Genomic DNA, 240,219 nt, shown 5'->3' with positions numbered 1-240,219 from the left:
AAAGCTGATGGTTTAGTTGCAGTCTGAGTCCAAAGGTCTGAGAACCAGGAGAGCCAATGTTGCTGTTCCAGTTCAAAGGCCAGTAGGCTCAAGACCCAGGAAGAGCCAAAGTTACAGTTCAAGTCTGAAGGCAAGAAAAAAGCAATGTCTCAGTTTGAAGGCTGTCAGGCAAAAAGAATTTTCTCTTGGTCAAGTGAAGGTCAGCCCTTTTGTTGTAAGCAAGCCTTGAACTGACTGAATGAGGCCCACCGACATGATGGAAGCAATCCCGTCTATCTGTGCCACTGATTTAAGTGTTAATCTCATCTTAAAACACTTTCACAGAAACACCCAGAATAATGTTTGACTAAGTATCTTGGCACTCTGTGGCCTAATCAAATTGACATGTAAAATTAATCATCATAGTTGACAAGGGAGTCTCATCCTGTTGGCAAGACTTGCCGTAGAGGGAAAGGGAACAGCAAAACAATCTAGAACTGGCCTACAAATAATTTTGATTTAGAATTTAAATCACAGGAAATACTCTATTGTTTTTGAAATGTGATTGTGACATCACCAGTGAGGTCAGTCTTTACAGTAATTTTGATTCTGAATATGAAAACCCTTAATTTTTAAATTTGGCAAATCAGTGGTCTATTTTGGGACCACCTCCCCCACTACCTCCATGAAAGCCAAACTTTATAGCAGGGGAGTCCAATCTTTTGGCTTTCCTGGTCCTCATTGGAAGAAGAATTTTCTTGGGCCATAACAGTAACTGAGGAGCTTTAAAATGTGTATATATATATCGCAAAAAAAAACCATGATATTTTAAGAAAGTTTACAAATTTGTGTTGGGTCCCATTCAAAGCCATCTTGGGCTACATGTGGTCCATGGGCCACAAGTTGGACAAGCTTGTTCTATAGCTTACCAACAAGTAGGCCTAAAGAGGGAAGATGAAATATAGTTCATTTTAAGGGGAAAATAGCCTACAAAAGTTTAACCTTCTGAAGAGTCAATTGAGGCTTTTGAAATAAACTGATAATGAACAGATTAATTGGAGAAAAGACATACAGATTTATTAATATGCACAGGAGCCAAATAAAATGTGAGACTCTGAGAAGGGCCAGATAGCTGAAACGTAAATAGCATAAAGGAATGGGAACCTGAAGCATTGGGGGGAAGTAGCAACAAGTTAGGGGAGGGAAAGGGGAGGAACCAAATGATGAGCAAAGGCTGTCTTACTATTCAGATAAAAGTTGTTTTAGAGCTGCATCCAAAAGAATGGGTGATAGCCCGTCTGCCTGCAGTGATGAATTAATCTCCTCTGTGGTGATTAATCTTTCCTGGTTGCTTAATGAGTTTCCTAGGGAAAGGATTCGAGACCATTGTGTTCCTTTTGGAAGAACTTCCTTCCCTCAGTCAGATAAGGGAACTTCAGAGAAAGGCCCTCCCTGCACTTCAGAAGAGAAGTTGTGGAAGGAGCAGAAGGTCAGAGAGAAACATTGGTTCTGAGGCTTCGTTCTGGAGCATTTTAATCTCCTTTGTTCAAAGCACTCAGCATGTTTTGGGGTGTCATTTTCCGAGCCCCAATACTACTAAATTACATTTGTCAGATTACTGACCTTACAATGTTGAAGAATGTCATCTTCCTAAAACATACACACACAAAAATACAGAGACCAGAAGAAGGACAGCATATTATCTAGCCAAGCATCCAGCACAGTGCGTTAACACTTAGTAGGTACTTTATAAATATTGAAAGAATGACCCTTTAGACTTCTTTTGCTTCAGTAATATCAAATATGTATTATTTATAGAAAATCTGTAGGAAAGATAAAGAGGAGATTAAAAGTGTTAAAAAAAATTTTTTTTCTTGCAGAGAAACAAAATAATAATCAGGGAAGAGAATGCCAAAAAAATCTAATGAACCTTCAGACATCTTAAGGGAAACCTAAGATAGATGGCCTCTCTTGCTAAAATTAATACTAAAGAAAGGAGAGGAAGCCCATGGCGGGGCATGGGGTGGGGGGTGGGGCCCAGAAGCCGCACAATAATGCAAAAATGAATTTGTATACCATACCTTTCAACTATAAGACTTACAAAAGAAGTTAGGAGAAGGAAAATGTCCTGAACAACTACTCTAAATTTACATTACCTTATAAATGTACTGAAATGTTAACTCAGCATGAAATAATTGAGATTTGTTATTGTTTTGTAAAGATGCTAAATAAGAGGGCAAACAGTACTTCAGAGAAGATGTCTCTTCATCTGGGCACATTGCCTAAAAAGCTGAAAATTATCATCAACAGATATTATTCTAAATGGGATTTGGAAAAGAAGAAATTTTGTGGATTAAATTCCAAATGAAATTAAGATTACTGTGGGAGAGAAATTGCTGAATACTGGTCTATTTCACCTACTTTCTTGATTAGCATTTGTGTTTGACCTCTTTATCATATTTATACATTTCTATTTTCTATTAGGTTTTTCCAAAAAATTGTTTTATAGAGTTTTTATGATTTTGACAGTTCAACATTTATATTCCAAGCAAAAGTGATAATCTTTTTCAAGCGTTCGTTACTAAGGTCTTAGAGAAAATAAACCCAGTCACTTGATACAACAGCAGGGAAATAGGAGTCATCTTTCTAAATCAAACCAGCTATTCATAAACCTATTTATTATCTAATCTTATTTTACAATTATCCTACATATCTGGTTTTTCAAGTGTGGATAGGAAGTTATTCTGTGCATGCCAGTATACTCACTCTTTCTTAGCTCTTTCTTTTTTTTTGAGACGGAGTCTCACTGTGTCGCCCAGGCTGCATTGAAGTGCAGTGGCAGAATCTCAGCTCACTACAACCTCCACCTCCCGGGTTCAAGTGACTCTCCTGCCTCAGCCTCCTGAGTAGCTGGGATTACAGGCCCTGGCCACCACACCTGGCTAAGTTTTTTTTTATTTTTAGTAGAGATGGGGTTTCACTATGTTGGTCAGGCTGGTCTTGAACTCCTGAACTCAAGCAATCCACCCACCTCAGGCTCCCAAAGTGCTGGGATTACAAGCATGAGCCATTGCGCCCGGGCAGCTTTTTCTTTTTTTGATGATACAAGTGCTAAATGAGTTAGTTACCTTAGTTTTCTCTAAAGTCCCCTTCTGAAGGAAGCCGCCTCACCTATGGTCATTGCAGAAAGAAAGAGATCTGGCCTATTCCTATGTGACCCTTCCCAGCTACAATGATTAACTGGACCAGCAGCAGAATCTTTATCCAAATGAAAAAATAATGCTGACTTCTGGCCTTGGAGATAGCTTTTCTCAACCATGATGAGCTGGGTCACTTCACATCCTTGCTCCAGATTCTAAACCAGGTAATTCTAAGTACTGGCTGGCAGTGAGAGAGGAAGCTGAAAGGATACAAAGAGGCTTAAAGCAGAAGGAGGCACACAAGAGCCAACATTCAGAAAAGCAGAAAACATGAGTAAGAATGAGGTGGAGAGAACTGATCAAATGGTAAGTTGTCCGTTGATAGAGAAAAAGCAGAGTATAGAAACACAGAGAGAAACAGCTGGAGAGTTGCTTAAGTTACATTGAGATGAAAGTTCACTTGGCTGCTGTTGAGATAAAATAATACAATCCCCAGTTCTGGTTTGTTCCCAGAACGGCCTTCCAGTTCCAAACAGAATCAAACTTGGCTGTGCCATAATGCCTTACTTACCTGTTCCTTTGCCTCCTTGTGTGTTCAAAATACAAACAAACAACAACAACAACAAAACAGAAATATAGGCAAATAATTTCAGGTATAGCTGCAGTGAATAGTGAACAAAATGCTGATCTGCACTTTATAAAAAGAAGAAATTGGGAGAAGGAAAATGTCCTGGATGACAATTCTAAAAAACATTACTTATTAAATGTACCAAAATGTTTAAACTGCAATGTTTAAGACGGATCTTCTGATCTTATATTGTCCTCCGTTCTACTCCCTCCTCCCTCCATCCTCCCAAAATACAAAACACCTAAGAAAACACTCTTTGACACGCATAGCCAATTTTTGATTGAACATCCCATTGAGCTGGTTCTCAGAAGCCTAATATTACTATCATGTTCCTAACTGCTGTATTTGTTAAGAATGTATTAGGTTGTGTGCAACAAAACTAAGTAATGTTTAAATAAATAATTTTTTTAACAAAGCAAGAAATTTAGGATAATGCAGTTGCAGATATTGATAATGTCTTAAATATAGCCTTTGGGAGACTTTCATAGGCTTTTCCTCAGTTACTCATTCATGTCCACATTTGAGGCAGGATAAAGGGAAGAGGGATCCTCTTGTCTTACCAGATAAAGTGAAAGTCTTTCCAGGGTCCCCAACAGTCTTCCATGTATGCTTTCATTGGCAAGAATTGTGTCACATGGTCATTTCTGCTTATTAGGGAATCTCAGGAATTACTTGCTAATGACTGGTGCTGGGCACCACGTTCTTCTGCAGGAAAAGGAGTTTCTATTAGCAAGTAATAGATGTTATAATAGAGATGATAATACTGATGGAATGGACTCTGTGACAATATGGCACCAAATTATAAACAAGCCCTCTAAGGCCATACCTTGAGATAAGCAATATTAAAACATTTGCAGCTCACTGACTGCCAGATGTTGACTGATAACTCTCCCACCCCTATTCCACAAGCCAGAAGTACAGCTTTGATTTGACAAGAGACTGATTTCAGTAACTTTCTGCTGAGAGACTACTGATCATGGACTTGTTCTGGCCAGTTTACAGAGGCTGCACACTGAGTGTCTTAGCCTCCGCTGCTTCACCTTTTGACATATTGAGCTTCACCTTTTGACATATTGGGCCTAAATACGTTTAAATGTTAAGTCTCTATGCCAAAGATGCATGCATGCATGCTTGCTTAATACACATGCAGGTGTCCCCCTTTGTCAATATTCATATCTCCTCTTATAACCTGTTGAATATATATACCTAGCTAACCTGCGTAGCATAAATTCCTGTCTTACCTTTCCTCCAAAGTGACTGTTTTTCGCCTCTGCTGGAGGGTATCTATACTTCCCTGCAAGCTGAAACACTTTATAAGAAATAAAGTTCTCTCGAAATTTATGAACCTTGAGACGAATGAGATGCAGACAGGCAGCATTGGAGAATGCACACTAGTCATGGACACCTGGGCATAGCCCAGAGCCAGGGACTTCCCTGGGTGAGGTTGTCCTCATACTCAACTAGCCATCTATTGGTGCTACAACAGCTCAAGCCTAAATCCTGAAATTTGCACTTTTCTTTTAGCTTGAAAAAAATTTAAAGCTACAGAAGAATTGCAAGAATTGTACAATAATATGTCTATATGTATGTATGTATCATTGTTATATAATATATATTATCATCATTGTTGAACTAATTTTAAATATTGCAGACATCATGACCTTATCCTAAATACTTCACCATATATCTCTTAAGAACAAGTATATATTTTTTACATAACTTAGGGCAATAATCAAATTCAGAAAATTTAATTGATTTAATACTGTTATCTAATATACAGTCATATTTCAATTTTGTTTATCCTTCCAATACTGTTCCCTCTCCACCCTCCCACCCCAATTCAGGAGCCAATCTAGGATTATGACATGGATTTAGTTGCCATGTATCTTCAGTTTCAATTTTTCTTTGTCTTTTCATAACATTGACTTTTTTTAAGAGAACAGCTGGTGGTTTTATAGAATTCCATCAATTTGGGTTTGTCAGATTATTGGCTTATGATTAGATTCAGTTATGAATTTTGGCAAGGATATTGCAGAAGTTATCATAGGTTCTTCTTAGTGCAACTTATCACGATACACATGATGTCTGTTTGTCCCATTATTGGTGATGTTAACTTCCGTAACTTGCTCCATTGAAAAGTACCCCCTTCCTTTCTGTAATTGTAAGTAATCTGTGGAGAAGATGCTTTGAAATTGTATACATATTTTATTTCCTAAGAAACTTTCATCTATTGATAATTATTTCCTGAATCAATTATTATTAAAGTTTGTTGTAAAATAATGAATTTCTAACTCTATCAAAATTTCTTTACTCCCTTCCTTCTTCCCCTCCTTCTTCGCTTGCTTCCCTCCCTTCCTCCCTGTCCCCTCTCCCTCCCTCCCTTCTTTCCTTCCTTCCTTCCTTCCCTCCTTCTTTCCTTCCTTCCTTCCCTCCTTCCTTCCTTCCTTCCTTCCTTCCTTCCTTCCTTCCTTCCTTCCCTCCCTCCTTCTCTACCTCCTTCCCTCCCTCCCTCCCTACAAAACTGCTACAAGGAAACATTGGAGAAAATCTCCAGGACATTGGTCTGGGCAAAGACTTCTTGAGCAATACCCCATAAGCACAGGCAACCAAAGCAAAAATGGACTAATGGGACTACATCAAGTTAAAATGATTCTGCAAAGCAAAATATGCAATAAACTAAGTGAAGAGACAACCCACATAATGGGAGAAAATATTTCCAAGCTACCCCTCTGACAACGGAATAATCACTAGAATATATAAGGAGCTTAAACAACTCTATAGGAAAAAATTCTAGTAATCTGATCAAAACATGGGCAAGAGATTTGAATAGACATTTCTCAAAAGAAGGCATACAAATGGTGAACAGCCATATGAAAAAGTGCTCAACATCACTGATTGTCAGAGAAATGCAAATCAAGACTATAATGAGATGATCATCTCACTCCAATTCAAATGGCTTTTACCCTAACAACAGGAAATAACAAAGACTGGCAAGAATGTGGAGAAAAAGGAACTCTTGTACACTGTTTGTGGGAATGTAAATTGACACAACCACTATGGAGAACAGTTTGGACGTTCCTCAAAAAACTAAAATTGAGCTTCCATATGATCCAGTAATCCCAGTGCTGGATAGATATCCCCATCCCCCACCAGAAAAAAAAGAAATTAGTATATTGAAGAGATATCTGCACTCCTATGTTTGTTGTAGCACTGTTTACTAAGCTAAGATTTTGTTACAGCACAGTTTACTAAGCTATGGAAACAACCTTAGTGTCCATCAACAGACGAATGCATAAACAAAATGTGGTATTTATACACAATGGAGTACTATTCAGCTAGCCATAAAAAGAATGAGATCCAGTCATTTGCAACAACATGAGTGGAACTGGAGATTATTATGTTAAGTGAAATAAGCCAGGCACAAAAAGACAAACATTGCATGTTTTCACTTATTTGTGGGATCTGAAAATCAAATCGATTGAACTAGTGAACATAGAGAGTAGAAGGATGGTTACCAGAGGCTGGGTAGTGTAGAGGGGGGTTAGAAGGAGGTAGGGATGGTTAGTGGGTAAAAGCAAACAAACAAAAATAGAATTAATAAGATCTACTTTTTGATGTCATAATAGGGTGACTATAGTCAATGATAATGTATATTTTAAAATAACTTAAAGTGTAATTGGGTTGTTTGTAACTCAAAGGATAAATGCTTTTGTGGGGATGGATACCCCATTCTCCATGATGTGCTTATTTCACATTGCATGCCTGTATCAAAACATCTCATGTACCCCATAAATATATGCACCTACTATGTACCCATAAAAATTTTTTTAAAAAGTTGAAAAATATATTTTTTAATGATCCTGATTTGGTCAGTGGGAGCACTTTTTTGGTTTCTCTAATTTTCTTATCATTTTAAAAGCATTTTATTATTTTCTAGGCAAGAAAACATTCCAGATTTCTTATATTAACCCAAGAATCATTCATTTCTACAAGTAGAATGGTATTTAGAAATGAAGACTTGGGCTGTAGTGTCACTTTGTGACTGAGATGTCTCAACAGTCAGTGCTAGGAAATAAATGTGTGTGTGTGTGTAAATTTATACTGATACTTCTCATTCCCATCCAATAGCACAGAGTTCTTCCTTGCCTTTCTCCGTTCCATATTTGTATCTCTCTTCTGCTATAATGGAAACCCTGATTCCTAAAATAAAACAATGTTTATTTATTGGTACAATTCAATAATAGGCACAAAATTTCTACTCCCATGCCACCACAATCTAGAAATCTATTAGAGGTCAAAATTTCTTTGCACACACTCTGAAGTTCCTTTGGATTTTCCCCTCCTTGTGGTTATGTCATGAACTTGGTTAGGTTCACTTGTTTCTATTTGTATTCAATTTTAGTTTGTTCCCCACTTTTGTTGACTTATTTTTATTTTTTAATGTTTAAAATATTTACATGTTTTCTGAGTTCAAAACTTTGCAAAAAGATATTTCAGAATTGTGCTTATCCATTCTTGATTCTTCTCTATACTCATTGGATACTCTTTCTTGTATTTCTGATATTTTTCTAGGCTGTAAATAAGCCATCATCACCTGTCAACTTGATTACGTGTATTGCCTCCTAGCTGGTTTTGCCTCCCTTTCAATCCAGTAATTCGAACCTGGGCTGCACAATAAAATCTTTTAAGGAACTTTAAAATATATTGGTGCCTAGATTCCACCTCCAGGGATTTCAAATAATTCTTCTGGAGGGGGCTGTTATTGGATTTAAAAAAAAAAAACTGCCTAGATCATTTATGAAACTACCTAGATGAAAACCACTGGGCAATTCAATGATTTTTTGTCAGTGAGCATCTCATTATGTTACATTCCCAGCTTAAAATTTCGATAGCTTCCCGGTGTCCTGAGCATGAACACCTAGCTCCTTCCTATGGCTCCATGATCTAGGCTTACTTCTCCAGTCAGACTTGTGCCCCTTCTCCCTATGCTGTAAGAGCCACCCAGACTAAACTACTTTTATCCCCAGGAATCCACCAAGGGCTTGGCCACCTCCAGGCCTTAGCACACACTGTATCTTCTGCTTACACCCTCTTTTTCCTATTCTTTATCTGGCCAATATCTAATCATTTGGGTGCCATCATAGATATGACAGAATTTAATCACATCTTTCTTACCTGATCTTCCACGTCTGGTTTAGGAGCCTGTGCGTGTTCTTCTTTGGACCCCCTTATCACTGTTTTAAGAAAAATGTGTAGTAACCTTCTGCTTTTTGCTTATCTCACCCTACTAGATTACACACTTTGTGGGAGAAAGCCAGCTTGTCTCTGTCATCATCAGTGCCTATCACCATGCTTGGCCATTGTGGCTGCTCAATGAACGAATGGGGAAATAAATAACTGAGTGAATAAACAAATAAATGTAAATTGCATTCTTTTGATAGAATCCATTTGCCATAACCAAGTTCCAAAATCCTCACTGGTAATCCAATAAGAGAAGCAGGTAGTGCAGGACTAAGTGTGTGGCAGGTTGCACAGATGCTTGACTTATTTATCCATATGACGATTTCATTTATAATTATCAAAAAAGTATTTAAAATGTCCACAGTCATGTTCTGAGTACTTCCAGTATAAATGCAATAATATTACCTGGGACATAGCATCTTTTATTTTTCTGTAGAGCTCTTAGGATTCTTATATTTTCCTTCCCTGTCCTTCTTAAATTAAGTACTAGAAGAGACTTTAAAGACCATGTTATTTATTCTTACAATTTTACAGGTGAAGATTCTGAAACCAGAGAAGTTAAGTAACTTACCCAAGGTCATGAAGCTGTTTATTGTCGTATATCTGTATCATTTTCCTCCTAATTGAAAACTTGACTCACTTCCCTAAACTAATGCCCCCCTTGGTAAAGTTGTAAGCCCCATGATTTCCTCCACTGTATTTTCCCAATAGGTACATGAGCTCTTTTTCCTGAGCTAATCACCACCCCACCCCTGTGTAGTGGACATGAACACAACAATTATCACTTGTACCATTTGCTCTGAACATACAAGAATGCATTTTTAAAGCTCTCCTAAGAACCTCATATTGTTTCAGACAATGGGAAGAGTTAATCTTGAAAATTACAAAACCAAAATGTGTTGAGTAAATTGAGATCCATTTTCTCTGACAGCATTTGGCCTAGGCAATGATTGCAACAGCTCCATCTGCATTTTGTAAGATGTCTTCTTTATGAGTACACTTGCAACAACTTGATGTAGGAGTGCACTTCCGATATTAATTTGATGACTGCTGCTCCTGCTGTAGACAAATAGAGGCCCTTGGTCTTCACGGCTTTCAATCAGAGGCACCATGCTCAGGAGGCACACTATGTTCTGTGAGAAATATTTATTGTGCCAGTATTCTTTCTTGGGACTATAGCTTTCAATCTTTCAAAGTGCGTTTTGTTTCAGAACTTTGATTTTTACAAGTGTAAAATTCCTTTCTATTGCCCTTTTTCCCTTTTATTTCTTTGTTTTCCTAGACAGAATTTCCTAAAGTAAACAAAGGTGAAGTGGTAGCATTTTTCATAGAAATGTGGATGTTTCTGATTTTTTTGTGGTTAAGTAGAGGGTTTGCCCAGAAAAAAAAGAGTATGAAACAGATTAAAACATATATATTCGATGCCAATCCATTCCCCTTTCTGTGATCTCCTTTTTGTTGGTTAAAACACTCATTCAATATTTATTTGGTGCCTACTATGTGTCAAGCACTGTGCTAGGTGTTCAGTATTGTAGGTATATTATTACAATATAATGATTGTATTTATTTCTATCTTATATTAGTTTAATAATAATAAACTTCAACAACATAGATTTCTATCCATAAACTTTCTTTCCTGTCTTCCCATATAAAAAAATGTATTAGTTTCCATGGGCTGCCATAACAAAATACCACTAACTCAGTGGCTTAAATAACAGAAATTTATTGTCTTGTTTCTAGAGACAAGAAGTTGACATAAAGGCATTGGCAGGGCCATATTCCCTATGAAGGCACTAGGAAAGGACCTATTCCAGGCTTCACTTACAGCTTCTGATAGTTCCTTGTCTTGTGACAGCAAACCCCAGTCTTTACATGGCTTTCCCTATGTGTTTGTGTATGTGTGTGTGTTTATAGACAATTTCCTATTTTTATAAGGACACCAGTCATATTGGATTAGAGCCCACACTACTCTAGTATAACCTAATCTTAACTAATTACATCTCCAATGACCCTATTCCAAATAAGGTCACATTCTGTGGTACTCGGGTAGCCCCAGTTGGGACTTCAACATATTAATTCTGGGGGCACACAGTTCAAGCCATAACACCCATTCAGATGTCACCAATTCCAAAGCTATTTTTACTCCATCTACCATGCCTCCTCAACCGTGTATAATTAAGCAGTCTTTTCCTTAACATGCATACCATTTCATCTACACCCTTTTTTACCTATCTGATTCATATGGATGGCTTATGTCATTTTCTAGACTTTATGCTCCTTAATATTAAGACCCATAACTGATAGCTATTGGGTATCACCAGGGTAGTGCCCTACACATATTAAGTCACATAAACATATAAAACGAATGAATGATCTAACCAAAAAATAAATATTTACGTAGCCATTTCTGGCTAGAAAATGTCTCTCTATACATGATTTCATTTGAGCCTCAAAGTAATTATTTGCACTGTACATGTAGGAATCATTATCTTCACTTAGGACTGTGGAAACTGATGCCCAATGAGGGTAAATTTTAGAGTCCCATGGACATGGTGGAGGCTGCACCAAAATTCAGGTCTCCTGACTCTAAATTTAGAATTACTGTTTCATTGTATTTTATTCCCTTCAGAGATACTCTTATCGCTACCTTATACGTCTGCCACCCCACTTAGTGGTCAGTGCTTACCCAAAGTACTGTAACTGCCCACAGTTTCCCCATATGAGGCAACTTATCTGAGAAACTTCTAGTCTTATGCCCTGACATGTCTCCCCTTCTCTCTCTTTATCTCTCTCCTTCTCTCCGTCTCTCTCTGTGTCTCTGTCTCCGTGTGTGCACGTGTGTTTATATGTATATATATCTCTTCGTTTGGGGTTAAGCCATTCAGTGAGACCAAATTAAATTAAAATCCACTTTCCTTCTAGAATAGAGTGTTTAATGTTTTAGGAACAAAACGTCTGATTCTGGGGATTCAGGCACTCAGACAGTCTAAGAGGGTCACATTATGATAGACAGTAGTTACACTGCTTTGAATATCATTTCTGTTGTTATTAAAAAAAACAGATTCAGACAGTGCCAAACAGACCAGGCCCTCTTAGGGAAGATGTCTATAGTTGACATTAACTCTGACTAATCATAAGGAAGAAAGCATTTTTTCAAAATGATAAAACCACACATCTACTAACTCATACAAATGTGTGCGCGCACACAATCATTGCATTTAATAACTAACATTGAAGTATTGATATAGCGTTGCTCTCTGGAATAGATTTAGACATAAGACCTTCCTAAACACAATGAAAATGATTACAGAATCTCAGCTTTAATGTGAAACATCATGATATAGATAATTTTGCTTCATTCTGTTTTACAATTCTAATATTCCAATCTCTCTGTGAACTTATTTTCCCAAGGTTGCAGGAAATTTACCTTCTTCCAACTGTGTAATAATATTAATGTTAATTCATGTGCATAATGTTTTAAAATTTACATAGAGTTTTCACTGTATTTTATCTTTTTAACCTTAAAATGATTCTGTGAGATAAACCATTCTGCTATCTTCATTTTGAGAAATGACTCAACCTGCCCAAGATGATAGGGCTGAAAATGAGAGAAACAAGACTTGAACCTGGTATTCTGACTCCAAATTTTAAGCCCATTTGACTTTATTTCCTAGTATGGGCTTTCTTATTTCTTTACTTTTTGCACGTGTTAGCTCCTGAACTGGGTTAGAATTTATTGTGGTGTTTAGCAGTCTACCCTGCACAGGGCTTTATACTATGGAGAAACTTGGGATTTGAACTCCAGCTTTTCTACTTCTTGCTGGATGATCCTAACACATCATTTGCCCTGCCTAAGCCTCAGTTTCTTCAGCTAAAAATGGTGACAATAATAGTGCCCATATCATAGGATTTCCAGGAAAATTAAAGGAACTAATCTATGTAATGTTCTTAAAGTGCATAGCGTCATTCTATTGGCATTGCTACATTATAGAATTTGCAAGTTGTATGAAGTTGGATGAGATATTTTTTGTTTTAGTTTCCTCATCTGTCAAAAAAAGAGAGAAAACATTAGGTATCTTGCAGAGACATTACAAGAATTAAATAAAATAACATTTGTGAAAGTGCTTAACACAATGTTTGGCATATACTAGGAGCTCAATAATTGTTCATTTCCCACCTAACTGCTTTCTGTCTTTCTTCAAGGAGACAATCAGTAAATGCTTACTGGATTATCAGTGACTCCTTTCATGCAATGATTTTTTGACTGTTTTCTAGTGGCTCTAAACATGAGTGCGAGTGTTCGATATCTAGGTGGCTTTGACAAACTGTTCTAAAGCCCCAGGTAGAATAGCAGGCAGTTTTCTCAGAGAGGCAATAGAAAGGAATTTAGTAAGCTAGTTCAGAGCAATTGCCGAGTAAGTGGCTCCCTTATGAAGGCCCCACTGATGACTGAGAGACCCACGTGTGACTGAAAACAAGGATGCTGGATTTCAAAGAGAAGATATGCTAAAGCAAAGAGGGACAAATGTGATTCGTTGTTGGAAATACTCATCAGAATTTGCATAAATAGATTGACCTTTTGAATACTTTTTTTTTTTTTTTTTGAGACAGCCTCACTCTGTTGCCAGGCTGGAGTGCAATGACGCGATCTTGGCTCACTGCAACTTCAGCCTCCCGGGTTCAAGCAATTCTCCTGCCTCAGCCTCCTGAGTAGCTGGGATTACAGGTGTGTGCTACAATGCCCGGCTATTTTTTGTATTTTTGTAGAGACAGGGTTTCACCATGTTGGCCAGGCTGGTCTTGAACTCCTGACCTCAAGTGATCCACCTGCCTTGCCCTCCCAAAGTGCTGGGATTACAGGCGTGAGTCACTGTGCCCAGCCATGAATACTTTTAAGTACTGATCTCAATATTAAATTCAGCAGATCCTAAGTGTCTACTGATAAAGTCTTAGTGGGCTTTTTTCAAGTAAGTTAGAACATTTAAGTCAATAATTTTCTCAGTTTTACAATCTATTTCCGCATCTATTTTTAAATTTGGCTACCGCTGCTTGCTTCTTTATGATATGTAATTTACTGCAAAATTATATATTTAGTTGTTTTAGGATATCATTATTTCAATAATTCTGTGTTCAAATACTTGAAAAGTTTGAGAAATGCTGTTATGAAAATACAGTTTTGTCTGAGTATGGTGACTCATGCCTATAATCCCAGCACTTTGGGAGGCTGAGGCAGCGGGATGGCTTAAGCTCAGTAATTTGAGATTAGCCTGGGCAACATAGGAAGACCCCGTTTCTACACAAAAGTTTTAAAATTAGCCAGGCATTGTGACACATTCCTGTAGTCCCAGCTACTTGGGAGGCTGAGGTGGAAGGGCCTGTGAAGTTGACGCTGAAGTGAGCTGTGATCGGAGCACTGCATGCCAGCCTGGGTGACAAGGCGAAACTCTGTCTCAAAAAAAAAAAAAAAAAAGGAAAGAAAGAAAATAATTTAAAAATTACAGTGTTGTTAATTTAACAATGGAAACTACTTTCTCAAAAGATAGGATTAATTGAAAGCCAACATTTACTGTGACATGTGTCTCTGAGCAATAGTGGGCATAGAGATGTATCTCATTTATCTTTGCTTTTCCAGTGTTTAGAAGCAGCACCTGGGACAGAGTAAAGCCTCAACACATATTTGCACATTACACAGAAATTGTATGAAAAAAATGCATTTTTTCAAAAAGCACTTGATAATTTCAAGTGGCTTGAAAATACTGTCTCAAATTTTATTTCTGTCACTAATTTTCTTTCTCTCTTTTTCTTAATGACCTTTGAGTCATATGATTTTCTTTTTTTCACAGAATTCCGCTTCTCTTTCTGATTCAATGCCGCCTATTCCCAGGACCCTTGCTTGATAACTCAAGGTTATAGGTGAATGTCTCCTTTACCCACCTTGTTTACAAATGAGCATACATTGCTGTAGTGTCGAGAAGTTTATGCAACACGCCGTGTTGGGCAATGTAAGGCTGCAGCATTAGTGAGGTATCATCCCTGTTCTTAGGAGTTAATCTAATGGGAGAGAGAGATACACAGACAACTAATTACATTACAAAGCAGGAAGAAACAGTGCTGTGGTTAAAGTCTGAAAAAAATGCTGTGGTTGCAGAGTGAAAGGAGTAATTAATTCTAACTGGGAGGATAAGGAACAAAGAAGGAAAGAAACTAATATCTGTTGAGGGCTTAAAAGGTGCCAAGGGCAGGGCCAGAGCTTTCCCCAGGCTTTGAGAGGAAGTTCCTTTATACAGAGCCAGCGGGTGTCTGGGGCTTTGCTGGAAGGCATGAGGTCAAGAGGCAAGAAGATGATGGGAAAAACATCCTTTCTTTCTCTTCCTGTAGCAGTGAGGACTTGAGAAGGAGCAGTGAGGACGTGAGAAGAACAAGGAGCAGTGAGGACTTGAGAAGGCTGGGCCGGAAATGAGGTTCCTAAGGTAAAACTGATTTCAATTGAAGTGAGGAGGTGGAGGGAGAATTTAGGCAAAGATTAACGAGTAAGAACAGGCTTCAGCGTGAATGGTGGGCAAAGAAAGAAAGAGGAGTTAGAAGAAAAGGAAAAGGGAGATCTATATGTTGGTGGGGATAAATTGTGGGGGGGGAAGGAGAATGGGGCTAACGATCATAACTGCCTTGTGGGGTTGTTTTGAAGCTTAAACAAGACAATGAATGTAAAGTTTTAGTGCCTAGCACATGGCGACTACTCAAAAAAAGTTAATTTTTCTTCTTTTTCTTGTCCTTTTTATTATTAGCTGAACCAGTTTTATCATTAGATTTATTATATTATGGTATACTGTGTTTTTCTCACATTTCCAATAAGTTGGAAGCTTTTTTGGATCATTTCTATTTTATATACATAGAAACTAAGACAAAAAGAATATAAGGAATGGATTCCTATCCTATAAGAATAAAACATTTTCTCTGTGTAAAACATACAATTCCAGAATTTAATGCTTTTTTCTTTGGCTAATCATATTGTCTCATAATATGTATCCTACTTTGTAGAAAATATAATGGTAAAAAGTAGTCGTTAAATAATGTAAAAGGAAGGTCTATATTTATGTCAGTGGCAATAAATTGTGGGGGAAGGAGAGAGCAGGGATTTGGGTGTGGACTGTGAATTGTGATAAAGACACAGATGGGTGTGTCTATTCGGTGAGGAGAATTATTCAGTCCCAAAGTGTCAAAGGCCAATGGATGTATCAGCTTACTCTGCCCTCTTGGTGCGTAGGGCTCCACTATGCTGGCAGGTGTTGTCTGATCCCTACAGGAGAAGGGAGCAAGTGTCAATCTGCTTTTTGGCCTTCTAAAGGTGATTAAACTGTCACCATCTTGATTTTCACAATATCATAATTGATTCATGGCAAGCAAGAGGGAAAATTTCACCAGTCAAGAGACTAGTTATGGATTTTACAGTGCCGCAGGAATTTAACCTGAAAATTAACCACACAGTTACAGAGAAGGTTAGAGCCATTTAAGCCTTTATGATCAACAATTATTTCTAATGTCATAATTTTATAGCAAGAAAACTGTGTCAATTGATTAACTTCTACTGTAATTTGTTAGCTGCTCATTATACTTTCCTGTTTTGACTAATGAAAACATTTAGGGCTGCAACTTTATGGAAGCTAAGTAGGCCAGGCAGCTTGTCTGTCTTAGAATAATTAAAGAATTTTGCATTGTCAGCCAGTGGGATACCTACCTCTCGTGGTTCATCTTTACAGAATGTTTTTCCTATTTCCTCTCCCTTCCCTCATTAGTGTCTGTTACTGAACTAAGCCCAACTCTCTAGAATATCACTATAAAACATTTTACAAACATTTATGGGGCTGATCCAGCTGATTTAAAGTATTATTAACTTACTAACTAGGGTGGTAAGAAGACAAATCGTGTTCCCATGTAAGATAACTTAGGGGAACTTGTAATATTAGGGCTTAAAAATGTTTTTCTAACTTACAAGAAGGGCTTATCTAAGAAAAGCAAATCTGGTAAATACACCCCCGTTCTGTGTGTGTGATACATATCAATACATATATACACATCTATAATGCCACTCTTTCCCTTTGAGCCTAGCTATGGCTTCAGAATGCTCTGAACACAGCACTGTGTTGGAACACTGAACACAAGAGGTTGGAATTGGCATTAAAGATGAGCTAGACGGATAATTGCCCTGACTAGACTGTAAAGCCCTTATGGCAGGCACCAGGTCACAATTCAGGACTTGACATATATTAGGCATATATATATATATATATATATATATATATAGAGAGAGAGAGAGAGAGAGAGAGAGAGAGAGAGAGAGAGAGACAGTGTCTATCTCTGTCACTCAGGCTGGAGGGCAGTGGTGCGATCTTGGCTCTCTGCAACCTCCGCCTCCCAGGTTCAAGCGATTCTCCTGCCTCAGCCTCCCAAGTAGCTGGGATTACAGGCGCCTGCCACCATGCCTAGCTAATTTTTATATTTTTAGTAGAGACGGGGTTCCTCCATGTTGGCCAGGCTGGTCTTGAACTCCTGACCTCAAGTGATCTGCCCGTCTCGGCCTCCCAAAATGTGGGATTACAGGCATGAGCCACCATGCCCTGCCTATTAGGCTCTTAATAAATGTTTTTTTGAAAGAATAATGAGAGATGGATGAAAAAATGAAAGCATGAATGAAACTTCATTTTTTTCTATAATGGGTACAGGAACTCCTACAGGATGCTCTTCTCTCTGTTCTGTACCATGCCTCTAGTGAACACCAGCTCAGAGAATCTTAGAGCTGGAAGAGACCCTAGAGAAGATGTAATGCCAACTTTTTAGTTTACGGAAGTAAAAATAAAGTGCAACGGGCACATCCATCTAAAGTGCAGTGATACAGTTTGGCAGTGTCCCCACCCAAATCTCACCTTGAATTGTAATAATCCTCACATGTCAAGGGGGTGGCCAGGTGGAGATAATTGACTCAAGGGGGCGGTTTCCCCATACCGTTCTCCTGGTAGTGAATAATTCTCATGAGATCTGATGGTTTTATAAATGGGAGTTACCCTGCACATGCTGTCTTGCCTACTGCCATGTAAGACATGACTTTGCCCTCATTAGCTTTCTGTCATGATTTTGAGGCCTCCCCAGCCATGTGAAATTATGAGTCAATTAAACCTCTTTCCTTTATAAATTACCCAGTCTCAGGTATGTCTTCATTAGCAGTGTGAAAACAGATTAATACATGCAGTATCTGAAGTTTGGGAGCCATTCTGTTCTCTTCCGTATGTTACTATTTGTGTAAACTTTGGCATTTTCTTTGCTTTTTTTTTTTTTTTCTTTTTTGAGACAGGGTCTCATTCTGTTGCCCAGGCTGGAGTGCAGTGGCACAATCTTGGCTCACTGCAACCTCTGCCCCCCAGGCTCAAGGGATCCTTCTAACTCAGCCTCCCGAGTAGCTGGGATCACAGGTGTGCGCCACCATGCTCGGCTGATTATTTTTGTATTTTTACTAGATACAATGTCTCGTCATGTTGCCCAGGCTGCTCTCGAACTCCTGAGCTGAAGCCATCCACCTGCCTCAGCCTCCCAAAGTGCAGGGATTACAGGCGTGAGCCACCTTGCCCGGCTTTTTGCTTCTTTATCAGTAAAATGGGGATAATGATCACATCTGCCTTGTAGGATTGTTATGAAGCTTAAACAAGACAATGAACATAAAGTTTTAGTGCCTGGCACATGGTTAATACTCAAAAAATGTTAATTTTTCTTCTTTTTCTCCTCCTTTTCATTATTATTAGCTGAACCAGTAATGACACTGCAAGCAATTTTATCATTAGATTTATCATATTATGTTATGCTGTTTTTTTATCACATTTTCAACAAGTTGGAAGCTTTTTTGAACCATCTCTATTTTATATACATAGAAACTAAGACAAAAAGAATATAAGAAACAGATTCCTTTTATATAAGAATAAAACATTTTCTGTGTATAGAACATAAAATTCCAGAATTTCATGCTTTTCTCTTTGACTAATCATATTGTTTCATAATATATATCCTATATAATGGTAAAAGTTGTCTTTAAATAATACAAGATGTCGTTTAATAAAAAATGAGTGGAATGAACTGTCCTTTTATTTCAAAAAAAAACCATTTCAACATTTACATTATATATTTAAACTTTCAGTTGGAGAGGGGGAAGTGAAAGGGAAAGTTTTAGTTGGCTTTGTGTTGGTTGCCAGGAAACATACAAAAGGATCAGAACAGATGAAACAAACAACTCCACATTGCTGGGAAGGTGGCATTCAAGAGTCAAGTACTTCATTGGTAGGGAAACTCTGCAGCTTTGTCATCTAACTCTTCCAGACAAGAAAGTGGAGTTGAAAACTACAACATGTTAATGGAAGCAAGGTTAGTCAAAGAGATTTTTGGGAAGGTGCTTTTCTAATGCATTTAAAATGAGGATTGGAAGTTGTTTTCTGTGTCAGTTACTATAAATGTGGGGAAAGCTTTACACATTTTTAATCAAGCCAGGTTAAACAGAGTATAAGGAAGGGGTAAAAATACCATTTTAAAACCATTCAACTGTAAATTTTGAAAATAAACTCTATAATCAAATAAGTGAGAGGGTTGAGGGCTTTCATTTCCTACCTCAGCTTGAACATTTTGCCTCCTGATCGTATGCCTTGAAAGGTTTGTACTTTCATTTTGGAATTCTATTGCTAAGTTGAGTTTCTTTTCAAAGGCACCTGTTGAAGGAAAAAGAAGATCCATCCTTATAGAAATAGTTGAAGGCAACTGAGAAAAGGTGAAGCCATTATGAGTTGCCAGAAAGCTGCACTTGAGTTAAACATAGGGTCACAGCTTGGGCCAAAGAGTCCTGAGAGAACAGAAGGTGTAACTGCATTTGAAGACTATGGCACAGGCCTGCTTGAAAACCAACTCAGCGTGGGTGACTTTGTAAAAATACAGAAGGCCTTTGAGGTAAGTGTGAAGCTTATTGACCAGATAGTTTGAGTTGTTCATGAAGGCGCCTAGAATGAAACACAGAGATATTTTTCTTTAAGCATTAAAAAAATACACTTAATGGTTATAGCAGAGAATTAAAAATAATTGGTTAGGCCTGGATTTAACACAATGTGCTTGGTAGCTTTGCCCCTCAGTTCTTTGGGCCAAATAATATTCTTTAGTTTGAAATTGCTTCACTGAATTTCATTACTATCAAGAAAGAACTATTTATTGTTGGAAAAAATTTTTTTCTTAGAGATCAACATATTTTGGGGAAACAAAAAATTATGGCTGTGAGTGAAGAAAGCCAGATCTCTAAGGTGACCTCCAGGAATAATTGTTCTTGCATTTAATACGGACATAGAACTCAGCAAATGCAAATATGCATACCCAGTTTGCAAAAATTTTCCTCCTGTCTCACTCACCCTAAGTGGCACAGCTCCTTTTCTAAGCTGATTCTGGCACTTTGTTGTCCCAAGATCCCTTATGAGGGACGAGTCTCCCACTAATTTTGTAAATCCTGGAACAATGCCAATCAAAACAAAATTAGAATTTTTCATTTTAACTCTGCATAAAAAATAAACCATAGCAATTTAACTGTAAATGAATAATTTTCTTCTCTCTTAGTCAATGAATTTTGAATTCTGCAGCTATGCATAATGAACAGCATACATCAAAGTGGTTTTTAGTTTCAAATATGGGTAGAAAGAAGTGCTCTTCCATGACGTAGAATTTAGGTAGTCATGAGCCTCCAACATTTCTACTATATTATGTTTACTAAAGTATGATCTAGGGCCTCCTTAAGATTGTCCGTGGGTGCTTGGAGTATCCATACTAATTTGAAATAGAAAATATTTTGGAATACCACCTGGAAATTAATAAAATATAATAAAAGCTCACAATATATTAGCCTGTAATAGGCACACATTTTTATCTTTGGATATCCACAAAAGAATATAACAAGTTGAGTTCCACCTGTATTGATAAATTAATGTCCCAATAGTATCAATCATTTCTTTATAATAGAACTTATCATATTTAGTAGCAAGACATGCTCTGTCCTACACTTTTCTCATTTCAACCTTCATATGTTTGCTATTCACCCAACCTCATTTGTCTGAAAGATTTCACTGCTGCTGCTCATGCCCAGTGCCCCAAGTAAATTTGGCATATTTTGATAGACATAGCAAACATTTTGACAGCTTGAGGACATTCAGTAAAACATAACAGCAGATTATGACAGCTTTGACTCTATAGTGAACAGAAATGTGGCAGTTTTGTTCCGGTGCTAAGAACACAAAGAATTTGAATGCTAGAGCCTATTAGGAGAGTCTACATTATAAAGTTGATGTGTTGGTGAAACTGCTTCAGAAGGTTAGAGGTGGGTGTTCTTTCCAAACTGCAGATTAGTCTTGAATGAACCTAAGTGAAACTAGAAAATTCAACCTCAAGTTTTAATTTAATTTAATTTTATGTTAAACATTTCAAAGGCCAGACCACTTATTTTGACATTACCGGTTGGAAAAGCAGGAACTAATGGACCAAAGAGGAGAAGAGAAGGTAATTCGGAGCTTGTATGAACATAGACAGTTTTTCTAAAAAAGAAATTGAGCTTTGCAGGTGTACCTTCAAAAAAAAAAAAAAAAATGAAGTTCATCCATTTTAGCAGACTCAACAGCCAGAGAATGGAATAATCCCATGGCACATGTGCAGCCAGTACTAAAAGTTACACCTTTGAGCCAACATGATTTCCAAACACAGCACGGACACCTAAAGAAGAATGATGCACTAGATGACTTTAATGGTATCCAGTCCATCTGTCATGAGTTTTAGGCCCAGAGGCCACAGGTATAGATTGCTGTAAAAGGATAAAATGCCCTCAATAGCATTCCTGCAACTTCAAACTCTAAAGGCAGTGATTTGTGGTCCAGTTACTAAGGACATGCTCTTAGAAATGTCAAGATTCTGGCACCAGATTCCTTTATATCTTCATTTTTTTTTTTCTTACACAGATTGCTTGTTTGGGGCTGAAGAGTTGTCAGATATTAGGTGAAGTCCATCTCCTTAAATAGCAGTGGCAATTCTTAAGTGAAAAAACAGGAAGTTGGGTCTTTGAATTATGCAGTAAATGTTTTACGTGTATTTCCGAATAAAATATCACATACCATACTAATCATAGTAGTAACATTTAGGAATAAAGCAATTAGTGCTAATGTTCATTGTGCAGTGGTATAAATGGATCAGAATCATGCAGTGTTTCAGATCTAGGAGTCAGATTTCCCGAGCTTAAATCCCAGCTTTGACACTTACAATGTGACTCTGTGCAAATACTTAATCTCTCTGGGCCTCAGTTTCCTTTATTTCTAACATGAGGATAACAGAGCTTTCATGAAGATTAAAGGAGGTACTATCTGGAAAGCACTTTAAAAAGTGCATGCCACAGAGAGTAAGTGCTCAATTAACATTAGATAATTGAGCTAATTATCTCATTTAGTAAGTAGAAGTTAAACCATGTGACCTCTGACAGTGCCTTGATTCTAATTCATATTTTTCTTAAAGGAAATTAAACTTCAAGTGACACTTGCTGCTATGCGTCTTCATTCCTATTAGTTGTGGAAGGAAGTGGTAAGAGCTGCAAAGACATAAATTCACATAGAAGAGTCAAAAGCATAATTGTTCTATCTCTCATTTCATATTTTCTTAGCAGGCAAAAATTCTAATTGATGTCTTGATTCTTTTCTTTGGAACAAATAAGTTACCTGGGTAGAAGCACAGAAAAGTAACTTGTGGATTTCATTTTCCTTTAAGTGATGGTGTCAAAAGAGCCATATATCAGCCTGAAGGGAGAGAAACTTGCATTATTCATAGAATCGTAAAATGGTTGTTACTCAAACTTCCCTGTAGCACTTACAATACTTAGAGAAATGACATGGTCTCTGGATGCTCATATTATTTTGATGTCAACCATATTTTACATTTTCTTTGAAACTCCAAAAGCCAACTATTGTTTGAGGAAGAGTAGCTGTGGTTTGCTGATTTTATAGGAGTGGTGAGAAGTAAAAATTTTGGTCTAAGGAAAATGGAATTTTGGGAAAGCCATGGAGCTTGATATTTATTGAGCTTCTCCTGAGAGTCTGGCTATGTAGGTGTCTGAGTGTTTCTTTTTTTACATTCTCCATTGTTGATCTCTGTATGTCAATGATGGTTTAACATTAGACCTTGATCCTAGATTAATTGCTGCCTGTTTGGTCTGAGACCATAGTTTGCCCTGTGCTCCTGGGCTCTCCAGGTTAGGTCCTGAACTGTCTTTATCAGCAACTGTGTCTATATCTTCTCCTGGCACACCTGTTCTGGCCTGATTGTAAGCTGAGAGCTGGGGGCTGGCCTTACCCTGTCAGCTCCATGCTATCATTTGCCCAAGCCCTACTAAATCTTTAGCTTTAACTATACCTAGAAGTGAAACCTCCTAAGCCACATGTAAAATGTGAGGTATTTATCCTTAAAGTAGGAAGGGCCAAATAGTTTTAGTGTAAGAAAGGCATAGTAAAAATCCTAGCAAGACTGCCCCAGAGACTGTGTGGTGAGAATTCTTAAAACAAATCTGTCTTGGAGGTGAATGAGATCTAAACACAATGCACTTATTCAAACTGAATCTCAAAAGACCGGAGAAGTTCAGTAGTCAATTCTGCAAGTTCTAGAATTGTGCCTAATGGGTAATACAATTACATTTAAAGAATTTTGATATTCTCATCCTTGATTATCTTTATAAAATTCCCGAAACACCTCAACAGTATCTTGGGGATTTTAGAAAGCATTCTACAGCAGGGTCTATGAACTGTGCTTGTTTGCTTCAAGACAAAGCTGAGGATGTTGATGTCCTGCCAGGCAAGCTAGGCTCTACAGGAATATAGAAAGTCAGATTGGGCCTTTTCTTACCTTTTTTTAACTTGTCCTTCTTTCTAAACTGTCAAGCTTCCTCCAAATTTATGGAGGACCCATCCTTCTCTAGGCCTTCTCATTGCCCATTGTACCTTCACTACTAAGGTACCCAAATGAACAGGTCTTCCTAGATGTGTCTCATACTCCAAAACTATTCTTATATCTTCCTTCTTGCCTTTCTACCCAGGCATCACCATCCCAAACACATAAATAAAATTACTCATTTTTGTTTCACTCCCTTTCCCCAGAAGCTTTAGATGTTCTTATCTCTGATAAAATGAGATGGTCCATAAAGTTCATTTAAAATTTTTTCTTAGATAAAACTGTTAAGGTATAAAGTTGGATATTATGCTATCCAACAATGCTGAGAATTAGAAAATATTTTTATAGTGTATGCAAACTGTGTAAAATATATAATATATGCAACATGACAGAGGTATTATTTCCTGTTCACATAAAGTAAAAAGCAGGTATTTCTAATGGGCAAGCAGTTGCAAGCAGGGATTCAGGTCTCAGGCTGTCCCCACCTTCCGCCTTCTACACAAGCCATACATCAGCTGGTAGCAGTGGAGAGCACTGGGGAATGTTTTTTGTGGTCCAGCTCACATCCCATTGGCCAGCACTCAGTCATATGGCTACAGGTAACTTCAAGTTACTTCAAGTCGTATGGCAAGTAGGGACAGCTGTGTGCCCAGATAATGATCTCACCGATGGTCCTCTTAGAATTTTGTGGGAGGAAAATTTCCTTCTCTCCTAATGAACCAGCATGCTTCAATTTGTAAATTATGGAGACCTTTGTGTCTAATTGTATTTTGTGTTCTGTCTTAGCTGCCAGGAAGTTCAAAGCTAAATTTAGTGTTCAACTCTTACAACTATGCTTAACTTAGGTTTTCTGGGACAATTGTCTGCTATTTTTATTATATAATTCTTGTTCTTTTATCTTTGTTTTAATAGTCGGTCCTATTGCCTATGTATCTTCTGTTGTAACTGAACTAAAATTCTTTCTGGAAATCAGTGTAGGTAAAAATGATGAATAAAAATTTAATACCTTTCAAGTATAGTAAGATTTTATAAAGCATTTATGTTGGCATCATGTTATTTGATCCTTTACCAGCCCGAAACATAGGCACGGCATAAATTTTTACTTCCCATTTACAAATAAGGAGATGAAGGACTAAAAATATTCAATTGAATTCTCCCATGGGCAGAGCCAGAACTCAGAGGCAGATTGTCAACTTTGGAGTCCATATATGGCATGATTTCCACTGGCCACAAGATAACCTTCCTTTGGCATGTTGCTCTAAGGAACATGAATCCAACAGGATAAAGATTTCCTAAACAAAATGCATGTTAAGTTAATAGTGCACAGGCCCTGTGCTCTGCTAACTTGGAACTAATGCATAATCAGCAAATAATCAACAACTGCTACAATGAAATCAATGTAGAGAAAGGGTGGAAGAATGAAAAGAAGATAATAACCAATTGCTTTTTTAAAAAATATTTTTTTTCTTTCTAAAGGCATCTCAGTGGAGACTTGTGAGAAGGTAAACAGGTGAAGCTTAGTCTCACCTGTATATAGTAAAAAGTGCATTCTGCAGCCTCAGTCAATTCATCATCTGCTGAAAAAAGACAGCAGGTCATACCATTTCTCACGCATTGCTCTTAGTGCAATCAAAATACCTATTTTTAATGGCAGCAGAAAACATTCAGGTGACAGCATGAAGACAAATCCAATACTACTGCAGTTGGCACAATTAGAAATGGCAGAGGAATTCTGTGGTGGTTTTATCTGATTTGTTAAAATTCATGAATAATGCTAGCAAATGACGTCATCACCAAAACTCAAGGAAGCGAAGTTGTATCTCACTACAAATGAAAAATTTGCCTTCCAAATCCTGCTGCCTTTGTGCTGATTTTTGTGACAAGTTCTAACAGCTTCCTGCCTTTTCAAACTCTCTGTGTGCTTTTACAACAGGCACTTACAAAAATTAATCTGGATCAGTGTATGATGAAGAGTGCTTTTAGTAAACAAGTGGTTTAACCTTGAGCATTGGCCAAAACTGGAGAAGTGAAGACAACCAAGAAAAGCTTGTTACAGAGGAGGGAGGGAGAAAGAAAGCAAAGATGTCTACTGCTGTTCATGTGTAGTGCATCAGCTTAGCCAGACTTGTGAACTAAGGGCACTGCTACTTTTGAAATTTTCCTGAGAGTTAAACAAGAAAAATGAATAAAAGAATGAAAGAACCATTATTTGTGGCATTTTGGTTTCAATTTGTCACATTTTGCCAAGTATAACATATTAATGATGACACAAGACACCCTCACTCTATTGCTAGAAATAGGAATCCTCTAAACTGTCCCTTAGTGATTTCTGACCGTTTCCCAAGGCTCTGCCTCATACTTGTGCAAGAAAAAGCCCCTTGGGGTCTTTTCTCCCTTCATCATGTCTCACCAACATTCTATGGATGTGACTATTATGAAATCCTGATTCTCTAGGCACCGACATCTCTGTGGAGGCATTACCAGAGACATTATGTTCCTCTACTGCTTCACTTCCCATGTGTGCATGCATACACCTTTCTCTAATCTGCTCAATAGACCCAAGACCAAATTATCACACTAGTTTTGCTACAGACGTGTACTCTTCAATATGTGCTACATTTGGTTATTTAAATAAAGTAAGAATTTCATAAAATAAAGTTCAGTTCCTCACAAGCACCAGCCATTTCAAGTACGCAGTAGCTACTATACTGGACTGCAAAGAATATAGAACATTTTCATCATTGCAGAAAGTTCCATTGGACAATGCTGCTTCGAACCCTTTCTCATGACTTCATACTAACTTGTTCTGCTTCCTCACTTCTGGACATATATTTGTGGCAAGGAGCTGCTCTCAGCTCCTCAATCCCACTATAAACACATCAGACTGCCCATGTCTTAGAACCCAGAGGCCAAACTGATCCTTGGCCCCAGAGATAGCAGAAAATATTTCTCTTCACTCTAGTCTAAGACCTATTTTTCCATGTTCCCTTCCTAGGACTGTAAAGAATGGGAAGATCTATTCCTTTCAGGGGACTCCTTCCTTCTTCCTTCTGGTGCAACTCCCCTCCTCTCAACTCCCAACACACACACAGGTGTTTAGTCTGGATTTATGGTTCCAACGAGTCCATCACAAAATTATCTGACCTGGGCCGTTACCCAAAGAGTTTCAGTCATGCTGATCATATTTTACTTACTCCTGTTTTAGGGCCTACCAGATGCTGGTGCCTCAGTTTGGAATATTTCTCTCCCATCCCCAGCAATTTCCTGGCTAACTCCTACTCACATGTGTGTAAATACCACTGCCTTAGGAAAGCCTTTTCTTACCATGCAGGCGGGATTAGCGCCCTACAATGACCCTGTTTTCTCTTCTCATAGCTTCCTATATGTTCCTTTGGTTGCTTTCATCATAGATGTTCTGATTAACGCAATGCCATTATTTGTTTAAAGTCAAATAGAAGTCCCAGGCAGGCTATGAGAGACAAAATTGAGTGTGAGAGAATCGCAACATAGATTCTGGAGGAGAGAGGCCATGAGATGAGATATCTGTAGGAGAGAACAGACTGTTTAAGACTGGACCTTACAAAATTCTTCAAGGCGGTGGAGAAACAACTGGAGTTGGTACAAGAAATAAAGCAGCTGAGTTATTTTCTAGAAGTAGAAGGAGAAGAAGCAAACAAACAAAAAAGGAGGGTATAGCCAGCCATATAAAATTTCATTTATTTTTATGATTCCTATTTAGCAATCCTTGTATTATTAAAATAAATAAGACTGGGCATGGTGACTCATGCCTGTAATCCCAGAACTTTGGGAGGCCAAGGCGGGCACAACTACTTGAGGTCAGGAGTTCAAGACCAGCTTGGCCAACATGGTAAAATCCCATTTCTACAAAAATACGAAAACTAGCCAGGCATTATGGCAGGTGTCTGTAATCCCAGCTACTCAGGAGGCTGAGCAGGGAGAATTGCTTGAACCCGGGAGGCAAATGTTGCAGTGAGCCGAGATTGCACCACTGCACTCCAGCCTGGGTGACTGAACGAAACTCAATCTCAAAACTAAAACTAAAAAATAAATAAATAAAATTAAATAAATAAAAGTAACACATTATTCTCATGGTAAAAAATCCAAGCTAAACATGAAATTTCCCCCTTAGCATGGTCCATTCTCAGTCATTATACTCCCCTGGGTAACTACTCTTAATATTTTCTGGTGTATTTTAAATGCATTTTTATCCATATATACACATATACATATCTCATGTAGCTTTTTTTATGTAGAATATATTTACATATATTATCATATTTTATGTATTCAAGAAAGAATGCTACATAAATAGCTGCTAATCATGTGAAAAGGCACCCAAACTTGTTAAGAATTTGATTTGATACTCTAATCAGAAAGAAGACGTTCTTTTTACAATCATCAGATTGGCAAATATTAAAAAGATCAATAACATTCACTGATGGTGAAGAACCAAGGGAATAGGCACTCTTACTAAGATTGTAAATTGACAAAGCTTTTCTGGAAGGCAATTTGCCTTTATATATCAAATGTAAAATGTACCACATGTATACTTTTTAATCAGCAATTCTAATCCTCCAAGCTACCCTAAATACATTCTGAAGTACAGAAAAAAATACATGCAAAAATATGATTGTAATATCACTTACAAACTGGAGTATTTATAACCCAAATATTCATCAATTGGATGAATGGATAAGTAAATTATGGTATACCCCTATTACTCAGTTATTAAGAAGAATAAGGAAGACTTATGTAAGATTGCCCAAGATTTAATGTTCAGTGAAAACAAGAAAGTCACAGAATAGTGCATAATCATATTCTAAAATAAAAAATGTACATATTTATGTGGTGTAGAGGTTATAGAAAAAGAGAACTGTGATTGTAGTGGGGCAAGTTATAGCAAATGGGTTTGTGGGCACCTTATCTATACCATAATTCAATGCAAACATAAATGTTCTTAAAATGCTGGCATGTCTTCATAACCTAAAGACTCTCTGGTGCTATTTCTAAATGTATGTCTAGTAATGCTGAAATTAAGAGTGCTGAATTTAAAAGCAGTGCCTTTTATAGATACTATGTCCTTATACTCAGAGCATTAACTTCCTTCCATTGAATTTTAGCATTAAGAGAGAGAACATAGAGAACCACTCTACTGTCTTTATTTTACAGGTGATGAACAGAAATCCAAAAAAAAAAAAAGGTGGGGATTGGGGGGAATTTTGTCATTTTCTTTGAGTGATTTGCAGAGCCAGAACATTCTCCAACATGATCTGGTAGCCAGTTTTTGTTTCTTTTCTCTAGTGAACAATTTAACTCTATTTTAACTTATTTATAATTTCCCAAAGTTATTTTATACATTATTATTCTATAATCTTGGCCATCATTCACTATTATGATCCCCTCCCCAAACTTGCTATTATCAGTAAAATAGATGAATATCTCTTCCTTAATATAGAAGAGAATATTTACAATATATTTATCATTTACTCATTCTTACAACAGGTATTTATTGAATGTCTACCCTGTGGCAGTTAAAAGCTGCTTAGACATAGGCCTTCCTTTATGGAGGGCTATATTTTAAGTAAACTTCCCTAGGAACAAAGGCATTCTTCTAGATCACCATAATGCCATTTTTGTACACAGGAAATTCAACTTTATACATTACCTAATGAAAAGGTTGATATTAAAATGTCCCCTTTTGTCCCAGTAATGTCTTTTATATAAAATCACAGATCCAATACAGAATTATACATTTGCTTTGACACATCTCTTTCATCTGTTTAGTTTCCTTTAATCTTGAGGAGTCCCCCACTTTTTCTTGTCTTTCATGACATAAACATTTTTGAAGAATTCATGCCAGTTACTTAGAACATCCCATTATCTGGATTTTCTGATTGATTCTCTACTGTTAGATTCATCTTCACCATTTTTGGAAAGAATACTGCATAGTTATCTCCACCTCTTGTATGGCATCGAGAGTCCCATTATGTCAATTTGTCCCATTACTGGTGATGCTATACGTTGGATCCCTTGATTGAAGTGGATCCACCAGAGTTACCCATTGTAAAGGAACTTGTGGGCTGATAATTTTATACTATATTGTGAGTATTCTTCAACAAGATTTCATCCATTGGTTTGACTATTGATTGATTATCTTTGCTGGAAACAATGACTCTACTGATGGTTGAAAAATGGTGATTTTTAAATGCTATTGATTCTTACTCATTTTCAGTATGGCATTTTTCTTTCTGTAAGAGAGAGTCTTCGGCCCCTCTTCTCATTCACCCTCTCATTCTCTGTCTCTGCCTTGAGTCTGACCACAGATTTATGGCTTCGTTTATTCTATTCAATGTGCTGTTTTCTATTATGGTCATTATTTTATGATACTCAAAATGCCCCAAATTTGTCTAGTGTGAGACCCCTTCAAGCCAGCCCTTGTATCCTTTTAACATATTTTCATCAATCTGTTATTACTGCTTTGCTTTCTGGCACAAGATGATGTGCCCAAGACCTGGAACCAGCCATTTCTCCAGGGATCCCCAGTTCCATTTATTGGAGAATGGTATTGAGAATAACAGGATCTGGGTAGTAGTGTGTTCATTGCTATTAGGGGTGTCATTGCTTCCAGGTCCTTTCAGTTGACATAGCTAGGATATATCTATACCTATCTAAATCAATATTTATATTTATTGATCTATACATATTTTTAAAACTAATGAACTTATACTAATACTTCCAATTCAATTCAAATACCACATGGTTCTTCCCCTCCCTCTGTCACTCCATATTTGTATCATTTGTATTTCCATGCTCTCACATTTTGAACCTTTGTTCTAGCAGCATTAATATATTTATTTGTATGCTTTATTCTGTAATGTATATGAAATAGTTTTGGAACTATTATATTAACACTACTCTAAAAATGAAAGTAAAATTCAAGACTTATTTGCAGTTTTTTTGCATTATATTGCATTACAGGTACATGGGTTAGAGAACTGGGCTTATAGATATTAAAATTAATTTCTCTTACTGTGTGGTTGTGTAAGCTTGTTACATGGTTAGGTTAGTATATATACATATTAAATTTTAGAGTTTAAAAAATCTTTGTTTTGATTTTATTTTGTTGACTATATGAAACATTTTTATAGTTCTCAAGTCAAAACAGTATAAAAATGCATACTTAGAAAAATTTTACTCTCATCCCTATCCTTTTCTTCCCATCCTCTCATTCTGTCTTGATAACAATTTTCATTAACTTCTGAAAATTTTTTTCTGTGGTTTTGTTTTTTAAATACATGTATGTCTATGTGTATTTTTTTTACCTTTTCTTCTCTCTCACATAAACATAGCATACGTTTATTCTCTGTGGCATTTTAATTGTATTTGATTAACAATGTATCTCTATATAAGTTGATAGAGAGTGTTTTCATTTGTTTAGCAGCTGTATTATACTCTTTTGTTAAATGTAGTTTGGTTCATTCAACCTCTGTCATATTCTTGGACCTGTAGGCTGTGTTTTCCCCCAGTGTTTAATTCTGAAAATGTTTAAATCTAAAGAAAAGAGGAAAAAAGATTATTTTTGAGGGAAAATGAATTGTTATTTAGACATGTTGATTTGAACTATCTACATAGGACTTCCAAGTTAATATATCCAGAAGAGAAATAGGATATAAAGGTTTAGTGCTCAGAAGAGAGGTCTAGATAAAGGTATTTCTTTGGGCATTCTCAGCAATTAGACCATGTTTGAAGCCTAAGAAACTGGGTCATATAAATCAGCTAGGGTATACGACGTGAGAAGAGAACAGGTCAGAGGGCCAAAAGCTAAGATATACCAATATCTCATCTTATCTTATCTTCATCTTATCTTTCTGTAAGTACCACAGAAAAAGTGGTACTTACAAGAGATACTGAGAAGGAGTGATCAGAAGCGTTGCTGAGAAATACAGTGTAATGTAAACCAAGGAAAGCAAATGTTCTTAGAAGTAGGGAAGAGTCAACAGAGGCAAATTCTGCAGAGACACATAATAAAAACACATAACTCATGGGTGGGAGCCTTCCATACTTGGAGATATGGAATCATTGGCTTGAACCCTTATGCCGTAATATTGGAAATCCAAAGCCCTTTCCAAATTTCTGCAAATGTAAAATCACCTCTGCCTGCCCTCCATTGCAGCTGCCATCTCTGTTCTCTATCAGATTAACACATGCCTGAGACTCAGCTCCTTATGTAGTTATTCAGGACTTTCCATTCAGTAAGCATTTACAAGTCGAGTAGATGCAACTGAAGGTTTTTGGGAAGTAGGTGTATGGGTTGGAGTGAGAAATATGTCAGAAACACACAGACACTTCCATTATTAAAATAATTTTAGCCATATTGCCTGTGGGGTTTTCTCGATGGCACTTTATTACCATGCAACCCTCTGCCATCTTGGAGTCTCCCATCCTTTCCACCTCCCATTTCAACCACCATTTCCTTCTCTCTCCCTCTGTCTAATCGAATAAAAAAATCAATAAAAACAAATACCAAATTATTTTCCTCTTTTTTACAGCAGCTTGATCCCTGTTCTTTCTTGATTGGGGTCTTGCACATAACTCAGATTTCATTTTCCAACTAAACGGGAATCTCAAGGTATTTTCTCAAACAAAGATATTTTGGCACCAAACATTAACTTGGTACATTTTCACTTTTATCAGATGAGAACCAGAAAAAAATGTATTGAAATGTTTAGCCACAGGATTTTTGGTCTTCTTGTTAAGAGCAGCTTCAGTGGAACTGCTGGATTGCAACAGGTTGAGTAAGCTGGAGGTGAAGAAATTGAGACAATGTGAGAACATGATTGTTTCAAGTTGGCTGTGAAAGAAGGATGAGACAGTAGCAAAAAACAGATGGCAATGTCAAGGGAAGATGGTTAAGAATTCGAACGACTTGATCATGTTTAAATGCTGATGAAAAGGAGTCAATAGAGAACAAGAGAGAATAACAATAGAAGAGATTCTCGAGGTGGTGGGAGAAGGTTGTATCCAGAACACGGAAGTTCTGCTGTCACAGGGGAGAAGGAGATGGCTACAGATATACGTCATTATATATGCGGGTGCAAAAACATTGAGGACATTTCTATCTAATTGATTCCTCCATTTCTTTCTCCCCCTTTTCATTCTCTTTCTTTCGTTCCTTTTCCTTGTGAGTTAGGAGTCAAATTTCTTTATTAGGAAGGGAAGGGAAATAATAAAGTAGGAGTTTGAAAGAAGCAGAGAATCAGAGTGGGAGTTCAGCAAGAAAACATGGAAGGATTCCTAGTAGTATAGAGGGACATTTGAGGTTGGAGATCATGTATTTTGTTGTGGTGACATCATTCTGCCCTATCCATTAGTGTTCAGCAGCCTAGGTATAGGCACAGAGAGGATGCTTTTCCAATGCTGTGTTTTGCCAGATATCTGGGATGAAAGGATGGCAGAACAAAAGAATGAAGATAATTACCAGAGATTGGTTGAAGTGGGATCTTTGGTTTGAGAAGGATGTGACAGCAAGAAAGAGCTGACAGTTTGGTGAAAATTTCCCCTCAGAACCTGGATTAGAGTCTTTCTGACTTTTAATGTTTATCTTATCGATTCAAAGTTTATATGTGAAAAGTAAGCATATCATTATAAAGCTTTAGGCTTCTAAATAGATAGCTTTTATCAAAACAGTATGAGATTATTTGGGAGTATACATTCCAATTTCATATTTTTCTGGTTTGTTGATGACCGTGTTATCCTAAAGAAAATCAGATTTTGTTGAAGCCAATATATTTGAATTGTGGTAAAAGTGGTTAAGAATTGGAAATTCTTGGTTCTAGGTCTGTTTCTGCTAATAGTGAACTATGTGACCTCAGAGAAGTCTTTTCTTAATAAGCCTGAACATCAGTTTCCTCCTTTTAAATGAAGGGTTTGGTATAGATTCTCTAAACTTTCTTCTAGCTCCAACATGGTATTAATCTATGATCCTATGGATGCATAAACTTCTTTGCCATAATCATGGTCTCCAACAAAGGAACAGCAATTTAAAAAAGTATATATTTGTATGGCTACAGTGAGATTTCCAGATGAAAATCAATGAAGCTCAGTTCTCTGTTGGCTGCACCATTTCACTGGTCAGGCTTATTCCCCCAAGTTTCTAGCCTAGGCACAAAAGATGATAGTGATAAGCATCACTTTAGATGTATAGCAGATATTGAAGAATTTCACAGACTTAGAGAAAATTAATAAGAACAATTATATTTCTCAGGGGTGATGATCATCTTTATTTAAAAGAGAAGGATGTATTGATTTTTTGCCCACTTCAGCTTCAATTCCCTTCTAATTCACCAGCTGGATAGGAAATCGAAATGTTGAATTTGTGGCTTGTGAGAGTTTGGTTCCAAACCTTAAATTCAGTCAAGGTCTGTGTCTTTGTTAGTTACAAAACTTTAACTTTATTCAAATTGATGAGCTCTTGAATAATTGATAATATAGTATAAATGAAAATTAAATTCTACTAAAATCTATTGAAGCAAGAAAAAAAGAGTGCTATGGACCTTGACTAGCAGAGTAATTTCCCCTGTTCTGTTGTTCACTTTCTCATAAATGTTCATTAGTAGGTAAAAATTGCAGGGGATGATATAAACTGATGCATCTGTTTTGCAATAGCATATCTAATCTTCTGCTCCTGGAGACGTTCACAGAGTTTGACAGCAAAACCTAATACATATTCATAACCAATATGCTTTGTAACCAAGGGAAATTGAGGCAAGTACAACAGAATGAAGCATGAGAAACCAGCATGTTAATTTTAAATTTAATTATAGTTATAGGGGAAAAGGCTGCATTTTGATAGTGTATACTCATTCAGCTGTCATGGAACATTAAAGAAAAATCATGCCGAATGTCTGACAAAAGAAATATCAGTTTTGGTGAAGTGGTTGATAAAACTAGCAGGTTATGAAGAAAATAAAATTTTGAGATTCAATTATGAGCAATTTTTGATGTAGAGAAAAAAGCATTGCAGGATTCTAATGATCTGAAATAAAATCAGACAACTTCAAAATTATGAAAAGGTATCTAGTCCATACAAGATACCTTTTAATGGAATGTTTCAGCATGCTTAAAAGCTATATTCCATTTAAAACTAGGAAAAACAAGTTAATGTGATGCTTATTAGTTTCTTATTACTTTCAATAACCTAAAAACTTGTGTTATTAGTAACCAGCACACCTAGTCTCTACACTGAAGTGTACATATTCAAAGAGCATTGATCTTGTTGTCTTGTTCAAAGTAATTGGTAAAGAGGAAGTCAAACTGTTGCTGTTTGCTGATGATATGACTCTATACCTAGAAAACACTAAAGGCTACTCCAAAAAGCTCCTGGAACTGATAAAAGAATTCAGCAAAATTTCCAGATACAAAATTAATCAGTAGCACTTCTATACACCAAAAGCAACCAAGCTGAGAATCAAATCAAGAACTTAACTCCTTTTACAATAACTGCAAAAGAAAGAATAAAATACTTAGGAACATACCTAACCAAGGAGGTGAGGTGAAAGACTTCTACAAGGAAAACTACAAAACACTGCTGAAAGAAATCATAGATGACACAAACAAATGGAAACACATCCCATGCTCATGGATGGGTAGAAGTAATATTGTGAAAATGACCATACTGCCAAAAGCAATCTACAAATTCAGAGCAATTCCTATCAAAATACCACCATTATTCTTCACAAAACTAGGAAAAACAATCCTAAAATTAATATGGAACCAAAAAAGAGCCCACATAGCCAAAGCAAGACTAAGCAAAAAGAACAAATCTGGAGGCATCACATTACCTGATTTCAAACTATACTTTAAGGCCATAGTCACCAAAACAGCATGGTACTTGTATAAAAATAGGCACATAGACCAACAGAACAGAATAGAGAACCCAGAAATAAAGACAAATACTTACAGCCAACTGATCTTCAATTAAGCAAACAAAAGCATAAAGTGGGGAAAGAACACCCTATTCAACAAATGGTGCTGGGATAATTGGCAAGCCACATGTAGGAGAATGAAACTGGATTCTCATGTCTCACCTTATACAAAAATCAACTCAAGATGGATCAAAGACTTAAATCTAAGACCTGAAACTATAAAAATTCTAGAACATAACATTGGAAAAACCATTCTAGAGGTTGGCTTAGGCAGGGATTTCATGACCAAGAACCTAAAAGCAAATGCAATAAAAGCAAAGATAAATAGCTGGACTTAAATAAACTAAAGAGCTTTTGCATAACAAAAGGAACAGTCAGCAGAGTAAACAGACAACTCACAGGGTGGGAGAAAATCTTCACACTTTATACACCTGACAAAGGGCTAATGTCCAGAATCTACAATGAACTCAAACAAATTAGCAAGAAAAAAAGAAACAATCCCATCAAAAAGCGGGCTAAGGACATGAATAGAAAATTCTCAAAAGAAGATATACAAATGGCTAACAATCATATGAAAAAATGCTCAACATTACTAATGATCAGGGGAATGCAAATCAAAACCACAATGTGATACCACCTTACTCCTGCAGAATGACCATAATCAAAAAATCAAAAACTAATACATGTTGGCATGGATGTAGTGAAAAGGGGACACTTCTACATTGCTGGTGGGAATGCAAACTAGTACAACCACTATGAAAAACAGTGTGGAGATTCTTTAAAGAACTAAAAGTAAAACTAGCATTTGATCCAGCAATCCCACTACTGGATATCTACCCAGAGGAAAAGAAGTCATTATACCAAAAAGATATTGCCCATGCATGTTTATAGCATCACAATTTGAAATTGTGAAAATGTGGAAGTCACCCAAATGCCCATCAATCAACAAGTGGATAAAGAAACTGTGGTATATATATATACATGTATATACATATATATATATACATGTATATACATATATATATACATGTATATACATATATATATACATATATATACAATAGAATACTACTCAGCCATAAAGAGGAATGAATTAATGATATTTGCAGCAACCTCAATGTAACTGGAGACTATTATTCTAAGTGAAGTAACTCAGGAATGGAAAACCAAACATCGTATTTCTCACTCATAAGTGGAAGCTAAGTTATGAGGATGCAAAGGCATAAGAATGATACAATGAACTTTGGGGACTCAGGGAAAAATAGTGGGAAGGGGTTGAGGAATAAAAGACAATAAATTGGGTTCAGTGTATATTGCTCAGGTGATGGGTGCACCAAAATCTCACAAATCACCACTAAAAAACTTACTCATGTAACCAAATACCATTTCTTTCCAAAAAACCTATGGAAATAAAAAAAAATTTTTTTAATTTAGTGGTGAGTGCTTAGAATAATGTTTGGCATGGAACAGACACTTAATAAACATTTGTTGACTGAACAAATAAGTATACCTACCTGGTGCTGCTTTATATGGTATACATCTTTAATATGTATTTATTAATGAGTAGATCGATGGGTGGAAGGATGGATAGACCTATTTCTCCCAGTGGCTTACAACTCATCATTTGACATTTATTTTCAGGATCTGGAAACAAATACTCACCAATGACTTAAGGGTAGTAAACCTCGGGTCAGTGAAATGCTAACCCACTGCCAACCTTTGACAGAGGAGAAAATACCCAGACCAAGTTGGATTGTCCTCTCTCAGTAGTGTTAAACTGGGACTTTTATCTTGTCTTGGTCAAGTTCTTATTTGCAGAGTAGGAGAAAAGAAAGTATTTCTTTTCTCATTTCATTATGAAATATGCTATTGGAAAGAGGGCACAAAAATATAAACAACATTTCTAAGGGTTGGCAGATTTTGAAAAATAAAATGTCTGCTTTAGAAATATATTTTTCCTCCAGAAAGTATGTAATATTTAGGCTTATTATTAATAGAACTATACTTTAGCAACCAATCGATAAGTCTTAAGAAGAATAATACCCCACCTTTATTAGGGTCTTGAGTACAGGCAACCTCCTACTTGGTTGATGGGATTGTAAATTTATTTAACCTTTTAGAAGAGAATTTGGCAAAATATATAAAAACAACCTTCAGGACATGTAAATTCTTTGATTCAGTAATTACGCTTCTAGAGAATTTCCCTTAGGAAATAATTGGACAGCTTAGCAATGATGTGTATGTAGGAATATATATATGTTGCTGGGTTGTTTATATAAAACTGTAAAGCCTTGGGAATAATTGAAATTTTTAATAATGGGGTTATAAATAATTGTATGTCTTCTCTATAAAATATTGTGCAGCCATTAAAAATTGTAATAAAGACCAATATATATTATAAGAGGCATAGCTTTATGGTATGATATAAGTGGAAAAAGCAACATAGAAAGATATGTATGTACATCATGACACTATTTTGTAAATAATAACTGGTCATTTCTGTTTCTGCCTAGAAATAAATCTGAAAGGCTGATGGCATTATAAATGATTTTAATTTTTAACTTATCTTCATTTTCTATAATAAGCATGGATTCTTTTGTGCAACAAATAAACATTTGTAAAAGTATGTTGGCACACTCACATGTTGCCAATGGCACACGATCTCTTCTTAATGACAAAAATGCCTGTCAAGTTTCAAGGTTTTTTTTAAAGTTTTGCACTTAGAGTTAGAGCTCAGTTTTCATATAAGTTATGGTTAAATCCAAATCTTACAAAGCTCAGAGCTAAAGGAAATTTTAGAGTTTATGCTTTTTCTAAATAGACAGGTGGCTCACTAGAACTGACTGTAACTGCAAAACATGCTTTTTAGGCAAAAGGAAATGATTTTCAGAATATTCTTTGAAAAGAATTCAGGAAGACAGGGACATTTTCAAAAGGTCTAAAGTTGTGCCTAGTGATATAATCAGCTGGACATTCTGAGTATATTAGCTTTCTGGCTCTTGCAACAACAATTGTAGACAATTTAATAACTAGTTATTTTCTTAGCAGTTAAATAGATGTAGCAAAATAAATGTACAAACATTGTATTAGGAAGAGCTGAATGAGATTATGTTTTCTAATGGCTCATATACTTTTCACCTTTATTAGAAGAGGAGTTCTAACGGAGGCATGAGTACTAATTATTACCTCAAAAAGACCATATAGATAATATAGATTAATAAGAATCAAAGGACATATCTTTAAAACACTATTAAGCAGTTTTTATTTGAAAGTCTACATTTGAATGGGAACACATTGTTTACTGGAATAATAAAGGTTTTATTAAAGCCGTAGTAATTAAACTTTTCATTGAAGGAAATGAGAATTATTTTATGTTCTATGTTTTATAATGAAGTAAAATTTCCGAAATTCCCAGTATTTCCCTATCTATATTAAGTGTATACTTGTGAATTCATACTGTTGTACATGTGTCAACAATAATTAATGCTTGAATAGAGTTGCCTAATATAAAGAAGATGGCCTTCATACAGATTATCTTATTGGTACTTCATGCAAACCCTGAGAGAGGTCATGACTGGCTTAAGGGCATACAAATGTTATGTGTCAAACCCAGGCATAAAACCCAGACATTAACTAAACTAGCACTAATTTAAAGATGTGTGTCTATGTATGAATATGTATGTATATCCCTAAAGACAGCTCAATGGTAAATTATTTCGCCATTCAGTATTGAATCTAATGCAAACTAAGAGTTTGTAGCAACTAAATGATGCTATATGCAAGTTCATTTTTTAGACTGAAAGGTTATCTTTGCTTTCTTTCTGTGGAATTACTTTCTGCCAAGTCCAGGATGGGGATATTTGGCTCACAGAGCAGCACTACAAGTGGCTAAAGACAAGACAGAAGCTGGGATTACTCACATGGATGAAATGTCGCTCTTGTATATGTGAAAGAGCCATGGTTCTGGGAACAGGTAAACTTTACTATCACCAGGCTCACTTAGGACAGCTTTCTATTTGTGCCTTTGAGGAAGAGCAGCTGAAACAGTTTGAATAGTTGTTTCTTTTTAAGACAAAAACTAGCATCTGCTGCTATGATGGTAATAGTCATAGAAGCAGAGGATTTCAGACCGTTCTGCTGGTACAGTCTCCTGCACCTATTCTCTGGGTCCCTAAGAAATCTCTAAGAACTATCTAGTTAGCAACTAGCCACCCTGGTAGAGATCACTAATATTAATAATTATGAACACCTCCAAAACCTTACACACACACATACACACACACACACACACACACATGAGTTTGGCTAAATTCTCAGAAAACCGTCATTGCTGACATGATGACTCAATTTATAATTCTTCTATTCTCTAAACCCTTTAGCAAGGCATTGACATTTACTGAGTATAAATGTGCCATCCATACATTAAATTATCCCATGTGCCATATGTACATTAAATTATGAATAGATCCTCATAACAGCACTAGGAATTTGTTATTATTATTCCTACTTAGAGGTGCCATAATTGGGGCCAAGACTTAGAGCTCCACCTTCTTCACTACCACACAATTTCCCAACCACAGTGTATGATATATATAGTATGATGAGATGAATGAATTAATTCTAGTTCCAGAGGGTGGGAGTCACTGATAAAGCAAGAATTAATTGTGTGGTAAAAGTTAATGCATTTGTGCTTTTAAGCTTGTATAAAAGATGAATTACCTTAATTGTACATTTAACTAATTTATTCAAGTTGGCATATGATAGAATTAATAACGTATTAATCAAAACATCATGCTTCTTGAAAAAAGTTAGGATTTTTTTAGTAAAAACAAATTACTAGATTTTAACTGGAGGTATGGCAAAAACATAGTTTCATTCTCAAACTTAACAAGCTAATGGATGAACAATTGGTAACAGAACTGCCAGGGATATCATACAATTGTACTTTTTGGGTCAAATTTCATAACCTAGGCATATTTCTTGTCTCTTTCCCCAGTGGATATTGGTATTATCAATGTGTAGAAAAGTGTGTAGTTCATTGCTTATATCACTTTGGAAAAGAAAATTTGTCATTTACAATTTGTTTCTAATACTACATTCTTAAACGTAAAAAAGAAGTTGTTTTGATATTTGTCTGAGTAGTTTCTTGTTCTTAGAAATAAAAAAATAAACTACCAGCTCATAGGAAGAAAATACAGAGATCCTGCTTTTAAATGTTGTTTTATTGACGAGACAATCTAAGAGATTGATTGATGCCATTATGTAATAGTTTAAAATAAAAATCAACATTGCCTTAGTTTTCAGAAATAGTTTGCAGTTTTGATACAGATGGAGCACTTTTAGGACCAGGTTTCTTTCTCTACCCTTAAAATCTGGATCACTAAAAAATGTCCAGCTATCTAAACATTTAATAACTGAACAAAGATAAGAATAATTAACTCCTGGCTGGTTCAAAGGGCTCGATATCAATTATTTTTCAGAAAGTTATTTTAATTAGTTAAGTGCCTGGACTAACCTCTATTAAACTAACCTCTGTTATCTCAGCTAATCTTCATAACAATTTTCTTGCAACTGATACTGCTTTACCTACTTTACAGATGGGAAATTATGGCTTAGCAGTGAAGTACCTTGCCAGTAGTTCTCACAATCTCTGGTGGAACCAGGCTTAAACCTACATTGGTTTGACCTGCTCCACAATATGCTGACTCTAGTGCTTCTTCCAGGCCTGACTCTCGCTTTGATGTGGTGGGAAAAGTTTATTCTCTCATAATGAATCTCACTGAACTAAACAGCCCATCAATGTGAAGCTAAATATTTGCTTGAAATACAGTTAATCTTCATTATTTGTGAGTTTTATACTTGCAAATTTGCCTACTTCCTAAAATTTATTCATCCCCAAATCAATACTCGTGGCACTTCAATGGTCCTTCTCAGACATGTGCAGAGTGGCAAAAAATTTGAGTCTCCCAGTGTGTACATTCCAAGCAGAATCAAACAAGGCAACACTCTGCTTTCTTGTTTCAGCTCTCATATTGTAAACAAGCGTCCTTTTTAACATCTCTTTTTTAAATTATTTATTTATTTTTTACCATATGGCAATTTCTTTTTTTCTTTTTTTATTTATTACACTTTAAGTTCTAGGGTACATGTGCACAACGTGCAGGTTTGATATGTAGGTATACATGTGCCATGTTGGTTTGCTGCACCCATCAACTCATCATTTACATTAGGTTATTTCTCCTAACGCTATCCCTCCCCCAGCTCCCCACCCCCTGACAGGCCCCGGTGTGTGATGTTCCCCACCCTGCGTCCAAGTGATCTCATTGTTTTTAACATCTCTTTAGTGCCACGTTTTTCACATGTTGTGCTTATTGTTGTGGATTTCACTGTTTAAAATGGCCCCGAAGTGTGGTGGTGGAGTGCTGGCTAGTGTTCCTAAGCCTAAGAAGGCTGTGATATGTCTTAATGAGAAGATACGTGTGTTAGCTTCATTGAGGCACGAGTTGTGACGCTGTTGGCTATGAATTTAATTGTGATTAATTAACAATATATTAAATAAGATGTCTTTCAACAGAAACACACATAAAACAAAATTATGCAGTGAGCAGTTGTGCAGAGGTTTGCAGAAACTTAACCCTGTGTTTCCCGTAGGAGCAATGGTTCAGTATCTGCTAATTTAGTGTTCTCAGAGAGTTTACAGAATATAGCTACCACGAACAGCAAGAATCAATTGCATGTGGCTTCACTGTTCTTTGTAATGGCATATGTATAGAAGTTAAATTATTGCCCTTTGATTAAAGTTTCACCATGGGGTAATTTTACTGGCTTCACTAAGCACTCTTCAGGGATTCACTCAATTTTCATCAACCACTTGACAGGCATACCTCGGAGATATAGCAGATTTGGTTCCAGACCACTGCAGGAAAGTGGGTATCAGGATAAAGTGAGTCACACACATTTCTTGGTTTCCTAGAGCAAATAAAAGATAAATACTTAAGCTATACTGTAGGGTATTAAATGTCCAATAGCACATATCTAAAAAACTGTACATATCTTAATTAAAAAATACGGTATTGGTAAAAAATATTAACAATCATCTGAGCCTTTGGCGAGAGGTAATGTTTTTGTTAGTGAAGGGTCTTGCTTTGATGTTGATGTCTGCTGACTGATCAGGGTGGTGGTTGCTGACGATTGAGACGGCTGTGGCAATTTTGTTAAAGAAGATAACAGTGAAGTTTCCCACATTGATGGATTCTTCCTTTCATGAAAGATTTCTCTGTAGCATGAGATCTATTTCACAGTGTTTTACTCACAATAGAATTTCTTTCAAAATTGAAGTCAATACTCTCAAAACTTGCCACTGCTTTATCAACTAAGTTTATTTAATAGTCTGCATCTTTGTTGTCATTCAACCATGTTTATAGCATCTTCAACAGGAATAGATTCCATCTCAAGAAACAACTTTCTTTGCTCATCTATAAGAAGCAACCCCACATCCATTTAAGTTTGATCATGAGATTGCAGCAATTCAGTCACATCTTCAGGCTCCACTTCTAATTCGCGTTCTCTTGTCATTTCTACCACATCCGCAGTTACTTTCTTCATCTAAGTTTTGAACCCCTCAAAGTCTTCCATGAGGGTTGGAATCAACTTTTTCCCAAACTCCTGTTAATTTTGACATTTTGACCTCCTCCCATGAATTATGAATATTCTTAATGGCATCTAAAATGATGCCATTCTAATGAATCCTTTCCAAAAGGTTTTTAATTTACTTTGCTCACATCCACCAGAGGAATCACTGTCTATGGCAGCTATACCATATAAAAGATATTTTTTAAATAATCAGAATTGAAGGTTGGAAGTTATTTCTTAATCTATGGGCTGCAGAATGTACACTGTGTTAGCAGGCATAAAAACAATATTAATCCCCTTGTACATCTCCGTTGGAGCTCTTGAGCCACCAGGGACATGGTGGAGCAGTACCCTTTTAAAAGGAATATTTTTTCAAAGCAGTACGTCTTAGCAGTGGGCTTCAGTAAACCACACTGTATATTCAGTAAACCATGTATATTCAATAAACCATGCTGTAAACAGATGTGCTGTAATTCAGGCTTTGTTATTTCACTTATAGAGCACAGAAACGGGATCTTGCTCTGTTGCCCAGGCTGGAGTGCAGTGGCACAATCATAGCTCACTGCAGCCTCTATCTCCCAGGCTTAAGTGACACCCCTACCTCAGCTTCCCAAGTAACTAAGACTACAGGCTCACGATGCCCAACTCATTTCTTTTATTTTTTATAGAGATGGAGTCTCACTATGTTGCTCAGTCTTTTCTCAAACTCTGGGTTCAAGCAATCCTCCCCTTCAGTCTCCCAAAGTTCTGGGATTATAGGCATGAGCCACTGTGCCCAGCCAGATTTAGCATAATTCTAAAAGCCTCAGAGATTTTTGGGAATAATAAATGAGCATTGGTTTCAGCTTAAACTCACCAGTTACCTCAGCCCCTAACAAGAGAGTCAGTCTGCCATTTGAAGCTTTGAAGCCAGGCATGACTTTTTCTCTCAGCTACGGAAGTCTTAATGGCATCTTCTTCCAAATAGGGCTGTTTCATTTATATTGAAAACGTATTGTTTAGTGTAGCCACCTTCATCAGTTATCTTGGCTAGAGATTATAGATAACTTGCTGCAGCTTCCACATCAGCAGTTTCTGCTTCATGTTGCACTTTTATGTTGTGGAGATGACTTCTTTTCTTCAAACCTCATGAATCAATCTCTGCTAGCTTTCAGCTTTTCATCTGAAAGTTCCTTACCTTTCTCTGCCTTCAAAAAATTAAGGAAAGTTAGGGCCTTGCTCTGTATTAGGTTTTGGCTTAAAGGAATGTTGTGCCTGGTTTGATCTTCTATCCAGACCACTAAAAATTTCTTCACAGCAGCAGTAAGGCTGTCTAACTTTCATATCATTAACGTGTTCAAAGGAATAGCACTTTTCCTTCAAGAACTTTTCCTTTACATTCATAACTTGGCTGTTTTGTGCAAGAAGCCTAGTTTTCAGCCTCTCTCAGCTTTTGACATGCATTCCCCATTAAGCCTAATCATTTTTAGCTTTTGATTTAAAGTGAGAGATGTGAAACTCTGACTTTACTTAAACATTTGGAGGCCATTATAGGGTTATTAGTTGGCTTAATTTCAATATTTTTGTGTCTCAAAAAATAGGGAGGCCCAAGGAAAGGGAGAGGGAAAGCAGAATGACTGATTGGTGCAGCAATCAGAACATACACAACACTCATGAATTAAGTTTGCTGTCTTGTATGGGTGTGGTTCATGGTGCCCCAAAACAATTGCAGTAGTAACATCAAAGATTACTGATCACAGATCACCATAACAGATATAATAATAATAATAATAATAATAATAATAAAGTTTTAAATATTATAAGAATTACCAAAATGTGACACAGGGATACGAAGTAGGGATGCTATTGAAAAAATGGCACTGATAGACTTGCAAGGTTGCCACAAACCTTCAATTTGTAAAAATCACAATATCGGCAAAGTACAATAAAGCAAAATGCAACAAAAGGAGATATGCCTGTATTAATTTCCTATTGCTGCTGTAACTAATTACCAAAAACCATGACTTAAAACACACAAATATATTAATATACAGTTCTGGAGTTCAGAAGCCCCAAATGGGTTTTACAGGGAAAAAATCAAGTTGTCAGGATTGTCTTTCTTCTGCAGGTTCTAGGGGAGAACCTTTCCTTGCCTTTTCTAGCTTAAATAGAGGTAACCTGAATTCTTTGGCTCGCAGCCTTACATCATTCCATGCTTCTATCATCACATATTCTCCTGCCTTACTCTTCCCGATGTAAGGACTTTTGTGATGGATTTTTTGTGATTGAGAATGTCAGTTTCTAGTCCTGTAAGTTACTTGCTCCCCAGCTTAAGTTCACTTGAGTATATTACTGTTATGAAGCAAAAAATATTTTTCTTTTCATGTTGGCAGAATTGCTGATTAAATTCACCTTTGTGGGTAGCACAGTTCTCTCATGCATATGATGATTTCACTGTTGTCTCATTATTGTTTTTGGATTCCTGTTTCTAGTCCCCAGAGCCAAGGAAAATCATTTGTATGTCCAGAGAAGACTTCACGCAGAAGATGACAGAGATTGTTGGTTGGGGCACGAAGGAAGAATACGGGGAGCTCTTTGACAAAGTGGATGTGGCCCAAGACAGCTTCATTAATTGGGACAAGCTGACTTCATTTATACTGCTAGAGCTTTATGAGCGAGATGAACGAGCAAAGGCAACTGTGGTGCCCCAGTGGAAGGACCTTGAATTCCTCCCAGTAAAACACAAGGACACCATTCAAAAAGTAATTTTCTTAAAAAATTCAAGTCATTATCTGACAATTAGTAAAGAAGGTTTATTGGCAATCTGGGGAGAGCATTTAAAGCTGCAAGAAACATTCCCCATCACTTCAGATGCCACCAAGCTCAAACACCTGTGGGTGACAAGTCTGGTTTCTCTGGAAAATGTAAACAAGGTACAGACTCTTTATAAAAAAATGTACTGCTTGTAAAAGAGGAAAAAGTTATGGGGCAGGGCTCCTGGCTAGCAGTAACAGAAAGCTGCATTACTCTTGGTGGCTTTCTCCTGACCTGGAGGGAGAACAGGTAGTGCCAGCTGTTTTCTTGGGTGCCTTGTAATGACACTGTGGCTGATGACTCAGATTCCTGGCTCTGTCTTCAATGAGGCCATGCTTCATTATTAGCTTATAAGGACTTTACTCCTGTATAGTTTACAGCAGGATTGTGGATCTATATTTGGAGCTGAGAGGCTATTATAGTGCATGGCAAGATTCAATGCAATTAAGGGGAAGTGCTTATCTAATTTTGATCACTGTACTAGTCAGTGTCTTCATTCTAATAGATAGGGCCCACTCAGTCTAAACATCTTCATATACCACTACCTCTCAGAAAGATAACATACTGTAAGTAAAATAATTTTGATGGGGAAGGTTGGAGCTTGAAGTATCCATATTGCTAATATTTATATGAAGCAGATGGTGGATTTTACTATGAAAATTTTCAAATGCACGCACAGGCAGAGAGAATAGTATTAGAAACCTGATGTACCTAGTATTCAATCATTTTCAATTCAAGGCTAATCTTGTTTCATCTATACCTCCCCCTTAAGATCAAAAGCATCATATTATTTTATCTGTAAATATTTCTGTATTTCTAAAAGGTGTCTCTATTTTAGCATAGCCAAAATACCTCTACCACACTTAATATCCATAGCAATATTTTCTTAATATCATGAAATATCCAGTCATGTACATATTTTCCTGATTGTCTTATTAATAGTTTGTTTCAATGAAGATCTGAATAAGGTCCAAACATTGTGAATGGTTAACATATCTCTTTTGATATACATGCTTTTCTTTGTTCCTAGTTTTTTTTTTTTTTTTTTTTTTTTTGGAAATTTTGGCTGTTGCTGTTGATGTTTTTGTTAAAGAAACCAAGGTTTGTCCTTTAGAATTTTCCACACTCTGGATTTTACAGATTGTGTCTACATGGTGTTGTTTAATATGTCCAGCCATTCCCTGATTTTTCTAGTGAATTGGTGGTCAAGTGTAAAGCCTTGCGTCGTTTCAGAGTGATTAGTTTGTTTAGAATAGGTGGTTATGTTTTCTTCAGTCAGTAGGTATTAAATACCTGGTTCTTCCTCTTCTTGAGATGTTAGCAGTTGTTGCTGATTATTCCTAGATCCATGAATTTTTTAGGGGTCAGAAGATGATATTCTAATTTCACGATTTCCTTTTCCTTTAAGCTAGAATACCTCTACAAGAAAGAAATAACCCCATTAATTGTTCAGTTATCATGTGGTACAAATTAAGGGCAGAATACATGCCTAATTTTTCACTTTTGTTTGCCAGTTTTCAAAATAATGAGCTGGTTTTCTAATATTCTCTAAAGATAAACAATGAGTACTATTATTATTATTATCAGTATAATTGAAAAATAATGGGTTTAAAATTTTTTATTTGTTTTAATCTACTGAGTTGTTATCCCATACCAAAAATTGTACCCTCTTTAGAGAGTGGGAACAATGCAAGTCGGCTTCTGAGTCTTTTTATACTCCTAACAGTGCTTGAAAGCTTCTTTGTTTCGTGGTATGACAAAATGTTCCAGAATCATCTTGTATATTTCCTATGCCAGACCTAAAATCAGCATTTCTCCAAAAAGGCAAGTTATTTTTAGTGGGAAAATGTATGCTCTATTGTTTGGAACCATAGATCATTCTCATCCTCAGTAGCTTCCTATGCCCTAATCTATTCATCCTCTCAAAATCACCATGGAGTAGATATTATTCCCACTTTACAAATGAAAGACTGAGCAAAGAGAAGTTGTATAATTTGCCCTCAGTCACCCAGGATGTAATCAGGGTTGCCAAGATTTGTAAACTGAGGCAGCCCAACTTCAGGCCTATGCTTCAGTCTTTGCTGCCTTCACAGTGGCTGCTGACATTGGATCCAGTTCCTTTTTGCTGAGTATCTGGAGCTAATATTTAACTTGTATGAATTAAAAGATAGTTCTAGTCCAGATGATTTTTTTATATCTATGTGCAGTATTCTGTTATTTTCATATAATATTTGTTTTGCACTGTTTCTTCTTTTCAGCACTGAACTAAAATCTTAGCCTTTCTTTTGTGCTTACTCAATATAGAATCTTAAAGAATGTTGTTTTTTCTTTTTAAAACAGGTTTATTGAAATATAATTATACAAAATACACTGCACCTATGAAAGTGTCCCAAGCTGATAGATTTTAACACATACATGACCTGTGAAAAATCAAAAGTACGAAGAAGACAATGAACATATTAATCACCCTCAAAAATTTCCTAGCAGTGTTTTGTAACTCCCCCAATCCCTTTTTTGTTAAGCAAGCACTGATCTGCTTTTGGTCACTATAGATTAATTTGGATTTTCTAGAGTTTTGTATAATTGGTACCATACTGTGTGTACTCCTTTTTTTCTTTTCTTTTTTTTACCATGGCATAACTATTTTGAGAATTATCCATGTTTTGAGGTATACTACTAGTTTTTTTTTATTGCTCTGCAGCCTTCCATTTTGTCAATATAGCCTCACAAACATTTGGTATGATCGGTTATTTTTTCTCTTAATTTTAGCCATTTTAAAAGGCCTGCATTTATATCTTATTGTGGCTTTAATTCATATTTACCTAGTAGCTAATAATGTTAAGCATAGTTTCATGTGCTGGTTTGCTACCTGTACATCTTCTTTTGTAAAATGTCTATCCAAATCTTTTCCCATTTTTTATTAGGATTGTTATTATTGAGTTTCGAGAGTTTTTATATGTATTCTGGGTAGATAGATTTATCAGATGGATACTTTGTAAAAACTGCATCTCAGTTTTTACATTCTCTTAACACCGCCTTTGGTAATTTCATTTTCAGACTGTTCATTGTATAGAAATACAATAGAGTTTTCAAAAACGATAATATATTCTGCATCTTTCTGAAGTCATGTGTTAGTTCTGTAGTGTTTTTTAGTATTTCTAAAATTTCCTATATATAATATCACGTTATCTTCAAATAGATATAGAGAGCTAGTTTAACTTCCTCCTTTTTAATATTGATATTTTAAAATTTCATTTTCTTGCTTAATTTATCTGGCGAGAAATTCCATACCATATTAAATAGAAGTGGTGAGAGTGAACATCCTTGTCTTGTTTCTGATCTTATGGGGAATGTATTTATTTTTTCACCAATATGTATGATGTCAGCTGTAGGATTTTTGTTGTTGTTGTTGTACATGCTGTTTATGAGGTTGAAGAAATTCTCTTCTATTCCTGGTTTGTTGAGTGTTTTTATCATGAAAATGTGTTGGATTTTGTCGAATGCATTGTTTGCATCTACTAAGATTACCATATAGCTTTGTCCTTTATTCCATTAATATGAAGCATTACATTGATTGATTTTTGTATGTTAAACAAACCTTGCATTCCTGGGATAAATATTACTTTGCTATGATGTGTAAACTTTTTTGTATGTTGCTAAATTCTCTTTGCTAGTATTTAGTTCAGTATACATTTTACATTTATATTCGTAAGATGTATAGATCTGCAGTTTTCTTTTCTTGTGATGTCTTTGTCTAGTTTCAGTATTGGGGTAATCCTGGCCTGATAAAATGATTTGGGAAGTGTTACCTTTGCTGTAATTTTTTGGAAGAGTTTGAGAAGTATTGGTATGATTTTCCTTGAAACGTTTGGTGGAATTTATCAGTGAAGCCATCTAGTTGAGGATTTTCTTTGTGACACTTTTTTTGACTATTAATTTAATCTTTCATTCGTCATAGTTCTGTTGATATTTTCTGTCTATTGAGTTGGTTTACATAGTTTTTGTTTCCTGAAATTTATCCATTTCATAAATGTTAACTAATTTCTTGGCATATAATTATTTTATTATCTTACTAATACTTTTTTATTTCTGCAACGTTGATGGTACTGTCCACTCTTTTATTTCTGATTTTAATAATTTATATCATCTCTTTTTTTCTTGGTTAGTCTAGCTAAAGTTTTGCTAATTTTGTTTATCTTTTCAAAGAACTAATTTGATTTCATTGTTTTTCCTCTATTGCTTTTTCATTCTCTATTTGTTTTATTTCTGTACTAATTTTTATTTTTTTCTTCCTTCTGCTGGCTTTGGGTTTAGGTTGCTCTTCTTTTTCTGGTTTCTTAAGATGGAAAGTTAGGTTATGATTTCAGAATTTTTTTTTAGATTGATGTTTGCAAATATAAATTTTACTCTAGACATTGCTTTTACTGTGTTCCATAAGTTTTTTGTATGTTGTGTTTTTGTTTTCATTCATCTGAATGTATTTTCTCATGTCTTTAGTGATTTCTTCTTTGACCCGTTGGTTACTTAGAAGTGTGTTGTTTTATTTCCATGTAGCTGTGAATTTCCCAAATTTTTCTTTTGTTGAATGAAATTTCTAATTTCATTCCATTGTGTTTGGAGAATATAATTTATATAATTTCAAATATTTTAAATTTTTTGAGATTTGCTTTATCACCTAATATATGTTCTACCTTGGAGAATGTGCCTGTGCACTTGAGAAGAAATGCATCCTGCTGACGTTGGACTGGAGTGTTCTTTAGACATACATTAGATCTAGTTGGTTTATAGTATTTGTCAAGTCTTCATTTTCTTACCGATCTTCAGCTCAGTTTTTCTATCCATCATTGAAAGTAGAGTGTTGAAATATCCAACTGTTATTATTGAAATGCCTACTCTGTCTTCAATAATTTTAGTTTTTGCTTCTGTATTACGGGGCTGTATTGTTAGAAAAATGGCAGATGTAAATCTTACCTTTTCAGTAATTATATCAATGGACTAACCACTCCAATTAAAGGGCAAAGATTGGCAGAATGGTGATTTTAATAATTTATGCATGTTTCTTAAAATTCTCTATTTGATGAGACATCATTCTCATTTGTTTCTTTCTTTCTTTTTAAAGATGGGAGTCTCACTATGTTGCCCAGGCTGTTCTTGAACTCCTGGCCTCAAGCAATCCTCCTGTGTTGGCCTCTCAAAGTGGTGGGATTACAGGCATGAGCCATCACATCCAGCCACATACTTTCCTTTGCTTCTTTAGATCTTGTTTTCTTTAGTTGTTTGCACATATATATAATAGTTGAATTGAAGTGTTTTTCTAGTAAATCCAATGTGTGAATCTCTACAGGGACATTTTCTATTGACTTATTTTTATGTTGTTAAATATTTTCCCCTTTGTAAAATAGCCTTTAGGATTTTCTCTGACTTCAGATAAAGCTACTTATAGAGTCTGTATCAAATGATTTCCATGAAAGTCTCTACTTGCATCATAAAACATGTTTTGTAAAGTTTCTGGTATGATTGTATCATGCTATAGCTCTGTGCCTTAGTCTCTCCTATGTGATTAGTGGTCTAGTCTCCCATGGATGGGGATGTTGGTGACTGTGTGGAATAGGGATAGGAAATAAAGCATGTTCAAATGCCTCTAATGGGAAAAGTTTCTTCTTGGCTAGATTCCACAGTTAGGATAAAGTACATTTGTGCCGCTGTTCTTTACTTCTGTAATACTGTTAGGGATGCTCAGAGAACAAAGTCTGATTTGGCAATTAGAGTGGCGTGTCTGCTTTGCATATTAATTTTGCTAAATCCATCAGAATTACTTTCTGATTTTCTACTCTGCTACTTTAGATAGCAGTGGCTTTTACAAGTAAAGAGATTTGTTTCTATGATCTGCTGTCCAAAGAAGAATTTGCTTGCCAATACAAACTCCAAGGCCTGAAAGGAACACCAATTTGCATGGATTATTGGTATGATCCTCTTGATGCCAATGAATCAATTCTTTCTTTTGGGGATATAACTGGAAAGGTAAGTGAGGGTAGATTAAGATTGAATACTATGGATTTAATAATCAAACTGTAGTTTAAAGTAGAAATTAAAATGCAATGAGTGTGACCTCCAAATTTAATTACATTATGGATTATATGCACATTGGACATGGAAGAGATGGATTAGGTCACAATTTGTCTTCTTGCTTACAAAAACAAATCTTAATTGTGCGTGGGGGTTTGTTTGTTTTTTTGGTCTGTGTATAGCTCACTTTTCTCATTTAGAAAAAAAGATCTTGCTAACCTTTTTCACCATAGGATGCTTAATTTATTAGATCCTAATATGAATAAATGTTTAATATTAAATGATTACATTTATCCCATGAAATGCTTTCAAATTTATTGTTCTGATTTTCCTACATAGAGTATTGGGTTTCTCAGTACCAATTTCCTACCGAGTGCTCATTTCCTGTATCATATAACAAAAGGATTAGAGAGGGCAGCTCTGAAACCTAGATATTGGATACAATTATTTCTGTCTTCCTATCAAATTTCACCCGAACTATGAAAAATTATTACTTACTGAATGAAACTAGAATATGTCTGTGACCTCTGAAGTAGGCTAATTGGAACAATTTCCTTTTGTAGTTGTGAAAGCTTTTCGTTTTTACTATTTTAATGACAAATGTGTCTTAAAAACAAGTAAAAGACTGCCCTTTGGTAATTGTATCACCAAACTAATAATTGTTCTCTTTTTTAGTATAACACACTGCATCCTTTAAATAATATTGAAGAAATTCTTATTAAGTTAATAGCTATTCCTTATTAAACTAAAATAACCTAGAATCTTCTTGCAACAATTATCCTGTCCACGATTGTTGTTCTTTCAATGCCTCTGTCAAGGTTCAAGCAATTGCTTTCACCGCAGCCTTGATTTCCCTGTTTGAACGGCCTGCTAGTGCATGTGAAGATGGAGAAGCCACTATGACCATTAACTGGGCAGAGCTGCTCTCTGGATGTCACAAATGTTGCCATATATTAGAGCATAAACTTCATCAAGGAGATTGGGTCAGGCAAGGTATTGAATTTGAACAGTAATGAAAGTAAATGGTCACCTCTGACTTGTACATTTATATTCTTTGATGAAAATGCTTCACACAAAACTTTTAAGTCTAGAAACCAATAATTGGTTCTCTGGAGGTTGTGGCCTGGACTCTGCTATCCCTTGAATACTGGCAGGGATTCTTTCTTTCTTTTTTTTCCTTCTGAATTTATGCCTCATACAATTAATTCAGGTGACCAATGTGCTCAAGAAATCTTAAGAGAAAGGAAAACATTGTCATAGAATTCATTTAGCTTCAACTCAACTCTGATCCTAGCTAATCTCCTCTAGTTACATTCAGGGCTGTTTAATGAAAGAATTTAACAAGTTCCCTCAAAACCATTCCTTTGTTTTCCTTATGTTCTCATGGGAAGCATATTAGTTTGACTGCCTTTAGAATTGAATTGTCTTAATTTTCTTTTCTTTTTTTTGATGTAATGACTGAATTTCTCTAATCTAGAGTACTTGAGTGGCAGTTCTTTGTGTAATAAGACTATGTTATAAAATCAGTATCTACAGAAAACCAGAACTTTCTTAAAACCTAGTAACCAATGAATTAGTTTCATAAAATATCTTAATTTTATCTGATGGTTCAAGATTCAGATGTGCAATATCTGCACTAATATTTCTTTGTTTAGATACTGAGTATGCTAATTTTCTCACTTCTAAATTGCTACACTAAAGAATGCCCACTGAAAAGAATGAAAATTAACTATCTCATTGACCTTAATGAAATTAGATGAGATTAGTGTTATTGGTCTATTCCTAATACAGTTTGAAGAAGAGACAGTCAACATGGACCCAACTGTTGGCTTTTATGGTAATTTTACCCTCTTTGGGTTTCAGAAGGTTGAAACTAATTCTTTAATGTATGCCCACAGTAAGAATTTCCTATGTGAGGAACTATATGCTCTTCATTTTTTTCTTTGATATAAATCATACCATGGCTTTAGTATCTTCTATATGTTTTTAAATTCTGCATGATATTAATTGTAGGAAAAACAAAAGATGACAGTTTTTGGTCATCTGCTAAGTGTGACAGGCACAAAATTATGTGTTAAGTTTTCATAACATGAAAATAAGAATCAGAGTATTAAAAATATACAGAATGGAGCTATTTCAACTTCTTCCGAAAAACATTGTATTCTTTTATTTGTATTCATATTCATTTGTTTTTTAGATACATATGCCAAAGACTAGATTATAATAATAAAGTGATAGTTCTTGAAATTTACTCCCAGTAGGTTCTCTGAAATTTAATGTATTATTTGAGTCCATAACCTTTAAATAATATGAGTAAATACAGAGAAGCCTATAGAAAGCTGTCTTAGAAAGGGTTGGAGAGATAACAAGTAAGGCTTTTAAATTGTGATTGTCTTTTCCGATGATGCATTATATCTATATATTCTTCATGTTCAGGAAGAGAATGGGGAAGCTCTCACTGCAGACTCTGCCTCAATTTTATTTAAGGGTCCCAAAAAATCAACCATACCAATGAAGTAACCTATCAGTGAGCATTTGTCTCTTAAGTTATAGGACAAGGATTGTTCTCTAGGTCAATGTTGATTTGCTACTTACCATGTGTCTATCATATCATTCTGATCTTTGATTCCCTCCTCTACTGACAAAAGAACGTGGGAATTTAGTTTAGTATTAGCAGTGGAGATTCACGTTTATGACCTAAGGAATCCAATTTCACAGTTTCACAGTCTGGCCTCAAATCACTGCAAAGTAGGAATTGGCTACAGAGAAGTTTTATGTATATATAAGGAACTACATATGTAATACAAATTAGATATATATAGATGTACATATATAGTTAAAAATCTTTGCTATCTTATTAGTATTATATATTTCTCAGTTCTTTGAATAAAAAATTCATTATAATCAAGTAGATAATTTTTGGAACAACAACAGGAACACACACACACATTTACTTTAAACACTTTATTTGAATTATGGACTTGAGTGTCAATCAATCAACAATTATTTATTGATCTTTTATGTGTCTTAAAACTGTCTTAGGCATTTGAGACTATAGAAGAAAGATTAATTATAGACTCAACCCTCAGAAAACTTAATATCTGAAAGAAATAGAAACTAACACAGGTCACCTTATTAGAACATTGTTCAGTGGTACTGAAAATTAACTACTAAACCTTATAAACAAGATTTTGACTCCTAGAGTAGTTCTTAAGCCTGAAAAGCCATAAGAAAAAGCTTTAAGGATCAGTGGTGGTACTTGAAGGATGGATGAGGGAGAGAGAAAGAGAACGTGGGCAACATGAGCAGAAGTAGACAAGCAGGCACAATGATGACAGAAGGAGAGGTAGACATGAATAGATCAGACACTGAATATTAGGGAAACAGAAACAAATAGGTCAAATGGGGACATAACATTGGAAGATATTGGCCGTGAAACATTGAAGGCTTTTGAGGAAACTTGGACAGACCCAATGCAGACAGTATTTAGGAAAAGTTTACTTGGTAGTTTGTTCAGCATGGGTTGGAGGAGAAAGAAACTGCAATCAGACTGGCTAGTTAGAAGGTTTTTGATCATTAGAAAATGGAAATGATAAAGAAAGGACAGAAACAGGCAGCTCTCTGAAGCAACCATCTTCAGGATTTGAGGTCTAAAAATATGGAATGATAAGCCATCTTAGGACGTCTTATAAAACTTTCCATTTCCAGCTGGGGAATTTTTTATTTGAAGATTACAGATCTCCACCTGGCCCAATGCATAGACTCTTCCCAGCTCATCTTCTCCGGAGGAGGATTGTTCATTCTGAGATACCCCAGATTCTGCAACTAAAGACAAGTCTTTCTTTAAAAAAAAAGTTTTTAAAGGTTTGTTTCTTTGTTTGTTTGAGATGGACTCTCACTCAGACTGTCGCCCAGGCTGGAGTGCAGTGGTGCGATCTTGGCTCACTGCAACATCTACCTCCCAGGTTCAGCGATTCTTGTGCCTTAGCCTCCCGAATAGCTGGGATTACAGGCATGTGCCACCATGCCCGGCTAATTTTTGTATTTTTAGTGGAGACAGGGTTTCACCATGTTGACCAGACTGGTCTCAAACTCCTGACCTCAAGTAATTCACTCATCTGGGCCTCCCACAGTCCTGGGATTATAGGTGTGAGCCACTGTGTCTGGCCTACCACAGATGTCTTTCTTGCCAACGTTTTTCCTGAAACGTCCTTTATTTTTTGCCACTTCACCTTACATCAAACTCTTTATTTTGCCTCTTCCTCTGTCTAATTCAGATGGACTCTTCATTGCATTATTTGCAAGGTTCTCAATTTTGGCATTTCTCCTGGATTCTTCTTTAAAATCTTGCTTTGCAATGCTGCCCACCCTGCGAACCAAACCTACCAATTTCTGTACCCACATTAGAATCTGGGTCCTGCCTCTTACCTTTCCAAGCCTAGAAGGAAATTCGAATGCCTCACATGAAAATTACATTTACATATAAATGGAAATTAAAACGTCCTTCTTGGGGCAAGCACTATATTCCTCATTCACCTTAGTATCCACTATAACACATAATACAATGTTTTATAAGATTTTCTCTTTATCGCTGATTTTAAGCCATTTGGTTATGATGTACCTTAGTTGTTCTTGGGGTGTGTGTATATGTGTGTATGTCTTTATACCAGTTAAAGTTCATTAAAATTCTTGGATTTGTGGATCTGTAGTTTTCATTAAACTTGGAAATTTTTCTATTGTTATTTTTTCAAAGTTTTCTTTCTTCTTTCTCTCTCTCTCTTTTTTTTTTAATAGGACTCTAATTATTTGCCTTTCCAGAATTCTGTCCCACATTTTCTAGCTGCCTCATGGTCCTCTAACGCTAATCTTTGTTTCTCCAACTCTGGAGGTTGCTAGGCTCTGTGTGGTTTCCTGCTCTGTGTGCTGATAGTTTGGAAATTTCTTCCAAGAAAGTCAGAGTGATTGTAGGGCCCACTTTATTTGTTTCTCTTCTCTCAGGGTTCACAGTTCTACTTTGCCTATTGTCAAAATCTGAAATATTGTTGCTAATATTTGTCCAGTTTTCTAGTTATTTATGGTGGGAGATTAAAATCAGCCCTTGTTATGCCGTCATGGCTGGAAGCAGAAATCCAGCACAATGCTTTTTAAATAGTGAATATACAATAAATATTTGTTGATCATTTAGCCTCTTTCTTTTGTTGAGATCTTTCAGTCACCTTAACAACCCTTTACCAGCTGCAAGGATAGGAGCTTCTATGTGATATTCACCCAAAAAACATTTGCTAGGTAATTACTATGTAGTAGGCACCATAGTAAGCACTGGCATATTTCAGTTGAATTCTGTTATCTAGATCCATCCCAAGAAACTTAACTTCTAACATCCGACTAAGATTTTTAAATAATCACTTCAAGGTTTGTTTATTATCATGTTCACTTTGAAGCACTCAAAACTAAGCAGCAGTCAGTAACACTTAACGAAGTATCCTTCTGCACATGGTATTGTGCACTAGGAGCTCTGTGATAATTATTGTAGGGAACAATGGATAATTTATTTATTAAAGGATGCTAGAGTGAGTGTCTTGTTGAGATTGGTTAAGGGCGGAAAAGAACTGGCTGCTTATCTATTGGTGCTGAGAAACTGAGCTGTATTTTAATGTTAGTGTATGCCAAAATGAACTATCTGAAGTCCTGCGAAAGCATTACATTAATTTTCTTCTTCCTTTTTTCTTTTTTAAAGAATTTCACTTGTGTCTCTAATTAATAATTCCTATTAGTTTCCTCTATGGGATTTTATGTTTTGATTAAAGAGCAAAAAAAAGTGATTTTGCAATTTGACTTGGGAAGTCTTAGATAAATTATTGGGTGAATTTTATTCAAAAATATTTCAAAAGAAAAGAGAAATACCAAAAGAAATTATGGTTAATATTTGTAGAATTTCTTTTCTTTTCTTTTTTTTTAAATGGAGAGCCGGGAGTGGTGGTCCACGCCTGTAATCCTAGCGTTTTAGGAGGCCAAGGTGGGTAGATTGTTTGAGCCTAGGAGTTTGAGACCAGCCTGAGCAACATGGTGAAACCCTGTCTCTATAAAAAACACAAGAATTAGCTGGGTGTGGTGGCATGGGCCTGTAGCCCTAGCTACCCAGGAGGCTAAGGGTGGGAGGATCACCTGAGCCCAGGAGATTGAGGCTGCAGTGAGCCGTGATCACCACTATACTCCTCAAGTACCTCTGAAAGGTGAATATACTTCAGTCATAACCAATGAAAGAATGCCTTTTCTTAGATTTAGCAATAGAGATTAGAAGCTTAAATATGACTTTCTGTTGTTGTTTGAAGCTCAGTGATTTCAATACGAGAAAAGACAGGAAGACTGAAATGAAGAGGAAGGCAGAAGGAGGAAAGGCAGGATGGATTCAAATGTAATATATGGGATTTGTAGTTGTTTTGGATTCTGTTCCTTTGTCTGCAAGACTTGCTCTATCAGGAGCAAGCAACCAATGACTGTTTAATTTGGTATTCTCTTTACCCCAGTAACGTGATTCAATATTCTTAGAACTCTTCATGAAATATTTTTGGTGATTTTCATCTCAGTGTGAGGAGGGGATATACAATTGAGGAAAGAAAGAAACACATGAGCAAATATGATAATAATTTTTATTGAAGCTAAGGATAAAATATCTGTAAAAATGAAATGTCAAAGGAAAAACTCAGTTTCAGACAGGAGTATTAACATAGTGCTTTAAGATAAGGTTCAGATTTCTTATTTAAAACTTTGAAGGAGTAAATGTTTTCATCTTCTCTGAGTGGTTCTGTGTCATATTTTAATGGAAAAATAATTACATTCTGAAATGCTTGTAAAGTAATTATAGAGGTTTTGTGTAATAGTGCTAAGATATAAATGTCTTGAATTTCAGAGAATTTTCCTTTTTAATAATTTCCTCCTCATATAGACAGTATCACTAGAAACCTTGGAAACTGTAGTCTGGGAATGCAGATATTGAAAGAATGAGGCCAGGTGGCTCATGTCTGTAATCACAGCATTTTGGGAAGCCGAGGTGGGCGGATCACCTGAGGTCAGGAGTTCAAGACCAGCCTGGCCAACGTGGTGAAACCATGTCTCTACTAAAAATAAAATTAGCCAGGTGTGGTGGTGGGTGCTTGTAATCCCAGCTACTTGGGAGGCTGAGGCATGAGAATTGCTTGAACCTGGGAGGTAGGGGTTGCAGTGAGCTGAGATTGCACCATTGCCCATAGCACTCCAGCCTGGGCGAGAGAGCAAGACTCCATCGCGGGGCGCGGGAGGGGGGACAAGAAAGAAAGAATGAGCATGAAATTGTCAGCAACAAAAATCATTGACATTTTATTGCGTTGAAAATGTTTTCTGCCCTTTCACCAGGGCTAGAAGAAGATACAAAACAGTTTGAATTGTTAACAAAATCACTAATTGCTTTTTTTTTTTTGAGACAGAGTCTTGCTCTGTCACCCAGGCTGCAGTGGCATGATCTCGGCTCACTGCAACTTCTGTCTCCTGGGTTCAAGCGATTCTCCTGCCTCAGCCTCCCGAGTACCTGGGATTACAGGCGTGAGCCACCACGCCCAGCTAATTTTTGTATTTCTTGTAGAGACGGGGTTTCGCCATGTTAGCCAGGCTGGTCTCGAACTCCTGAACTCAGGTGATCCGCCTGCCTCAGCCTCCCAAACTGCTGGGATTAAAGGTGTGAGCCACCACAACCAGCCGCTAATTGCTGCACTAATTAGTGGAACAAGTGCCAGAAAATTTAGAATACAGACTCCTCTGGGAGTCTTTATAATTGATAGGGACTAAGTTGGCAGAGAAGCCAGATTTAATATCTTGCTTGTGTGTGGCTCGACTTCCCTGCATCTAAATCAGTCTTCCAGACACTGCCGAGTTAGCTAGACCATGCTGCCTTTCCTGCCAGTTCTGTCACTATGTTTAAAGCAGTTGAAATCCGCTGTGAGCAGTGGCCTTGGTTTGAGGAAAGGGCTCTATTTCCTGCAGCTTGTTCTGTAGCATGGTAGAAGAATAAGATTCATTTGTATTGTGGACATGTGCCTACTTGGCATTTTGAAAAGTAATTGAATTAATTGCATTATTATTTTTAAATATGCTTAGCAGTGCTGAATTCTTATTTTAAAGATAGAATAGATACAGTTATACTTTATTTTTTAATTCAAATTTTTGTGTGTGTGTGGATACAGAGTAGGTGTATATATTTATGTGGTACATGAGATGTTTTGATATCAGCATAAAATGTGAAATAAGTACAACCTGGGGACTGGGGTATCCATCACCTCAAGCATTTACACTTTGAGTTACAAACAATCCAATTACACTCTATAAGTTATTTTAAAATATACAATTACATTATTATTGACTATAGTCACCCTGTTGTGCTATGAAACAATAGTCTTACTCTTTTTAAGTAAATTTTTTTGTAACAATCCTCACCTCCCCGCTAGGCCCCCACTACAATTCCCAGCTTTTGGTAACTATCATTCCACTCTCTATGTTCATGAGTTCAATTGTTTTGATATTTAGATCCTACAAGTAAGTGAGAACATGCAATGTTTGTCTTTTTGTGCCTGGCTGATTTTGCTTAACACAAGATTTCCCCCCAATTCAGTCTTGGTGGGCTGTATGCATCTAGGAATTTTTTCATTTCTTCTTGATTTGCCAACTTATTGGCATATAGTTGCTCATAGTAGCCATTAACAATCTTCTGAATTTCTGCAGTATCAGTAGTAATGTCTCCTTTTTCATTTCTGATTTTATTTATTTGGATATACTCTCTTTTTTTCTTAGTCTGGCTAAAGCTTTGTCCTTTTAACTTTTCCAAAAATAAACTTTTTGTTTCATTAATCTTCTGTTTTTTTTTTCAATTTTATTTATTTCAGCTCTGATCTTTATTATTTCTTTTCTTCTACTAATTTTGGGTTTGTTTTATTCTTGCTTTTCTAGTTCTTTAAGATGCACCATTGGATTGTTCATTTGAAGTAGTTCCTTTTTTTTTTTTTTGATGAAGGCACTTTCAGCTATAAACTTCCCTCTTAGTACTGCTTTTACTGTATCCCATATGTGTGTAGTTTTTCTATTATCATTTGTTTCCAGTAATTTTTCAATTTCCTTCTTAATTTCTTCAGTGACTCACTGGTCATTCAAGAGACTATTGTTTAATTTCTATGTATTTGTATAGTTTCCAGAATTACTCTTGTTAGTAGTTTCTAGTTTTATTCATTGTGGTCAGAGAAAACAATCGATATTATTTCAATATTTTGAATGTCTTAAGATATTTTTTGATACCTAACATATGGTATATCCTTGAGAATGATTCATGTGCTGAGGAAAAGAATGTGTATTCTGCAGCTTTTGGATGGAATATTGTGTAAATATCTATTGGATCCATTTGGTCCATAGTCTAGATTAAGTCCGACGTTTGTTGATTTTCTTTCCAGAAGTTCTGTCCAGTGCTGAAAGTGAGGTGTTGAGGTCGCCAGGTATTATCATATCGAGGCCTATCTCTCTCTTCAGTTCTAATAATATTTACCTTATGTATCAAAGTGCTCCCATGGTAGCTGCATTTTTATTTAAAGTTTTTTATATCCTCTTGCTGAATTGACCCCTTTATCATTACATGATGTTCTTTGTATCTTTTTATAGTTTTTTTCTCGAAATCTATTTTGTGTGATAAAAGTATAGTGACTCCTACTCTTTTTTGGTTTTCATTGGCATGGGATATCTTTTTCATCCCTTTTATCTTCTGTGTTTCAGTCTATGTGTGCCTTTATTGGTGAAGTGTGTTTCTTGAAGGTAACAGATCAATGCGTCTTGTTTTTTTTGCCCATTCAGCCAGTCTATGTCTTTGATTAAAGAGTTTAATCCATTTAAATTCAATATTATTAATGGTGAGTAAAGACTTACTCCTGCCATTTTGTGATTTGTTATCTGGTTTTCTCTTCCTTCTCTCTTTCCTCCTTATGTTCCTCTAATGAAAGTGATTGTCTCTGGTGATATGATTTAGTTTCTTGCTTTTTATTTTTTGTATATTCATATGTTTTTTGGTTTGAGGTTACGATGAGACTTGCAAATACTATCTTATAACCCATTATTTTAAGCTGAGAACAACACTATTTGCATAAACAAACACAAAGCAAACTAATAAAAACTCTACATTTTAACTTCGTCCCTCTGCTTTTTATCTTTTTGTTGTTTCTATTTATATCTTATTGTACTGACTATGTCTTGAAAATTCATAGTTATTAGTATTGATGGGTTCATCATTTAGTCTTTCTATTTCAGATAAGAGTAGTTTACACAGCACAGTTACAGTGTTATGATATTCTGTGGTTTTCTGTGCACTTATCATTGCCAGTGAGTTTTGTACCTTCAGGTGACTATTCATTGCCCATTGTCCTTTTCTTTCTGATTAAAGTATTCTTAGCATTTCAGATCTCAGACCAGATCTGGGAAAATTCTCTGGATTACCAGACAGAGACTCTTGTTCTCTCCCTTACTGTCCCCCAAACATGCAAAGTCTCTCTGTCTGTTCTGAGCCACCTACAGCTGGGGGTGGAGTGACACAAGCACCTCAGTGGCCACCACTACTATGTGCTGGGTGAGACCTGAAGCCAGCACAGCACTGGGTCTCACTCAAGACCTGCTTTAATCACTACCTGGCTACTGCCTATGTTCACTCAAGGCCCTGGGGCTCTGCAATCAGCCAGTGGCAAATCCAGCCAGGCCTGTGTCTTTGCCTTTAGGGCAGCAAGGTCCCCCAGCCCCTGGGTGGGTCCCAAAATGCCATCTGCAAGTCAGGGACTAGAGTCAAAAACTTTAGAAGTCTACCTGGTATTCTCTTATTGCAGCTGAGCTGGCACTCAAACAACAAGATGCAGTTCTTCCCACTCTTTACTCCTTTTTCCACAGGCAGAGAAGCCTCACCCTGTAGCCACTGCTACCCCAGGCCAAAAAGAGTACTTCCTGACTACTGTTGATGTTCCCTAATGGCCCACTGTTTCTTAAGTCAGCTTGTCGTCAGTGCTGCCTGACCTGAGACTTACCCTTCAGGGCAGTGGACTCCTCTCTGGACAAGGGCAGGTCAGAAATTCCATCCAAGAGTCAAGTCTTGGAATTGGGGACCCTAAGAGCCTGCTTGGGTACTCTACACCCCTGTGGCCATGCTGGTACCTAAGGTGCAAGACAAAGTCCCCTTTACTTTTCCCTCTGCTTTTCTCAAGCAGGAAGAGTTTTTCCCCATAGCCTCCACAGCTAGTAATGTGCCGAGTCTCACCTGAAGCCAGCAAGTCTCAGAGGCTCATCCAAGACCCTCGATGTAATACCTGGATATTGCATCAGGGCACAAGGGCTCTTCAGTTAACAGGTGATGAATGCTGCCAGGAATGGCTCTTTTCCTTCAGGGTAGTGGGTTCCCTTCCGGCCCAGGTTGTGTAGAAGTGTCATCCAGGATTGAGGGCCTATGACAGGGGCCTCACAACTCTGACCAATGCTGTCTCCTGCTGTGGCTGAGCTGGTATTCTAGAGGCAAGGCAAAGCCCTCCCCACTCTTCCCTCTCCTCTCCTCAAGTGAAAGGAAGGCACCTCTTTTGGAGCCGTGAGCTGTGCAGTCTGGGGTTAGAGGAGGGTGATGCCAGCCCTCCCTTGGCTGCACCGGCTGGTGTCTCAGTATGTCGTGTGCCCCCTCAGTCCATTGTCTCTGGGCCTAGTTCCGCACAAGGACTCACCTATGAGTTGCAGTCTTTACGGCCTAGAGCTTTATGGCATTTCAAGTTTATTTGGAGACAAATAGTGCTGTAGCCTTCAGTGGTGAGGTTTACTGGAGCTCAAGTTCAGACCTCTGGGCTGGGTGATTCCCCTCTGCTAAGGTTCCCTCTGTGGGTGGGCATCAGTTGAGTTTGGTCCAGGTTTCCTTTCTGCTTTGCCAGGACAGCACAGAGTTCAATACTACATAATTGCTGTGCTCTCTCTCCCCTAGTTCCCAGAGAAGCTCTCAGCACCACGCAGTTGCTGCTAGGGGTGGGGAAGGGTGGGCGTTGGTGATTCAGGACTGTTTTTTTTTTTTTTTTTCTATCTCTTCAGTGCCTCTTTCAGCGATGTGAAGTGAAAACCAGGTACAATGAGGGCTCATCTAATTTTTGTTTTTTTATAAAAGTGTTTTTTTCTGTGTAGATTGTTAACTTGGTGTCCTTGCAGGGGTAGAGGGGAGAATTGGTGGAGACTTCTTTCCTACCCTGCCACGATGTCTATCAGTTGGCAAATGTTATAGAGTGCCTTATTTTATCTTACTCTAAGTGCACTTAATAGCATTACTTACTTAGTTTTTAGGTATCACTTTTCATTTTCAAATCACTTTCCCACATTAACTAATTGCTGTTACACAGGGTCATTTTGACAGCACACATGAGGACAAAGATCGATGGCAGGGTCCCTTAATGTCTTTTTTTATGACTGTGTGGCAAGAGAATGAAAGAGTTGAAAGTTAGCATCTTAATGGATAAATATAATCAAGTTGTTTTTTTCTCTATAATGTTATATAAAAGTAATTTAAAAGTATTTTCCTCTACCAATTCCAAAACTTACTGAGAATATTAACAAGAAATCATTTATTTTACCAGTGCATCCTATTCCTTAGCTTGATAGTTTTAAAACTTTTCCATCATAACCTATCATTTCCTTACCTCAATTCAAGAAATGAGAAAAACATTTTTATTTATCAGATAATTTGATTTTAAGGAAATGGCTTTTCTCTCACCTTTTACCCAGGCATTCTCAGGAACTCTGGCATTCTACAGTTTAATCAGAAACAAGTTATATCTTGGTTTAGACATTAAGTGTGAATTGTTGAGCCTCCAATATGTAGCACTGCAGGCCCATAAATGTCGTTTTGCAACCTGCAGATTTAAATCTTAAAGCAATACTTTGGATGCCAGAGCAGCATACACGTCTTTCTATGTCTTTCTTTATAACCTGGAAACTAAAGATGATAGTTGGATATAATGGGGAAACACATGACGAAGTAATTTTCTGGGTAGGAATATTTTATTTTGATTGTATTGTAATTATATTATGGGATTTCCATGCACTTGAAGATATAATTATAGTATTATGTTGTATAGTTTACATCTTATAATATTGCCTTACTGAGTGTCAGGTTATAATAACCCTTTTTTGTAAACAAAGAGGATATTTTCAGTGAGGCTGCTTCCTGAATGAGAATCATTGCCATCAGATTTTATACTATTGGAACTTCTAGTACAGTAGTAGTACTATTGCAGCAGGTAATCATGGGACTTTATGTTCCTGAAATTAATTGCTCTCTAATAAAACTTAAAGGATTCTCCTTTATAGGAACGAATTACTTCCCAGATCCTTGCCTTTCTTTCACTTCCTCCCGTCCTCCCTTCTTTCCTTTTTTCCTCCCTCCCTCCCTTTTTTCCTCCCTCCCTCCCTTTTATCCTTTCTTCCTTCCTTTTATTAAGAAGAAAAGAGAGAAAAGGATGAGAGAAAGCAAGGAAGACCTAGAAATACTGTTCCCGTGGGGATCAGAGGCAATAGAAAAGTGAAGTGATCAGGAAAGGGAAGACTCAAGGTAAATCAGGGGCTTGGTTTGGGATTGAGGGTATGGGGACAGAAAGGTAGTTGGTAATAGGAAGAACCCCAGATCTGGACCTGTGATACACATTGTAGTGAGGCTTAGTAAAAAAGACGGAGGCAATAGCACAGGAAAGGAGAGTTGACAGCCAAACAGGACTGGGTTCAGTCTTATCTCCACCTCCAATTAGCTTCATGCCCTTGAGCAAGTTGGCTTTCAGGTTGCTATCTTCTCATTAGGAAACTTGGAATAATTTACCCACTAAAGATTATTATAGGGTGAGAGCACCCAGAGTGGTGCTTGTACATAGGAAGGATTCAATAAATAATCCTAAAAACTATTTAAAGTAGTCATAGGTCAAAGAGAAATTCCATATGGGGGATAAGCAAGAAACGTACTGTTGGGGCTCAGAAAGTGATACCCCAAAATGAAAACCTCGGAAGCAGCCTCAGGAGCAAAGTCTCTCTCTGACCTTCTCCTGCCCATCTGTCTCTCCTGCTTATTCTTTCCTGAGCCAGGTCATAGAAGCTAGAACTCCTTTTCCCCAAAGGTAGCCGTAAAATCTAAAAATATTATTCTAACATTCCCCTACTATTAGTGTAACCTCCTGACCATAAATGAATGGAATGACATCCCTCATTCTAGAGTGGTCCTACCCCATACCCAGGAGAAAGGAATGCCGTATAGAGAAGTCAAGAAGAATCTGAGCAGACAAGACTTGCTGGGTTTTCCACTCAGTCTATTTTCATTAGCTCATATTCCTTTTTTCCAATCGTATTTTTACATGGCTGTCCCTGCGTCATAGAACCCAAGTGTAAAAATGGACAGTGTCTTGTATATCTTTGGGTCTTCATTCTGAAGGTTCCTGTGTCATGTAAATCTATGATCAGATGAATTTTTTGTGCTTTTCTCTTGTTAACCTGTCTTTGGTTATAGGGGTATTGGCCATGACCCTTATGATGAGGAGGAAAGGGGTCACTCACTGCCCTCTCTGCCCTTATAACACAATCCAGGTAAATTCTAGGCAGAGTGGAGAAACAGACCATTTTGACCTTTGGCAGCACTTTTGTGTTTCATGACACACTTCCCAGTGAATTATTCTGTGAGCCAGCTCTGTGAGCCAGCTCTACTCTGGTCCCCTTTCTGAACATCTCCTTTGTATCCTGTTCTCTCCTTATTTTCCTCTTAGAAATTGTGTTCTGCTATTAGCAGTATGCCAGTATCAAGGGACAGTTACACTCATTTACATTAAAGAGGTAGAAGCTTAAAAAAGAAGCCTAAAATGAGTATTGACTAACACAAAGGATGTACATCATTAGCAATAGAAATTTTAAGAACCACTTGAGGAAGCAGGTGAAGAATAATTTCTCACTCCAAAATTACCTGTGGCTGGAGGTTTATCACTTAAGTTCCTCAGATCTATTATGGTTGGACTTTACGAGTATAGTGAGAAGGTTCTCAAAATCGTGATATTTTATACACAATTTTGTGTGCATGCATATCTTTCTGATGGAGAAGGTCTATAGTTCTCATCAGATTCCCAAAGGGGTGTTTGACCTCCCAAATTTTAAGAACTATGGATTAACATACTCTCTAGAGTATAAAATAATGGCAATACTTGCATTCTAGTGCTTTGCTACTTTGTGTGGTTCTCAGAGAGCATCAGGAGCAACACCTAGGAATGTGAGAAATGCAGAATCTCAGGTTTACATTGAATGAGAATCTGCATTTTCACATAGCGATTTGTGTGAATGTTAAAACTTGAGAAGCCAAGTTCCAATAGTCAAGAGATCAGGCCCTGTATTCTGAATTTGTACTCTGGCTCTGCCAAATACTAGTGTCCCAAGCTTCGATTTATAATATTGCATGTCATGACACCAAACTTAAGAGTTAATCTCAGAACTTCAGACCTGAGTTTGACAATTACTTGCTGACTTTGGCAAATCACTGAAATTGTGTGGATGAAACCCTATTTCTTTACCTATGAGATATAGAAGTAGATTAGCTCTTTCTCAGCTCTCAATTTACCTTTTGTTTCCCACACAGGTGATTTGTCATGGCCTCTCATCTATTGAAATGCTTTTTGTCAACGTTCAACAAATGTCTCTTAAACCCTGAAAGTCACACTGATTTCTTTTTTCTTTGAAATTCTATTATACATTTTGTAACATTCAATTTATCACTTTATGATGTGCTAAAATTGTCTCTAATTGTTTGATTTACATGTTTTTTCTCCCAAGTTTGGGGCCATATAATTGAAGTCCAGACTGCGTCTGTTTTTTTTCTTATTATCTTTATCATAGCACAGAACACATAGTAGATGCCCAATAAATCTTTGAGGATTGAATGCCATGTTTTGAGAGACGATATCTGTAAATGACACACTGAATAGTCTCAACATCATTAATTTAGTTATAAATTGGTTGTGTTATGCCATTTATTTCCTACGGAGATAGCTATGAAATTTTCTAAATCAAGCTATTTACATATCAATATGAGCTCTTGAATTAATAAATCCTAGTTACCTTTAGAAACAGCCCAATTGAATAGATCAGAGGAAAAGGAATGCATTGAGCTATTTTCCTGCTTCTCAGAACTTTCTTGCCTTTAATAATTGTTTGGAAATGTATAAATACCTGTGTATATGTGTGTGTGTGTGTGTATATATATACACATATTACAAATATATGTGCGTATATATACGCCATATGTATATGTATACACACACACACACACACACACACACAAAGGAAATTAAGTTATTATACCAAAATAGTAAAACTAGATACTGTTTTTAACTCCTTAATGAGGGATGCTCTTTTTGTGAAGCAGAAATTTATTCTCACAGTTCTGGAGGCTGGGAGTCAAAGATTAAGGCACCATCAGATTTGCTGTATGGTGGGGACCTACTTTCTGCTTCCTAGATAGTGCCTTCCACCTGTGCCCTCACATAGTGGAGGGGGCAAACAAGCTTCCTTGAACCTCCTTTATAAGGGCATTCATACCATTCTTGAAGGTTCTACTCTCCTGACCTAATTACCTTTCAAAATCTCTGCTTATCTTTCCCTAGATTGGGGGAAAAGTCAGAATGTAGAATTTCCTGTAACTTCTCAATGGAATTCTTTTGTGGGAGATGGGAGAAGGGGTTTGCGAGGTGTTTTTTAAGTATCAGTTTGTATCATCATAGTTTGAGTTTAATTTTTAACTTTCCATATTAAAACAGCTCCATTTTACTAATATCTTGTGAAGAATCAACTAAAGATTGTTTTTCTCTTTTTAATTTTTTATCAGTTACTTACAATGCATCTTTAGACGCTATCATTTCCAGTACAACCAGCAATACAAATAGTGTGGTGCTGGCTTGGAGAGAGAAATCAAAAAAGCATCTTAATATGACATCCTTCAACATTGCCCAGGGCATTCATGCTTTTGATTATCACTCTCGGCTCAATTTAATTGGTAGGTAAAATAAATCATGATAACTATGAGGGCCTCATAAATAGTCTGGGATGTATATTTGTATGCATGGAGCCTTTGCTACCTTGTTGCTGTATTGCTATAGAGACCATCTCGAGCAGCTCACATTTTACTGCCTGAGAATGTCTGATAATGATGCATTATGATGTGCAGTGGATATGAACTACATTGAGGTAAAAATATGAGAAAGTGCCCAATGCTTTAATGAGTTTTTTTTTAAATTACAATTGGTGAAGGGTGTAAAATGATATAGAGAAGGAAGACAGTTTGTGCAGCATCTGCCATTCTGCCATCTTCCTAACACCACCAAATGCTCCACCCAAACAAATGCATTTTTTCGTTGCTGCTACTACAGCTACCACTACCATTGCATGCACACACACACACACACACACACACACACACATCCATACACAAGAGAACTGCAAAATGTAGACTGTTTTTCAATTACCTTTCAGAATACAATCTCTAATGATTTTTGAAAATGTTCAGACTATCCGAGGTTTGTTTACTAGAGGAGAGTTCTTTTGATGTAAAAAAAGTATATTTTAACTGAGGAAATATAACCTTTCTCAGGCATTAACTATTTAAATTAAAAATTTAGACATTCTGAAAGCTGATAATTTGATATATGATATTTGTTCAAACATTATAAAAATGAGGTATAGATGTATTATTGAAAAATTAATAGGGTAGTTACAGAGCATACACATGGTCTACAGAATGGGTCATATTAACTCACATTCAATAGTTGTCATTCATATGAAGATTATTAATATTAGCTAAGGAGCTGTGTCCATAAAATTCCCAAAATAATACCTGACAATCACAGTGACAGATACCTTGAATATGAATTCGTGAATATGCCAACATCAAATCTTCAAGGAGTACTGTAGATTTATTAGAGAAGGATAGAGGAGTTGGTGACTCATTTTGGCAAGGACTCAAATAGAAACTATTTAATTTATTGATTGGTTAATCATTTCAATCTCTGTATAATAATAATTACTTTGTACCTCCTATAGTGCTGGAAAAAATAAGGATGATTAAGTTCAGCTCCACAACTGGCCCTAAACTAGGAAGCAACAAAGAGTATTGTGTTGTATTGAATAGATACAACATTTCCTGCTCTTGAAGAGCTCCCTAAATATAACTGACTGATGTTCAAAAATATCTTATTCCATTAATAAAGCAGGTCAAAAGTATATTTGTGCTGCTTTTTTGCTTGCACATACAGTCGTGCATTGCTTAATGATGGGGTTAGAAAGGCATCATTAGGTGATTTTCCATTGTGTGAACATCATAGAGTGTAGTTACACAAAGAGATGGTGTAGCCTACTACACACCTAAGCTATATGCTGTAGCCTATTGCTCCTAGGCTACAAACTTCTATAGCATGAGACTTACTAAATACTATAGGCAACTGTAACACAATGGTATTTATGTATCTAAACATATAAAAGGTACAGTAAAAATACCATATTAGAGTCTCATGGGACCATATTCGTATATGCTGTATGTTGTTGGCTGAAATGTTATGAAATGCATGACTGTGCTTGATTATTTGATAATTTGTATTTTTATAGTTTTTAATTAATTTGTGAATTTCAACATTGTTTTCTTTCTTTCTTACTCCTGGGATAACTTTAACACTGCCTACATTTGTAGGCTAAGCTGGCTGGAGAGGGGAAATATCAGGGTTAGGAAGAAGGATTCTGTCCCCTCCTGGTTAGGCTGTTGGTTGGTTTTTAAATGGGACTATATGTTTTCTTTCACCTCATACATAGCCTTTTCCCCTTTACAAATTTTTTCTTCCCTAATCCCTCCATTTCAACTATTTCTGTTGACAGAACTCATGCCCTATTAGCCTGGTCTAGTTAGACAATGGCAAAACAGGGAGCATTAGTCAACCTACAGTTGACATTTATCAAGCTACAGTTATATGGTAAACTCATTTCACAAAGAAAATGCTGTGGGCTATTCATGCTATTAAAAACGTTTTTTTTGTTTCTAATTCTGATTAGCAACTGCTGGCATTAACAATAAAGTTTGCCTTTGGAATCCCTATGTTGTCTCTAAACCAGTGGGTGTCCTTTGGGGCCACTCAGCCAGTGTAATAGCCGTCCAATTCTTTGTGGAAAGAAAACAACTTTTCAGCTTCTCCAAGGATAAAGTAAGTAACACTGTGCTTTTAATTAATTTAGTTTTGCTTCCCCGGTTCCTACCCAAATTAACTCTGGGATCTGAATTTCTCTGAGAGATCGTGTCAGTTTTTAAAATATACTGGCTAGCTACTTATGTTTTTGGAAATCTATATTTGGAAAAGGTGTTGGTTGATGGTTACTTAACAGTAGTCCTAGACAACTGGGCAAAGTATTTCATTAAATTTCTTCAAATCATGTACTCAGGGATTTAATCTTTATTGGGCTCTCAATATGTCACACCTTGACAGCTTCCAATGTTCTCACAAATTCAATAGAAAAAACGGAAAATGAAATATTGCTTTGATAAGATAAAGGCCAGGCATAGGCAATTAAATATTATTGCTTTGATATTGAAGAGACTCAGTTAATTAGAAATTGAAGTTAATCTGAAGAACATCGAGCACATTAAGAACCTTTTAATTAAATGTATCAGTTCATTTCTGTTTTATGATATTGATGGGATATTTTAAATATGGTGGAAAAAAAAATATGGCACTAGAGCCGTAGAGTCCAGGTTGAATCCTGACAATACTATTTATTACTTATATCCACTTAGGCAAATTTCTTCATCTCTAAGAGTCTTGACTTTTGTTCCTCGGTAAAGCTTCAATCTTACTAATGCCCAACTTAAAGATCCAGTTAACATGATAGATTTCAAGATAGTTGGTTATGAAGAGGAGGGTGCATATAAAGTGTATTGATGATAGTCTTTGAGAATCTTTGAGTGAATATAAATTTTTGTTGTATGCTAAAATATATGCAAATATAAATTACATAGAAATTCATCTTCAACTCCTTAGCCACACCCCATAAATTCTACCAAAAATTCTACCAAAATTAACCACCATAAATTCTACCAAACTTACTTATTTTACTGTATTACCTAGCATGTAAACTTTTTCTTGAACTTCAACAATCAGCTGCCAATTTCTGTTGATTTTACCATCAAAATGTTTATCAGTTTCACCTCTCCATCTCAGTTGCTACTGCTGTAATTCAAAATCTTATCTTCTTTTCCTCAAAATACTGCAAAGGTTTTCTAATATATCTCTCTATTTTCAGACTGATTTGACTCTACTCTGCCCTCCATTCTGCTAATCTGCAAGTAGCTTGCAGAAAAATTCTTCAGTCTTTCATCTCTGCCCTCTATTTAAATATGAACTCTAAAATTCGTAAACTTTTATACAAAGCTCCCCCCATCTACTAGCTCCACTTCACTTCCCGCTTTTCTCCTTCAAATTCATTTAATGCTCCAATCATATCAAATTATTATCTTTTCTCACCATGCAGTTTCATGGCTTTGCAACATGCTCTTCCTTCTGCCTTCAATTCCCTGTCTTCTATTAATTGGCAGATGCCTATTTATCCTCCACATTTTAGACTTTTTGAAGTCTGTTATGCAGACGTAGGTGTTGCTTTCTGTGTGCTCCTGTTGCATTTGTGTGTCTCTCATTACAGCAGGTATCATACTGTACTGATATTTTTAGTTTGCTTTTTTAAGATGCATCAGTATTGAAAATGTAAAATAGGGATGGAGCAAGATCATGGGATAGAAGGCCCCACCAATGGTCTCCCCCAATAGGAACACCAAATTTAACAACTATCTACACATACACAAAAACACCTTCATAAGAACCAAAAAAATCAGGTGAGCTCTCACAGTACCTGGTTTTAACTAAAAGGATCACCAAAGAGGGTAGGAAATACAGTCTCCAGTTACCAATGCCACCCCTTCACTTTTCCCACCACAGCGTCTGTGTGGCATGGACCACAAGGACTGCAACTCTTAGGTGAGTCGTAGTGCCTGAGATGGGCTAAAAGCCAGTAGACTTGGGGGAAGGGTGGGGGGACATGACTTACTGAGGCACCAGCCAGGGCAGCTAAAGGAGCGCTTGTACCACGACTCCCCCAACCCCAGGCAGCACAATTCACAACTTCAAAAGAGACCCCTTCCTTCCACTTGAGGAGAGGAAAGTAATGAGTAAAGAGAACTTTTGTCTTGCATCTTGGATACCAGCACAGCCACAATAAGGTAGGTCCCTGGTCAGAATTGTGAGGTGCCCCCCTTCCAGGCCCTAGCTCCCAGATAACATTTCTAGACATATCCTGGGCCAGAAGGGAACCCGCTACCTTAAGGAAAGGACCAAGTCCTGGAAGGACCCATCACTTGTTGACTAAAGAGTCCTTGAGCTCTAAATAACCAGCAGGGATAGCCAGATAGTACACCATGGAACTTGGGTGAGACTGAGATATGTTGACTTCAGGTGAGACATGGAATATTACTATCTGTGGTGGCTACAGTGAGACACTTCTATTTGAGAAAAGCAGAAGTAAAGTAAAGGTGATTTCCTTGAGCTCTAAATAACCAGCAGGGATACCCAGATAGTACACCATGGAACTTGGGTGAGACTGAGATGTGTTGACTTCAGGTGAGACATGGAATATTACTATCTGTGGTGGCTACAGTGAGACACTTCTATTTGAGAAAAGCAGAAGTTAAGTAAAGGTGATTTCCTTGAGCTCTAAATAACCAGCAGGGATACCCAGATAGTACACCATGGAACTTGGGTGAGACTGAGATGTGTTGACTTCAGGTAAGACATGGAATATTACTATCTGTGGTGGCTACAGTGAGACACTTCTATTTGAGAAAAGCAGAAGTTAAGTAAAGGTGATTTTTGTCTAGCACCTTAGGTACCAGATCAACCATAGTGAGATAGAGCACCAAGCGGGTCCATGATTCTAGGCGTTGGCCCTTGGACAGCATTTCTTGACATGCTCTGAGCCATAGAGGAGCCCACTGCCCTGAAGGGTGAGTCTCAGGCTTGGCCGACTTCACCACAAGCTGACTGAAAGAGTCTTAATCCTTAAGTGAACAATGGCAGTAGTGTAGCAGTTCTCCCCATGGGACAGTGGTGGTGGTGGTCATGAAGTGAGGCTCCTCTGCCTGTGAAAATGGGAGGGAAGAGTGGGAAGAACTGAATTTTGTGGTTTGAGTGCCAGTTCAGTCATAGTAAAATAGAACACCGAGTAGATTTCTAAGGTTTTTGACTATAGCCCTGGTTCCTGGACAGCATCTCTGGACCTGCCTGGGACCTGAGGGAACTAACTGCCCTGAAGGGAGGGACACAAGGCTGTCTGCTTAACCACCTGCTGACCATAGAGCCCCAGAGCCTTGGGAAAACATAGGTGGTAGCCAGGTAGTGGTTACAGCAGGCTTTTGGCAAGACCCAGTGCTGTGCTGGCTTCATATCTGACCCAGCACAGTCTCAGTGGTGATGGCCACATAACGGCCTGTGTCACTCCACCGTGAGCCCCAAGTGGCTCAGAATAGAGACAGAGAGACTCTATTTGTCTGATAGAAAGTAAGGTGAGAGAATAAGAGCCTGTCTAGTAATCTGGACACTTCTGGATTTTATCCAAGATTCCAAACTGGGACCTTTATGAGTCTGCAAGAACTACAGCATTACTGGGTTTGGGGTGCTCCCTGATGAAGATACAGCTATATCACAGCACTCAAGTCCTTTCAAATATCTGGAAAGCCTCTCAAAAAATGTATTAGTCCATTTTCACACTGCTACAAAGAACTATGAGACTGGGTAATTTATAAAGAAAAGAAGTTTAATTGATTCATGTTTCCACATGGCTGGGGAGCCCTCAGGAAGCTTACAATCATGGTGGAAGGTGAAGGGGAAGCAAGGCACATCTTTCATGGCAGCAGAAGAAAGAGAGTGGGGTGGGGGAACCACCATACACTTTTAAACAATAAGATCTCATGAGAACTCACTTACTGTCATGAGAACAGCATGAGGAAACTGCCCCAATGATCGAATCACCTCCCTACCTCGACACATGGGGATTACAATTTGAGATGAGATTTGGGTGGGGACACAGAGCCAAATCACGTCATTCCACCCTGGCCCCTCCCAAATCTTATGTCCTTCTCACATTTCTTTTTTCTTTTCTTTTCTTTTCTTTTCTTTTTTTTTTTTTTTTTTGAGATGGAGTCTTTCTCTGTCACCCAGGCTGGAGTGCAGTGGTGTGATCTCGGCTCACTGCAACCTCTGCCTCCTAGGTTCAAGCAATTCTCCTACCTCAGTCTCCAGAGTAGCTGGGACTACAGGCACCTGCCACCATGCCCAGCTAATTATTTGTATTTTCAGTAAAGACAGGGTTCACCATGTTAGCCAAGATAGTCTTGATCTCCTGACCTCATGATCTGCCCACTTCAGCCTCCCAAAGTGCTGGGATTACAGGCGTTAGCCACTGTCCCCATCCCAACCTTCTCACACTTCAAAACACAATCATGCCCCCATCATGGTCCCCCAAAGTCTTAACTCATTCCAATATTAACCCAAAAGCCTAATTCCAAAGTCTTATCTGAGACAAGGCAAGTCCCTTCTGCCTATGAGCCTGCAAATGCTAAAGCAATTTAGTTATTTCCAAGATACAATGGGGATACAGGCATTGAGTAAATGTTACCATTCCAAAAGGGAGAAATTGGCCACAACAAAGGGGCTACAAGCCTCATGCAAATCCAAAACCCAGCAAGACACTCACTGAAACTTAAAGTTCCAAAATTTCCTTTTACTCCATGTCTCACATACAGGGCATGCTAAAGCAAGGGGTGGGCTCCCTGGCCTTGAGCAGGGAGATTTGCTCCTGTGGCTCTGCAGGGTACCATCCTTGTGGCTGCTTTTACAAGCTGTTGTTGAGTGTGTGTGGCTTTTTCAGGTGCACGATGCAAGCTGTCGGTGGATCCACCCTTCTGGAGCCTAGAGAATGGTGGCCTTCTTCTCACAGCTCCACTAGTCAGTGCCCCAGGGGGACTATCTGTGGGAGCTCCAACCCCACATTTCCCCTCTGAACTGCCTTAGCGGAGGCTTTACATGAGGGCTCCCTGCAGCCAACTTCTGCCTGGACATCCAGGCATTTTTGTACATCCTCTGAAATCTAGGCAGAGGCTCCTAAAGCTCAACTCTTGTCTTCTGTGCACCCACAGGCTCAACACCATGTGGAAGCTGCCAATGCTTGGAGCTTGCACCCTTTGAAGTCACAGCCCTAGCTGTACCTTGGCCCCTTTTAGCTAAGGCTGCAGCTGGAGCAGCTGGGATGCAGAGTACCATTCCCTGAGGCTGCACAGAGGCAGCAGGACCCTGGGCCAGGCCCATGAAACCATTTTTCCCACCTAGGCCTTTGGGCCTGTGACGAAGATCTCCGAAATGCCCTGGAGACATTTTCCCCATTGTCTTGGCTATTAACATTTGGCTCCTTGTTACTTATGTAAATTTCTGCAGCCAGCTTGAATTTTTCCCTAAAAAATGGGTTTTGCTTTTCTTTTTTTTTTTTTTTCCATTTTGAGTTTATTTTATGAAAGTTGTAAAGTATGGCAAACATCTTTATTTATTTATTTATTTATTATTATACTTTAAGTTTTAGGGTACCTGTGCACAATGTGCAGGTTAGTTACACATGTATACATGTGCCATGCTGGTGTGCTGTACCCACTAACTCGTCATCTAGCATTAGGTATATCTCCCAATGTTATCCCTCCCCCCTCCCCCCACCCCACAACAGTCCCCAGAGTGTGATGTTCCCCTTCCTGTGTCCATGTGTTCTCATTGTTCAATTCCCACCTATGAGTGAGAATATGCGGTGTTTGGTTTTTTGTTCTTGTGATAGTTTACTGAGAATGATGATTTCCAATTTCATCCATGTCCCTACAAAGGACATGAACTCATCATTTTTTATGGCTGCATAGTATTCCATGGTGTATATGTGCCACATTTTCTTAATCCAGTCTATCATTGTTGGACATTTGGGTTGGTTCCAAGTCTTTGCTATTGTGAATAATGCCGCAATAAACATACGTGTGCATGTGTCTTTATAGCAGCATGATTTATAGTCCTTTGGGTATATACTCAGTAATGGGATGGCTGGGTCAAACGGTATTACTAGTTCTAGATCCCTGAGGAATCGCCACACTGACTTCCACAATGGTTGAACTAGTTTACAGTCCCACCAACAGTGTAAAAGTGTTCCTATTTCTCCACATCCTCTCCAGCACCTGTTGTTTCCTGACATTTTAATGATTGCCATTCTAACTGGTGTGAGATGGTATCTCACTGTGGTTTTGATTTGCATTTCTCTGATGGCCAGTGATGGTGAGCATTTTTTCATGTGTTTTTTGGCTGCATAAATGTCTTCTTTTGAGAAGTGTCTGTTCATGTCCTTCACCCACTTTTTGATGGGGTTGTTTGTTTTTTTCTTGTAAATTTGTTTGAGTTCATTGTAGATTCTGGATATTAGCCCTTTGTCAGATGAGTAGGTTGGGAAAATTTTCTTCCATTTTGTAGGTTGCCTGTTCACTCTGATGGTAGTTTCTTTTGCTGTGCAGAAGCTCTTTAGTTTAATTAGATCCCATTTGTCAATTTTGTCTTTTGTTGCCATTGCTTTTGGTGTTTTAGACATGAAGTCCTTGCCCATGCCTATGTCCTGAATGGTAATGCCTAGGTTTTCTTCTAGGGTTTTTATGGTTTTAGGTCTAACGTTTAAGTCTTTAATCCATCTTGAATTGATTTTTGTATAAGGTGTAAGGAAGGGATCCAGTTTCAGCTTTCTACATATGGCTAGCCAGTTTTCCCAGCACCATTTATTAAATAGGGAATCCTTTCCCCATTGCTTGTTTTTCTCAGGTTTGTCAAAGATCAGATAGTTATAGATATGTGATGATATTTCTGAGGGCTTTGTTCTGTTCCATTGATCTATATCTCTGTTTTGGTACCAGTACCATGCTGTTTTGGTTACTGTAACCTTGTAGTATAGTTTGAAGTCAGGTAGTGTTATGCCTCCAGCTTTGTTCTTTTGGCTTAGGACTGACTTGGTGATGTGGGCCCTTTTTTTGGTTCCATATGAACTTTAAAGTAGTTTTTTCCAATTCTGTGAAGAAAGTCATTGGTAGCTTGATGGGGATGGCATTGAATCTGTAAATTACCTTGGGGAGTATGGCCATTTTCACGATATTGATTCTTCCTACCCATGAGCATGGAATATTCTTCCATTTGTTTGTATCCTCTTTTATTTCGTTGAGCAGTGGTTTGTAGTTCTCCTTGAAGAGTTCCTTCACATCCCTTGTAAGTTGGGTTCCTAGGTATTTTATTCTCTTTGAAGCAATTGTGAATGGGAGTTCACTCATGATTTGGCTCTCTGTTTGTCTGTTGTTGGTGTATAAGAAGGCTTGTGATTTTTGTACATTGATTTTGTATCCTGAGACTTTGCTGAAGTTGCTTATCAGCTTAAGGAGATTTTGGGCTGAGACAATGGGGTTTTCTAGATATACAATCATGTCGTCTGCAAAGAGGGACAATTTGACTTCCTCTTTTCCTAATTGAATACCCTTTATTTCCTTCTCCTGCCTAATTGCCCTGGCCAGAGCTTCCAACACTATGTTGAATAGGAGTGGTGAGAGAGGGCATCCCTGTCTAGTGCCAGTTTTCAAAGAGAATGCTTCCAGTTTTTGCCCATTCAGTATGATATTGGCTGTGGGTTTGTCATAGATAGCTCTTATTATTTTGAGATACATCCCATCAATACCTAATTTATTGAGAGTTTTTAGCATGAAGGGTTGTTGAATTTTGTCAAAGGCTGGGTTTTGCTTTTCTACCACATGATTAGGTTGCAAATTTTCCAAACTTTTATGTTCTGCTTCCCTTTAAACATAATTTCCAACTTCAGACTATCTCTTTGGAATGAATATGACTGTATGCTTTCAGAAAAAACCAGGTCACATCTTGAATGCTTTACTGCTTTGAAATGTCTTCTGCCAGATACCCTAAATCATCTCTCTCAAGTTCAAATTTCTACAGATATCTAGGGCAGGGGCAAAATGCCACCAGTGTCTTTGGTAAAGAATAGGAAGATTGACCTTTGCTCCAGTTCCCAGTAAGGTCCTCATCTCCATCTGAGACCACCTCAGCATGAACTTCATTGTCCATATCACTATCAGCATTTTGGTCAAAACAATTTGACAAGTCTCTAAGAAGTGCCAAATGTTTCCACATCTTCCTGTCTTCTTATGAGCCCTTCAAACTTTTCCAACTTTTGCCTGTTACCCAGTTCCAATGTTGCTTCCACATTTCCAGGTATCTTTATAGTAGCACTCCACTTTCCCAGTGCCAATTTTCTGTATTAGTTTGTTCTCACATGGCTATAAGGAAGTACCTGAGACTGGGTAACTTATAAAGGAAAGAGGTTTGATTGGCTCACAGTTGCTCATGGCTGGGGAGACTTCAGGAAACTAAAATCATGGAAGAAGGTGAAGGGGAAGCAAGGCACATCTTACATGGTAGCAGGAGAGGCAGAACGAGAGAGGGGAACCACTGCACACTTTTAAACCATCAGATCTTGTGACAATTCCCTCACTCTCATGAGAACAGCATGGGGGAACCTCCCCCATGATCCAGTCACCTACAACTAGGTCCTTCCCTCAGCACATGGGGATTACAATTTGAGATGAGATTTGGGTGGGAACACAGAGCCAACCATATCAGATAGCTACAAATAAGCCAAGACAGTGAAGACTACAATAAACACCTAACTCTTCAATGCCCAGACACCAAAGAACAGCTACTAACATCAACAACATCCAGGAAAACATGACCTCACTAAATGAACTAAATAAGGCACAATAACACATCCTGGAGAAACAGAGATATGTGACCATTCAGATGGAGAATTCAAAATAGCTGTGTTGAGGAAACTCAAAGATATTCAAGATAACACAGAGAAGGAATTCAGAATTCTATCAGATAAATTTAACAAAGACATTAACATTGTTAAAAAAATCAAGCAGAAATTCTAAAGTTGAAAAATGGAATTGACAAACTGAAGAATGTGTCAGTGTTTTAATAGCAGAATCAATGAAGCAGAAGAAGGAATTTGTGAGCTTGAAGACAGGATATTTAGAAATGCAGTCAGAGGAGGCAAAAGAAAAAAGAATGAAAATGAATGAAGCACACCTTCAAGATCTAGAAAACAGTCTCAACAAGGCAAATCTAAGAGTTATTGGACTTAAAGAGGAAGTTGAGAGAGAAACAAGGTAGAAAGTTTATTCAAAGGGATAATAACAGAGAACTTCCTAAACCTAGAGAAACATATCAATGTCCAAATACAAGAAGGCTATAGAACACCAAGCTGATTTAACCCAAAGAATACTAACCGAGGCATTTAATAATCAAACTCCCAAAGGTCAAGGATAAAGAAAGAATCCTAAGGGCAGTAAGAGAAAAGAAACAAATAACATAAAATAGAGCTTCAATATGTCTGGCAGCAAAATTTTCAGGGAAATCTTACAGGCCAGGAGAGAGTAGCATGACATATTTAAAGTTCTGAAGGAAAATAACTATATCTTGCAAAAATATCCTTCAAACATGGAGAAATAAAGACCTTACCAGACAAACAAAAGCTGAAGGATTTCATCAATACCAGACCTTCCTACAAGAAGTGCTAGAGGGAGTTCTTCAATCTGAAAGAAAGGAATGTTAATTAGCAATAAGAAATCATCTGGCCAGGAGCAGTTACTCATGCCTGTGATCCCACCACTTTTGGAGACCAATGTGGGAAGATCGTGAGGGCAAAAGATGGAGACTGTCCTGGCCAACATGGTGAAACCCCATCTCTACTAAAAATACAAAAATTAGCTGGGCGTGGTGGTGTGCACCTGTAGTCCCAGCTACTCAGGAAGCTGAGGCAGGAGAATCTCTTGAACCCAGGAGGTGGAGGTTTCAGTGAGCTGAGATGGTGCTATTGCACTCCAGCTTGGCGACAGAGTGAGACTCCATCTCAAAAAAAAAAAAAAAAAGAAAAGAAAAAGAAAAAGAAATCATCTAACAGTACAAAACTCAGTGGTAATAGTAAGTACACAAAAAAACCACAGAATATAACCCTGTAACTGTGCTGTGTAAGCTATTGTTATCTGAAGTAGAAAGGTTAAATGATGAACTAATCAAAAATAACTACAATAACTTTTCAAGACATAGACAGTACAATAAGATATAAATAGAAACAACAGAAAGTTAAAAAGTTAAGGAGGATGAAGTTAAATTAAGGTATAGGGTCTTTATTAGTTTTCTTTTTGCTTGTTGGTTTGTTTATACGAACAGTGTTAAGTTGCTATCAGTTTAAAATAACGGATTATAAGATAGTATTTTCAAGCCTCATGGTAACCTCAAACTAAAAAACATACAAGGAATACACAAAAAATACAAAGCAAGAAACTAAATCATACGACCAGTGACAATCACCTTTACTATAAGGAAGACAGAAAGGAAAGAAAGAAGGAAGAGAAGACCAGAAGACAACCAGAAAACAAATAACAAAATGGCAGAAGTAAGTCTTTACTTGTCAATAATAGCATTGAATGTTAATGGACTAAACTCTCCAATCAAAGGACATAGCAGAGTGATTGGATAAAAAAATAACAAGACCCAATTATCTATTGCCTACAAGAAACACACTTAACCTATAAAGACACACACTGACTGAAAATAAAGGAAGGAAAAATGATATTCCATGCCAGAATGGAAGAACGGGAGTCCCTATATTCATATCAGACAAAATAGATTTCAGGCCAAACCTATAAGGGACAAAGAAATCATTATATTATGATAAATGAATTAGTTCAGCAAGAGAATATAACAATTGTAAATATATGTGTACCCAAAACGGGAGCACCCAGATATATAAAGCAAATTTTATTAGACTTAAATAGAGAGATAGACCACAATACAACAATAGCTGGAGACATCAACACCTGTTTTTCAGCATTGAGAAGATCTTCCAGACAGAAAATCAACAAAGAAACATCAGATTTTGCACTATAGAAGAAATGGACCTAATAGATATTTATAGAACATTTCATCCAACTGCTGAAGAATACAAAATCTTTTTCTGACTACATGAATCATTCTCAGAGATAGACCATATGTTAGGTCACGAAACAAGTCTTAAAACATTCAAAAAATTTAAATAATATCAAGCATCTTCTCTAATCACAAGGTACTAAAACTAGACATCAATAACAAGGGTAATTTTGAAAATTGTACAAATACATGGAAATTAAACAATATTCTCCTGAATGACCAGTGTGTCAATAAAGAAACTAAGAAGGAAATTGAAAAATTACTTGAAACAAATGACAATGGAAACATGGCATACCAAAACCTATGGGATACAGTAAGAGGAGTAGTAAAAGAGAAGTTTACAGCTGTCATCAAAAAAGAAAAAAAACTTCAAATAAACAACCTAATGGTGCCTCTTAAAGAATTCAAAAAACAAACCAAACCCCAAATCTGTAGAAGAAAAAATAAAGATCAGAGCAGAGATAAATGAAGTTGAAATGAAGAAAGAATACAAAGATCAATGAAATGAAAAGTTGGTTTTGGAAAAGATAAACAAAATTGACAAAACTTTAGCCAGACTAACTTAGCCAGACTAACTTTCTAGCCAGAAAAAAAAGAAAGAAAACCCAAATAAAATATAAAAGTACAGATGAAAAAGGATATATTATTGCTGACACCACTGAAATTCAAATGATTATTAATGGCTACTATGAGCCACTATATGTTAATAACTTGACAAATCTGGAAGAAATGGATAAATTCCTAGACATATACAAACTACCAAGATTGAACCATAAAAATTTTCAAAACCTGAACAGACTAATAACAAGTAATGAGACTGAAGCCATAGTTAAAAGCCTCTCAACAACAAAAAGCCCAGGACCCAAGGGCTTTGCTGCTGAATTTTACCAAACATTAAAAGAAGAACTGGTACCAATCCTACTCAAACTATTCCACAAAGTAAAGGAGGAAGGAATACTTCCAAACTCACTCTACAAAACCATTATTACCCTGATACCAAAACCAGACACAGACACATCATAAAAGAAAACGACAGGCAGATAGCCCTCATAAACATTGATGCAAAAATCCTCAACAAAATACTATCAATTCAAATTCAACAACACATTTAAAAAATCATTCATTATGACCAAGTGGGATTTATCCCAAGGTTGGAAGAATGGTTCCACATATGCAAATCAATCAATTTGATACATGATGTCAATGGAATGAAGGACAAAAACTAAATAATCATTTCAATTGATTCTGAAAAAGCATTTGATAAAATTCCACATCTCTTCATGATTTAAAAAACTCAAAAAGTTTTGATATAGAAGAAACATAACTCAACATAATAAAAGCCATATATAAAAGACCAACAGCTAATATCATATTGAAATGGGAGAAAGTTGAAAGCCTCCCATCTAAGATCTGAAGAATGCCCACTATGTTATTCAATATAGTACTGTAAGTCCTAGCTAGAATAATCAGACAAGAGAAATATAAAAAGGGCATCCAAATTGGAAATGAAGAAAGCACATTATCCTTATTTGCAGATAATAACATCTTGTATTTGGAAAAACCACTCCACCAAAGAACATTAGAATGGTAAGCAAATTCAGTAAAGTTGCAGGATACAAAATCAACATAATCAGTTGCATTTCTACATGCCAACAACAATCTGAAAATCAAGAAAGTAATCCCGTTTAGAATAGCTACAAATAAAATTAAATATCTAGGAATAAACTTAACCAAAAGAGTGAAGGATTTGTATGATGAAAAGTATAAAACATTAATGCAAGACATTGAAGAAGCTACAAAAATGGAAAGATATTCCATGTTCATGGTCTGGAAGAATAAATATTGTTAAAATGTCCATATTACCAAAAGCAATATACAGATTTAATGCAATCCCTGTCAAAATACCAATGACATTCTTCACAGAAATAGGAAAAACAATCCTAAAATTTATGTGGAATCACAGAAGACCCAGAATAGCCAAGGCTATCCTAAGCAAACAGAATAAAAGTGAAGGAATCACACTAACTGACTTCAAATTATACTTTTGGTAACCATAAGGTTAGGGGCAATGTCTTTCTGGAATTATGCCATATATATACCAGGTCCCCAATAAATTGTAGTTAAATAAGAGAATCTTTTTCAAATATAAATATGAAACAAGTATCACATATTTTATCGTTAAGACTTCCCCGAGAGGTTTTATAACGTAAAAGCAAGTGAAAAAAATGTCTTTAGAGTCACAGGTGATTATGTACAGCTATCATCAATGCTAAGACTACCTGGCCTCTTCCAAAAACAATTTATCTTTCTATTTTTGTTTTGTTTGCATTGCATTATAATGAAGCTTGTCATGTTGTCTTTCATGTTAGTCTAAATCTATTTCACTTTAATAAATGCATCGTGATCTCAGTCTTTATGTCTTTACAACAAACAACAATGCATTCTGCCACCAGGGTAAGCCTCTGCTTTATTGCTGTCAAACTCTTTTGGATATTTTATAGGACTGGGGTTAAGTTAGAAAAAATGAAAACATATTATGTTTTCAAGAGCTTTTGATTGAAACATGTTTTGGTCAATGAATTGCTGAATTAGAAGATCTGTAGACAAAGCGATTTAAATCTACAAAATTTTCTCCAAAAATGATCTGAAACTTCATTTCTTTTTTGGAAATCTTCTCTATTGCTATTTTCCAGTGGTGATTAAAGAGTTCAATTGTATTTTGCTTTGAACTCCTAAACTGATTCTCTTGAGATGGCAGTCACTGGTGGTAAGGCCCTGTTGAGGGCAAGTAACTTAGTCATTTGGAGAGGAACCACCATGGGGAGTAAAAAAGATTTTTGAAGGCTATGTCAAACCTCTCTGCTGGAGACTGACATTCAGCCTGTGGGCCTAATTCAGCTTTTTCATTACTCCTAACTATTCTCCCCGACGCCACTAATCCTGATTTGGTCAGCAGAAGCAAATCAGTTTGTGGCTTAATCCTTTGTTTGAGGTTCTGATTTTTCTCAGAACCTGGCTTCTATATTGTAGACCTATGGTTGGTAAGAACAATACAATCAGAATTTTGTCTTACCATTTGTCTTGTTTTCTTTTTTCCACACTGTTCCCCACCCCGACTTCCATCTATCCATCCAGAAACAAAGGATTTTCATTTAAAGTACACCAGTAAATGGATTAATGCCCTCCTATAAAAATTGCAAATGGTGAGGAAGCGTGTAGTGCAAAAAGTAAATATTCCTTATGATCATTTCCCCTTCAAATCCATTTCTTTCCCAAGGAATAACTATTATCAACCCTAGATGTGTATCTTCTTATATTGTTTTGCTATATACTTACTATGTTATACATAATAATGTATTATAATAATATATGTCATTATAATAAAATACAACTTTATTTAATGTTATTATATATATTATCCTTTGAGTGTGAACAAATACAGGGTAGTATTTATTATTCATTTTTATGTAAATGGTATCATATGACACATATTTTTCTACAATTTGCTTTTTCCTAAATAGTATCTCTTGAAGATCTTTATAGATAGACACATAGATATACATATATCTGTATTTTTTGGCTCTACAGCAATTCTTAGTATGGATGGCCATAATTTAACTACTTAATCACCTGTTGATTAAAGGAGATATTGTTTCTAAGTTGTTTACCTTTGTTAGCCATGACACACACACACACACACACACACACACACACACGCGCGCGCCCTTTTAAGACCTCTTAGGTTAATTTTTTTGTAATAAGTTTCTAGAAGTTATGCTATTAGATCTCAAAGTCTTTACATAAATATTGCCTATTACAGTGAAGAAATGTTATACCAATAGGCATGCTCATCAGGGGTATATGAAAGTGTCTGTTTTCTCATATTCTTGTCAGCAGTGAAAATGTGTTCATTTTTGTGTGTGAACCTGATGAACAAAAACTAGGGTGAATTTCTTTTACAAATATTTATTGGCCATTTATAGTTCTTGATTTTTGTGCAATATCTGATCATGCCATTTTTCTAAGGAAAGCATTTCTTAGACTCAATATTATAAATATTTAAAACTTTTGAATGAAAAAACAAAATTTAAAAATGTGTGCTCTAAAGACGCAAAATATTTGCAATGTATATAACAAAGAAAAGATAATAAAAATGTTAAGCTATTATGATCAAGAAAAAGATAGTCAAGACTTAAAAAAATGAGTCTAAGGAATGATTTTCTTTATGGCTCTAAATTTGTGTCTAGCTTAGACACAAAATATCTTCCACATCTCCTATTTGTAAGTTATTATAAAAATATTCTTTATTTTCTGCTAATACTTTTTCTATTGTTGATTATTTTTTGCATTTAACTTTAAGGTTCATTTTTGTGTAGATTTTTTCTACAGATGGTTGCCTAAGGTTATTTTTTGGATAATCTGTCTCTCCTACTGATTTGAAATGCCATTGTTATCATCATCTGAATTACTAAATATACATGAATTTGTTTGTATATGCTTTATTCTTTCCATTAATTTACTTGTCTTTTCCTATGCTAATATACGATGGTTTAACCATTCTCTTTTTTGTGTACTTTGAGGCCAGGTAGGGTAATTCCTACTTATTGTTTTTCTTTTTCCATCTGAACTATCCTCCAACGTATTATCCTTCCAAGTAAATTTTAGGATCAGTACAAATGTCCCATTCCCATGAAAAGCCCTGTCAGTATTTGGATTGAAATTTCATTGAGTTTGGTAATGTTTGACATCTTTAAGATATTGAGAAAGAGCTCTCAGTATTTCTGTTTATTCACTCTTCACTATCTTCCATAAAAATTGCATGCTTTAATTTACATCCCATTCTATGTTCAGATTTTTTTCTCCATATTTTAGGAGGCATTCTTATCATATTCTTGACTTTCTTGAGGTTGTTTCTAATGGAGAGGAGGCCACTTTCTATATTACTCATACACTGGGTTTTACTTTCAACTAACTTTTTTTCTAAAAGGGTTTCTTGAACTCTCTTGTAATTTTGGATAGTCTCTTGTTGCTTGTTCATTTAGGGGATTCTGACTTTTAGCTCTTTAATGTTATACCTAATTATTTTACATTCTTGCTTGTAATGAGAATATCTGGAGTTCATTGTGTTCTAAACTTGATATTTGCTATTCTGGTGATTCTTCCTCATAGTGACTTGTTTCCTTTTATGCTTGATTATCTTTCTCACTCCTCATTTTTTACTGTTACTAATATATAGTTATTCTGAGGAACTAAATTGAAGATGCTTTCTTCCAGAGAAGATTTGTGTTTGTTTCTGTAGGGTATAATGAAATGTGCAAAACTACCGTCTTGAGGCTACTGCATTCTGCATCTCAGTTGTCCAGTTTAACAGTCTCACTTCAATGGCTGTACCTTGCTATTGGGCCAAGGCTTAGGCTTCTGGTTGTAGTTCTTTCCTTTATGTCTACTGTTCAGTGTCCCCATTAGTTTGTTTCTTTTTCCCTTGTTTTTTTGGACCCATGGAAATACTTCTTACTCCCTGAAGGCCCAGCAAGGCAACAGAAATTATGCTTTATTTTTCTGGATTTTTTTTATAGAGACAGGGTCTTTGTATGTTGCCCAGGCTGGTCTCAAGCTCCTGGCATGAAATGATTTTCCCACCTCGGCCTCCCAAAGTGCTGAGATTACAGATGTGGCCACCACAGCCAGCCAAAAATTATGTTTTATTCAGAACTGTATTTCTTTGAAGCAGGAAGACCCCTTACAAAAACCTAATTTTTAATGATAATTTAATCGGAATTCTCATGCTGTAGCTGCTTTTGATTTTTTTTTAAAGTTGTTAGTATAAATATTGAGTAAAAAAAGAATTTTAAAATTTAAAGAGTTTTAATTTACATTGTAAATTAAAAGAGGAACTGTGATCTTTGAAAGTTAAAAGACATTTTTAAAGGCAAAAATTCTGTTAAGATTTTAATGTTATGTGAATAATGATAATTGCAAAGAATCAAGCTGAGATTTAAAAATTCTCCAAATGAACTTCTGTCCTGAAAAAAGAAAGCACCTTAAATGAAATGTTGGCATTAGTTAAATTTATTGCAAATTTGTTTCTCTCTCTCTCTCTTTCTCTCTCTATCTGTGTGTGTGTGTGTGTGTGTATGTGTGTGTGTGTGTGTGTGTGTGTGTGTGTGTTTTGAGACAAAGTCTTGCTCTATTGCCCAGGCTGGAGTGCAGTGATCTTGACTCACTTCAACCTCTGCTTCTCAGGCTCAAGCAATTCTCCTGCCTCAGCCTCCCATGTAGCTGGAATCACAGGCCTGCACTACCATGTCCAACTACTTTTTTGTAGTTTTAGTAGAGATGTGATTTCACCATGTTGGCCAGGCAGGTCAACTCCTGACCCCAAGTGGTCTGCCTCCCTCGGCCTCCCAAAGTGCTGGTGTGAGCTACTGTGCCCAGCCTATTGCAAATTAGAACTGGGAAATCAATGAGATTTCTGCCCAACAATTCAGAGTTGTTAGAAAATGTTTTGCCTCTTTTAAGGTCAATGAAAGAATAAACAGACACATAATGGAAATTCGAGTCTTAGAGCTGTGTGTCTTCTCTCATTTCTGTTGAAGAGAACTAAAAAAAAAATAGTATAACTATTATAATAGTTATAGTAGCAATTTAAAGATAAACAGCAGAAGAGAAGATTTTAATTTCAAGCTAGTATTTTAAGTTTGATTTTAGTCCTGGGAAAAAAAATAGCAAAAATCTTTTCTGAAGGAAGAAATGTTATATGACTTTAAGATAAAAATGTTAGCCAAGGTATTCAGTAGAATAGTTCTGCTAGCATACATCATGTCAAACAAAATTGTCTTTAAGCATTTACTGATTATGCTTTTGTGGATTACTGAGAGGCTTAACTTCTAAATAAATAGATTGTTAGTACATAAAAGTGTGTTCAGGAAAAGCAATGCCCTCCATTCCGGTTATCCTATTATCTGCAAGTAGGCTATCCATTTGTGTGGATTGCTCCTGGTGAGCTGGGCTGCTGCACTACTGTACTCAAAAATCCCCTAGCAATACACACACACACACACACACACACACACACACACACACACACGGAAGCATGCCCACACTCTCCCTTTTTTCTTATTGTTATTTTATATCTAACAGGATAACAGGAGTTAGTAAATGTTTGATAAAGCCAAGCAGGTCTCCTTTAAATGGAGTCATCTGAGTCTGTTTTCTACTTCTCCTTCACTTTTATGCCTTTATGAGGAAATTACAAATTGTTTTATTTTCTGACTACTTTGAATTAAACATGTTGCTAGTATGTAAATAATACTGATTTGGATTTAAAAGTGCACTGAAAATAGATTTTCTATCCATTCACACATCTATTTGTACCCCTACCTGTATCTGTGAAGTTATCTACTTATAAATGTAATATTTGTAGCACAGAAGAAAAGCTTTATTTCATTATTTACTTGTTCATTTATTATAGTTCTATGATGCCTGTGTGAATAATAGTGATTCTGTCCACCTCTGGCAGGGAGTAGGGGATTCTTCAGCAAAGCTAGGCTGAAAACATGGTGATGTCCTACATTTCTTTGATTCAATCCTCACAATGTACCTTTTTTAATTCGTTTGGAATATTGTTATTTTAGAGTATTTAGATAATGGATTGAGTAATTTGACTACATTGTAGACAAATTTGACAGAATTCCAGAGCTGGTAGGGGCCCCTTCAGCAGAAAGATGAGCAAATGGAAAGATAAAAATCACATACCTGAACTGCCTAGGATGAAAACTAGGATTGGGTGTCTGGAGTCTCAATCCATTGATTTCTAGGTCTATTGTGTATAAGTAATACAGTATTCACTTGTAATATTGCATTACTATAAGGTTAACGGTTAAAAGAAGATAAAGATTATGCAAGAAAATGTCATTATCATTATTTGAAAAGCTATATGATATTACTAATTATGGCAAAATTTATTTGCCTTAATATAAAATCATAAACTTAGGTGCTTATTCTCGTTAATCTACAAGTGAAGATGAAATACAGAGCCCCCAAACATGCCCGTTCATGGACTTGACTTAGTAAGCCTGAGTTTAGACAGATATCACAAGTTCTCAGATATAATGATGCAAATAGATACAGATCAATTTAAATAAAACTTTGTGGATAATACAAATTAAAAAAATTATTCCATTGTAATTTTTAAGCTTAAAAGTTTGTGAATCTGTTTTTTCTACTAAAAATAAAGAAAACCCTTCTAGGATATCTGAAATGAAAATTGAAATTAAACATATTCCTTTCTGAACTGTGGTTTAATTCTATTCCAGAAGTCAACTTGAATATAAAAGAAGGTGAGAACGCAGGATTCCCAAATAATAACTAGATATTTAAGTGACATTTTTGTCAAATGACTTGATTAATAAAACTGAATTAATGTGAGGGCTTTTATGATTAAAAGGATATAGACTGAATAAAAAAGAAGGGGAATACAATTACCTGGTTTAAAGCTAAGCTATGCGATATTACTAATTAAGCTGAGGGAAAGATTTCTTTTTCAAGGAGATTATCATTGACCTTAAAACAAAACAGAGAAGTTAGGTATAATGCAAAGGAAATGCCTGGGAATAAAAAACTAATGTCTGAGCCCCATCCTCAGAGATTCTGATTTAATCGGTCTGGGAAAGGGCCAAAGCATAGGAGATTTCTCGAGCATCATAGGTGTTTCTAAAGTCAAGTTTAAGAACCACTGGCAGGGAAAATTAAGAACATAAGGGAGGTCATATACCATCACCCATTTTATGCTTTCATGGCTGTACTTCAATGCTGTTGCTTAATTCTCAGCAGAAAGCAAAATTAGAGAATTAAAGATGGAAGGTGGACTTAGTGGGATTGTCAGTTGAGAGAGTTTAGGGTTGCCTAGAAGAAGAAGAACAGTAAACATTAATTTAAAAAATTAACAAATGTGCACATTCTGAAAAAAATTTCTAGTTTTAATTGCTAACAACAAGAAGTAACCTGTTGTAGACTAGACAGGTTATGGCTCACCTGTTTTTAATTTATCATATAATTTATGTGACTAAATGTCAGTGAAATATCAAATCCAATATAAATTACTTAACACAATGAAAAATGATTATGGAGAAATTATAGTTCATCAATACTGTGGAGTTATTGTCAATGTGTATTCAACTATACCCTATATTATTATTATGACATGAAGTTAGTTTCTATTTCTTAGAAGGGGTCCATACTAAACAAGACAGGATTTTGAATGATGAAGATGTGATTATCATTAGTAATATGAGTATTTGAGAATGATCTAGATGTGTCTAATTTTATAACTGTAACATTCAAAATAAAAGCTTATCAATTCTATTTATATTTATAACAGAATTTATGTTTTTTAAGATAAACATTTCCTGGAGAGCTGCCAGAATGTTTTAAACAATTTTTTTTTTAATTTTTTTAGTGATGATTAAAAACCAGAATGGGTTCTTTGATAAAAATCTTTGGCAAGAAAACCCAATTTTCTCTATGAATATACATTCTTAGGGTCAGAGGGTTTGGTGATGTGGTTTACCAAGTAGAGACTGACTAGGTTAGTTCAAGCTTGTTATAAGGGCTGGTAGTTAGAGTAAATGGAGACATTACCCTATGCTAGAAGCATAATTATTTCTGTAAGATATTTTAAAAAGTCCCATAAAATTTCATTGTGGATTATATGAGATCTGCAGTTGGGTAAATAAATATGTAGAAGTGAGGCAGACTTTTTTGTGGGAGTGTTGTATTCTTGGGCATATCCTGTTTGATCTTTTCATCAATGATCTGGGTATAGACAGAGTGAGCCACAATCTTTAATTCAAAAAATATTTATTGAACACTACCTATGTCTGTATTAGCCCATTTTCACACTGCTATAAAGAATTACCCGAGACTGGGTAATTTATAAAGGCATGGTGAGGAACTGACTCACAGTTCCACACAGCTAAGGAGGCCTCAGGAATATACAATTATGGCAGAAGGTGAAGGGGAATCAAGGGCCTTCTTCACATGGCGGTAGGAGAGAGAAGTGCGAGCAGGGGAAATGCCAGATGCTTACAAAACCATCAGATCTTGTAAAAACTCACACACTATCACGAGAACAGCATGGGAAATTAGGATTCAAAATGATATTGTCACTTGAAACTCTAGATCAAAAATAGGGAAAATTTTAGTCTTAATTAAAAAATATATTTTTGGAAACAGGATAGTAGACATCTGGCTTGGTTATTTGTTCCTGGGAATAATATATAGAATTTTGCTCAATTAAGACATCAAGGCAAGTGAAAAGCATGATGGAGAGGCTTAATCAGCTAACGCAAAAATAGGCTGCTTTAAAGAAATCATAGCACCTGTAATGATTAGAACACACTGGAAATATTGGCTCAATTCTGGATGACTTGCTTAAAGCAGATCTTTAAAGATTTTTGGGTGCTTACAGATAGTGTTAAATTAGTGGGTCAATAATTAATGTATAAACATATTTAAAATAATAACAATAGGACTAAAAAAATTAAAATGCTAACTTGGGAGAAATGGGAGGAGAAAGGGAGAAAAGGAGTATAAGTAATTTTTCTTCTTCTTTCTGAGTCACTAGATATAGTTGAATAAAAATATATACACCACACACATATATACACACACATGTGTGCACAATTATATTATTTAGTGTTGTGGAAAAAATCATAAACAAGAAAGAGTAAAAGAGTAAAAGAAGGCCATCTCTAAGGATTGGGACTAGGGGTAGAATATATGGCTTGAGATAAAAGCCCTCTGGTGCTATTTGACTTTATACAATGGACGCATCTTACCATGGTTTTTAAAAGTAAACAAGGGCTGGATGACTACCCTCCCCTAGAGAGAAAGTGGAAACAAAGACATTGAGAGAATCAAGAGGGCACCATGGTAGGTGGTAGTGAGATCTGAAAACTGATATTGAAATGGTTGAAGGAATTGGGATCATTTAACCTGGAGAAAAGGGGTAAGAGGAAGCTTATGCAGGTGTGAGAAGAAGGTAGGATAGATTGAAAAGGTAGAAGAAGATTTCTTTGGCTGAACATATTTAATAATTACTGTAGGGATTCCTATCTTGTAGATTCCTAGGACCTGTTAGTATGTTTGTGAGGTGTGTCTATGTACCCAAATAAATTATATGTAAAATTGTATGTATATATGGCTGTGGGCATTTGATGAGTTGGGCTAGAACCATCATTTTCAATAGATTTTTTTTCCCAAAGCAGTGTATGATTTAAAATAGGTTAAAAACTATAAGGTTGCCTGCCTTATGGGGCAATAAGGACTCATCTACACAGAAACTATCTTTTATAGATAATTTAGAAATAATTTTCATGTTGGATTGACTAGTTTATTTGAAATGACGTTTTCTGCTTTTAGGTTCTAATATTTACACAATGAAAAAATAAACTAGACATAATAATAAGGAACATTCATTGAACGCATTACAGGCTGGTCATCATGTTAAGTGCTTGACGTAGACTCTCATTTAATTCTCATAGCATTAGGTGAGGTAGACACTACATTAAAAACTCAGATAAAAAAAAAACTTATTGGAGGTCCCCCTGTTAGTAAGGAACAGAACTGAGATTAGAACCCAGGAAATCTGACCCTAGGTTACAGAGATATGGTTAAGATAAAAGCCCTGTGGTGATTTTTGATTTTATACAACAGATACATTCTACATGTTTTTTAAAAGTAAACAAAGTCTTGATGACTTGCCTGATACCCCCTTTTGGAGAGGTTTTTCACTCCCTCAGTAGCCTCTGTTAATTCTGTACCACTACTGATAGCACCAACACTCACACCTGTGAAGCTAGTCTTTCTGTTTTCTTCCTGGGACACTTAGTGTGACTCACCCTCTTTGAAATGAAGGGAGCCATGAGAAAATAGAAGAAAAGGAAAAACAATTTTTTAATGTCTATTGAATCTAAAGCAACCTATTTCTTGAGCAAGGATTTAGTGTTTGCCCTCTACTATCCATTGGTAAATGCATGTCATTTATGTGTCTTGAAGGTGTTTGAATAAGAATTTAATATCTGTGGTTATATGAACTTGACCTCATTTAATGCCACTTGTTTTATTTTACCAAAAATGTATATATACATATATACACATACATACATATGTATACATGTATATCTATCCACACATATATAGATACTATATCTACACACACATATATACATATATATGTATGCACACATGTATATATAGACAGACGGAGAGAGAACTATTAGTTTTCTATTGCTAGTGTAATACATGAGCACAAACTTAGTAGCTTGAAACAGCACAAATTTATTTTGTGTTCTGTAGGTTGGAATTTGACATGAGTCTCATCCTTTCTGGTGGCTCTGGGGGAGAAACCATTCCTTTGTCTTTTCAAGCTTCCTTGGATCATGGCCCTCTTCAAAGCCAGCAAGACTAGGAAGAATCCTCATATTGCACCACTCTGATCATTTTTCTGCCTCCCTCTTTCACATTTAAAGACCTTTATGATTGGACTCACCCAAATAATCCAGGACAATCTCACCATCTCAAAGTCCTTAATTTAGTCATATCTGCAGAATCTCTTTTGCCACCTAAGATAACATATTCATAGGTTCTGGGAATTAGGACATGGACATCTTTGGGGGACTATTATTCTGCCTACAACAAACACTTACTAAATGCCAAGCCTTATACCAGGGACTGAAATAGAACCCAACCCCTTTCCTAGAGGAGCTTACAATTTAGGAGATATTTAAACAGGTGACTGAAATACAAAATAATAGGTGCTATGGCAGAATTGAGAACCAATTATAGCACTGTGGAGGAAACAACTGTCTGCCTGGTATTGAGGGTGAGCTAGAAAAAAAATTGGCTAAAAGATTACAATTATCTTTGACATATTGAAATGATTTTATCACTTTTCATCCAGGTTTTGAGACTCTGGGATATTCAACACCAGCTGTCCATCCAGAGGATAGCTTGTTCTTTCCCCAAAAGTCAGGACTTCAGATGTCTCTTCCACTTTGATGAAGCCCATGGACGACTTTTCATCTCGTTTAATAACCAGCTAGCATTGTTGGCAATGAAAAGTGAAGCCAGCAAGAGGGTGAAAAGCCATGAGAAAGCAGTCACTTGTGTTCTTTACAATTCTATCTTGAAGCAGGTAATGATGCTTTCTTTTCTTTCACTCTCCTAACATATCTCCAAGTCCAGAGGCTCATTTACTTAATTCAGTTTAAGGTAAAATGAAAGACAAATATAGTAAAGGCAAATATGAGAAGAAATGATTTAACAGCCATGTGCTTTTCTGCAATAATGTACATTCAGGTGGACTTGGAGAATGATTTCATTTTCAGCCAGTGACCACAGGAGCAGTGATAGAGTTATAAGGAATTACAGCATTCCGGCTAAAAGAAAACAACCTGTAATATAATTGAACTTATCTTTGTTATCTGCTAGTCTTGAGCCAAATGCAAGTGAACCTGCTTGTAAAATTCCCTTTTATGAACACCAGCTTCCGGTATCCCTGTGGAAAGTTCTGAAATATGCATGAAACATAATTAGCAGAGATCCATTTTGCCAGCATATTTTACACCAGTGGTTCACAGTGGCAGCCCGGAATGTATTCATAATAAAATGATTCAGTTAAACGTGATGCCACTTGGTATGCAGCACAAGTGTTGTTTGTCTCCCCACCAGTTTAATGACGCTCCACAGCCTTGGCTTAGGGGACCACTACCTGCATCTCAATGAAGAAGCAGGGCTCCCCTGGAGCAGAGTTACTGCACAGACCACAGCCCTTCTTGGAGGACAGGGTGGCCCAGGCAGTGAAGCCAGTGAGCTCAGTGTGGGGCAGCCTGTGGGTATCATGAAGGGAGCAAGCAACATCAGAGGTTAGCCTGCTGCAGTGATCCCGTCAGGCCTGATGGTAACAGCACAGCAGGAGCCAAGCAGAAGCAAGTCTCCGGCTTGCAGCCAATTAAACAGTAACTCAATCCATTCTTTCTCTTCCCTTCTGCAGAAGCTTCTGCATTCACATAGAAATGACTAGTGGAGATTTTGTGCAAGGGGTGGAAAGCCCTTTGTTAGTAATGAGTAGTGTGTCGTGTCACTATTTAAAACACTGTTTTCTGGTTATTCTAGGAGATAAAATCATTTAGAAAACAACTCATTTTGAATTCCATCTGCGGGAAAACATTTCCTGCTAAATGTTTTACTGATCTTTATGAAGGCAACCAGTTAATTTGACTCCCTGGTGGCCACTGAGAGATGTATTTGCTTCCAAGAGAACATTCTCCTAATTGAGATCTGCAAAGTTAAAATGCTAAATTTGTGTGTAGATGTTAAAATCCTATGTTGCCTGGCCATAAGATGAGCAATATTCCCTGAGAAATTCAGGAAATTAGACACAAAGATGATCTGGATTTATTTGGGGCATAAAGACAAAGCCAAGGTAACTCACATGCATGCAACTTACAGGCAACCAAAGGACAATGTACATATGGTATATGATGTAGGATGTATCATTATACAACTGAGTTGAGTATTTACACCTCTACTTGCTGTGAATAACATATATAATGATAAGCATTGATATGTATGTAAAGCACATAGAGCTGTGTATCACATACATCAGCATTTCCTATTAGCTGCTGAGTTATAGAAACATGAACATTGTATGTGTTACATTTATAATTATAAAAATGTATTGCAGAAAAGTACAAAGAAAATATCACTCACATTCCCATCAGTCAGTGATAACTTATCATTTTAGAGTAATTAGACAAAGCAAATAACACAGTTTTGAATAAGCGTCGTACCAAGAATGAAGAATTAGAGATTAATAAACTATAGTTTCTTCCCCCCAGTAGCTCAGGAAGATTCAACTCTTTAAGGGAAAATCTGGGTCCTAACCATAGTGCTGATGATTGTTGGACAGGTGCTCATTACAGGATTGTGGAATGAAAGAAGGGAAGGGAGACATATTACTAACAAGAAACAGTAGAACGTAGTAAAATGAAGTAGAGGTAAAAACCGAAGTGCTTTTTATGGAGAGTGATCAATTCTGCCTGAGGCCAGTGTTGGTCACATTTCAGCAGAGCCCTGAAAGCTAAAATCTCTAAAAGGAGGAGGAAGTAGTTCCAGACAGAAGATACAACGTGAGCACCTGCAAAGAAGCTTGAGCACTCACGGTGCATTTTTGGAGAGAGGGTTTATTTTGGTGTGGCAAGTTTGGGAGTGCTTCGCAGACATCGTGGGAGTTAAAGCAGTAAAGGGATCTTAGGAGCATATTGACGGCCATTTGTTGAATGTATCACTGTCTGGTCTTGGAAACATAAAGCATAGAATTGAGATTAAAACAATGTTTTTTACAGTGTGATCTTGGACCTCTGGGAGACTCAGATTCAGGGAATCTGGGAGATCAAAATTATTTTCATCATAATATTAATTTATTGTTTGCTTTCTAAACTTTCACTCTCTCAAAAGTGTACAGTGGAGTTTTCTAGAGGCTGCATGATGTGTGTTGTGTGATAACAGCATTGTTCTTATGGCTAAGGGAATGTGTGCTCTTATATTCTTGTGTTTTAATGTCTCCCTATAAATATCTAATATGGTAAATACGTATAAAAATACAGATCTATCTATTTGTGTTGTGTGTGTGTGTGTGTGTGTGTGTGTGTGTGTGTGTGTATTCCACATAAAGCTATTTGGATTCTTCAATACTTTTTAAGAATGCAAAGGAATCCCAAGACCAAAAGTTTTCAGAACTGCTGGGTTGGAAATATGTGAATTCAAATACTGGACAGACTGCTTAGCCTGTCTGAGCTTTAGTTTGCCAGCTTCTTAAAATGTGTGTGTCTGTGGGGGTGTAGGAATAGTAATGGGAATAGCACGTGCCTCCCTGGCATTGCCTTGTTAGGACTGAAATCTTGGAAGTGTCCTCTTGTCTCCCATGCTGCCAGCCCTGAAAGGGTCTTTCAAGTCCCCCATACCAAAGAGGGCGAATGTTGCTGCTTTATGACATCTCCTTTTCTTATTAACTTCTTGAGATTCTTTAATCTTTATTTTAACAATGTGGCATGTGATGACAAATGTTAGGAAGAATTAGAAAGGGGAGGGTACCCTGAACTGCAGTTTTTCCCTACCTCTGCTTCTCCTCAGGAAAGCCCCTTGAGGTGGGAAAGTTGTTTATCCTCCTCCTTCTCTTCTTCGCCATTGCAGTTTCGCTCTTGTAAACATTTAGTGGCAAGACTCAGCTTTGGTCCTCAGCTCCCTGAAGTCTCCAGAGCCATCTCAACCCACACTTACTTCTCCTCTTCCTGAGCATTGGTCACATTTTTTAGTTGTTTTCCCAGTAAAACACTTAACTAAACTTATTTCTCTCTCTTCCTATGTTTTTGGTGTGAGGGGAAGATCCTTTTGTTCCATTTTTGTATTTTCCCACAGCTCCTAACACTGTTCTGAGCACAAAATGAATGCTTGACTACTAGACATGATAAATTATTGCCATTTTTCATCCCAAGTGTAACAGAAAGCAATGCTTTTTCAGCCCATGGTCTCTTGATCTTTGGTTATTTGGCTTGGTGTCTTTCTTGAACATTTTCCCTTTGCTTGAATTTAATGAAAACTTTCCCTTCTGTTGTTATTTCAACATGTTGCCTACACTTTATTATTTCCTTGTATTTGGACTTCAGTGGGGACCCAATATAATTCCTATATAAAAGCAGCTTGGGACATTTCCGTGACTTTTATTTATCTTCCTGTCTTTTGATACCCTTGAATCCTAGTCTGGGAAAGTGGTGTTAAGCCATGCAAAGCCTTTTAAAGGAAATCATATACTTTATTTCACCTGGCAAAGTTTGCCCTCACAGCCAGCAGCAGAACAAGTTGGGACAGGATGAAGGAGTCCCCTGGAATGTACAATTTTGAAAGAATTAAAGCAATCCAATATCCTGGAGGCAGATCTAATGAACCATCTTTGCACTCAGTTCTTAAATGAAGCTTTTTACAAGAAAACAAAACAAAAAAACACTCATGAATTTAGGAAACTTTAAAACATGTATTTCTAGACATATAAACTAGAATAGATAATATACTTGTGTTATCACTATGATTCTCATCCTAATGATGTAGGTTGATGTATTTTTGTAAAATAGATAATGTTTCAGTTTGTTGGGAACCTTGGACACATTTATAATCAAGCTAGACATTTAGGTGTCATCAAATTTTAATAGAGTAAATGGTATTTACAATTTTTCTTATCAAAATAACTTTTTTTGGTAATTGCATGCAAAATGTTACATGATTATTGTAAGAAATTAAAGCAATGCAGTAAAGCTCAAATACAAAACTATTGCTGATATCAACATATTCTAAACATCTTTCTCTGCATAGACTATTTTACATAAACAAGGCTCTGTAACATACTTTTCTATTCAATAATATGTTAGAATATATTTCCTTGAGGCTAAATATAGAACTACTTTATCATTTTTAAAAGGCAGCATAGTAGCCCATTCTATATATGTATCGTAATTTACTGATCCATTTCCCTTGATGTAGACTTCACTATTATGACTTTTTTGTAGATAAATACATTTATATTTATGACTATATCTCTTCAGGGTAAATTCTTAGGAGTAAATTTCTAGGCTAAAGGATATGCAATATCAGATAATTTGATAAACAAATTGCCCCCTAGAATCTTACTTTTTTATCCTGCTTCTAACCTCTAATATATTAATCACATACTTGGTTACATGAAGAGATAGGTCAGACAGTGCTCACCTGGCTTATTCCAAGAGATCTCCTGAGATTCTCTGTGGGGTTTTTCATAATCCAGAAGCATGCTGGCTTTGCAAATTTGAATACTAGACCGTCTTCACTTTATCTGGAATGATGCTGTTTCTTGAGGCTTGATTATTACACTATCTACAAACTGCCAAATTATTTATTAAAAACAGGGGCTGGTCCAGGTCACAACCATAGAGTGGTGCCCTTACCTTTGGTTGCTTCAACATTCACTGACAAGCAAATATTTGCCATCTTTTTTTTTTTTTTTTTTGAGATGGAGTCTCACTCTGTCGCCCAAGCTAGAGTGAAGTGGTGCTATCTCGGCTCACTGCAACCTCCGCCTCCTGGGCTCCTACCTCAACCTCCTGAGTAGCTGGGATTACAGGTGTGCGCCACCATGCCCGGCTACTTTTCACGTTTTTAGTAGAGACAGGGTTTCACCATGTCGGTCAGGCTGGTCTCGAACTCCTGACCTCGTGATCCACCCGCCTTGGCTTCCCAAAGTGCTGGGATTACAGGCGTGAGCCACTGCACCCGGCCTTATCATCATTTAATTGCAGCTTTTTGTTTCTTTGCTGTGACACAATATAAAAATATACCAAAGGTAAACACTAAAAAACTTTCCTGTTAAAAAATTCCATTATGTATACATGTATAGCATCTGTACAAAGTTATTATCTATGCCATCATATTCAAAATTTTATAGTAAACTTTTCCACCCTTAACCTTATTTACAATTTATAGTTACCTTATCTTAATTTAGATTATTGCAGTCCAAACAGCTCTATGTATACATATGCATATCCAAAATTTCTAATAAATGTGTGTCCTTCCATTATTTAAAAAATGAGGGATGAGGTATAATTTTCTCTTGATAGCATATCTTTTGTCCTCTTTTCTGCACATAATTTTTTGGAAATTGAGGGTATTTGGGAATCCAAACAATTCAATTGGTGGTTCCCCTGGTAATTGTAAAATTGGAGAAAAGAGGACAGGCTTGAGGGAAATTTATCTCCATCGTACAAGACAGTCTACCTTTTTAGGGCTTACATTTAGTGCAAAGTCCATGAGTTTCTTTTTTGAACAGAACCAGATTTACACAATGAAAATTTTCTCCTTTCCTGCCTCTTTGCTGGGCACCAAGTGACATCCATTCTGTTAATACAGTTGTGATTTTTTTTTTTTTTTTTGCTAGCTTAAAGCTGTAATTGGTTATATGTCAGTTCTGAGGCTGTGTGCTGTAGTCACTTGATGGAAACATAAGAAGTTCCTAGTGTTAGAGGTTATGCTAAAACATACATGTACATGCACACATACATGTATGAATAGATACACATTTATTTAATGTGATTAGTTTAGAAGAAGTAACATGTTTACATGTTGAAAAATTCAAAACAACAAAAAGATATGTGGCATATATTTTCTCTTATCTTCCTGCCACTGCCTACTCAGTTTCCTGTCCTGTAGACAACCAGTTTTACGACTTCCACAAACAATGTTTAAGGGCTATTCTACTCTTAAACAAGTGAATATATATTTTTCTTTATATAGACAGTTGATCCTTCAACATCACTGGTTTGAACTGCGAGGGGGCACTTGTATCTGATTTTTTTTTTTTTTGCTGTGTCCAGCCTGGAGTGTAGTGGCATGATCATGGCTCGCTGCAGCCTTGAACTCCTGGCCTCAGGTGACTCTCCTGCCTCAGCTTCCTGATTAGCTGGGATTACAGGCATAGGCACTGTGCCCAGCTCCACATGGATTTTTAAAAATGAATATATTGAAACTTTTTTTGGATATTTGCAACAATTTAAAAAAATACAGATAAATTGCCCAGAAATATAAAAAAATTAAGAAAATATTATACATAGAATGAATGCATAAAAGATATGTATGTACTAGCCTATTTTATTAGTTAGTACAATAAAATATACACAAATGTATTATAAAAAGTTAAAATGTATCAAAACTTACGTATTCAAACACAGACTTGCAGTCAAGAGAAATGTAAACCAAAAGGTATAGTATTAAATCATAACTGTGTAAAATTAACTGTAATATAGGATGGGTGCAGTGGCTCATGCCTGTAATCCCAGCACGTTGGGAGGCCAAGGAGGGTGGATCACGAGGTCAGGAGTTCAAGACCAGCCTGGCCAACATGGTAAAACCCCATCTCTTCTAAAAATAGGAAAAAATTAGCCAGGCGTGATGGTGGGTGCCTGTAATCCCAGCTACTCAGGAGGCTGAGGCAGAGAATTGCTTGAACCTGGGAGCCAGAGGTTACAGTGAGCCAAGATAGCACCACCGCACTCCAACCTGGGCGACAGAGCAAGACTGTTGTCTCAAAAAAAAAAAAAAAAAAATTAACTGTAGTACATACTGCACTACTGCAATGATTTCATAGCCAACCCCTGTTGCTGTTGCGGTGAGCTCAAGTGTTGCATTTGTTTAAAATGCCATGTGATACTTATCTCCAAATGAGCAGTTGCTTTCTACATTAAATTACCCATCTTAGTAAAATGTGATCTCTTGAGCTGCTTGCATATTTCTTATCTTGTTTATTGCAGTACCATAAACTTTGAATAATACCATGGAACTCATAAGAAGTGCCACTAGGGATGCTGTGAGTACTACCAAGAAGCAGAGAAAACTCATGGAATTGCAAGAAAAAGTTGAGTTGCTTGATATGTACCATAGGTTGAGGTCTGCAGCTGTGGTTGCTTGCCATTTCAATATAAATGAATCCAGCATTAGGACCACCATAAAAAAAGAAAAAGAAATTAATGAAACCACTGCCGTAGTTACACCAGCAGGTGCAAAAACCATATACTTTTTTTGTGAAATACCTTTTTACCTCATATTGAAAATACAGGTCTTATGTGGGTGCAGGTTGCTATAAGAAAGGCATACCTATAGACTAATATGATTAGAGAATGAGCAGTTATTATACAATAATTTAAAGCAAAAGAAAGGTGAAATATCTAAAGCTGGAGAATTTAATGCCAGCAAAGGATAGTTTGATAACTTTAGAAAAGAATTTGGTACAAAAAATACCAAAATAACAGGAGGAGGAGATTCTGCCAATCAAGAAGCTGCAAATGAGTTCCCAGACACAATTAAGGAAATAATTGAGAAGAAAGGATTGCTGCCTGAACAAATTTTTTAAGCAGATGAAAATGCCTTTGTTCTGAAAAGAAAAACGCCACAAAGGATGTTTATTAATAAAGAAGAGAAGCAAGCATCAGGATTTAAGGCAGGAAGGGATAGGCCAACTCTGTTATTTTGTGCAAATGCAGCCAGGTTTATGATCAGGACAGCACTTGTCTATAAAGCTGCTAAACTCTGAGCCTAAAATGGAAAAGACAAACATCAGCTGCTATTCTTTTGGCTGTACAATATGAAGGCCTGGACAATGAGAATGTTTTTTCTGAACTGGTTCCTTCAATTCTTTGTCCTTGAAGTCAGGAAGCACCTTACCAGTAAGAGACTGGTTTTTAAAGTTCTTTTGATATTAGACAATGCCCCTGGCCCCACAGAATCTTATGATTTCAAGACTAAAGGCATCAAAGTGATCTACTTGCCCCCAAACATGACATCTGTAAATTAGCCTCTAGACAAGGGGGATCATGAGGACCTTTAAGCCTCATTACACATGGTACTGGTACTTTATGAAAAGGACCGTCAATGCTATGGAAAAGAATCAGAGTAGAGAGAACGTCATGAAAGCCTGGAAGGCTCACACCATTGAATATGCCTTCATTGTTATAGAAAAAGTCGTGAGAGCCCTCAAACCTGAAACAATAAATTCCTGCTGAAGAAAACTGTGTCCATGTGTTGCACATGACTTCACAGGATCTACAACAGAGCCAATCAAGGAAATCATGAAAGAGACTGTGAACATGGCAAAAAAGGTGGGAATGGGGATGAGGTGAAGGGTTTCAAGATATGAATTTTGGGGAAATTCAAGATGTGATAAACACTAAATCAGAGGAATGAACAGAAGATGACTTGATGAAGATGAGTGCTTTCAAACCGGTGACTGAGAAAGAAGACATAGAAGAAGCAGTGCCAGAAAACAAAGGGACGTTAGACAATAATGGACGTTAGACAATCTGGCAGAAGCGTTCTGATTATTCAAGACTGCTTTTGACTTATTTTATGGCATAGACCTTTCTACAATATGGGCACTGAAACTAAAGCAAATATTGGAAGAGGGATTGGTACTGTTTGGAAACATTTTTAGAGAAAAGAAAGAGCAAAAAGTCCGACAGAAATTACAATGTATTTCTGTGAAGTTACACCAAGTGTGCCCACCTCTCCTGACCTCCTGCCTCCCTTTCCACCTCCTCCACCTCTTTGGTCTCTGTCACCCCGAGACAGTAAGTCCAACCCTTCCTCTTCCTCCTCAGCCTTCTCAATGTGAAGATGACACGAATGAAGACCCTTATGATAATTGACTTCCACTCAATAAATAGTAAGTATATTTTCTCTTTCTTATAATTTTCTTAATAACATTTTCTTTTCTCTAGCTTACTTTGTTATAAGAATACAGTATGTAGTAGCTATTACATACAAAATGTGTGTTAATCAACTGTTTATGTTATCAGTAAGGCTTCTGGTCAACGGTAGAATATGAGTACTTAAGTTTTTTTGGGATCGACATTATACATGAATTTTTAACTGTGTGGGAGGTAGGCATCTCTAACCCCCGGGTTGTTGCAGGGTAAACTTATTCTTTGAAATAGATATGTAATATTTAATAAGTCAATATTTAAGAATATATATTATTTTATAGGCTTTTTTTACAAAAATGAGAACATTTTATATGTACGAACTGCTTTGTACATTGCTTTTATACGTAACAATACATCCTAAAGATAGTTTTATCTCATTACTTAAAGAGTAACCTTGTCCATTTTCACAGATGCATAGTATTTCATTGCATGCATATCCCAAACTTTGAGCATTTAGGTTGGTTCCAGCAGTTTTTGTTACAAATAATGTAGCAATTTTTCACCTTGTCCTCAGAACTCTGCACTGATGAGAAAATACCTATAGGATAAATTCCTATAGTTAGAATTATTGGGGCAGAGAATATTTACATCTGTAATCTTGACGAATATTGCCAAATGCTCTCCATAAAGCTACACTAAACCAGCATAGGAGAGGACCATTTCCTCAGCCTCTCTCATCATCACAGTCTCAACTGTTTTTAGAAGTAGATTTTTGGAATAAGAGAATTGGTGGAGTTTCAGAGTCAGGCAGGGTTCTCAGTACTTTACACAGAGTGGGTGATTCAATTCCTCTAAGTTTCAGCTTTCTTATCTATAAAATACTAATTTACTAATTATAATATATCCCTTGTAGAATTTTTGTTAAGAACAAATGATCTTATATATAAAGATACATGAAATAAAGCAATGGTAAATGCTAATTAATATTAGTGAAAAAGAGGAAAGTTTTTTTTTTTCTACTTTTGAAATTTGTTCCCTAGTTCTTATGGGAGTTTGGTAGTTTTGGATTGTTTTGAATCTCTGTGCACTGACCGCAGGCAATGGCTCCTCCCTTCCCTCACACTGCTTAAGCCTTGCTGGCTTCCTTGCTATTCCTTGAATGTGCCAAGGACACTGTGCCTCAGGGCCTTTGCGCTGCTGTTTCCTTTGTCTGCAGCTCTTTTCACCCAAGTATCTGGTTGGCTTACTTCTTTGTCTCAGTTATGTCTTTCATAACTGTTATGATTCCTCAGGGAGACCTTCCCAGATTCCCCAATTTTGCACCTATGACAAAAGCCCTCTGCTTCCTTCTTAGCTATATTTTCCTCCATAACCTTTGTTACCACCAAACATCATATATATATATACACACACAAACTATATTACATATATACACATGCATTTTACATATAAATGTGTGTGTGTGTGTGTGTGTGTGTGTGTGTGTGGATAGATAGATATGCTTTTTTTTTTTCTGATCTTGTTGCCTCTCTCCCTGGACAAAATGCAAGAGCAGAACTTATTCACTGCTGGATCACCAGTGTCTAGATCTAGGGCCTTGCATATTACAGGTATTCAGTACATTCAAATAATGAATTTGAAAGAGCAAATTACCAATTAATTTAAGAAGAGAAAAAATCCACTAAGCAAGGTTTATAACTAAAGAATGGCTGCCCTAAAATATCTGAATAATTTGTACCTGTACTCTGAGATATCATCATTCTCTTCACCTCCCTATTCACTGAAATGTAACTTCTAGAGATTTTCTACAAAATGGAAATAAAGGAAGTAACCTATTTTATATTATAGGACCATAAACAACACTAACAAAAAAAATTGTAAACAGCAATGGAATCAAATATCTCAACCCTCTGTTAGCTCGTGGCATTTGCTGCTGTAATTTTTGATTCCTGTTTTTTTTTCTTAGACCCAGGACTTGAAATGCACATAAAAGACAACTAAAGTGCCTACTGTTATTGGAATAGCAATAAGACAATTAGGTGACATGAATACAGCCTCACATATCTTAGAATTGTCTGATTAGCTCTGACAGCTTCAGATGAGAGAAACAAAAAGGAGACACATATTCCTAAACAGTTATTAACTGAAGTACATGAGAGAGAGACTGTTCCCGTCAGAACAACGATCTACTGAGGAGGCCCATGTGTCCTGGAGTGTGGTTGTTAGCACCATTTTCACTCTGCAGACTGTCAGGGCCCCGTCCTCATCAGCTGAAGTCTAGCCTGATAAGAGATAATCAGAAATAAACTGCAAACTTAAAGAGATTTGGTATCATTAAAAGGTGGCATAGACATGTGACGCCAAGACTTATTCCTGGGCTTTATTGCTGATGAAAACAACTTGCCAAAAATAGTTCCATTGTCGTGTAGTGAATCCATTTTCTTCATCTGCCAAGTAATGTTAAACACACTCCTCTTTCACTAAACTTTGAACGCCTTTTTCCCTATATTGTTATTCTTGTATTCCAATATTGTCATAGTGAGAGTAGATTCTGGTTAATACTGGTTGGATGTTTGAGACATAGTCAGTTTCAACACATTGTTTTCCTGCAAACTGCACCGTGAGGCCGACTGCCATAAAATGAAATCGGACTAGCTATATGCTGTTGTCATGACTGATTTAGATTTCATGAGAAATTGTTAAATGAGCAGAGAAAGGTGACGAAAACTGATGAATAGTATGTTGGGGCTCAGTCAGGTGGGCACGGGAAAGAGTATAAAATGGCAAAAAGTGAACATTACTAATTCCTCATTGAATATCTACGTTAGGTAACAGTGGTGAATGATTAGATGCTTTGTAATGTGGGTGATGCCCACCCTGAACAGGTAATCAAGTCTTTTCTTTGAACATGGCTCTTTTATTTCTGTTAGGGAAATAAAAAGTACCATCTTTTGGTACTGAAATGGCTAACATAATAGCTGCTCAGAAAATGCTTTTTAGTACAGCTAGATCAGAAGAATAAGTTCTAGTGTTCCATAGCACTATATGGTGACTATAGTTAACAACAACTTCTTGTGTATTTTCAGATAGCTAGAAGAGTGGATTTTGAATGTTTCAACATAAAGAAATGATACATGTTTAGGGTGATGGATATGTTAATTACCCTGTTTGATCATTATACATCGTGTATGTGTATTGAAATATCACACGGTACCCCATAAGTATGTAGTTATTATGCGTCAATTTAAAATAATAAAAACAAATCAATCAATCCAAAAATGTTTTTTAATAGAAATAATAAAATCCTGCACAATCTTTAACCTTTTCTTAAAAGACTACTATCAAAATTTTCACACAAGCTTGGAAAATTACACTTTCATGATTTTATCTGTAATGAATGTAATCCAACTTCCTAAGCACTTCTGTGAGAAATTCACAAGTATAATTCAAAATTTCAATGTGCATCTAAAATCAGGTTTCTTTCTTTCTTTTTTTTTTTTTTTTTGATTCAGAATCTCGGTCTGTAGCCCAGGCTGGAGTGCGGTGGCGCTATCTTGGCTCACTGCAAGCTCCGCCTCCCGGGTTCACGCCATTCTCCTGCCTCAGCCTCCCGAGTAGCTGGGACTACAGGCGCCCGCTACCACGCCTGGCTAATTTTTTGTATTTTTAGTAGAGACGGGGTTTCACCGTGGTCGCTATCTCCTGACTTCGTGATCTGCCCGCCTCGGCCTTCCAAAGTGCTGCGATCACAGGCGTGAGCCACCGCGCCCGGCCCTAAAATCAGGTTTCTAAAATTTAATTGTCTACATTCACTGTCATAGTTGGAGGAAAGCAAGATACTATTTTTCTTAAATTGATTTGGATATGCACAGTGATACAAGCCTAAGTAAGAGGTCAGGCAAAGGAAGCTTAGATGGAGTAGTAACACTACCTAACTTTTATGATTTATGGCTATGCCATGCACTGTGGTAAATGCTTTAAAAATATTAGTTTGTTTAAACATCGTAACAATGGTTTGAAGTAGTTACTATGAATATTTCTGGTTTACAGATGAGGAAGTTGAAGCATAAAGGTAAGTAATGTGCTTGCCCTTAATGTCCGAGGTAGAACAATAGTGAGGCAGCTGACATTCAAACTTAGGCATCCTGACTCCAGATCCAGTGCTCCTAACAACCATGTATAGTGCACAAACACAATCAAATAGAAACACAGTTAATGACATGGAATGCTAATTAATGTGTTGTTACATTATTTCAAAGATCCAGATCATTTGGTCTTAGAAATTACACAGTAGTTTAACAATGGTAATTCAATATTTAAGGTAATTTTGATTTCACTGAGAAAATGTGTAGCATAAATACAGGTTTACTTCATTTAAGAAATTGTCTCATTGAAGTTGTAATTTCAGAAAAAAAAGGGCTAAAAGGATCACATGCTCATTATCAGTTCTTTGTTGAGATACACATGTTGCTAAATCATGGCCCTGTCTTTCAATTGCTCCCCTCCTTTGAACCCCCAGAACTATTTTGTTAGTTGAGAATCTCTTACCTGGACTAGTCTGAAGCCTCCAAATGGTCTTCCCAAAACCCCAGTTTGTTCTCCACATTGCTGCAAGAAGTATCTTTACAAGCCAACTGACAAAAAACACTGTATTACTCTTTTCCTTATTAAGAACAATAATAATGTTTTTAGCCTTTTGGATTAATCATTGGCCCCCAGTGATAATTGATGAAAGCTGTGGGCCCTCTCCCAGTAAAACTGACTTTATAATTACTCAATATTCTTTGGAGCTGCTTACCAGAGATTTCTAAAATTCCATCTTCAGCTTGCCTACCCATTTGATATCCCACCGTATTTGTCCCTTCAAATACTCTGCACTCAGGCTCATTAAACTTTGTATTGTTTCTCATTCTTGGAATATTCTCCAAATACTTTTCTAAGTGAACTGTTAGTTATCTGGAATACTGTGCAGGAATAGAGGAAGACCTTATGATGTGGCTGTCTATGTCAAGGATTCAAACCTGTAAGTTTGGGGACATTATTAGCTGATTACAAACTCAATTTTGTCGTTGGTAAAATAATGTTGGTAACATTATTTCACAGAGTTTTCATAAAGATCAAATGAGATAACAAGTGAAAGGGCTTGGGGTACACCTCATAATAAATACATGTCTCCATCTTCAATTCCAGACCAGTTATCACCTCCTTTGTGAATCCTGACTTGCCCCTTGCTCCTCCACTCCCTAACCCAATCCCCCACTCCAGCAAGTGGATTTCAGGTTTTCCACTCTGTACTTCCACAGTACCCAAAGGTGATTCCTCTAAACTTGAAACATTTTTTAGCATTTATCTGTTTCTTGTCTGTTTCTTCATCTAGACCAGCAGGTCATAGGTCAGGCTGTAAATTTAAATCACCTGTGATGCTCTTTAAAGATCCATTTCCTTGGCCAATTGAATCAGAGTTTCTGATCTGGTATGCAGTGATGCTTTTTTAAGTTCCCCAGGTGGTTTTAATGTACAGGTGTAGACCATAGACAATAGACTCCTTGAGAGCAGGATTTTGCCAGTGAAGTTCCATTGCCGTTATGGAGCCTGGATGTTATGCAAGTGGCTGTAGAATGAATGAATGAATGTATGCATGATGGCCAGTACTGAATATGCATTTGATAAACTTCAACCCATTTGATTATGAAAATGCAGCATTTAAATTTAACATATTGTTAATACATTTACATTTATGCAATGGTAATCAATACCTAAACAGAAAAATAAATGCTTTAAGCTTCCTTAAAATCTACATATTGCTTTAGAGAACTTCCTAGCTATGCATTTATGTAGTTATTATGTTTCTTTCATTATTTTGGTTTCCAAAGTCATATTAGCTAGGTGGTTTTAACCTATGAATCTCTTAAATATCTTGAGCTGAAATTAGCAGTACACTTGCCACTATAAAATTTCTCATTTTTGAACTGCTGTGTATAATCCTTTCCCTTCTAGCATTTGTCTTGTTGCCTTCCTTTCAAAGTGTGCATGTAGATTTATATTTAACCTGTGCTCTTTTTTTTTTAGTAATCTATCAATAATTGTGTTTAGCTATAAAAATATACACAGTAGTTTGGGAAAAAAGAAAGCAAAGGACTAATGGCATTAAAAGCACAGCTCTAGTAATTTGTTGAAATTAACATTTTCCATAATGGCTGGTAGAGCTTCTTTTCTGAATGCTAAATGAAAGCTGCTATATTACAAAATGTTTCTTTTCATATAGTAAATAGTGTCAGAGCACCATGACTAGTAAAATCAGCTTTCTCATCTAAATGGGAAAGATTCGTAAGTTTATTTTCAGAATTTGATTTCGGAATGGCCTCTAGACACTAAAGCTGAATGGTGAGTAAGGAAAGCAGATTCTTATCTTCTCTGATAAAGAGGATCACGACTTCATTACCTTAGGTCTAGTCAAAATTGAAATGTTATCAGCTTAATAGAAAGAAAGTCCATTACAAAAATGTCTCTGACTGTTGGGGGATCTTTGGACTAGAAATGCACAGGCTGGATATGTTTGTTGAAATATAAATGGTTGATTCTGAGACTATATTTAATTTCTTTAAAATGTTATTTTTTCTTAGGTAATCAGCTCTGATACAGGGTCTACTGTTTCCTTCTGGATGATAGACACTGGGCAGAAAATCAAACAGTTTACTGGTTGCCACGGCAACGCAGAAATCAGCACTATGGCCCTTGATGCAAATGAGACTCGGCTTTTGACTGGCAGCACAGATGGGACTGTAAAGGTGCGAACACAATGATGCTTTTCTATCCAGATATGAGGAGACTAAAATACTATGCCAGAAGACATGGCTATAGATATTCTCATTTTTTGCCTTTTTGGTATTGCAAGAAGAGAAATGAGACATGGTAAGAGTGAAATAACTCCAACCATCTAATAAAGCTGCTAGGAAAATAAACCTCTGTGGAAAAATGAATAAATAATTTTTCTGAATAAATTATTTAGAATGAAAATATAACTTGGCTTACTCATTTCAGAAAGCCCCTTTTTCAGTGTAGTGAATAGGGACTACTTTGGGGAATACGATGCCTCGATAATTTCATGTGCTTTGGCTAATGTCTCTAGTTTTCTTTTTAAAAGTTGATTAAATGAGAAATCAGGAACACTTAACTAAACTTTAAAAAATGGCATAGATGCAAATTTTTCAAGAAATAAATATTTAAAAGTAAACCTATTTTGTAATTTTAATTTTTGTTGTGTGAAATTCAGACAGTAGAAAGAATAATCATAATCTGATCCATTCTAAACTTACATGATTTTATATTTCTAAGTTTCTTATTCTGTAATTATCATATATTTCTTCGGGGAGGAAGGTGCTAATTTCCTTTGCAAAATGGTCAACTTTTCATGAAAAACTAGATACTTGATATCTGAAGTCATGCCCACCAGTGAATCTTCTCTGCTCCCCTCAGCCCCAAGAGTAATGAGTCTTTGATTGGAAATGGCTTGTGCCATTTTGAGGCATTAGAAGATAATTCCCTGAGTAAACTTTGAATGTTTCTCAAACCTGCTATAACTGGGTATTAGACTACCTTCCATGGTGTAGTGTATGATACACTCAGTTAAGCTGTAGGGGAGAGTGATGGAAAGCTACCTGGATATGTAGGTAGAACATCCTAGAAGTTTAGGTATTCAGGGAGATTACAGGCTGGCAGTCATTAGTGTGAGGAAGGTGCTATGGTGGGTTGTAAAGAGAATCTCTGGAAATCAGTAGAAGTTGGCCTATGAGAAGGTTAATGGAATAAGGTATGGACTGGAGATTTGGGTTTAAGTAAAGTAATCTAGTTTACAGGAGAGCTGATAAGATGTGTGAAGGTACCAGGACAACCATAATCCCAATAATTGAGGTGAAATAAAAGGGAAATAACTGGACCTGGAGTATTAGACAGTGGTTCAGGCAAATAGTAAAAGCCAGTATCTCGCTTACCAGTCCTGGGGTGTGAGAATGCACTGACCATTGGAGTGAACAGATTAGGTTCTATTTACCTCTATCTTGGAAAGTAACTGGGTATAGAATCTAGGGTAAGGCTTACCTTGTAGATGCTGCTAAAATATTCCCAGCTAAGGGACTTAGTAGGACCTGGGGGCATTCAGATCTTTGCAATACCTACTTGTGGAAATTATTTAAGGTGGACTTGGTAAGAGCCATGTTTAGAGGAAAACATAGCGACATGGATGAAGAGTATGTGTGCACCTCAAGTCTCAACTGAAGCTTTGACATCTTAGAAGTTAATGTGAATTTAGTAGTATAATAACTGCTTCTGAAGGTGCATTTATATTTGTCACAAGAGCACAACAGAATTCTGAAGTCTGGCAACTTCTGTGTAGGATACATAAATCAGGGTTGAGTTTCTCTGACCATATTCTATGAAGAAACAAGAATGAATGACATTTTCCAATCTAATTTATAAATTTAGAATCCAAATTCAGTACCTACATAATCAAAGACTTAAAATTATTAACTCATTCATTATGGCTTTGAACAGTCTATTTTTAAATTAATTAATGTTTTGAATAATTAATGTGTGCATAAAATAAAATTTTTGAAATATAAAATGGATATATAGTGAAAATATATCATCCCTGTTTCCAGCTCCTTCTCTGAGGCTACCACTGTTACTGTTTTCTTGTGCACCTTTCTAGCCACAAACACCATTTGTTTGTTTATTTTCGTTCAGTCATTCTTGTTTGTTTTTAGAGACAGGGTCTCACTGTGTTCCTGGGTTGGTTTCAAACTCCTAGGTTCAAATGATCCTACTGCCTCAGCCTCCTCCTGAGTAGCTGGGATTACAAACATGTGCCACTGTGCCTGGCCATTTGTTTCTTGATGGCAGCCTACTATACATGCTGTTCTGCATTTGCATTTTTCTGTCTTGGATATTGACTCATATAAATGGATACAATAATAATAATGTTAGCTAACATTTATTCCATGCTTACTATGAACCAGGCACTATTCTAAGCATTTCACACACACATATATGTATATCTATAAGGTTGGTACTCTTATCCTGATTTTTCTTTTTTTTTTTTTTTTTGAGACGGAGTCTCACTCTGTTGCCCAGGCTGCAGTGCAGTGGCACGATCTCGGCTCACTGCAAGCTCTGCCTCCCAGGTTCACACCATTCTCCTGCCTCAGCCTCCCGAGTAGCTGGGACTACAGGTGCCTGCCACCACGCCCAGCTAATTTTTTGTATTTTTAGTAGGGGAAACTGAAGCCCAAGGAGTTAAGGCAACTTGCTCAAGCTTCCATAGGCAGTTGAGTTTTGGCAGAGTCTAGGAAAATGGAGATGACTCATTCTTCTTTATGGCTACATTATATGCTACTGCATAGATAGTCCTTATTCTGATTGTTCAATTTCTTACTTACTAATGAGCAATTGCATTGATTCAAATCTTTTGCTTTTTAACAATGCTGCAAGAATATGCTTGAAAATATGTCATTTTACATATATGAATGTATCTGTGGATGATTTTCTAGAAGCTGAATTTTTAAGCCAAATTTTAAGCCAATTTTTAATCATCTGTGAGATGACTTTCTAGAAGCTAAATATTTAAAGGGTATATGCCTTTTAATAATAATAATTATTTTTTGAGACAGAGTCTTGCTCTGTTGCCCAGGCTGGAGTGCAGTGGGATGATCCTGTCTCACTGCAACCGCTGCCTCTCAGGTTCAAGTGATTCTCCTCTCTTAGCCTTCCGAGTAGCTGTGGTTACAGGTGTGCACCACCATGCTCGGCTAATTTTTTTGTTTGTTTGTTTGAGATGGAGTCTCACTCTGTCACTCAGGCTAGAGTGCAGTGGCACGATCTCAGCTCACTGCAACCTCCACCTTCTGGGTTCAAGCTATTCTCCTGCTTCAGCCTCCCGAGTAGCTGGGACTACAGGTGCGTGCCGCCATGCCCGGCTAATTTTTGTATTTTTAGTAGAGATGGGGTTTCACCATATTGGCCAGGCTGGTCTCAAACTCCTGACCTTGTGATCCGCCCACCTCAGCCTCCCAAAGTGTTGGGATTACAGCCATGAGCCACTGAATCCGGCCCTGCCTAATTTTTGTAATTTTAGTGGAGACAGGGTTTCACCATGTTGGCCAGGCTGGTCTCAAACTCCTGACCTCAAGTGATCTGCCTGCCTCAGCCTCCCCAAAAGCTGTAATTATGGGCATGAGCCATGGTGCCTGGCCTGCATTTTAATTTCGATAGCGCCAATGTGACCTCTGTGCATGATGTGCCAACAAGGTTTCATAGTAGGGCTTAGTTTTAACTGCTACTAATCTAATGATGCTCTCTCTTAAAGTATGCCTATTGGGCTTAAGTTTGCACTCCACTGTCTGAGTAGGTAAACCAGAACTGCTTGTGCCCTCTTGAGGACTGGGTCTGGCACCCACCATCAACAGGAGGTTTTATCGGTAGGGGATGAGAAATCTAGTAAATGATGACTGTTTCAGGTTCTGTATCAGCTGTTTAATCCTCCAAGCATCCCTGAGGAGTAAAGTTCCTGTATCACAGATAAGGAAGCAGAAATTTAGACATAGTGAAAACTTCAGGATGTCAACAGATTCCAAAATGGTTTTCTTCATGATTTTTTATTGTCTCTCCATTTAGTATACATGTTAACTTACAGTATTTGAAGAACTATTATTAGAATAGATTGATAGAGTTACAAGTAGAGTCGTAAACTGTCTAGCAACATTTCAGTTAACAACAGACTGCATATACGATGGTGGTCCCTTAAGATTATAATGCCATATTTCTACTGTACCTTTTCTATGTTTAGATACACAAATACTTACCATTGTGTTACAATTGTTGACAGTATTCAGTACAGTAACATGCTGTACAGTTTTGTAGCCTAGGAGCAATAGGCTATACCATGTAGTCTAGGTGTGTAGTAGACTGTATCATTTAGGTTTGTATAAGTACACAGTATGATACTGGCACAATGATAAAATCACCCAGTGATGCATTTCTCAGAATGTATCCTGTTATTAAGTGATGGGTGACTTTATATAGGAAAAAAAGTCAGTTTCTCCTACCATCACACTGAATGCAATACACACCTCTGGCCACCAAAATGTGTGTAGGGATTTTTCCCACACACCAATTCTGTGGTAGATTTTACAGAGGACACCAGTTGGGTGTCCTCCAATTCAATTCTATTCTGACACTGTCTACTTGGAGATAGAGTCAGATCCTATAGGTTGAGGGCTCAGTCCCACAAGTCTGCTTCTTCCTTTAGATGCCAGTCACAAGCATATGTTGTAACTTGTGCTTCTGACTGATGGGCTGTAAATCAGCATTCTTGTGACCCTCTCCTTGGATCTGATTAATTTGCTAGAGTGGCTTATGGAACTCAGGGAAACACTTGACTTACATGTATTCATTAATTAGAAATGATATTACAAAGGATACAGATGAACAGACAGATGGAAGAGATGCATAATGCAAGGCATGTGGACACAGACCTTCCATTGTGGGCTTTTCACCCACCCGCAACCTCCACGTATGTTCAGCTGTCTGGAATCTCTTCAACTCCCATACTTTTGGGTTTTTATGGAGGCTCCATTACACAGGGTTGATTGACTCCATCACTGACCACTGGAGATGAACTCAACTTTAAACTTCTCTCTGCTCCCTAGGGGTTTCGGGGTGGGGCTGAAATTTCCACCTTCTAATTATGCCTTGGCGTTTCTTGAGACCAGCCTCCACCCTGAAGCTATTTAGGGCTCCCCAGCCTGGAGTCATGTCATTAGCATACTAAATACTGTCTTATCATTAGAGAAAGAGCCTGAGGATTTTAAAAGTTATTGTGCCGAGAAATGGGGATGAAGACCAAGTAGATATTTCACAATATTACAAGAGTAATATAGTGGCAAAATTCAATGATGAGTTGATTTTCTTTAATGATTACATATCCTAAATGAATTAATCCTGGTTCAGAATATAAAAAGTTTACCTTCCTGTCTCAAAGTGGTTTTAATTTTTCTCTTAAAGATATGGGACTTCAATGGATATTGTCACCATACACTAAATGTTGGGCAAGATGGAGCTGTGGATATTTCACAAATCCTCATTCTTAAGAAGAAAATACTGGTTACAGGCTGGGAGAGGTATGATTATGCCTCATGGAAAACTATAGGAAGGTAAAAAGGAGAATGTTTTTATTTTAATCAAAATCTAAAAGAAAAAAGAACATAAAAATCTTGGTTGACTCTGTGTCATTAAAACTTGCTGGTGACCTAGGTGAGTGATACCCTAGTTGGAATTGACTGAATGCTTAGTGAATAAAATATTAGAAGACCGCATAGCTTGAGTGGCTTTGAGAATTGTTAGGTTTTCTTCTGGCTTTGGAAATTTTTCTTTCTTTAACCATTTCAGATGGGGATGTATTACCACTTTCTGGGTTCCAAAAGTTTCCCAAATTTTCTAGTCAATAAATTCTTAACTTGTAAATTACATTCCTTCAACTGTAAAGAAAACTCATTACTTCTTTTCTCATTACTTATTTTCAATTGCAACACAAGAGGGAAATAGCCAACTGAGTCCTGTGATAGCTCCTCCTTTCTATCAGTGCAGAAAAGGTCTTTCAAAAGGCACTTACTCTTCTCGAGGAGCATTTCTTCCATTTCACTAGAAGGAAAATTACTTTTCCTTCCTTTTTTTTTTCCTGACAGAACTAAGGATCATAAACAGTTCTGTGGCACTGTATAAGCAGTAGGAAAATTAAAGTGTGATATGTTTTGAAAATATATTGTCCATTAATTCATCAGTTTACAAAATATTGCTCTAATAGGTAGTCATCCAACGTTATTCACTATAGAATTATGACCTTAATGCTTTGAAGCTCGGATTAAATCAGACTTTATACCTAGAAAACCAGAAGTATGTATTTGGGGATTTTTATCAATCACAGGGAAGAGTTTTTTCTAATGCAAAGGTGCAAATGCAGACCAGCAAACATAGTGCCACACACTGCCCTATTTTTAGGAGTAATTTGACAATAAGAAAGTAAGTATAGCCAGATTATTCTACTTGACATTAAGAACTAATTCAATCATCCTCATCTGTGAAGGACAAGACTTCACATCTCTGAAAGGATTCATGATCCATTATCAACCCACAACCACTCCACAGTCTATGATCTAATGATCTCTATACTTAGAAAATGGCAATGAATAAGTTTAGCTCTCTACCATGTGTGGTGTCCAGCTGATCCAATTTAAGTTTTAAACATAACAAAAAGGAATTTTTTAAAATAATCAATTCAAGTCAAAACTTGGCAATGCCATTTCCTTAATTTATTTTTAGATATCCATAGTTAGGAATTAGCATCAACTGTAAGATTTTTTTGATTGCTTACAAGGGAAAATCAGAAAGATTAGATGTAGAGTCACCTAAAAGTGGTTTAAAGGAACATCTATTATTCTATCTATGTTGGTGGGTGGTACTTTCTGTAATTTGGGGAAGAAGCTTTGGAAAAACTGGTATGAGAGTAGGAAAAATTATCACTTTTTCCATCTTCCTTCATCTTTTCCATTATCCTCAAGGTTGTCAGGACTTGGATACCTTAGTTGAAATTGAAAATTGAATTAATACATTCTGTTATATTATTTCACTTTATATTGGTGGATTTAAAAATTATATATTCTAAATCAGAGGCTTTATGTTAAGATAGATTTTACGGGATCTAAGACAGGATTCTTTTTACCAGGAGGCATTTAACAAAAGAGGCAAGAGGGCAGGAAACTGTTCAGTTATAGTTAGAGGAGGATGGACCATTAAGCCAACTCCTTAATAGTTTAGTGATTAGGGAAGAAATAACTGGAAGATTGACAGTCGTCTTACTAAGCTTTCTTCAATACCTTGTTTTAGAGTCCATTAGGTTAAGTTGTAACTTTTACTTCAGATTTTATCCAAATACAGAGATTGGTTCAATAATTATGTGCAGGATGGAATGGTAATTACATTTTTGGGTAAAGTTCTTAAATATGCCATCTGATTTATTTTATTTACAGTGCTGTGTAGCATTAGCCACTTTATACACATTATCTAATTTAATCCTTAGCATCATCTTGGAAGGTAGGCAATATTTTATAGATAACTCAAATATCTGTCTTCAGGTCTTATCTCTCTAAGCTCAGTTATCCATTTGCTTGCTGTATGTGTCTGACTGCAATCTCAAATTCAACATGTTCTCAACTGAAATAATTATTTATCTCCTTTCCAAAACGTGCTTTTTCTCTTTTCTTTGGAACTTCAATTAATTGCCAGAGACCCAGTCATCCACTCTGGTTCTCCCTCTTCACACACAAGAAGTCACTAAGTCATATCTGTTTTATGCCCTAAACATTTCTTAAACCTGCTCCTATAAATTGTATAACAGTATTAGTATAATTCAGAGCATAATTTCCACTTGGATGAATGCCACAGCCTTCTAACTTGTCCTTTGTCCTCCTAATGCCCACCTCTCACTTCTTAAATAGATTCTGCTCACTTTAGCTACAGGGATTTCTTTCTCCAGTGAATTCTATGTTATGTCCTTGCTTAAAACCTTTCAGAGTGTCTATGTTATGTGCTTGCTTAAAACCTTTCAGAGTGTCTAAGCTCCCTCTGACCTGGACATATTCTTTTATTTTCTAGTTTCATTTTCTCCCATTTTCTGTATATTCTAAACTCTATCAAATAGCAGCTTGCTTAGGGTGTTCACATACAAGCCGTACTGTTTCACACCCTTATGCCTTTATTCTCTCCTCTTATCTAGAAATCCCTGTCAAACTTTTTTCATTTGGCTAACATTTATTCCTATTTGAAGACTCGTTCAGATATCTTCTCTGCCAGGACATTTCTCTTAACTCTCAGTATAGAGACAAAATGTCCCCATTTTGTCTTTGTGCTCTCTAGTTTCTTACATTTTCTTTAATAGGGATATTTGTGTATGTGTGCATTCCTGGAGCTTACTAGATACTTGGTGATATTTGTTGAATGACTTAATAAATGTTAGTTGAATAGACAGGGAAACTAAGGATTAGAGAGATTAATTACTCACAGTCACATTCTTAGTGAGAGGCAAGCAGCATAGATATGAAAATCTATTATATTCTCTCTTCACAATGAATCAGAAGTCTAAATATTGGCAACCTTATTTTACAAGGGAGGCTACCGAAGCTTGAAGAGGTTGGGTAACTCGGCCAAGGTGACAAAGTCAGTAGGCCGCTGAGTTAGAATTCTGTGCCAAAGTCAATACTCTTTCTACCACTCCTGGGTAGAACTAATTGCAAATGGAGTCATCACACCATGAGACAGCAATTATATATTTTAAATTAAATGATTAATTGAATATTTTGTCATTTTAATTGAAGCTAATGAATCAGTACATATGAAGAAACACACAAAAAAGCATGCGGTAGCAACTTAACAATAACTCAGATATATAGCTTACTCTCTTTTTTTCCCCTTTCCTTCCCATATATATTTTTTAATTGCACCTAGGTTGAAAGCCCTGAGTTAGAAACTACAGTAGACTGAATGTAAAGAATCATGATTCCTGTTTCAAAGGCATCCACCTGTTTATGGATGGCAGGCAGGTCAATACATAAAAGGCAGAATATGGTAAATATGAATGTTTGGGTCTAAGCAAAATGAACTAGAGAGCACATGTTAGCTATTTGGGAATACAGTCATTCATATCTAGAGAATTTTTCTGTCAGTAAAAAGAAGTCCCAAATTTAGAAGTATAGAAATGTGTTTCTCATTATTTTAAGCAAAATATACTTAGAAACTAAGTTGTGAATTGGCATAGAGTCAATTCACAAATACCTGGTTGAATCTGTGGCCATATTTATGTTGCTAAAATTAAATGACTAGATAATCAGTTAACTTTGCATTTGTTCAAAGTAGGCATATAATATGTATAGTTCTAGTAAAATTAAATAAATTAAGAATTTAAGATTTTATCCTGCCTCCAAAATCTATGATTTTATAATATATTTAAAGCTCTCTCTCTCTCTCAAAAAAAAAAAAGCCTCCTAGTTCCCCTGATTTTAATTTTCTCTTTTCTATAAATGACAAATCTCTGTGTTTTTCCCTCTAGCTTTATCCAGGAATAATTGACAAATAAAAATTGTATATATTTACAGTATATGAGGTGATGTCTTGATATTTGTATACATATTGAAATGATTAAATCAAACTAATTAATATATCCATCACCATACATATTTATTGCTTTCTTTTGTGGGAAATTTGTTTATGAAGGTTTTATCTCCTTAAAAGTCGAGACATACACACATACTAAAAAGAGAATCTTTCGAGTGAACTCCCATTCACAATTGTTTCAAAGAGAATAAAATACCTAGGAATCCAACTTACAAGGGATGTGAAGGACCTCTTCAAGGAGAACTACAAACCACTGCTCAACAAAATAAAAGAGGACACGAACAAATGGAAGAACATTCCATGCTCATGGATAGGAAGAATCAATATTGTGAAAAGGGCCATACTGCCCAAGGTAATTTACAGATTCAATGCCCTCCCCATCAAGCTACCAATGACTTTCTTCACAGAATTGGAAAAAACTACTTTAAAGTTCATATGGAACCAAAAAAGAGCCTGCATTGCCAAGACAATCCTAAGCCAAAAGAACAAAGCTGGAGGCATCACACTACCTGACTTCAAACTATACTACAAGGCTACAGTAACCAAAGCAGCATGGTACTGGTACCAAAACAGAGATATAGACCAATGGGACAGAATAGAGCCCTCAGAAATAATACCACACATCTACAAACATCTGATCTTTGTCAAACCTGACAAAAACATGAAATGGGGAAAGGATTTCCTATTTAATAAATGGTGCTGGGAAAACTGGCTAGCCATATGTAGAAAGCTGAAACTGGATCCCTTCCTTACACCTTATACAAAAATTAATTCAAGATGGATTAAAGACTTAAATGTTAGACCTAAAACCATAAACATCCTAGAAGAAAACCTAGGCAATACCATTCAGGACATAGGCATGGGCAAGGACTTCATGACTAAAACACCAAAAGCAATGGCAACAAAAGCCAAAATTGACAAATGGGATCTAATTAAACTAAAGAGCTTCTGCATAGCAAAAGAAACTACCATCAGAGTGAACAGGCAGCCTACAGAATGGGAGAAAATTTTTACAATCTACCCATCTGACAAAGGGCTAATATCCAGAATCTATGAAGAACTTAAATAAATTTACAAGAAAAAATCAAATAACCCCATCAAAAAGTGGGCAAAGGATATGAATAGACACTTCTCAAAAGAAGACATTTATGCAGCCAACAGACACATGAAAAAATGCTCATCATTGCTGTCCATCAGAGAAATGCAAATCAAAACCACAATGAGATACCATCTCACAGCAGTTAGAATGGCTATCGTTAAAAAGTCAGGAAACAACAGGTGCCGGAGAGGATGTGGAGAAATAGGAACACTTTTACACTGTTGGTGGGACTGTAAACTAGTTCAACCATTGTGGAAGACAGTGTGGCGATTCCTCAAGGATCTAGAACTAGAAATACCATTTCACCCAGCAATCCCATTACTGGGCATATACCCAATGGATTATAAATCATGCTGCTATAAAGACACATGCACACGTATGTTTATCGTGACACTATTCACAATAGCAAAGACTTGGAACCAACCCAAATGTCCATCAATGATAGACTGGATTAAGAAAATGTGGCACATACACACCATGCAATACTATGCAGCCATAAAAAAGGATGAGTTCATGTCCTTTGTAGGGACATGGATGAAGCTGGAAACCATCATTCTGAGCAAACTATTGCAAGGACGGAAAACCAAACACTGCATGTTCTCACTCATAGGTGGGAATTGAACAATGAGAACACCTGGACACAGAGTGGGGAACATCACACACTGGGGCCTGTTGTGGGGTGGAGGGAGAGGGGAGGAATAGCATTAGGAGATATACCTAATGTAAATGATGAGTTAATGGGTGCAGCACACCAACATGGCACATGTATACATATGTAACAAACCTGCACGTTGTGCACATGTACCATGGAACTTAAAGTATAATAATAATTAAAATAAAATAAATATCATTGCAACTTTAGTTACATCTTTTCCCTGTGAACCTGTAAAGATACGATGCTGGTATCATACCTGAGCTCAATTAACATTTTTATAGTGTGTAGATATGATTGATATTAATACATTATAATAAAATAGACTACTTAAGAGTTAGCGACAAACTTTAGATGGTGGTATTGATGAAATATCTCTGCCCATTGCAGGAGAGTTGCAGCAATCCACTCATATAGTGATTACCCCTTGTGACAAAAGAAAATATCTTCATATTTCTTCATTTTAAGTCAAACCATAAATGTAGGCAGAGATGTTTTTAACTAACATGACTATGATAATCTATGTGTCATTATCTAATTGCTCACAGAAATCAAACTGTACAAGTGCCGAGGAATCTGAATCCAGTCTTGAGCAGTCAGTGGAGAATGTCAGTTATTTCAGTAAATTGCCCCCTTAGTGTCATCCTGTATAATTCTTTAATTTTAGGCCTAAAAATCTATGAAAGAAATTTTGTGTAAAATGTACCAAAAGAACTGTCCCATTTAAAACATTTTATGCCATGCTTGGAAATGAAAATGGACCCTACAAGTAAGTCTGTAAGTTGTTTTATCAAAGTACTCAGATGGAATGGTAACAACTTGGCTTGTGTGTTCTCTAAAAAATTATCACATTTTCAAATTATGCATTTAATCTGTATTAACATATGGAAGTTTTGATGTAGTTTCCTTTCTCAGTCAACTCCAAAGAGTCAAAAGTGATTATCAAAGTTGAAAAGGCTTTTTGTATTTTCTTCAAATGTTAAAGCCATGTATGTGAACAGCAAGGCTGATGAATTTGCTGTTTTATTTCGTTGACACCTTAATTCAAAATGTAAACTGAAGTTTCTTTTCATTTCTTTGCACTGTTAATATTATTCTGTTTTTGGTTAGCTTGGGTAAAAACTGTTCACTGGTGTCATTTTTTATAATTAGGCTTTTATATCTTGGGTTTTTTGGTAAGCAAATAAATATTTTAAATGTAAAAAAAAAAAAAAGAAAATCTTGTCTCCTAGAATAGGGACAGTTTCATTTCTTCCTCTTCAATTTCAGTATCTGTTGTTTCCTTTCCTTGCTTCTTTGAAATTGTAAAGATTTTTGCACAATATTAAATAGGGCTGGTGAGAGTGAACATCTTTGTCTTGGTCATGATCTTAATGAGAAGTATTCTATCTTTCAATATTAAACATGATGTTAGATGTGGGTTGTATGTAGCTGCCATTTATCACATAAAAGATTTTTTTTCTATTCATAAAAAAACAGAATCTTTCATATAATTTTAAATGATTCTGACAATTTTATTTATACTAGCATCCTTCATAGAGCACTGTAGAAAGTAGGAACTCAATAAATAGCTATTGACATAATTTGATTTTAAAAGTATTTTTAAGTGAAATGAGACTAAAGATTTGAAGTTACTCAAAAATAAAACTTATATATCACAAGATATTACATTCTTAATAATTGCCTTACTAAGAAACTATAACTCTATGTGACTCAATTGGTTTCCATTATTAGGATAAGAATCAGAATGGAATATTCCAATGTTGCAATTTATTTTAGAATAGCCATATTGGAAGGAAAGAGGGGGCAGGTATTTTTGAAATTCACAAATAATTCTTACATATAATTTATGTTTATTCTAGTATTCAAAATTTGACTCTACAAATTTTGGGAAAATAGGAAAAAGACTAAAAATAAGCTGAATTATATCAAACTAATTCTCTGCCTTTGAGATACCCTTTTTAAGCCTAAAAAGCAATGAATTGAAGAACAGGCATTAACAAGACATGACAATGGGACTAACAACAATTAACTTCTGAGGGAACAAGTAGTTAATTGAATTCTTGTGTTCTCTCCATGACAATTTTTACATGATAAGTTTGGGTTAAAAAGTTATTTGCCTAGCTCATTCGTCCTAGAAAAAAGGTGGTTTTAAATATTTTTCTTTTTGTTTTTTGTTTTTTTTGCACTTGACAGGTAAACTAATTTTGTTCTCACATAATTGGTTGTCATATCTAAATTCTAAATTAGAGACGTGATTCATTTTCACAAGATGACACAATCATTCAGTAGCAGTAGTTGTGATACTCTCAGGGTGGCAAATGTGGAGTGTGTAATGGAACTAGTAAACTCCTTCAATGCCAGGAAAACAAGTCTCTCAGACTCCTAAAATGGCCTTAAAATTGGCTCATTCTGAACTTTAATTTTACTTGGCAAAAGTATAAACTTAAAAAACAGTTATCTTTGAAATAGAGAAAGTAAGAGCTGCAGTGTAGATTCTCAAATTATTTTAAGGACAACTGTCATTTCAAATGAAAGTTTCAGGTTAGGTTTTGAGGGGAAAGTGGTAGCTAACTACTTTTTCAACATTTTGACACACAAGGTCAAATATCAGAAAGACTATTTTTTATGTCATGTTATAAGAAAGATTTTGTGCTTTTGGTGTTAATTCTCTGACTATACCTAGTATGTCAATTTAATATGAGTATCTTGGCAAAAAGACATTAGATGTTGAATTTTGGCTGACAGATAACGCAAAATATGTAAGATTGACCTTCTCTCTCCCACTGCCACCTCACTGTCTCCCTCCTCAAAGGGTAATCTTTCAAGCAAACTTACCAGTAGGAAAAGAGAAAATCAAAAATACATACACATAAAGTTACTATGAGATTAAACTGCAATTTTGGAACTTCAAATTACCTTATTTGTGTTACCTTATCTTGTGAAGCCTTTTTAATATTATTAAAATAATATAACTGTTAATATTACAATTATTTATTTATTTGCTTTTTATTTTTTATTTCAATAGTTTTGGGGGTACAGGTGGTGTTTGGTTGCAAGGAAAAGTTATTTAGTGGTGATTTCTGAGATTTTGGTGTACCCATCACACAAGCAGTGTTCACTGTTCCCAATGTGCAGTCTTTTACCCCTCACTCCCCTTCCACCCTTCCCCCCAAGTACCCAAAGTCCATTATATCATTCTCATGCCTTTGTATCCTCATAGCTTAGCTTCCACTTATAAGTGAGAACATACAATGTTTGATTTTTCCATTCCTGAGTTACTTCACTTAGAATAATGGTCTCTAACTCCATCCTGGTTGCTATGAATGTCATTATTTCAGTGGTATTCCAGGGTGCATATATATATATATATGGATAAAGTGGCATATATATATATAAAATATATAATATATAATATATATATGGTACATTTTCTTTATCCACTTATTGATTGATGGGCATTTGGGCTGGTTCCATATTTTTGCAGTTATGAATTGTGCTGCTATAAACATGCGTGTGCATATGCCTTTTTCATATAATGACTTCTTTTTGTCTGGGGAGATACCCCATAGTGGGATTGCTGGATCAAATGGTAGATCTAGTTTTAGTTCTTTAAGAAGTTTCCATACTGTTTTCCATAGTATTGTTCTAGTTTACATTACCATCAGCAGTTTAAAAGGGCTGCCTTTTCACCACGTCCATGCCAACATGTATTATATTTTGCTTTTTGATTATGGCCATTCTTGCAGGAGTAAGGTGGTATCTCATTGCTGTTTTGATTTGCATTTCCCTGATAATTAGTGATGTTGAGCATTTTTTCATATGTTTGTTGGCCATTTGTATATGTTCTTTTAAAAATTTTCTATTTATGTCCTTTGACTATATTTGGTGGGATTATTTGTAATTTTTTTTTCTTGCTGATTTGTTTGAGTTCTTGTAGATTCTGGAAATTAATTCTCTGTTGAATGCATGGTTTGCGAAGATTTTCTCCCACTCTATGGATTGTCTGTTTACTCTGCTGATAATGTCTTTTGCTGTGCAGAAGCTGTTTAGTTTAATTAGGTCCCATCTATTTATTTATTTTTGTTTTGTTGCATTTGATTTTGGGTTCTTGGTCATGAACTCTTTGCCTAAGTCAATGTCTACAAGAGTTTTTCCCATGTTCTTCTAGAATTTTTATGGTTTCAGGTCTTAGATTTAAGTATTTGATCCATCTTGCATTGATTTTTGTGTAAGTTAAGAGGCAAGGATCCAGCTTCATTCTACATGTGGCTTGCCAATTATCCTAGTACCATTTGTTGAATAGGATGTCCTTTACCCACTTTATGCTTTTGTTTGCTTTGTCAAAGATTAGTTGGCTTTAAGTATTTGGTTTTATTTCTGGGTTCTCTATTTTGTCCCTCTGGTCTATATGCCTTTTTATGCCTATGTCCCACCGGTCTATGTCCCACTGCACTATGTACCATCCTGTTTTGGTAACTATAGCCTTGTAGTATAGGTTGAAATAAAGTAATGTGATGCTTCCAGATTTGTTCTTTTTGCTTACTCTTACTTTGGCTGTGTGGGCTCTTTTTAGGTTCAATATGAATTTTAGGTTTGTTTTTTCTAATTCTGTGAAGAACGATGATGGTATTTTCATGGGAATTGCTTGAATTTGTGGTTGCTTTTGAAAGTAAGATCATTTTTGCAATATTGATTCTATTCATCTGTGAGCATGGGATGTGTTTCCATTTGTTTGTGTCAGGTATGATTTCTTTCAGCAGTGTTTTATAGTTTTCCTTGTAGAGATCTTTCACCTCCTTGGTCAGGTATATTCCTAAGTACTTTATTTACTTTTTTTTTTTGCAGCTGTCTTAAAAGGGGTTGAGTTCTTGATTTGGTTCTCAGCTTGGTTGTTGTTGGTGTATAGCAGTTTTACCAATTTCTATATATTGATTTTGTATTCTGAAGCTTTACTGAATTCATTTATCTGATCTAGGAGCATTTGAAGGAGTCATTAGGATTTTCTAGAGAAGTCATTAGGGTTTTCTAGCTATACAATCATATCATTGGCAAACAGCAACAGTTTGACTTCCTCTTTACTGATTTGGATGCCTTTTATTTCTTTCTCTTGTCTGATTGCTCTGGTAGGACTTCCAGTACTACGTTGAATAGACGTGGCGAAAGTGGGCATTTTTGTCTTGTTTCAATTCTCAGGGTTAATGCTTTCAACTTTTCCCCATTCAACATAATGTTGGCTGTGGGTTTGTCATAGATGGCTTTTATTACTTTGAAGTATGTTCATTCTATGCTGATTTTGCTGAGGGTTTAAATCATAAAGTGATGCTGGATTTTGTCAAATGTCTTTTCTGCATCTATTGAGATAATCATATGATATTTATTTTTAATTCTGTTTATGTGATGTATTACATTTATTAACTTGTGTGTATTAAACCATCTCTGCATCCCTGGTATGAAACCCACTTGATCATGTTGGATTATCTTTTTGAAATGCTGTTGGATTTAGTTGGCTAGTATTTTGTTCAGGATTTTCTCATCTATGTACGACAGGGTCGTTGGTCTGCAGTTTTCTTTTTTTATTATGTCCTTTCCTGTTTTTGGTATCAGGGTGATACTGGCTCCATAGAATGATTTAGGGAGGATATCCTCTTTCTCTATCTTTTGGAATAGTTTCAGTAAGATTGGTACCAATTATTCTTTGAATGTCTGATAGAATTCAGCTATGAATCCATCCAGTCCTGGACTTTTTTTGTTGGCAATTTTTTTTTATTACTTAATCTCACTACTTGTTATTGGTCTGTTCAGAGTTTCTGTTTCTTCCCGATTTAATCAAGGGGCATTGTGTATTTCCAGAAATGCATCCAAATCCTCTAGATTGTCCAGTTTGTATGCATAAAGGTGTTCATAGTTGCCTTGAATGATCTTTCATATTTCTGTGGCATCAGTTGTAATATCTCCCATTTCATTTCTAATTGAGCTTATATGGATCTTCTCTCTTCTATTCTTGGTTAATTGCACTAATGGTCTACCAATTTTGTTTATCTTTTCAAAGAACCAGCTTTATGTTGCATTTATCTTTTGCATTTTTTTGTTGTTGTTTCCATTTCATTTATTTTTGCTGTGATCTTTGTTATATTTTTTCTTCTGCTGGGTTTGGGTTTGTTTTATTCTTGTTTCTCTAGTTCCTTGATGTATGACTTTATATTGTCTATTTGTGCTCTTTCAGACTTTTTGATATAGGTATTTAATGCTATGAACTTTCTACCCTAGCACCAGTTTTGCCGTATCCCAGAGGTTTTGAAAAGTTGTGTCACTATTATTGTTCGGTTCAAAGAATTTTTAAAGTTCCATCTTGATTTCATTGTTGACCCAAAGATCATTGAGGAACAGATTACTTAATTTTCATGTATTTGTATAGTTTTGAGGGTTCCTTTTGGAGCTAATTTCCAATTTTATTCCACTGTAGTTTGAGAGGGTACTTGATATAACTTCAATTTTCTAAAATTTATTGAAACTTGTTTTGTCACCTATTTTATGTTGTATCTTGGAGAATGTTCCATGTGCTGATGACAAGGATGTATATTCTACAGTTGTTGGGTAGGATGTTCTGTAAATATCTGTTAAGTCCATTTGTTCTAGGGTATAGTTTAATTTGATTGTTTCTTTGTTGACTTTCTGTCTTGACAACCTGTTTACTCGTGTCAGTGCAGTACTGAAGTCCCCCAGTTACTGTGTTGCCATCTATCTCATTTCTTGTGTCTACTAATAATTGTTTCATAAATTTGGGAGCTCTCATGTTGGCTGCATATGTATTTAGGATTGTGATATTTTCCTGTTGGACTGATTTTTTAAATCATCATATAATGTTCTTGTTTGTCTTTTTTTGTTGTTGTTGTTGTTGATGTTGTTGTTGTTGTTGTTTTGAGATGGGGTCACACTCTGTCGCCCAGGCTGGAGTGCAGTGGTGCGATCTCGGCTCACTGCAAGCTCTTGTTTGTCTTTTTTAACTGTTGTTGCCTCAGAGTCTGTTTTGTCTGATATAAGAATAGCTACTCCTGCTTGCTTTTCATGTCCGTTTGCATGGAATATCTTTTTCCACCCCTTTACCTTAAGTTTATGAGTCCTTATATGTTAGGTGAGTCTCTTGCAGATAGCAGATACTTGACTGGTGGATTTTTATCCATTCTGGCATTCTGTATCCTTTAAGCAGAGCATTTAGGCCTTTTACATTCAATGTTAGTATTGAGATGTGAGGTACTGTTTTATTTATTGTGCTAGTTTTTGCCTGAATACATTGTTGTTGTTGTTGTTTTTCCACTGTGTTATTGTTTCATAGGCTCTGTGAGATTTGTGCTTTAAGGAGGTTCTGCTTTGGTGAATTTTGAGGTTTTGTTTCAAGATTTAGAACTCCTTCTAGCCTTTATTGTAGTGCTGGCTTGGTAGTTGTTAACTCTCAGCATTTTTTTGTCTGAAAAAGACTTTCTCCTTCATTTATGAAGCTTAGTTTTGCTGGATACAAAATTCTTGGCTGGCAATTACTTTGTTTGAGGAGGCTAAAGATAGGACCCCAGTCCCTTCTGGCTTGTAGGGTTTCTGCTGAGAAATCTACTGTTAATCTAAGAGGTTTTCCTTTATAGATTAGCTGATGCTTTTGCTTCATAGCCCTCAAGATTCTTTCCTTTGTTTGACTTTAGATAACCTGATGATTACGTGCCTGGGCGATGATCTTTTTGTGATGAATTTCCCAGGTGTTCTTTGAGCTTCTTGTATTTGGATGTCTAGATCTCTAGAAAGGTCATGGAAGTTTTCCTCAATTATTCCTTCTAAGGAATTTTCTAAACTTTTAGATTTATCTTCTTCCTCAGGAACACGAATTATTCTTAGGTTTGGCCATTTAATATAATCTCAAATTTCTTGGAGTCTTTATTCATTTTTTTTAGAAATTATTTTTTCTTTTTCTGATTGGGTTGATTTGAAATCCTTGTCTTTGAGCTCTGAAGTTCTTTCTTCTACTTGTTTGATTCTATTGTTGAAAGTTTCCAGTGCATTTTGTATATCTTTAAGTGTGTCTTTCATTTTCAGAAGTTGTGATTGTTTTTTTCTTTATGATATCTATTTATCTGGACCATTTTTTCATCCATATCCTATATTTTTAAAAATTTCTTTTCATTGCTTTTCAGTTTTCTCTGGTATATCCTGAAGTAGCTTAATAATCTGCCTTCTGAATTGTTTATTTGACAATTCAGAGATTTCTTCTTGGTTTGGATTCATTGCTGGGGAGCCAGTGTGGTCTTTTGGGGGTGTTATAGAATCTTGATTTGTCATATTACCAGAATTACTTTTCTGATTCCTTCTCATTCAGGTAGACTATTTCAGTGAAAAAATCTGGAATTCAAGGGCTGCTGTTCAGATTCTTTTGTCCAATGGGGTGGGGTGATCCCTTGCTGTGGTGCACTGTCCCTTCCCCTTCCCCTAGGGATGGGGCTTCCTACGAGCCAGACTGGAGTGATTGTTACTGCTCTTCTGGGTCTAGTCACCCAGTGGGACTACCAGCCTTTGGGCTGGTGCTGGGGAGTGTCTGCAAAGAGTCCTCTGATGTGATTCATCTTTAGGTGTTTCAGCCATAGGTACCAGCACCTGCTCTGGTGGAGGTGTCAGGAGAGTGAAGTAGCTTCTGTGAGAGTCCTTGTAGATATATTTAGTGTGCTGGCTTTCTTGAATGCTCATTATGCTAACAGTGAAGTTGTCACATGGACAGACTCAGGACCACTGGTTAGCCAGGATGTTACAGGCAGCGGGATTAGCTGTTGTTTTCTCCTTCCTTGGAGCAGGGTTGTTCTGTCATGAGTTGCTGTAATGTCCTGAGTTTGTTGGCCTCTAGCCAGGAGGTGGTGCTTTTGAGAAAGCACCAGTTTTTCGTCTGTCTCATGGAATTTGCAGCAACCTGTTGCTCCATTCAAAGGATCTGATTATTTAAAACATAGAATAATTCACACATTGATTCGGCAAATATTTGTTAAATGCCTATCATGTGGTAGGTATTATTCTAGACACTGCTGTTGTAGAAGAAAAAAAACAAAGTCCTTGCTCTTCTAGAAGTTACTTTATAATAGGAGAGATAGAACATAAACAAGTAAATATAGATCACAGTGTCATACAGTAGTAAGTGTTATAAAAAATGAAATAGAGTGAGAGACGAGAGACTCAGAGAGTCTTCAGATAGGGTGGTCAGGGAAGGCTTGCCTGAGGAGGTGACATTTAAGCAGATAATTTTTTTCTTCATTTATGTGACAGATATTTATTGAACACTCAATATGTATAGGTCACTATGCTTGCTACTGTAAGGTTACAGATTAAGACAAGATGCATGGTTTCGGAATTTATAATTTAGCCAAGGAGCTGAAACTATATAACATTAAATGTTACAAGTTAAATGTGAATGATGTTAAGAGGTCAGAAGAGGAACTATTTCTTTTAATCCTAGTTATTAAAGAATTCTACCTGAATAAGATGGGCCTTAGAGAGTTGGTGTGTGGATAGGTAGATGTGGGTCTGTATGTAAAAGGAAATTCATAGAGGCATGAAAAAGTATACCATGAATGAAAACAAAACAGACAGAAATGTAAGAGGTACCTAGAGAAGACTAAGAATATTGTTTGGGTTGGACAAGAAGGTGTACTTCAGAAACTTAGCTCCTAACAATTCAAAACAGCTACTGCAAGCAAAAAATAAATTTAAAACTTTGAATTCTTTTTTTTGAAATTCAGGCAAACTTTGCGTTCTCTTGCATTAATTCATCTATCTTTATTTTAATATAAAATTATTCTTCCTCAAACTTTTTGAGCAAAATTAACACTTAAGAAGGTGTACCATATTTACTCTATGGCTTCCAGTGCCTCTGTCAAATACTTAATTGGATATTCACATATAACTGAAAAGCAAGGATAGAAGAATAGAGGGAAATAATTCTGAAAACATAGATTAGATCTATGTATTATTGGGTCTTAAATAACAGAGCTCCACATTTGAATTTTATCATATACGAAATGAAAAAACTAGCAAATGCTTTCTAATGGGGCATTAGCCTTATCTTTTATCATGTTGTTTTCTCCATCCAGAGTGTTTTCATCTTGCAAATCCTACCCATATTTTATGGTCCAGTTCAAATATCAGTGTTCAACTTAGCCTTCTTTGATTTCTACGCTGGCCTTTCATGGCAGTTGATCAGTAATGCCTTAGCACTTACCACATTTTACCTTGAATTTTAGTCATTTTATGCCGACGGCTCTGTACCCTGCATCACTATGAACAAAGTGACTTCCACATGGCAAATAAGAAATTCTTATAGAATAAATGAAAATGCCCCAGAGTAGAATAATTAATCTAGTAGCCAGATGAAGAATGTGCCAGAGATGGGTAGACTAGAAGCAGTAAAATTGGTCAGTAGGCTGTTACAATAATTCAACCATGAGGTAGTTAGCACAGAATTAGGAAGCTGTCATTGACTGTTTGAAGTAAAATAGTAAGAAATGAATATGTAACATATTGCAGAGATATAATCTAAGTATTTGGTTTGACTGGGGAAGAGAAAGACACCCAAAGAGGCTGGAATGTTGGTCTATTAACCATATTTGGGAATTGTAGACAGAGGGCTGGTATGGAGGGAAGATGTCAAATTTGGATTTTTGACATGTTGAGATCTTTTGCAGATGGAAGCATATGGAACTGTCAACTGGCAAATGGAAACTATTTCTAGCAAAGATTATGAATGAAGAGAATTTAAGAGCCATTTGTGTAGCAGTGACATTGGAACTCATGGTGATATATGAAATCTCTAAGCCAGTTTGAGTGGATAGAGAGAAAGGGAGGAATGAAGATAAGGAATGTTCCATTGTGTATATATACCACATGTTAAAAAGGGTGAGAGAAAGAAGGGAATAGAAAATAAAGAGTGGGGAAAGAAAGATCAGGAGGCAGGAAGAGAAGCAGGACATACTGGAAACTCTGAGGCTGAGGAGCAACACTGGTAGGACAACTAAGAGACCTTTAGAGTGGTGGTAATAAAAGATTTCAGGAAGGTGAAGAGAGAATGATGGCGAAAGACCCCATAATTTTGGTTGCAAATGCTCACTTGAGATCTAGATGGCTCTAGAAGGAACAAGAGGCTTAGTATAGGCTGATGGCCAGAGCTCGGATCATCAAGTGAAAACAGGGTGGTATTAATGCCCCAACAATGGAATCTTTACACTCCTCCCTTCCCCACCAGGTACAAGGCATTTCATTCTTTGCCCATCCTGTCCTGTCCTCAAATTCATCAGCAGTGCCTGAAGATACTGACCTCTCTAATACTGTTCTTTCTGTTCAAAATGTATCTGTCCTATGTCCTACTTCTTTGGGGTGGCATTTTCCAAGTATGTTCCACAAATTGTAGTTCTTCAAGATGCTGTAGACTCCAAGAGAATGGATTCTGTGATCAGGTAAGTCTTGAAAATGCCACAAGGAGTGCTAAATATCCTGAGAAAATTTGATGAAAAAAAAAACCTCATTGACTTTGTTTGAAGTACAAAACATTATTTGTTCATAGGCCTGCCCCCTCTTTTAATTGTTATTGCTATAAAACTCGGTGATTTCAGAATACCCACGTGGGGAAACTTTGCTTTAGGGTCGTGGTGATGGATAATTAATCTGATAAATTGTTACATGGTTTGTTGTTAACGATTATGAAAGGATAATTAACCTTCTATTGTCAAAAATTTATAATTTACCAGATAATTTAATGAGGTAATAAAAATGTTTAGTGTGGGAAACTCAGTATTATGGATGTCAAGTGGGGATAAATTTTGGGCAGCATAGTCTTTTAAAAGTCTCGGATCACATCATTCAAGTGGATAGTGGCTACTCAATATCTACATCAATTTTAGATCCACAGCTAAATTCTATATCCTTTTTGCTAGGGCTATTACTGTGTTTCGACCCCAAAACTTCAATCAATTTTTCATCCAGCCTGAAGAATGGAAAGGAGGCATACAGCACCATGATGACATCTTGTGTGCTGCGTTTTTACCTCCACAAACTCTTGTTACGGGTAAATTGAACTTTCACTTGACAATCATTGGTGAAGTTTGGTTTGTTTTGGTTTGTTTTGGTTTGTTTTGGCTCACTCACCTTTAGAAAAGCTTTTTCTCAGTTGTTTTATATATATATATGTATATGTATGTGTGTGTGTGTGTGTGTGTGTATATATATATATGTGTATATATATATATATATGTATTTTGAGATGGGGTCTCACTCTGTTGCCCAGGCCAGAGTGCAGTGGCCGGATCTCAGCTGATTGTAACCTCCACCTGCCAGGTTCAAGTGATCCTCCCACCTCAGCCTCCTGAGTAGCTGGGACCACAGGCACGTCCCACCATGCCTGGCCAATTTTTTGTATTTTTAGTAGAGATGGGTTTTTGCCATGTTGTCCAGGCTGATCTCAAACTCCTGAGCTCAAGCAATTCACCTGCATCAGCCTCCCAAAGTGCTGGGATTACAGGCGTGAGCCACTGTGCCCGGCCATTTATTTCTTTTTTAACTTATGATTGACACATAATATTAATAATTGTACATATTTATGAGGCACAACATGATGTTTCAATACATGTATAAATTGTGCAATGATCAAATCATGGTAATTAGCATATTAATAGCCTTACACATATATCATATCTTAGTGATGAGAACATTAAAAAATCTTTTTTCTAGCTATTTTGAAATATACAATACATTATTGTTAACTCTAGTCATCCTACTATGCAATAGAACACCAAAACTCATTCCTCCCATCTAACTAGCTTTTTACCCATTGACCAATCTCTCACCCCTCCTGTCTCCCCTCCTTATCCTCTGGTATCCACTGTTCTACTCTGCTTTTATGAGAATAACTTTCTAGATTCCACAACTGAGTGATATGATGTGATATTTGTCTTTATATGCCTGGCTTATTTCATCTAACATAATGTCCACCAGGTTCATTCATGTTGCTGCAAATGACAAGCTTTTATTCTTTTTATGGCTGAATACTATTCCAGTGTGTATATATACCACATTTTCTTTATTCATTTATTCATTGATGGACATTTAAGTTGATTTTATATCTTGGCTTTTGTGAATAATGCTGCAAAAAACATAAGGGTGCAGATATCTCTTCCACATGCTGATTTCATGTCCTTACCCAGTAGTGGAATTTCTGGATCATATGGTAGTTCTATTTTCAATTCCTCCATATCATTTTCCATAAAGGCTATACTAATTTACATTCCCACCAGCCATATGTAAGTGTTTCCTCTGCCCCATATCTTCGCCAATACTTTTATCTTTTGATTTTTTGATAGGAGCCATTCTGACTGGAGTGAAGTGATGTCTCACTCACTTAGGTTGTTTTGATTTGTATTTCCCTGATAATCAGTGATGTTGAACATTTTTTTGTATGTCTGTTGGCCATTCGTGTGTCTTCTTTTGAGAAATGTTTATTCAGGTCTTTTGTCCATTTTTAAATCAGGTTTTCTTTTTTGCAGAGTTGTTGGACTTTTTTTGTATGTTTGTTGGCCATTTTTATGTCTTCTTTTGAGAAATGTTTATTCAGGTCTTTTGTCCATTTTTAAATCAGGTTTTCTTTGTTGCAGAGTTGTTTGATTTTGTTATATATTTTGGATATTAGCCCCTTATACTATCAGATGTAAAGTTTGCAACTATCTTCTCCCATTTTGTAGGTTGTCTCTTTGCTTTGTTGATTGTTTCCTTTGAGCATGAATAGATTTTTGAAGAAGCAGCACTTGCTCTTCTTAATCCTTATTTCTAGGGAAATATATTGGTAGTTCTGATCATCAGCTCCTATGCCTGGCTGTCTGATTTCCCCTCACGGCTCTACCAATTGCCACAACTTGATAATGAGCAAGTTATTTAAACTCTAAATCATAATTTTGTCTGGCTGATAATAATATATCTATATTTTGGTTTATAGTTCAGATTATCTGTGCAAGCATTTAACACAGTGCTCAGCACACAATAAGCTCATCCATAAATGTTAGCTTTTATTTGTATTGTCCATTTTCCAGGAGCAGCTTTAGGGCTGTCAGGTACGAATCACACACTGGTGGCACTTAGATGTTTCATAATGTGAACATATTAACTCTTTGGCATAATTTAGCCCAGATAATGTTGATAAAAGTCTGTCCTCACAAAATGTCTACAAATCCAAGCTCTTAAAATGATTCATAGGCATGCTTTGATGTGGCATATTAAAGAGAATGAAAAATTGTTGTATCATTTCTGGCCAAAGAATGCAATTTATAGAGACAGATTGCACCATGAAATTTTCAAGTCCATATTTTGACAGCTGAATTTTTTTTTATAGAACCAAAAATGTCATCAATTAAGACGAATGAAGACTTACAGGAAAAGATCCAGGGTATCTATGAAGTGTTACAATATGAGGTTTACTGATCTATCTATATTTAAAGTTCCCCTGTTTTCAGGACTAATGAAATTACTTTCTAGTAAGGCCAACTCTGTAGGTAAATTAGCTTTATAGCCACTGGAAGGCCACCCCTGCAGGGAGGATCACATCCTGAAATGTGATGGGCACTGAAGTGTAAAACGGTGTGGTTGTTATTGTGAAAGTATTAGTAAATACCGTTGTATTGGTGGGTAGACAATCTCTTCACTCATTCTCCTCCCGTCAATCCTATGTGGAAATATTTGGTCAGTCACTGCTAGTAAAGCTTAGGAGAAGATGGATATTTCTATGGACAGCTGAACTCCACCCCCCTGGTTCAATTTGTGAGCTTCACAGATTGTGCTTTCTTTTTCTTTTTTTTTGGATGGAGCGGAGTCTCGCTCTGTTGCCCAGGCTGGAGTGCAATGGTGTAATCTCGGCTCACTGCAACCTCTGCCTCCAGGGTTCAAGTGATTCTGCTGCCTCAGCCTCCCTAGTAGCTGGGATTACAGGCACATGCCACCACACCCAGCTAAGTTTTTTTTTGTATCTTTAGTAGAGACAGGGTTTCACCATGTTGGCCAGGCTGGTCTCGAACTCCTGACCTCCTGATCCGCCCACCTCGGCCTCCCAAAGAGATTGCTCTTTCTAGGACAATACAGAGTTTAGTGTGCATTTCTCTCTCCTCTCCCCTAATCCCAAAAAAGTCACCATTTGTACATCCCACCCAAACTCTTCTGCTCTCCTTACCATAGACACTCTGCTCAGTGGGTAGCTGTCCTCACTGAGCCACTGAGAACAATGGTCTGGGCATTGCTGCTTTGTTCCTCCACAGGACATGGTTGCTCAGACTTCACCTCACTTTGGGCTTTTGGGCTATTTGGGCTTTTCTCTGTTCTCTGTGAAGAGCAGTACTGAAGGACTTTCTGCAGGAAAAACTTCAGGATTGGAGAAGACAATATTCAATAAAGACAATATTCAATATTCAATATAGGAGGGAAAGAATGAAGAGAACACGCACACATACACAAGAAGGGATGTAGGAAACAGAAACATAGGAGGACTTGATTTACTTGCTTTTACCCAATAATAAAAAGTAGGATGGTAATTAACGTTTTTTCCAGTACTTATAATATGCTCAGTGCTATTGTAAATACTTTCATTCTCTACAATAACCCTATGAGATAAATAAAATTATTAACTCTTTTTTATAGATGAGAAAATTGCAGCATCAAGTAGAGTTAAATAACATGCCCAAGGTCACACAGTAAGTGGGAGAACCAAGACTCAAGCTCCAGTTTTTTATTTGCAAAGCATCTGTTCTGAATGCTTTATTACCATAAAATAAAAGGAAACAGCAGTAATTTCTACACACCCATGCTCAGGTTATACTGTGGGGATTGTAAGCCCTAGAGTTAAAACAAATACCAATTATTATTATTCATGTTTCTAAAAATATAGAGTGCCCACTATGTGCCATATTCTGTGTAAGATATGTTGCTAATAACTTCTTCTGATTGCTGTTGCTCATATTTTCTATCTTAACCTCCTGGCAATTTATATTCTCCATCCTGTCTTGTGTAGGGAGTTATGATGGAGAAATTGTTCTATGGAACAATAGCACAGAGAATGCTCACCATGTTCTTCACCCTGATTACCAGAGGTTGCTAAAGTCAAAATTAGGTAAGTGTGAGTTTGAAACGAAAATAACATGGCTAGTCAAATCACAGTAGGCCTGGTTGTTCATGCATGTGCCTGATGCGACTTGATCCTAAATTATAGATGATTGGCTATAAGCATGAAGGATTAAGGATATCATTGTCTTGCCAAAGTAGCTAAAGAGAACCTCGAGATTTACTTGGCTTAGCACATTCTCCATGGCATGCCATTTCTTCTCTTTATGCTACATCGGTATTTCTGAACTACCGACAGCAGCGAGCAAGACTCTCATTTTTATTTAGTTTATTTTTTTTCAATAAACCTTGCCAAATTACCTAAGAGTGAACGTTAGGTACCCTTTGGTAAAAAAATGGAAATTCATGTTCACTCGATAGGCTGTTCAGACTCAATCTAGAGCTTGTAATAAATATTATGCCACCTGGAAATCTTAAATTATTCCTTGCTTTAGAAGCCCATGAGGAACATTAGATGGGAGTATATTGTATTTTATGGGAGTTTAGCAGAGCACATGAATATTTTATACTTAAGTAAAATGTCTTGACAATTGCCTTTCACATTTTATTTCAGTTTCCTTAGATACTAAAGGTTTTTCTTTAGACTAATTTATTTTGGTAATGAAAATGTCATTCTTCATGGCCCAGTGAGGTTCTGTTGTCTCAACTGAATAAACTCATAGAGGCTGAATTGAACTTTAGGAATGGACTGGTCATCAGATGCAGTTTTCTTTTTGGGTGAAAAGCTGAGAAGCTATTTTCTTAAGAGTAGGAAAACAAACTTAAGAGATTTAGGGGATACTTGGTTGCAAACACAAAGCTCTGACCTGCTTTATGTACTAAGAGCTAATCATTTTAAGATTCATCTGAACTTGCCATGAGGAGGTTGGAATTCTGCCTCTTCCTCTACACTGGGCTTTACACTACACAGAGAGATAATTAACGAGAAAAGTGAATAAATATCAAATTTCTAAAAGACATGAAAGGCATTGCAGTAGATTTCTTATTTTGGAATTTTGAAAATACGTCTGTATAGATTTTTCATAACTATGGGCAGACTGTTCCTAGATTCTGAGACGAATATCCCCAGTGTTTACTAGTGTGGCCTGGAGATGATGTCATTAGGTAATTGAAGTATGCTTAGAAATGTTTTCTCCAGAGTAACTCACTAACAAATAGTATTGTTAAAAAGGCTCATTTAATTAAACATAAATAGTCTTTAGAACTCATGTTCATTATAATATTTCCAAGATTAATTTTAATGATTAATAAGTTGAAAATGCCACAGTATTAGAATTACGTTTGTCCTGGGCATATTAAGATCCCTAAGATGTTAGCATTGATGCCAATATTAAGTTCTTACTTAATTCATATCAAGTGAAAACACAGCAAGTGTGTATGGAACATGAAAAACAAAAATAATGTCAAACAATTCTTCAAGCTGGGGTTGAGAAATAGCAGAAAGCTTGATAGATGTTGACTGGAAGTCTATTGTGAGACTTGGAGTCACTGGATATAGTGATAGATGTGGGCCTGCTATTTCATAGGCATTAGTTTGAAAAGCAGATATTTTTCTTCATTAGTATACTTGGCTTTGTCTCCCTCACAGATACAAAACCTCAAAAACTTCTCAGTGCTGGGAGAAGCCAACCCTCCCACCCCATGGCAGACCATTCTACCATGGGAGTCCGCAACTTTGAGATTGACAATGAGGGCAAAAATGCTGTTATGGGACTTTGCTTCCTTAAAGCAAGAAAAAACACTGCAGTGACAGGTAAAATATATATTTACATTTTACATATAGTTGGAAAGGGAACAATAAAGAAAATCCAATCTATTTCTACTAGATCTTGTAGAATTTGACTGCACGTAGCTAACCAGTCAGTAGTGTGTCAAGTGAGGTCACAGACCATGGCAAAGGAAGTTGGAATTGAGGAGGATGGATTCAAGAGCAGGAGCCAGACTACATCCCACTACTAATTTATCCAGTGTTATATATGCCAAGATCAAGATGGGAAAAATTCTGACAAATTATTGGATACGGGCAACAATCAGAATTGTTGTCCCAGACCTGTCATAAAGAGGTTTTAATACGGTAGGGGCACAGCAAGATGTATGCCGAAGTCAAAGCTTAAGTCCACATGTAGCATAAAAGTTGAGTCTGAGACTGACTATGTGAGCACCTAATCAAAATAGGCTGGAAGAGAATAATGAGGAGCATGGATGTTAAGAACAGTAACAGAATTTGAAAGAATTGCTAATCCCAAGACAAGAGCTGCCTGCTCTCTTCTCTGTTTTCATCTTTTTTTTTTTTTTTTTAAGTATTGGTTATACCTTCTCCAGAGATGTATACTAACATTGATGCTATTTTATGATTTACTGTAGTTATATGATATTATGTAAGTGAAATAACCATTTGCTTAATTTTTTCCTTGTTGTCAGTGGCAGTATTAGCATGGTGTTGATGCAGCCCGCATCTTTCCAAAATGAAAATCTGCCTTGGAGAATAATGTATATTTTTTTACCTTTCATCTAAAATAACAATCATATCTTCAGGGTATATTTTTCTTAACATTAGGAACTAGACATATATGTATTATGTATTTGAAAAGGAAATGAACATATCTGAATTATGTTTATTGTTTCCCATATTTAATTTACAGATGAAAATCTGTATAATTTTCATATAAAATTTTTAATCATTAAGAATCAATAAAGGTATAGTTTAAAAACATTCTGGGATGTTTAGAATAAACTTTGAAACAATTAGATACTAAAACTTTCCGTTTTCTAGAACTTGCTTATACTCACAATATGAATTATTATCCTGAAATTACTCTCATTTCCTCAATACTAATTTTAATGTTATCAGTATTCCCAGATTGTTTTCACTGAAGCAGCTACATGTTATTATTTCTACCTTAAATAGATATGATTGTTTATTGGCAGTACATTTGTGGAGCAAACTGGAAGTCATCTACAGATTTATCAAATAATAGGAACCTTGCCACAAAAGAATAGCTTAGGTAAAGTGCTTCAACAAAACATATAAAAATGGAAAATGAAAAGGTTAGTTCTAGGCTCATTCACCAAAAAGGGGTTTTATAAGGGTTTACAATGAATTATTGATGAAAACGTTTAAAGAAAGCTCATAAATAGAATTCTAAGCATGCTGCCAAATGGAGAAGTCAATAGCTATTCTGTTATCACTACATATTCCATCCAAATCTGTGCATATGGACTTTTACTTCATTGTATATGTCCAGTGGGTTATTAGGGAAGATTAATTTTATATAATGAGAATATTATCATAATGTTGGAATTAATATTTCATGTTTTATCTGAAGAAATAATTCTATCTAACTTTTAAATACCCCCAAAACATCAGAATAATGAATGAAGAAAAGGGAAGTAAACGTAATGGAACACTTCAATATCCTATCTCATTTAATACTCAACACAAACCAGTGAGGTTATCATAGCGTTACCTCCATTTTATATTTGAGAAAATTAAAGTGGTGCTGGGAATTGATCTCACGGCTACTCACCTCTTCAACATCACATGCTTTCCACAGGGAAAGCCACTGAAGAAGTTATTTCTGGCATTTGTTGTTCAGTTTTCTAGTTAGATTTTTCCCTTACATGTTAGGAGGAGCTAACCTGGTATCATGTGGAGGATCTGGTTATGTCAGATTTTGGGATATATATAAGAAGCAACTTCTGGCTGAATTTTTGGCTCACAGTGGAGTTGGATCGATTATTATGTCTACTGATAAGATGAATCGATACCTTACCACAGGAGATCTTGATGGATGGTTGAAAATCTGGAATATAGAGGTAAATTGAAAAACATTATCACATTACCTTTAAGATTTTTGGTGACCCTTTGTTGCAGGTAACTATGAATCAAGCCTTGTCTGTCTCCTAAACAAAGGAAAAAATGTATAGTCAAAGTGTTTTAAATAAAACATTTACAAGTTTCATGCAGAGACTTCTTTTAAATAATTAATGAGGAAAATCATGTTTTTCTCAATATTGACAACCTTCTGTTAAGTAAGTCATCCAATTTAGAAATGCAATATTGTGAGTAAGGCACTGCAGCATTATTTGCATGTAAATAATTAGGATACACCTTATTTTTAATGTATTTATTTATTTATTTTGAGACAGGATCTCCCTCTGTCACCTAGACTGGAGTGCAGTGGCATGATTATAGCTCTCTGCAACTTCAAACTCCTGGTTCCAGCCATCCTCCCACCTCAGCCTCCTGAGTAGCTAGGACTACAGGCGTGTTCCACTATGCCCAGCTAATTATTTTATTTTATTTTATTTATTTTATTTTATTTTATTTTATTTTATTTTATTTTACTTTTTGTAGAGACAGGGTCTCACTAGGTTGCCTGGGGTGAGGCTACACCTTATCTGCAATGAGATTGTAAATGTAATTTAAATGCTAGAGGACTATTCCTTCATTTAACATTATTGTTACCCTGAGTTAGTTTGGGATTTTTTCTTTTTTATCACTGATTACCTGCTCAATTTTCTAATAATATTTAAACGTTGTATATGTGACCACTTGTATGTGGTAAAGTTCATCTCTATCAAATAATTGGCTTTACTATTTATTTTTCTTTCCTTCCTCCTTCCCCACTAGTTCATTTTTTTTATTTCCCAAGTCATCAGATAAGTTAGAAACCTTTTTTTAATGTAATTTCATTTTCTAGCCTCTTTTATCATGAACTTTTCTTTTGCATTTGGATCATAGGTTATTGTTCCCAAGTTTGAAAATCGGCCTTTTTTTAAAAGTGTTATGTCATTGTAATCATTTCATATTTGAATTTTTTAGAGTTCTGTATTTCTTTTCATTCAGGAGTACTGTCTTAACTCCAGTAAGAACAAAATCACCAAGGCCCCAACTCTGATAAGATCATTCCAACCTCATGAGGACCGAATAAGCTCCTTAGAGATGTGTGAGCCAGGTGGTCAGTTACTGATTATCTCCTCCTCTGCAGACTGCAGTATTTGTGTGACTGGTGTCTGCAATGCTCCTGTTTGGATCTTTGGTCAGGTAGAAATATTGCTTCTTTATTATTCTAGTATTTACTTGACATTTAGTATTAACTTGGGCTGATTTCTATTTGAATCTCATCAGCTGTTTAATGTTCATTAGTCATGAAAGAACTGACAACATTTCCGAAGCAGTAGCTCCAGGCGACTCTTGCCCTGTTTTCCATTAACCAAGACAGTTCCATCAAGTGGAAGACACCAGAGACATGGAAAGATGGGGGCTCTGTGCAGCTCAAAATATTCTAGGATTTCTGAGAAAAAATTCTCCTCTAGAATAAATTCCTTCAATTTCAAAATTTAGTAAAAGTTCAACGTGGATAAAATGATCAAGTTACTAAAAAGACAGGTGATTATGACTGTTAACTAAGAACGTAATAATCAAATGCAGAAAATTTTAGAAAAAAAAAAAAACCAATCATCCTATTCATTATCTGGTTTACTGCTGCCAAATAATAATAGTTAACATTTGCTGAGTTTTTCTTGTGTACGTGGGGTACTGTTCTAAGATGTTTTTCAATAATTAACTCATTTAATCTTCACAATTGCTCAACTCAGGAGGGAGCAGCTCTCACAATTCCCATTTTACAGATAAGGAAACAGAGGCACAGAGAGTTTGAATAAATCACCTGAGCTCACAGAAGCTAATCGTGGTAGAGTTTTGCTTTTAACTCAAGTTGGGTCACTTCAGAGCTCACATTTTTAACCCCTTTCTCAAGATCTGACTTGCTCCTGCCTATGAAATGAAATGGAAGTGGGAGTCATGAAAGAAAGGAAATATTTAGTCTCATATTTTCTGTTATTTTTTCCTTTTGCTTTCTTGGGAACTTTTCCTGTTCCATTTGTGCTTTTGCGGACAAAATATGTTTCATTGGTTTCAACCAGTACTATTCAAACCTGGTATAAGTTTAAGGTGAAGCCTCAATATCTGTTTGGCCAGCTGATTTGGTTCTATTTAGGAGCCTCAGGTGCCAATCTTATGCCAGGAGAGTAGGCAATTCTTTTAGTGTTGGAAGACAAGGTTTGTTGTTGCTGTATTTGTAAAGTCAGTTTGATGAGGCCAACCTGTGTGGAAAGAATTCTAAGCACCCCTTTAGGATGCAGAGGGTGTTGGTAAATCAGAAAATCATCTGGGAGGTGGACCCACATTGGCTAGACGACAGTCTCAATGTAACACTCAGGAGCTGTAGCAATCTCTTGTATTTTGTAAATAAGACAAGCACTAGACTTTTCTCAGTCACGAAAAAAAGCAGCTAAGTGGGAACTCATATAGGCACGTGATGAGTGAGACAGGGTGGGACATGGCTGGCAGTCTGGACAGGAAAGAGGGTGGAAGCCTGCTTCAGGCCACTGAAGAAGCCAATGCATTGCTGACAGAGGCTGTGGCAAGATGAGGTGGAGGTTTGAACAACAGGTAAAGAAACGAAACGTCATCAAGTGGGTGACCTAAGAAGTTCCTTAGACATCCGGGGTCGAACCAAGAAATAACACCATTCTAGGTGTAGGTGCCATATAAAGTTCACCCACCAAACATAATCTGTAGCTAAATGTTATTTTAATTCAGAAATGTGTGCTTGTAAAACTGCTTATTTTTGTATTATTGATATTATTTGTTGTTTCTGTGAAGTCTTGCTTTTTTGAAGGACTTCAGATGCAAAAAGCCCTCATGAGAATAATTTTATTTTTTCCCTTCTGTTCAAGGCAGGAGAAGAGTCATCAGAGCTGGGTCAGTTTTACAAATTGAAGGCTAGCAAAGCTGGGGAAAACGGTTTTCTAGTTCCTTCTGCTTGCACTACTTCTTGTTTTTTAATTTTTATTTTTTAAAGGACTGACTTTTATCAAGATGTCTTGAATATAAGTGCCATTAGTCCCAAGATGTAGAGCAAAGAGTGTGGGGAAGAAGAAACAGAAAGGAGGGGAAAGGGAAAGGAAAAGAGGGAAAGGAAAGAGAGAGGAGAGAAGGGAAGTTTTTTTTTGTTTGTTTGTTTGTTTGTTTTAAAAAAAACAAAAATTAGAATCACTTTTATAACATAGCTATTGACCTTAGGCTGGTTTTCAGGTTAGATTTTTGAAAGTAAGTTGTATGGTATGTCTATTTCTAGAGTTGGAGAAATAGGAGTGAAGAGGATTTATTCATAAATGCATGTTTATCCCACGAAGCTGACAGGTGATTGTGGGATAAGAAGAAATTCAAATGATGCTTGAAATTCTTCAGTGCCCCACTTTGTGCACTAACTACTGTTGTGCTAGGCAGAATTTATGTACTGGCAACTCTCCTCATCTGATTGATTTGATGTCCAGTGACTTTGATTGTGTCTCTTCATCCAGTGAATAATTAAAATTTGATTTAGTTGCCCACATTTAAACAATAATAGATTTCATGTAAAGATCCAAGTTTCTCATTTCTCTTAAAAAAAGAGCAATCAGGCAAGAGAAAGAAATAAAGGGTATTCAAATAGGCAGAGAGGAAGTCAAAGTGTCTCTGTTTGCATACAACGTGATTGTATATTTAGAAAACCCCATCGTCTCAGCCCAAAAACCCCTTAAGTTGATAAAAATTTCAGCAAAGTCTCAGGATACAAAATTAATGTGCAAAAAATCACAAGCATTCCTGTACACCAATAATAGACAAGCAGAGAGCCCAATCATGAGCGAATTCCCATTCACAATTGCTACAAAGAAAATAAAATACCTAGGAATACAACTTACAAGGGACATGAAGGACCTCTTCAAGGAGAACTACAAATCGTTGCTCAAGGAAATCAGGGAGGACACAAACAAATGGAAAAACACTCCATGTTCATGAACAGGAAGAATCGATATCATGAAAATGGCCATACTGCCCAAAGTAATTTATAGATTCAATGCTATTCCCATCAAGCTACCATTGGCTTTCTTCACAGAACTAGAAAAAACTACTTTAAATTTTATATGGAACCAAAAAAGAGCCCATGTTGCCAAGACAATCCTAAGCAAAAAGAACAAAGCTGGAGACATCATGCTACCTGACATCAAACTATACTACAAGGCTACAGTAACCAAAACAGCATGGTACTGGTACCAAAACAGATAAAGAGACCAATGGAATAGAACAGAGGCCTCATAAATAACACCACACACCTACAACCATCTGATCTTCGACAAACCTTACATAAACAAACAATGGGGAAATTATTCCCTATTTAATAAATGGTGCTGGGAAAACTGGCTAGCCATAAGCAGAATACAGAAACTGGACCCCTTTCTTACACCTTATACAAAAATTAACTCAAAATGGATTAAAGACTTAAATGTAAAACCTAAAACTATAAAAACCCTAGAAGAAAACCTAGGCAAAACCATACGGGACATAGGCATGGGCAAAGACATCATGACTAAAATAACAAAAGCAATTGCAGCAAAAGCTGAAGTTGACAAATGCAATCTAATTAAACTAAAAAGCTTCTGCACAGCAAAAGAAAATATCATCAGGGTGAACAGGCAACCTACAGAATGGGAGAAAATTTTTGCAATCAATCAATCTATCTATCTGACAAAGGTCTAATATCCAGAATCTATGAGGAACTTAAACAAATGTACAAGAAAGAAACCAAACAACCCCATCGAAACTTGAGTGAAGGATATGAACAGACACTTCTCAAAAGAAGGTATTTATGTGGCCAACAAACACTGAAAAAAAGCTCATCATCACTGGTCATTAGAGAAATGCATATCAAAACCATAATGAGATACCATCCCACATCAGTTAGAATGGCAATCATTAAAAAGTCTGGGAACAACAGATGCTGGTGAGGATGTGGAGAAATAGGAATGCTTTTACACTGTTGGTGGGAGTGTGAATTAGTTCAACCATTGTGGAAGACAGTGTGGCAACTCCTCAAGGATCTAGAACCAGAAACACCATTTGATTCAGGAATCCCATTACTGAATATATACTCAGTGGATTATAAATCATTCTACTATTAAATACACATGCACATGTATGTTTTTTGCAGCACTATTTACAATAGCAAAGACTTGGAACCAACCCAAATACCCATCAATGATAGACCGGAAAAAGAAAATGTGGCACATATAAACCATGGAATACTATGCAGCCATAAAACAGGATGAGTTCTTGTCTTTGCAAGGACATGGATGAAGCTGGAAACCATCATCCTCAGCAAACTAACACAGGAACAGAAACCCAAACACCACATGTTCTCACTCATAAGTGAGAGTTGAACAATTAGAACACATGGACACAGGGAGAGGAACATCACTCACCAGGGCCTGTCGGGGGGTGGGGGAAAGGGGAGGTAGAGCATTAGGATAAATACCTAATGCATGTGGAGCTTAAAACTTAGATGATGGGTTGATAGGTGCAGCAAACCACCATGGCACATGTATACCTATGTAGCAAGCCTGAATGTTCAGCACATGTATCCCAGAACTTAAAGTGGAAAAAAAAAAAAAAAAGAATGTATGTCATTCCTTAAGAGGAACTATGGGTTTTATGTAAAATGGGTTCTCTTTAATTCAGTGTAATCTCTGAATTTTTTTATTGCCTTAAAAACTGAGGGTGAGTTTTATTTACTATTTATTACCCATTTATTTTCTTGTATTAGGTTCAATTCATTCATTGATATTATTTGACTGGCCCTGTAGGCATTTTATTCTGCAAACACTTATGACAAGTCTGATCAATTTGCACACCAGCCAAATATCTGCAGGATGCCTACGGTTCCCCTCATATCTCACAGGCTGCATTCTCTGGAACATTCTGTGTGCATGAAGTGTATTGATATAAGATGAGGAAATTGGCTCTGTATTTAAAACATAAAATAGATTGTTAATGGGGAACTTTTGCTAGATGAATGCATTTTAAGAAGTGTAGCCAAATCTGTGAAAACTATTATATAACACACATAATTTTTAGAAAACAGTATTTAATAACTGAATTGGCTTATGAAAACATTTAAGGAGGTAACACGCAAATAAAGTAGTTGAGGGAATAAATAAGTGTGGCAATTCTTTAACAAAAGCTTTGTTTTGTTTTTAGTAAATATACATCTGGCTATTCAGAATTTTAAAATGGGAATGGTAAAAAAATTTTTGTACTTCATTATTATCTCTTCAGAGAATTTTTGTTTCTTATGACATATCTCATTTTCTACCTTTATTAAAGTTACATGAATCTCTTTCATCTCCCCTGTAAAACTGTAAGCTTCTTGTGGACCGGAGTCATGTCTTTTTCATCTTCTTGTGTGTCCCACCCCAGGACTTTAATTAGTAATCCAGCACATGGTAAACACACATAAATGTTTGAAGAAAATAAATTTCATAAAAATAAAACAGATGTTTTCGTTTTTTTCAGGCAAAGCACTGGCATATTGAAAACTGCCTTTTCCTTCCTAAAAGAGATACTAATTTAGTGGAAAGTGAGATTCAAAAGGAAATTTCTTTATTTTCTAAGGAGGAATCTTGTTTAGACCCAACAGAACATTCTCTACTTAATAAGAAAAACAAAGATGACTCAACATACAAGTAAGTAATTTTGAACATTAGCCAGATGTCAACTGAAGTCTAAATAAGACATAGATAAGATTGGTCCAAATTTCCTTCTGTCCTCTGTGGAATGTTCAATGACTACCTCAAGATTTCTCCAAAATTTGGGGGATTGGTAGGTGTGTATGAATGAGTGACTTATATTATCGGGGCCATATTTGGTTCTTATTTCTTGACTACATTGATTCTTGATATGTATTAAGTGCCATCTAGTCTTTTATTGCTACTCCATCATCAATCTAATTGTGAAAATTTGCCCCTTTCTTCAAAAACAATCTATCCATCTATCTATCTATCTATCTATCTATCTATCTATCTATCTATCTATCTATCTATCTATCTTAGAATGTGTATCAGATTTTACTCCTGGTTTTGATAAAGTGCACAGCGGTTTATGTGACAAAAGTTCAAAGAGCTTAACTTTGAAGTTAGACATCACTTCCTTAAGGCTTCTCGTCCCTCTATGTTGCTCAGACATTCTTCTCTTCACATCACTCTGCTAGATTCCATATTTACATTTCATTTATGCTCTCATGTTAAGGAGTTTAGTTCTTTTGTTTTCTATACTTTTGCTAAACCATGCTCTCATAACTTAACTTTCATGCTAAATGGCTATTTTATTCTTGTAGAGATAGATATCTGAGCTTATTTCTTGGAGAATAATAAAAATATTTTGGTGCTTTTGATTTATTATTTGTTCAATGTGAGAAAAGAAATGGGGTTTACTCAGAGCTGACAAGAAAATAGTCATTCTATAAAACTCCCACCATGCTTTAATTCATTGCTTCTGTAACATTCTGTGTTAAACAGGTGAAACACCAGAGAGAACTGTCTTTTCTTCTTCCCTTTAACTCAGTAGTCACAGTTTTCCTTTCACTGAGGATGGGAAGAAGGAAAAAGGTAGCATTGCTGTTCTTGAGGCTTGGCAGATGTGCAAAGCATTCTCTTTTTTCTGGGGGTATAGTTGAGGGTTCTTTGATGACCCCACTGAGGGATCTCTGCATTGCACATTTCCAAACTCATGAACTCTTTGACTAGTTTCTTATGGCTCACCACCTCCAGCTCATGTCCCTTGTAATACACATCACAGTGTTTTCTGTTACAGTCCTGCACATTGCCAAGCCTCCCCTCTTGCACAACTCCTGGTTTAACTTCTGCTTGGCCTGTAGGAAACTCAAACATTTTGCCATACCAACTTTTCCACTGTTTCCCCACTGCTCCCTGCAACTCCAGGTACAGCTTTTTGCCTGTAGACGTCTTCAGGTGTTAGTGAGACACAGGTCTGCTGTGTCCCTCTCATTGTTACCCTAGAGGACTACCTTAAGCTATTTGGGCTATGTGAATAGAGGCTAGAAATGAAAAAGAGAAAAGCTTTCCTCCCCTCCGATGGAGTGGGTGTCAATTCACACATAAGACTCTCTCTGATGCAATCATCCCTTATAGTTTCCGCATCCTTTGTTTATATCTTAAAGTGATGGTTGGCTTAAGTGTCACAAGATCAATTTTGGAGCTACCTTCTTGACAAAATGACTCTTCACACAGAGTCTAACCACCTCATTTTGGCATGTAGAAATACTTTTGTATTAAACATCCCAATAAATTACTTTGCTTTCAAACTTTTTGAACCTCCGCTGACACATAGATAGAAGAAAAAAATTCCCCTTTAGCATTCTCTTATGTTAAATTACTTTGGTATTTGTTCTTCCATTTCCTTGAATTATGGCTTACAGAAATGTCAAGTGGCATTTTACATTTAGGCAGAAGGATATTTTCAGTTTAGAAATCTAGCATGAGCAATCCTGTACAATCATAGAATGCTGGGAATGGAAAGACTTTACATAGGATAAAATGTCCCCACCCACCTACCCTACTCAATCTTACAGATGAAGAAATAAAGTTACCTTAGGGTAACACAGACAGATCCTTTTTTTTCTTTCCATCACATGCATAGCAGAGTGAAGGCAAGTATTACAGATTCCTGTTTAAGAGTATTTCAGCCAAGATACTAATTTCCCATTCCTTATGACAAACTCAGTTATCCTTTAAACATTTTTTTTTTTTTTTGAGGCTGTCTTGCTTTGTTGCCCAGCTGAAATGCAGTGGTGCGACCACAGCTCACTGCAGCATCAACTTCCCTGGCTCAATCAATCCTCCCACCTCAGCCTCCCAAGTAGCTTGGACTACAGGCGTGCCACCACACCCAGTTTGCACACACACACACGTTTTTTTCTTTATAGATGAGGTTTCGTCATGTTGCTCAGGCAGGTCTGGAACTCCTAGGTTGAAGTGATCCTTCCACTTCACCCTCCCAAAGTGCTGGGATTACAGATGTGAACCACCACTCCCATCCTAAACACTTTTTTAAACCAATCTTTTCCTAGATTCAAACATTGGCAGTTTGAACTCTTCTTTCCTGACTTCATTTTCAGTTAATTTTATTTTCTATTGTTCCTGGGAACTTTGTATTATGAAAATCAGTGCTGATATATAGGGTTTTTTAAAATTTATTTTAATTTCTGGGGTACATGTGTAGGATGTACAGCTTTGTTACATAGGTAAACGTATGCCATGGAGGTTTGCTGCACCTATTGACCTATAACCTAAGTATTAAACCCAATATGCATTAGCAATTTTTCATGATGCTCTCCCTCCCCCATCTCCCACCCCTGGACAGGTTCCAGTGTGTGTTGTTCCCCTCCTTGTGTCCATGTGTTCTCATTGTTCAGCTCCCATTTTTGAGTGAGAACATGTGATGTTTTGTTTTCTGTTCCTGAGTTAGTTTGCTGAGGATAATGGCTTCCAGCTCCATCCATGTCCCTGCAGAGGACGTTATCTCATTCCTTTTTGTGGCCGTATAGTATTCCATGGTGTATATGTAACATCATTTTTTTATCCAGTCTATCATTGATGGGCATTTGGGTTGATTCCATTTATTGGCTATTGTGAATAGTGTTGTAATGAACATATGTGTGCTTGTATCTTTATAATAGAATGATTTATATTCCTTTGGGTATATACCCAGTAATGAGATTGCTGGGTCAAATGGTAGTTTAAATACTATTTCTGGCTCTAGGTCTTTGAGGAATCACCACACCATCTTAGACCGTGAGTGAACTAATTTACATTCCCATCAACAGTGCAAAAGCATTTGTATCTCTCTGCAGCCTCACCAGCATCTGTTGTTTCTTGACTTTTTAATAATTGCTATTGTGACTGGCATGAGGTGGTATCTCACTCTGGTTTTGATTTGCATTTCTCTAATGATCAGTGATGTTGAGCCTTTTTTCATTTGTTTGTTGGTTGCATAAATGTCTTCTTTTGAGTGTCAGTTTATGTCTTTGCCCACTTTTTAATGGGGTTGGTTTTTTTTTCTTGTAAATTTGTTTAAGTTCCTTGTGGACTCTGAATACTAGCTCTTTGTCTGATGGATAGGTTGCAAAAATTTTCACCCATTCTGTAGGTTGTCTGTTCACTCTGATGACAGTTTCTTTTGCTGTGCAGAAGCTTTTTAGTTTAATATCTCATTTGGCAACAAAAGCCAAAGTTGACAAATGGGATCTAATTAAATTAAAGAGCTTCTGCACAGCAAAAGAAACTACCATCAGAGTGAACAGGCAACCTACAAAATGGGAGAAAATTTTTACAATCTACCCATCTGACAAAGGGCTAATATCCAGAATCTACAATGAACTCAAACAAATTTACAAGAAAAAAACAAACAACCCCATCAAAAAGTGGGCGAAGGATATGAACAGACACTTCTCAAAAAAAGACATTTATGCAGCCAAAAGACACATGAAAAAATGCTCATCATCACTGGCCATCAGAGAAATGCAAATCAAAACCACAGTGAGATACCATCTCACACCAGTTAGAATGGCAATCATTAAAAAGTCAGGAAACAACAGGAGCCGGAGAGGATGTGGAGAAATAGGAACACTTTTACACTGTTGGTGGGAGTGTAAACTAGTTCAACCATTGTGGAAGTCAGTGTGGCGATTCCTCAGGGATCTAGAACTAGAAATACCATTTGACCCAGCCATCCCATTACTGGGTATATACCCAAAGGACTATAAATCATGCTGCTATAAAGACACATGCACACGTATGTTTATTGCGGCACTATTCACAATAGCAAAGACTTGGAACCAACCCAAATGTCCAACAATGATAGACTGGATTAAGAAAATGTGGCACATATTCACCATGGAATACTATGCAGCCATAAAAAATGATGAGTTCATGTCCTTTGTAGGGACATGGATGAAACTGGAAATCATCATTCTCAGCAAACTATTGCAAGGACAAAAACCAAACACCGCATGTTCTCACTCATAGGTGGGAATTGAACAATGAGAACACATGGACACAGGAAGGGGAACATCACACTCTGGGGACTGTTGTGGGGTGAGGGGAGGGGGGAAGGATAGCATTAGGAGATATAACTAATGCTAAATGACGAGTTAATGGATGCAGCACACCAGCATGGCACATGTATACATATGTAACTAACCTGCACATTGTGCACATGTACCCTAAAACTTAAAGTATAATAATAATAAAAAAAAGAAAAGAAAAGAAAAGAAAAAAAATGTAAAGGTTGAAAACAGAAAAAAAAATCTCATTTGTCAATTTTTAGTTTCATTGCAATTACTTTTGATGTTTTCATCTTGAAATCTTTGCCTGTACCTATATCCTGAATCACATTGCCTAGATTTTCTTCTAGGGTTTTTATAGTTTTGGGTTTTACAATTAAGTCTTTAATCCATTTTGAGTTAATTTTTGTATAAGATGTAAGGAAGGAGACCGTTTCAATTTCCTGCATATGGCTAGCCAGTTCTCCTAGCACCATTTATTAAATAGGGAATCCTTTTTTCATTGCTTGTTTTCATCAGGTTTGTTGAAGATTAGATAGTTGTAGATGTGCAGTCTTATTTCTTAGTTCTCTATTCTGTTCCATGGGTCTCTGTGTCTGTTTTTGTACCAGTACCATGCTGTTTTGGTTACTGTAGCCGTGTAGTACAGTTTGAAGTTGGGTAGCCTGATGCCTCCAGCTTTGTTCTTTTTGGTTAGCATTGTTTTGGCTATACAGGCTCTTTTTTGGTTCCATATGAATTTTAAAATACTTTTTTTCTAATTCTGTCAAGAATGTCAAGAGTACTAGTTTACAGTCCCACCAACAGTGTAAAAGTGTTCCTATTTACCCACATCCTCTCCAGCACCTGTTGTTTCCTGACTTTTTAATGCTCACCATTCTAACTGGTGTGAGATGGTATCTCATTATGGTTTTGATTTGCATTTCTCTGATGGCCAGTGATGGTGAGCATTTTTTCATCTGTCTTTTGGCTGCATAAATGTCTTCTTTTGAGAAGTGTCTGTTCATATCCTTTGCCCACTTTTTGATGGGGTTGTTTGTTTCTTTCTTGTAAATTTGTTGGAGTTCATTGTAGATTCTGGATATTAGCCCTTTGTCAGATGAGTAGATTGCTAAAATTTTCTCCCATTCTGTAGGTTGCCTGTTCACTCTGATGGTAGTTTCTTTTGCTGTGCAGAAGCTCATTAGTTTAATTAGATCCCATTTGTCAATTTTGGCTCGTTCAACCATTGTGGAAGTCAGTGTGGTGATTCCTCAGGGATCTAGAACTAGAAATACCATTTGACCCAGCCATCCCATTACTGGGTATATACCCAAAGGATCATATATCATGCTGCTATAAAGACACATACACACGTATGTTTATTGTGACACTATTCACAATAACGACTACTTGGAACCAACCCAAATGTCCGACAATGATAGACTGGATTAAGAAAATGTGGCACATATACACCATGGAATACTATGCAGCCATAAAAAATGATGAGTTCATGTCCTTTGTAGGGACATGGATGAAACTGGAAACCATCATTCTCAGCAAACTATTGCAAGGACAAAAAACCAAACACGACATGTTCTCACTCATAGGTGGGAATTGAACAATGAGAACACATGGACACAGGAAGGGGAACATCACACACTGGGGCCTGTTGTGGGGTGGGGGGAGGGGGGAGGGGTAGCATTTGGAGATATACCTAATGTTAAATGATGAGTTACTGGGTGCAGCACAACAACATGGCACTTGTATACGTGTGTAACTAACCTGCACGTTGTGCACATGTACCCTAAAACTTAAAGTATAATAAAAAAAAATTTCAAGAGTAGTTTGATGGGAATAGCATTGAATCTATAAATTACTTTGGGCAGTATGGCGATTTTCATGATATTGATTCTTTCTGTTCATGATCATGAAATGTTTTTCCATTTGTTTGTGTCGTCTCTGATTTCCTTGAGCAATGGTTTGTAGTTCTCCTTGAAGAGGGTTCTTCACTTTCCTTGATAGCTGTATTCCTAGATATTTTACTGTCTGTAGCGATTGTTAATGGGAATTCATCTATGATTTGGCCCTCTGCTTATCTGTTATTTGTGTATAGGAGTGCTTGTGATTTTTGCACATTGTTTTTGTATCCTGAGTCCTTGCTGAAGTTATCAGCTTAAGAAGCTTTTGGGCTGAGTCAATATGGTTTTCTAGATATAGTATCATGTCACCTGCAAACAGAGAGAGTTTGACTTCCTTTCTTCCTATTTGGATACCCTTTATTTCTTTCTCTTGCCTGATTGCCCTGGCCAGAACTTCCAATACTACCCTGAATAGGAGTGGTGAGAAAGGGCATCTTTGTCTTGTGCCGGTTTTCAAGGGGAATGCCTCCAGCTTTTGCCCATTCAGTATGATATTGTCTATGAGTCTGGCATAAGTGACTCTTATTATTTTGAGATATGTTCCTTCAATATATATTTTATTCAGGGTTTTTAACATGAAGAAATGTTGAATTGTATAGCAGGCATTTTCTGTACCTATTGAGGTAATCATGTGGTTTTTGTTCTTAGTTTAGTTTATGTGATGAATTACGTTTATTGATTTACCTACGTTGAGTCAGCCTTGAATCCTGGGGATGAAGCCAACTGGATTGTGGTGGATACGCTTTTTGATGTGCTGCAGGATTTGGTTTGCAAGTATTTTATTGAGGATTTTTGCATCGATGTTCATCAGGGATATTGGCCGAAGTTCTTTTTTCATTGTTTTGTTTTGTCTTGACCAGGTTTTGGTATCAGGATGATACTGAGCTCATAAAATCAGTGAGGGAAGAGTCACTCCTTTTCAATTTTTTGGAATAGTTTCAGAAGAAATGGTACCAGCTCCTTTTTGTATCTCTGGTAGAATTCAGCTGTGAATCACTCTGGTCCTTGGCTTTTTTGATTTGTAGGCTATTTATTACTACCTCAATTTCAAAACTCATTACTGGCCTCTTCAGGGATTCAACTTCTTCCTGTTTCAGTCTTGAGAGGGTGTTTGTGTCCAGGAATTTATCCATTTCTTCTAGATTTCTTAGTTTATTTGCATAGAGGTGTTTATAGTATTCTTAGATAGTTGTATTTCTGTGGGGCCAGTAGTGATATCCCCTTTATCTTTTTTTATTGGGTCTATTTGATTCTTCTGTCTTTTCTTCTTTATTAATTCAGCTAGCAATCTATCTATTTTCTTAATTTTTTTCAAAAAGCCAGTTTATGGATTTGTTGATATTTTGAAGGGTTTGTGTGTGTGTGTGTGTGTGTGTGTGTGTGTGTGTGTGTGTGTGTGTGTGTGTGTCTGTATCTCCTTCAGTTCAGCTCTGACCTTGGTTATTTCTTGTCTTCTGCTAGCTTAGGGGTCTGTTTGCTCTTGGTTCTCTAGTTCATTAGTTGTGATGTTAGGATGTTGATTTGAGATCTTTCTAGCTTTTTGATGTGGGCATTTAGTGCTGTAAATTTTTCTCTTAACACTGCATTAGCTGTGTCCCAGGGATTTTGGTACATGGCCTCTTTCTTCTCATTAGTTTCAAGGAACTTCTTAATTTCTGTCTTAATTTCATTACTTACCCAGGAGTCATTCAAGAGCAGGATGTTCAACTTCTATGTAGTTGTGTGGTGTTTAGTGAGTTTCTTAATATTGAGTTCTAATTAAATTGTGCTGTGGTCTGAGAGACTGTTATGATTTTGGTTCTTTTGCATTTGCTGAGGAGTGTTTTACTTCCAATTATGTGATCAATTTTAGAGGAAGTGCCATGTGGCACCAAGAAGAAAGTATATTCTGTTGTTTTTGGGTGGAGATTTCTGTAAATCTCTATCAGGTCCACTTGATCTAGAGCTGAGTTCAAGCCCTGAATATCTTTTACACTTTCTGTCTCGATATCTGTCTAATATTGACAGTTGGGTGTTAAAGTTTCCCACTATTATTGTGTGGGAGTCTAAGTCTCTTTGCAGGTCTCTAAGAACTTGTTTTATGAATCTGGGTTCTCCTGTATTGGGTGCATATATATTTAGCATAGTTAGCTCTTCTTGTTGAATTGAACACTTTACCATTATGTAATGCCTTTTTTTTTTTGTCTTTTTTGATCTTTGTTAGTTTAAAGTCTGTTTTGTCAGAAACTAGGATTGCAACCCCTGCATTTTTCTGCTTTCCATTTGCTTGGTAAAATTTCCTCCATTCCTTTATTTTGAGCCTATGTGTGTCTGGCATGTGAGACATATCTTTTGAAGACAGCACACCAGTGGGTCTTTACTCTTTATGCCATTTGCCATTCTGTGTCTTTTAATTGGGGCATTTAGCCCATTTATATTTAAGGTTGATATTGTTATGTGTGAATTTGATTTTGTCTCCATGATGCTGGCTGGTTATTTTGCAGACTTGTTAATGTAGTTTCTTCATGGTGTCATTGGTCTGTGTACTTCAGTGTGTTTTTGTATTGACTGATAACGGTTTTTCCTTTTCATATTCAGTGCTTCCTTCAGGAGCTCTTGCAAGGCAGGCTCTTGCAAGCTCTTGGTGATGAATTCCCACAGCATTTTCTTGTCTGGAAACAATCTTATTTCTCCTTTGCTTATTAAGCTTAGTTTGGCTTGATATGGAATTCTGGATTGGAAATTCTTTTCTTTAAGAATGTTGAATATTGGCCCCCTCCCCCCAATCTCTTCTGGTTTGTAGAGTTTCTGCTGAGAGGTCCGCTGTCAGTCTGATGGGCTTCCCTTTGTAATTGACTTGGCCTTTCTCTCTGGCTGCCCTTTAAATTTTTTCCTTCATGTTAACCTTGGAAAGTCTGATGATTATGTGTCTTGGGGTTGATCTTTTCATGTAGTATCTTACTGGGGTTCTCTGGATTTCTTGAATTTGAATGTTGGCCTGTCTTGCTAGGTTGAGAAAGTTCTCCTGGATGATATCCTGAAGTATGTTTTCCAACTTGTTTCCATTCTCTCCATCTCTTGCAGGTACCCCAATCAGTCATAGGTTTGGTTATATAATCTCATAGTTCTTGGAGGCTTCATTTGTTCTTTTTCATTCTTCTTTCTCTAATCTTGTCTGCCTGTCTTATTTCAGCAAGATAGTCATCAAGCTCTGAGATTCTGTCCTCCGTGTGGACTATTCAGCTATTGACACTTGTGATTGCATTGTGAAGTTCTCTTGTGTTTTTCAGCTCTTTCAGGTCATCTTTGTTACTTTCTAAACTAGTTATTCTGGCTAACAGCTTCTGTAATGTTTTATCTTGGTTCTTAGCTTCTTTGCATTGTGTTAGAACATACTCTTTTACCTCAGTGAAGTTTGTTATTACCCACCTTCTGAAGCCTACTTCTGTCAATTCATCCATCTCTGCCTCAGCCCAGTTCTGTGCCCTTTCTGGAGAGGTGTTACAATCATTTGGAATAGAAGAGGCACCCCAGCTTTTTGAATTTTCAGTGTTTTTGTGTGGATTTTTTTCTCATCTTTGTGGGTTTATCTACCTTCAATCTTTGAGGCTCCTGACCTTTGGATGAGATTTTGTGGGGTATTTTTTGTTGATGTTGTTGCTTTCTGTTTGTTTTTCTTTTAACAGTAAGGCCCCTCTTCTGTAGAGCTCCTCTTCTGCAGTTTGCTGGGGGTCCACTCTAGGCTCTATTTACCTGGGTCCCTCATGCACCTGGAGGTATCACCAGTGGAGGCTGCAGAAGAGCGAAGATGGCTGCCTGCTCCTTCCCCTGGGAGATCCATCCCGGAGGTGCACTGACCTGATGCCAGTGGGAGCTCTCCTTTATGAGGTTTCTGGTGACCCCTGTTTGGAGGTCTCACCTACTCAGGAGGCACAGAATCAGGGACCCTCTTAACGAAGCACTCTATCTGTCCCTTGGTGGAATGGGTGTGCTGCGCTGGCAGGAATTCCACTCGTCTGGACTGCCTTGATTCCTCAGAGCCAGCAGAAGGAAAGACTAAGTCTACTGAACCAGAGACCATGGCCACTGTTTCCCCCAGGGGCTCCGTTCCAGAGAGATCAGAGTTCTGCCTGTAAACCCCTGGCTGGAGGCACTGAAGTTACCACAGGGAGGCCCCACCCAAAGAGGAGGGATGGATCCGGGTCCCACCTAAAGAAGCAGTTGGCCACGATCTGCCACAGCCACTGTGCTGCATTGTGGGGAATTCCTCCCAGGCCAAACTGCCCAGTCTCCCCAGCACCGGCAGGGGAAAACGGCTGATTGGAGCCACAGTGATGGTGACCGCCCCTCCCTCTGGGTACTTGGTTGTCTTAGGCAGTCTCCAGCATGCTGCCACTGGCTGCAACCCAAGCGTTCACCAAGAATCTGCACAGTTCTGTGCTTGGAACCCAAGACCCTGGTGGTGTGGGCTCACCGAGGTGATCTGATCCATGGGTTTCACAGATCCGTGGACAAAAACATGGTTTCCCTGGGAGGTAGCTCAGTCACTCACCAATATATAGGTTTTATAGTTCACAGACTTCTCTTAAAACTGGAGCTTTGTTGTCTACCAGATTAAATAGGAGTACAACAAACTGATCTTCTCATGTTGATTATAAGATTATATAGGCGTCGGTAGACTTCTGGGGGTGAGAGGCAAAGTTATTTCTACTGTACAGCATTTTGTAAAATGAAAAAATAACGCATCAAAAAGTACTTGTGATCTTTAAAATTTCTGTCTTAATCTAATTCAGATGAGACTGGATTGATATAATTTTAAGACTTTGTAATAATGAGATAGTATAGAAAAATGTCATTTAGGAATTAAACTAATAAAAAAAGGGTTAAAAACACATCCTCAGAAATGATTATCATGTACATCCTTCAGTTCTCCCAGGAATATGATCAGGAATCCTTTGCAGAAATTATACAAACACAATAGAATTGTCAGCTGTAGAATGTCCTTTGTGCTTTCCATCTAGTGCGGAAAATATTATAAATCATTTTATTTTTAAGAAATATTGTTCCGAAGAATGTGCCCCTTTACCTAGTCAGACTGGTAAATTCAAGGAAAGAATCATGCTAGCTCTCATCCATATGAAAAAATATGAAAGAAAAATAAAAATGTGAAAGAATTTAGACTACAGGAGAAAAAGTACACTTGGTGTATATATGCAGGTGGGGGTATGTTTAGACGGGGGATGGTGCACAGGAAGAAAGATGAAGGAAAATAGAAAAAGTCTAAAGAAAATAGAAGAAACAAGAAACATGAAGAAAAAATTAAGTGTCTTAAAGCTATTTTCTCATTTTAACACCTAAGAGTCTCTTTCCAGGTTAAAAAATTGGGGTGTATATTATCTTCTGACTTATACAAACATACCTGGCTTTTCACAGGGCTGAAAGTATTTTATAATACTATTTGTGAGAAGTAGGTAGATGGTAAAGAATTATCTTCAATTTAAGTCCTGGGGAGATGAATATAGAATTTAAGAGATTAATAGAAAGGCCTAATTCTAAGTTAACAATTGATATGGAGAAATAGATTTATCCTTTTCCTAGAGTCTGCAAAACTCATACTAGCTTTAAAAAACTTCTAAAAAAATAAATAAGTCAAGGGATAAAATAGTAAAAAAACTACAGTGGACATATATTTTTCCTAGTTTATAGGAATATTTGTTTTCCGGACTCATGTAAAATTATCTAACCCAGGAAAATTATAGATAAAATGAATAATTCAGAAAATACAGTTTCAGAATATTTCCTTATTATAAAATTAATACAGGGATTACAGGCATATGCCACCATGCCCAGCTCATTTTTGTATTTTTAGTAGAGACGGGGTTTCATCATGTTGGCCAGGCTGGTCTTGAACTCCTGACCTCATGATCTGCCCGCCTCGGCCTCCCAAAGTGCTGGGATTATAGACGTGAGCCACTGTGCCTGGCCAAAAATACTACATTTTTATTACGGGAAAATTTGGAAGTACAAATAAGCAAAAGGTGAAAATATCTGTGGTAAAGCCATTGTTAACATTAGGCATTTCACTTTTAAGACCTTGTTTTAGGCATACTTACAACAATGAAAAAATGTATATTTTATAAAAATGGGGACTTAGTAGACACAGTTTATAACCTGTTTTATCACTCAAAAATATGCAGTAAGCACATTTTCATATTAGTTAATATGAGTATCCATGGACAACAACATTTATAATGACTTGTAGCTTTTTAACCATTTTCTTTATTTCAAATATGTAGATTGTTTACAAATTTTAACTGGGAAAACAGTTCTTTAAATACTTTCATATGCACATATTAGAATATCTTATTGAATTCATAATTAGAATAAATTCTTTGAGAGGAATTGCTGAGTCAAAAGGCATAAAGGCCTTTGGGTCATCTTGCTAAAGGTCATCTCGCTGTCTGGACATATCAGCTCTCCCTCCAGCAGCAATACAAATGGTTGCTTTCCTGCTTTCGAACCAAAAATGGTTGTTATTGCTGTCTTAAAACTGTCGCTATGATATCTTATTGCTTTAAACTAAAGTTTTTGATTATTTGTGAAAGTAAACATTTTTCAGGTTTATTAACCTTTGATAATTCAATAATAAATTTTAAAGGGATATTCAAAGTCTACTAGACTAACTCCTATGGCATCTTTAAGAGAAACACATCCCAGCCTTTTTGAATAGTTCCTATATGACACACTCACATCTCACAGATACCCTTCTCTATTATTGAACTATTCTTAATGTCTCTAATGTTAAGTAAAATCTATCTGTAGAACTCTCACTTATTGATCTTCATTCTTATTCTAGAGCAACAAAGAGCATAAACTACTCCATTTTTTATTATCTGACACATTTTCCTTTGGTTACCATTTAAAAAATTGCTTATCTGGAAGGGATTCATTATTAGAAACAAGTATAAAGACTCAGATGAGAAATGAAACAAAAATTCTACTAGTTTCCAAGTAAGTTTATACAAGGCAGAAGGCACACCTCAAATTAATGTTTCTTAAACATGGAAAATAATTATGATGTTTTAAATTTCATGTTATTGTTAGGAGGGAACTGATATTTAATATTATTTAAATGCTATTGATTACCTAATTATTCTGTCAGTAGATTTCATGTGAGAAATTAAATTAGAAAATAGATAAATAGCTATAAGAAAAAATACACAAAATATTAAAATCCCATTTTAAATTAGGCTTTATGTGATGTAAATACTTGACGAATTGGCAGTCTACTTTCACCAACAATCTGGCAATAACTATCCTATGTCCATGTATGACAAATGAAAGCATATGATACTCTATTCAATTTTTGAAATTTGAACTTTAAAAATACTAGAACAGCAAATTATTATTTGGGGGAGTGCCACATCTTTTTACTTTTTGTCTGATCATTCTGATAGTTCTGAAGAATATTGGAGCTTGCTGTAGGGGGGTGTTAGAACTCCCTGCTTTGAGTGAAAAATATTGTCTTGCTTTTGCTTAAAGTGATAGTAGCCAATACCAACTGAGCCCTGATTATATTTCAGGGCCTGTTCTAAGGTCTTTATGTGTTTACCTCATTTAATTCTCACTGTAATCCTAGAAGATAGCTACTATTGTCATCCCCATTTCACAACTTGAAAAACAGAGGCGGAGAAGTTAACTGATTTGCACAAGGTCAACCAACCAAGAGGTGAACTAGGGATACAAATGCAGGCATTCAGGCTGCAGAGTTAGTACTTCATCACTGTTCTGTGTTGCCTGTCCAACAAGCATCATGTGAAAATATTGACAAATTATTGGTTTCTGAGTCAAGCCATCAAATATTTTATCAAGTACCTGCTATGTATAAGCCACTACTCTAAGCATTTTTCACTTCCTTTTTTATGCCTAGGAGGGTACTTGAGTGATTGTCACAGTCATTATACCTCCCTTCCACAGCCAGAGCCAAGAGAAGTGAGATTAGTTAGAGCCTTTCCTCCTCATAGGATTGATGCCAAAGCTGGTGGATCCCATAGTAGATCGACTTCCTGCATCACCTACTAAGGCATTTTTGCAAAATGTTTTAAAACTCTATTTAAGCCTGGTATTACATTATTCTGCTTCTTTATCTTCATCCATCACTTCTCCTCTTGAGAACATTTGCCTTTTTCCAGTTCCCTGTGCATTTTCAGAGTAACCACTCCTGCAAATGTCAGATGTCTGTCTGTGAAAAGGAAGCAATAGATTGTTGACTTAATTTGTTGTGACTTCCAAGAGATTCTCTCCTACCGTCTGACTACTTTTCTCCCTCTGTGGATAAAACTCTTTAGTGGAAATGGGCAAAATGTTTTGCTTTACATAAAAGCTACTTGATTTAGATTCCACAGGATGAGATAGTCAGAAAGCATATGGTCTGAAAACAGGGAAGAGTTTAGAGTGTTTTGGAAAAAAAAATCAAGATATATTGTTAACTACTCTAAAGGGAAACCTCTTTACCGTGGCCCCTGCCCCCTCAATCTTTTGCACATGTTTACATGAATAATTCTTTTCTAGAAAAAGGTGTATTCTTAATCCAATAACTGCAAGGCCTAACTGTACCACACTCCATGCTTTCAGTATCCAACACCAACTTCTTATTTTTGTAGATCCCCTTACTATCTTAAAATACCTCTCTAAGGATATCATTATTTCTTGTCTTGAAAGCCTCAATAGTGGCTAAATACTAATTCTTACTCACATGAGATGGCATATGGCGAGGGATGTCATTCCAGTGCAATTGGGGAAAAACTGCCCACCTATCCAATGACAAAGCTCTCCTAAAAGAAAAAAAAATCTATAATTCCAAGTAATTTATGTTAATACTCTCCTGATTCAAGGAAATCATGATTAACTACCCCCCATCCCCTCTTAAATGTGCATTCTACTTGAAAACTTGCTTCCAAAGAGTAATATATGGAAAAAGGGAAAAAGTAACTGTACAGTAGCTATTGTAAACATTACTAAAAACTTGGCACATACAACTGTGGCCAGGTAATTGAGGTTAACATCAACCATGGAAGTCAGTTTGATAGCATGCACCCTTGGTTTGATGCGATAAGAGCAGCCGTTCACCTCTGTTGCTTTCCTCTCAACAACTCATAACCCCAGTCTCACCATGAGAAGAATATCAGACAAACCCAAACTGAGGGATATTCTACCAAAAAAATCTGACAAGTATTTCTTAAAACTATCAAGATCATAATAAACAAGAAAAATCGTCACAGGCCAGAGGCTAAGGAGTTAGACAACAAAATATAACGTTGACCTTACAGAAAAATCACATTAAGAAAAAACTAGTAAAACTCTAATAAAATATGGAATTCAGTTAATAGTACTGTACCAATATTGATTTCTTTATTGTGACAAATGGTAGTGTAAGATGTTATAATAGGGAAAATTGGTTGAGGGATATACTGGAGCTCTACTAACTTTTCTGCAAATCTAAAACCTCTAAAATGAAAAGTTTATATATGAGAAAGCAATTAATACATTACTACTTAAAGCCATGCAAATAGCATTTGATATTAAATTTAAGAGAGATACATAGACTTTTTACTTGTATTGATATTTTTAAATCTTTTAAAATTGGAAGATACAGTAAAAATAGAGTGGAGGAAAAAGAAAGCTGGAAATGAACATTACTTGAATGCTATTATTTATTAGGCACATTTCTGAACTTTCATCCATCTTATCTCCTTTAAATCCACAGCAAGAGTCCCATTACATTGAGGGGAAAATTGAGGCTGAAAGTATGGGAAACAACTCAGAGTCTTATAGCTACAAAATCCATAGAAGATATAAGAATAAAAGTTAGGGAGTGGAAGAATGGTTAACTATAAAGGGCTGAGGGATGCAGGGAAGGGAGGCAGAAGGAAGAGGGTGAGTCAAGATCCCCAGGACTCTCCACGATTTTGAGACGATGGATGTGTTTTCTGGCTTGGTGCTCTGAAGAGACTAATAACAATTTTTGGAAACATAACTTGTAGCTGTTAAGGTTGAAGTCTATGACAGTGAATTTTAAATAGATTTGAGATCATTTTCTATTTTCTCACAAGATTATATACAGCTATGTAATGATTTTATTTCCCATGTTTTATTGATAAAAATCCTTTCTGTGGATTCAAGTTACGCTAAAATTTTCTTATAGATTCATATGAGAAAGCCTCAGAAATACTGAACTTCTTTGCATTTTGGATGCCATAACCATAACTAAAGATACACGCCTAACACTGAATAAATAAGCTTTGACACAAAGGATTGATGCTTACTTCTCATTATATAATTTATTAATAAGGCAAGGATAATGTACGTGTTTCTGTAAAATTTTCTTCTAAATAATTTTTTCTCTAACCTTGTTGCTATGGGGACAGGGCTTTGCTTAATTAGACTCTTGGAAACTCTGGCTCTCACTCTTTTCTATTATCACCTGGCTAGCAGGCATTTTGTTAAAAGATAGGGCTTGATTAGTATAAACAAATATCACTACTTCGGTTCACAGGAATAGATTTTTTGTTTTTGTTTTTGTTTTTTTTTTGGTCAAAGATACACATAGCCAGAAAGAGTTTCTCCATCCCTGTGGTTAATAATGTATTTCATCATGAAATATTTTCTTCCAGTGTCGGACCATCAGAAGATATAAATTTAGGTATAAAATATAAGGAAAGAAGTACCTGCATGAAAGAAACACAAAAACCTTATTATGGTGAAGTTATAAAAAAATCATTCAGTAAGTAGTCACTGTTGTTAATGTATTTTTATAATATTATTTAACAGATTAGTGTGAATACAAATGTCTACTCTGTGTGTCAGGAATGTTCCTATTCCTTAATAAGCATGAATGTAATGTCCTGTGAACCCCATTTAACAAAGGAGAAAAGTGAGGTACAGGACATTAAGTCACCTGTCCAAGGCTCCACAGAATACTAGCGGAAAAAGTGTAAGGTCTCAGTCAGTGTATTGGACCACTCTTGCATTGCTATAAAAAAATGCCAGAAACTGTATAATTTATTTAAAAAGAAAAAGGTTTAATTGGCTCACAGTTCTGCAGGCTGTACAGGAACCATAATGTTGGTATCTGCTTGGTGGAAGGTGAAGCAATAGCAAGCACATCACAGGGTGACAGCAGGAGCAAGAGGGAGTGGGGGAGGTGCTACACACTTTCAACAGCCAGATCTCTGTGGACTTGCTACCATGAGGAGAGCACCAAGCTGTGAGGGATCCACCCTCATGACCTGAACACCTCTCACCAGGCCCCATCTCCAACACTGGGGATTACATTTCAACATGAGATTTGGGCAGGGACAAATATCCAGGCTATATCATTCCATCCCTGGCACCTCCAAATTTCATGTCCTTCTCCCATTGAAAAATAAAACCATTCTTCCCAATAGTCCTCCAAAGTCTTAACTCATTCCAGCATTAACTTAAAAGTACAAAGTTCAAAGTTCTCATCTGAAACAAGGTAAGCTGCTTCCACCTATAAGCCTGTAAAATAAAAAAGTCATTTACTTTCAAGATAAAATGGGGGCATAGGCATTGGATAAACATTTTCATTCTAAAAGGAGAAACTGGCCAAAAGAAAGGGGCTCTAGGCTCCAGGCAAGTCTGAAATTCAGCAAGGCAGTCATTATGTCTTAAAGCTCCAAAATAATCTCCTTTGATTCCATGCCCACATCCAGGGCACAGTGGCACCAGGGGTGGGCTGCCAAGGTCTTGCACAGATTTGCCCCTGTGTCTCTGCAGGGTACAGCCCTTGTGGTTGTTCTCATGGGTTAGAGTTGAGTGCCTGTAGCTTCTTCAGGCACAGGATGCAAGCTGCCAGTGAATCTACCATTCTCAAGTATGGAGAACAGTGGCCCTCTTTACAGAGCTCCACTAGGCAGTGCCCCAGTGGGGACTCTGCATGAGACCTCCAACCCCACATTTCCCCTCTACTAGTGAGAGACAGGACTAGCTGGATTTCCTAGGCCAACTAACAATCCCTAAGCCTAGCTGGGAAGGTGACCGCTTCCACCTTTAAACATGGGGCTTGCAACTTAGCTCACACCTGACCAATCAGAGAGCTCACTAAAATGCTAATTAGGCAAAAACAGGAGGTAAAGAAATAGCCAATCATCTATTGCCTGAGAGCACAGCGGGAGGGACAAGGATCGGGATATAAACCCAGGCATTCAGGCTGGGCGCGGTGGCTCACGCCTGTAATCCCAGCACTTTGGGAGGCCGAGGTGGGCGGATCACGAGGTCAGGAGATCGAGACCACGGTGAAACCCCATCTCTACTAAAAATACAAAAAATTAGCCGGGCGCAGTGGCGGGCGCCTGTAGTCCCAGCTACTCGGGAGGCTGAGGCAGGAAAATGGCGTGAACCCAGGAGGCGGAGCTTGCAGTGAGCCGAGATTGCACCACTGCACTCCAGCCTGGGCGACAGAGCGAGACTCCGTCTCAAAAAAAAAAAAAAAAAAAAAACCCAGGCATTCGAGCCGGCAACGGCAACCCCCTTTGGGTCCCCTCCCTTTGTATGGGAGCTCTGCTTTCACTCTATTAAATCTTGCAACTGCACTCTTCTGGTCCATGTTTGTTATGGCTCGGGCTGAGCTTTCAGTCGCCGTCCACCACTGCTGCTGGCCACCTTCACAGACCCACCGCTGACTTCCATCCTTCTGGATCTGGCAGGGTGTCTGCTGTGCTCCTGATCCAGCAAGGCTCTCATTGCCGCTCCTGATCGGGCTAAAGGCTTGCCATTGTTCCTGCACGGCTAAGTGCCCTGGTTCGTCCTAATTGAGCTGAACACTAGTCACTGGGTTCCATGGTTCTCTTCCATGACCCACGGCTTCTAATAGAGCTGTAACACTCACCGCATGGCCCAGGATTCCATTCCTTGGAATCCGTGAGGCCAAGAACCCCAGGTCAGACAACACGAGGCTTACCACCATCTTGGAAATGGCCCACCACCATTTTGGAAGCAGCCCGCCACCATCTTGGGAGCTCTGGGAGCAAGGACCCCCCAGTAACACTAGCACTGTGTTACCAGATATTCTCTGTGAGGGGTATGCCCTGCTGCAGGTTTCTTGCTGGGCACCCAGGATTTCTCTTGCATCCTCTGAAATCGAGGTGAGATTGTCAAGCCTCCTTCACTCTTGCACTCTGTGTACCTGCAGGCTTAACACCACATGGAAGCCACCAAAGTTATGGCTTACACACTCTGGAGTGGCTGCCTGAGTTGCATCTGGGGCCCTTTGAGCCACAGCTGGAGCTGGAGCTGCAGGGATATGGAGAACAGTGGTGTATTCCTTCCATGCCTGTGGGCCTGTGATGGGAGGGGCTGTCTAGAAGGCCTTCAAGGCCTTTTTCCTGTTGTCTTGGATATTAGGTCTTGGATCTCTTTTAGTTATACAGATCTCTTTAGCAAGTGGTTGCTCCACAGCCTGCTTGAATTTCTCTCTTGATAATGCTTTTTTTAAATTTGTTTGTTTGCCACATGACTGGGCTGCAAATTTCCTAAACATTTATACTCTGCTTTTTCTTTAAATATAATTTCCAACTTTATTTCTTGCTCCCATATCTAAGCTAGGCTATTAGAAGAAGCCAGGGAACATCTTGAGTGCTCTGCTGTGTAGAAATTTCTTCTGCTAGATACCCTAAATTATCACTGTTAAGTTCAAACTTCCACAGATGCCTAGAGCATGAACACAATGCAGCTAAGGTCTTTGGTAAGGCATAATATGGGTGACCTTTGCTCCAGTTCCCAGTAAGTTCCTCATTTCCATCTGAGACTTTGTCAGCCTGTACTTCACTGTCCACATCACTATCAGGACTTTGGCTACTACCATTTAACCAGTCTCTAAGAATTTCCAAAATTCCCCTCATCTTCCTGTCTTCTGAGTCCTCCAAACTCTTCCAACATCTGCCCATTAGCCAGTTCCAAAGCCACTTGCACGTTTTCAGGTATCTTTATAGCAATGCCCCACTCTTGTTACCAATTTTCTGTGTCAGGCCATTTTTGCATTGCCGTAAAGAAATGTCTGATACTAGGTAATTTATAAAGAAAAGGGGTTTAATTGGATCACGGTTCTGCAGGCTGTTCAGGTATGGCACCAACATTTGCCCACCTTCTGGTGAGGGCCTCAGAAACCTTACAGTGATGGTGGAAGGTGAAGGGGAAGCAGGCAACGTCACATGGTGAGAGTAGGAGCAAGTTGGGGGTGGTGCCACACGCGTTTAAACCATCAGATCTTGTGAGAACCCACTCACTATTGCAAAAACAGCACCAAGGGAATGGCACCAAACAATTCATGAAAAATATATGCCCATAATCCAGTCATCTTCTACCAGGCTCCATCTCCAATGCTGGGGATTACAATTCCACATAAGATTCAGAGGGGACAAATATCCTTACTATATTAGTCAGAAAATATGTGTGAAGTACCTGATACAGTTCTAAAAAAAGAGATGGCACCAGAATTTTTATTCTTTCCCTTAAGTATTTAAGAAATGAAGATGAATAAAAACTATTTTTGCTCGTCAGAAATCCTGAAGCCACACAGAACAATGCATTAGTCTAGTCGTTGACTGACCAGAAAAGAATTATAAGACCAGTAACCTAAAACAAAGGAGTCATTATTATACTAAGGTATATTGCTTAGAAACATAGATAAGAATCCTTCCTGAAGCTTTATTTTATAATGAAAATATGTTACTTACTACAAATATCTTTTCAACTTGTGTCCAAGGGAATGTCACACTTTCATAGAGCAGATATGTTGATTTTTAAATTTCTGATGAAATTTTGCTGTAAAAATGGTGCATAATTATTTGTTAACATTCAATGCCCATTTATCAACTAATCTACTCCACGGAGTTTTTGTTAGGATTACACGAGATAGATATGTAAAGCACTTTGACTACTGCCTGGCATATTATAGCAACCAATACAATCTTATTAGTAATGTTGTTATTGTTATACCTTGGAGCATAACCTTTGGGATTAAACATATTTCAACTTAAGTCCATGATCAACTATTTAACAGTTATATGAACTGAGACACAAATTACTAAAGCATCCTAAGCCTCAGTTTCCTCATCTGTCTTAATGGCACAACGATACCTGACATGTTGTGAAGATTTCTTCTCTAATTTGACATAGCACATTAGTTTTCAAAGAGTGGTCCCTGGCCTAGCACCGTAAGCATCAACTAGAACTTATTAGAAATGTAAATTATGAGACCCCCATCCCTGCTTTCCTCCATTAGTCAGAAGCCAAGGGGGTGGGTCACATAGCAGTCTATGTTTTAGTAAGCCCTCCAGATGATTCTGATGCCTGTTATAGTTTGAAATCCACTGACATAGAACATGACTTGTTCCATAGCAGGTGCTGAATACGGATTAGTTTCCTTTTCTTAGGTACTGAGTCACCATCGTGACAAAATCCCAGTTCCTACCTTCACAGAACTAACAAAGAAACATAAAATTTTATCCCAAATAGATTTCCATTCTATTATCCAATTATTACATGAAGCAAAGAGAAATATCTTTCACTTTGTTCAAGACTTTGCCTTTAAGAGCATGATTAAAATAGATTCCTATCATCTCATTGTGTGCATAATAAATACAATAACGCAGCTCTGGTTTACTTGATGACATTATTTAAAAAGTACCTGCCAATTCAAAATTTTAGATGTGTTGTTAAACTAAACACTGAAAAAAATAGATTCCATTTCACAAAAGATACAATTTTCTTGTAGATAAAAGAAAAACTGGAGCTTTTCCAAAACTGCAGAATATTCATTTTCAAGGGAAAATAGCAGAAAAATACAAAATAAAAAAAAAAATGAATGGGAAGCCTTGAGTTCCTTTTGGTTCCTTTGAATAAAAAGCACTATGGATTTATTTTGAACAGCTGTGTTTATAGGGTTTGCAGATCACTGCAGCTGTACCAGCTGAGTAACAGGAAGGTTAAATTTATAAAAGTTAACTTGGAAATGTGCTAGCTCTTTCCAAGGAGTTAATGATATTGTACCCTTTTTCTCCCTGTCTTCCTCTAAAACCTGCTGTTGTGAAGGTACATTTAGGTCATTAAGCATTGGAGCCCTGGAAGAGCTGCCTGAAGTGAATAAACCTGCTTTCCTTCTAGACCCTGAGAAATACTTTAGGAAAGAGCCAGAGGAAGAGCGTCCCCAAACTCCAGAGGCCCCGTCACTTTTTGAAAGTAAGTTCTCAGCCATCATACACCTCTATTATCCCTCTTCAGGAAACTTAGTCATTTAAAAATAGAGTAGAAAAGCATGAAAATAACAAGTGTTTGCCTTGTAGTTTGCAGTGAAACAAAGTGTGGTTTGACTGTTAAGATTTATAGTTCAGCTGCTGATGTGTGCTCTCAGATAGGAGAGCCAACAGGCTGGGATATATGAAATGAATATTTTTATTTTGTTCCTTTTCTGAAGTTAGAATGCCATGAACATGTATCTATGAATCTTCCATGGATGAGAATCTCTCTCCCCAAATAACCTTAATTTTCAAAACTGATGCTGGAGGAAGCCATCATAAGACCACTTTAGAACACAGTGTCTGGCAATCTTGTTTTATTTTCATGTGAAGCACTCTAAATAGAGATGACTTAAAATGTATTGTCTTAAAGTCTTCCAGCTGCAGTGGTAGGCTGGTGTGATGAGAAGACAAGAAAGCTTAAGTTAGAAACTATAAGTGAATGATCTCTAAAGATATAGAAACAAGATGTACAAAATAATTCTTTATTTTTCAGACTATTATAGTCTTCAGAGTTCTTAAAAGTTTGAGGAATAATTCTGTAGAAAAATTCTTCCAGCAAAGAGGGGTCCGGTGAAAGAACAGGTAACACAACCTGATTCTCAGTGAAGCACTCAGAAAGCACATGGACACTGCAGGGAAGCTCATTTAAAATAATTAATAAAAAGTTTAAGTTTTCAACTTGTAACAATCAGAAAAAATCAGAATTAAATGAAGCTGTCTGAGATCTGTGGTTTCAAAACTTCTAAAATCCTCTGAGCTGGGGTTCAACATCATCCTTGAGAAATAATAATGTTTGCGGTAGAAAGATGTTTCCTTATGTCCACAGTTAGGGAAGTTTAAGAGTCTCCTCTTTGCTTTGTCTCTTATGGAAAGGGAGAACAGCTGGTCAACATTTTTGTTGTTGTTGAAATTCTACTTATAGGCAAGGTACAGCTGTCATACTTCATTACCATAGTTTACAGTCTAATTATTATCAGGTGTTGTTTTTTAAAAAAAAAAACATTTTCTTAGAATTTCTCTTTGCTTGCTCTTGTGAGGGCAATCTATGGTTTCTACTCATTCCTCTTAAAAATGAAGCCATAACTTTAGGGCTTTTTTGGTGGCTCAGAAAATGATACTCCAAAATATGCCACTTTGGCATGTTGAGTGCTTTGAACAAAGTGGATTGAAAGGCCTCGGAACCAGTCTCTCTCTTGGCTTCTCCTGCTGTCTACCCCACTTTTCCTTTCAAAGTTCAGGGAGGGCTCTCTCTGGAATTCCCTTATCTGACTGAGGAGGGTTCTTCCTAAAGAAATGCAACTGTATTGAACCCCCTCTCTAGGAATCTCATCAAACAACCAGGAAATGTTATTTATCAGAGGAGAAATTAAAAGTCATTACCATACCTAAACAGGCTATTGCCTGTTTCTCTGGAGGGTGCTCTAAAATAACTCTTTTTTAACCTAAGAGACTACCTGCATAATAAGACAACCTTTGTTCACAGTGCAGTTCTACCCCTCACCTTTTAAAACTTGTCATCACCTCCCTCAGAGCACAGAGAAACTTTGTCCCAGGCTATTTTCTGTTCCTTGGACTCATTCATTTCCTCTAGAAAGTATTTACTCTTCCTCTAAAATTGGCTACCCCTCTCACCCTCCCCCCTCCACCCTGCCATTTGCCATTTCCCTCTTCTCTGTGAATAGGGTATTTAAGCTCCAACCCTCAGGCCCTTCTTTGAGTCTCATATTTTGTGGGGTTTTCATGCATATGTGTACATTAATAAATTTGTATATTGTTCCCTGTTAATCTTCGTATTTTCAGTTTACTTCAATAAGCTCAATTGCCCAACCTCCAGAGGGAAGGTTTAAACTTCTCTACAGCTCTAAATAACTCTTAGTGTGTCTGATAAGGATTTCAGTCTGTCATCCCATCACTTTTCACCAGGATGATTCACCTTTAAGAATGAAATGGGGGCTGGGCGCGGTGGCTCATGCCCGTAATCCCAGCACATTGGGAGACCGAGGCAGGTGGATCAAGAGGTCAGGAGATCAAGGCCATCCTGGCCAACATGGTGAAACTCTGTCTCTACTAAAATACAAAAAATTAGCCAGGCATGGTAGCGCGCACCTGTTTTCCCAGCTACACAGGAGGCTGAGGCAGGGGAATCTCTTGAACTCAGAAGGTGGAGGCCGAAATTGTGCCACTGCACTAGCCTGTTGAAAAAAAAAAAAAAGAATGAATATGGGAAGTACTTATCTTGTCTTTGTGAGCCACAAACAGACATGAAACAGGAATGACCAGTAAAAAAAGATCCAGACATAGGACAAAGTTGTAAAGATAGTCCAGATACAGGGTATGCATACAGGAGGAAACCAAGACAGAAAATGGATTCAGAATTGAGGCAAGATGAAGAGGAGACAGAGAATATGCAAAAGCTGGAGAGGAAAGAAGCAAAAGAGACAGGTAAATAATGACAGCAGCAAACACCTCTCTTCAGTGGCGAGAGTTCCTGCTTCTATGAAGAATCTTTTATATAATCTGTGGCAGAAGGAAGCCACAGATGAATTCTTCATATGGGCAGGGAAGATGTGTGGGCGAAGAGGTGGGGTTAATGGCTGGGCAGAAATAACCAAAATACCTAAAAGACTCTAATAAATTCTCAAAGAGAATTTTTTCCCCTGGATTTCTTATTAAAATTTCCTGTAACTTCCCCACAGTTTTTAAAAGATGTTTTCTTTCTTTTGGTTTTTTATTTTCTTTCTTCAGTTTTTCTTCCTTTACTTCCCTGTTTTGAAAATATTTCCTCTTACTTGCCCTTTCTGCAAGTGAAAATAATTTTCTTTTAAAAGCTTCACCAACTTGTGAGAGAAAAAGATGCAAATTATTGATGACTACTTGCGAGAGAAAATGATGCAAATTATTGATGACATATGACACCACCAATGAGGTTCCATGAAAATGCCAGGAAAAAAGTTCGATTCATTCTGGCTGGAGCATGGGAAAGAATTCAGTCACATTTGAGCTGGGACTTAAAGGATGAGTAGGAGGTCAAAGGTGAGGGAGAAAACAAGGAAACAGTGAGGAAGGACATATCAAGGTTGAGGAAGGACATATCAAGGTTGAGGAAGGAGCAGAAGTCAAAATGAACCCAAGTTGGCTACAATGAATGACTTCAGATATTGAGACATTAACTGAGTTTTACACGCGTTAGTAGAGGTAAAGTCAAATGTGTTTGGAATGTGTTAAGTTTGGGGTATTGATGCACCATTTACAAATAAAGTTCTGGAGAACTGAAGCAGATTGTATATACACTCTGTGATATCATAGAGTCTTTGACAAGCAGATACTGAAATAATGTTTGTTCATTTTTGTATTTAGCTTTTCCTAGGATAGATATTACATATAGTAGCATTTGTGCTGGATGCTAAAGATGCAGAGATAATATGTAGATACCCAGCCTTCAGAGATCTTGACATTGAAGTGGGGAAATAGATAAGTAGACAAATAATTATATTCTACAACGAGGGCTATGGTAGAGATAAGTACTGCATCCTATGGGAACACATGAAAATTCAGAGATGACTTTTCAGGGAAACCAGAGTATACCCGAGCTAGATGTTAAAAGTTAGGTTGCTATGAGCCAGGTTAAAAAAAAAAATAGCGGGGGATGATACTCTGGTAGAGGAGTGGTATAAGCAGCTCTAAGGTGGTATGAATAATATGGTGTGCTAAGGGAGCTACATGTAGTTCCCTCTGGCTGGGTTCTAGAAGGAGCATGAAGAAAATGAGGCTAGACAGGTAGGTGGGGGCCAGACCACGGAGCATCTAGTAAACTATGCTAAGGACTCGGCATTTATTTAATCAGAAATAGGGAGCTATTGAAATATTTTAATCAATCATTCTGAATTATATCATTTTATATCCTATATTACCTCTTCAATGTTTATATTTATTTGTACTATTCTTAAAGTGATTGTTCTAGAAGTTACAATGCTCTTTCTTGTACTCTTTATTCCTTCTTATGGCACTCGAATTTCATCTGAGACCATTTTCCTTCAGTCTGAAGAATTTTCTACAGAATTTCTTAAAATATGGGCCTGCTTGTGAATAATTTTCCCAGCTTTTACATGTCTGAAAAATGCATTTATTTCATTTTGACTCTGAAAGGATTTTTCATTGGATTTAAAGCTCTAGATGTCAGGGTTGTTTTGTTGTTTTTTTGGTTTTTTTCAAATTTTTAAAGTTAACTTATTTCCCTGCATCCATAGTTCCTGTTTAAAATCCTGCTCTTAATGTTATTGATGCATCTTATTCTGGCTGCTTTTAAAATACTTCTCTTTAGCCTTGGTTTTCAGATGTTTTACTGTGATGAGTCTAAGTACTGTTTTTTTTGTGTGTGTATTTATGCTACTTGGGGTTCATAGAAATTTATCAAATGCATCTTTTTTCAATTTTGAATACTTCTCAGCCATTATCTTTTTTCAAATTATGTTTTATTCTCATTCCTGCTCTCTTCTGTTATGGAATAGCAATTACACATATGTTAGACTGTTTAATTATATCACAAATGTTTTTGATGCTCTTTTAATAAGTGGAATTAAATAATGGAATACATAAAATGGAAAAACGTTTTATTTCCTTAGGTTGGCTTCAGTTTGTATATTTTATATTGACCAGTCTGCTTTTAAGCCCATCTAATCAGTTCCCAGTTTCAGATTATATATGTATGTATATCTGAAATTATATATATACACACATATTTATATACTTTCAGTTTTAGAATGCCACTTGAATCTCTTTTATACAGATTCTAGTTCTTAGATAAATTTTTCTCATCCATTTTGCTCATCTTTTCCCTCTGTTTTTGAAACATGTTTATAATGGTAATTTTTAAAGTCTTGGCTGACTAACTCCAAAATCTGGATAATCCCTGGGTCTGCTTCTAATATATATTTTTTTCCTCTTGGTTTTTAGTCTCATTTTTCCTGCTTCTCTGCAAGCCCTGTAATTTTTTATTATATGACAGAAAATTTAAAAGCTCTATAGACACTGAAATTAATATTCTTTTCTGTCGGCAATGGTTCACTCTTTTCCTTAATTCGGCAGAGAGAATGAGACACTGATGACCTTAATCTAATTAGTACTTGAGCCGGGTCAGTGCTGAGGTACAGATTTAGTTAGGCTTAGTCCACTTCTGATTTCAAATGTCTGCTTTAGGCTTCTCCTTTTAGTGGGGTATTGTCTCCCACGTACTGCAAAACTGCAGAAAACATTACTCTGCATTTTCAGTCCAATCCACAGTCTCCCACACCACCCCAGGGCTCAGAGAATGTCCTATGGGAAAGACTGGCCAAAGCTGTGACATTTCTCTAGATTCCAATACATCACACCAACCCACATAGCCATCAAAACACTTCCAAATTTACTTTCCCATGAGAGAGTCTCTCAGTCGAATGCAGGTCTGTTTCTTAGCAATGCCAAAACATAATAAATCCCCAGAAAGAAGAAAATACTTGGCAATTTTAGCTCATCTAGGAAGGGCCCTACCATCTCTGGAATTTAGTTATTTTGGTCATCATTGCTTCCACGGCCTTCTGATGGCTTTAAACATATCATTTGTAATTTATCTGGTTTTTTTTTTCCTATCTGGTGCAGTGAGAATGATAACCTGCAACTACCTATTAAATCCTATCCAGAAAGAAAATTCCTGTTGAAATGTTTAAAACAAGAAAGTGTCATGACCAGATTTGCATTTTAGAAAGCGTTCTGAAAACTGCGGTAGATGCATTATAATGGGGCTAGACTGAAGGCAGCAATATTATAGTAATGGGAACTTGCTGTGTGCAGTCAGCTCTCTGCTTTTGAATCATCACTTCGCCTTCTACTATTTGTTTATATCTGAATAAATTATTCACCCTATTCAGTCTCAGTTTATTTTTCATCTGTAAAATTGGGATAATGATGCCTGCCTCTTGGAGTTATGTGGGTTAATTATAGCACAATAGCTAGCACACTAACCATTCACTAGATGATGTCTATTATGATTTTGAAGATAAGGAAAACCTAGAAAGGAAATAACTAACTTGAGATATATTAAGGAGTTTGAATTTAAAGGATTATGTGCCCAATAAGAGATGAATACATGTATGTCGATCAGTCTTCTAGTTTGGATATCTATGTTGAGGTAAAAAGACTATCATTGAGAGAGGAAATACAGACGAAGATGGGATAGAGTTAGAAAATGACATTAGTTTCTAAGATATGTTGAGATGGAGGTGCCTATGGGACACCTACTAAAGAAAGCTGACACCTTTCTGAGAAACTAGCCATCATAGAAAGGAAAAAGAATAAGTGATAACTGAAAAGAAACTATGGTTGATAGACATGTTTAAAAATTAGGTTCAATATTTTTGTTCTGATTTTAGATTTGATACATGCATATTATAGAAAATTGACTAGTAAGAAGTAAACAGAACTCTAAGGAATATAGGAATAGGAAAATGAAAGAGCAGCCACTACTTCTCATGCCTGAGATATACTGACCAAGGAAGAGTCCCACCCATCCCAGGGCTGAGCAGTGTTTTCCATGCCTCACTGAATGGCAAACCCACGGAGATGCTGTACGTGGAAGTTACCAGAAACCTACCACCAGGGTTCCAGGAGAAACTATCCACAGGGAGGTGCTGTTTCTCAGAACTCACTGCAGAACCATTAAGAGGGTACAGGGAAGGCTGTTCACAGGGAAGAGTCACACAGTTGGCCTCTTGCTTGCCAAGGATATTATGGAAAACCGTTCATGGAGTGGTATCAGATAGGTGGCATACTGCTGACAGGGGAAACTGCTAGCTCCGGGTTCTGGAGAAGCCTTACCTGCATTGCAGGAGTATGGTGTTGGAAAAATCACTGCAAGAGCTTGGTACTGGAGAAGTCATGCTATAAGAGCCTAGTGCTGGAGAAACTTCAGGGCAGGATTCTTGGGAGAGGAGCACAGAGAACCTGGAACTTGGAAAAGAAATCCATTTCTCCTCCAGTGTCTCTCCATTACCCTTTAGTGACAGAGCTCAACATCATGACAGCTAGCAAAGGAGACATATTGTAGGCTTGAGTCTGTCATCACAGAGCAGGCATCAAAAAGCTTGGGCAATACATTGATAATGGACATAGTCTCATCTTATCTGCCTCTCCATGCTTGTTCTCCACTCCTGGTCCTTCTACATCATGTCGGGACCTTCAAAATTACAGTTTTATACCCGATAAGTTATAAGGTGATAATGGATGTCTTTTGGGGTGGGGGTGGGAATTGCAATTTCTAAAGAGAATAAGCCATGGAAATGATAAAGGTATAAAGATGAAATTTTAAGCATAAGACTGGTTTCAAAACAAGGTTCTACTACTTGCTAGCTTTGTAAACTTAAGCAATTCAAGTAAACATTCTGTGCCTTAGTTTCCTCAACTGAAAATAGGCTTCATCTTAGTTATCATCATAATGTTTCTGTGAACATTAAATGATATAACCCATGTGAAGCCCTTAGCACAGTGCCTGATACCCAGTAAGACTTTGATACATTTTATTTATTGGTAATGTCCTGTATTATTATTCCACTAAATAGTTCTACAATGTGGGACTTACTATTCCCCACATTTTCTATATAAAGAATTTGTGGCATAAAGAATTTAAATAATTGACCTAAGTTCACATAGATAGTAAAGGTAGAGCCTAGATGGGAATGCTGAAAAACTGACTCAGGTGTTTATGCTATTAATATTTCAAAATTCAGCCTCCCCTGTTCAAATAGTATTCAAATCAAATTCCCTAGTAGCTTATTCTTGCTCTTATTTCTAAAACCAGTCATTTTTACTGTATTACCTATTTTTATTATTTTCATTTAAAATTGTTCCTCTCCTTTTCAGAAGGATACTGATGAATTTAAAAATTGTTATTATAAAATAACACTTCAAAAAAAAAAACTTCAATTACCAATATATTTCTCCTGCACACTATCATTGCAGAGTCTACCTTACGTCTTTGCACTGCATTTTTTCCACCTTGCTGCAATCTCCATAATTACCTCGTGCATAGGTTTTTGGCAGTTGTACAATGACAGGCATTTTGCTAGTCTCACTTTCAATGTCCTAAACTCTCACTTTGGAACTTGGGACAGTTTTCAAACACTTTAAAATCCCCAGGTGATGTTTTAGCCATACCTGCTGGGTTTTTTATGTCCTTTTGTATTCTCTTTCTTTCCCTTTCAACTTGAAACATCTTTCTTCGCACTTTGCCTTTAGCTTTCAAGTTGTTCCCAGTTGGTTCTTAAACAGCTTGAAACCCCTCTTTGATATGCCTTATTCAAAATCCTGGAAGCTACTTAGAACTGCCTCTGAGTCAGGTTTTGCCAATAAAGTCCCCAGAACCCATTCACATTGTATCTGTAAAATCTTTAAAACTTGAAACAATGTGGAGAAAATGCTCTATTAATGATACCTCAGGTGACTTGTTTTGTTGTAGCTGTTGCTCTGTGAAAGACAAAATGTATGAAACAATTAAAGAGATGGTTTTATTCAGCCTACTGCAATACGGAGAAAGTTCATTAAACAGGAACATCTCAAAGAAAAGAAAAGAGGTCTGAGCTTTTGTAGAGGTAGGAAGACGAGGAAGTCATCTGTGATTCTTATAGGACTCATGAGGAAGGAAAGAGAAGGTCTTGGAATATATGAGAGGAGAGGAGTCCTTTGTGGTTAGCTGTTTCTAGAACATGAAAAGGTAGAGAGATTTCTTAAATGTCTTCACTTTCCAGGAGCACTGGACTGAGGTAAAGTTCAGCATTGCCAGTCTCATCCCCCTTTTGTTTAAGAAAAATGAATATCACTCATTGCTGAACAACCTAAAAGTGATTCTAAAGCTCCCGGGTGGGGCAAAGCAGAGTCTCAGAAATAGTCTCTCAGGGGTTCTTGCTGATGTTGCTCCTACAAAACCACTTGAATTTATATTGCCGGGTGGTGGCAAAGGTCAGCTGTTTTGAAGTCCCGACGATCGTGGGAGAAAGGGACAGCTGCAAGGCAACCAAAAGTCTGTATAGGGATCTGGGATGTCAGGTTTTAATTCTTGGTAATGTCCTTAGGTGGGAGGGAGAAAAACTGAAAATGTTAGTTTGGAAAGTTGTAGTTAAATGTTGAAAAAAAACACACATAAGATTGAAAAGTTTGGAGAGTTGACAATTTGTGCAAGGTAGCAGACCAGTCCAATTTGCAAGTAGATCCCGAAAGTGGTGTTTCCAAGGAGAAGAGGAAGTCAAATCTCTGGTAGATAAAACAAAGTTTGCATATCTGTCAGTGGCTTGCAATTGAAAAGAGGGGCAAAAATAGTTCAAAAACAGTGAACTCAACTAGAATCTAACAACCCAGAAGGGTGTGCTGGAGACAATACATAGTGTTTTATTGAAACACACAATGTTTCACATTAGCCCTTAAGCTACAGGTCAAAAATATACACATAAGCTTTTATTAAAATCTTTGTTTTAGAATATAATTTTAAATCTAGCACCAGTAAAGAAAAATAATCTTTGATATCATATAAAAGTTCTTACTTGAACAAATAATTAAAATGCAGGAAGAAAGCATTTGTAGATACATGCGTTGACTATATGATAAATGAGAGATTGCTACACATGGCTCACCTCAGGACCTTTTGGATACTAAACATCCAGAATGAACAGAAAACTCAGGGGCATTTTAAAAAGTAGAAATCCTCCCTATTGCTCTACATTTTTATTTACATAACACTAAATTATCTCAAAATTCACAAATACAACACACACACACCAAAATTTTGGGTCTATAAAACAGAAGTCATTAATATGTGAACAACATATTTAAAAGGTTCAACAGGTCCCAAGCAACCATTATTTGAGAGTCATATGAAAACTATTAAAGTATTTTGATTAATCATCACCACTCTTTCTCACCAACCCGTTGCTTTGTTGCCTGTTTGTTACTGGGTGGTGGCTGAAATAAAAGGACATTTGACAATACTCACCTAGAGCTTAGATTTAGAAATCAGAACCTTGACATCAAGATCTGGGCAGTGGATAGCAGCATGGCCATCACCCGGGAGCTCCTTAGAAATGCAGCATCTCAGGACCCACCCCAGATCTGTTGCATGAGAATTTGTATTTTAATGAGACCTCCAGGTGATTCTTATGCACATAAAAGTTTGATAAATAAGGATTTGTCTAGAAGACACAAAATAGGACACAGAATAGGAGGAAGAATGTGAATTAGGAGTTTTCAGAATGCTGTACACTCATAGACAGGTAGTCATTGCATACTACATTACATAGCTTCCAAGTCCTTTGTTGCCAGGGTATCTTTGTGAGTTTTCCACTGTTGTTCAGCTGATATAGTTAGTTGCCAATTAGCAGGCAAGGGAAAGACCAGAAGACAATATATAAACCAATTCTTCTATGTTAAGATCCTTCAATCATTTTATTATAGAAAAACTGTTTTGGATACTTTCCTGACCACCACATCTTTCCTTTTCATCACTGTGAAAACAGCTTTTGGCTATCATTATAATAAACCTTGTCAGGCAGCCAACTATAAAGTGAAGTGATGAGTGTATAAATGTCATATTTTCCCAGGTAGGGAATAGTGAATGTAAGTGGTTACTGATAACACTAGATGTTAATTTTTAAGAACTTGGTTGTGGTTAAGTGGATGTATATGTATATATGTGACATGGAGAATCACCCTTTTATGAATATTATAGGGTCCCCAGGTCTCTGGAATGCAGGGATTCCAAAGGGTGAGGAGTGAGCCAACTCCTTTGCATGCCTGAAAGTTCCTTCATTCATGTGCTCATATATTCAACAAATATACATTTTGAGTCCCTTTTCCATGAGCCAGATAGAATGCTGGGTGCTAGGGATATATGGTATACAAAGGCAAACAAAGTCTACTGCTGCTGAATTTATTGTCTAGGAAGAGAGATAGGTAATAGTAAGTAAATAAATAGTTAAAGATTATAAGTTTGGAGAATGATATTGATAAGAGCTAAGAAGAAAATAAAACAAGATAATATAATAAGGTGACATTAGGAAGAACATCAGTGAAGGTCTCTCAGACATTTAAGCTAAATCCTAAGGTAGAAAGTTCTACAAAGATGTTGGGGCAGAATGTCCCAAGCACAGGAAACAAGTATAAAACCACTGAGAACAAAATTGACATGTTCCAGGGACAGAAAAGAGGTCACCATTGCTAGAATGGAGTGAGGAGACTGGTATCAGATAAGATTAGAGGGGGCTCAGGGGTCATGTCATGTGGGACCATGTTGCCTGGGCAAAACATTTGGTTTAAGTATAAAGGGAAGCCTTCAGAGGATTTAAAGAGGAATGTGACCTGATTCATCTAGACACTGGCTGTTTCTCACTAATCTGAGCAAACTACTGTCCAGGATTCTAAATAAGTTATGTGGCCAGGCAGGCAAGAAGTTGGAGGCTTGAGGTTCCTAAGCTTATGATCATATGGGAACTTGAGGGTACTTTAAGATAAGCTGTGTATTTATTTGTTTACTTTATTTTTTACTTTTTAAAAATTTCAGCTTTTATTTTAGATACAGGGAACACATGTGCAGGTTTGGTAAATGGGTATATTGCACCCAGGTAATGAGCGTAGTACCCAATAGGTAGTTTTGCAAACCATGCCCCTCACTCCATCCCTGTTCTAGTAGTCCATAGTGACTATTTTTATCATATTTACATCCATGTGTGCTCAGTGTTTAACCCTTAATTATAAGTGAGAACATGTGGTATTTGGCTTTCTGTTCCTGCATTAATTTGCTTAGGATTGTATCCTACAGCTTCATCAGTATTGCTGCAAAAGACATGATTTCATATTTTTTATGGTTGCATAGTATTCCATGGTGTGTGTGTGTGTGTGTGTGTGTGTGTGTGTATCACATTTTCTTTATCCAATCCATCATTGATGAGTACCTAAGTTGATTACATGTCTTTGCTATTGTGAATAGCATGGTGATAACACATGAATGCATTTTCCTTTTGGTGTATTTCCAGTAGTGAGATTTCTGGGTCAAGTGGTAGCTCTGTTTTAAGTTATTTGAGAAATCTCCAAACAGCTTTCCACAGTGGCTGAACTAATTTACATTCCTACCAATGGTGTATAAGCCTTCCCTTTTCTGCACAGCCTTGCAAGAATCTGTTGTTTTTTGACTTAATAATAGCCATTTTGACTGGTGTGAGAAGGTATTTTATTGTGGTTTTGATTTGCTTTTCTCTGATGATTAGTGATGATGAGTAATTTTCATATGTTTCTTGGCCACTTGTATGTCTTCTTTTGGGACGTGTCCATTCATGTTCTTTTCCCATTTTTTGATAGTGTTGTTTTATGCTTGTTGATTTAAGTTTTTTTTTAATAGATGCTGGATGTCAAATCTTTGTCAGATGAATAGTTTGTGAATATTTTCTCCCATTCTGTACGTTGTCTGTTTACTCTGTTGGTGGTTTGTTTTGCTTTGATGAAGCTTTTTTATTTAATTAGGTTCCATTTATCAACTTTTGTTCTTGTTACCATTGCTTTTTGGGGCTTAGCCAAAAATTCTTTGCCAAGGCTGATGTCAGGAAGGGTATATCCTAGATTTTCTTCCAGAATTTTTCTAGTTTGGGGTCTTATATTTAAATCTTTAATTCATCCTTAGTTAATTTTTTTGTATATGTTGAAAGATAAGGGTCCAGTTTCAATTGTCTGCATATGGCTAGCCAGTTATCTCAGCACCATTTATTGAACACAGAGTCCTTTTTCCATTGGTTGTTTTTGTAGGCCTTATTGAAGATCAGATGGTTGTAGGTACGCAGCTTTATTTTTGAGATTTTTATTCTTTTCCATTGGTGTATGTGTTTGTTTTTGTGTCAGTACCATGCTGTTTTGGTTACTGTGGCCTTATAGTATAGTTTGAAGTCAGGTAATGTGATGCCTCTAGCTTTGTTCTTTTTGCTTAGGATTCCTTCAGCTATTTGGGCTCTTTATTTTTGGTCCAATGTGAATTTTAGAATAGTTTTTCCTAATTCTGAAATGAATGACATTTATTGTTTTGTGAGAAAGCATGTGGTTGATCTTAGAATATGTTCTGTGTGGAGATGAGAAGAATATATATTCTGTTGGTTGTTCCATGGGGTGTTCTGTAGTTGTCAATTAGGTCCAATTGATCAAGTGTAGAGTTTAAGCCTAGAGTTTCTTTGTTAGTTTTCTGCCTTGAAGATCTGTTTAATGTTGTCAGTGGGGTATTGAAGTCTGTCAGTATTATTGTGTGGTTGTCTAAATTTTTTTCATAGGCCAAGAACTTGTTTTATGAATCTTGATGCTCCAATGATTGGTATGTGTCTATTTAGGATAGTTAAATCTTCTTGTTGGATTATACGCATATGCCCTTCTTAATTTTTATTTGTTTAAAATCTGTTTTATCTGATTTAAGAATAGGGACCCCTGTTCTTTTTTGTTTTCTGTTTCAATGGGACAACTTTGTCTATTTCTTTACTGTGAGGCTGTAGGCATTGTTACATGTGAGATGGGTCTCTTGAAGACAGCAGATGGTTGGGTCTTGTTTTTGTAACCAGCATGCTGCCTTATGTCTTTTAAGTGAGGTGTTTAGCCCATTTACATTCAGGGTTAGTACTTGTATGTGAGATTTTGATCCTGTCATTATGTTCTTAGCTGGTTGTTATGTAGACTTGATTGTATAGTTGCTTTATAGTGAACTGTGGGCTATGCACTTAAGTGTGTTTTTGTGGTAGTAGGTGTTGCTCTTTTGGTTCTATATTTAGGATGCCTTTAAGAGACTCTTGTAATTATGGCTGATCACATTGAAATAAATTCTCTCAACATTTGCTTGTCTGAGAAACATTTTATTTCTCTTTCACTTATGAATCTTGGTGTGGAGGGATATGAAATTATTGGATGGAATTTTTCTTCTTTAAGTATTTTGAAAATAGGTCTCCAATCTCTTTTGGCTTGTAAGGATTCTTCTGAGAAGTCTACTGCTAGCCTGATGTGGTCTCTCTGTATGTGACTTGACCATTCTTTCTAACTGCCTTTTTTTTTTCTTTTGCATTGACCTTGGTGAATCTGCTAACTATGTGCCTTGGGGATGGCCCTCTTTTATGGTATCTTGCCAGGGTTCTTTGTATTTCTTGGATTTGTGTGTCAACCACTCTAGCAACATTGGGGAAATATTTGTGGACTATATCCTCAGATATATTTTCCAAGTTGCTTATTTTCTCTCCTCTCAGGATTATCAGTGAGTCCTAGATTTGGTCTCTTTATATAATCTCATAGTTTTCAGAGGTTTTGGTCCTTTTATAAAAATTCTATTTTTGTCTGACTGAGTTGATTTGAAGAACCAGTCTTTGAGTGCTGAGGTTTTTCCTCAGCTTGGTCTATTCGGCTGTTAAAACTTCTAATTGTATTATAAAATCCTTGTAGTAAATTTTTAAGTTCTAGAAGTTCAGTTGGGTTCTTAAAATAGCTATTTAATATTTCAGCTCTTGGATCATGTTATTGGATTCCTTGGGTTCCTTGCATTGGGTTTCAGCTTTGTCCTAAATCTTGTTGTGCTTCCTTGCCATCCAGATGCTGAATTCTATGTCTCAGTTGTGTATTCAAGTAGACATAAATTTTCTTTTTTTTCAACTTTTATTTTTATTTATTTATTTTTATTTTTATTTTACTTTGAGTTCTAGGATACATGTGTAGAACGTGAAGGTTTTTTACATAGGTATCCATGTGCCATGGTGGTTTGCTGCACCTGTCAACCTATCATCTATGTTTTAAGCCCCACATGCATTAGGTATTTGTCCTAATGCTATCCCTCCCCTTCCCCCCTACCACCCGATAGACCCTGGTGTGTGATGTTCTCCACCCTGTGTCCATGTGTTCTCATTGTTCAACTCCGACTTATGAGTGAGAACATGTGGTGTTTGGTTTTCTGTTCCTGTGTTAGTTTGCTGAGAATGATGGCCTCCAGCTTCATCCATGTCCCTGCAAAGCACATGAACTCATTCTTTTTTATGGCTGCATAGTATTCCATGGTGTAAATGTGCCACATTTTCTTTATCCAGTCTATCATTGATGGGCATTTGGGTTGGTTCCAAGTCTTTGCTATTGTGAAGAGTGCTGCAATAAACATGCGTGTGCATATGTCTTTATAGTAGAATGATTTATAGTCCTTTATGTACCCCAGTAATGGGATTGCTGAGTCAAATGGTATTTCTGGTTCATAATTTTTTTTTTTTTTTACCAGTGGTATTCCACCATCTCCAGCCACAAACCACAGGAAATTTGACAAATCAGCCTCTTTGTTATAAAAAGAACACATTACTTTTTTTTTTTGCCATCATCCTGTGATAGTGTACTTCATGGAAAGTGTATCAGTCAGAGGGGAACCAGGGAAGTAAAATCAGCAGGACTTCATATTGAGATTTATTACAAGAAGTTGACTTATGGGTTTGTTGGGCTGAGTGAGCAAGTTCAAAATATGTAGCACTAACTCAAGAAGAAAAGATCATGGCAGGCTCGGCACAGGCAGAAACTTTCATTGGTAGAATTTCTTCACATATATATATATATATATATTATACTTTAAGTTCTAGGGTACATGTGTACAATGTGCAGGTTTTTTACATATGAATACATGTGCCATGTTGGTGTGCTGCACCCATTAACTCGTCATTTACATTAGGTATATCTCCTAATGCTATCCCTCCCACCTCCTCTCACCCCACAACAGGCCCCAGTGTTAAGGCCTTTTATCTGATTAAGTCTGGCTCACCAGATAATCCGGGATAATCTCCATTATCTAAAGTTCATTGATTAGGGACTTGAACTACATTTGCAAAATCCCTTCAAAGCAACACTTATATTAATATTTGACTTCATAACTGTGGACTTTACCCTAGGCAATTTAATACATCAAGAAAGTCATCACAGCAAGGTTAAGGACATTTTAAAAATAATTGTAAGCAAGTTCAATAAATGATTATTTCTTACATGTATTATGATCTACTACATACTCAACACATCATCATAGAAAATCATTATGCCATTAACTTAGCAGATGTTACTATGAATAGTGAGAAGAATTGATTACCATTACGCATTTAAAAGATGTTAAGTTAATGACATCATTTTTGCCACATATAGATTTACAAATGAAGCTAATGAAGGTTAGGTTTTCTGGGCCTCATCTATAAAGACCCTTTGAGTATTAGAAATTGCTAGGAGTTTGAGAGTGTTCTAGGTGAAGAGCAGAAGCAAGGTTACAAGCAACAATCATTTCCAGGTAAGCATTTCAGGTATCTTTTTAAAAAGAGATCTCAGGAGAAAAGGACCTAACTCTAAAAATTACTAGTAATTTGTTGAAATTTATTTTATCTTAAATAGCCACTTTTATAAATAAATTTATATTTGTAATTTTATATTCTGTTTTTCTAAAGAGAGCTACCAAAATTGTAACTTTCAGGCCCAAGAAACAGGGATCCACCCCTGCATATGTACTTTTTCTAATCTGTTTGTTAACTAAAAAGAAAAAAAATTAAAAATGAGTCATCCAAGTGAGTTCATCTCTCTTAATATCTTACAGACTTATCAGTTAGCTATTGGGTTAATGGCCTTGAAATCCAGTCAATTACAATGAAAATTTGTCGTCTAGTTGAGAGACAAATCTCAATAAAACAGAATTTCGGAAGTAACATTCTGGCTTTTACAATATATTTCAGGAGGGCTCAAAGGCATTCTGAATTGCTTGTGATTCTAAAGTGCTAATCTGCAGTCATATGGGACAGGATCAGCTGCTGATGTACAGATATCCACATTATCTCATACTGCTGGTATTAGGCAAATGGAAAATACTGTCTTTCATTTTATCTCTGCTTAATGCCAGTTGCAGATTTATTCATTTTCATCTTATTGCTCTAGTTCTTCATTTCTCTAAGACACTATTAGATCTATGGTCAGTAATGATAGAATGAACTTGTTTTCTCCTTCTCCTACCCGCCTTCTACCACACAATTTTATTCCATAACATGATTTTCTTTATGCTTACTTTTATTTTGTTAAATTTGCTTATACTGCTATTAGTTGATTTGTCAGTTTTCAGTGTTACTCTTTGTCTCTGATTTATCATAAACAAGGTTTCTTTCTCCTTTATCCTCACAATTTTTGTCAATTGTATCATTTATACATTGACAGGCACATGGACTTTACCTTCTATTTTTGTCAGCCTTAACTCCACATTGTTTCCATTTCACTTCTGCACTTAAATACATTCAGTGATCACCAGCAAGTTATTTTTTTCAAGATTTTCTCAGTCATTTCTCAGTTTAGCTTTTTTTTTTTTTTTTTGAGACGGAGTCTCGTTCCGTCGCCCAGGCTGGAGTGCAATGGCACGATCTCAACTCACTGCAAGCTCTGCCTCCCGGGTTCACGCCATTCTCCTGCCTCAGCCTCCCGAGTAGCTGGGACCACAGGCGCCCACCACCAGGCCCGACTAATTTTTTGTATTTTTTTTTTTTTAGTAGAGACGGGGTTTCACCATGTTAGCCAGGATGGTCTGGATCTCCTGACCTCGTGATCCGCCCGCCTCGGCCTCCCAAAGTGTTGGGATTACAGGCGTGAGTCACCGCTCCTGGCCTCAGTTTAGCTTTTTGAAATTTCCTCAAAGAGGACTCTTGGGAACAATAATCCCTAAATTTCTTGCATACTGACACCATTTATAGTTTTTGGATTTGAAGGACAACTTGAATGTATGTAATATTCTTAGCTCACATATTCTTTCCCTGATTATCTTGTAGGCATTGCTCTACTCTTTTCTGGTGTTGGTCATTTCTGTAAAATATCTAATGCAAGATACTTTTCTCCTTTTTAGGTGACTTGATTATTTTGTGTGGTTGCCAGAAGATTTCCTCTTTATCTCTAAAGTCTAATAACATTACTGGGATATCACTTGGTTTTGAGTATTCTAAGTCAATTATTCCTAGTACACAATGTGTCCTTTCAACATATGTCAGGTTGACTTTTATTTGAGGACCTTTATTAAATGATGCCTTTAAATATTTGTTATGCTTTGGTTTTCTTTCTTAAGTACTGATATGGTTTGGCTGTATTCCCATTCAAATCTCAATTTGAATTGTATCTCCCAGAATTCCCATGTGCTGTGGGAGGGACCTAGGGGGAGGTAATTGAATCATGTGGGCCAGTCTTTCTCGTGCTATTCTCGTGATAGTGAATAACTTTCATGAGATCTGATGGGTTTATCAAGGGTTTCCACGTTTGTTTCTTCCTCATTTCTCTCTTGCTGCTGCCATGTAAGAAGTGCTTTTTGCCTTCTGCCATGATTCTGAGACCTCCCCGGCCATGTGAAACTGTAAGTCCAATTAAAGGTTTTTTATCCCCAGTTTCGGGTATGTCTTTATCAGCAGTGTGAAAGCGAATTAATACAAGTACCTACTCTAATTATATGTTTGTTTATCTATTTTTTGTTTGTCTTCAACATTTATTATTTTTCTAATTCATTCTGTTTATAATTTTCATTTTATTATATATTTTTTCTCATTTCTATATTCTAGGTTTCCTACTATGTTCCAGGAACTCTGTTCTCCCTTGTGATTTTTTCACTCTTTTTCTGAGTTTTGCTACCTCATATTTCATCACTTCCTCTTGTGTCTTCATCTCCTCCCTTAGTTTTTTCACTTCTGCTCTGTGATCTTCCTTCATAGAGGCAACTGCTGTTTTAATTTTTAAAATTTAATTTTTGTCAAAATGCTTGGTAACAATATTTGTGCAATGGCGATATTTTTTGGTGGTGGCTCATGTATTGATTAGTTTTGCTGCTCTTTCTTCAATTTGATTGGTTTTAGTTTTTGCTTATATAAGTTTGTGTTCATGCTGTGTTCGTTTTAAAACTTTCCTCTTTTAATTAATTTGCTTTAATGAGGTGGCATTTTTTTTTTTTTTTTTTTTTTTGCTTGAAATATGTGGTAAATCCTTGAGTAAGAGGCTAGGATGTGAGATCAGGGTATCCTTCAAGTTTTACAACCCATGGGGACAGACTGCTTTAGCAAAAAATGACTCATGTGTGTGATACAGGTAGCCCTGACTCATCTATTTCACCGATCCAAACCAGGTCCCAGAGAGCTTCTGCTTCCAACCATGTTCACCTCTTTTTAGCATCCATGTATATAAGGATAAAGCATTTGTACTTCATGGTGAGCCTGTAACTCACAGTGACTATTTTTTTCCCAGCACATTCTAAGATGCTGCTGCTGGCCTTCTTATACTCTCTATACTTTTCACTTTTTCTTGGGCAACTTTTGTCCTATCTCAGCTGTTTTGCTTCTTTGTATTTTGTAAGCTGCAGATTACATCTCTCTTTGAGTTTTGCTTAAAGTAGAATTTATTTGCAAAGTTATTATCTGTAATTTTCCTGGTTGCTTTCATATAATTTCCATGAGAAGAAGAGGAAAGATCTTGACTTTTGTAGCCAGGGTCTATATAGCTTCCTCTCTACAGTATAGTTTACACTGGAAGTGGAAAGTTTTTGTTTCGTTTTGTGTTTAATCCAAATATATAAAGATGCCACTATACTGTAAAGTCATTCAATGTTTACTTTTTAATTTCATATGCTTTGGTTGGTGTTTAAAGTGTTCCTAGGTCCAGCTCCAAATTTATTCCACTTTACTTTCTTTCACATATTTTATGGTTCTTTTAAATTGTACTGAATTATTCAGAGTTATTCTAATAGTAGTTATTATTTTTCCTTTTTTTTTTTTTTTTTTAGACAGAGTCTCTCTGTTGCTTGGGTTGGAGTGCGATGGCTTGATCTCGGCTCACTGCAAACTCTGCCTCCCGAGTTCAAGCAATTCTCCTACCTCAGCCTCCCGAGTAGCTGGCCTCCTGAGTAGCTGGGATTACAGGTGCCTGCCACCATGCCTGGCTTATTTTTTTGTATTTTTGGTAGAGACGGGGTTTCACTAAATTGGCCAGGCTAGTCTCGAACTCCTGACCTCAGGCAATTCACCTGCCTCAGCCTCCCAAAGTGCTGGGATTATAGGCGTGAGCCACCATGCCCGGCCTATTTTTCCATTCTTTATTCACCTTGTTTCCTCCAGTTGACACTTCCTATCCAACCCTTGCCAATTCTTCCCCACCTCCATGTTTCTTATTCTCAATTACAGTCCTATCTGGAATTCAAGACCTACCTCAAATAAGTACCTAATTCTTAAAGCTTTTTAAAAAATCTTTATATATTGTTATATATCTTTTACATGTTTATACACAGTTTGCATTGCTTATATTCTCTTGGAATGATATCTTATTGTATATGATGTTTTGGTTATTTGGGTACTGCTTCTAGTTTGCGCCAATTGGAAGAAAGGTCGTGACTTAGTCATATTTGTTGCTCATTTGTGCCTCAACACAGAACATTGCGTATAATAGACATTCAATAAGCATTTGTTTAAATAATAAAATTATGCAAAATGCCAAAATTATTTTCTAGAATGTATGGCACAATTTCCTCCTACTTCTCACTGATGAGCAATATAACCACTCATGGAAATAATTTGGTTCTTTTTTTTCCTAAAACTGCAAACCCCTATGGATGTGATTATAGATGTGCTTGTTTATTCATGCAGACAGTCAAACTGTGTTTTGATTATTTTAATTGTCTTATTTCAATACAGAATAATTTTTTCTTGGATCTTTATGTCTTGATAGCTGTTAAGTAGATTAAAAAACAAAAATGGAAAACATGAACTTCTATAATCCTCTACCCTTAGAATGGTGGATTTCTATTAAGACATATGCATTAAAAGAACAAACTCTACCAAAATTTAACTTTTAGATGTAAATTGCAGTAAACAGAATAGCAGAAGCTTAGAGAAAATTTTTCCAAATACACTCTGTGTTTTAGAAACAAAGATTTTTAGAAAAAGCAAAATTTGAGAATTTTCTCCCCACTATTTCGTTTAAATAGGTCTCTTAACAAATATAATTTACTTGTGATTTTCCTCATCATTTTGTAGCTTTGAAATCTGTATTTGATGAGAAAAACCTGTTTCCCAAGGAAATTCTGGATCATGAACGAAAAGCCAAGCAATTATGCCAAGAAAAAAGTTGTGAAGTGAAGAAAAATAAGAAGTAATTACAACAGAAAAACCTTCACTGTTACGTAAAGTACAGATATAAAATGCAGAAAAAGCATCAAGAATTCTGCCTTTTATTTTATTTTATATTTGAACTTCAGGAAGTTTTCTCTTCATGGGATAATTTAGTACTGCTTTTATCTATCGTCTGTCAATTTCTCTGTATTCTTAATAAAATAAATATTGAACTAAAGTGGGAGCAACATCTTGGTATTTATTCTCAAGGATTTTTATATAAAAACTTTATGATTCCAGAACAAAGTTCTAACCAGTTGCCCTTCTGGTTTTTCCTGTAGACAAACATTTTTGATCAGTTTTCATTGTAAAACCTGCATTGAAATATATGAAAAGTACTGACAGAGTAAATACCTACAAATGTGAATAAGAAAACTGTTTCCACTTTTTTACACTTTCTAGTAGTTTTTAAATGATTCTCATAATGGTGATTAGACTTTGTCAGTAACACCGCTTCGTATTAATTCTTATTGGCTTTTATTCATTCTATAAACTTATTGGAAAATTGCTGCATATGATCTACTTCAATAGTTTGTTATACTGTACTTTAAAATTGAATGCCATAGCACATCGAAGAGGTAATAGTCTTGAAAAAAAATCAAAGGGCCTGGGGCTATATAAAGGGCCCACTCTATGTGGAAAGTCAAGTGGGAAATATTTGGTTCTTTAACTTACTGCCTCTGTTTGTTGACCCATTTTTATTTACAAATATAATCATCTTCCAGGCAATATTATTATTCTGCTTTATTTATTGTGTCCTATAGAAAGAATTGGTAAATTCATTTACATAACTATAATGACTTACTGTATATTTATATTTTAAAGAGTGCTTTCAAAACCAGCTAAAGTTTAAGAAGAATTTTTCAATAACACATGTAGTAAAGGAAAATAATTTGCAATAGGTAGGGGACCACTTGGTATAGCAACTGCAAATGTCCATTGTGTTTAAACCACACAATAATCATATGAATATGTTAGCTTAGAGCTAAAATATGAGATGCGAGTCTATTAGGAGAGTGCTTAATTATCAGTGGCAGAGTTGAGACTGGAACCCAGGTCTGTTTTACTCCCACATCATGGTATTTGCCATTCATCATTCTGTTCACTTGCTTCCTATTAGTATAAAGCCAACGGAATGAATTCTAACACTAGACTTTCCAGCACCAGTGGAGCAAATATTTTGGTTTGGTGGAGAAGGCTGTGATGGAAAGATTTTCAGAAGACAGCTGCCTATTCTAACTACATTTAAGTGTATTCTGAGTTAGGCATTATGACTTCTATTCATATCGCCTTTCCTCCTCATGGAATGAAAATTACATGCAGGAAAGATTGTAGGAGAAAAGTATATTTGTCTCTGTGTGTGTGTGCATGTGTGTTTGTCTGTTGGGTGGTGTGATGATGTACAAGAAGTGTCCTTGTTTTAGAAAAATATAATAATAGAACGTTTAAGTATGATAGAAATTATGTTTTTAGCTTGCTATAAAATGATTCAGAAAATACTAATTATATGTATATATAAAATGTATATATACGCACACACAGGTAACACATATACATATCTATATTTACATCTGTTTGTTTATTGGGAGGATAGATATATAGATGAAACACACACATGCGGTAGATGCTAACAATTGGGGAAAGAGGAGGAGGTGGAGATAGCAGTTCTTTGAACTATATCTGCAACTTTTATGTAAATTTGAAAGTATTTCCAGGTAAATTTTTTTAAAATATAAAAAGTTGCTTTTGAACAAAAAGATTATTTGAGATGTTCAAGCAGACACTGGGTAACTGTCTCACGGGGATATTGCAAAGACTTCTTGCACTGGGTAGGAAGTTTGATTGGGTAATCCATCATTTCAAACTCAGAGCACATGATTTATGAATCATAGGTTGGTGATAGTACAATGGAGTGAAATCTGACCCACATTCCCAGAAATTTAATCGAATGTTAAGATGTTATAAAAGTAGAATGTGGGTACCAAATAATTTGCAAAGGCTCTTTTCCCCACTGATCCATCCGTCCCTCATGTAAGTATTGAAGGCATGTATAAGAGATTATTTTAGGTTCCAGGTATTCACATACAAATAGAATGCACCTTTTCTACCCTCAGCGTTCTGAAGTGAAGCTATATAAAATGTAGTGGTTTATTAAGCCAATACTAAATGAGCCCACTGGCATAAGTCGGAAATTCATAATCTGGCATATTTATTCCAGCCTAATTTGGGAATTCTTTTGCTAGATATACTTTACTTTTTACCCTTGAAGATAACTTTGTTTGATGTGATAGCCTGAGATAGTCTGGTTCATACAGACAGACCTTCTCTCTATAGCCTACTACATGTGCATGGTATTATGCTGTAACTCTAATTCCATCCTTAATTAACATCAGGGCTTCTTCTGTAAAAGGAATTAAGAAGAGCTGTCTCATAAATATATTCAATGAGAAGAGAACTTTTAAAGGTATGAGACTTTCAATGTAACTGTTTCTAATAATTTGGAGAAAAAACACAAAAAGAAGAAAAAAGACAATGTCTTTTTTTCTGTGTCTTACTCTTGTAACTCACAGCATCTAATTTTCTAGGCAGGTAGCAGGATCTCACCTGTCAACTCTTAACAGAACTGAAGGCATTATAAACTGTTTCTCAAATTAACATTCAGATTCAATTACTTATGATCCATTTTTCTATGGTAAAAGGAATTGGTCACATTAAAATAGGATATGTCATAATTTTCAATAGGCTACCTTGTTTGTATTACTTATATTTACACTAAATATAATTTAACATTTTCTTTTGTCAGAACATTTTCCTATTATCACTCAAAATTTAGGAACAATCTTGACCAAAAAAAAATTGCCTGAAATGAGTCCATGCTTACGCTTAAATGGAAGAATTAACTTATAAGTTCTTTACTGATGAGGGCATTTGCTTATACATTTTTAAAGTTTGGAATTAAGTGCACTTTTACTTGAAAAAACTATAAAAGGATAAGAAAAATGATGAGATGATAACTGTAACCCTTTGCTGTGGTTTTTATATATATTCCTAGGCTTATACTTTACAGTCGGACAGTAATGGAGATCAACCTTCTACCAAGACACCTTGGCTCTCATTAATGAATAATTCTCCCCCCACCCCGATTTTCTAGGGGCAAAATAGAATTGTAGAAAAAAGCGGTTTGGGAAAATATTTTAAAAGTTTGTGGTAATATTTTATGGACAATTGTATTGTCATCATTGTCTGTTAAAAGAGGTTAAACCAGGGAGAATAAATTTATGGCTATTGCTTTTTACTCCTCAAGAGACAGGAAAATGAACATTCTGCCTGAACTGCTCTAATATAAGGTCCTTACAGAACAATTTCATTAAATGGTCTTAGTAGGACAGAGTGATGGTCTCTGCCATTGGTAGGAAAAGTAATGGCCTATTTCTGGATAAATCACATTGTGATCTGAGCAGTGTACAGACATAATGATGTGGTAGCCAAGGGTACTGGTGATATATGTTTGCTGGTGTCAGTAAATGGTAGAAAAGCATTGATTGAATGATAGTCTTGACATTCAGACTTAATATTTATGTATTGCAGTGTAAAGCAAGTAGAATGGTAGTATTCTTGTACTGCACAACTCTTTTTGGAAAATTATCTCTGTGTTAAGTTAAAGCTACACTAGAGTGTGCTCATGATAGAGTAGGTAATATTAGAATAAAACTCAAGATCTAGAAAACATTTGGAGATGCCTATATGGGAAATCAAAAAAATTTAGTTAGTTAGTGGATTATGACCTATAATGATCTATTCTCAGGCCTATTTTTAAGTTATAGCCATGTTAGGACATGGAAAGATGTTAACAGGGTCCTCTGACAAGTTTTTAAAAATGAATTCCATTTAAAGCTATCTACACTCACTTTATTTCTTTTACATGAGTTTATCAGAAATAGTATTAAATTTGGGGATCAACAGATATTTAATTAAAACTGAACTAAATTTTTTTTCTCTTCTCAAAGGCTATAGATAAATAATACAATGTGCTTAATATCTGATTGCCATTGAGGTGATTGATTTGAACTACAAAAATGAGATGAAACCCATTAAATTATGCAATTTTTTATTAATGACCTTTTTGCAAAGAAAATCATGTAGAGTTTCAAAAGCACATAAAGGTAACAGCAATTTTTATCATCAAATTACCTATGGCTAATAGTATTGTCCTGATATATTTTGGCAAATCCATTATCTTTTTTGCTGGCCTTTCTGCTCAGAATAAAGAACATATTTCTTCAATATCCACTCTTTTTCTTAAGGATTCAAATGGACCTTATATCCACAGGAAACTCCTCTGACTATTGTATAATTTGATGAATGTTGAGAACTCTGTCAATGCAGCAGTAATTTGTCTCTGTGTTCTGGACTTGATTTAGCTTTATTCTTTTTCTCATAGGCATTCTGAAATATTTATGACAAAGTGCATTGGTAATCTGATGTAGGAGTCCTGTGAGAAACAAAAAGAACTAATTACTAGCAAATTTACAACCAGTAGCGCATCCTTTCAAATTCTGTGCAACTTTTAAAAGAAGCAAAATAATGGATAAAATAATAATATAAATTTAATAATTTTTAAAAATTCTATAATTGTTTTATTTCTCAATTCTTGCACATTTCATCAGTTGATCATTAACCCGATTGTGTTAGTTCTTAATACAAATGTAGTGAACACCTGCTTTTGTTCTAGAGGAATTAATCAAGCAACGTTCAAGATAAATGGAGTTGGCCTTGATCGCTCAGGTGTTTATGTACAAGAGTTTTCCAGCAAGCGTATTTTAGTTGTAACATTCCAGTGAATAATCAGAAGTTAGTTTGGGGTAAGTACCTTAGAAATAAATAGCTTTTGAATAAGTATGTATGCAATAACATTGCCTATGAGTGTTTAGTAAAGTATGGAATGGCATTTCAATTTACTTTGGTGTAAAAATCATTTGAATTTATTTAATTAACATATTGCTTTTATTCTCCTTAAATGATTTCACCACAAATCAGAAGATCCAGTTCTTATAGGACTATTCATGAGGTTGTTTAGTTCAGCATTACTTTGTGCTTTCTGATAAGATATGATCCAAAACCTGATGAGGTAAGTGAATTTTTAAAACCAATATTTGTCTGAGGTTATAATTTATTAAGTGCTTAGAAATTTTCTAGAAAAAATGGATGTGGATGCTCAAATAATACAAATTTAATTATTAAGATTATTAATAATAATGAGAAGGAAACTCTAATACTGAGATTCTACCACAAAGAAAAAAATTACATTTTTAATAATACTGTTCATTATTCCAATATAAACCAAATACATAAAGCTATATCTAATGTATTTCCAGTTGATAACTTAAAGGTACTAATAACATTTTGACTACGTATCTACAAACACATATTTTGGTCAGAAGTCTTCTGAGAAATTGAATATATTAGAAGATAATGATACATAGACATTTATTTTGCATGTAAAACTTCTCTTACTCACTGGTTTTTAACTATTGTTGGACTCTCATTTACAAGCTCATATGCTAAATTAATCCCTAATGAAACATTTGCTTGATATTAATAGCATATAGGTCTATATCTAAAGTTTACCAACACATTTTCTAACAATTGCTTTGGATTGTTTTTTAAGGCTTTTGTCTTTTGCAAATATATATCTAAACAAATACAGTTTAACAAAATACATTGAAGGATAAATAATGACTCCATAGTTTAATCTGGAACAATATTTGACTATTAGTAATCTTTATATATAAATATAGTTGTTCTTAGGGACTCCTACCATTTATGGTACCCTTAATGATCTGCAAAACACTCTAGAAATGTAAGTCTCTACTTAAGGCTGACAACAGACTATTCTAAAGGCTTTCATCTTTACCCCTAATTAAGGGTTACTTCCTAGTAACTTACTGATGGATAAGTTTTTAAGGATTACTAACATGTATTATTTATAAGGTAAAATTATTGTTACTAAAATCTATGAGGCCTTGGAGTGAACATTCTACCAAATATGTGGTAATATTGCAAAACTAATTCTGCTTGAGATATAATCAAATGGTTGAATTTCCTGCAATTTTAGTGGAGAGCACTTTAATAGGGTATTATTAGTTTTGTGAATTGTTTATGGTTTTTAATTGCTGCTACTCTTACGTTTGTTAGTATTTTTGTCAATTTTTTGATATTATATTTCATTTTATTTATATTTTTTCTTTTATAATTTCAAGTTTTATTACAGATTAATGTACACGTGCAGGTTTGCTACATGGGTATATGGCCTGACACTAAGGTTTGGGGTATAAATGATCTCATCACCCAGGTAGTGAGCATAGTACTTTATTGTATCATTTATATTTGATTGCCATTTTGTTTCAAACTTTGCAGGTTTTCTGCATTGTATTTGTCTTCTTTTGGAAAAGCAGGAAGAGGGCTTTGGGTTATTTTGTCCTAAGAAATAAAGTGTGAGGAAAATTGTAAAAAGTTAGCCAGATTACTCAGTTGCTTTAGAATACATTAATTTTCTAATAGGTCTAAAACCACACTGGAGTAAGTCTGTTTTTATTCCATTTCTTCCTCTTGATCTATAAATTACTGTAGAGTAGACAGCACAGACGGTTTACCTGATGTCAGAGTTACAGTTATCCCACTTAACCATGAGAAAAGATAGAAAAAAACTATTGTATAACTATTTGGAGATACCATTGCCATTGATAACATTCCAACACTGTAGTGTCTTTTTTGATTTTTGCTACAAAACTACAAGTATATTTTCTACTGGTTCTTGAAGATACGTAAGAAATACCATTAACACATGAACTATTTTTCTGAATAGATGATACTTAGAAATCTAATTGGATAGAGTTCACTTGTGGTAGTAAGTTCTATTAAGATAGAAAGCTACAACAGGTAGAAAGTTTTCTGTTGAGCTCTCTGTGGAAAACTCTATTTTGAAAATGCATATATTTTGATTTAAACAATACAGAGAAGTCAAAATGGACACCATCTTCTTGTGGAGTCTTCTATTGCTGTTTTTTGGAAGTCAAGCCTCAAGATGCTCAGCTCAAAAAAATACCGAATTTGCAGTGGATCTTTATCAAGAGGTTTCCTTATCTCATAAGGACAACATTATATTTTCACCCCTTGGAATAACTTTGGTTCTTGAGATGGTACAACTGGGAGCCAAAGGAAAAGCACAGCAGCAGATAAGACAAACTTTAAAACAACAGGAAACCTCAGCTGGTGAGACTCTTACATCTCCTTACTTATACTGGATAAGATATGGACGCATTCATTTTGTAATATTAGAAGTTCAGGATAAAGAAATTTTAATAAGTGAAAATGTAATGAAAAGTACAAAATTGTAATAAAATGGAGAATTGTAAATGTAATTTTCATTCATTTATAATTAATTCCTTTAAAAGGTTACAAAAATTATTAAGAAATTGACATCTATATAAATGTAAAATTAAGTAAATATTTGTACATTTTCTTTTAGTTTGTTTTAGCCAGTTTTAATTACTTGAGATTATACTGGGCGTGCGTGTGTGTGTGTATGTACATACTCATAAAATATACATCTATACACATACATATTCTTCCACTATCACTATGTTGTGATCATTTTCCCATGTCATGGAACTGATTCAAAATATGATTTTTAATTACTGCATCTTATTGCCGCTTATAGAAATACCATTACTTATTTAGCCTTTCTTCAGTAGGTTGTTTCCAACATTTCTCTGAAAAAAAATGCACCTCATCTGTAACAAGACCAAGAAAAAACATTAATTTGTTCATTTTAAGAGCTTATTTGTTACTAGTTTTAAAAGGAAAATGGAAAAAAAAGGATTTAAATAATCAGAGGCCTTTGTGCTTGTGAATGATGATTGTTTTGTTGGAGTCTCCTCATGGTCTGTCTGGGATAGTGTCTATCCCTCTAACTGGGATACTGTGCTTTTATGCTGGCATCCCATTTGAAAGAATTGTTGCTTGGCTGGTGTGGTGGCTCACACCTGTAATCTCAGCACTTTGGGAGGCTGAGGCGGGTGGATCACTTGAGGTCAGGAGTTCGAGACCAGGCTGGAAAAATACAAAAATTTGCAGGGCATGGTGGCATGTGCCTATAGTCTCAGCTACTTTAGAGGCTAAGGCAGGAGAAGTGCTTGAACCTAAGAGGCAGAGGTTGCAGTGAGCTGAGATCGTGCCACTGCACTCCAGCCAGGGCAACAGAACAGACTCCTTCTCCAAAAAAAAAAAGTTCTTGCTCATCTCCTTAGCTATCTCATGCTCTCAGTTTCTATAGTTGTTTTAATTTTCAGCTTTTGGATTACTCTGAGATACTGTGTTCTAAATACAGATTTTTGATTTGGGAATTTAGTTGCTACAACTATAATTTCAGTGTATTTTTCTTATCACAGAGTAGCAGTATTTAGAAATTTGCTTTCCTGAAAATACTATTTACAAGATTTTATTTGCTTCATTTTAAATAAAGACAATTTTATACAGAAAAGATGTTGGTAATAGTGGAGTGAAGTTAATTGTAAGAATTTTTCTTTGCAAATAGTGCACACTGAAGCCAATGTATTCCACATTTAGTCTTGATTAATTTCAGCAAATCCTAATATACCACTCCCAGAAACGTTTAAACCACATGCTATAGCTTTGAAAAAGTAATACAATATTTGTGAAGATACATAAATTAGAGTCTGTGAAAACTTAAATTACTTTAAATGGATACATGATATAGAGAAACACAGAAGTTTTAACAGGTGTGAATTGTGAACATGATAAAGTAATAGTAATAATGCACTATCAAAAATATAGAAAGGTTATCAGCCACTGTTTCATGTGCTTAATATATATTCTCTCATTTAATATTTATAATTACTTTGTTAAGTAAACAACCTTGTAATAAACCTGAGAAAACTGAGGCAAAGAAAGGTTAAATAATTTGCTCAGTGCTAATTCCTAAAATAATTCAGTGAGGATTAAGAATATAAGAGCAATATATTCTCACTAATATATTAATAAGAATATTAATTCTCATATATTATGTAAGGCTCTCAGTGTCCTCAGTTCTCCTTCTTTACTTCATTGTCAAATCGTCTGCTCTGAATTTTCCTCCTCCATTTTGCTGAACATCTGTTAATACTCCCTTTTGCTTTACCTCTGATAATGCCAATGACGAATCAAAGGCTAAATTGAATGTACTTCTTTTTTTCACAGGGTTTTGAAAAGAGAACTGGGCATGAATTCCTGTCCCAGTTCTGCAACTAAATGACCTTGTGATTTGGCACAAGTCATGTCACTTGTGAAGCTTCTTAATCTCTCTGGGCCTCAGATTCCTCACTGTAAAAAGAAAAGTTGAGGTTAGGTAATTTATCTGGACCTTTTGGCTGAAATAATCTATAATTCTATGACTACATTTGTTTTCGTCTTTGGATCTCCCATATGCACACAAAATTGGCTTTTAGACTTTTACTAGCAGAAGAGAACATGCACTGAATTTTAGAACATTTTCTGGAGGTCTGGTACAATCAAATCAAGAGCCACATTCACCCGTGACCTGTGGGTTATCCATGGCTCTATTTTAGAAAATGAAATAAACTTGTTCTCATTACTTATTAGGAGATATATAATTTTTGATCTGTGCTAAAAATGTCATTAATCTAGAAACCAAATAAAATTTATAGGGCAGATAATGTTATATTCTTCTCCAAACTTGTACTACTTAGTGACATTTTTTTCATTGACTTCTGAGTTCAACAGTTTATCAAAGGGCAGCTGTTTGTCACATAGACTTAGACCTTAAGTACATGACATAAATCTATTTGCTTTGACAAATGATTTGGAACTACTTTTTCTCCCTTTCTCTCTTTTTTTATTCCTTTAAAGATGTTCATGTATTTCAGATTTCTGAAAATTAGTTTCAGATTCTGTCACTTCATTTCTGACCTTAATTAATTCTTTTGGAAAAGCTCTCGTTTCTTTACTCAGAAAGCCTTTTCTGTAGCCTCCCAGCTATTGAGATATTTGTTTCAGGCTTCAGATAGCAATAAATGGTTACATCTGAAATCATTGTACAAATAAGTAAAATGGCTTAACTTTCTTCCCTTCCTAATGTGAGGAATTTCAGGGTTATAAAGAATTACTGAAATTCTTCAGATCTAATCATATGGAAGTAAGTTTTTTTATATCTGAAATTGTTTATACCTGTATTTATATACCAGTGAACAGAGAATCCTGCAGTTTGAAATATAATGCAGTATACTTCATAGAGCCTCCTGTGAGGCTGTGAGAACGCCAGGCCAAAAAGGCAAGTAGGGACTGAAATGTATCCTCTGTAACCCAGCTGGACAAGATGAGAGGCCATGGAGCTGCGCAGCCCCCAGAGAGGGAACTATTTTTATTTGCACAAAGATGCCCTATGGGCTGCTAGCTTTCTGATTTAAAAAAAAATGTATTTACACAAGCTTAGGTACACACACACACACATCCTCCTTATTTCCAGTAGAAATCTAGTAGTAAGTCCCTCTTAGTAATACCCGGTTTTCTTGAATAAAGATTAATTGAATATATCAATTTTAGGTTATGAAAGTGGCATTTGCAGTATTTAACTGAAAATATAATGAAGGCCCAGAAAGAACCTATTTGAAATAGAGTTACAAGACTTAGTGATTGAGTTCTAAGATTAAGCCAGAAGGAAATGAAAACTGTTGGTACACTTTTGCAATGAACAGGAAGCTATTGAACCTAATATCAGGGTAGAGTTCTCTCATACGCATATATAGCTTCCAGACAACACTGCAGTCAGAACAATCCAAAAATAAATAATAGGCCAAAAGTGATTCTTTTAGTTGACCCTGACTGACTTATTTTGGATAGTGGTTAGAGTTAAAATGGTTAAAGATTTTTATTGTTGATGTCGACAGCCAAAGTATATAAATTCATGAACTTGTAGAAATAGGCAATTCTGATTCTTACGCATCTCTAGAGATGATTACAGAGGTTGCCTTGTAAAATTTAAAACCTGTACAGGTGCAGTTGCTTATAAGAGAACAATTTTTTCCTCAGCTGAAATAAAAGTAATATTGAAGAGGATTGCTCATCACTGTCATGCCCCCATCAGCATTCATTAGCATTCCCTTTTCATAGGTATCACATGCTCGCGTTATGCAAAGAATAAGATTCTAAACATAAATTTCAATAACTAAAAATGAGCTAAATGTGACTATCAAGAGGGACTTTCCTTCAGCTTCTATAAATGCATATTCTTGTTTTTGACAAATTTCAAATTTGCATGGACATTCTTTTTTCTATATAAAAGATGATTTCTCTACAAAATGCATATTCTACAGGAGATACATCCTTAAAATATTTATACTAACTTTGAAGGGATTGTTAGTTATACCTAAGGGTGCAAAAAACGGTGATATGAATCAGAGTACTTAGATAGCAAAGCTGAAAAGCTGTTGTTTGTATGTTGTTCAATATGCCAATATACATTAAAATTATTTTCTAGGGGAAGAATTTTTTGTACTGAAGTCATTTTTCTCTGCCATCTCAGAGAAAAAACAAGAATTTACATTTAATCTTGCCAATGCCCTCTACCTTCAAGAAGGATTCACTGTGAAAGAACAGTATCTCCATGGCAACAAGGAATTTTTTCAGAGTGCTATAAAACTGGTGGATTTTCAAGATGCAAAGGCTTGTGCAGAGATGATGAGTACCTGGGTAGAAAGAAAAACAGATGGTAAAGTTTCCCATTTTCATAAAATTATTATTTGCCATTGTATTCATGGTCTTTAATATCCTAAAGTAAAGAATGGCTGAATATTTTCCTACTGCAGTATGGATCAGAGGAATCAAATATCCTATTTCATTTCATAGTTATTTAAATTAATATTAAATTGTAAAACTGGAAAGATATTATAAGCTGCTTTGAAAAGAATACTGATTCTTTTATTTTCTTTTGAGAGATACCTGCTTATAGAATTTTTAATGAAATAATTTTAATAAAAATTTTTGTTAAAACATAGATTTTTCAGGCATAAAAGCAGAAATAATCTCTTTGGCCAGGTAGAAGTTAAATCTGTCAATCCCAAATGCCTTCTTTCCCACAGATGCTGAAAATGATTAACATATTTTAGTTGAATGTGTTAATATTTAATAATAAATGTTAATATTTCTATCATCAACATGGTAGTCTACACTTTAAATGCAAGCTAGCAAAAAATTTCATAGTTGACTACAGAGGGATATAGTAAATTCAAATTCATACAAATCTGAGTTGAAATCTTAGAAAGTTATAAGCTATGCTCCATTTAAAATGAGGATATTATTAAAACATTTCAGAATTCTTTGGAGTTTTAATAATAATGTATGTGAAGTGACAAGCATATACCAAGCCCTCAATTAATAGTACTTTGTTTCTTTATTTAATCAGCTATGAAAAATGTGATGTTATAAGACATATGCCTTATAGGAAGCCTTATATGGGGAAGCATAAGTTGAAAGTGTGAGATAAGCGTGGTGAGCCATGTTCACAGCTGTAGGAAATGAGGACATCACTAGACAGCTCCCTGGCACCCAGTCATGCCTATTTCTCATAACTTGGAAAAACTCACTGGACATAGAAATAGGAGACCAGTTATTTGGAGGAAAAGAATCATGCTAGTATCCTCCATTCTTTTCCCTTTCCAATGGTCAGTGGACGCAGCTGTCAGAATGGCAAGTTTGGGTGTACCATTAACTTACTTATGATGACTGACATTTTAGAAGACCTTGAAATAGACGGAATAATACCAGTAAATATGGAAGAAGTAATATTTTTATTCTTTATGTCTGACATACAATGGTTACAAATGATCTTATTGGAGAGTCTAGGTATATCTGAGTTTGCCTAAAACAGTCTCATATTTCTAATTTCGTAGTGAAATTCCATTTGCACCTGTTTCTTCATGAAATATTTAACAGCAATCCCATCTATTCTCAAAATTACCATATTTAGATGATAACATGCCCTATCCAAAACTGATCTGCAAAAGACACTTTTGCTTTAATTCTATTCAAAGCAATTCCACTGAATCACTATTGCACATTTCTTCTTACCTCCTCCTCCACCCACTTCCTAGGAAAAATTAAAGACATGTTTTCAGGGGAAGAATTTGGCCCTCTGACTCGACTTGTCCTGGTGAATGCTATTTATTTCAAAGGAGATTGGAAACAGAAATTCAGAAAAGAGGACACACAGCTGATAAATTTTACTAAGAAAAATGGTTCAACTGTCAAAATTCCAATGATGAAGGCTCTTCTGAGAACAAAATATGGTAATGTGAGAAACCACAGTTCCTAAGCATAGTCTTGAGAATTGCCAAGTATATTTGATATTTTATTTTGTCTATTCCAGGTTATTTTTCTGAATCTTCCGTGAACTACCAAGTTTTAGAATTGTCTTATAAAGGTGATGAATTTAGCTTAATTATCATACTTCCTGCAGAAGGTATGGATATCGAAGAAGTGGAAAAACTAATTACTGCTCAACAAATCCTAAAATGGCTCTCTGAGATGCAAGAAGAGGAAGTAGAAATAAGCCTCCCTAGGTTGGTGATGTTATTTTATTATACGAGTTCTTACGTTTCCTCTCACGTAGGAATTTGAGCAGTCAGCTGAAAGGTAACAAATACTTGAAAAGTCTATTGACACAAATGAAAATACAAATGTATTTGGAAATTTTACTCTACTTTTGGATACTAAAGCAGGGCTTACCTGTGCTAGCATTGCTTTACCATGAGAAGAACTGAATTTAAGTGCTCAGTTTTCTCTGTAAAAGATAAGTATATGTCTTAAAATTAGAATGTTGGGATTAGAAGGAATTATTGTCTTTTTTATTATGGTAATTTTCTCCACTTTTTTCCTGATTGGAATTTTTAATATTTATCTCTTATTAAGAAAAAAATAATTATAATGGTATGTTTTACACAATTGAAAGATATGTCATATCACTTTGACGGACAGTGCTCTAACAATCATTGAATTATAAACAGAATCCTATAGTCAATTTTAGGTAGTTAGTACAAAATGGAAATTGCAAAGGGTTATCTCAGGAAGCAATAATTATGAACTAAATTTTTAACATCATGCTCCTAAGGGACAGGAGAAACTTCAAAAAGAAAGGTGTGCCCAAATGACTCAATTCACACTCTACCCAAACTTATAAAAAGAGATTTATGTGTAATAGATTATATACTGTCGTTTTATTTCTAAATTTCCTTTCAAACTCATCAAGCCCCAATTGTTTTGTGCTCCCCTGTTTCTGGCCATTGGTCTCTTAAACCTCTTGGTTTTTACTTCCTTTTCCACTCAGCCAGGATCTAGTCATTAGTTATTTCAGTCATAGTCTCATTAACATTTTTAATGTTTTTGTCTCCTTTATCCCTTTCCTAATTCTCTTCTCAACTATCCTCAATTCTGAGTCCACTCAACAAGCCACTCCTGGCCAGGCATGGTGGCTCATGACTGTAATCCCAGCACTTTGGGAGGCTGAGGCGGGCAGATCATCTGAGGTCAGGAGTTCGAGTCCAGACTGGCTAATGTGGTGAAATTCTGTCTTTACTAAAAACACCAGAATTAGCTGGGCATGGTGGCAGGAGCCTGTAATCCCAGCTACTTGGGAGGCTGAGGCAAGAGAATCAGTTGAACCTGGGAGGTAGAGGTTTGCAGTGAGCTGAGACTGCGCCACTGCACTCCAGCCTGGCAACAGGGTGAGACCCAGTATCAAAAAAAAAAAAAAAAAAGCCACTCCTGTTCTTCAACTACTGCAACTACTGCAACTGTTGATTTTGTTGGAGCAAAAACCTGGAAAGGAGTCACCTCTGGCTTTACCAAGACTAGAGCTCAGCACTCCTTCCTTACTCTAGAGAACCTTCTTTACTCCTACCCACACCATACCAGGACATTACTTCTCTCCTTCACTTACTACTCTAGGTTGATTTCTCTTACTTCCAACAAGTGTGCCAGTCTTCTATATCCTAAAGAAAACCTATCATCAGGTAAACTTTCTCCTCTCTATTTATAGAAATCACCTCAAAATTTATGTAAATCTTTATTAATCTTCTCTTTCTTTACCTTCTTTGATATTGTGGAGAAAGAAGTATCCTCTACTTCTCTCATCCTGACTCTGGGATCTTGATCAAAGTATTATTAACCATCCCTTTTTTTCTGGAAAAGCTTTCTTCCTTTAGTCCCCAGGACACTACTGACTTATTTCTTTCTCTCTTTCTGGAAATTTTCCCTGCTCCTTGACTTACTTCTATTTTGTTTCTGTTCCCAAGCAAAAATGTTTATCAGAGTTTCATCTTCAGAATTTTCCTCCTCTTACTCTCTCTCAGAAATATCCCTGTTATTCTGGTTTTTAAAATCTGAGTCTCTAACCCCAACTTCTCTTTCATTTCCCAGCCATTTGAATATCTCTACTTGACATTATTCTTTTTTTCAAAGAATATTTTTTTTTAGCACCTACTATGCCAAACACTGGGGTATAATGGTGTGTATGACAGATGGTTTACCTTCTAATAATGAAATAATATTTTTTGAAACTAAATTGTTTATTTTCAAATTTACTTCTCTTAGCTTTGAAATGATCATTTTCTTGGAGACAAAAAAAAAATTACTGAGTTTGAAAACTGTCTGTGACATGTACCACCAGTGGGGTCTCAAGAGAGTCACTTGACCATTTTGAGTTGTGGTTTTATCAATATAAAATGTGGATAATGATACTTATTGCTAGATTTTTCAGTCTAAATAATAATGCATAAGCCCCAACCTCAATTGACAAGAAGAAATACAGGCTTTCACCAGAATTTCCTTTGACAGTATTTTTAGGAATCCTTAGAGGAATGTTTCACAGTCCAAAAATCTATCCAAGCTGTCACAGTGTAGACAACTTTGAACTGTTTGGCCTTATTCTCAGCATCTCCACTCCAGGGCCACACTTCCCATACAACTATTCCCACAGCGTAGACAACTTTGAACGTTTGGCCTTGTTATCAGCATCTCCACTCCAGGGCCACACTCCACACTTCCCATACTACCCCCACAGTGTAGACACAGACTTCTCTCTTAATTCTTCCAAGCACAACTGTTATGGGTTGAACTGCATCCCCCCACCCAAATTCATATGGTGAAGTTCTAACCAGTAAGTCAGAATGTTGCCTTATTTGGAGACAAGATTTTTACAGAGTAATGAAAGTTAGGTCATTAGGCCGGGCTCTAATCCAACATGACTGTTGTCATCTAAAAAGGAAAATTTAGACAGTGATATGCATGGAGGGAAGATGATGTGAAGAGACACAGGGAAAAAATGGCCATCTACAAATCAACAAGAGAGGCATAGAACAAATTTTTCCCTCATGGCCTTCTGAAGAATCCAACACTGCTGACATCTTGATTTAAGACCTCTAGCCTCTGCAACTGTGAGACAATCTATTTGTTATTTAAGATACCCAGTTTGTAGTACTTTGTTATGGCAGCCCTAGCAAACTAATACAAGAAGAACAACTTCAATGTTTAAGCAAATTTTACTGAAATCTTGGTGATAGTGAAAGGGACTTACAACATAGCAAGTAATTTAAAACCAGGTACCAATCATGATAGTTCCTTGAGTGTAGACTATTTCTTGTACCAAATAGTCTCCTTCTGTCTGTTGCTATACTTAGCCTACCATTGCAACGGTGCTAGCACCCACCTTCACCTAAAAGAGTTATCTTTACACCTCCCTCCTATTCAGCATTCAGAGTCCTCCAACATTTCCCAGTATAAAGAGAAGGTGACCTAGATTTTCTTCCATGCTCTGTAAGGCCAGCTTCCCAGTTGTGACAAGAATCTATAGTTGCCAGATGTAGTGGCTTATGCCTGTAATCCCAGCACTTTGGGAGGCCAAGGCAGGAGGATCTCTTGAGCCCAGGAGTTCAAGACCAGCAGGAGCAACAAAGAAAGACCCTGTCTTTAGAAAATAAAAAAAATAAAAAAAATAAAAAAACATTAGCTGGACATGGTGGTGAGTGCCTGTAGTCCCAGCTACCATGGAGGATAAGGCAGGAGGATCACTTGAGCCCAAGTGTTCAAGGCTTCAGTGAGCTTGTTCCTGCCACTGCACTCCAGCCTGGGCAGCAAAGCGAGACCCTATCTCCAAAAAAAAAAAAAAAAAAAAGCATCTATACCAGGAGATTTCAGTGAAAACAATGTTTTCATATCATATAAAATAGCTTATGCCCTTGTCATCTCAAACTTCCCCATCTCCATCCCACTGGTTCTACTTGCAAAATGAAAAAGCCCATTGTATTGCTTTCCTTAAACAAAAGAACAATTTGCCTTAAAAGCTGAATTTGAATCTTCGTTTTTATAGAAACAAAAACAATAGTTGGCAGTTGTATTCCCCATTTCCATACAAATTCCAGCCACCAATGATATTTAAAAACTTGGCAGTTTCAGTTACAGTATCTCATTACATACTTCTATTCATAGCACAAAGTCTGGCAACTAGAAGGTGCTAAATAAATGACGGCTTTATTTTATTTTTTCTTTGTTAAAAAGATCACTGCCCAGTCAATACCAAACTAGAAACATTGTCTTCTCTGAATTCTCAGACTCCACTCCTTTCTCTTCTGTGTGGCAGGCCCGTCTCTGTGGTGTCTGACCAATAAGTTCCCATTAATCCTCCATGGTTTCCCTTGAAGTTATCGCACTCAAACATGCCTAGGTAGAGTGAACCATTCCTTATCTATATTTCTAGAACACTTCAGGAAAATTCACATCATAGCACTTATTACATTGCACTTTTATTTCTTGCTCACATTCCTGTCTGTCCTATTAAAATGTGATTTCTGGGACAGCGGGTTAGGTCTTGCTCATTTTAGTTTCTGTTGTTCCTAGCATGCTTCATGGTATATAGTATGTGCTAAATGAGTATTATTGAATTAAATTACACAAATATTTTCAAGGAAAGAAATTCTATATTATTTCTCTTTATTTAATTTTAAATATCTTAAAAACCAGAATTCAACTTTCCAGTCACTCTAATTTATTCTCTTTGAGGACCCTGATGAAGCTTTCCCACCTTTCCATACATATAGCATCATGAAAAATAGGACATTAGCCATTTACTTCAAAACTTCTCTCTAGAGAAGGAAAAGTGAGATTTTTTTTTTCCTAAATTCAGAGGACAGAAATTTGTTATTGTTTAATCACACTAATACAGCATTACATGTAAAATGCATTCTTTTTTTAACTAAATTAATGTCTTCTGGTTTGTTAAAGGAACAATTTGCTTATGTATTTAGTTCATTAACAATTTTAACTTATCAGAACCTGTTTATGAATTAAGTTTCCTGAGCACCAAAATCATGGATTAAAAGTTCTGAAATACATTTCTGCCAAAAGGAACAATTTCTTCACAACAGAAAAATACCCGTTTAAAATATGCGTTTGGTAGAGAAGAGAGAAAACGACGTAGGCTCAATAAATGTTTGGGGTAGACTGGCAGATTTATATTTTATTACTGAATGCTGTGGTTCTTTTACATCTAAATAAATGTGAAATGGTTTTCAAACTGATAACTAAGTATTTTGATAAAATTGGAACAGCTTAATCAACTTCATTAATTTCCTAGAGCTGCTATAACAGCACAACACAACAGAGTAGGTGGCTTAGAACAACAGAAATTGATTCTCTCACAGTCTGGAGGCTAAATGTCAAAATCAAGGTGTCAGCACAACATGCTCTCACTGAGACCGATAGGAGAATCCTTCCTTGCCTCTTCCTACCTTCCGATAGTGGCTGGAAGTCCTTGGTCTTCCTCTCCTTATAGATAAATCACTCCAATTATTTCTTCTGTTGTCATGTAGCCATCTGTCTTCGTGTGGTGTTCTCATATCTTATAAGGACACCAATCATATTGGATTAAGGCCCATTCCTATTTCCAAGTAAGGTGATATTAAAAGATACTGGGGGTTAGGGCTTCAACACATGAATTTGGGAAAGGGGGTATGCACAATTCAACCCATAACACCAACTGTAATAAATTCTATATTGTTGTAAAACAAAATATCTCTTTGGTAGCAAAGTTAGTATATGCCAAAAAAAAAAACCACCCATAAGAATGTTTATATTTAAGCTACAGTAGAAAGGAGCATGTGAGTGACTTATTTAGATTATAGTTACTGCTTAAGAAATACTTCTCCTTCCCCTCTTTTGTGTATAACTAGTTTAGAATTGAGGCCAATAAGATATCATCTCAAAATACTCGAGTGCTTCCCATTATTTATTATCTGTAATATACTAGATATATAATTTTGGACATCATCCTGCAGTTGAATGTTAGCTAAAATAATCATATTACTTTGTCTAAATGTAGTATGAGATCCTTTAAATATTTTAGTAATAAAACTTCCTTTGGTTGAAGAATCTAAAACATAATTGCTATACGCCAGATTCTTCTCTGTAGAAGAATCATTCTGAAAATATAGTATAAAAATTGTGTGTATGGGCAAAAATGATAATTTAATACACATAAGGTAAATAAACAAGTAACTTTTAACTTTGTGAAGTGTTAGCATTTATATTTTAATAGCAAATGTTGTGATTTTATCATCTGACTTAGTTATTCTCCCATTTCACAGATAAGAAAACTGAGGCACTGAGAAGATAAATTGATTGCCATTCAATGAGTATTGACAGAGAAGGATTAGCTCTCATGTCTATTGGGTCACAGCCTTATTAGTTTGATACTTATTAGAAAGTGTATTTCCTGTTCAAAAACATTGATTGGGATTCTACTGTGGGCAAGAGGCTGGGACAGATGTAAAGCAATAGGTTCCTTATTGATAAGATGGTTACCACCTATTGATAAAATGGAATAGTACAAGATTTGTGCAAGAAATTCACTAAGGCGGCCGGGCGCGGTGGCTCACGTCTGTAGTCCCAGCACTTTAGGAGGCCGAGGCGGGCAGATCACAAGGTCAGGAGATCGAGACCATCCTGGCTCACACCGTTAAACCCCGTCTCTACTAAAAAAAAAAAAAAACAATTAGCCAGGTGTGGTGGCAGGCGCCTGTAGTCCCAGCTACTCGGGAGGCTGAGACAGGAAAATGGCGTGAACCTGGGAGGCGGAGCTTGCAGTGAGCCCAGATCATGCCACTGCACTCCAGCCCGGGCGACAGAGTGAGACTCCGTCTCAAAAAAAAAAAAAAAAAAAAAAAAAGAAATTCGCTAAGACTACACAGCAATGTACAGTAAGTACTAAAAAATGGTATAATCAGTAAGCATTAGAAGGTTCACAAAAAGGGAGAGTGCACAGGAAATGAATTGTAAACAAAGGCTTCATGAAAGAAGGACTTGAGTTGGGTTTTAAAAGAGTTGAAGAATAAATCCTATATGCAATGAAGAATTGTTGAATATGTCCAAGTAAGACAATGAAATGATTGTCAGTGTTTTAGAAAGATATATGTAGTAGTCAGAATTGTTCACCCTGGATAACTTGTCTGAAAAATTTCCCTCTTCCTCATTTATCCCCCACCCCTGCCAACGGTTCCTATTTTTCTATAAAACTTCTATTTGTCCTTAAAATTAAGTTTGGGTTTTAGAAAGCCTTTCTGATCTCTCCATGCAATATCATACAAGCATCTTCCCTTCTCCCCATTGGGAAAGTTCTAGTACCTTGTGTTTATTTCTGCATAGCAGTTATATTAAAATGAATTGTTTATCTTCCCCTCTGACCCATAAGCTACTTGAGGTGAAGAGCTAGGCATGTTTCCTCTCTGTGACTGCAGCAAAAAGCATGTATATAAAAAATAGTAGCTATTCAATGAGCATTTGTTGCTTTAAACTGAGTAGTGGTAATATCCTGGATTTGTTAAAGAGGGAAAGACTAAAGCCTAAAAGATCAGTTAAAAAACCACTGCAACAACTCGGACATTAAGTAAAGAGTGTTTAAAGGGAGCAGCCTCACTGGGAATAGTAAGGAACTGGTGAAATTATTGAAATGTGTGACTAACTAGATATGGGTTAAGAAGAAATAGGTTGTTTGGGGGTTCCAGGCTCAACTTACTAGAAAATAAGAGGGCTGTGAATTCTTGCTCTTTTGTAGTAGTCCTTACCTGGGCACCATGGACTTCTAGAGAGGTCTAGGATATACTTCCAAGGGTCCCTGAAGCCCTGAAATTATTTGCAAGTTTATGCATGTAAGGTTATGCATGTATTTTCCTTGGGAGAGGCTTTAGAGTTCTCACTGAATTTTTGGAAGTCTCGGCCTTTAAACTTGTTAAGCACTACAGTTCTATTCAAAAGTATAGTATTATCTTAATAATAGCCATAGTCTTTGTGAGAGATATCATTCTTTAAAAATATTGACTGATGTGGCACCTCACAGTATCTTTTGTCAATTGTTGAAACCAGATTACTGAAAATAATATTGAAGACCCAGAGCCCTGCCACTTTCTTACTATATAACTTTAAGCATATTACTTTTCTAAGATTTTTCTTATACTGTTAAATGCAGTAATGATAATGCATGCCTCTTAGTGTTGTGAGGATTCCATGAGATAATGTGTATACAATTTTTAGTGCTCAATATTAGCTAAATATTATTTGTATTATTACTCATTTAATTCTAACAGTGGCCATATATTATAATGCCAACATTGTAATAGGTGGCCCCCCGTCATATCTCATTAAATTCCTCAATCAATTTGATGAAGGTCTAGTTTTATGATAAGGTTACAGATGAGATGGAGACAGGTAAATACCTTGCCTGTGGTCACACAGCTAATTAATGGCTGAGCCAATACTAGAAGAGGTCAGCCAGATGTCTGAAAACAGGTGACTGTAGGGCAAGCAAGAGAGGGAGCACAGAACCGAACAAGCAGTCAGTGATAGCGTGAGCAGTAGGGTGAGAGATCTGGAGTAGTCGTACCAAGGAGACTTTTCAAAAGATGTAACACTTACCACAGGACATAAATGATCATCTTTTTGCCGGCTAGAAATTAATTCTAGGCTTGGCCAGCCTTGGATCTATAAGTGGGTGAATGTAAATTGTGTGTGGGTGGCAGGAAGGCAAGGAAAATGAGATTGGATATGAGAATAGATACGTTGTGACCAGCTGCAGTAGTGATTACAAAATGTTCGCTTACTTTGACCTATTGGACATGGATAAAAATGAGAATACTAGGCATACATTAAACATTATCCAGATGTTTCATATGTGAAAGTATTTTAAATTCAGCCTGTGACATTAATAGACTATTTTAATTATTTTACACACACACACACACACACACACACACACACACACACACACACACAGGTAATTGATTGGAAAGTGACCAGAATTTACTGTGTACTCACATAACCATCTAGGGCCACCATTGTCAAAGACTGTGTTGTATTTTTCTCCTCATGAGCAACCTTAAGATTTGGTTTGGTTGGTTCCAGCTCTGAACAGTACAAGTGATATGGTTTGGATTTATGTCCCCACCCAAATCTCATGTCAAATTGCAATCCCCAGTGTTGGAGATAGGGCCTGGTGGAAAGTGATGGGATCATGGGGGCAAATTTCCCCCTTCAGTGCTGTGCTCATCGTAGAGTTCTCACGAGATTTGGCTGTTCAAAAGCGTGTAGCCTCTGCCCCCTATTTCTCTTCCTCCTATTCCAGCCATGTAAGATGTGCCCATTCCTCTTTGCCTTCAGCCATGATTGTAAGTTTCCTGATACCTCCCGGTAACCAACAAATGCCAGCATCATGCTCCCTGTACAGCCTTTGGAACTGTGAACCAATTAAACTTCTTTTCTTTATAAATTACCCAGTCTCAGGTATTTCTTTTTTCTTTTCTTTTTTTTTTTTTTTTTTTGAGACTCGTATTTCTTTATAGCAGTGTGAGAATAGCCTAATACACCATGAATGATTCAAGCCCACTGTACCAAAGCTGGGATTTCAGATGATAACACAAACCCAGAGGGAAATTGATCCAAGACTTTTTTTCATTAAACAAGAACTCTGGGGATAAGGGGAAAGGAAGGGCCAATACCATTCCCCAACAGGGCCTGGAGGACAGAAGTAGGTCATTCTTAAAACAAAAATTGGGATTGTTTTTCATTTTTCTGCAGCTTTTCCCTATGTGAGATCTGTTTCAGCACAATGGTTACATTTGGGAGTGAATTACTCTCTTTTAAACAAATAGATATTATTTGTATATGCTAAAAATTCCATTCATGATTTAGTTGCTAATTGTTTATCTAGCATTTTGCTGTTCATTCTTTTACCTTTGCCTGCTGTTCTTTTGACAATTTTAGAGGAGGATTAAGGAAAAGGGAAAATGAACCACAACTGGGAGAAATATGAAGACTCATAAACTTTGGAAGAGGGACATTATATATATTGACCAATATGGTGGTGTTGAATTACATTTTGATTAGAAAGTAGTGGCAGTTAGCACATTAGCTTTGACTTCAAATAGACCTGAGTTTAAATCATACCTCTGGAACCTACCTTAACCTTGAGCCTGAAAATTAACCTCCTCCGGCTTCTATTTTCTTATACGTTAATAGAAATAATAATGCCGACTTCCTTAGATTTTTGTAAAGATTAAAAACTATAATTTATCTTAAGTACCTAACACATGGCAGTGCTTCTTCACACCTGGCTATTCATGGCTCCAATAATTATGGATAATTAGGAATTGGCTGTAGATTATACATTCATTAGATGGCTGAATGTGTTTCTATTGCTGTAGGTTTCATTGGACTATATTATGAGCAGGACTGTTACTTAAATGACTCTCCAGTGATAATTAGGCATTATTAGAAGTTGTAATAAGTCTTGTAGTATTTTTGTCATTATCCTAAAATTATTGGACTATTATAGCCCATTTATAGGTAGATTAGAACATATATTCTCCACCCTTTAAAAGCCCATACTCCATTCAGTTTAAAGACTGTAGTAATAAAAACAGGAAAAAAGCCAACCTCCCAAACCATCATGCTGCATACTATCTTTCTTAGTAGGAAGTTACAAGGAAGAAGGTGAAAGCAGTTGGCATAGAATGAGCTATTTTCTTTATCAGCTGATTTTAATGTGCATGTTGTGTCCATTCCCAGGTAGATAGGGTTCTGAATGAGTTACCATCTTCCAAAAAAGATATTATTTTACCAAGAAATAATTTAGTCCCAGTAGAGTTCTGCCACTGCATGTTCATTGCTTTGGAGAATTATAATTAAGAAGCTCATTCAGTATTTCCAATTAAAACAATGATCTAATTAGACTGATTGCCCCACCTAATTTCTAGCTCCAGATGTGGGCCTACCTGCTGAATGAACAAGGATCCTTGAGCACTAGCATATGCATTCTAACTGGGGAGCAGAGGGGTCAATGCCCAGAGTGCATAGACAAAGCCCCTCAGTGGGAATTGCCTGGAATTTTGCTGATGTAGGAAATATATATAGCTCCCTGTTTAAGATTATTACATGTGGCTTTTCTTTCATAAGCCAAGTTTCTGATCTGTATTTAAAATGCAAATTAATGCTTTAAGCATCTATGAAGTCAATAAGTACTAGCTTCCCCCCACCCCCACTTTTATTTAAATGGGAAAGTGAGGTTCAGTGATTGCTTTTGACTTGGAATCAAGGAAGATCAGTGGCTGAAAAAATCTTTTGGGATTATCTGGTTAAGTTCCCTTTTCACAGGTGAGGCAAATTAAGGCACAGACAGGTGAGCCAGACACTAGTCTCCTAACTTACGGCTCGGTGTTGGAAGCACTGGCTACCTCCTTCCCCCCCCCACCCAACTCCTGTAATTTTTGTCTTTTATTTCCTTTGAAAGAAATCTGGTTCCCCTTCCTTTATCCTTTTATAGGGCCTATTCAGAAGATATTAGGCCTGTCCATACACTAAAGAACATCTCATTGACTGTGACAATGGGCGAGATGAATGATGGGTTATAAATACTTCTCTCTTCCTTAATAGCTAACAATCTTCTCCAAGGACTGTGGACTCCTGTTCCCTGCTCATCATGTCATGGGCATCTGCCAGGAACCATCTTTGATGGTGTAAAAATCTTGAATACATAAGAGGGAAATTTTAGACTTGTTAGAAAGAAGCCAAGCAATTGAGACCTTAGATAGAACTTAGAATTCTCACCGAGTTTTGTTGGGTAATTGTTACTTCAAAAAAAAAATGCAATTTCTGTTCCCTCTTTCCTCCAACCATTTATCTGGGAAGCAAGTTATTGGCAACACAGAGCTGATTGTTGGAGCCGGGAAAAATGGTGTGAAATGTGAGAAAATGTAATTGAGATAATAAAAACAAAAGATTTTACAATATATTATCCTCCAAGTCATCCATTAAAAAATTGATAGCAGAAAATGTGCAGTGTTTCAAGACTTTTCTTTTTCTTTTTTTTTTAATAACAGATTTAAAGTAGAACAAAAAGTAGACTTCAAAGACGTTTTGTATTCTTTGAACATAACCGAGATATTTAGTGGTGGCTGCGACCTTTCTGGAATAACAGGTAGTATGATAAATAATTCTTATATTATGATGTTAATTTGTTTTGTTAGGACTACATTAACTAGCTGAGCTTAAAACTGAAAGAGCATTCAGCTCTGATAAATATGCGCACAGTGAATAAATGTCATAGTCATGTTGAGCTGTCTGTAAACAAGCACTTTATGTTTAAGTAGTTTTTCTTAATGAAAGTCAAAAAGCATTTTAGAATGTTAGATAAGCACTCTGGCTATACTTCTAATAAAACTACATAAGTAAAAGTATTATATGGGTTTTAATTTCTGCCCTGTTTGGATCTCCTCATCTGAATAATGGGAATTACAACTTTGAGTCTCTCATCTAAGCAGAGCTAATATAACTCTTATAAACCAATTTGCAAATGTTAATTCACTAATATGAGAACACATGAAATAGTCATCCATAAGCTGCTGGATGATGAACACAATCAAGAAATTGTAACGCTACAGCTTGCAGATTTAGCAACAGAGTCTTTTGGGCTGACAACATATCTGAGAAGGTGGAGCTCTTATGCTAACTCGCATCGGGGGAATCCTGCATGGTTAACACGTTCACTTGTACAACAAAGCCAAGATAGTCTTTGAATTCTTCGAGTCTCAGTGGTACTCACTAGTTCAAAAATAACTAGCTAAAAAAATGGATGAAGAGAGCCAATTTGTCCCAAGTTACTTACCCTCTTTTAAATTCAGTCTTCTGTTCTATAAAAATGGGCCTAAGCTTGTCTGTCTGATGGGGTTGTAAATCATAACATGAAATAGTGCAGAAATGTTTTATGTATTTATTTCTATATAGCTATCTGGGCTTTGGAAACGTGTTGTTAATTTAGTCATCACCCATCAATTTATGTGGGCAAATGAACAGAATGAAAAACTTTCCTGATGGAGGAGGTGAATGAGGTCACAAATATCAAAATGTTCATTATCACCTTCACACATGGTGTAGCTACTCGTTCTCACACTGACAGATAGATGTGACTTCTCTGACAATTTTGTCAGCACTAGGTATGAGATGGTCAACATTAAATACTGCAACAGGATGCTCTGTAAGTGTGCCCTGAGACACAACCACCTCTTCAACCTTCAATAATCCAAACTATTTTTCATGCACTTCCTTTTCTTAAACTTCTTACTGGCCATAGGGATATCACTTAATATGCCTCAGACACTTCAAACAGCCACTTGTTCTGCAAATTCCCAGTAATTTGTGACTTCTAAAAAATCTCCTGTTACAGGCAGATTTTTAAAGAAAGTACTTCCAAAATGTTTCATAAAAGACTTTATTCAAGAAAATAACCCAGTGCAGAAAAGAATAAATGTCCAGCATTTTCTGTTCTTTCCCTCTTGAGTTACCTATTTGAGCTGTTTTAACCATTTTGGTTCTGTCTTATTGCCTAGAATAGAATAGTCATAGCCAATGCTGATACCCCTGCTGGTAGCTAGGAGCACAGTAAATTCTCTGCTATCTCTACTTATCATTTGTACAATAAACATTCACTAAAGGCTACTATGAAGCAGCCCAACACTAGTCTTATGGGACATCTGTGTGAAAGGGACACTACCTTATATTTATATAGTTCACAAGTTTTGAATGAAATGTTTTTATGGAGTTATTTTGGAAACTGTTAGAAAAATATTTGACTTCTCACTCAGTTACTACTCCTTGTGTAACCTGTAGTAAAATATTTAACCTTTCTGAGTGTAAGCATTCTAATCTTTTAAGTGAGATAATATAGTGACTGGGGAAATAAATAAAAGAATGTATGTAAATCATCTAGTTTAACATTTGGCACATAGTTAAATATAAAACAGCAAGTGGGAAAAGTATCACATTAATATTACTTGCACATCTAGCAAATGTATTGTTTTCTTGTTCTCAATTTAATAACAATGTACTTAGAATTTTCATTTAAAAATTAAGAGAAATAATGATTATGAAGGTATAATGAACGAGTTTGTAGAGTCCACATTCTTACTTCTAACCTATCATATTTCAGGGCCTGTTCTTTTCCTAAGACTGGGCTTTGTCTGCAGTGAGATGGAACAAAGGAGACTAAGTGGATTAGTCTAATAGCCAGGGAGTCATTTGGGCTGGTGCCATTGCTAAACTGGGTGAAATTCTTCACTCCTTCCTAACCTGCTTTTTGGTCTTTCCTCTTGGTGTGGGCCACTAGGTCATTCCCTCTGTGTTTATTTGTCTTATTCCAGGCAATCCTGGGAGAAGAAGGACCTTGAGAGAACATTCTCTTGCATTTCAGTTAATTCACACTAGTAGTGTGGATGCCCATCTCTCTCCACTTTACAGGCTTCTATCACTAGACATACTCAGATGCATTGACCTATTTATTATTGACTTATATATTACAAATATTTATTGCAAGCCAATTATGAGCCAGGCAGTTTTCTAGAGCATGCTTCCTTTGTCCTCTGAGGAACATTGTCAGATCTATCTTGTCTTGCAAGGCCAGCTTGACATGGCTTCTGGGCTCCGAGTTTCACTTCTTCCTTCTTGAGGAGACTATACTTGCAAGTCACTCTACCAGAAACGCTTCACATATACATCAGTTCCACCAACGAGAGAAAAAGGAGCATTCACTCTCAGCTCGTATCCACACCAGAACAAAACGTTGTAAAGCACAATCTTATGCTGAAAATTTTAACAGGTTTTAAAGTGTATCTCTGAAGTGATTTTGTAACAGGTGACACAGAAGTTCCTTAGAATTTCATAGCTTCCCCAGATTTGAAGGCAAGTACATTTTATTTTAAACTAAGATCAAAACTAAATACAGAATATAAAAGGCACTTTGGCTTTGAGGTTAAATATACAGGGTGGGATTAATTCAGATCTGGAAAGCCTCTTTCATTCTGTCTATAGCCAATGGCTAAGGGAGGAGAAGCTCTCTGTCCCTTCAAATATTTCAGTTAGTTGGATACCTGATTTGAGGCTTACATCATTTACCTTTTATATCACAGAAAAACTTGATCTCTCTCTGTATATATGTCATCCTGGAAGAGCTAAACCTATAAATCACCTTTATCTGTAGCAAATTGACTAAATAGGAAAAAGTTCATTTATTTGTTTCCTTGTCTTTTTCATTTGAAAATCTAATGATGCTGGGCGTGGTGGCTCACACCTGTAATCCCAGAACTTTGGGAGGCCAAGGCAGGTGGATCACCTGAGGTCAGGAGTTCGGGACCAGCCTGGCCAACATGCTGAAACCCCATCTCTACTAAAAATACAAAAATTAGCCAGGTGTGGTGGCCGGAGCCTATAATCCCAACTACTTGGGAGGCTGAGATGGTAGAATCGTTTGAATCTGGGAGGCAGAGGTTGCAGTGAGCTGAGATCGTGCCACTGTGCTTCAGCCTGGGTGACAGAGCAAGACTCCATCTCAAATAAAATAAAATAAAATAAAATAAAATAAATGTAATTAATTGGGATCTAATAGGTAACGGCTTTTGATTTTAACTCTTAAATACACTTTTGTGTATTTTTTTTTTAACCAGATTCATCTGAAGTGTATATTTCCCAAGTGATGCAAAAAGTTTTCTTTGAGATAAATGAAGATGGCAGTGAAGCTGCAACATCAACTGGTAGGATGAATGATTTCTGGCCAAGCTAGAAGGAAAGATGGGGAGAGGATGAACATTACGGTGCTGACCCTTTTGAAGTATTGTAATCTTCTTTTTCTCTTCTGCTGTCTAATACACTTCAGGAGGAAAAAAAGGAAATGGTTGTATACGCTGTTCATATTTATCTTCAGTCACAGCATGATACAAAAAGGAAGGGAAGGGGTTTGATTAGGAGTTGAGACCTATCTCCTGATATTTGCTTACTTGTGAATTGGATTACCTGTGAATTAGCAGATAGGACTTGTGGATAAAACTTTATGGCTCAAATATAAAATCATTATTTTTTAGGAATGCTCACCCTTACATAATTGTATTTTATTTCATTCTTTCACTACACCAAGTTAGTCACCACTTTGCTAATTTGATTCTTGTTATTATCTCTGTGGCAGTGGCTCTCAAACTTAATCTGCACATAAAAATCACCTGGGAAGCTTTAAAAACTCCTATGCCCAGTCAACCGGGCGCGGTGGCTCACGCCTGTAATCCCAGCACTTTGGGAGGCCGAGGCGGGCGGATCACGAGGTCAGGAGATTGAGACCATCCTGGATAACACGGTGAAACCCCGTCTCTACTAAAAATACAAAAAATTAGCCGGGTGTGGTGGCGGATGCCTATAGTTCCAGCTACTCGGGAGGCTGAGACAGGAGAATGGCGTGAACCCAGGAGGCAGAGCTTGTAGTGAGCCTAGATCGCGCAACTGCACTCCAGCCTGGGCAACAGAGCGAGACTCCATCTCAAAACAAAGCAAAACAAAACAAAACAAAACTCCTATGCCCAGTCCGCACCCCAAAATAATTAAATCAGTATTTCTGGAAGTGAAATCCAGACTCCAAAATTTTCATAGGTTTTCCTAAGTGATACCAATGTGCATCGAAGAACCAGCGCTCCATAGTGCTTTGCAGCTTGCCTTTTTTATTACAAGTGTAGTGCATAGACCAACAACAGCACCACTTGGGAACTCATTAGAAATGCAAAATCTCAGATCCAAACCCTAGACCGACTGAATCAGAATCTGTATTTTGCAAGATCACTAGGAAATTTGTATGTACATTCTAGTTGGAGAACCACTCTTCTAGGCCATATTTCCTTGAACAAATGACATTTTAAATAGCATCTGTGCTGCATATAAATAATGCTTGAAAAATAATTAGAAAAAAGCCCTAAAATAATTATAAATGGACAAGCAACTTTAATGAATTCCTTGTAAGTCTATTTTAATTCCCCATACTATTTGGATTTTAATCAATATTTAAAAGCTATTTATCATTTCAATGTCTTACTGATAAATATATAAAAATTGATATTCATTTATTAATTTCTTGATTAATTTGCAATGCTGCATTGGGCCAATGGATTTTGACATCTGGATGAAACACACTGGACTCCCTTACAATTTTGTCATCTCCTGAAGGATTTTGCATTGCTGTGCTCAAGGAACTTGGATTGTAGGGGATGAACTATATTAATCTTTGAAGAAGTCAAAAGGTTATATTTGGATGAAATTGCTGGATCATGTAGACAAATTTTCCAGCTGCTTTCAAACGGTACTGAGAGAGTCCTTATAGATTATTGTTTGATCTCATTATATTGGTGAAGAAACAGGCCCAGCAATGTAAAGTGGCTTACCTGAGGCCATATTATTGATTGACAGCAGAATTTGAACACAACTCATGTTCCCTGACTTTAAGTTCAGAGCTCTTTATGTTATTGCCCACTGTCTCTCATTTTAAGTATAAAATTTTCTAGGATTCTGTAACAATCATTAAGAGAAGGTAGATGAATCAAAGTAAAACTCCTCAGAATAGTCAGCCTGGGTATTTTGACTTTCAGAAATCCACTCAGGGACTGCTCAAAAGCAAAAAAAGTCCAAGTATTCACTGTAAATGGGAATGGGAGTAAAACTGATCTTGCTTTTGGATTTATCATAATAATTCAGACATGAGCCTATATTCACTGGTTATTTAGGTATACCCTTGATATTCTGGATAGGAGAGTGCCAATCATGTTATCATACTAAGATTATATTTGACTGTTTTATAATTCTAATGATACATAGTGATTTTATTTTTCCTGGGGTCTGAAAATAACAGTACAAAATAATTCAATTATTGGGAAATACAGTATCTGAATTAAGCATAAAACATTTAATCTAGATAGGAAAAATATCTAATTTTTTATATTTTCCCATTCTAAATATTGACAAATACTGTAATGGAGCAACATAATATAAATAATCATAGAAAGTAATTTTTAAGGCAGTAAATTTCTGCTTCAAATCTCATAATAAAAATCTCACACACATTCACTGCACAAATCCTAAAAGCTCTGAGCTCACAGAATAATTTTGAAAGAGTAAGTAAAAAAAAAATCAATTTGAGCTGAGATGTGATTACCACAAACCCGAAGTGCAAACATACCTAAATAGGAATTACAAACATTGTAGAAATAAATCATATAATGCAAATAAAAAGTGAACAGAAAATTACTGTTTAAAAGATAAATTTTTTCAACTGCTTTCACTAAATTGAATCTGGTATCTGGCTTGCTTCTTCATTGAGCATAAATATAAAGTTAGAATTATTCTGTGAGTGACCTAATATTTATTCTTCAGTACTTTGGTTTTTAAATTTATTGCAAATTCCTCTGTATTTAGAAAATGGTTATTTTTCCACATGTTAACTCCTTACACAAAATGACTTTTCCTATCTACAAAATGTATTATGAATATACTTTCTTTACTGATCTTTTAATGCAAGTATCTAAATAACTGTTGTCTCTATTTTATAGGCATACACATCCCTGTGATCATGAGTCTGGCTCAAAGCCAATTTATAGCAAATCATCCATTTCTGTTTATTATGAAGCATAACCCAACAGGTACCTTTTTTGAGAATTATTTGGGGGAACTGATTATGTTAAGCAGAACTAGTTCCAGTTTCTAATTGCAATGTACATATCTGAAGTCATTTGTTCTTTCAATGGATATTTGTTAAGTGCATTTTATATACCAGGTATTGTATTTTAAGAGATGACAGAGGCCTAAAATAGGGCAGTGGGAATAATAGCTGCCATCATGGCTACTATATGTGGTAGCCATTTCATATAACCATCACTAAAGCTAAAACCACTCCAGAAGATTAGATATTTGACTAGTAAAGAACAAAAGCTCAGAGAAAGATTGTATGGTTTGTCTCAGGTTACATAGCTAGAAAGTGTCAGAGTGGGAATAAAGGTCAACTGTCTTGTGTATGATGCCACACTGGGGATGGAAATTGAGAGGTGTGGAGTTGTGAAAGAATTCAGAGGTAGATACCGTTTTGGTAAGTGACTAATGTAGGTTCTGAGGGATAGGAAGGAGTCAAAGGTAATTTCAAATCTTCAACTTGGGCAACTGGTGAAAGATGATGCAGTTAGGTAAAGGAAGTGTAGAAGTAGTGGATTGGATTAGCACTGGGCACAGTGTCAACACAGGGAAATTCAGATTGTCTGGATGGATGCTTCAGCACTTTCTCTTGTGAGTAAGAGAAGCCAGAAATGTGAATACAGTGGGAAAATTGTCAAGTTTATGTTTAGGATCCTTCAGCAGTCATAATGCTCATGTGAGAGTTACAAACCACAGGATAGTAGAAATTATATTTTACTCATCTCTGTATTCAGGCCAATATTTGGCAAAATGCCTTGCACATAATATCAGTTTCCCTATAGACAGAGGGTGTGAAATTGGGTTGGGCTCAATTTCCAGCTGAATTCACTAACAGTTGTGAAACAAGTTGCTTGTCCTTTCTAAGCCACATTTTCCCTATATCTTATTTGAACATAATAGTAGTACTCATCTCACAGAGTTAAATAAAAGAATTTTTGAAGCCTGTAACACTGTGCCTGGCACATACTAAGTGTTCATTATGAATAAATTAATAAATGTGAATGAGGGAGTGAATAAAAGAAGAAAGGCAAGTGAAAAAGTTTAAAGTCATTTACAGGGAGAAGAGACATAGTTAATTGCAGAATCTGAATCTATTAGATGAACTAGCGATACCGATATTGGCCCAGTAAGGGATACTTCACTCTTTTTTTGGCTCCATGAAACTAATGCTGAGCGACCCTTCTGAAAGTCATATCTTAAAAACAATGAAACAGTTTTAGAATTGATGAGACTGCATTAACACAACTTCAATTCTAGTAATGGCTGTGTCAGTGTTCAAATGTATTCTAAGTATGTCATTTGATCTATGTGTCTGTCTAACCTTTAGATAATTCTAATTTTTTACAATTAATATATAATTATGTAGTATGGAGACAGAAAGTAAAAAAGCTACATTGGGCATCAATGCACAAGTAAATAATAGCATTTAGAATAAATATGTTTTACTCTATTTTCCAGGTTGATGACTTGTTATATGCAAAGGCCAAGTAACAGCTATCAGTAAAACAGCAGCAAAAATTCAAAACCCAAAATAACCCACTTATCTGTTTATTTGTGATAATGCTTAACTAGCAGGTTTTAATGACAGTTTGAACTGTTTTATGTTCTTTATTGTAGTGAGACTTTCTAAACTAGGGTTACTCCTTTAAAGTATTGTTTAAAATAAATGGCCACTCATTTATCAGGGACTGTCCATTGTTGCCATATAAAATGTAGAAAGGGCCGTTATCTTAAGACAATACATATTTAGTGATTTATCAATTTTTCTCTCACAAATGAACTCAAGAAATCATTGAGATTAATGAAGATAGTGATTTAGCATCACCATAGTGAACTATTAAATGGCTTCATGGTATACATAAAGTGTATTCTGTTGATGATTTCTGCAGTATGAGGATGAATGATTTTAGGTTTAGTACAACCAATTTTTACATAGCCTGGAAATTTTCTTTGATCCAAACAGTCCTTTTGTGTAAAATCTAGCCATTATTTGGATTTTCCTATCAGATGAATTTTATATTGCAGTATATTCCTCTAAAGCCCTTACTAAGCTAAACTTCTAGGACAATAAAACACCTTTTTAAGGTTGGGGATGTAGGCCAACTTTATAGGCTTTGAGAAGAAAATTGTGAAAGATACTCATGAAAGGTACCATTCCTGAAAAAATAGTGAATTATGATTTTGAAATGGACAGGACTCCAGACATAATGAAAGTTATTGTGTTTAGAACTCTTTTGGGTTGTGTGTTGAGGGGAGAAGCAGATTGCAGAATATCCATTAAGAATTTTTTTCTCGCCATTAGCTTGGTAATGCTATTGTATTGTAATATTAGGAGGTAAAAGTTGCTTCCATCTGATGAAGATGTTGTATAAATATATTGATTAAATATGGGGGTACCTATTTAGGAAGGAAGCATGCAGATAAAAAAATAATCATTTTTGCTTCAGTCTGCCTCTAAATTCTTCACTATTATGTCAAGGGAGATTTTATTAATCTGCCCAATTTATTAGTGAGTAGATTGATGATGGCATGAAGATTCAGTTCAAAATGTGATTCTTCCTGGAGAAAGAGACAGATTGAAAAGGCTGGGACTAATGGGTTTTATGTAACATTCTACCCTTCTAGGTATTTAAAATTTTAAGATATTGTCCTCAATTATAAGTTAGTGTTTATAGAAGTTACTTTAAAATTTTTCCAGACAAACTATTCTGATGAACATTTTAATGCCATAGCATTATGGCATTAGTATTATGAAGATATAGGAGTCGCTGCTTATTCCTGTTGTGACTAAATGTAATATCTATTCTAGGAGATGTATTTATGTATCTTTATCTATCTGAAATATTGGGGTATTTGTTTTCTTTTTTCCAGAATTATTTTAATATTTTGAAACAAAACATTGTTGACTATAATTATTCATAATAAAAAGTAAAATCTGGGCCAGGCGCAGTGGCTCACGCCTGTAATCCCAGCACTTTGGGAGGCTGAGGTGGGCGGATCACGAGGTCAGGAGATCGAGACCCTCCCAGCTAATACGGTGAAACCCTGTCTCTACTAAAAATACAAAAAATTAGCCAGGCGTGGTGGCGGGCACCTATAGTTCCAGCTACTCGGGAGGCTGAGGCAGGAGAATGTCGTGAACCCGGGAGGCGGAGCTTGCAATGAGCGGAGATCCCGCCACTGCACTCCAGCCTGGGTGACAGAGCGAGACTCCGTCTCAGAAAACAAAACAAAACAAAACAAAAAAATAAAATAAAATCTGCTGGAGTTTATGTCTATTTCCATGTTATTTGTTCTTCAAAGAGTGTGTCTTTGGACTGAATAGTAGAGTTAATAAAAAAGGGTCGTCCCACTATTATTTCAAATACATTTAAATATCATTTTATTAGCTTTAAAATTATGCAAAATTTGTCACCTTTGAAATTAACCTTTATGACATCCGAGCATAAGGAACTTAAGGCAACATTTGACATTGATTGATTTAGGCCACTTCTCTTAACCCAGTTTAAAAGAAAGGTGAATAGATTTTGGTACATCATTCTTTCTGTTTTGTCCTTTAGTTCTTAGTTCCTTTTCACTTGCAAACACAGAATGGTTGAAAACAGGTATTTGCATTTATACTGTATACTATATCACTTTGGTCAGTATTTGAAAATACTAGAGATATAAAAATATTTTCATTGGAGGTAAAGTAAGCTTTGATTCAGAGCTGAAAAAGGAGAACTGGGAAGTTGCACTTTTAGCCCTGAAGACTTACATTACATGCATAAAATGATGATTGCTAATGCCTTAAATTTAAAACTCTACCACGCTCATCACCGTTTTATTATGCTATGTTCTCCGGACTGGGTCTCTGTATTTAGAAGAACACCTCTCTGTCACTTTATTTTTGTTTCCCTCTATGAAAAACAAGATTAATGCTTTTTCCATGACAAGCTGTAGTGGGTGTTAATTTACCTCATAAATTACCAGAAAATGATTAATAATGATATAATTATGAATTTGAGACAAAGGAGAAGGCTTTGCTATTAGACACTGCCTATTTATCTTACAGAGAAAAAAGACCCAATGACATGTTAAATATTAAGAAAAACTAATTATTGTCAGTTGTTTTCTCCTGAAATTCCTAAAGTATTTTTTTGTTTTTTTTTTTCCCTAGAATCAATTTTGTTTATGGGAAGAGTGACAAATCCTGACACCCAGGAGATAAAAGGAAGAGATTTAGATTCACTGTGAATGAAAAGCACAGCCTCAGAATAAAAGATGATTTCTCAAAAATAGCTGATTGGCAAAATATCATCATCTTAACAATATTTGCTCTATATCTTATGTCTTTTCTGTTTTAAACTGTGCCTGTAGTAATAGATATCTGTCTTGATGAATAAGTAAAATTAGGTATGCATTTGTTTCTGTTCCTTCTGTATGTTTTAGAAAATCTATATGCATCTAAAACCTTGAGCGTACGTAAAATATTACCATTCATATGTTAGAATAATCCTGTCTATAATCTTAAATATCAAATTCTTGCCTTAGATATCAAATTTATTATTCCCTAAAATACTAGACTATTAGATTCAGGCATAGCACCATTATCTAGCTATGGGGAAATAAGGTAAAGAGACCATGGCCATGGTACATGCCTCTCTGGGGTGTCACTCGAGACACAGAGATCCAGTATTCCTTGAAGTAGAGGAGCTTTGGGTATTTCACTAATCTTAACTTGTTATTTGACATGTTACATTTAATATTTATGTTGTTTCAGGACCTTTTGAAACATACCAGTTTTTTTTTCTACTGATTGATGGTTTTAAAATGTACACAACATAGAAATGCTGAGCACTTTTGTAAAGCATTCCTCTTTTTATAGGTGAAAGTGGCAGCATAATTAGTGTGACTCAGGAAGCTGAACTTCCACAATTTTACAATACTGAGCCAAGGAAGTGTTAGAGTCAAGATTGTGCACTATAAAGATTAAATGCAGATCCCTTCCCTTGAATACTCTGAAACATCACATCTAAATATCAAAAGCTAAAACTACATTCCAATATTACTTCATATAGCATGTTTCACAGTTTTTCCATTTTCAAGCTAATGATGTAAAATTCCTTTTTGTTTGTTTGTCTTGGCAATTTTGGCAGAGAGCTTAATGATAATGGCTGCACCTCAATGAGCCCTAATTTTGTGTTGGGCTCACTAAAGTAAGCACTTTTTACCTTATGTTAAATGTACTAAAATTTTTATGAAACAGCATTACCTAACTTCCTGATAAAGAAACTGAGATTCAAAAATGTTATAAAATTAGTCAAAGACACATAACTGATAAATATGGTGGGTAGATTTGAACTCAGAACTACTCGAGACTGACATTGAAAAATGTTATAAAATTAGTCAAAGACACACAACTGATAAATATGGTGGGTAGATTTGAACTCAGAACTACTCAAGCTAGAAGTCTGTGACCTTAATTACTGAGTTATATTCCCTTTGCAGGGAAGGAAAAAGTAATTTTCTCTCTACTTCTCATAGCTTTGAGCTAGTATCCCTTGTAATAAAAGACAGGATAGCCAGGTGTGGTGGCTCACATCTGTAATCTCAGCACTTTGAGAGGCTTAGGTGGGAGGATCACTTGAGGCCAGGGGTTCAAGACCAGCCTGGGCAACATAGTGAGATCCGGTCTACAAAAAAATTAAAAATAATAGCCAGGTGTGGTGGCGCATGCCTGTGGTCCCAGCTACTAGAGAGGATAAGGCATGAGGATCACGTGAGTCCAGGAGGTTGAGGCTGCAGTAAACTATGATTATGCTACTGTACTGTAGTCTGGACAACAGAGTGAGTCCTCGTCTCAAAAAACAAAAGATTCACAAGAGAAAAACAGACATTTGTTAACATGTATACCACATGTACACATAGAAGATACCCAGGAAAAAATGAGTAAATCTCAAAGAAGTGGCTTAGAACTCTGGCTTACATAGCATCTTCGACAAAGAACAATACATGGTTGAAGAAATGACAAAGGAAAAGGACCTTGGATTTATAAGGGCAGTAAATTGTAGGAAGGCAAATATATGGTAGATAAAGGCTATTTTGTAAAATTTGTTGTGTAGATTCCTGTGGTGATATCTCCAGGATGATAAGGGTCTTAAGTCATCTTCAGTGATCAAATTCTGTCCTACTTGGTAGAGAGAGGAGGAGGGATAACTTTGTGAATTTGTATTCTGTTTTTAGGCAAATTGTTTAGGCAAGGCAAATAACTTTTCCTGTATCTACTTCTTCTCAGTTGCCTTTAGCTCCAAATAACCCTTATGCTAAAGTGGCATCTTTTGGGGTGGCATATTCTGCTGCCCTTCACCTTCTATTTTAATTTTCAAAGTCTAGGTATCCATCTACAGCAAAACCTACAGCAATACTCAAGACATTATGAAGCCAACTTTAGAATGAATTTTGATTGCTTAAAAATCATAACATAATTGAAAGCAATGTTCATTACTCTACTTTCAATTGGAGCATGCTTAGATATAACACAGTAAATACTAATCTATATGTTAGTAATATGCATTTGTGACATAAATTCCTCACAACATATCTGTTTTAAAAATATAAGTCTTTGTTTCAGGAAGGAGAGAATAATGAGTTAAGAGGATAGTAGTTTTATTCAGTTGTGGTCCAGATTCCTGTTTCTCTTGGGTTGGCTGAATTCTTCTGATCCTCTTTCATGCATTAAATGTCATGCTCTGGGGATTCATTCATTCATTCTACACATATTAATTGAGCTTCCACTATGTTTCAGGTAGTTTTCTAAGCACAAGGGATATATTAGTGAGCAAATCTGACAAGGTCCTTGTCTTCCTGGAGCTGACATTTTACTGGTAGCAGTAAACCAGTGAACAAATACAAAAACAAGGCAATTTAGGCCGGGCGCGGTGGCTCACGCCTGTAATCCCAGCACTTTGGGAGGCCGAGGCGGGCGGATCACGAGGTCAGGAGATCGAGACCATCCTGGCTAACACGGTGAAACCCCGTTTCTACTAAAAATACAAAAAATTAGCCGGGCGTGGTAGTGGGCGCCTGTAGTCCCAGCTACTCGGGAGGCTGAGGCAGGAGAATGGCGTGAACCCGGGAGGTGGAGCTTGCAGTGAGCCGAGATCGCGCCACTGCACTTCAGCCTGGGCGACAAAGCAAGACTCCGTCTCAAAAAAAAAAAAAAAAAAAAAAAAAAAAAACAAGGCAATTTCAAATGGTAATAACTGATGACATTAATAAAGCAGAAGAAGAAAATAAGAGGGGTTCAATAATTGAGATAACGTAATAAGATCACTACCCAAGTTTCACTTTAAGTACATATTCTTACAGTGTGTTCCTAATGTATTTGTTTTCCTTAATAAGATTTGCTAAAAGTCTGCCACAAGTTCCCGACTGAGGATCCTGAAAGCATTATACAGAAGTTGGGTAATTTATTTTTCTGATTTCATGTTCTTCTTCCATTTGGCTTAAAAATGGGAGTGTCTTCCATAAGCTCTTTGTGGAAGAATGAGTAGCCTTCTGGTGTGGATTCAAGCTAAAAAACACCATTTTCTACCATGTTCTGGAAATACATTTGCCAAACTACTTCCAAAATTAAAACATTTAATTTTTTCCTTCAATTGTAAGTAACTCAGTAGTTATTACAAGTTTGCATCATAAAGGTTACAAGTATACGGAATACATTTACAAAACATACATCTATTTATGAAAGAAAATAAGTATGAAATAATTTTCTTTGCTAAACTATATGAAATCTGTAGGATTCACAACAGTCCATAATCAATACGGGATAAAATTACTGTCAATACCCCTTGTAAAAGTCCAGTACATCATATATAGGAAATATTTGTATTCCTCATGGAGGTAAAATAATTATTAAAATAGTAGTATTTCTTTTGGAAACTTTGGGTTTTATTGACTTCACATAGCTATAATTCATGGCATATTCTAGAGGAGTTGTTACCGGACTGAACTTGGGTCTGCCTGCCTGGCACAGCAAGGCCAAACAATGACATTGGGATTTGCAAGAAGAAAAAGTGAGGCATTTATCGCAGGGTGGCAAGCAAGGAGAATCAGGCAGCTCATGCTTAAGATCTGAAATACCCAGTGGCTTAACTGTAAGAGTTTTTAAAGGCAGGGAGGCAGAGGTTACGGGCAAAGCTATAAATCAATACATGGAGGCTATACGTTGGTTTGGCATAAAAAGGTGGGACATCTCAAATCAGGTGAGTGGGGAGGGTGGCATGGCCCACAGATCACAGGTGGATTCAAATATTTTCTGATTTGTGATTGGTTTGGCTTTGTCTAAAAGTGTGGGTCAGCTGAAAAGAGAGTTGAGCTCTGGCCTGTGAGCATAATTTCCTTCAGGGCCCTCAGGAAGAAATTTAGAACAAAGAATGACAGAATTTAGTCCTCTGTTCCACCCTATCTGAGATCTATGTGCCAGCAGATGGCTTTTCCATGTGGTGAGGGGTCCAGGTCTCTGAAAAACAACTCAGGGACATATGTGAAGACTTTACCTTTAATTTCTATAGAGAAGCAAACTCTGCGGCTCTAGCTTCCTTGGCTATTGTTTTCAGCTGTTACAGCATTCTTGCTTATCAGGTTGCTCATTTACTTCTCAGGGCTAGGTTGGTGCATGGAATTTCCCTGGAAGGAACTCAAAATTTTCCTTTATTTCCATGCCTTGGGGGTGGCAGGCCTGTAGGAGGGATCCCTGCTTCATCTCAGAGTCTGCCACATCATGCAGTACAACTGAAAAGCCAAAGACTTGAGAAAAGGAATAATTTCTTTCTTTGGAGAGGCTTATAAAATCTCCTGAATTGGGTAATGATGACATGGAAACCTTCAAAGGTACAGAGAAAACATTAGGCAGGTTTCATTAAAAGTCTGTGCCTTGGACCTCTGGAAATAAGATACTTCCTCATTTTGTAGCCTTATACCATTGAAGCATACTCTATGAAGGACCAACCCCCTGAGCCATGGATTGGCCTGAGTCTGATTACAAGCATATGGTAGAAGTGTGGGCCTACTTAATTTGTTTGCTTGCAAGAGGACTTAATTTTGTGATTTCTTCCTCCCCTTATTTTCATGGTTCCTCATATGATAATCTCTAAATCTGAAGCCTAAAATTCTAAATGTCAATAATCTAGTTTCTTTCTGCTCTTGATTCCTCAAGTGACCACCCTGATGATGTAAAGGAATTAAAAGATGAGATATTTTTCACTGTCCAACATTATAATTTTTGGCTTGTCACATCAATTCTCTGGAGCTTCAATGCCCTCACCTATCAAATGAAGGATTGGTTGGACTAATTCTATTTCAAGTCTTTATTCCAAAGTTCTATCTTGGCAAACCTTGGGCTTCTCCTCAAAGACACATCTTTGAAATAATGTCTTTTGAGTTTTTATTGTCTATAAGCAGTTATTTTACAAAAAACAAAGTACATTCTTTCACTCGTGTCTTTGTGAAGAGACCACTAAACAGGCTTTGTGTGAGCAATAAAGCTGTTTATTTCACCTGGGTGCAGGTGGGCTGAGTCCAAAGAGTCAGTGAAGGGAGATAGGGGTGGGGTCATTTTATAGGATTTGGGTAGGTAAAGGAAAAGAGGGGGTTGTTCTCTGGCAGGCAGGAGTGGGGGTCACAAGGTGCTCAGTAGGGGAGCTTTTGAGCCAGGATGAGCCAGGAGAAGGAATTTCACAAGATAATGCTATCAGTTAAGGCAGGAACAGGCCATTTTCATTTCTTTTGTGGTGGAATGTCATCAGTTAAGGCAGGAACCGGCCATCTGGATGTGGAAGTGCAGGTCACAGGGGATATGATGGCTTAGCTTGGCCTCAGAGGCCTGGCATTCCTGTCTTCTTATATTAATAAGAAAAATAAAATGAAATATGGTAAAGTGTTGGGGCGGCAAAAATTTTGGGGGATGGTATGGAGAGATAATGGGCGATGTTTCTCAGGGCTGCTTCAAGCGGGATTAGGGGTGGTATGGGAACCTAGAGTGGGAGAGATTAAGCTGAAGGAAGATTTTGTGGTAAGGGGTGACATTGTGGGACTGTTAGAAGAAACATTTGTCATTTAGAATTATTGGTGATGGCCTGGATACAGTTTTGTAAGAATTGAAAAACTAAATGGAATAAGAGAAGGAGAAAAACAGGTATTAAAGGTCTAAGAATTGGGAGGACCTGGGACATGTGATTAGAGAGTGCCTAAGGAGGTTCAGCACAGTCCTACCAGCAAAGATTATTTATTTATTTCAAGAGTTAAGAGTGGCAGTTTGGGGATAGCACCAGGAGATATCAGCTGTGATGGCTTGGAGAAACAGTGTAAACCGGCAGTGTAAACAAGAGCCGGGCATGTATGAGTAGTTGAGAATGGTGAATAGGAGTATGACTAGACGTAAGATAGTAGGGATGACAAGTTTTTTGTGGCACAGTCTAAGTTGGTCTGGTGTCTGGAATGAGACTGGGGCTTAATAAAAAGGAGCGTCCATACAGGAGCTCAAATGGGCTGTACCCTGTAGCATTCCAAGGACAGGCCTGAATTACAAGAAAAGAAAGAGGTAAAAGTATTGTCCAGTCCTTTTTAAGTTGGTAGCTGGGCTTGGTGAGGTGTGTTTTTAAAAGACCATTAGTCCGTTCTACCTTTCCTGAAGACTGAGGACTGTAACGGATATAAAGGTTTCACTGAATATCAAGAGCCTGAAAAACTGCTTGGCTGATTTGACTAATAAAGGCTGGTCTACTATCGGACTGCATAGAGGTAGGAAGGCCAAACTGAGTAACTGTGTCTGACAGAAGGGAAGAAGTGACCGTGGTGGCCTTCTTAGACCCTGTGGGAAAGGCCTCTACCTATCCAGTGAAAGTGTCTACCTAGACCAAGAGGTATTTTAGTTTCCTGACTCGGGGCATGTTGAGTAAAGCTAATTTGCCAGTCCTGGGTGGGGGCAAATCCCTGAGCTTGATGTGTAGGGAAGGGAGGGGGCCTGAATAATCCTTGAGTAGTAGAATAGCAGACGGAACACTGAGAAGTTATTTCCTTGAGGATAGATTTCCATTATGGAAAGGAAATGAGAGGTTCTAAGAGGCAAGCTAGTGGCTTGTACTATAGCATAGCCTGCCTTTGCTGGTGTGTGGCGATTAGGCCTGGTGGAACTGCCGTCAGTAAACCAAGTGTGATCAGGGTGAGAAACAGGGAAGAAGGAAATGTGGGGAAATGGGGTGAATGTCAGGTGGATCAGAGAGATGCAGTCATGAGGGTCAGGTGTGGTATCAGCAATACTGTGGGAGGTCGGATTGAAGTCCAGGCCAGGAACAATAGTAATTGTGAGAGACTCAACAAAGAGTGAATACAGCTGAAGGAGCCAGGAAGCAGACAGTATATGCGTCAGGTGTGAGGAAGAAAATAGATTTTTGGAAATTATGAGAGCTGTAGAGAGTGAGATGAGCATAGTTTGTGATTTTAAGGGCCTCTAAAAGTATTAGGGCAGCAGCAGCCACTGCACAGAGACATGATGGCCAGCCTAAAATAGTAAGGTCAAGTTGTTTGGACAAAAAGGCTACAGGACGCAATCCTGGTCCTTGTGTAAGAATTCCAACTGCACAGCCCTTCACTTCAGCTGTGTGTAATGAAAACGGTTGGGATGAGTCAGGGAGAGCTAGGGTGGGGGCAGTCTCTAAAGCTGTCTTCAAGGAATGGAAAGAGGAGTGGGGAAAGGATTTAGGATCTATGGGGTCAGCTAGGTTTCCTTTTGTGAGTTTATATAATGGTTTTGTTAGGATGGCAAAACCAGGTATCCAAAGGCAAAAGTATCCACATGCCTAGGAAGGAAAGGAGTTGTTGTTTTGTAGAAGGGATTGGGGTTTGGGAGTTTAGCCGGACATGATCAGCAGGGAGAGCACATGTGTTTTTCTGAGAATTATGCCGAGATAGGTAACAGATGAGGAAGAAATTTGGGCTTGACTAAAGTAATGGGGGCTGTCTGTGAAGCTTTGCAGCACTACAGCCTAGGTAATTTGCTGAGCTTGATGGGTGTCAGGGTCAGTCCAGGTGAAAGCAAAGAGAGGCTGGGGTGAAGGGTGCAAAGGAATAGTAAAGAAAGCATGTTTGAGATCCAGAACAGAATAATGGATTGTGGAGGGAGGTATTGAGGATAGGAGTATATATGGGTTTGGCACCATGGGGTGGATAGGCAAAACAATTTGGTTGATAAGGCATAGATCCTGAACTAGCTTGTAAGGCTTGTCTGGTTTTAGGACAGGTAAAATGGGGGAATTGTAAGGAGAGTTTATAGGCTTTAAAAGGCCATGCTGTAGCAGGCAAGTGATAACAGGCTTTAATCCTTTCAAAGCATGGTGTGGGATGGGATATTGGCATTAAGCGGGGTAAGGGGGATTAGGTTTTAATGAGATGGTAAGGGGTGCGTGATTGGTCACCTAGGAGGGAGTAGAGGTATCTTATACTTGTGGGTTAAGGTGGGGGGATCCAAGAGGAGGACGCAAAGGAGGCTTTGGATTGGGAAGAAGGGCAGCAATGAGATGTAGCTGTACTCCAGGAATAGTCAGGGAAGCAGATAATTTAGTTAAAGTGTCTCAGCCTAATAAGGGAACTGGGCAGGTGGGGATAATTAAAAAGGAGTGCTTAAAAGAGTATTGTCTAAGTTGGCACCAGAGTTGGGGAGGTTTAAGAGGTTTAGAAGCCTGGCTGTCAATACCCACAACAGTTATGGAGGCAAGGGAAACAGGCCCTTGAAAAGAGGGAGCGAGTAACCTCCATATTGATGAAGAAGAGGATGGACTTACTTTCCTCTGTGAGAGTTACCTAAAGCTTGGCGTCCGTGATGGTCTACGGGGCTTCTGAGGCGATCGGGCAGCGTCAGTCTTTAGCCGCTAAGCCGAGAAGATCTGGGAAAGAGTCAGGCAGAGAGCCTTGGGCCAGAGTTCCAGGGGCTCTGGGAGTGGCTGCCAGGTGAGTTGAACAGTCCGATTTCCAGTGGGGTCCTGCACAGATGGGACACGGCTTAGGAGGAATCCTGGGCTGCGGGCATTCCTTGGCCTGGTGGCCAGATTTCTGGCACTTGTAGCAAGCTCCTGGGGGAGGCAGTTATGGAGGAACACCTGGCCACTGCGGTTTAGGTGTTTGGAAGTTCTTGTGTGCTGGAGATGTGGCTGGGGTTTGTCTCACAGTGGAGGCAAGGAATTGCAACTCAGAAATATGTTGCTACTTGGCTGCCTCTACTCTGTTATTGTACACCTTGAAGGCGAGGTTAATTAAGTCCTGTTGTGGGGTTTGAGGGCTGGAATTTAATTTTTGGAGTTTTATTTAATGTCGGGAGTAGATTGGGTAATAAGATGTATATTGAGAATAAGACAGCCTTTTGACCTTTTAGAGTCTAGGGCTGTAAAGCGTCTCAGGGTTGCTGCCAAACAAGCCATGAACTGGGCTGGATTTTTATATTTGATGAAAAAGAGCCTAAATGCTATCTGATTTGGGATAAAGAAAAAGGAGTATTAACCTTGACTATGCCTTTAGCTCCAGCCACCTTTTTAAGAGTAAATTGCTGGGCAGGTGGGGGAGGGCTAGTCAGGGAACGAAACTGTAAGCCAGACGGGGTGTGAGGAGGAGAGGTGATAAAAGGATTATAGGGTGGAGGAGTGGAGGCTGAGGAAGAATTAGGACCTAACTCAGCCTGGCGAGGAGGGGAGAGGTCAGATGGGTCTATAGAAAAGGAAGATTAGAAAGACTCAGGGACACTTGGGGTTGGGACAGAGGGGACAGGTGGGAGGGGAAGAAGGAAGATTTGGGGTGAGTTGCATTGGGAACAGAGACTAGAGAGGGACCGACGTGTAAAAGAATGCCTGGACATCAGGCACCTCAGACCATTTGCCTATTTTATGACAAGAATTATTTGATCTTGTAGGATGGAAAAATTGAAAGTGCCATTTTCTGGCTATTTGGAACTACTGTCGAGTTTGTATTGGGGTCAAGCGGCATTGCAGAAGAAAATAAGATGCTTAGATTTTAGGTCAGGTGAGAGTTGAAGAGGTTTTAAGTTCTTAAGAACACAGGCTAAGGGAGAAGAAGGAGGAATGGAAGGTGGAAGCTTGCCCATAGTGAAGGAGGCAAGCCCAGAGAAAAGAGAGTAGAGACACGGAGAAGGGATGGGGGGTTCTTGCCCTCCAGAAAAGAAGAGAAGGGGTTGGGGCATGGAAATAAGGGGTTGGGGTGCAGAGATAAGAGGTTGGGGCACAGAAATAAGGGATTAGGTTGCAGAGATAAGAGGTTGGAGCACAGAGATAAGGGATCAGGGCCCAGAGATAAGGGGTTGGGGTTCCTGCCTCTCCCCCAGAAAAGTGGGACTTGCCGCTAAGGGTGAAGGAGAAGGGGTTGAGAGGTTCTTGCCCCTCCTCCAGAAAAGCAGGACTTGCCACTAAGGGTGAAGGACAAAGGCAGGCATCCCTGCGTGGTCTGACACCTCTGAAACCTGGGTGAATCATCAGAGAGGTGTCCCTGCAATGATTAAACACCAATGGAAGGCTGCCTTCCCTAGTCCGTGACTAGCACCGGAGTTTTGGGTCCAGGGATAAAACGTGTCTCCTTTGTCTCTACCAGAAAATGAAAGGAATTGAAAT

General features: G+C 36.7%; 2 protein-coding genes and 1 long non-coding RNA gene across 3 annotated transcripts; 2 read left to right on the top strand and 1 right to left on the bottom strand.

The window, feature by feature from the left end:
• Nucleotides 1-15,313: 15,313 nt before the first annotated feature.
• Nucleotides 15,314-193,592, top strand: WDR49 (WD repeat domain 49). Its single transcript, XM_055383679.2, has 20 exons — nt 15,314-15,458; nt 19,224-19,392; nt 19,727-19,965; nt 46,019-46,459; nt 52,185-52,361; nt 53,225-53,399; nt 69,322-69,489; nt 71,532-71,680; nt 95,592-95,825; nt 111,531-111,695; nt 116,965-117,080; nt 134,831-134,961; nt 138,940-139,038; nt 140,638-140,802; nt 142,678-142,865; nt 143,899-144,096; nt 149,449-149,618; nt 166,569-166,678; nt 172,009-172,155; nt 193,280-193,592. The coding sequence occupies exons 3-20, from the start codon at nt 19,801-19,803 to the stop codon at nt 193,396-193,398; spliced, it is 3,117 nt and encodes a 1,038-aa protein (XP_055239654.2). The 5' UTR covers nt 15,314-15,458; nt 19,224-19,392; nt 19,727-19,800; the 3' UTR covers nt 193,399-193,592.
• Nucleotides 193,593-197,540: 3,948 nt separating this feature from the next.
• On the bottom strand, nt 197,541-212,390 carry LOC129532748 (uncharacterized). Its single transcript, XR_008678657.2, has 4 exons — nt 212,269-212,390; nt 205,058-205,176; nt 202,614-202,795; nt 197,541-197,906 (listed from the first exon to the last, which is right to left on the bottom strand). It is a non-coding gene; the product is annotated as an uncharacterized lncRNA (long non-coding RNA).
• Nucleotides 200,440-230,263, top strand: SERPINI2 (serpin family I member 2). The gene is made up of 8 exons (XM_019024834.4): nt 200,440-200,686; nt 204,969-205,199; nt 206,581-206,775; nt 206,856-207,048; nt 218,905-219,002; nt 222,520-222,606; nt 225,433-225,522; nt 229,728-230,263. Exons 1-8 carry the CDS (start codon nt 200,440-200,442, stop codon nt 229,802-229,804), a joined length of 1,218 nt encoding a protein of 405 aa, XP_018880379.3. The 3' UTR covers nt 229,805-230,263.
• The last annotated feature ends 9,956 nt before the right edge of the window (nt 230,264-240,219 follow it).

The sequence above is a fragment of the Gorilla gorilla genome, chromosome 2 (genome assembly GCF_029281585.2).
Source record: "Gorilla gorilla gorilla isolate KB3781 chromosome 2, NHGRI_mGorGor1-v2.1_pri, whole genome shotgun sequence".
NCBI lineage: Eukaryota > Metazoa > Chordata > Mammalia > Primates > Hominidae > Gorilla > Gorilla gorilla.
The sequence above is the reverse complement of the archived record's forward strand: the minus strand, read 5'-3'. Positions and strand labels throughout refer to the sequence as shown.

Coding starts and splice junctions, on each gene's coding strand:
- WDR49 (XM_055383679.2), top strand. CDS start 19,801: ATGAGTTGCCAGAAAGCTGCACTTGAGTTAAACATAGGGTCACAGCTT. Junction 71,681..95,591: donor TCAGCTTCTCCAAGGATAAA/GTAAGTAACACT, acceptor CTTTTCATCCAG/GTTTTGAGACTCTGGGATAT. Junction 134,962..138,939: donor TCCACAAACTCTTGTTACGG/GTAAATTGAACT, acceptor TGTCTTGTGTAG/GGAGTTATGATGGAGAAATT.
- SERPINI2 (XM_019024834.4), top strand. CDS start 200,440: ATGGACACCATCTTCTTGTGGAGTCTTCTATTGCTGTTTTTTGGAAGT. Junction 207,049..218,904: donor GTAGAAATAAGCCTCCCTAG/GTTGGTGATGTT, acceptor TTTTAATAACAG/ATTTAAAGTAGAACAAAAAG. Junction 222,607..225,432: donor TGAAGCTGCAACATCAACTG/GTAGGATGAATG, acceptor TCTATTTTATAG/GCATACACATCCCTGTGATC.